A 243335-nucleotide genomic window follows, 5' to 3' on the forward strand; every position below is an offset into this window, starting at 1 on the left:
TAGAAGAAGTCAACAGGCGAATTTGCAGTGAGATCTTTGAACTAAGGCTCTTAAGGGCACCTACCCGTCTGACACCATTTGAAAGAGAAACTCAACTGAAAGCCTTCTGGAAAAAGACAAAAAGTAAGTTTGGTGACAGCTACATTCAGCTATTATTACCATGACAACCGTGAGTCTCAGAACAGGTGCTGGTCAATACCTAAGCATGTGATTCCTCTAAGGATTAATAACTGTGACTCACGGTGTGTAGACAGACACTTGGGCTGAGGTTCCCTGACTTTGGACTTCAGTATCCTGGTTAGACTGCAGCTCCACAGTCTGGTAGATTTCGGCTCTTCCATTCAAACCACGTGTCGGGACTTATTAAATAAGCACGCGTCATAACCTATTTGGGCAACTATCAGGCCAACTAAAAATGTGGCCATAGATCTCATAAAAGCTACTCAGTGGTCTAGTAAGGCAAGGCAGCTCCTGAAAGCACGGCCACTTGCCATTTCTTGAAGCCCTTGGTGTGAGCAGCTGCAGGACTGATGAGGATTGGAAAAGTGTTTCTTCTTTCACGAACAGAGGAAAGACGGAGACTGGGGGGTCAAGCCAGACATGCGTGTCTGCACTGCATCGAGGGAGAACAAAGCCTGGCCAGGTCCCACCCTCTGTTGGCACCAGATTTGGGGAAGTGATGGATGAAACGCCACACTGCTCCTCTGGCACCTGGACGTCAACTCTTAATCTCTCTGCAGCTTTGAGGGCCGCATTCGAAGTCTGTTGGGTTACTTGGGGGCTGGTTCTAAGAATCTTTGGTCTTTCCAGAATTCCTTGTTTTATCAGGGTAGTCATTCACATATGATGAAAGATACCAAATACCCTCCAAACACACTAAACCTATATACTACCCCTTTCTGGTGCTATGGCAGCCAGGAAATACAGAAGTATTTAAGAGAAATTTGGTTTTGCAGGTTGATTAGCTGTTTCCTTGCTTTTTGTGTGTGTGATTACTGTGGCTGCTCAAAATGATGATAGACAAATAGGTCTAAATGCTTAAAATCAACAGGTGAGAATTCAAATCTCATATCTCAAGCTAATGTGATAGGCTCTGACCCTCTAGGTGGAATGGCAGGAAGAGACCTGGAAACAATGTCCTGCCCCCCCCCCCCCGGGAGAGGAGCATTTCAAAGAGGAGGAAATTGCCAGATTTCCCAAATGCTGTAGATAAATCAATAGATATAGGACTGAAATGCATGCATGGGGCTTTTCAAAACAGCTTTATTGAGGTATAATTGACATACAATAAGCCACACACATGTAAAACACATAGTTTCATACATTTTCTATACGTGCGGACCTTAATACCATCACCACACGGAAGCTGATGAACACATCTATCACCCCAGAAGTTTCCTTCTGGTCCTTCCTTCCATCCCCATCCTTCCTTCCCAGGCAACCCCTGAGCCATCACTCTAGATTAGTGTGCATTTTCTCCAATTTTACATAAATGAAATCATCCAGTATATACTCTTTTTAAAAATCTGGCTTCTTTATTTCAGGAATGGGACTAATTATTTCAAGATTGAGACTCATCCATTTTGGAGCACATAGAAATAGCTTTCCCTCCTCCCCTCTCTCCTTTCTTTTTGCTGAGTAGCATTCCACTGTGGAAATAGCACGGATGTACCACAGTCTGTTTATCCATTCTCCTGTGGATGGACATTTGCGTCCTTGCCAATTTCCGGCTAATGCAAATAAAGCTGCTATGACTATGTCCTTGTAGGAGCACAAGCTTTCTTTTCTCTTGGGTGAATCCTTAGGCTGGTTTATATGATATGTTTAACTTTTTAAGGAACCGCCGAATCGTATTTCAAAGTGGTTGAACCATTTTCTATTCCATTCCCACAAGCGGTGTCTGAGAGTTGCAGGCCGTCTACATCCTTGCCTGTGCTCACTGTGGCAGTTTTTCTTTTTCTTTTTCTTTTTTTTTCTTTTTCTTTTTCTTTTTCTTTTTCTTTTTCTCTTTCTCTTTCTCTTCCTTTTCTTTTTCTCTTCTCTTCTCTTTTCTTTCTTTTCTCTTTCTCTTTTCTTTCTTTCTTTCTTTCTTTCTTTCTTTCTTTCTTTCTTTCTTTTTTAGAGACAGAGAGAAGGAGAGACACAAAGGAAGGGGGAGGGGAGAGAATGAGAACCTTAAGCAGACTCCAAGCCCAGCATGGAACCCACAGGGGGCTCCATCTCTCTTCAATCAAGAGTTGGAGGTTTAACCGACTCAGCCACCCAGGCGCCTGCGACGGCAGTCTTTTAAGCTTCAACCATTCTAAACCTGAAGCCATGAAATCTGACAATCAGAAGGTTCTGATAACCTTCAGAAAGTATTTTCATTGCAGTGGTGAGGATAGATGTCAGACTACAGGCGGGTGGTGGAGGCCGGGTTTAAGCAGTAGAAACTGAGTATAGGCTGTTTTCAGAGACTTCAGGCTGTCAGGGAAGGCTCCAAGTTTATGTACAAGTCATGGTCATTACTCAAAATACTCAACTTATATCTAAATTAAAACATTTTACAGTTTAGGGGAGCCTGGTGGCTCTAAACGCCCAACACGGAGCCTGCGTAAGATGCTCTCTCTCCCTCTCTTTGTCCCTCCTATACCCTCTCTAAAAATTTTTTTTTGTTTACAGTTTATTATTTGTCCAGCTCACAGTGTGGGCAGTGAGGTGGGGCCTTATAAGGATAAGGATATAGGATCAAATATTTCTTTTTATTCTTACCAAGTCATAAGGCCACGTTGCTTCTTGAAAAATATCTAAGTGTTAAGGTTAGATAAAAATCATCTGGAATTCTTCAATCCTCTCATCAAAGTGTAAATAACGTCACATGTGTCTTTACCCTTTCCAATAGGACACACCCGAACAGAGGACAAACAGGGAGCCTGAAAAAGAGAGACAGAGCGAGAAACAGGGTGACGTGTGTCCCAGTTTGCCAGGAGCTGTCCCACTTTAGCACCAGATGTCTGAGCCCGTGGGTGTGCATTGCACCCTAGTCTGAGCTAGAGGTTGGAGCACAGAAGACGTCGCAGTCTCAAATTGGTTTACAGAATACTTCTCATTTCTCCCTACAAATGTGAAGTGTAATTTCACAAATGAATGACGTATCGTGTGTGGAAGAGTCACATGAAAACTATGGACTCATAACTGGAAAATGTTTCAGGGTGACTCACTCAACTGAATAGATCCCATGAGAGCAGGGACAAGGTTCGCATGAGTTTAGGCTCCTCCCCTCGCCCTCTCTCCTCTGTGGCAACCGGGATGCCCTGTGGGTCGAATTGTGCCCTTGCCCTAAATATGTTCAAGTGCTAACCCCAGCTACCTGTAAAGACGACCTTATTTAGAGATGGGATCTCCCCGAATGTAATCAAGTTGAGTTCAGACTAGATTAGACCTGGGCCTGAATGACCCAGTGACTGGTGTCCTTAAAAAGGGAATTCTGGACACAGAAACAGACACAAAGGAAGAAGTCCGAAGTCCATGTGACGATGGAGGCAGAGATTAGAGTGATGCACTTATAAGCTGAGGAAGGCCAGGGATTGCTGGCAGCCCTCAGAAGCGAGGAAGGCATGGAGTAGATTCTCCCTCAGAGCTTCCAAAATAGGAGCGAGCCCTGCTGACACTTGGGCGTCAGATACCTACCCTCTAGAACTTGAGAGAATAAGCTCCTGTTGTGCTACACCAACCGGATGGTAGTACCTTGTTACAGCAGCCCCGGGAAACTAATACAGATGCTTCCACATAGGTAACCCCAGGGATCCTGAACATTCAGAGAAGCTTTTTGAGTAACTACAAAGTTTCCAGAGCCTCTGTGGGCATTATGGGAGAAGCAAAGTCAATGCCAACACCCGGCCTCCTCTTTTGCCTGACTACTCCTGTGTCCTTTCCGAGTCTCCACGGAGCTGTTACCCCTTCTCGAAAGCCTTGCCCTCACTGGGTCTCCCTAGGTGGGCTCCAGTGGTTCGCAGCCACCCCTGGGTATCAGAATCACCCAGGGAGCTTTTAAAACATGCTAATGCCCCGTGACCTGAGAGTCTGAACATGCGAGTTTGGGGCATAGCAAGGGTGCTTTCTAAGACTTTGTAACGTGCAGGGTTGAGAATCTCCGCTGCGGTGCTCCCTGCCCCCAGATTCTCACCACACCCTATGAGTACTTCAGCCACAGACACCCTCGGTATTGTGTTGAAATAATATGCTTCTTTTCATCTAGAAGAACATTTCTCAGTTTGGGCTGCGTGATCAAGTCACCAAAGGAGCTGAGAGCCCTGGCGTGCCCGACCAACCCCGGACCTCTGGAGTCAGGAGCTCTCTGGCTGTCTGCAATTTGCAGCCAAGTTTGAAAACGACTGTACCAGATCATGAACTCTGTTGGAGCAGGAGTCTGGCTTTCTCGATTTTGGGAACTCCCTGGCTACTAGGCTCCTGGTGCGTCCTGCTGCTGCGAGCCCACCAGTAGATGTTTCTTAAGTAAGTTAACTCTACCAAACACTGAGTTTATAACCTAGAAAGGGGCCCGAAACAAACAATCATGACTTGCAACGTTGTACTAAGTGACCTAGAACAGGCACCAGAGAGTCACATCTGTTTTGGGATGCTGACGGCTAAGGAGAAAAGCAAGGAAGGTCAGTGGTTACTGTTGAAAAGCCTTTGGGAAGGTGCCTTTATAACCCAGTGCGTCCCCAAGATCACAGAAACGATGGCTGTTTCTTCAGTTGAACGCCAATGAGGTGATGAGATTGCATTTAGAACTGTCTGGATCATAAGATCCAACTCTTTGAAGACTAGACTCACACTCAGTGTGAGAAGATACGCACTCTAAGAAAGGCCGATGCCACCGCAGACCCACTCAGGGGAGAGCTGGTTAATTCCAGCTTTGCTTTCTCCTAAACTCGAACAGGAATGTCCCCACCATTTAAGTTGTACGGCCTTCATTTGGGGCAAGAACATATATTTTAATTTAAATTTTTAGAAATGTGTGTATGATTCTGTTTCCTTGTACCAGCAAATAGCTTTGTGATAAATGGAAAAAAAAAAAAAACAACAACCCCAAACTTATTTGATTGTGAGATAAGGGAAGACTTAAAAAAAAAAAGATTTTATTTATTTATTCATGAGAGACACAGAGAGAGAGGCAGAGACACAGGCAGAGGGAGAAGCGGGTGGGACTCGATCCCAGGACCCCGGGATCACGACCTGAGCTGAAGGCAGATGCTGGACCACTGAGCCACCCAGGTGCCCCAGAGAATACTATTTGAATGGGGATAGGACTAGAGCCATCCTTCAGGTTAAGTGAAATCAGGATGGGAACAAAGGCACGATTCTCACAGCCGCGTCTTATTTGTGTATCAACTGTTTTCTCTCAGGCTTCTCCATCATTAGAGTTCAGGGCTACCAGTGATTTTGGATCCACACTTAGAGCTCCACCTGTAAACTAAAGAGAATTTAAAACCAGAGAGAATAAAAAACTCCCTTTGAGCTCCAATTTGAGAAAACTCAAAGGGAGGACTCTGATTGGCCAAGCTCAGGGTCACATGATTATGGTAAAGGCTAGATGGGGTACCAGGACTGATGACCCCTCCCCTGGGGCAGGATTGGGGTAGAGAGAAAGAGCTACCAGAAGAGATCTAGATGGTTCCCATGAGAAATCAGTAAAGCCTGGATGTCCCTGGTACCGATAAGTATGAAAACCAAGTCAGCAATTAGCTGGGTGAGAGCATGCTAGAGGAGGAACCCTGAAAGATGACTCCAGAGTTCAAGTTTTGCTGATGGAATATACTGTGGTGCCACTATGAGAAATGGAGACTCCAAGGGGAGGACCTGGCCAGAGGGGAAAGCAGGAAGCCTGACCCCGGACACGCAGTCTGAATCCATGTTCCGGAGGTCCATGGAGGACCAGTGGTCCACCTGGCGATTGAGCGGGAACGTGATACTCAGGGGAGAGGGGAGGTCTTGACAAGCAACTGTGATGTGATCTGCATGGAGGGACATTAGTGGAGTTGATGTCAATATCAAAAGAGAAAATAGAGACAGAGAAAAGAAGAAGTGGAAACTTGAAGGGAGCCCCTACCTGTGAAGAGCCAGAAGAGGACAGAGAAAAGTGCCACCAGAGAGCTAGAAGAGCCTTGAAGGGACAGCCAAGGGAGAAGGACTGCGGGACACTCAAATACTTGAAGAACATGTGGCTGAATTTTGAACCACGACAGACGCCAGGCTTGCCCAGGAGTGTGTGGTGTGGGCACACATCATGGACTTCAAAAGAGCAGGGCAGGGAAATGTTAACGGGGTCTCCTTCTTCTTCTCCTCGGTTCTTAAGCTTCTCCCATGCCTCCCCCTCCCCCCCTCAACCCCAGGGCCCCTTCCTCAGCCAATGTGTGGACTGGTAGCCCCAGGAGTTTGCAGATGTTAAGAGGAGGCTTGCAGGTCTTCTAGTTCATGGAAGCCTGAGCTCTAATTACCCTTTCCTTGACTTGAAGCCTTTGAAGATTAATTTATTTGAGAGAGACAGAGAGAGAGAGAGAGAGAGACAGAGAGAGAGAGAGAGAATGCATGGGGGGGCAGTGGGAGGAGAGGCAGGGAATCTCAAGCAGGCTCCCTACTGAGCACAGAGCCCAACTCAGGCCTCTCATCCCTGACATCATGACCTGAGCCAAAATCTAGAGTCTGGCACTTAACCCACTGAGCCCCCCAGGTGCCCCTAACTCAGTGCCTTTGCTGCTGACCAGTAACCTAGCTGAGATGATGGTAACCCGTTACCGTGTCATTGTATTTAGAGCCTGCCAACCTTCAGGAACAAGTAGGCAGCTATCTATTAGAGGGAGAATTTCCCGTGACCTCCCTTGACTTGTAGCTGATGCCTGAAGTCCAGGATCAAAGCTTCATCTTGTTAGTTTAAGGCTTTGGTTCCTGTTAGGACACAGACCCCACTGAGGACGTGATCATACTACTTCAAGATGCTTTATTTGATGGTACGTCTCCTCCACCCATCCACGCATTAGTCTAATGAGGGCATGAACTGTGTTTTATTCAAATCTACCCCCCACCCCCATCCTTACTGCAGCCAGCGGTGGGATGGGGCCAGCTTGCAACACCGTGCTCACGCCTTCCCAATTCTGTGTTTGGTGGCATCACACCGGCAGCTCAATATCAGCCTTGGTGGCGGTATTTACACCACAGAAATTGGGAAGTGCTACAAATCGGGCCTCCCCTTCGGTGGTTTGTTACTTCTTTACCACCACACCGCCCCCTGCCCTTTTAGGCTTAAGCAGCTCATTTTTCTATTGAACCATTGGAGTTGTGGGCCTGCAATAGATTTTAACGTGGTCCTTCCATAAATTAATGATGACAATCCCTTCAGTTCCCATAATACAGCTAATCTGTAGTTTTGACCTCTCAACATTTGCTCTCTCAACAAAGCTATGAGCTGGGCTGGGAAGACAATTGAGTCCTCTGTTGTAGCAATCTCACCCGGAAAGGGCCAAGCTCGGTGAACCTTTACTGTGGGAGGAACCGGAAGGAACTTCTCCCAGCCTTTCATCGAGCAGTCCCAGCCATTCCCCTAGAATCATTCTCTTCGCCCTTTTTCCAACCGGTTTGGCATCTAAGGACCAGAACTGGCTGCTGGGTTGGGCCAAATGACCCTTCCAGAATGCATACTTGAAACAGCTAAAGGCTAATTTTAAATGCAGGCATGTTTCATTTTATCAACCCTCACAGATACTGTGTTTTGTTTAGTTTTTTACAGATTGAAGATTTGTGGCAGCCCAGCATCAAGCAATGCTTTTTAGATGTTATTTTCCCAACAGTATGTGCTCCCTTCATAGTTCTGTGTTATATTTTGGTAATTCTCGCAGTACTTCAAGCCTTCTCATCATATTTGTTATGGTGATCGTGATCAGTGATTATCACTTGCTGAAAGCTCAGATGAGGGTGAGCATTCTTTTTAGCAATAAAGTATTTTTGATTTATATATATATATATATATATATATATACATCGTTTTTAAAAATATAATGCTATTGCATACTTAATAGAATACAGTACTTTTATGTAAATTGGGAAACTAAAAAAAAATTCATTTGACTTGCTTTACTATAATACTCATGTTTTCATGGTGGTCTGGAACCAAATCCTCAGTATCGCTGAGGTATGCCTAAGGCAAGCCATGAGAAAGGAGATAAGGATTCACTAACCTTATCCTGCTTGCTTCCATGGCTTTCAATGATCAGTATTCTAGGAGGCCTCCTCTCGCCAGGAGACTCGACAAGTAGGCTGCTGACAAATAAAATGTGTTCCAGACGTCTGTGGAGGCCAAAGGACTCTTGTTTGCATTGTCCGTCTTGTGTATTATAACCCCAAGACATTGGAACATGGCAGCCATCCTAAGCCAAGAAGAGAGAATCCAGTAGCATTCTCCAGCTCTGATGTGCTGTGATGTGCTCCAAGTGGTATGTTATAGATCACAGCGAAAGCTCCAAACCAGAGATCCGAGGCTTCCTTGGGGAAAAGACAATTGGCTCAGGCAATGGAATTGTGTGTCCTCAAGGAAGAATTTTCTGGCCTGAGGCCTGGCTCTCATTTCTGACATGTTCGTTAGGATCAAGCTCCAGGTCAGCCCCACTTGGAGGCATGTTCTTTGTTGGACTCTGCCCAGCCTGGGCCTCCAACTTTGATAATGGGTCAAGTACCTCAGCCCCTTAAGGACTGGGCTGTTCCTAATCCTTCTAGTTTCCACCAAACAGCCAGTTTTCCTGGCCCTGAGCCACGTTCAACAGCTGGGCCGTAATCACAGATCTCATCTGTGCTGCTTTTCTGTATTTCTGCACTTGACAACTTTGCCAGACTGCCGGTAACGTCTCATCTTGTGGTCTTTCTACGTGTTCTCCCTCGAGAAGAGCATTTCTCAACGTTCTTGAGGACCAGCCCCTCCCCGGCGATTCCCCATTCTCCTGTCTTATTTTCCTGATGCTACTGTGTAGAATTAGCTGTTCGTTGTATGATTACGTATTTATCATCTGCCCCTCCTGCTCCTTCACTACCTCTTAGATGGTAAGTTCCAGGAAGGCAGAGACTGTTTTGTTTACACTGAATTTCCAACCCCGAGGACAGCATCTGTCCCATAGAAGGCTCTCATAAGTGTTTGAATGGCTGAGTCCTTAGGTTCATCTCCCTTTCGCTTGCTCTGTCATTTCTTACCCTGCCTGCATCCGGGACCCCAAGAGCTACTGGCATACTGGTAGGTATGTGTTACTGGTAGGTATGTGTTATTTTGAGTTCCCACCAGTCTCTCCCTCCCCAGCTCTGTGGGGCCCCTGCCAGGAGACTCAGCATCACATCTCCTGAGCTCTGAGTTTTCCTTCTGAAAACTTGCCATTGTTAGTAGATGTCCAGACCTCTGTTTGAGTGCCTAGTTTTGACATATAGCCTTATTCTTTTTTTTTTTAAGTTTTTATTTATTTAAGTCATCTCTACACCCAACATGGAGTTCAAACTCACAACCCCGAGATCAGGAATCACACGCTCTTCTGACTGAGCCAGCCAGGTGCCCAGACACGTAGCCTTGTTCTTACCACCAATAGCTCTGCCTCCTTGGCCTTTGGTTCCCACTGTGACTTCTGGTCTCCCTGACCTGCACTATGCCTTTTCCCTCATCCTGCTCCCCCTGTCTTTTGCTGGGCCTTCCTCGTTCCAGCTCCTGCCCTTGCTGCCTGCGGTCCTCAGACTGCCATAGAGAAGCCAGCATCAAGGTCAATAGCACTTTCAGCCTCTAATCTTAAATAGGAAGGGCTTTCAGGGATCTCCAAGTGAGCATTTCACTCTAGGGTAGCCCAGAGTATGTCAGTCACCAGACAGTCATTGGCTCCCAAAGTTCGTGATTATCTTCCGAGGGATGATGAATGTTGCCATTCTTTTCATATCATTTTTTTAATGTGAAATAAAACATGTACTCAGAAAATAAATGTATGAAACACGTATGTGTCGTGTATTGAATCTAGCCAACACCTATGTAGCCACCACCCAGATCAAGAAAGAATGTGACCCACCATCACGAACTCCCCAGGTATAACCTGTCCTGCCCCAGCTCTTACTAGAGCCACTAAACTGACTTCTGTGTTTATTTCTTAATTTTTCTTTTTCTTTTTTTTTTAAAGATCTTATTTATTTATTCATGAGAGACAGAGAGAGAGAGAAAGAGACAGAGACACAGGCAGAGGGAGAAGCAGGCTCCATGCAGGGAGCCTGATGTGGGACTTGATCTTGGGTCTGCAGGATCAGGCCCTGGACTGAAGGCGGCGCTAAACCACTGAGCCACCCGGGCTGCCCTTAATTTTTCTTTCTAACTGTTTTGTTGACTTTGAACTTTATATGAATGGAAGCAAAAATACTTATATTTTTGTGTCTTCTCCTTTGTTGGTGATTCTTTTGTAGGAGAAAATTGTTCTTAAACACATGCTCTTTTTTTGTCATTCTACCTACACCAGCAGGATCTAGCAAGAATCGTTACTGGTAGGGTTACTGTTTTCTCATTCCAGCCTTCTTTGGAATGTGGCTTGCGGTTTCCAGACAGGGTTTATTGCTATGTTTTCCAGATTGCTTGGTAGTAAACCCAATTCTGGTGTGCAGACCCTAACTCCCTCCAAGCTGCCTCCTACCTACCCCTTCAACCAGACAAAGAACAGAAGACGCTTTCCTATCTTTACATTTGCACATGTGTTGTAGAGATGCAAATTCGTAATGACTTGCATTGGAATGTGGCATATAAATATATAAGCTTTTATAGAAAAGTAAGAGAATTGCTGAGGCCATTGTCCTCTAGTAGGAAGAGAATGTGGAACATTTGGCCAGTCTTGGCTAAAAACAATCCATGTTAAAACTAATCCCTAATCCTTTGTAAGGACAAATTTTAACTAGGGCTTCCAAAGGGGAACGAACACATTTTGAAGTATCCCAATTCTAAAGAACGTTCAGATCACTTAAAGCATATTGAGAAGTCTAATCCTAGAATATAGCAATTTTTTAAAAATAGTGATATGAGGGGTGCCTGGGTGGCTCAGTTGGTTGAGCATCTGAGCTTTGGATCAGGTCATGATCCTGAGGTCCTGGGATGGAGCCCCGCATCAGGCCGTCTGCTCAGCAGGGGTCTGCTTTCTCCCTCTGCCTTTCAACCTCCAGCCCCAACCCCTGCTCTCTCTCTCTCTCTCTCTCTCTCTCTCTCTCTCTCAAGTAAACAAATAAAAAGATCTTTAAAAAAAAAATAGTGATATGAATGAGTCTTTGGAGCCAAGCTAAATCTTTTGGAAAGCCAATTTGTGCAACAGTTTTGTTAACCAGGCCTGAATGTATTCTCTGCCTTGAGATGAGTCATGAAAGTCATGTGGCTTGTTGGCCCTGTTCCAAAGTTGGCTTTCTTTTTTTTTTTTAATTAATTTATTTTTTTATTGGAGTTCAATTTGCCAACACATAGAATAACACCCAGTGTTCATCCCATCAAGTGCCCCCCTCCTTGCCCGTCACCCAGTCACCCCCACCCCCCGCCCTCTTCCCTTTCCACCACCCCTTGTTCCTTTCCCAGAGTTAGGAGTCTCTCATGTTCTGTCTCCCTCTCTGATATTTCCCACTCATTTTTTTTTCCTTTCCCCTTTATTCCCTTTCACTATTTTTTATATTCCCCAAATGAATGAGACCATATAAAGTTGGCTTTCTGAACCAGTAGCATCACCCAGGAATGATTTATACGTTGGGAGTGGTCATTCTGAGGCAAAGAATGGAAGGAATGGAAAAAAAAAAAAAGACAAAATACCTCCCATTTTGGCAATCAAATCAGAAGCTTCCATTGTGGTTCTGAGACATTGCATAAATCTACCCGTTGTTCTGAGCTCATTCATAGTCCTCACTTGGGCGGTTTGGCCCACTTGCAATAAGTTACAAAGGGCCGCATCAGCAGGTTCTATTTCTTACCCTTGCTCCCAGCTGCTGAGGGCTGAAGAGGAGTGTGTGTGTGTGTGTGTGTGTGTGTGTGTGTGTGTGTGTGTGTGTTAACCAAAAGGAATCTTGCTGGTACATTTTGAGGAGTGGGTCTTAGCAAAATACTCACTCTTACTTTCAGAAATAAGCACCTGAAGCCCCAAATGCTCAGGCACACCAACACACCCCAGTTGCCTCTGTGTTTTTACCCCTTGCAGAGCAAAATATTCTTTCCCCAATACGACAGAGGAAGACAGAAAAGCTGAGATTGCTTTCATGTAACCGTCGAGGGGTATCAAATACAGGAGAAAGGAGGAAATATAATGCAAAGGTGATGGCAACCTCTTGGGGCTCAGGCCAGACTTCAGGAAAGGGCCTTTCTTTCCCCCAGAGAAGTCCAGCCAGGTGGGCCAGGGCTGGCAAGGCTGGGTGATGGCAGAAAGCAGTTGAAATCTGTCTGGGGCAGCCACTGAGAAGCAGGGTCTCCTGGCTTCTGGGGCTGGAGAGCCACACACAGAAGAGATCAGTGTAAAAGTGCCTTTCGATGAGTAAGTGCTCGCTGTGCAATTTGGGAACTAATTTTATCTGTGCAACCCAGGCACATTCCCCACGTGGGGCTGCGAGGTGGCTCTCTTGTGTCCTCTCCCTGTCTGCCATCATGTTAAAGAAAGAAAAATCCCAGCGCAAAGGTGATGATGTGGGAAACAAAAGCCACAGAAACATAGCTTCAGTTAAAATCTCCTTATGGCTTGCAGCCCACTGATAGATCCCTGAAACTGCAGAGCATGACCTTCCCCCTGGGCCCCAAGGCTGCCTTCATGTTTAAAAGGAAACTTGTAAAAAATAAAATAAAAATAAAAGGAAACTTGTCTTGCAGCATCTGGCCCCTCAAGGTCCTGAGAACCTTGCTTCCAGATTCCTAGGAGACAGGTGCTATCTATCCCTCACCCCCACTAATTAAAAAGTAGAGTCACTCCTCACCATCCCAGTACAGCTCTTTCTGCTCACAGGTCCGGTCCCGTGAGCAGGGAAGGGGTGAAGGGAGGAGAGAGAGAGGAGGCCCCTGACTCCCGTGACCGGCTCTGGAACTCTTCCTGGCAGATAGGAACGCCGAGACTGAGCAGAACGAGAGATATGGGAATACACTAAGGCCGCCACAAGAATCTCAAGGCCACAAGTTTCCCAGCCAGTGCTCCATAAGACACTGCCACTCACAGCCCTCAGGGGCAACCCATTAGGACCCCTCTCACCCTAGAGAGCGTTTTTCTTTCCTTTCTGCTCTCACCTTCACTTAGTAAACTTTCACTTCACCCTTTTGCATCTGGGAGATTCATTGTTTGACTCCGCGAGACAAGAACCCTGTAACCCGGGTGGCTCAGTCGGTTCAGCGTCTGCTTTCCGCTCAGGTCATGATCCCGGGGTCCTGGGATCGAGTCCCACATCAGGCTCTCCGTTCAGCGGGGGAGTCTGCTTCACTCTCTGCCCCTACCCCCACTTGTGCTCTCTCACCGTCTCTCTCTTTCTCAAATAAATAAATAAATAACTTAAAAAAAAAAAACCTGCGATCCTGTAACAAAGTGATTAGATGTCCTTCCTTGTCCCCTCCTGCCTCCTTCTTGTCTCTCCCCCAAACAAAATTCCACTTCATTTCCGTTTGCCCTCCTTAAAATCCAGTCCATAAACATCCCCCACCCCCAACTCCAGCATGCAGTGTGGCTTGGAACATAGTTTCTTCCAAGGGATTTGGATAAGGATCCCGAGATGTTTGCAGTGGGCGATGGCTTATAGCCAATTATTCTTGCCCTCAACAGCTTCATTAATGGCATGGATCCTAATGCGGAGGGGGAAAAAAGCAGAAAAATGTTCACCTTTAGCCCAGAAGGCTGACCTATGGCCTGCATAGTTTTGATAAGCTTCAAATAAAAAGTGGTTGCTCCATTTTTAAAGGGTCCCAGGACTGCCTGTACATCTCAGCCATGGTTATCATATAGAATGGAATGAGAAATCTTGCAAAAGTAGTTTCACAAGTGAAAACTTGAAGAAGACAATGAGCCCTGGGTGTTATACTATAAGTTGTCACATTGAATTTAAGTAAAATATATTAAAAATGTTTGAAGAAAACATTCATGATCTCATACTCCCTGCACGTCCCCTCCCCCTTGAGCACCGAGCATGCAGCCACGAGCTCCATACAGCAAAAGAGCAGCTCTTGCGGCCCACAGGTCTCGTCCTCCTGCTACTTGAAGAGAGTGACTGAGTTGCACCATAAATCATCTCAAGAATTCTTTCTTGACTGTCACACTCAATGATCCTGTGACATGGAGATGGGCAGCGAGCAAGAAGATCTCTCATAAACCTGTCCTGAGAGCCAGCAGAGCTCACAGCTACAGGGCAGGGCATGAGGGGGTGGCCGAGGTCCGGGAGTGTGGCTGGCTCAGGGCACACCTGCACAGTGCCAGAAAAACATCTCCGATGCAAGAAAAATCAAATGACATCTCACCTTTGAAAATAAAACAAAGAGCTAGACATGTTTAAAATGTCTGGGAGAACACAGGGGAAGGGAAGGAAAAATAAGATGAAAATCGGGAAGGAGGTAAACCGCAAGAGAGCTGGACTCTTGGGAACAAACTGAGGGTCACTGGAGGGGAGAGGGTGGCGAAGGGGAATATTGGGTGATGGGACGTAAGGAGGGCATTTGATGTAATGAGCGCTGGGTGTCATATGCAACTGATGAGCCCCTGACCTCTACCTCTGAAACTAGGGGAAAAAAATGGAAAGAGTTTATATATATTTATTTTTTAAAAGATTTTATTTATTTATTCATTAGAGACCCAGAGAGAGAGAGGCAGAGACACAGGCAGAGGGAGAAGCAGGCTCCCTATGGGGAGCCTGATGCGGGACTCAATCCCAGGACCCCGGGATCATGGCCTGAGCCAAAGGCAGACGCTCAACCACTGAGCCACCCAGGCGTCCCACGGAGTTTACATTTAGTTTAAATATCCCTTTCATACGGCTGTGAATACAGATCTCTTCTCAAATTAGAGTCCATTTGTCTACAGCTCAGCGTGGCCAAGGGGAATAGCAACATATGGTAAAAGTTTAGTTTATCAAGGGGAAAATAATTCATTTATAAACAGGGCTTTTACTTCTTTGGGATCCTCTGGGAATTTGGGAGTGAACAACTAAATACAGGAGTCAAGGTAATGTACGAAGTATCAACTTCATAGATAAACAACTTCATAGGTCATCGTGACCCCATGACCTCCTTCCGGCAAAGCGTAGAGGTGGTGAGAAAAAAAGAAGATTTAAAGTTCTTATTTGCTGTCGTTTCTTGTATATATCCACCAGGTGAGGTGTTTGAACCAACGAGGTATTCTTTGGTGCCTAACTCTCTAAATAGACTTTGTCTCACCTTTTGTATTAAAAAAATGAATTGTTTCCCCAGGAAGATAAGTTAGGTAGTAACTGAGGTGCATTTCTTTCCTTTGCATAAAAGGGAGCCCGGCAGTGGAATGATAATTTTATCATCTGCAGCATTGAGTGTTAGTTAAATAAATCCAGGGATCAGTTATGTAGTGCGCTATTACAGTCAATCAAAATCAGATTTTTTTGAAAGTTATTTCATGAATTGTGGAAACGCTGATGCTATAACATTATTATTATTTTTTATAACATTATTTTTTAAGTCTGGATCATGCTGTATATACAAGGTGATTTTCTACTTGTAATAAATGTGTGTGCATATGCATATAAATAACAGGTATGTGCATATATATATGCAAAAAGACAAAGGAAATGCACTGAAATATTAAATAAAAGCTGTTGTCTATAAGCTACAGGGTTATGTACAACTTAGAAATTGAGAGTATTTTTCCATTCCAACTATCCTACAATAAATATATTTTACTTAAAATCAGAAAAAAGCCCCACGTTTTGAACATTTATAAGAATCATAACTCCCAAAGTGTCTAATCTGTGTCCTGTAGCATTCACAAATATGATTAAATTAGATCATTTTGCAAACTACTTTTTTTAATTTTATTTATTTATTTATTTATTTATTTATTTATTTATTTATGATAGTCACACAGAGAGAGAGAGAGAGAGAGAGAGAGAGAGAAGCAGAGACATAGGCAGAGGGAGAAGCAGGCTCCATGCACCTGGAGCCCGACGTGGGATTCGATCCCGGGTCTCCAGGATCGCGCCCTGGGCCAAAGGCAGGCGCCAAACCGCTGCGCCACCCAGGGACCCACCATTTTGTAAACTATTTAACTTTGGTTCCTTGGCTCCATGCTACCCTAAATCCGCAGAACTGTCTCAAAAATAATAGCCGCTGATAATGGCTGGGGAAGCAGCTCAAGGCTTCCTTTAGTGGGTCAATGGCACCACCACTGGCAAGAGGAAACTGATGCTCCAGAGTAATCGGAAGGTGCTCGCTTGCATACAACTCCATTCAACACCGTCTCTAACGATGAAGGGCCATATGCTGGGGGTGTGGGGATTCCTTCTAGGAATCTGGCCTGGCTCTGACTTGCACACCAAGGGTTTAGACAAGGAACTGCACAGACCTGATGACCCTAAACTCTACTTCGGCTCAACCAGACCCACACAAAGGAACAAACAATGGAAATGAGGACTACATGGGGGGATTTACGTGGCACCGATGGGCAAATAGAAAGACATTCTTTCTTAGGACTTAGGCATCTTTAAAAGATCATCAATTGTTGGGGCACCTGGGTGGCTCAGTTAGTTAAGCGGCCGACTCTTGATTTCAGCTCAGGACAGGATCTCAGGGACCTGGGATCAAGCCCCGAATGGAGCCCCTGGGGTTGGCTCCTTGCTCAGTGGGGAGTCTGCTTCAGGATTCCCTCTCCCTCTGCCCAGCTCCTTCTAAAATAAATCAATAAATCTTTAAAATAAATAAATAAAAGATAAATTGTTTAGAGCAACGCTGGGACTACCTTAAATATTCATATTGTCTAATTTTTAATAATAGCTCTATTTGAAGTAGGTGCTCTTATCATGTACACTTTACAGATGAGCAGACTAAGGCTTAGAGACCTGAAATATCTTGCCCAAGGTCGAATAAACACATCCCTTATAGTCTATTGCCTTATGCCACTGGCACAGTAAGTACGAGGTCCCATTGCTAGAATTATGTGGAAGGGGGGGTGGAATGTATTGAGTAATTGCCATATTTAGCCGCTTGAACAAACGCCTCTTTGTTTAAAAAAAGACATTTATTGGGACACAGTACCATGTTACTCATAAATCTAAATATGAAAGTCTATAAAAAAGAGTCAGTTCTGATTCACCGAAAAGGAAATGCACTGAGATCCAATGGATTATGATAAGGACCAGGTGGGTTTTATGGGAATCGACAGGGCAAGCGGCCGGCTTTTTATGGCAATAGCTGGAGGAGAGAGAACAACACTATGAAGGAATCTTTGTGTTTCAAATAGATGTCGTTTATAATTTCCATTTGGATTAGGGAGAAAAAATGGATACAGGATAAATAGCATCCGTCCCCCTCCCCCCATCAAATAGAAGGTTATTCAAGGAAAAGAATACATTGAAAAATACTCATTTTTAAATCTACCCAATATGTTTGATGTTACAAATCTCTATGACTGCACCTGAGCCTTTTAATCAGTGCACAGGTTCATGCAGCAACATATAGATTTTCTTCCTGATTCAATAGTATCAATGCCGACCAGGCAAAATCATGGGTGCACTTGTGTGCGTGTGTGTGTGCGTGTGTGTGTGTGTGTAGTGCTGGTGAAGCAACCCACCTACAGAAATTTGTTTTAAAAAACTGACATTTAGGGTTGCCTAGGTGGCTCAGTCAATGAAGTGTCTGCCTTTGGCTCAGGTCAGGATCCCAGGATCCTAGGATTGCGCCCCACATTGGCCTCCCTGCTCAGTGGGAAGCCTGCGTCTCCCTCTGCCCACACTCTATGTCAAATAAGTAAATAAAATCTTGCAAAAAAAAAAAAAACCCTAACATTTATTAAGTTCCTACAAACTATCAGAAATGTGCCACACACATTTTAAAATATTTAAATATTATCTGCAATACAGTGGTTTCCCAGAAATACAAAGGTCGGTCATCAGATGGTCAAACAGATTTCTCGGAGACAGCTGGTCTCCATCCACAGTTCCTGAATATGCTTTGGAGCGGTAAAGGTGAAATGGTTGTGTTTGTATTAACAAAGGTGACTTCTGGACGCCCCCCCCCCCCCGGAGGGCTGGGGCTGGTTGCCAGGAGGACCAACCATGTGATTCAAGGTTTGGGAACTTTCAGCCCCTCCCCTGGGGCCTCAGAGAGGGGACAGGGGCTGGAGGTCGAATCAGCCAGTGGCCAAAGATTTAGTCAATCATGATTATGTAAGAAGCCTCCATTAAAAATCCGAACTGGGTAGTTTGTTGGTCTTTCTCAGATTTTTCTACCCTTGGGAAACCAAAATGCTTCCTCATGCCACCCAGCCACGAGGAAACTCCGTGAGGACAGAGCTGCTCTGTTCAGGACGTCGCTGCATGCTTCTGTTCATCTGACTATTCATTTGTATCTTATCTTACTCTTTAAAAAAAAAAAAGGTAAACCTAAGTAAATGTTTCCCTGAGTTCTGTGAGCCGCTCTGGCAAATTAATCAAACCTAAGGAAGAAGTCCCTGGGACCTCCAGTCTGCAGCAGTCGCAGCAGCCTGGGGCTTGAGACTGGCCTCCGAAGTGGGGGACAAGGGGGTGGCAGGTGGCCTTGCGGGATGGAGCCCTCAGCCTGTGTGGTGCTACCTCTGGGCCAATAGTGTCAGAATTGAGTGAAGCTCTTGGATGCCCTGCTGGTGTCTGAGAATTTCTCGGCGTTGGTCGTGGTGAAACCCGCCCCTGTGTTGAAATTGGGCTCAGGAACTCTAAACGATGATCTCATTTCATCTTCATAAAAACCTATAGGATAGGTGATATCATCCTTTTTTTTACAGATAGGGAAAATAAGTGCTCATGAAATGGTCAGCCCTGTTAATAAACAAGGTTCTAAGCATTTATCACGTAAGTTCTCCGAAATAATCGTATTGCCTATTTTGACCTTCATCGTCACCGTATTGCAGTGGATGCGCTCATCGTGCAGCACACGGAGGCCTAGAGAGCCTAACTATCTTGCCCAGTGTCATGTAAACACTCACCATTCATACTATCTGTGGCTTTGTGTCCTTGACAGAGTCCAAAAGTTAGTCCCCATTGGTTCCCGGCCTGTCTCTGAGAAATGCATACCGATACCAAGAAGACAGATTTTAGCAAGGCACTTCCTCATTTATGATAACCGGGAAGAGGCTGGCATGGAGCAGATCCGTGTCTTCACACCTGCACCTCAGTCCATCAGGAGGGTGCCTTTTCTCCCTTAGTTTCCATAATGTAATGGACACGGGTTTGGGACGCTTGGGATCTTAGGTTGCGGGGAGTCAAGAAGAGTCTGATGGTACCGGAAGCATTTGTGGGATGGTCCTTATGGAAGATGAATGTGAGGCAAAACGAGGACGTGGCTCCCCCGCACAAGAGTGGGTGCACACCGTGGGTGACTTCTCCATGCCAGGCCCTGTGCTAAGATCGGGAAGTGCAGGCCCAGGCGCTGCGTGGGGTGGGCATTCTATCCATATTACAAAGAAGGGGACTAAGGTTCAAGAGGCGAGTGCCCAAGGCATCCAGCTGGTAAGTGGCAAAGGGACAGGAGCCCGCAGATGTCAGGCGGGGAGTCCCCCCTCTAAACACAGCCTGACTGCATTTTGGAAAACTAAACGGGGGGGAAGACCGCCGGCTGAGGAGGAGCGAGCGGCCTTGCCTACCCACCCTGTTTCCGCTTGTGTTCAATGCCAACTTGAGAGGATTTGAGGAGGGAACCAAAACCAATAAAAGGAAGACTTGGGGAAGAAATCAAAATGGGTTAGACCCTACAAAGTAGAGACGTTGATGAATCGAACACGTTACATAAATTTCAGTCTGGAAAAAAAGCAGTCAAAGCGATATGGGAACCAGGACTCCCGGGGTCGCAGGGCTGCCAGAGATCGTCTACCTTATTATCCTGATAGAATGATCCGATGTATAATTGCACACATGATGCTCTCGCTTTTATGCAAAGACCTGCTGCTACCTACGTTCACGTCAGCAAGCCCATCCTTAAGTCTGGCCGAGGGCTGCTTGCCTAGAAAGGTTGGAGGGGCGCCTGGGTGGCTCAGTTGGTTAAGGGTCTACCTTCGGCTCAGGTCTTGATCTCGGAGTCCCGGGGTCCAGCCCCACATGGGGCCCCCTGCTCCCCGGAGAGTCTGCTTCTCGCCCTGCCCCTCCCCTGCCCCCGTTAGTGCCCAGGCCCCTCCCCCACTCTCTCCCACTCACTTTTCTCCCAAATACATTTGAACAACAACAACAACCACGACAACAAAAAGATTTGGGAGAGACAAGATCCTGCGGCTGGGAGGGTCACATGACCCCAAATGATGCCAACAGCTTCATCAGGAGCCCTCTGCACCGACAGCCAGTCTTTCCGTGCTGCTCTCTTGTTAGGGGGGGTTGTAAAGCACCATTGAAGCCTCTTTTTTGTTCTCTCTTATAAACCATTAGTTGGGAAAAGGTCTGGTATTTTGCAATTGCAATGCATCCACGAAATGAATGTGGAACTTAAGGCTTTGCGCGTGCGACCATTGGGATCCATCTCAAGAGTCATTCACGATGCACCGCACCCCTCACATAAGCCCAGCTTTCCCTCCCTGACTGTCAGCAGCATCTTTGTTGCCTATCGAGTGGCCTGTGAGTCTGTTCACACGATTTTGTGCCATTGATCTATTAGTTGACGAGAGCCTTGAGCGTTAACTAGTGAGTTACACTGTCTTTCTGAGGTTGGAAGGAAGAGAAGACCCAAGCTTAATGCAGTTTAATATCGTAAATTATAAAGTCATACGTCAGATGCTTCCTGTGTACTAGACATTGTGCTCAGTACTTTACATTTATCGTGTCGTTTGTACTACATAATGGTGTGTGGCTATGCCGTACTGATGACACAAATGCTTGACAAGTCCTGTGTTTCCCTCTGCAGCCTCAATTTGAAGGAATCTAATTTTTTTTTTTTTTTGCAGCCTTCCTTCACATCTCTAAATCATCCAGACCGAGGCACGGTTATCATTTTTGAAGAATTGGGTGTTCTTGGCTTGACGTCAACTCAAGAAATGGAATAGTCAATCCCACTTAAGACATGAGAAAAAAAAAAAAAAGGAATTTGAACTCCTATTTGTAACAAAGCGCATGGAGAGCAGGATGAGACAGGGAGTTCTGAGTAATGGTCCAGAACAAACGAAGAGCTCAGAAAGAATGACTAAGGGCATGGCCACAATGTTCTCTGCCCGGGCTATTAGGTCACCCCAGGAAAACACACAGCTATTTGAAGATTGGAAAAGAGCTTTGTGTGTGCCCTCCAGCTGCTCCCTTGCCTTCTTACAGGCTCTGGAAAAAAAAAATCAGTGGTGGATCTCACAAGTGATTCTGTTCAGGCCTTTGCTACTGGAAGTGTGGCCTGCAGCTCAGCAGCCGTGGCATCCCCAAGGAGCTTGCTGTAGCGTGTGGGGCTCCTCCTGAGGACCACTGAATCTGCACTTTTTCAAACGCAAGGGGATTCCCATGCATGTGGAAGTTGGAGAACTTGAGACATTTTAGATCACCAAGGAAGGAAAGTGCAAACATCACCAGGCTCCCAACCTGATCCCACCATCCAGAGCTCTTTAGTAGCTCCCCCTGTCCCTACGCTAAGACTCCAACACCTTCACGTGGCCTTGGACTCCCACTGCCAGCCTCCTCCCCTCACTCTTCCCTCGCGTGCTCCACCCAAGCTCAACAGGAAACTTTTTCTTCTCCGTGTTGCACATACCTCTGCTCATTGAAACAGGACTGTCTTAAAGCCAGGGAAATATGGCACTAGTTAGGGGCGATGAACATAAGAAAGTGGTGCCGCGGCCCTGGGGAGCGCAGTGAATGTGTGTGTGGCTGGGTCAGCACGTCAGTCAGCTCTGCACACAGCTGAATTCAAGAAGCAGAGCTCGCCCCGGGAGGGTTCTTGAGTCAGCAACTTTCAACTAGTGGTATTTTTCAAGGGACCTTTGTGTTTACACTGGATTTGACTCGCTGACAGTAGCTCCAACACCAGAGAATGACAACAGGACTCTTGGGAGCCCTTCTAAGTTGGCCAACTGTTGTACTGGTTCATTGAAATGCTCTGCTTGTCTCTCCTTCTTCAAAGAGGCCCAGTGTTCCATGCTGTACGTGATATGGGTGTCAGCTGTGTTGACAAGAATGTCACAAGCTCTTTCACCCCCCAGCCTAAAGAGCTTCCTCACACTGCGGAGTCCAAATGAAGCTTCTTCTTGTGAGAGAAGTCACTACTGTCTGCTAGGACTGGCATTTATTTTTAAATTGAATCCACATTTTCTCTGCAAGCAGGAGAAAGAACTGGGTATTATCGTCACAAGTTTCTCTGTTACTTCACGTCCGTATAATTTAACTACCAAGTTCTTGATAGCAGAGGCCTTCGCTCACAGCCAGCTAGGGAGAGAGATGGTTATCCTTAGGGTTCCAGGCTACCAGAGGTACACCAGTCGTGGCTTACAGGCTCCATATTTTGCCAAAATTTACTTATTCGGCAGATATTTTTAAGATGGCCATGTGATGTTTCTCTCTGATGATCAGAGAGAAAAAAAAAATTGAGATATTTCCAATGGAATCCAGGAAACCACTTGGCAAAGACTCTACATTGCTGCTCCAAAACCTGCATTTCATCAGTGCAAGCAAAATCACTCAGTCTCTTGGAGTCTGTGACTTAAAACAATACAGATTTATTATCGTGCATTTCTGGAGGTCGGAAGTCTCAAGCGGGTGTCATGGAGTCAGAATCAAGGTGTCAGCAGGGCTGGGTTCCTTCTGGAGGCTCCAGAGAAGAATCTACTTCCCTGTCTGTTCCAGCTTCTGGAAGTTGCCTTCATTCTTTGGCTCCTGGCCTATTTTCATCTTCAAAGCCGGGAATGGTTAGCCAGGTCTTTGTCACGTTGCATGGCTCTGACTTTCCTGCCCCCCTCTTTTATTTACTTGTAATCATATTGGGACATGTGGAAGGTCCAGCATAATCTTGTCATCTCAAAGTCAGTTGATGAGCAACCTACATTCCATCTGCAACCTACATTCCCCTTTGCCATGTAACATAATTACTGGTTCTGGGGATCTCCGGGGATAAGGATGTGGATGTCTTTGGAGGACCATGACTCTCCCGTTTACAGGACCTGATTTATTTATTTTATTTATTTATTTATTTTAGGACCTGATTTAATTTAACCAAACTCACTGGCAATTAATAGGTAGGGAGGAATGATAATTTATTACTGTTTACTATGAGAGAACTTTGGGGAAGTAGAGTAGGTGGGAACGCCCATGGTGGCTGGTCTACACCTTCCTTCCCTGTAGGCAAATTGATACAGAAAGTCTACTTTTAAGTAGAAGCCAGCCTGGAGAGCATGAGATTAGAGCATCAAGTCAGGCTAAACGGCTTAACGGCTGATGAAATGAATCAAGAGGAGAGAGAAGCTGATGGTTGGCTCCATCTCCGCTCACTTCTCTCCAGACTGGACACCAGTCTCCTCCACTGGTGTTCATTTTACTGGCACATCAAACGACTGTAACTTAATGTGGCAAAATAATTTGTTGAGAATTTAATTTCTATGTCATTGTTTGTGATATTTTATTGAGCAATGCACTTGTTTTATTCTTAATGCTTTGCAGAAAAATCCAAATGAATGAGACCACTGTTCTCTCATCTCCCTGAAGAGGCTCAGTAGGGCCTTGAGTAGCCCAGGGTGGAGCTAAGAGATTTCGTGTTTAACTTAATTGGAATTAAGAAAAGCAGGAGTTGCCTGAGTGGCAAGTGGCTTCTTCAAAAAGAGGAAGATTTTTTTTTTTTAAAGGGAAGGGCAGAGAGGGTCTGTGAGAGAGGGACAGACTCTCTGAAGGGGTAGCATTTGAATGCTGAGTGACTGGACCCCTAAGAGACTTGTGAAGCATCTTGGTACCCACACTCGGCGTAGAGCGTGGAACTGCTCCAATTAAAAGATTTCAAAATTGAGAATCTCTGCAGCAACTTTGATGGAAGAAACCAGAAGTCTTTCCTCAGATGTCACACGGGTACCTGAGCTCTTGAGAAATGCCAAGGAGGGGGTGAGGCTCTCCAGCGCGTGATGGATTTTTCTTGCCACTTTTTCAAGTAGGGATACTGAGTCAACTAAATATGATCCTGAAAAAAAAAAATTAGAAAAACCGGGTAACTTTTTTTTTTTTTCTTGGTATCCAGGTTATGGAGAAAGATTCTCACCAGCCACACAGGATTTAATCTAGGCGTAGCTTTTCCTTGTCAAACTGTCCGTGTGGAAATGACTTAAGGAATGAATGGTCTAACCTCGGCTAGAAGGCTATCCGAAAGGCAAATGAAAATATCAGGCAAGCAACATAGGAGTCCCAGGTCAGCTCAATGTGAAAAATATAAGATGTGGTCGGTGGCTTGAGGTATAAAGGTAGGACAATGAGAAGAATGTTCCCAGAACAATCGGTGGGCCATTGAGGATCTTAGGGTAATTGAGGCCCGAGTGAGACAAGAGACTGGAAATTGGGTTGAGATCACAGCAAAGGACACTTCACGTGTTGACTAAGAAACCGAACGTTGGACACTAAGTGTTCCCAAACATGAGATACTCAAAGCCCAGGGTCCTTCTCTTCCGCAGGACGGCATTCAAATCACACCCCACAAGCTACCTGAGCGGTTAGCAAATACATGGAACACCAGAAACGTGAGAAGTACGGGACCAGGCCCACGGGAAGGAGGTTGTGGGGGAGGAAATTCAGAATTGAGTAAGGTCCTCCTCGGTCCACAGTCTCGAGTGCAGGACAGCACACAAACCACTTACAATTTTTAGTCCTGAAGGCAGATGACTATGCACCACGGCACTCATGCGCGAGCCCCCCGTGTTCACGTACACCGCAGAGCTTGTGAAAAGAGACCACAGAACAGGTGCAGCTGGTGGTTCTCCCAGCCCTGCCGAGGGTATTTTCATAGAGGAAGAGTGGGAACTGTGGGATGGAAAGTGGAGGAGAGGGACTGGGGACAAGGTTTACGGATTATTTGTCAGGCTGAGGCCACATGCCCTTCATCTTGTCATCCCCCCCTGGAACAGGCTGACCCTGGGTATGCGTGTCTGGTATTCCTGGTTGGCTGGAAGCAAACAACATTTTCACCAGAGCCCACAATCCTTTTGCTGGTTTGTTACAGAAGGAACAACAGGCCTGAAATGGAGTCACTTGGCCCCACAAGAGTAAACCGAGGTTTCATTAGGGTTTCGGCTACTCCTGGGAACGTGTCCTTCAACCAGTCAATCTGCAATGAAATGGTCAGTGCTAGTGAGGTTAGTGTGCGTGATAAGCCCCTGCCTTTCTCCCAGATGAAAGGGATCTTGCTGGAAATAATCCTTCCTTTTGTTTTTGACTTCCTTGGCCCACCCCCTTTCTGCCTTTAAAAAAACCTTCCATTTTTGTACAGAGCCACGGAGCTCCCTTCTGTTAGCTGGAGAGGATGCTGCTTGGTTCATGAATCATGGAATGAAGTCAGTTAGGGCTTGAAATCTACTCAGTTAATTTGTTGCTAAACCCGTTTTGGCTTCCCTTCTCTCTCTGAAAGGTAAAGAGCCTCTTGCAGGACGTGGCGCTTCTGAACATGCCCCTCACAACCCCCCAAAGCCACCGATCACCAGCAGAAGCAAGTAGCAAAATGGCAGGATTACTCTTCCTTCTGAATGAGGGGTGCTACAACCCAGAAGCGAGGCCCTGGCACCCCTAAAGGAAAGCAAAGTAAGGTAGGACAAAATTCACGAAAAGAGTTTCCAGGGGCAGAAGCCATCTCTTGGCCTATCGCTTTTACTTGGGTTTTTATTCCAAAGAAGTAAGACATCATGATAACAGATCTCAAATATTTTTTTTTTTACAGATCTCACATATGTATGTAATATATATACTTATATATAATACAGATATAATATAACACACATTATATTTAACACAATACATATATAGTGTGTTATAACACACATTATATTACATAACACCCATTATATATATTTAATATACAGCACACATCATATTAACATTAATATACACTATTATATATTACATTAATAGATAGATGATGTAACACTATATGTTAAAGAATATAACACACATTATATTTAACATATACAAATAGTATCTATAATGTATAAATGTTTATTATTTACATATACATTTATTATATATAATAAAATAAAACTACTCAGGAAAAGCAGAGGCTGGTTTTCTTTTTCATGGGGAAGGTCATCTTCCAGGTCACGGTGCCTTCCATGCCCCAGGGCCTGGGACAGTGAGACCATCAGGAACAACTCAGGCTTCAGCTAGTCAGGCATATATATATACATATATATATATGTGTGTGTGTTATATAAACACACATATATATAAAACACACATATATAACATATATAAACACACACACACATATATATAACATATAACATTATAACACATGTATTTTCAATATATATTTACATGCATGTATATACATACACACATGCATATATACTTTACTATAGTAAAATATACATACCATAAAATGTACTATTTTAACTGTTTGTGGGTATGCATTTCAGGGCCATTAAGTACATTTGCAACCATGTGCCACCATCCCCACTATCCATCTCCAGAACTTTCTTATCATCCCAAACAGAAACTGTGCCCATAAGCCAATAATTCCCCATTTCCCCTCCTCCGGTCCCTGGTAACCTCTATTCCATTTTCTGCCTCAATGAATTTGCCTATTTAGGCTCCTCAGGCAGTCACCCAGATGTGCCCTTTTGTGGATAACGGGTGTTTCAGACAGAAAGGAGGAAAAGAAACCGAGGCAAGCCAAATGCAGCCCCCCTGGGTTCTTTGGCTCCCTGTCGCTTGTGTTGACCTCCCTCCCGGGTGGGATCCTCCCCCCTTCCCTGGACTGCTGTGATGGTATCAGTTCATCTCTTTCCCCCACTGCTTTGCACAGAGACTGATTTCTCCTGTGCTGATGTGGTCGGGTGAGCTCAGAACCAGGGTCGCAGCCCTGCTCATGGCACAAGTCACCTCTCGTGAAGTCTGGCTGGGTTGGGGCAGGCAGCTGCCGGCTTCCCGTCTCCTCCGAGGCTGTCTTGGCCACAGTGGAGCCTTGTGCGTGACCAGTGGGTGCTGGGCCTGGGCCCGCCCAGCTGAAGTGGGGGGTTGTTCCCTATGGTCTCACTGCCTGCCCCTGGGCCCTGCGGCGGGGAGGGCACCGCGACCTGCAGGATGACCTTCCCGTGAAAGAGAAAACCAGCCTCTGCTTTTCCCAGGTGGTTTGTGGCTGGTGATGGTCGGCGACGTTCTCAGAATTGAACAGCTAACACTAGGTAGTCTTGGGACGCCCGCCCTCAGCAGGACTTGGGAAATCCTACTTCCAGGACTCTAATCCCAGAGGGGACAGTAGGTTTCCAGTGAGTATTTCTTAAATGAAAAAAACAAAACCAAACAAAACCCGTCCTTGAGCTTTCTTTCTTCGTTGTAAAGATACTTTTCCAGAACGTGGGCTTCCTTTATCTGTGATTAGCCAGTGGGCATGTTCAAGTCTGTAAGAGGCCTGCAGAGAAGCGCAGGGGCGGACCTACTTACCTCCTGGCAAAGACGGTGTCAAAGTGGGCAGCCCGGGTGGCTCAGCGGTGTAACGCCGCCTTTAGCTCAGGGCCTGACCCTGGAGACACTGGATCGAGTCCCACGTCGTCTCCCTGCATGGAGCCTGCTTCTCCCTCTGCCTGCCCCTCTCTCTCTCTCTCTCTGTCTCTCATAAATAAATAAAATCTTTAAAACAAACAAACAAAAAGATGGTGTCAAAGCGACTTCAAGGGGGAACTGCCCAAACCTTGCCATCTTGGTCTAAAAATCTCCTAGTGCCTTTCCGAGAATGCTTTTCTTGCCTTGGACTCGGGTCTTTAAAGCCCGACCGTGCTCTACCAGCTGTGCGACCTTAACCTCTTCAACACACAGATTTCTCCTTTGTGAAATGGAAGCAGGTGATCTGTTTATTCTCAGCGATGTCCACAGGGTAGCTCAGAATAATTTGGCACCTGGTACCAAGGCGGGCAGCGCACATCTACGGGCTGCCCTCCCTCCCTCCCTCCCTTCCTTCCTCCCTTTTTCCTGCCTTCCTTTCAATGTAAAGACAGCCCTTCCCAGTCTGCCTTCAGCCCATCTGAATTCCTGGGGCAGAACCTCCAAAGTCCAGACTCCTTTCAGGTCCAAGCCTTCCTAGGCCTCCAAACAGGCTCCCCAGGAGTGGGGGGCCGGGGGGGGGGCAGGCAGCTAGCTTGTCTAGGGGCGCTGATGCGGACCCCACCGTCTGCCGGGAGCGGGGACCCCGGGAGCCGCGCCTTGGCCACCCCACTGCGGGCTGTGCCAGGGACAGGGATGCTCCGCAGAGCCATCCAGCAAAACCAAGGCCCCCTTACCTGCCACCTGGTTCCCCAACCTAGAAGCCACCGAGGAAGCGAGGGCAGGTTGGTTGCAGCCTGCAGACGGGCTGGCCGGCCTCTGTTACCAGGGTAACTCCGAGACCCCCCGCCCCGCACCCCCGCCCCGGGAGAGATCGGGGCGCTGCTGGGGCGCCTGGAAGGGACGCACGCGGGGCACGCAGCCTCCTGACCCTTCCTCAGGGCTCGGGTTTCGAATCGTGAACACTTCGGGTTTGGCTTGGCTTCCCCGCAGCGTCCACCTGGATCCGTCACACCTGGATGCTCCCCCGCCCCCAGGTGTGATGGAACCGCAAACCCTGGCTTCAGCAGGACGCGCCGACCTGGGGTGGGGGTGGGGGTGGGTGCTGCCGCCAGGTCCCGGGAGGGGGGCTCCCGGCGGGGCTCGGCGAGCAGCAGGTGCAGGGGGGGCCCCGGGCCCCAGGTCCGCGTTGCTCGGGGTCTGCGGCCGCGGAGGGCGCGGTGGGCCCCCCCCCCAGGGCAGGGCGCGGCTTGGGGGAGGAACCGGGGCGGGACCCCGGCTGGCCCGGCCCGCGCCCCCAGCGCTCGGCCGCGGGGGTGGAGCCGCGCGGGGGCCCAGCTCGTCCCGGCTCCGTCCTCCCGGGGCCCGCCCGGTGGCGCCGCTGCCCCTCCGCGCCCCCCTTCAGGGCGCCCACCTGGAGAGCAGGGGTGAGGCGGGCGGGCGGGGGGCGGGGGTGCAGGTGCTGCCGGGGAGGGGGCGGCGAGGGGCGCGGGGAGGGCAGCGCGAGCGCGAGCGCGGACACGGGCTCCCCCGCGGGCGGCGGGTTTGCAGGGGCGGGACTCGCAGGAGGGCGCGACCCGGGGCGGGGAGCGGGGGCCTCGGGGCGGCTCTCCGGGAGCACAGAGCCCGGGCCCGGCGCCGCGTTCCGGCCGCCGCGGCTTTTGTCGCTTCCCCAAAAGCGCGCCCGGCGATGGCGAGGGCCGGCGGGGCCCGGGAGGTCCCTCCCCACGGCGCCCACACCTCTGGGCGTCTCGCGGCGACCACCACGCGTGTGGCTGCTTGAGCGAGCTCGGGGACAGCCCGAGAGCGCGGCACCGGGGGCGGTCCGAGCGGCCGCAGGGTGGGGGTGTGTGCCCCTGCTGAGGTGGGGAGGGAGGTGCACCTGCTGAGGTGGCGGGGGGGGGGTGTACCTGCTGAGATGGCCGTGGGGGGGTGCACCTGCTGAGATGGCCGGGGTGGGGGGGTGCACCTGCTGAGATGGCCGGGGGGGGGGGGGGGGGAGGTGCACCTGCTGAGATGGCCGGGGTGGGGGGGTGCACCTGCTGAGATGGCCGGGGTGGGGGGGGTGCACCTGCTGAGATGGCCGGGGGCGGGGGGTGCACCTGCTGAGATGGCCGGGGCGGGGGGTGCACCTGCTGAGATGGCCGGGGTGGGGGGTGCACCTGCTGAGATGGCCGGGGTGGGGGGGTGCACCTGTGGATGGCGGGGGGGGGGTGCACCTGCTGAGATGGCCGGGGGGGGGGTGCACCTGCTGAGATGGCGGGTGGGGGGGTGCACCTGCTGAGATGGCCGGGGGGGGGGGTGCACCTGCTGAGATGGCCGGGGCGGGGGGTGCACCTGCTGAGATGGCCGGGGTGGGGGGTGCACCTGCTGAGATGGCCGGGGTGGGGGGTGCACCTGCTGAGATGGCGGGGGGGGGGGTGCACCTGCTGAGATGGCCGGGGGGGGGGGTGCACCTGCTGAGATGGCGGGGGGGGGGTGCACCTGCTGAGATGGCCGGGGTGGGGGGGGTGCACCTGCTGAGATGGCCGGGGCGGGGGGTGCACCTGCTGAGATGGCCGGGGTGGGGGGGTGCACCTGCTGAGATGGCCGGGGTGGGGGGTGCACCTGCTGAGATGGCCGGGGTGGGGGGGTGCACCTGCTGAGATGGCCGGGGTGGGGGGTGCACCTGCTGAGATGGCCAGGGTGGGGGGGTGCACCTGCTGAGATGGCCGGGGTGGGGGGCTGCACCTGCTGAGATGGCCAGGGTGGGGGGGTGCACCTGCTGAGATGGCGGGGGGGGGGGTGCACCTGCTGAGATGGCCGGGGGGGGGGGGTGCACCTGCTGAGATGGCGGGGGGGGGGGTGCGCCTGCTGAGATGGCCAGGGGCGGTGGGGGGGTGCACCTGCTGAGATGGCGGGGGGGGGGGGTGCGCCTGCTGAGATGGCCACGGGGAGGTTCCCCCCCCCCCCGCCTCCCCGCCCCACGCACCCCCCCCCCCCCCCCCCCGCGCGATCCTGGACGCTGTCAGCTTGGAGAACGTCGAGAACCTTCACAAGAGGGGTTACTCAATGGGGTTGAGAGGTAAAAGGAAGGGGTGCCTTCCAGACCCACCTGCGGCGCCCCCGGAAAGATCTTTGCGCTGAAGGTGTTTCGGGAGGGCTGGGGGGGCCGAGGGTCGCCCTTGGGCGCCTGTGTGTGGAGTGAGGGGACGTCCCCGCCCTGCTTCCCCGGGGTGGGGGGTCGGGCAGGGCCGCGCTGGGCAGCGCTGCCTGTTTCTGGGTGTCTGGCGGCAGCTCCTCTTCCCAGCACATCAGGGGACCCATCGGGACCCATCAGGGGACCCACCGGGGGACGGGAACTTTGCCTTCCTCATCTTTTCCAGGGCCTGAGAGGCTAAGAAAGTTGACAAATTGGTAGTGACCTCTGGTGGGGGTGGGGGGGCAGGGGGGGTGGATCTGATTTGACTTGTCTGCCCTACAGGAAACCTTTGAGCTCCGGAAAACAGGGTTGACTTTCTGGGGCCGGAGTTCTTGGTTTCTGATAAGGGGAAAACAATGTCAGAGCCAAGGGTCACTGCGAGAATCGGCATTTCCGTTTGAGGGATCCCTAGAAGAAGCGGGAGCTAAAGAGAGAGTCACCCTGCTTGCTAACAGGTGGTCCCCACCTGTCTGAGGGCACACAGCTAGTAGCACTGCCCGCCGGAGCAGTTTCCCTTGTTCCTAAGTGGAGACTCGCGTTGCTAATATGGAAAGGAAAGGTCACAGGGTTGCTTGTGTGACTGTCGCAATTTAAGCAGCTCTTTGTAAATAAGCGATTCCCAGCCATTGTAAAGGAGAGCGGGACTAAGGCCTGCGTGTCACGTTGTATCTGTTCTAAAAAGATAAAATAAGGTAAGCGGGACAAGGTCACCGAGGCCTCCGATTGGTTTTTCCTTTTTCTTTTTCTTTTTGTATTTTTTTTTATTGGAGTTTGATTTGCCAACATATAGTATGGCTCTCAGTGCTCATCCCATCAAGTGCCGCCCCCCTCAGTGAGATTGATTTTTCATTTTAATTGAAAGGAGTTGTGGGGCACCCCCAGGAGACTCAGAGGCTGAGCCTCTGCCTCCGGCCCAGGCCCAGGGATCCTGAGATGCAGGCCCTTGATCCCGGGGTCCTGGGATCGAGTCCTGCATCCGCTCCTCACAGGGAGCCTTCTTCTCCTTTTACCTGTGTCTCTGCCCCTCTCTCTGCGTCTCTCACGAATACATAAATTAAAAAAAAAATTTTTTTTAAGAGTCTAATTAAAAGGAGTTGAGAGGCGACTCATTTACAAAGTTGAGAAGTAAAACTAAGCCTCCTTAATTGTGCGGTTGTATATGCTGAACTACAAATCTTTATAAAATAACACTGATAGTGATGATAAAGCTAAATTTTATTGAATATTGTGTGCCCGCCTGATTATACGCATGTTCCAGTTCATTGAGTTCTCACAACAGTCTATAAAGAAACTGAAACACAGAGAGGTTAAGTGCCTTGCCCAAAGTCACACAGCTAGTAAGTGGAGAGTTTCTCAGATTGGCAGAAAATTATATTTGATGGGGACCGTTGTGTGTGGGTTTTTTTTTTTTCTTAACTTATGTACTGGGTTGTATCTCCCACATACATAGGGGCAGCATTGAGGGCGAGAGCAAGGCTCCAGGTCCCCAGTGCTGAGCTTGCTGCCGTTGCTGGGTGGTCTCCTCTTTACTTCCTTTTTCTGGGCCTCCGTTTTCTCATCCACAAAATAGTCACAATAATCCTATATTGAAGGAATGCTTTACTTCTCGCTGGAACATGAAGTGTGAATTGTGAAAGAGAAACCAGTCCAGCAAGTAAAAAAGAAGTTCCAGAGGCAAGTGGCTTTTGTCTTCATTAACAGTCAGCTGGAAAATGATAAAGGAGAAAAAGCCAAACAATCTACACACGTAAATGTGATTTGCCCAACTATTAATGTTTGGAAATTACGTTTTTAAAAAAAGAACAACAAAACTTGAGTTCTGTTCTTGGAGCCTTAGTTTTTACACATATTAAAATAACAATAATAAATGTAAATCAGACCTCAGAGCTTTTGGGGGGCAGGTCACAATGAAAAGCATCCCCCGGCCGGCAGGTGCTTTTGTCTTGTTGATTTCGGGCAGGAGGGCAGGGTGGGGGTTTTGGTGGTTTTTGTTTTTTATCCTTTCACTTTTCTACATTCTTTTATTTCAGCAATCTGTGGTGGGTCAGAGAACAACTATCTGGAAAATATATGTAAAGTCCTTCCCTATTCTCTCTTTCTTTGGAAATTGTTCTTAGAAGACAGCTTGCAGGATTGCTCTTTTAAATACGGTATGTCAGGGGAGTTGAACTCTTGTTTATGCACATTTTAAGGGTATTTTAAGCGAAAGGACTCAATCATCAAATCATTTGAACTGTCTCATGAGGTATGTAAAATGTGTTTTTTGGGGTTTTTTTTTTTTTTTGATTGGTTTGGTTTGGTTTTGGTTTTGGTTTTGGTTGCTCACCCTTCGTTTAAACTCTTAGTGTCTGTGGAGATTCGGGCCAAGGGAGGTAAGCGTGACATTGCCAGCAGTCCCGTCCTGCTTGATAAATTTTAATGTTCTGGAGAAATCTTTGGGTCCGTGAGATTTGAAGGTCTTTCCTTTACCCCTGTGCTGTTATGGGGAAGAATGTAAACTTGGGAGCAAGACTGCCCGGAGGTGAAATGCACCATTTACAAGCTGTGCCTCGAGTTCTCATCTGTAAAATGAAAATAGTGTTCTTATAGCTACCTCATAAAGTATTAGAAGGATCGTGTGTGTGTGTGTGTGTGTGTGTGTGTGTGTGTGTGTGTGTGTAGAAGCATCTAGAACAGTGCCAGGCAGACAGTAAAAGCCATGTAAGTGTCAGTTATCAACTGATGATGATGGCCAAGATAAAAGATGAGTGCTCTTGGGGAAAAAAAAATAGGACAGTAAATGAGGATAGCGCACCCCTTAGGGATGCAGTTTTAAAAAGGGCGATGACAAACGTCTCATTCCAAAGGTAAATTCGAATAGAGATGGGAGTTCATGTAGAAGAGTCTAGATGGGTGTAGGGGTGCAGAAGAGTATAGAGCTGTGGGGATGGAGAGGTAGTAGATAAGGAGGTCAGACAGGTACCCAGGGGCACATGGACAGATATAGCAATGTGGAATTCTTTCTTTTCTTTTAATTTGTTAAATTTAACAAATTTGTTAATTTGTTTTTTTACTCTTTCTCTGAGAGAGAGAGAGAGAGAGAGAGAGAGAACGAGGCAGGGGGTGGGGGTGGTGCAGAGGAAGAAGGAGAATCTCAAGTGCACTCCACGCCCCGGGCTCGATTTCATGACCCTGGGATCACGACCTGAGTGGAAATCAAGGTTAGACGCTTCACCGACTGAGCCACCCGGGTGCCCCTGTTGTTGTTGTTTTAAAAACTTCTACCTAGGGAGTTTGCTTATGGAAAATTCCAAACTTAAAAGGACAGGGGATAGGACATGTACCCTTCTCCCATTTTCAACAGTTCTCACCATGGCCACTTGGGTGTCATCCGTATCCCCGGCTGGCTCTTCCCACTGTATGACTTTGCCAGAAATGATTTCTACGTCCGTCTGTGTATGTTTCTCAAAGATGGGCACTTAGTCCCACGTAAGCACACTACTGAGCTGCGTTGACTTTGTTTCCCATCTGTACAGTGGGACCCGCACAACCTGCCTGGCGGTGCTGGTCTGAGGACGAGGGTGGCGGTCTGGACGGTCGTGTAGGGTGCGGTGACCAGTGAGTGCCCAGTGACTGGTTGCCATCACACTCATGAAGTCATCTTTACCAGCTCTCGGTTTTTGTGTTTTTTCCTCTTTTCTTTTTCTAGATAGTTCAGTTGTGGCAATTTCACTTCTACTTCCCCTGTCTCCTCCCTGCCTACTTCAGGCGTCTATGTTCTGTGTTCCCTTGATCTACGCTCTGTTTCCCCCTGAACTTTCAGTGCCGTTGTGTGCAGCCTGACCTACAGCTGGTGCTCCTCTGATCCCCGCAGCCCATACGATACCAGCACTCTCTGGGCGCCCTACACATGTATGTATTTATTTTTTTTTTGACAGAGAGAGAGAGAGAGAGAGAGAGAGAGAGCGAGCACAGCAGGGGGAGCAGCAGAGGGAGAGGAAGAAGCAAGCTCCCCACGGAGCAGAGAGCCCCACGTGGGGCTCCATCCCAGGACCCTGGGATCCTGACCTGAGCCGAAGGCAGACGCTTAACCGACTGAGCCACCCAGGTGCCCTTTCCTAGACCTTCTTGAAGGATGACAAAGGGAACTTCTTCCCATTTCGTTGTATTGGACAGCATTATTGAGATTGAGATAGGAGTCACATAACCTACAATTCACCCATTTAAATTGTACAGTGCAGGGGCCCCGGGTGGCTCAGTCAGTGGAGCATCCGACTCTCGGCTTCATTCAGCTTAGGGTCATGAGATCGAGCCCCGCCTAGGGCTCCATGCTCAGCTTGGGGTCTGCTTGGGATTCTCTCTCCCTCTTGCTCTGCTCCTCCCTCCCTCCTCTCAAATAAATAAATCTTTTTTTTTTAAGTGCTGCTTTTAAAGTGTACAGCTCAGTGGCTCTAGTATATGCAGCAGATATGTGTCCTCATTAGCGCTGAGATCCCCAAAGATGTATCCTGTAGGGCAGCCCGGGTGGCTCAGTGGTTTAGCGTCGCCTGCAGCCTGAGGTGTGATCCTGGAGACCCAGGATCGAGTCCCACGTCGGGCTCCCTACATGGAGCCTGCTTCTCCCTCTGCCTGTCTCTGCCTTTCTCTCTCTCTTTCTCTGAATAAATAAATAAATAAATCTTAAAAAAAAAAAAAGATGTATCCTGTATCCTTGAACCGTCATCACTCTTGATGTTCTCATTTCCTCCTTTCCCCCCAAAACCCACTAATCTATGTTCTCCCTCTACGGCTTTCCCCATTCTGGACATTTCATTAAAAAAAAAAAAAGTATCTATCAGTATGAAATGAAATATCTTTTGGGACGGGCTGTTGGACTACGCATATCGTTTTCAGGGCCTGTTGGTGCTGCCACGTGTCTTAGCACTTCACTTCGTATTGCGGCCCAATGACCCTGCTGTCACACGCTTTGCTCGCCCCGCGATCAGTCTCTGGACATGTGGGTGGTTTCCATTTTCTTGCCTATTCTGAATAATGCTGCCGTTCACGTTTGTGCACAAGTTCTCGTGTGAACGTGTACTTTCACTCTCTCGGGTACGTACCCAGGAGAGGAATTGCTAGGTCAAATGGTAACTGCATGTGTAACTATTTGGGGAACTGCAAGACTGTTTTCTGATATGGCTCCCCATTTGATTTTGCCCAAACATGGGAACCTCGCCATCATTCAAGGATAGGTACCTACCCCTACTTTAGGTAAATTTTTGTCTTATTCAGTTGTTTCATATCCACGTAGAGAGGCAATTTTTTGTTTGTTGTGGGGTTTTTTTATATGGAAGGTTTTTTTTTTTTTTAAAGGTTTTTTATTTATTTATTTACGATAGTCACAGAGAGAGAGAGAGAGAGGCAGAGACACAGGCAGAGGGAGAAGCAGACTCCATGCACCGGGAGCCCGATGTGGGATTCGATCCGGGGTCTCCAGGATCGCGCCCTGGGCCAAAGGCAGGCGCCAAACCGCTGCGCCACCCAGGGATCCCTATATGGAAGGTTTTAAGTAAAACATTAGTTGAGTGGTGGTATGTATTTTTAGGCTGCAAGATGATTTATTGGAAGGGAAGAACAAAATGATATTTTCAGGACTTTTTAAGTTACATAGTATATTAGAAGAGCTGTGCACATATAAAGTTTTTTTTAAAGATTTTATTTATTTATTCATGAGAGACACAGAGACAAAGAGGCAGAGACACAGGCAGAGGGAGAAGCAGGCTCCACGCAGGGAGCCCGATGCAGGATTCGATCCCGGATCTCCAGGATCATGCCCTGAGCCAAAGGCAGATGCTCAACCGCTGAGCCACCCAGGCATCCCAAGATTTATAAATAAATAGTCCCATATTGGAGATGTCTGTACAATGGTTTTGTTTGTTTGTTTTTATGAATAGGTATAATCATAAAATTCCGGGCATGGTGTTCTAAAAACGGAATCAAATATAGTGGTGTGGTTCTTAATCCTTCGTTTTGCGACAGATCTCATGAGAAAATTCTTAATATGACTTTGCCAATGAAATTAAAAATATCCTAATTTCAGCCCAAATGGCACATGCAAATATCAGTGGAAGGAGCTTTGGATCAGGTGTCAGACTTTTGGTTTTTGTTCTCCTCCTGGTAGTTATTCATGGTGAGGCTTTGGGCAAGTCCCCTAACGTTCTTTATTTCAGTCCCCAAATCAGCATAATAATACCTGAAACATTTCATGGTATCATTGTGTAGAATGAGAGCGGTAAGTGTGACATACTGACATACGCAGTGACCACAGGAAGTTAGTCATTTGTGTATCTTGGGCAACCTTGCGGTTTTATTGGGCAAAGTATCTGGTGTTCCTTGGTCTTTGCTTCTGTTGGGTCTTCCCCTTCTCACCCCACCCATTTGTCATAATTACTTTCTGTCCTGTCCTTCTGACAGCAGACCTTCAAAATTCAGGGTCATTGCCAAAGGTTAAGTTGGTCAGAGAGGAGTCCATATGATGCCACCAGCCCCCATTGCAATATAGCCCTGTTTCCTTCCTGGTGCACGTCGTGTTAGAACACAGAGTCCAGGGGATCCCTGGGTGGTGCAGCAGTTTGGCACCTGCCTTTGGCCCAGGGCATGATCCTGGAGACCCGGGATCGAATCCCACATCGGGCTCCCGGTGCATGGAGCCTGCTTCTCCCTCTGCCTGTGTCTCTGCCTCTCTCTCTCTCTGTGTGTGACTATCACAAATAAAAATAAAAATAAAAATAATAATAATAATAATAATAATAGTAATAATAAAAACACAGAGTCCAGCATGTGTTGTGGGTGACATTGCAGCTGTATGAAAATGGCAGGGGACTCTGATTCCTGGCCACTTGGTGGAACCTGTGGAGCCACTCCATTGGACATCTTGACGGTTTCTGTGTGACAAGTGATAGTTTGAGTCTGTCGACATCCTCGGGGATGCGAGTCTTGTTTAAAGTCAAAGCGTGAAGGGGGGATCCCTGGGTGGCGCAGCAGTTTGGCGCCTGCCTTTGGCCCAGGGCGCGATCCTGGAGACCCGGGATCGAATCCCATATCGGGCTCCCGGTGCATGGAGCCTGCTTCTCCCTCTGCCTATGTCATTGCCTGTCTCTCTCTCTCTCTCTCTGTGACTATCATAAATAAATAAATCTAAAAAAATTTAAAAAAAATTTTAAAAAAAGCGTGAAGGGAAGTAGATACTGAAAGATGGGAAGAGGACTGGGGAACTGCGTTAACCCCAAATAGCTCACAAGCTGTCTGTTCACTCGCGTTTGCTTATTCCTGAGCATGCTCAGTAAGGCACCACCAAATTGGCGTAAACGAAGTTTACCTTTTCCTTCCACTCTTATTTATGATTTCTATTCTCCACCTTCCTTTATTCTAAGGCAATGATGGACAGAAATCTTGGGTCGTGATCTCTGATTTCTTCTAAAGGTTGGCATCTGTTCTTGACTTTCTTTCTTGGGCAACAGAAATAACCAACGGAACCATACTTAGCTACCGATTGCTCATTCCTTCTTGCAGTCATTTTATTCACACTCAAAGAATAAATTTGCTGAGCACCTATTATGTGCCCCTGTCTTGGGTTCTGGGAACAAAGTAGTATATCCAAAGTACATTTTTTTTTTTAAAGTTAGGCTCAGAGATTTTACATTCTAGTGGGTGTTAGTCTAGTCTTTGACTCTAGTCTTTGAGGTTAAATCAAATGCGGATTAGTGCTAAGGAGTAGGGAAACTAGAGGTGGAAAGGGGGAGAGGAAGTACTGGCTGGACAGTTGCTTAGACCTTTAGGGGGACCAAGGAGGCCTCGCTGAGAAGGTAACATTTAAGATGAGTCTTTAGTGCTCCCAGTGATGTATTCAGTTAGTAGTTTTGCTGGGGCGGAGAAGGTCTTAACTCCTAAATCTGACACCTTTGTGCTTATTCATGGAGTGACTCTAAGATTGTTAGGGGCATTAGCAGCTAAAAGCTGCTCCTCTGCCATCAAAGTCCTGGCTGGTTATGGTCTGAAAGACTTTTGTGAGGTCACTATAGAGGTCATGGTGGCTCATGCCCAACTGAGTCGTCCACCCCTTTTGCAAAAGTTGCGTCTTTGCCGTTGGCGTTGTGGCTCCGAGGTTGTCCTCGTGATGCAGTCATTCTTGACAGAGCCACACTGACTTTGATGGGCAGAGGCCCAACCAGAATGACTTGGCAGGGGGAACCCAGGAGTCTCTCTTTTCATCTAGAACCTTTGCTGCTTCATATATGTTAACTAATAATCTGGCCTGCGCTCACCCTCAACAGGAAACTCCCGATAGAAATGACGGTAAGCTTTGTAATTTGATTTCTCTCCCTTTAAAATGTGTTTGGAAAATGATTTTGCCTTTGTACCTAAGCCTCTGTGATTCAAAAGACCCCACTTGGGAAGAAGCCAACCATTGCTCAGACTCATAGTGCCTACTGCCTATCGGCATCGAAACGTGTGAACGTATGGGTTCGGTCACGGTCTCTCCTCCTCCCCAGTAAACGACTGGGGGGGAGCATAGCACTCATTTTACTCCCGGGCTTCCAAAACAGAAACAATGCCAGTCATGTAGTAGATGCTCAGCAAACGTTTGTTTAATCGGATAATTAACAAACTACGAGCAAGGCGATAACAAGCAACACAACGATACGATGGTATCCCGTGAATGATCTGTTGCCCCAAAGATCAAGCAATGATGGTGTTGACCTCTGGGACCAGGACCTGGACTTGGTTTCTTTCTTTTTTTTTTTTTTCAATTTTTGTTTCTTTATGATAGTCACAGAGAGAAAGAGAGAGAGAGGCAGAGACATAGGCAGAGGGAGAAGCAGGCTCCATGCACTGGGAGCCTGATATGGGATTCCATCCTGGGTCTCCAGGATCGCGCCCTGGGCCAAAGGCAGGCGCCAAACCGCTGCGCCACCCAGGGATCCCCTGGACTTGGTTTCTAATCATTGCTCTCTCCTGTGTCAATCTCCCTCTCAGAGAAACTCATGCTCCTTAATGGGTGTCCCACCTGCCTTTTCATCCTTTCTCTGACATAACTCAGTGGTGTCCTTAGACGTGGCTTTGCATCTCGCTGGGCCTATTCCAGCTCTAAAATGTTCTCATTTTGTAACCCAGACAAGCCAACACCTGACGATTATGTGTGTGAAACAAGAACATCTTTCTAGAAGGAAGTGGAGCAAGCACCTGCTTCTGAAATTACTTTTTAAAAGAAAGTCTGTTTTGCCCAGTGCAGTTAAGTCAGTTCCGTATCAGGGAGGATCATAAATAACATCATTCTTTTTGAGCTATTGCCTTTAGTCTGTTTCTTAAAAAAAACACGCAGGGATCACCGCTGCGTATCGTTGGTTGGAGGCTGTGCATTTTTTTAATGTGATTTCACATCTGCAATCATCTCCCCCACTCAAGGACAGCTATGATATGTAGAGAAATGAGCGTAAAACATGACTTACAGCTTCATTCTTGTGGAAATAGTGATGTTATCATGAGCTGTGGACTCAGAACTAAAACTGGCAGCTGTAAGAGAGGAAATCTAGTGAAAGAAAACCGACAACAAGCAACGTGAGCAAGATGTTGGTTGCTGTATATCTTACGATAGTGAAAAACGGAAAATAAGTTTCTGTCAGTAGGAGTCTGGTTAAGTAAATTTTGAGACGTTAATAGTAAAGAAAGTGGTAGCATAGTTAAGAGTGATATACACCCTCAAGACCTTGTCGGGAGAAGATCCATTGCAGATTCTGCCCAGAGTGAGCCCACGTGTGTGTACAGAGGATCCCACGCGTAAGTCTGATCTGACTGACGTACGTATGTGGATTCCTAGGAAAAGGTTGGGAGGGATAACATCGTTTCCAACATCATTTCTGGGAATGAAGTGGGATTGGTGGGTTTGTTTGGTGCAGGGTGAGTGCTTCGCTCGTTCTAGGCTTCTGTGTTTTGGGCACTTCATAGTAATGCAGTCGGGGTCCGTGTTTGTGACTACGACACCCCAAAATTATTGTAGAGGAGAAGATGCATGATGAAGAGAAATTGAGGCTCTAGCTGAGATTTGAGGTTTGGAGAAGGAAGACAAAGCGCTTCAGATGAGTTATGGCAATTGCCGCCACACCTCGTGATGTTTGGCGAGAGCGGTGATTTGGGGCGGATGCGTATTGCGCGGTATTGTACGTATCTCAGGGATGTACAGGCGTCACTTCCAAAGGTGTGACCTAGAATGGGAGGCCCCCAAATCAAGAAAACCTAAGGAAATGTAGTACAGTTTTTACATGTACCTTCCTGGGGGTATTTGTAAGCGTTGGGTGAGCAACATGTCCCACCTCTAGGAAACATGATGGATTCGCTTCTATACCTTGTGTGAACAACTCTCCCACCGTAACAGAACAGCTGTACCCACCACAGAAGTCTTCTCTCCAGCTCATGACGTTATTTCCATTTTGTTGGGTTTGCTCATTCAGTCCTTGAGCTTGGTGAGCTCTCCCCCGCCCCCCAACCCTGTATGTAACTCTGTGGCCTGGCGGAGAACAGACCGGACCCCTGCTCTCATGGAGCTTCTAGGCAGGGGGTGGAGGAGAATGACAGTAAGGAGCTAAAAAAAAAAATACCAGGAAGTGAGACTACTCTGATGAAAATTAAGCAAGGTGATGTGATGGCGAGCGGCTAGGAAACTACTTTAAGGAGGTAGTTAGGAAAGAGTTCTTTGAGGAAGTAATTCATCAACCAAAGCATGCAGCAAGGCAGGGAGGAGCCAGATGTGTGCTCAGCGGGAGGAAGAGAGGCACCGGCCAGAGGGACTGGGACCACACCATCAGGGTGGGCGACAGCTTGTAGGCTGTACGCTTTGGCCGCATGGTTGGGGCTTATGGAGGGTGGACGGAGATGAGTGAGAGCGGTCTGCAGGACAGGATCGTGACATGCCTTAGGGACAAGGTAAGGATTTTGGATTTCAGTCCAGATTTGACCAGAAGCCATCAGGGGGTGGGTGGGTGATGGGGGGGGGGACCACACCTGACTTAGGCTTAGAAGAGATTTCTGCATCCTTCTTGGTTATAAGTTGGCGAGAGTAGAAGCAGGGGGACCCTTTGGGCAGGTGGAAGGAGGCCCAGGTGGGAGAAGATGGTAACCTAGGTGAGATGGCAACTATAGGGAGGAACTTGCTAATGGATTAGAGAGAGAGAGCGCTAGGGACAGGTGGGATCAGAGACTTCCAGAGTTTGGGCTTCAGCAGCTGGCAGGTGTGTTTCCTGAGATGGGAAGACCAGGGAGCACTGGCTTTGGGGGAAATGAGAGTCTGCTTGAATGTGTTAGTTCGTGGTATCCCCTGGATGAGTGTCGGAGAGGCAGCAGGGTACGCCAGCCGGAGGTCCCAGGGGAGGCCTGAGTAGGGATAGGGGGCGGGGAGCCCCTGTATACATAATGGGAGTAGTTAAAGCCCTGGGACTGACTGCAAAGTCTCAGCTCACCACCCTGTGGCTGTGCTCCCACCCTTCCGTGGCGCTCCGCTCACCTAAGCCGACTGCTTGCATCTCTGGACCTTCTCCCTCGGACCTTTTTTTTGCTGTTCCCAGTTGCTTGGGTGGGAGCTGTGGAGAGACACATGCTGGGCCTGTGACTATGGTGACCCGGTGACCGGAGTGCTCCTCCTTTGGTGACCGGAGTGCTCCTCCTTTGAGTAGCTCTCGACCTTTTCATCAGGACTTTTCTTTTCTAGAGCTAAACACTAAGCTTTTAATAGCGAGCAAACTGGGATGCCCGGGTGGCTCAGTCGGTTAGGCAGCCGACTCCTGATTTCAGCTCAGATCAGGATCTCGGGGTTGTGAACTCGAACCCTGGGTCAGGCTCCATGCCCGGAGTGGAGATAGAGAGTCTAGATTCACAGTGTGTTTTTGAGCTATGAAAAGCTAGTTACCAATTGCTCTTGCTGCTGTAACTCAGTATTGTAATCTCAGTTACGTAAAACAAACTTTTAGGGCTAATGGTTGTCCTGTTTCACATGCCTCCGGTCTACTTTGTTGAAATGGACACACACAGGGACGCCCGGGTGGCTCAGCGGTTGAGCGTCTGCCTTCAGCTTAGGGCGTGACCCTGGGCTCCTGGGATCCAGTCCTGCATGCGGCTCCCAGCGGAGCGGGGGACCTGCTCCTCCCTCGGCCTGTGCCTCTGCCTCTCTGTGTCTCTCATGAATGAATAAATCAAATCTTTTAAAAAGAAAAGGAATACACACGCAGACTAAATAAAAGCAAGAAATGATGAAAGCGCACCTTTACTTCCAAATGGTATTCCCATTTGGGGTTTGACCTTCAGTTTTATTGGAAGAAAGCACGGCTTGTTTCATCAGCTGTACGCGTCTATGACTCTATCCTGCAAACTTCCATTATTATCTTTAGGCCTTGAAAACCCATTCCTGGGCATCCCCGGGTGGCGCAGCAGTTTGGCGCCGCCTTCAGCCCAGGGTGTGATCCTGGAGACCCGGGATCAAGTTCCCCATTGGGATCCCTGCATGGAGCCTGCTTCTCCCTACACCTGTGTCTCTGCCTCTCTCTCTCTCTCTCTGGGTTTCTCATAAATAAATGAGTGAAATCTTTAAAAAAAAAAAAAAAGATCAAAAAAAACCTCGTTCTATCCCAGTGTCTGGCCTCCTGTGTTGGCTGCTAGTTTTATTGCTGATTGATTGATTGATTGATTGATTGATGCGTTTACCTACGTCTTGGAAGTCCAAGGGGAATTCACTGTGTTGTGCATTGTCAAGTACAAACCTGTGTGTTTTTTGTTTCTTTTCCTCCCAAGATTTGGAGTGAAGCACATGACTGCCGTCCTCTGCGTGTCCAACCATTTCTTGTTTGTTGCCCCTCGCAGGTTCGCTGCTGCCCGGCCCCGGCCCGCCGGCCGCGTGGCGAGTTCGAGGCCCGAGTCCACTAGCCCCGCGGCGGCGCTGACACCTGCAGCCCCGAGCCCGGGAGATGGTGTCCCAGTCGGCGGGCCGGCCCGAGGCCCCCGGGGACGCCCGCGGGAGGGCCGGCAGGGGCCCCGGCGACCCGGAAGGCCCGCGCAGCTCCCCGCACCCCGAGCGGCCCCGCTGCGCGCCCGACGCCCGGCTGCGGAGGCACAGGGCCGCCTGGGTGCAGCCGCCGCCCGCGCAGCGCCCGGGGCCGGACTCGCCCTCCGCGGGGGCCCCGGGGCGCCGGCCGGCCTGTCCCCGGGGCAAGGGGGGCCCGGAGCCCCGGGAGCTGCCCCCCGCCCCGCCTGCGCCGCGGACCCAGGGCGGCGCTGCTCCGCCGCCTCCAGCACAGGAAGGTACGAGCCTCCTGGGTACGGCCCTGCGGCAGGTGCATCCCGGGGGGGGGGGGGGTGCGCCCCGGGAGGTGCCCGTGCCCCGCCTGCGCCCTGGCCCGCGCGGGAAGGTACGAGGCTCCTGGGTGCGGCCCGGGCCCCCCCGCGGCAGGTGCATCCCTGGGGGTGGGGGGGAGGGGCGCCCCGGGAGGTGCCTGTGCCCGACCTGCGCCCCGGCCTGAGGGGAGCGCTGCTCTGCAGCCTCCAGCACAGGAAGGTACGAGCCTCCTGGGTACGGCCCTGCGGCAGGTGCATCCCGGGGGGGGGGGGGGTGCGCGCGCCCCGGGAGGTGCCTGTGCCCCGCCTGCGCCCTGGCCCGCGCGGGAAGGTACGAGGCTCCTGGGTGCGGCCCGGGCCCGCGGCAGGTGCATCCTGGGGGAGCGGGGGGCGCCCCGAGAGGTGCTGTGCCCCGCCTGCGCCCCGGCCCGAGGGCGGTGCTGCTCCGCGGCCTCCCGTGCGGGAAGGTACGAGGCTCCTGGGTGCAGCCCGGGCCCGCGGCAGGTGCATCCCTGGGGGTGGGGGGGAGGGGCGCCCCGGGAGGTGCCTGTGCCGGACCTGCGCCCCGGCCTGAGGGGAGCGCTGCTCTGCGGCCTCCAGCGCAGGAAGGTACGAGGCTCCTGGGTACGCCCGGGCCCCCCGCGGCCGGTGCATCCCCTGGGGGTTGGGGGGTGAGGGGGCGCCCTGAGAGGGGCTGTGCCCCGCCTGCGCCCCGGCCCACGCGGGAAGGTACGTGGCTCCTGGGTACCCCCGGGCCCCCCGCGGCAGGTGCATCCCCTGGGGGGGGGTGCGCCCCAGGAGGTGCCCCTGCCCCGCCTGCTGGGTGACTGCGGGGTGACCGGGCCGCGTGGGCCCGCGGGGCTTGGGGCACTGCGGCCCTGGGATGGACGCGAGGCTCCCCCCCCCCCGTCCTGCGGCCCTGGGCCCGAAGCCATGAGACTGCAAAATCAGAAACCCCCAAAAAACCCAAATCGCGATTCCCCCCCCCCCCAAAGACTGTGGGAGACCTGCGTCGTTAAAGCCGGGGGCCCTCGCACTGCTGTGGATGGAGGCTCGGGTCTCCTAAACAAAGAAACAAACAAAACAGCAAAACACAACCCCTGGAATCCCTAAGAGAAGGCACCAAAGAGTCAGTAAATCGTCCGCTGCTCTTGTGATTCGTGGCCTTCTGATTCTTTTTAAAGATTTTATTTATTTATTCATGAGAGACACAGAGAGAGAGAGGCAGAGACACAGGCAGAGGGAGAAGCAGGCTCCATGCAGGGAGCCCGATGTGGGACTCGATCCCGGGACCCCGGGGGTCACGCCCTGGGCAGAAGGCCAGGCACTCAACCGCTGAGCCCTCCAGGCGTCAGAGGCCTTTTTTTTTTTTTAAGATTTTATTTATTTATTAATGAGAGAGAGAGAGAGAAGCAGGCTCCATGCAGGGAGCCGGATGCGGGACTCAATCTGGGACCCCAGAGTCACAACCCGGGCCTAAGGCAGCTCTAAACCTCTGAGCCCCCTGGGCTGCCTCGCGACCTTCTTTCTAATTCTTAACAAAATGTGCCATCCACACTGCCTTAGTGTTTCTCTTGGAACCCTAGCTTGGATTGTCAACGAAGTTTTTTGTCTTTCAAACCAGTTTGAGAGCTGCCTGGGTGTGTGTCTGGCTGTATTTAGTATTTCTCACTAGCGAGAACCAGCCCTACCCCTTTCCTAAAATAGGAGGGGTTTTTTGTTCGATGGGGAAAACTTCTGAATAGTCCAAGATGAGGACAGCCTTTTTTTATTTTTTAAAGATTTATTTATTTATTTGTTCATGATAGACATAGAGAGAGAGAGAGAGAGAGGCAGAGACACAGGCAGAGGGAGAAGCAGGCTCCATGCAGGGAACCAGAGCAGGACTCGATCCTGGGACCCCAGGATCGCACCCTGGGCCAAAGGCACGCGCTAAACCGCTGAGCCACCCAGGGATCCCCGAGGACAGCCTGTAACATGTTATTCATCACTTAAGGCTGGTGGATTGTGGACAATCTTAAAATGGGCTAATTTTGAAATAAGAACCAAATCTGAGGGGCACCTGCCTGGGTGGCTCAGTGGGTTGGTTAAATGTCTGTCTTCAGTGCAGGTCATGATCCCTGGGTGATGGGATCGAGCCTGGTATTGGGCTCCCGCTGAGCTGGGAGCTGGGAGCCTGCTCCTGCCTCTCCCTCTGCTCCTCCCCCTACCCCTGCTCCCTCTCTCTTCTCTCTCACTCTCTCTCAAATAAATTTAAAAAAATTTTTTTTTTTTAGCAAAATGCCACACTCTACAGCTAGTAATTCTGCGATTTAAAATTCTCCTGTAGCTTGGTCGTACTACAGCCCCTTTTGTCCCAAGACGTAACCCCCAGCAACTTCTCTAAGTACCTTAAAAAAAAAAAATCACTCCATGTCAAACTTGGTAGGGGGATTCAGCCCATGGGATTAAAAAAAAACAAAAACAAAAAGGAAGTCCCCGACGGTCTGGTCTTTGTTGCGGGACAGCAATGCCGAGAGCAGGCCTTTTGTACTAGGATACAGAATTTCCCCCCATTTTCCTCACTGGGTCACCAACGACAGCAGCAGGGTTAGTCCTTTTCTAGAAAATATGATAGAGCAAGACCCCCCACCAGCTCCCCCAGTCGAGAAGTGTTTCCCGAGGCCCGAGGACACTTTGCCACAGTTCCTGGCGTTTGCAGAGGTGCCCATTCCCATTCCCAGTCTCCTCCAACCTCCTAATTGGGAACTATCCAGTTTAAGGGGTGAGGACCTTTTAGTGCAGAGGCCGGACCGGCTGGTGTCCACCCTGTTGGCATCTTCTCGGTCCCTTTTTCCTTCTCTGCTCAGGGTCCAAAGCCCATGGCCTGCGGGCCCAAGCCAGCCAGTCCCCTGATCTGACAAATACAAGCTTTGTGTCGCTGTAGCTGCTTGTCACCCTCAGGACAGAACTGCGTGGCGGCAACAGGTGGACCTCACTCAGGTCCTATACTGGTGGCTACGGAGTCCTTCTCGGGAGAAGTGTACCCACCCCACGCGGATTCTGCAGCCCAGAGGTGCAGGGTCTGGGGGGGACGGTCACTGTCTTGAAGCCAGGGCCAGGGCCAGGGGATCCAGCTGGCCCCTCTGCTGCTCGCCCTGAGAGCTGCATCATCCACATCATCCACGAGCCACCTGCAGTGTTTTGGTCCCAGGGAGCGGGTTGGAGCAGCTCAGCCCTCGGGCGCTCGCAGGAGCCTGTTGCCTGACACCTGCAAGAAGAAATCACACACGGCAGTGGGCATTTTTGTTTGGGGGCGTTTTTGTCTCCATGGTCTTGGCTGCCAGGAAGGGAGCGGTTTCGGGGTGCAGAGCGCGGGAGTCAGCTGGACATACCCTCTGCGGTTTCTTCTTGCTTTGGGCTGGAGGAAGAACATTTTAGAGAAGCACTTCACGCGGGCCTTTTGCAGACAGACTTGTCTCCCTAAACAAGAAGTTTCGGGTCCGGTGCAGCGCCCGGGAGGAGGGATCCCATGACCCTTAGGGCCCTGCTTCTAGGCTGTTCCTTCTTGCCCTTCTCCACCTCGTGTAGGGAGTTTCCACGATCCTCTTCTCTTTCTACCCTCTTGGCCTCCTCATGGGTCTCCTCCATCTCCCATCCCTTCTCTGAAGAGTCCCTCCAAGTTGCTCCAAGAGGCTAGAAATGATCCCTGGGTGCTGGGATCATTGTTCAGGCAGTATCTGCGATGCCTACCACCAACCACCAGAAGGATCTGTCTTCTTCTGGCATCCTAATTTATTCCTGAATTGTGCTCATTAAAAAAATTTTTTTTCAAAGACCATTGCCTACAATTGTTTGGTTTTCTCAGGATTCTTTGAACTTCTTTTTATCCATTTTTAATAACTTGCTGCCTTGGCAGGTGCTGTGCAAGTCAGTGGAAGAACCTTGAATCCCTTCTCACCAGAAGCATTCCTGCTCCCTGTCGATGTTGAAAAGGTGAACACATCTTTCTTTCTTCTTTTCTTTTTCCTTTTTTTTTTAACCACAGAGGGTGTTAATTCCATAGATGGTACTGTTCTGATTTAAATCTGGAAACTTCACTTGATGAAGCGTGGCACGTAGGTTTCCTTCCAGCCTTTGACAGGAGCATAAGCTAAGGCAGGCTCTGAGTCAGTGCGCTCAGCGGGGCAGGTTTCCATGACTGTCGTCTACCCCCCGGGCCACTGCCAACCCCGGGGGTCATTTTCCATCATGAGAAATCCAGCGTGGGCTGTCTGTTGGTCGCAGGGGGCTAAACTGTGTGTGTCTGGAAGATATGGGCCGTCCTTCCTATGATGACCTGTGGTCCCTCAGGTAAATGGACATTTCTGTTTCCGTGCATTGGCTCCACTTAGATGTAGCCTCTTGATTTTTCAACCCAATACACCCTCCGTGGAAAACAGGAGATCACGCTTGTGAGTATTTTAACTGATACTTTTCTTTTTTCCTGCAGGAAAACGCCCACTTCTACGTTGCGGATATGATTATAGCGGCAATGGAGAAGATCAAGTATGCCATCCTGAGTCAGCAGCACCCAGACCCCTGGGGTGAGGAAGAGGCCAGGGGGGCACCCGGCAGTGGTCACGCTGATGCTGAGACGAACTTCTATAGCAACATGAAGCAAGGATCTGGGTCTTCCAACTCTTCTGACAGCGGCTATGAAGGCAAGTGGGGGCAAATCAGGGGAACTCTATGCTGTGTTCTGTGCTTACGTCTCTTTTCCGGGCATGTCCCAAAGTAGATCTTCATATCCTTTGTCTAAAAGGTCCTGGATAACCATTATCCTCACCATTTTTGCCTTTGGGATTTGGCCTTGGTTGTCATCATGTTCCACTCGGTTGGTACATCAATGTGTTTGGTTTGGGTTTTGTTTTTTCCCCCTTCGACTCCATCGTACTTTCTCCTTGGCAGTGGCTGATGGTTTCCCTGTTCCTCTGTTTTCTGTCACCTGGCCGTCCCCCAGCTCTTCTCACCCATTGCTTCTTTTCCCGAGGACTCCTCTGTCCTTCATCCCACAAACCAGGAGCCCAAGGGGCTGGGTGATGGGTATCAATGGGGGCAACACACCGTGCTCCTTCCTTGCAGGAGCATCCCTGTGGGGCTGCAGGAGTGGAGGCTGAGGACGCCATATGGGGTCCCCAGGGTAGCAGAGGCAGCCCCCCCCCACTGTAGTCCCCAGAGTGGGAGGAGCGGGCTTCATCCTGGGAACCGGGGAGTCCCTCCTGGAAGATAGGGTCCCTAAGCTGAGAACTGCAGGTAGCATTTGCCCTTCCTAAGTGGAAGCCCTGCTCTGGCCCTTGGAGCTTCGTCTGTACTCACGTCCCGGGAGATGTTCTGCACCGGGGTGTCTGCCCAGGATTCCGTCTCCCTTGGAACCTCCCAAATCTGTTTCCCCTCCTGCCCGTCTCCTAACAAGTGCTTGTTCCACGTGGCGAGGACCTGCTCGCCACGTTTACCTGGTTGGCAGGCAGTAACCAACGAACTTAACATTGTCTCAACTAGTCATCTGTTCCTCCCTCCCAACCCCTTTCTTTCCAAAAGAAAAAAGATGAAAAACTAAAGTTTGCTTTTCCTCTTGGCTTCCTTGACCAAGCGTCTTCCTCAGAAGCTTCTCAGTAATGAGGGGAGAACTCACTCCAGCTCCCACCGTGGAGCACGACGCCTGGCACCAAATCCATGCACAATAGCTGGCTGTTGAATGCACTACCTAGCTCAGAGTGAAAGGGAAGTTCGTTTTATTTTATTTTTATTTATTTTTATTCATTTTTAAAGATTTTATTTATTTATTCATGAGAGACGCACAGAGAGAGAGAGAGAGACACAGGCAGAGGGAGGAGCAGGCTCCATGCAGGGAGCCCGATGTGGGATTCGATCCCAGGACTCCGGGACTATGTCCTGAGCTGAAGGCAGACTCTAAACCGCTGGGCCACCCAAGCATCCCAGAAAGTTTTGTTTTGTTTTGTTTTGTTTATTTACAGGATACAGAGCATCCTCACCCAACCCAGTGGTGGGAAACACAGGGCTGACCAGTGTAGAGGACCTGCCCTTTCTGGGGCTTTGTGGCCTCTTTCGCCTTGTGCAATGACTTCATTCTCCTTTCCTGCAGCCTGACTTCCTCTCCCCATGCCCTCCACGCTCCGCAGCATCTGGCCTGGGCTCTGCAGCTCTGCAGTCCTCCTGAGCGCCCGGCCAGGGCTGCGCAGCCCAACCCAGGCGCACAGGACCCCAGGTCTAGGTCCCAGGGAGGAGCACCTGCCGTGGAGAACATCTCCCAGGGCATGAACATAGAGAGCACCTGCTAGTTCTGCGCTCTTATCTTTAACTCTTTTTGGGGGGTGGGGGGTTGGCCTGTGTCCTGGCCCCATTTCTAGTGAACACATCAGCCCTGATTTCTCAGTAATGGTGACATCCCCTCCCTCCGGTCCCTGTTCCTGTCCTTGAGCTGCACCATCGCCGCAGCCTCCAGTCGGTCATTCTGCAAGAAGTGCATTCAGGTCCTCACGATGCATTTGCTGCCTTTAATTTTTCTCTCGACTTGCGGCCTCTCTCCTTTCATTGATCCCACACACATCTGTCCTCCTAGAACAGCTTCCGTGCCTCTCAAATGGCCTGTCGAGTTTGTGCCACGTTTTATCCTGGGACTTTTAGGCCTGCGGGCTGCAGCTTTCCAACGGGCATCTCCTGATTTCCCCAGGTTGTACATGGGCTTCAGATACCCTAGTCTGGTAAACTTGCCTGCAGACGAGCCTCTGCCCCCCACCCTCTGCTTTGGCTAGACTCCCTGGAATGCTGGGGCCCCGGGAACTTCACATGAGTTCCTTCATTCTCCCCATTCTTTGAAAGCAGTCTCCTGCCACCAGCACCGAGACAGGCTCCCAGATTCGCATCACAAGACAGGGGCACCATTCATGTGAAATTAAGCGAAGGTTGTGCTCCACAATGCTCTATGATTGTCTGTGTGTGCGCCCCACCGCCCCCTGGAGTTGTGCAAGGTGGAGCCGCCCGGCCTTCTGAAGGCCCATGGCACGCACCTCTGTTTCTGACAGTGGGTGATGTGCGTCGGGGTCTCAGCTCCCTTACAAGGTGTTAAGTTCTTGGATGGACAAGTATTTGTTCCCATTTGAATTTCCCTTCCGCACAGTAGTACCTTGCCTGAGATGGTATTTTATAAATATTTCTTGAAATGCTAGCTGAGTTTATTTATTTTTTTTTGTAAGATTTCATTTACTTGAGAGAGACAGAGCATAAATAAGCAGGGAGAGCGGCAGGCAGAGGGAGAGGGAGTAGCAGACTCCCAGCCGAGCTGGGAGCCTGACGGGGGGCCGGGGGGGCTCCATCCCAGGACCCCGGGATCGTGACCTGAGCTGAAGGCAGATGCTTAACCCACTGAGCCACCCAGGTGCCTCTGAATATTTTAAATATGAATATAAATATGTTAAATGAAATCTCAAAAATATTTCTATTGCCCCAATAAAAAAATATGCATCTTTTATTAAGTCTCTCTCTTTGGACATTAGCTTTTTAGTAGTAGCTTTTCTCCTCTGGGGTAGGTCAGCATACTTCAAGTTGCAAGGTGGTCTTGAGAGCATTTGAAAACGAATGAAAAAAAGAATGGAAAGTGTCAGCATTCACCTCACCTAGAGGAGGCAATGTGTCCTGGAACTTTTTTGTTTGTTTGTTTAATCGGTGAAATATATTTTTGTGTTTGTACTGAGTTGCAATGTCAATGCATGGTCCTGTGGATCACGGTCAAAAGAGTGTGGGGAACACACAGGTAGGGTGACGTTGCCCCTGTTTTGCCCGGGAGAAAATCAGTGTTGAGAAGTTGATTGTCCATGGTCACCTCGCTAGGATGGGGCAGTGTGGTGGTGGGTTTTTTTTTTTTAATTTTTTTTTTTTTAAGATTTCTCTATTTATCTTAGAAAGAGAGAGAGAGAGAGCATGAGTAGGAGGGGCAGAGAGAGAGAGGGAGAGAGAACCCCAAGCCGACCCCGCACTGAGCACACGGAGCCAGACACGGGGCTCGAACCCAGGACCCTGAGATCATGGCCTGAGCTGGATCCAAGGATCGAGTCAGACACTTAACTGACCGCACCACCCAGGCAGTGCTGTTTTAAACCCTGGCCAGTCCCTTCTGAAGCCCATTCGTGTAATCTGTGGCCTAGAATATTTCCCTAAACGACTGTATCCACTTCTCTGTGTTTTTCTCTCTTTTTTTTTATTTTTTATTTATTTTTATTTTTTTTGTGTGTGTTTTTTGTGTGTGTGTGTGTTTTTCTCTTAAACTTAATCATGTGAGTACAGTTTCACAGTGATTATGTACTCGTATTACTGTAATTCCATTAATAATATGATCATATCATTTTAACACTATTTCATATCCAGTTTTCCAAGTTGCTACGGTTTTCACATTTTTCCCACGATGGTGTTTCTTGAGTTAATAACGTGATTTGCAAAATTAACTTACCAATATTTGGCACGTAGGTGGCTTTCCATATTTTAATATTTAAATGGACTGCCAATAGTTCCTTTACGATCAAAGCCCACTTTTTTCACCTTTTTAACTTTCTTTTCTTTTTTTTAAGATTTTATTTATTTATTCATAGAGACAGAGAGAGAGAGAGGCAGAGACACAGGCAGAGGGAGAAGCAGGCTCCATGCAGGGAGCCTGACGTGGGACTTGATCCATCGTCTCCAGGATCACTACCTGGGCTGAAGGCGGCGCTAAACCGCTAAGCCACACGGGCGTCCCTTAATTTTCTTTTTAATGATATTCTTAGGATAAATTCCAAGACTAGCATTTGGGATAGAAAAGCCTAGATGTATTGGAAGTAGTTTCCTAGGGTTGCTGTAGCAAAATACCACAAACCAGGTGGCTGAAAACAACAGAAAATGTATCTTCTCTCACTTGGAGAGTCCAGAAGTCAGCAATGAAGTTGTTGGAGGGGTTGGTTCCTTCTGGAGGCTCTGAGGGAGAACCCGTCCCATGGCTCTCCTGGCTTCGGGTGGTTGCCCATGGTCGTTGGGCATCCTAGGCTTATAGACGTGTCACTCCCGTCTCTGCCTCCATCTCACAGAGCCTTCTCTCCGGAGATCAGTGTCTGTGTCCAAATTTCCCTCTTTTCATAATTCTCTCTTTCTAATCTAACCAGTCATGTTGGATTTAGGGCCCACCCTCATCCAGTATGACCTCAGCTCAACACGATCACCTCTGCCAAGGGGCTAATTCCACATAAGGTCACATGCACAGGCTCTGGGTGGATATGAATTTCGGGAGGACACTCTTCAACCCTCTATGTCGCCTCTACCCTTTGCCTCACCGTGAGGCTGATTTTTTACCCTCTTTCATTCTTTTTTAAACTTCGTATCATGGAAAATTTCAAACACGCCTAAAAGCAGGCCGCTCACTCTTCTGAAGGGCTCCTCGTCACAGATCCTCATCCATCTGTTTCACTTAATCACAGCGAATGTAAGAACAACACAAAAATAGCTCCCTGCATTTTTGAATTCTCAAAACTGGGTTTTAAAACTCTTTGAAAGTAAACTCTTGGCCCATTTTATTCCCCAGTTTCTGGTTAGTTGGATGTGACAGGTGGTACAGTTTTTCTTTTTTTTTTTTTTTTCTTGTTGATGGAACCCCCTTCCTCTCTTGTTCTAGGTTGTGCTGTGTTACAGGGCAGTCCGGTGGCTGGGACACCCACTTACGGTGACGTTCTCAAAGAAGCCTGTAAATGTGACTTTGATGACTTTGTTGTCGTAGGTAAGATTTGGAAACTCACCAGCTATGACTTGTAACCCCCCCCACCTCCTGCTACACACACACACACGTGTTGACGCGCATCACATGGCATCCCACATTATAGTGGCTTTCAAAGGAACTTCTCCCAGGATCAGATTATGTCCCTGATTTAAGAAAAAAAAAAGGTGTCCTTCCTATTTCAAATGTCTCGACAATCGATCTTTCATCTCACTTAACAGAATTGAACACAAAAGCAGATACTAAAAAAAAAAAAAAGCAGATACTCCTTGTAGTCTGAGATCTGTCTGGCCTCTCAGTTACGTTTGGGTGGAATTCCGGGAGGGTGTATTTTGAAATGCCATCTTCGGTCATTAGCTATACTTTCTCATAATAGAAACCCAAAGAACCTGAAGTATGGAGATGCTGAGTAACTCGTTCTTTCTGCGGTGCAGGGATCTATTTTTGTAGTCTTACAAAATCGAGTATGAGTAAGTGAAACAGACTGAAAGATTTTAATACCCTTTCTTCTATTTGCTTGCAGAGCTTGGTGAGTTTAGCAATATCACAGAAACCTGTGGATGCTCCTGCAGCTCTTCCAAGAGGTATCTCTCTCCCGTGTCCACCTGGGCCGGGACCCCTGGGCCGTGACCTCTGAGGCACTGTGAATGCCCAACCTCTGACATCTCAGACCGAGTTCAGCCAGTTCCGATGACAGGGATTGCTCTTTAGCAATGGAACAATCACCGCTATAATTTTTACAGAGCTTAAAAGGCCTTTATATACATTCTCATTTAATCAGGCGGGGGGGGGGGTTGGGGGTTAACTCCCATTTTATAAGTGTGGAAACTGAGGCTCAGATTAAATGTGCCTCAGGACACAGTGCTGCTAAATGAGCAGAGGTGGGACTTGAATTCAAGGCCGAAGGCTCCAAATCCAGTGCTCTTCTTACCACATTTCCCAGTCTTGGTACCCTCAATACCTAAATGAAAGCTGCTCTGTTGAGCACGGGGCAATTGTGTTGAGTAAGACAACCAGTGGATGGTTGGTGCATGCTGCCTCATGTGACACCCCTTCCGAGTTTTTGGAGCGGGAAAGAGAGTTGAAAACCTGAAGACCCATAACATACTCCTCGCGAATATAGTTTTCCACTTTCTGCATCCCTTACCTTTCAGTATCGTTTATGAGCCAGACTTCAATTCCGCTGAGCTATTAGCCAAAGAGCTGTACCGAGTATTCCAGAAGTGCTGGATGTGGTCAGAAGTTCATCATCAGCTGGAAGGTTCTCCCAATGCTGCTGGCTCCATAGTAAGTATCAAAATAAATGGGCCTTGAATCGAAAGTTCCTAAGTTCTCATTTTGCCTGCTGTTCCCTTCAGACATTTATGCGTTTCCCTGTTTGGTCACCGGGTGTTGGGGGAGACAGGAACAGATGGATGGATCTGGCATTTATTGAGGGTGGATTATTCCCCCCGAGAATTCAGCATTTTGCATTTTCTTTCTCACAAATATCCTACTGAGTAGATGCTAGAGCGTTAGTCCCAGCACCTGGGGGGGCCTGGTCAGGGGAAGAGCAGGAGCTCCCCCCCGCTACCCCCTGACAGCGGGGAGCCCACCGTGGGGAGAGGACTTCACAGCAAAGCCAAGACTGGGGTAGGAGAAAAGCACTCTGCACGTTGCAGAAGAGGACTGTTTCATTTTCTCGGGGGACTTGGGAAGGCCAACTGGAGATCTCAGGACTTGAGAAATGGTAGCAGGTAGAAACACGTGGACGAGGATCTTGGCTAAGGGCAGCTGGGGCAAAAGTGACGGGGAGGAGGGCACCTGGCGTTATTTGTTGAGCAGGGCGGCTTGGTGTGGGGGTGACATGTGTTTGTGTGTATCTGTGTTGGGGTGAGGGGTGTTGATCTTCCTGGGAGGTTGGGTTTGAAGATGGTCAAATTGTGGAGGACATAAAATGCTAATTCGAGGAGTTTGCATTTTATTTTATTTTATTTTTAATTTATTTTTAATTTTTTTATTTATGATAGTCACAGAGAGAGAGAGAGAGGCAGAGACATAGGCAGAGGGAGAAGCAGGCTCCATGCACCGGGAGCCCGATATGGGATTCGATCCCGGGTCTCCAGGATCGCGCCCTGAGCCAAAGGCAGGCGCCAAACCGCTGCGCCACCCAGGGATCCCCATTTTATTTTATTTTTAACAAAATATTTTATTTATTTATGGGAGACACACAGAGAGAGGCAGAGACACAGGCAGAGGGAGAAGCAGGCTCCATGTGGGGAACCTGATGTGAGACTCGATCCCGGGACTCGATCCCGGGACCCCAGGATCACGCCCTGAGCCGAAGGCAGATGGTCAACCACTGAGCCACTCGGGGATCTGCTGGAGTTTGCATTTTAAATTCTTGCAGGAGAATTGAATGGTTCAGTTGGGAGCCACTGGATGTTGTTAAGCAGGGGAAGGGGCTTAAAAGAGCTGTTTCTGGGGAAGTCTGACAACAGCTGGGGGTCCGGTTGGCAGCATCTGTCAGTCTGTCCACCAAGAGCGGTGAGGCTCCTGCTGGGAAATCAAAGCATTCCAGGTCCCAGTGACCTACTTACAGTAACTCCAAGTCTGGAAAGAAATGAACTCCCCCAAAATAAGAAAAGTGATCTCAGCCAGGTGGTGTTCCAGCCAGCAATCCTGCAGACGGCTTCAGGGACGGGGAGGGCTCCTCTCGTTCAGTGGAGGGCAGTTTTAATTTTTCATGGTGAATCTTAATGCTGGAGACACAGTTGGATGCTCTTTTTCTTTCAGTTCCTGAAATATGCTCGTTCAGGTACACGCTCTGAAATCCTCCTCTGTGTTGCACACAGGTTGTAAATGAAGAGCGCGTCCGGAAAGACTTTGAATCCAGTGTGGATGTGGTTCAGGAAATTAAACTTCAGTCGAAGATCAGAGAGGCTGAAGACTGGGAGCCCCCCCGATTTCAAATCATATTTGATGTTCATCCACCACTCAAGTAAGTGGGGCTGCTGCTTGGGCCTCCAGGCCGGGTGACAAGGTGTGATGGGTCCCACCTCCCCGTGGAAGGAGGTAAAGGGAAGAAAATTACACACCAAGGGATGAAGGAAAGTTTGTTTTAGGAAAAGGCAAGTTGGGCATATTTATCTGAGTCAGCTTCTTAGCACCCTGTTTATCATGGGTTTTGGGGGTGGGGTGAGGGTTTGGGCTCCGTAGTTGGACAAGTTGAGAATTTAACTGTGTCCTGCATCATGTATGTTACATAGCAATTGAAAATTAAATAAGTTCAAGTGGGGATTTTTTTTTAAGGGGCTAATATGGGACCTTAAAACTCATATACAAGAATTTTAAAAGATGGCTCTTTTCACCAGTGCAATGTGAAATAAAAACCGATGGATAAAAAATAAATAAATAAATAAATAAAAAATAAATTAAATAATAAATAAATAAATAGATAAATAAATAAATAAATAAAATAAACATTTTTTAAAAATTTAAAAAAAATTTTAAAAACCCCAATGGATACATTTTTTAAGGGAAAATCTAATCTTGAGGAGAGCTCCTATAGTTAAGAAATGACACAGAATGCAAAAACAAAAACAAACAAACAAAAAAAATTTGTTCTCTAAGAAGTAACCAAATCCTAAAAGACAAACGACAAAGAGGTTGCGAAAGAAAAAGAAATAAACTCATTTTTATAGATGTATTTATATAAATACAATATGTAATTATTTAAGGTACTAGTTTGTTTTATTTGTCTCTGAGAGTATATGACATTATAAGGGGACATTTTAACCAGCTGCAGTTTCTCCATTCCTCTTGGGTTGTATTTAATGTGGCACCCACACTGCAGCGTAAAGAAGGGACTGGCGATGGTGACTGCCTGTGACCCACGGAAGTGCCTCATAAGCTCTGTCCTGCATTTTTTTTAATTTTGTTTTGGATTTTTTATTTATTTATCCATGAAAGACACAGAGAAAGAGGCAGAGACACAGGCAGGGAGAAGCAGGCTCCATGCAGGGAGCCCGACATGGGACTCGATCCCGGGTCTCCAGGATTAGGCCCTGGGCCGAAGACAGTCCTAAACCGCTGAGCCCCCTGGGCTGCCCCCTACGTTTTTCTTTTGAGAGAACACCTTGAAGGCCTCTGGGGTGCTTGGGCGGGAGAGCTCCTTCCCTAGGCTTTGCGAGGGATCACTTTCCTTAGCAAGGGGTGTCTTTATTCTCTAGAACTTCCTACGTCATCTCTAAGGGATACGGGTAGGGTTCCACATATTTTTACCTGGGTCATTTTGGCTGATCCTAAACTATAATAAAACTTTACGACCACCTTCGTATTTCCAAATCACATGTGAAGTTGTGGCATCAAACAGTCCAGTAGAAAACACGTCAGTAGACTGTTGCTCAACGGAGATGTTTGATGCTTACGTCTTACCCGACCTCCAGATTTCTTTGGATCCATTTGTGAACTTCCCTAGTGCATCACCTCTTGGTGTTTGGTCTTCCTGAACTTTCTCCCATGAGTTACGGGTCTCCGGTTCTCTCTGGCGGGGCTCCTGTGCCCGTGTATTGAGCAGTCTCTAAAGATCCCGTGGTGGAAGAGTTATTCATGATACCAACTTCTGCTTGGCTGGTAGCAGACGTTTTTAAAAGACCCAGAGATCAGAAAAACAAAACAAAACAACAAAAACAAAAAACAAACCCAGAGATCCCCCCCCAACATAACAAAAATAGAAAAAAAATAATAAAATAAAATAAATAAAAAATAACTTAAAAGACCCAGAGATCTCAACTAGAAAACTCTATTGAAGAATCCTATAATGAAAAATGACAAAAAAAAAAAAAAAAAAAGGCCCCAAGCCGGGAAGAGCTTGATGTCAATGTCCTATCCAGTCAGTGAAAAATGCTCCCTTGGCTATTTCTGAAATGTAACTTACTGTTTTCTGTACTCAGGAGGGATCTCGTGGTAGCAGCCCAGAACTTTCTGTGTGCTGGCTGTGGCACGCCGGTAGAACCCAGTAAGTACGGACAGTGGCTTCCCTGCCTAGTATGTGGCGACAGGGCGAAGAAGAGCCCAGTCGGAGCGTGCATTGCTTTTGTGGACGAAGTTGTTACAAGGACTTGATGATGTTGCCCTTTCTTTCTTGAAGAGGCCACGTTGACCTATCAGGGCTGCGTGCTGACCTGGTGCCCTTGGCTTTATCCCCTAGTCCTCTCCTCATTGGGCCCTCGGCCCCAGCCAGTGGCCTCCCTGCTGGTCCTCGAAGGAGGCAGGCTCACTCCTGACTTAGGGATTTGCATTCGTGGTTTTCTCTCCCTAGAATGACTTCCCTTACTTCACTCTTCTCTCAAAAGTTAGGAGGCTTCCTCTGGCTCCCATATTGAAAACGTCAACCTTGCCACACTCCTGGCCACAAACATACACTTTACCCTTCCTTCTTCCTTTGTGCTTCTCTTCCTAAAATACTCTTAGATTTTACTGATTTTTCTCATTGTTGGCCTGTGTCCCTATCTAGACTCTAAGTTCCATGGGACAGACGTGTTGTCTGCTTTATTCATTGCTTTATCCCCCGCTTCTTACAACAGCACCCGGTACACAGCTGTTCCTCAAAAGATACCTGTGGAAGGTTTGCGTGGCTTATGGAGGAGCTACCCAAACCCCTCCAAGAGGGTTTGAGGAGGTGGCTTGAGGGGAATCATTCCTGGGTCAGCTGGGGCCTAGAAAATCAGACTTCTTCCAGTCAGAAATGCAAATTGCCCACTGAAGACTGGGAATCACATGTTCTGCTTGTGAGGGTATCCCCAGGTCTGCCCTGTGGAAAGCTGGGGAGAGGAGCTTTGCCGGAAAGGGTTCCCTTGGCCTTTGATGGGAAGTCATGGGAGGGAAAAGACTTTGAGGACTCCACCTCGAGAAATAAAACTAGAAAACAGAAGTCTGTCTGGGATTCCTTCTACCACACTGAATGGCAGTTCTAGCCATTCATCACAGTTGTAAACCAGTTTCCTTTAAATGACTCATCCCCCCCCCCCCAAGCTAGTCCAGTAGGGACCCTGTTTGGTTAACCACTGTATCCCGGTGCCTCCGTGTTGAGCACAGGACTGAGCGCATGAGTCAGAAGTTATGGACACGTCACCGTGACTCCATCAGCTCTTAACGTGTTCCCCTAAGTTGGTTCAACAATGGAGACATACGCCTGCACTGGTGGCATAAACGTGGGCCTCCCCTCGTAGAACTTGCTTACTGGAAGGCATAGTTATCAGCCAAGAGAACAGCAAGGGTGGTGCTTGCGATGAAAGAGAAAGTCCAGAGTGCTGTGGGATTGACAGCACGGGAACTGAATCTGCGCTTGGGGGGCTGGGAGTGAGAAGTCCTGTAGGGAAGTGATCGTGCCCAGAAGCATGTGCGTGTGTGTGCTATGGGGGTAGAGGTCACCATGAGCAAAGAAAGGGCCTGCAGCGATTTCAGAGAAGTCCCGTGTGACCGGAGAGGAGAAAGCAGGCCATCACAGGCGCCCAGGGCACACGTGGTAGATGCGTTATCAGCCGTGTCGTCGGTTTTGGACTTTGCCTGTCAACTTCCTATGTAGTTCTTAGGATATAGTTAGACTCTACTTTTTTTTTTAATTTTTTAAAAAAATATTTTATTTATTTATTTGAGAGAGAGAGAGCCCCAGCAAGAGGCAAGGGCAGAGCAGAGAGAGAAGCAGGATGGAGCCCTGAGCAGGGAGCCTGATGCGGGGCTTGATCATGACCTGAGCTGAAGGCAGACGCTTAACTGACTGAGCCACCCAGGCACCCTTTCACCTTTTATTTTAAGATATTTTTGGACTTACAGAGGAGTTGAAGGAGTTGAGGGAGGGAAGGGCACACGGGAGACTTAACTGAATTGCTATCTTCTTCTTAACCTGGGTGGTGGGTACCCAGGGACTTGTTGCACTCGTCTCTATACCTTTTGCTTGCCACCGTATTTTGTTAGATGTATTTCCGAAAGCAGCGCTTGCCCGTTTTAGCAAACGAAAAAAATGCAAAGAACGAAAATCCTTCCTCCCACCCTTTAGAAGTCTTCACTATTGGCTTTGTGGTGGGGATCTTCTTGGACTGTGCATGTGTGTGTTTTCAAAAGCAAACTCAAGATCACATCGTACAGATCTGGCACGGGATGTCCACTCCGCACGCTCACCCACGCGTTCCTGGGCTCTCTGGCGTTCCACTGCTGAGTGCACTTGCCTAGCCAGTTGCTTCTTTAACATAGATTTATATTGCTACCCCTCCTGCGTTATCAATGTGCTGTAGGAACACCCTTCTAGATCTCTCCGTGTGTGCGTTAGCGTTTCTGTCTAGTGTTACAAAAGTAGGATTCCTGCTACACAACAAAGAGGTGAAGTATAACGGGTAAATGTCCTCCTAGGAAGTAGCCCTCCTGTCAGCTGGCGGGTGCAGGGGGCGCCCACCCCTCTGCACCTCACCTGCTCCGGATCCTCTACCACGGTGACAGTCTGATGCAAAACCAAGTAGTTCATAACCTGCACGTCTTTGTTACCGAGACTGTTTCTCACGTGGTCACCGGCCATCCGCATTCCACGTTTCCCTGTATTGCCTGTTCCCATCCCTCGCGCATTTCCATAAGGTCTTCCTCACCGGTCTATGCAGGAGGTCTTTGGGTGCTCCTCCCTAAGAGCCTCCAAAGCGTGCTTCATAATTTACAAAGCCCTTCCCATGTGTGAGATATCCCATAATCTAACTCTGGGTTGCTTTTCATGGCTTCAGGATAGTTAACCTGAAGAGTTTCCCACCAGCCCTCAGTCTGCCTGCCAACAGGAGGCAGAGCGTGGACTCCCCCCAGATTTCTAGACCCTAAATCTCGTGCTCATTTGGCCACAGTGTTGTTTATTCCAGTGCCCCTCTTCCAAATTCAGGAGTATTTTTAGGAGATTTCTCTCTCTCTCTCTTTTTTTCTGACAACTGTTTTTGGAAAGCAGAGCTCACGCATGGCCATCCTCCACGGCCTCGGGTGGCTGCCCCAGCTTTCCCAGCTGCCGTGAGGTCGAGTGATGGGGTCAGCTGCGCACACCCAGCAATCTGAGCCTTGCACCTGGGACGGGGAGGGGAGGTGGGACTGGGAAGCAGGGGGAATGGACAGCGGTGGGTAGGCTGCCCTCCGAGGTGCCCTGCGCTCAGCCTCCTGTGCGCCCTGCAGAGTTCGTGAGGCGCCTGCGGTACTGTGACTACCTGGGCAAGTATTTCTGTGACTGCTGCCACACCTACGCAGACACCTGCATCCCGGCCCGGATCCTGAGCACATGGGACTTCAGGAGGTACTACGTCAGCAACTTCTCCAAGCGCCTGCTGGACAGTGTGTGGCACCAGCCCATTTTCAATTTGCTGAGCGCAGGCCACAGCCTGTACGCCAAGGCCAAGGAGCTGGACCGAGCCAGGGTGAGCGGCTGCCCCTGCGGGGAGGCCAGGCCAGGGGCATGCTGCACCATCCCCGGGGACCCCGACAGCCCCCCACCCCACCCCAAGGGGCCCATCGACCCTCGGAGGCTGGAGCAGTAGCCTCAGGACCCTCTCCAAGGCCTCAGAGCCAGTTTCCTAGTTATGCATCATTTTGCGTTTATATGTAACTTTTGAAATTTACTTATTATTATTTTTAGAATTTCATTTTAAAATGAATTCTCTACATTTGGGGTTTACTGCGTGAGCATTAGATGCACATATGCAAGTGAAATGATTACTGATGAGATTAGTGGACGTGCCCATCTCCTGGCCGTTACATCATGTGTGTCCCTGTGTGCGGCGGGGGCACCTGAACCGCACCTTCTTGGCAAATTTCCGGTATTCAGTAGAGTATGAGTCACTGTGGTCCCCATGTCATATATCAGACCTCTAGACTTATCCGACGCAACTGCAATTTTGTTCCCTTTGGAAAATCTCCCCGTTTGCCCCACCTGCCCATCCCTGGTGACCTCCGTTCACCTCTGCATCTGTGTATTGGATTTTCTTTAAGATTCGACATGTAAGTGGGACCATGCAGGTTTTTTCTTTCTGTGTCTGTTTTATGTCACTTAGCATAATGCCCTCCAGGTTCATCCACCTGGATGTTTGTTGCCACAAACGGCAGGATCTCCACCTTTGGCACATTAGCTTTCTGTTTTCCCCAAAGAAGGCCCCCAACGGTTGTGTAAGCTTCAGACTCCATGAAGCTTGGGGTCCACCTGGACCCTCTGAGGATCTCTGGACTCAGCCATGAACCTCTGCTACATAGACGGTTAACTTCAAAGGCTCGTCTTATAGAGCTGCAGCATTTCCAAGTTAGAAAGAACAGTTGCATTTGATTTACTCGTTTCCTGTGTCATGTATCGCCTTAACGTGTCCCCCTGTTTGGTTTCTCACATTAGGAAATCCAGGAGCAACTTTTTCAGATCAAGAAGCTGTTGAAGACCTGCAGGTTTGCTGAAAGGTACTAACTAGTGTGGCTGGGCCGGGCCGGGCCTGAGCTGGGGAGGGCTGCGAGCCTCCACACACCTGCCTGTACCGTGTGCCACCTGGTCCCCGCCGCTCCGATCCACAGGGTCTCTCCCTAGGTCACTCCCTGGCTCGCTAGTAGTGAACTTCTAATTTCGGTTTTGTTGTCTTACCGGTAGATTTTTAATCGAATAGATTTTTAATGTATTTATTTTAAAATAGATTTTAATATCTTTGTAGATATTAAACCTAATAGATTTTAATACCTAGTAGATACTTCGTTAGATGTGTAATACCATTGGTTATTTAAAAAAACAAAAAACAAAAAAACTAGACTTTAGCTGAATCTCCGTGCACATCCGAAAATATGTCCTTAAAATAAATTTCTAGAAGTGGAAATTTCTGGAAGCCATGACACAAAGGTATAGGCGTGCCTTCATTGACAGAGAATGAGTTTTTCTTAAGTGAAAAAACAGATTACTCAAAGGGTGAAGATTATTTATTATAATAGGATACAGTTTTAAAGAATTGTTTTGTTTTAAAGCTTCTTTCAGCTTCTGAACTTCATTTAATGATAATGTATTGCTTTTGAATTAAATTTCTTTTTTTTTTAAGATTTTATTTATTTATTTATGAGAGACACAGAGAAAGAGGCAAAGACATAGGCAGAGGGAGAAGCAGGCTCCGTGCAGGGAGCCCCATGCAGGACTCGAACCCAGGACCCTGGGGTCACAACCTGAGCCCAAGGCTGATGCTCAACCGCTGAGCCTCCCAGACACCCCTTGAACTAGATTTCTTGAGGAGGAGCAAGTCTCCTATAGTTATTCGGCCTCAAGCTCTACCTCATGGCAACGGTGTGACAGTTCAATTACTTCTCAGGCTGTTGCTTTTCTTGTGCGTAACATGTAACAAGACCCACAGTTATTACCGTCTACAAAAATTTCCCGAGTATCCATTCTGTGCTTCAGATACAAAAATCAGTGCGACTGGTGTAAAGTCCAGGGAGAAAGCACAAACAGACCATTGCCCGACCGTGTTGGACACATACGCACGTGCCCTGAGGGTGCAGAAGAGGCAACATTTAAGTCTGAAGGGGTGAGGTGGGGAAGAGGGCCACAAAGCTTCCCGGAGAAAAAGCCTGAGCTTGAAGAGCGAGTTGGACCGAAGAGGTGTCAGGGATCCCCCGGCCGATAAAGCGGTGTGAGCAAGCACCCCAGGCCAGATGGAGAACTCCTCGCAGTTTGGCACGACTGGAAGGCCACATCTAGCGTAGGCCGTGGCCGGGTTGGGGCTGCGTGCATGATAATGCCACTACCCGATTTGGGGCATTCGGGAAGAGGTCACTGGCGGTTGGGGAAAGCTACATTCAATATTTGGGTGTCCTTGGGACACTCAAGTGGCTTTGATCTGCTCCCAGTTGGATGCTCAGGGCTGGACTCCTGGATATGGGGATGGGGGGGTCACACGCCTGCCTACGGGCAGCTGGACAACAGTCAGCATGTAGATGGACTTGAAATTGAGCCAGAATGGAGAAATGGAGAATCAAGTAATTATTTTCTTCTTCTTCTTCTTCTTCTTCTTCTTCTTCTTCTTCTTCTTCTTCTTCTTCTTCTTCTTCTCCTTTTTTTTTTTATCTCAGTACATGTTTTTCAGATTTGAAGCACAAATTCGCAGGTGTCTTTTGCTCAGTGTAACATGGGCAGGCTGCAAAGGGTTTGTTTTTCTGCTGGTTCAGCTTTCTGAAATCCGCTTGTATGGAATTTTAAAATCCTGGCTTTCCAGGATCTTTGACATACTTGCAAAATGTAAGATGACGAGTTAAGGTTAACTGGCCCTTGGGCTTCTTTTAGTTTTAGTTTTTTTGTTTTTTAATTGAGTTCCAAAACATTAAGTGCGAGTGCCTGCTAAACCCCTCTTGTCTCCCGGCCCCCGTGCAGGTGGGTGTCTGAATTGCTCTTTGTTTCCCCCCTGGCAGCGCGTTAAAGGCATTTGAGCAGGTGCCGAGGCACTTGACCGACGATCTCCACCTGTTCTCTCTGGAGGACCTGGTCAGGGTCAAGAAGAGGCTGCTGGTGCCCTTGCTCAAGGACATTCTCAAAGCTTCCCTTGCACATGTGGCCAGCTGTGAGGTAAGGATTCACCTGGAACTGCTGTGTCCCCAAGCTATCCTTGACCCATCAGGACCTATGATGGGTGTCCTGGCCTTTACCTCACTTAACCCCCACCAGCCGTGAGGACAGTATTTTCAGATGAGAGAAACGAGGTTCAGAGCTGTTCAGGAATAGCCGAGATCACCGTGCTGGCAAGTGGCAGGGCCGGGATGCAAGCCTGGGCCCAGTGACCTCTTCGTCTTGGGGGCCAAAGCCCTGCATGGGACCTCCCCGGACCCCCATCTGCCCTGCCTTTCCATGTACAGCCATGGGGACTCACAATCCAGTGGCACAGGAGCTCTGTGTTTGCGTGAACGTAGGAACGGTGGCACAACCATCAGAAACAAAAGTAGATCATTAAAAAGCACGCGTGCAAAATCAAGATCTTTCCCTGGTGCTTCCAACTCCCAGGCTGTGAAATGTCTCCACATGTCTCCAGTGCACATGTGCCGTTTGAATCCACTTGCTACCCTAGAGTATGATGTAGCTTCCCATTCCTTCTAGAAGCTGGGGTTACAGATGCTTAAACACGGACGTTTATAAGGTTCTGTACAAGTAGTAACGTGGCTCCTCCATCAGAAGGCCAAATGGGGGCCTTAACTTTATGGCACCTTCCCTTACAGCTGTGTCAAGGAAAGGGCTTCATCTGCGAGTTTTGCCAGAGTACAGCCGTCATCTTCCCATTTCAGACCGAAACGTGTAGACGATGTGCAGGTATCTTAATAACTTCCTAACTTGCGCTTAATAATAGCTTAACAACCGAGAGACAGAATTAACTTAACGGCAACTCAATACTTTAAACACAACAACGTTGTTTAAAGCATCGTGGTGCTGGCATGGGCCTGGATGCTGGATGGGAGCTAACAAAGTTTTGGGTGCGGGGGGGGGGGGGGGCGGGGGGGGCGGGTGCAGAGGATCTGGGTGGGGCAGGGGCCGAGGGTGAGGACTCCCTGTGTAGGGTTCGGGGATAGGGGTGGTTGCTCCTTGGCCCACGCCCCAGCTCTCTTACACCAGCACAGCCGCGGCCCAGTTTTACAATCAGATCACAGTCAGATCACAATCGATCGCAATCATGCCTGAGGCTTGGGCACCAGCTCCGGCTTCTTCTGCGTGACAGTGGCAGTCGCCGAGTGGCTATGGAGACCATGGAGGCGGGGGCACCCAGCACAGTTACTGTCTGGCTCTTTCCAGGAGAGTGTGGCAGCCTTGTTTGGATGTGTCCACGCTCAAGGCAATCCTGTGATCCCTAAAGTGGCTCCTGGGGGCCATCTGATCCTGCCTGCAGCCTCAGCCTTGACAGGAACCCTTCCTCCCCTTAGGCCACTCCCACCGTCTCCCCTGACCCCTTAGGGGGCATCGAGCACAGGCTCCCCAGCAGACAAGCTCCGGCCCGGATTTGCATGCACGAAGCTCACGGGGGCCTGTTCTCAGGCCAGCACCTGTTGGGGGGGGGGGGGGAGGTCAGCAGGCCTCGGCAGAGGGAGGAGTCCAGCTGTGGGTGGGAGCCGAGAAGGCTCAGCAACTCCCACGGGGTGCTCTGGAGCTGGAGCAGCTCGGCCTTCAGCTTTGTCACGTCGTGGGGACAGGGCCCAGCCACATCCTTAAACCCAGTGTTGCTTGGTCACCAGATCCCGGCCAGAGGGAAAATGACCTAGAGATGACCTGGAAAGGGGGGAGGCAGGTCTCTCCAGTTAGGGCCATTTCCAGGGAGGGCCGCCTCCTGTGGGGTCGGCCACCAACACCCTGGGGCAGCCCCGGGTTGGGGGGGGTTGCACTTCGTCCCCCGGACATCAGGCCCTCTCAGCCTCCCGTTCGTGACCTACTGGGGGCTTTAGAATCCCTCCGTGTGGAGCTGCCTCATTTCTAGTTGGATGACTCTGCTTTCTGGCTTCGGACCACCTGTCTCCCCGGGATGGGGATGAGCACCTGTAGTAGGTGGGAAAGCAAGGTAGCCCGGTCGCTGACGGCTGTCCCCCGTCCCCCGCTCGTAGGGTGCAGAGCTTGCTTTCACAAGCAGTGCTTCCAGTCCTCCGAGTGCCCCCGGTGTGCCAGGATCACAGCCAGGAGAAGACTTCTGGAAAGTTTACCCTCTGCAGCAACATGAGCCCCTGACCACGGTGGAAAAGACTGTTCAACATGCCTTATAACACCAATTTGTGTCGATTATTGACAATCGTGTTTCAGATTTTGAGTATTGTATATTAAGGAAAAATGGTGGCCAATCTTTTTTATTATATATATATATATTTAATGTGTTACAAAGAATGCACATTTTTTTGTTATTAAGCATAGGTTTGTTACTGGTGGTCTTGTTTACAAACGTTCAGTGTTTTTGCTGCTACTGTTTTTTTCTTAAGAATTTTTTTTTTTGATACTTCTTAAAATTGTCTTTGAGTGGTTGCATTCAGCTGATACTGGAGCCTATTTTTTTATGAATTGTTAACTGACAAGGCAAATTACTCAGTTTGTCTTTCTACAAAGCTAGTTTTAAACAGATTGGTACTTTCAATGAACAAAAATGAGAACAATGATCTGTTTACTCCGGGGCTTTTTCCCCCCCGACTTAAATGCCACTTTGTAATTGCATCCGTGTTTTAGATCTTACTTATTCCGGGGTTGGCACAGGGAGTCCCTGTTCCCTCTGCAGGTGCATCTTGTCCAGATGAGTGTGAGCTGCTTAGCGGGGCTGCAGCTGCCGTTCGAAGGTGTCGCCCCTGCGGGCCACTCTCAGGCACACACCGACCCTTGTCCTCTCCCTTCCACACACTAAATCAAGGGCTGCATGGCTGAGTCCGACCTCATCCCTGCCCTTTAGGATTTCGTCTCGTGGATATAAAACTGAACATAAGGTATTGACAGACTTAATCTGTGGGAAAGTCCCGTCAATGAGCAATGTGATTTTAGTAATGACAATAAAATCATGGACCTCAATTAAAAAGGTGAGGTAAATCGCTCAACCGTTATGAATTTATTTTTCCTAATATTTCTTTTATCTAGATGATTTCTTGAGGCATGTCAGTCTGTTTTGTTGTTGTTTTTCCTTCTACCTCCTGTATACTTTCTCCTACTTGAGAAGGGTCCCGGGCCCCTGTCCTTTCCCAGCACATCTTCCGCCTGGAGCACAGGGGTCGCACACCCCAGGACTCACATGCCCCAACTAAACCTATTCCAAGTGAACTTCTCAAACAGTAGGGGCGGACGATAGAGTGGGACCTGTCCTTTCCCTAACCCCATCTAGTTGTGTGCAGGTGCATGTGTGTGTGTGTGTGTGTGTGTGTGTATTTTATTCAGGGGTTAATATCGAGCACATGAAAGAAATGGATGTGTCCCACTAATCTGGTATCTACTCTTTCCGTCACTTCGTTTCCCATCCCAGATGCACCCAGAGCTGTGCTCCCATTCATGATTTAACCCGGTCTCTTTTAAATAAGAATTTAGGTCCATGGGATAAGATAACTGAGATCAAATTTAAAGCAGTGTTTTATTCTTACCCGTCACTTGTATTCCTTCTTAGGAGTCCAGAATCAAGTGGCACGTCGATATGCCTTATAACACCTCTGGGAGGTTCATGTCAGCATCTTCATTGCACAAGTGAGACAACAGGCTGAGAGAAGAGAAATAACCTAAGTTCCCACGGACCGTGCATAGGAGAGCTGGAGTTGGCATTCAAGGCTGCCTGCCTCCAAAGCCCGTGCTCCTGGTCCCTACCCGTGTGATACCTTTTGGGGTGATACAAGCAGAACCAATTCTAGCTTGTAAGTGCCGGTCATACCTTTGCAGTATTGGGCCGAATGCCTTCTCCCTCGTTCTCTTGCATCGGCTTGAGGAAGATTCTGTGGCTTAGGCACTGCTTGAAGGGCTCCATGTCCAGGCTGCTGTGTTTGCAAGGCACTGGTACGTGTGTGTGTGTGTGTGTGTGTGTGTGTGTGTGTGTGTGTGAGGTACATCTTTAATGTTGAGGAAGGAAGAATGCGCAGCAGCTGCCAGGAAGTGATGCTTTTGACTTTTCGTTCTGAGGAAGAATGAGGCAATATAAACAGCCACTCTATAGGTTTGGCTGAGATGCGGTTCCTCCCCACGGTGGTGGTAGTTGCTTCTTCCCAGTGAGGTGCCCGTGAGAGCCCAGAAGCGGCTTCAGCTCATGTGCAGCACCCTGTGGGGACGTGATTATTTTTGACATATGTTGCTCTTTAATGGGACTTATTCACTGTCCTGGTTTTTCCGTGCAACTCTGCTGGCTGCTGGAAAGAAGATGAAGACTTGGTCTTTCTCATCAGATTCTCACCCACCATGAGGCGTCCAGTTGCAGTACTATGATCGCAATGATTAATTTTTCCTATACACTGTTCACTTGGAAAGTTCTAGTAACGTGTCCTTTACAGTCATGATTCTCAGTTGCAGGTAGGGACTGACAGCAGGGGACATGGAGCGAAGAAGGATGAGGCATCTCAGAGACGTTCTAGTGGGTTGACTGGGGTGAGAATTATTGGATCCATTCCCAGATCTGCCCTTTCTATTTGTGTGAGTCTGGGCAAGCTACTTAAATGCTCTGTGCCTCTGTTTGTAAAATGGGGGAATAATAAATACATGCTGTCAGTTTGGGATTAGACGTGAAAAATGAAGCACCCAGCAGAGGGCCTGGTACAAGTAATTTTTAAGTGGTAATAATTAGATCTAGACAAATTAAAAACTTATTTTCTGGGCACCTGGATGGCTCAGGGGTTGAGTGTCTGCCTTTGGCTCAGGTTGTGATCCCAGGGTCTGGGCTCGGGTCCCACATCGGAGCCTGCTTCTCCCTCTGTCTGTGTCTCTGCCTCTCTCTGCGTGTCTCTCATGAATAACTAAATACATTTTTTTAAAAAAAAAACCTATTTTCTGTGTATCTTTGGGTAAGTTACTCTGTGTCTCAGTTTAGTATGAGAGTTAGAACAATACCTGCTAGTTGGCTTGATTTGGCACCTGCCCCACCACCACCAAAAAGAAATATTGACGTTTTCGCTCCAGGTACCTATGAATATGACCTTATTTGGAAATAGGTCTTTGGTGATGTAATTAAGATGAGGTCATATTGAAAAAAAAAAGATGAAGTCATATTGGATTGGGCGGATCCTCATCCAATGACTGGCGTTCTTATAATAAAAGGGAAATCTGGACAGAAATACAGACGCAGAAATCACAGGGAGAATGCCATGGGAAGGAGACAGACACTGGGGCCTTGTGTCTATATGCCCAGGAACAGTGACGACTGCTGGCAAGCAGCAGACGCTAGAAGGGAGGTGCAGAGCAAGTTCTCCCTCGCAGCCTCAGGATGGAACCAACCTGGCCCACACCCTGACTTTGGATTTCTAACATCCAGAATTGGGAGATAAATGTCTGTTGTTTTAACCCACTCGATTTGCAGTTATCTGTTGCCACAGCCCCGGGAAACCAAATGCTCCCACATTGGGGTTGTCAGGAGGGCTAAATGGTGAGTGGTTGGCACAGTTCCTGGCATCCTCTGGTTCTGGGTCTCTCGCCTTCAGGAGTGAAGACCCAGAGAATGGACTCCAAACGGTAACAACAGCATAGAAACGACACCATCTATCGATCTGTGCGTGGGTGTACGGACGGAGATCCCCAAACACAGAGCAACGGCATCTGAGCACCACCTCCACCTCTTCTACTTCCACTCTCGAGGGTTGGAGAAAACCGCCACCCTCAGGTGCAGGGAGGGGGAGGACAGCCACGAGCTTGGAGGGTGCTCGTTTGAATCATCATGAGGGTGGCTGGGGGAGTGGCTGTTACCTCACGTTAAAAAACAAGCGAATCCATCTTGATTTTCAGACTTCACAGAAATCGGAATATACCTTCAGACCAACCTTGGGTGAGGCGCTGATTGGGAGTACAAAAAAGGCCCCTCCTTTCCCTCATTGCCTACAGAGGGCTGGAGGGGGATTGGTGCTCACTGCCGGCCACACTCAGGGGTGTCTGTGTGTAACCGGCGACAGATTCTGGTGGCCCTGCCCTGCCCCAGGTTCCTGTGGGAGGACCTCAGATGGGAAGAGAGACTGTCAAATAGAAGGTGTCGTGGTGTCACTTTTGTCGCCCTTTGCCGTAGGTGCTTAGAGCGTCAGTCTAGGAGAAGGTTCCAACTTCAGATCAAGTCTGAGGCATCACTGGGACATCCATCAGTCAGAGAAGATCCGTGTAGTTGAGGAGAAAGCTCCATTATGGAGACCATGAAGGAGATAAGCAGAATGTCTGTCCAAGTATGAACTGGAGGCTGAGGACACGCCAGGGAGTAACTGGGCGGTGTTGCCGCCTGGCCCCGTGGGTCGGAAGCAGGGTGCAGGCTCACTGATCAAGGGGCCTATGGTCACTCCTGAGGTGGGGGGGGGAATGGGGGGGCAGGGGGGCAGGTAGATTAAGTCTAACTCAGAGAGCAGGTTGAGTCAAAGCACTGTAGGAGGAGCAGGATCTATGTGGGACACCACAGGTGCTTCTGGACACTAGTCCTTGGAGGCTCAGCCAGACTCCACAGGGAAGGAAGGGAGTCAAGAGGCTCCAGCAGAGGAAGAGCAGCCCGGGAGACCAAGCATCCGGCCCACCACAGGCTCCTCTGGGGAAGGACCAGTAGGTGGGCCTAGAATGGAGGGATTTGGCCTAACGTGGAGGGATTTGGCTAGGGATGAAGCCAGAAAGGTTAGCAGGACTCAGAACATGTTGCCAGTGAGCATGATGGGCTTTGGATTCTAAGGGAGGCAAGGAAGCTTTGAAGGATTTTGAGAGCGAGTGAGAGAGAGGCTCACAATTCAACCTATGCATAGGAAGATAATGCTGGGTCCGGGTTGAGGATGGGTGGGCAATTGCAGGCTGACCAACCGACCAGATGAGGCTCTGAACAAGGGCTGTCATGGAAGAAATGGGAAGGGAGAGATGCTGCAACAGGTGGGGAGGAGCTGGTGGGAGGGGAACGAGGTACTCGTCTCAGGCGTAAAGTTCAAGGGAACCCGAAAGCTCAAGACTCGAGAGAAATCATGTTTTGGGCAATATTTTTTAAAAATAATGCCAAAACATTCACCATGAACAAAATACCAACATTTCTTTTTTATTTTGTTTTATTTATTTATTTGAGAGTGAGATATAACAAGAGAGCACACGAACAGGCTGGGACCCTGGGATCATGACCTGAGCCGAAGGTGGATGCTTAACCTACTGAGCCATCCAGGCCCCTCAAAATATCAACATTTCAAATAAAGACAGGATCCTACCGTGGACTGGCTCACCTTGGCCTCAGGCATCTGCCCCAGATCCCAGCTCCGGGGAAGAACACAGGAGACACTGTGACCATGGGCAATATGTTGAAAACTGAGGATGTTGGGCGGGAAGTAGGAGGGGAAAGGCCACCAAAAACATTTGCAGAGCCCCTGCCGGAAAACAAATGGAGGCCCATGTGCCAGAGCATTAAATATGTAAAAATTACACAATATTTATTTTATCCTTTTCCCGTGATGACCAGACCTTCATCAGGACCTGGGGGAAGCAGGTTTGAGTCCAGAACCTCAGACTCCTTGGTATCATGCTCTGGATCACAAGAGCTCAGGGCTAGCCTCTGAGGCCTGACCTCTTTCTCTTCTTGTCTCTGGCTCCATCCCACAGGCCATCTTGTTTTTGGTCTTGGTCTTGGTCTTGGTCTTGTGGCAACACAGTTCACCTTCAAGACACTGGACCAAGGACAAGGTCCTGATTGTCCTCCACGAGTGGTCTGGGGCCACAGGGGAGGAAATGCTGAGGTTGCCCAGAGCACCATCTGGAGGGAGGGGCGGGGGACTGTATAAGAAGGCTTGTCCCCTGGGCCTTTGTTCCATCACCTGTGGGGAGGGATGGAGCCAGAGGAAGGCCACAAGGCAGGGCCTCTGGTTTCCAGATCTAAATGCACAGTGACCTTGGGTAGGGGGTGCAGGAGGTAGGGATACAGCAAGATGAGGGTGAGGGGCAGCCTGGGGACAAGAGAAGCCTGGAGATGCAGGCAGAGGCCTGAAAAGTGCAGAGGAAAGTGCAGGATTTGTCTAAGCTCTACGGTTAATTTCTTGGTTCCTTAGACCTCTTGACAAGGGCGCTGCCCCTGAGGGTGGAAGCGGAAGAGGTGGCTTTTCTCAGTTTTACCCTGACTTTCCAGTTGAGTTTGCAGTCAACCTACTGTGGCATCCCTCACCAAAGCACTATTTTAGTGTCTAGTGAAGTGAAAAGGGCCATTTCTCTTTTCACACCAGTTGGGGAATTGTTTATTTAAAGACAGAGCTCGTTTTACGGAAGCATGCTTGGGAAGGATGTTGACAAATGAGACGATGTGATTCTCTACTTCACTCCCTTTTGGAGGTGACCTGAGAAGGCTTGTGCTGGAGGATCCCTATATGCCGTGTTTGGCTGAGGTTGAACTCCCCGAGACCTGGTGGCAGGCCTGAAGTCCCAGTTCCTCCCTGCGAGACTGCAAGGTTCTTTCAGCAAGAAGAGGAACCCGGGGTGCAGAGGGTGCTGCATGGAGGTATTAGATCTCCATACCTGGTGGCCAGGGTCAGGGGCCTGCCTGCATACTAGCTTTCCACTCACACAGTTCTCCGGCCACCACCCCAGGCACAGGTAGAAAAGCTTCTAATTGCTCATTTGAGGAGCATCCCCTTTTGCCACTTCCCTACCCGTATTATTATTATTTTTTAGATTTTTATTTATTCATGAGAGACACAGAGAGAGAGGCAGAGACACAGGCAGAGGGAGAAGCAGGCTCCATGCAGGGAGCCTGATCCGGGACCTGATCCCAGGACCCCGGGATCATGCCCTGATCCCAGCTCAGACACTCAACTGCTGAGCCACCCAGGCATCCCCTCCTACCCATATTACATTGATCTCATCCTCAGTCCCAACCACTTTAGCAAATTTCAACATTAAAAGCAAAATAACGAAGCCATCCAGTAGGGTACATATTGACCAAGTACTATTGGCAGACACATAGAGACGCCCTTGGCGAAGGGCTTCACTGTAGATCTTTCCCCTGTGCTCTGCTTATTATGGATTCCACGGGTGTCAAATAGAAGCGCATTGCCATAAAAAAAATAAAAATAAAAATAAAAATAAATAAATAAAAATAAAATTAAAATTAAAAAAAATAAAAATAAAAAATAAAAAAAAGAAGCGCATCGCCGTACCACTGAAGGTGGAAGGCCCTGGGGGACAGATTCTCTGTCCATATCCAACAGGAAATGGCTTATGAGCAGCCGGGAGATAATCTTTATTAAAGCGAGTTGATAGACGACGGCCTCCATCATCAGCCATGGGGCTGTACAGAAGCCAAGAAGAGAGGTGTGTCTACAGCCTGTGGCCCACCCACCAACATCAGGCTCCCCTCCTCTTGGGCACACGGTGAAGCTACATGCTCTAGCCCACTTGCCGCTGGGTGAGCCAATGCGGGATCGAATACAAGTGGGGGTGCTGCACGCTACTTCCAGTCTGGCCCTATACATCCTGCTTGCCTTTCCCCTCTCTCAATCCTCTCTGACCATCTAGAAGCAAAGGGCTACACGAGGGAAAAAGCCCAAAACCCTGAGACATTGTTGGAAGGAGACCTACTCCTAAGAATGGCATCTGCCGTGGACTTGGCGTGATTCAAAGCGAACTTCTATTTTGTTCGGTTACAGAGATTTGCTAGTAGTGCCTGTTACTGCAGCATAACGCGGCCTTTCCTGTAACGTAGGCGGTCCCGATGCCCATGGTCAAGTAGATCAGTGGGAGGGGACAGGTTCGTCATACAGATGGCAGAAGCTATTCCACTGTCGGTCATTCACTATCATCCAGTATCCCTTATATTAAAAAATAAATGAGGGGATCCCTGGGTGGCGCAGCGGTTTGGTACCTACCTTTGGCCTAGGGCGCGATCCTGGAGACCCGGAATCGAATCCCATGTCGGGCTCCCTGCATGGAGCCTGCTTCTCCCTCTGCCTGTGTCTCTGCCTCTCTCTCTCTCTCTGTATGACTATCATAAATAAAAAAAAATAAAATAAATAAAATAAAAAATAAACGAATAAGCAGAGGTAAAGAAATTCTTTGACTTCACATTCATCTCCACCGTCACTTCTTTTTTATTATTATTTAAAAGATTTTTATTTATTTATGAGAGACAGAGGCAGGCATATAGGCAGAGGGAGAAGCAGGGTGATGCGGGACTCGATCCCGGGGTCACGCCCTGAGCTGAAGGCAGATGCTCAACCACTGCGTCACCTGAGCGTCCCTCCATTGTTCCCTCTATGTTCTTTTTGCAGCTTTTTTCAAAGAAGAATCTTTAATTTTTGTCTTTATTTCCTACACCTCTTCTTTTTCTTTTTTGCTTAATCCAACAGAGTTTCTATTTCAACTATTCCACTCAAACTGTCCAGGTCACTAACGTGGGCCTTTGTTACCACGTTCAATAGTCATGTCATTGCTTTCATCTTAGTCTGTCCCTTAGGAGGATCTGCCATGGTTGCCTGTGTATGTTTTCTTAAAAGCCATGATTATAATTTTATTTTAACAGTATGTTAACTGCCCAAATGGAAAAACTAGACCAGAATGAGATTTACCATGTTTATTTAATGGTGAATATCTCCATATAGTGAGATTGGAAAAATCTCTTTTCAGGCAGCCCTGGTGGTGCAGTGGTTTAGCGCCGCCTTCAGCCCAGAGCATGATGCTGGAGACCCGGGATCAAGTCCCACGTCCGGCTCCCTGCATGGAGCCCACTTCTCCCTCTGCCTGTGTCTCTGCCTCTCTCTCTCTATGAATAAATAAATAAAATATTTTTTTAAAAAAATCTCTTTTCTAAGCTCTCCTGTCTAGAGGATGTATCATTTTGAAAATCACGTCTGCACTACAACCATGTTTTTTTTCCCTAAGAGTTTGCTTTGCAAACTCTCATAACTTGTCTTGGGAATGAGAAGGTGATTGGCCCATGAGCATGATGAAAATGCGAAGCAGAGGATTAAGTCAGGAAACCCACATTTGAAGGCTGCTGGCTCAGATGCTTTCAGGTTGTGTCATGTTGACCAGAGCCTTTAATCTCTCCACATCCTTCTTTATCTGGAAGGCGAGGTAGCACATCCACCTTGCAGGGTTGGTTTGAGGATCAAATAAGATAATATTAGCACAAGTGCTACAGAGCTAGGACTTTGAACACCTACTCTCCTCTGATACAAAAGCTCAGAGAAAACCAGTGCTTGTGGTTTCTACTCTCAAAGCACATGTGAACTACTACTGGCTTTCTGTGAGCTAACGTGACATTTTGACCACTTCCTGGCCATCTTCCAGGATACACGTCACCGTCTTGGCCAGTCATCAATCCAGGGGGCTGCTCTTGGTGGCCGGGGTGAACTCAGAGAGTCACTTCCCAACCAACCCTCTTTTGTTGCCAAAGCCTGAATCGGCTAACATTGAAAAGTGTTGGATGTCTATTTTTTGTACATCCGGGTCCTCGTAAGACGATGCTTAAAAATATATCATTTTTCTCAACCTAGAGTTCAAGCCAGCAAGTCACTGGAAAGATTTGTTACTACAGAAATGATCAATAAGTAGCCTGTGATCACTGGTTTGTAAATGTAGGTCAGTGCACCAGTCTCGCCCTGGGAAACAGGTGTGTTTTAGTACCTGCCGGAGGTGAATTAGTGATCACGCTCCAAACCCTCAGAGTGGACACTCTCATTCTATACAATATTTTCTCCAACAAATTTCCACTTGGGAGAACCTTCTTTCCCGGACCCAGATTTATGAAAAAGAAATACTTTCAATGCCTTGGGCATGCAACTTGGGTTTGGTTGCTTGCTAGATCTGTGGGCCAGTAGCCAACCTCACCTGTAGAGGTCGTGATGGGTTATAATCGAGACCCTGTATGTGAAAGCATTTGCAGCCTGTAAAATGCCGCTCAAATGTTGTCTTTTATCAGACACCCCATACATGGTTAAGGACTTTCTCTAATGAAGACAGCAGGAAGGTGATTCACAATCCAAAGTGCCATTTTTCTGTGGCTTTTATGCCTGAGATCCGTCTCTGACTTTTAGCCTGAGAGGAGAAACCAGAGGAGATCCGGAGGTGTCTCTTTTTATGAACGTGGATTATGGTAGCTGTGTGGGACCCGGGGTGTGGGTAACGGTAAGGACCACCATGTGTGTGCCGGGGGGGGGGGGCGGAGGGGGTACAAGCCCAACTCACCCGCTAATAGCTCGTCCCTCGGCCTTCTCAGCTGAATGAACTTCTTCTAATTGGTAATGTGCTCTCCCAATCCTGTGCCAACATCAGAGCCGGGGGCAGGTGAGGGCTCCACACAATAATTCTCCGTGCTCGTGGCTTTGTTTCTGATCAACAGCATCAGAGCCTGTGCTGTCTGGTAAACAGAAGGAAATTAATATTTACCACTTATCTGTTATGTAGTAGAGACTGAGGCTTTATATCTTAAAATAAGTGGCCAGAAAGTGTCCTGGGGAGGTGACATTGATTCTAAGTTTTAAGTAACACAGAGGAGACAGACTGCAGAGACTGGGGTCCAGAGCAACCTTTTGGCAGAAATAATGGCAAATACAAAAGATCCAAGGGGGGCAAAGGAGCCTTTCTTGTGCAAAAAAAAAAAAGACAGAAGGTCGTGGTTGGAGGAACCCCGAGGTCAGAGCAGGCAGGAGCTAGATGAGGTGGGGCTGCCCAGGCCATGCTAAGAGTCTGCATTTGACCCTGGGGGACCACCGGGGGTTGCACGAAGGGGAGTATGTGCTCTGCCCTCCTTGAAGGTGATCACCTGGAGAAGAAAGTGTGTAGGGAAGGAAACAGTGGCAGGTGATTAGCTGGAAGTGGCTCCAGGGCCAGGTGAGAGATCACCATGCCCGGATGTCTGTGGTGGTGGTGGCGGTTGAAGGAAGTCAGTGGTCTGTTGGTTAAGCATCAACACTGCAATTAAGACCTTGAAATAGGGATCCCTGGGTGGCGCAGCGGTTTGGCGCCTGCCTTTGGCTCAGGGCGTGATCCTGGAGACCCAGGATCGAATCCCATATCGGGCTCCCAGTGCATGGAGCCTGCTTCTACCTCTGCCTGTGTCTCTGCCTCTCTCTCTCTGTGTGACTATCATAAATAAATAAATTTTAAAAAATTAAAAAAAAAAGACCTTGAAATATGGGCACTTGGGTGGCTCAATGGTTGACCATCTATCTCTGGCTCAGGTCATGATCTCTGGGGTCCTGGGATCGAGTCCCACATCGGCCTCCCCGCAGGGACCCTGCTTCTCCCTCTGCCTGTGTCTCGGCCTCTCTCTGTGTGTCTCTGGTGAATAAATAAATAAAATCTTTATTTAAAAAAAGACCTTGAAATATGCTCTCATGGGAGGTGAACCAAAATTATGTCTTTGGCCATGATCACAACGAAGCACCAACTTAGCACATGGGGAGATGATTGAGACTGAAATCTCTCTCTCCTTTTTTTTTTTTCCTCTCTCTCCTTTATTTCTACAACTGTTAAATTGTTTAGGAAACAGAGGGGGAAATCCTCCACTTCTACGGCAGATGGCAGCATCGCTTTGAGTTCCACACATCACGAGCCTCACGCAAAGCAGCAGGCCCAGCAGGCGACCAAAATCAAGTGTTTCAGCTCACCTCGGTGTCCCCAGGGGAAGAAAAGCACTTAGTCGGTCTTTATCATTGTCTAGAAAATCACCCTTTAGGAAGATGGTTGATCAGATTCTGCTTTATATATGTCATTTTCCCAAAAAGGCAACATGTCACCTTTTGAAAAGGAAGTGTTGGTTTTTCCTGTCTTTCCAGTCATTACAGAGCGCGTTCTGAGACAGGGCTAGGTGGGGAAGACAAGGGAGAGGCCCAGAGTCAGGCTCCCATAAATCCCAAAGACACCAAAAGGACCCAGAGTCAGGGTCCTAAGGAAACAGAGATAAGACAGTGAAAATAATTAATAATAATAATAAATAATAATAATAATTAATAATAATAATTAGACCCTAAGGAAACAGAGATAAGAAGATAAGACAGTGAAAATAATTAATAATAATAATTAATAATAATAATAATAAACCTGGCTCCCTAGCTCCAAAATGTTAGGGAGTATCTTCCTTTAATGGTTACCAAGTAATCATAGAAACTCATCAGACCTTGAAGAAATAAGTCATTAAGGATATATTAAAAAATAATAAGATGATATCAATAGTCCTGCTCAAACCAAGATGGCACGAGGATCTCAAGGCTTTGGGTTCCCTGGCTAGGTTCTCAATAAAAGGCCAGCCGAAAAGCCCTCAGTGGCAACCCTGTCGGGCCTCCTCTCACTTCTCAGAGCTTTCTCTGCATCTTTGCTTACTAAATTCCTATGGCTTTACTCATTCTCCATTGTCCCTGAGATTCATCCTTCGACTCCAGGAGACAAGAACCTAGCTCTCCCGTGTCAGTACTGTGCCCTGGGTGGTTCCCCGCCAAGTCCACGGTGTCTTTATCACCTTAACGGCAGGGCTCCCAGAGCTGTTTTCAGCCTTGTGGGGATGGGGGGCAGGGGTGGGGGTGGGGGGCTCTGGGTCCAGGCCCCTTGGATTTCAAAGCTGGCTCCCATACTTACTAGTTCTGTGGCCTCGTGCAACTTATTTGATGCTCGTGTCTCAGTTTCCTCATCTGCAGACGGGCATCATAGCAGTGCCTGCCACGCGAGCTTGTGGACATGAACCTGGGGCAGGATGGCAGGGTTCTTGTCTCCTGAGTCGGAGAGCAGGTCTCACAGACACAACCGGGGGGGGGGGGCAGTGAACATCTACTAAGTGAAGGTGGGAGCGGCAAGGAAAGGAAAAGCTCTCTGGTGTGAGAGGGGTCCCCAGTGGGCTGCCACAGAGAGTTTTCAGGACTGGCCTTTCATGGAGAACTTGACCAGGAAGCTGTGGCCTTGGGAGTCTTATGCCATCTGGGTTTGAGCAGGGACTAGTGGCAATGGCCTTAATGACTTACTTCTTTGAGGTTTGCCCATTTTCCGTGATTACAGTGTAGACGCCAAAGAAATGCACAGGGCCCAGCACACAAGGCCGAGTGGTCTGGTCTAGTCCTATCTCCTTCACTCTATCTAAGCAGCTTCTGCCTACCAGGAATAGTTTTAGGGCCTGGTCAGGGGCCCCCATCGCTCCCTGCCTATACCTTAACCCTTTCCTTGCTCAAAATGAGTTATAAGGGCAAAGCGTGAAGAGCAGCACTGGCCTCATGGCAAGCACAGTGGGAACGGCAGCTAGCGTTGTCCACACTGTGTGGGCACCTCCTGGGCAAGCACAGCTCTCTCTAGAGCACCATGTGGACTGGAAGCAACTGGCCATAGACTATCCCCCTAATCTTCCAAGGTTAGCATCTAGGGGGTTGAAACCCAAAGTTGCAGTGGACTGAGAAAGGCATAAAGAGTGTCCCTGCTTCTGGAATGATCTATACGCTAGCCCATGGAGAGGAAGGGTAGGTACTAAGTTTATAGCTCATCCAAACTCCCCCTCCTCTGGGTCCTCCTGACCTCAGAATTTGGCCTCTGCTTGAGGAGCAGTCTAGAAAGCACAGCATTTGCTCTCTAAGACTCCATCGGACGCCCTATTATCTACGCACCTGACCCTGATTCCACATCACATCAGCCTCAGTAGATGGAACCTGTCCCCATTCCAAAGGTTCCTCGGGGAAAAAGAGACACAGGATGTTACCTTTGGCCCTCAATACTACCATTGCTGGGGAGCCCATGAGGAAGGGGGACTTCAGGGGAATTCTTAAGGAAAAGGGATTCTTTCTGAACTTAGCCTCCCAGTGCTTTTGGTCGGAAAAGAGAAATTCATTGCAGTATGACCTTGACGGCGGGGTCAGTCATGAGCTGGTCTTTCTTTTGACGAGTGTCTGAGTCCCCGGGTCCACGAGCTGCATCAATAGGAGGAAAACACACGGCTAGAGGATTTGAGTATCTGTGAAACAGCGGCGGTGACCAAGGTAAGGGCTTCACGGACCTGCCTCTGGATCCCGCCCTTAGCCCCCATTGTCAGAGTCACCCAGGAGGTGCTAGGATAGGCCCGAAGCCCCTGTGGAAACGGCTCTTACAGGCATCACCCCCGTGACCTAACTGACATGAGCAAGTCACCTCACCTCCCTGGGTCTTCATTTCCTCGCCTACAAGCCAAGCATCAATGAGCTAGAACGGTGTTTCCAGAAGTGAGTTCCCTGCAACATTAGTCCTTTGAGTCGCTCCATGAAGACAAGAACTCTATGGCCTAAAACAAGGGGGTCACCAGGTGCGTTTTTGCCACTCACATTTGGCAATGTCTGGAGCCATTTTTGGTGGTCACAATGTGGGGAGAGGGCAGGGGTGCTCCTGGCATCTAGTGGGCAGAGGCGAGGGATGGGGCTAATCGTCCTGCCACCCACAAGAAAGGTCCCACAGCAAAGAGCCACCTGGCCCGATATGCTCTGACGTAGAGGAACTAAAGAGAAACTAAAGAGTTGGGGGTATACGTGACACATTCGATCACGTTCTTTCTCATTATTCTATCTCATTCTTTCTTTCACCCGAGCGTAATGAAGGCATGGGGCTGCGTCACCATAAATGTTCTTCAACTTGGTATTGGTCAAACTTGTTTGATCTTGGACCCCTGGGTCTCTGCACCCCCACCAACCTGCCCCATAACCTTACCACCCTTCTGCGGACCCACCTCTAGAGTGGGCGGCGCGGGGGGAGATGCTGGCTAGGGGATCCTGAAAGTAGTTTTCCACTTCTGACAACGTCTTAAAGACATTTTCCTCTGATGGGACACGGTGGTGGTGAGTTCTGAAGACAGCTTGGAATCCCGCTGCCTGAGTTCAGGGCTGGGGTGGGAGCTGGGCGGCCTTGGACAAGGCATCTCTAAAATGGCAGAAGTAGCTCGGCTCCCTCCATGGGGGTGCTGCAAGGGCGGAGGGGGCAAGCCTCGTGCGGCCTGCAGGTCGGCATCCAAGGCCCCGATCAAGGTCAACCCTTAATATTTAGGTGTTTGCCTCGTTGCTATTTTGATTTTGCAATTTCCTGACGACGTCATTTCCTGGCTCTGTGGTGGGTCAGATCTGCTCACGAGAGGGCGCTGGCAACCCAGCCTAGGCCGAGAAGGTTCTTAGATCTCCTAGGAAGGCCAGGCCCCTTTGGGGGTATTCAGGTCTGATTTCTCAAGAGCCGCAGAACCGCAGATGGCAGGGCTGGAAGAGAGCCCGCGGATGATTTAATCCACTCTGGATTTTGCAATTCTCAGCCACGGGAGGTTAAAGGAGGAACTGGTGAGTGGGACTCGGGAAACCGACCTAGTAGCAGGAAAACCAGCTTCGGGGATGGTCTCCGTGGTGCTGGGTGGCAGGACAGACAGTCTTATTTTTCTGGAAGCAGAGAAGCCATCCAATGGGTTAACAGCAATGCAGGGATGAAAGGAAGGGAAACCACCGGTATGGCCATGGGCGGAGGGGGGACCATGTGCCCTTGGACCACCTGGGAAGGGAGGGCTCCTGGGGCATAACTCCTCCACCTTTTGTTTTGTTTTGTTTCTGGAAGAAATCTGGGTCTCTAGTTTCCTGCACCTACATTGCTTAGTGGAGATAAAGAGAGTTTTGAAGGCTCCATATCAGGTCGGAGACCCCATGACAACAGCAGCATGGAAGGTGAAGGTCTCAGGAGTGCAATGTCCTTGTAAGAGAGCCTGCAGGGGTGCGGAGCAGGAGATGCTCCCCCCTCTCTCCCACCCCTTCCCCCTCCTTTTCCTCTTTCTCTTTCTTGGCTTTCTCTTCCTGCTTCTTAGCTCTAACAGTAAACACCTTTGTGATTTTGCAATAGCTTCAAGAATTACGGAAGTTGCGAACACAGTGCAGAGCATATCCATTTGCCTCGGCCTAGCTTCTCCCCAGTGTGGGCATCTCACCAGCACTCCTCTGGGCATATGTAGGTATGTGATTCTGAGACTTCTGTGAATAATGGCAGGAATGGTGCCCCTTTACCCCCAAGCATTTTGGTGGGTAGTTTCAAAAAATAAATAAATAAATAAATAAGGGCATAGTCTTACATAATCAGAAGTCAGTAAGGAAAATCAGAAAATGAATATTGATATAATGGCCCCTGGAATAAATTTTGAAGAGTAAGAAAAAGCTTTGAGGTGAAGACTGAGGAGAAGTAATTCTGGAGGGAGGAAACAGCTCCCTTGCTTGGAGGTGAGCAAGTGTGTGGCCCTGGGGACCTGGTCAGCTGGCGTGGCCTCCGCCGAAGCCTGCGCACAGTGCGGTGGCTCATCTCCTGGCTCTGCTCGCCCCGTGCGCTCCTCAGCCTGCTACCATTTCCCTTCGTCTTCCCTTCTCCCCTCCTCCCTGGAGGGCCCCCACTCAGCCCTCAGAACCCAGTGGATGTACTTCCTCTCTCCAGCTGCTGGATGGTGGTAAGGAACACAGGTGCAGAGTCCAGTGGGCCTGGGTTCAAATCCTGCCTCTAGCATGTTAGCAAGTGAATAATCTTGGGCAAATAGCTAACGTCTCCGAGACCCAGTGCCCTCCTTGCACAAACGAGAGGTGGTGGCTGGTGCCCCACTGCCTGTCACAGGTGTGGCAACTCTGGACAGGCTCCTCACTGCAAGACTGGCAGCCTGTCAAGTCCTTCCTGTGATTTCTGACTGTTTCTGGGCCTTAGTTCTCACGCTCTTCTCTCTTGCAGATTGCCCCACCTATGCATGCTGCGTTAAATTCAGACATGGGGTTCGACTTCTTCCCCATTTTCTTTTTTTTTTTTCTTCCCCATTTTCAAAGAAGAATTCAACATACTCACCACTTTTGAGCTTGGTAAGCTCCTTGAAGATTGGAGGGGCTGTGGGAAGATACCGTGTGGCCCACTGACTGGCCTTCTGCCCTCTTGGGGCCAGTGTGTCGGCCCCCTGGAACTCTGCTGCCACCCAGAGCCCAGGCATGCTCCCCCTTTGGTCCATTCATTAACCAAACTTCCCCCTTCCCACAGAAACTGAAGATTAGGACAAAAAGTTGGATCTCAAGGGGTAGCTGGTTTGGAGGTGGCAGGACAGGTGACCCCGCGATGGTCCTTACGGCTGCCTGGTAAGTGGCTTGTCAGATTAGTCCCGGTCCCACACCCCAGGGGCTGACCCACCCCCACCCTGCCTTCTACTTTCTCAACCCTTTGGACTACTCATTCTTAAGATCCTATGACATCGTCATCACTGATAAAAGTGTCACCTCCACAATATATTTTTTAAGATTGATTTATTTATTTGAGAGAGAGAGAGACAATGTGCACGCAGGGTGGGAGGGAGGGGCAGAGAGAGGTAAGGAGAATCCCAGGCAGACTCCAAAGTGAACACAGAACCAGACGCAAGGCTCCATCGCATGATCCCAAAATCAAGACCTGAGCCGAAACCAAGAGTCGGTCACCCAACTGACCGTGCCACCCAGGCGCCCCTCACCTCTGAAATCTTAACTTCAAAGCCTCCTGTTGTCTGAGCATCATCCCTTGACCCCCAGACCATTTACTCCACTGTGATGCTTAATTTTTTTTTTTAATTTATGATAGTCACAGAGAGAGAGAGAGAGGCAGAGACACAGGCAGAGGGAGAAGCAGGCTCCATGCACCGGGAGCCCGATGTGGGATTCGATCCCGGGTCTCCAGGATCGCGCCCTGGGCCAAAGGCAGGCGCCAAACCGCTGCGCCACCCAGGGATCCCTGTGATGCTTAATTTTATGTGTGACTGGATCAAGGGATCCCCAGCTGTCTGGTTAAACATGATTTTTTTTTGGGGGGGGGGGTGTCTGTGAGGGTGTTTCCAGAAAAGATTAGCATTTGAATTGGTTGACTCAGTAAAGTAGATGGGCCTCCTGTGGTGGGTGGGCATTATTCAATGGGTTGAGGGCTTGAAGTGAACAAAAATATGGGGGAAGGAAGAACTCACAACCCCCTTTCTTCTCTGCCTTGCTGTTTCAACTGGGACATCTCATCTCATCTCCTCTTGCCCTTGAACTAGAATTTACATCAAGGGCCCCTGGTTCTCAGGTCTTCTGACTTGGGCTGAATTATACCACTGGTTTTCTTGGGTCTCCAGCTGGCAGATGGCAGGCCCTGGGACTTCTCAGCTCTCATAGTCACGCGAACCACTTCTTCACAATAAATTTCTTTTATATCCTGTTGTCTGCATTTCTCTGGAAAACACTAATATTTCTGTTAGTCTCACTCCAGCAATTCTTCAACATTATTGAATCCCTCACTATCTTGGCCCTTATTCTTATCATCAGTCACCCCATATATTCAGTCCTCTGACCTCATCTTTCTCTACCTCATTTCCATTGGCTGAGCTTCAGCCACACCGGCCTCCTCTCTCACATCCTGTAGAAAAATCTAGCCTTGGTGTTCATTGTTTCCTCTGCCTACAGTATCGCCCCAATTTTTGTGTTTTGTTTTTTAGCTAAAAGCAATTTGTGATGAATACATGCAATATTTATAAGATACATATCACGTTTAAAGAAAAACAACATACCTTATATTCATGTACCCACCAATCATCAGTCATTTAACTGTCAAACTTGTGAGCTCCTCCCTGATCCCAACCCACTCTGAGATAAATGCTAGCCTGAATTTTGTATCAAGCATCCTCTTGCTTATCTTTATGGTTGGTTGGTCTGTATCTCTAAACAGGGCTTAGATTGCATGTTAATGAGATCATAGTATTTCTGCCACTTGCTTTTTTTCCCACTCTGTTCTATGTTCCTGAGGTTCATCATGATGTTGAATGAGGGTGTAATGCATGCCTTTTCGCTGCTATATCGTATTTTATTGCACTAAAATATCAAGGTGCAATTATCGATTTTATAGCCTACCATTGGTGGACAATGAGCCTATCCCACCTTTTGCTGTTACAACAAAACTACGAACATTCTCAGACACAACTCCTAATATACATGTAAAAGTTTCTCTGTGGCACATACCTCTGTGTGGAATAGTCGTTTCAAGGATATAAGCATGTCACTACTTTCCAGGTAACACAAAATTACTTTCAAACTGGTTGCACCAATTTGTCCTCCCTTCAGCCGTGAATAAGAATTCCTGTTGCTCTACGTCCTTGCCAATATTTGGCATCGCCTAACTTTTGAATTTTTGCCAGTCTGATAGGTATTAAAGTGATAGGATAGCTCATTATGCTTTCAGTTTGCATTTTGCTAATCATTTGCCTTGATCTCTGCAGTCTGGTTCCTTCCCTTTTGTCATTCAAATTTGGAATTAAACAACCACCACCTGGAGACTTTGTCACTCAACTACATTTATTTTAATTCTTACCATCTGATATTTCCTTTTCTCTCTTTTTAAAAAAATGTTTGTTGGCCTATTTTATTCCTTCCTACCCAGGCTTGTACGTGGTAGCTGTTTCATAGATTTATTGCATATTTGTTGAGCGAATGAATGGGCTAACTTCAATTCTGTTCAGACCAATACTTACTGGTTAACGGTGCTAGCTTTCTTTGTGTTAGGTTGGGTTCATGTCTCTCTTTCGTATTGCTTTCGTTCTCTTCTCATACATTCTCCATTGTCTTTGTTTCCATTACTGTCCACTTTTCTGTTTGTTTGTTTGTTTGTTTGTTTTTTCCACTTTTCTCTTTGGTCTCATTCTTGCTAAATTCTTTCTTCTTGGCAAGGTCTCTCTCTCTTGCTTACACCCTTGTTTCAGGTTCCCAACCTTCAGGAGACCCTACTCAGATATTTCAAAACCAACTTCTCCTGTACCCAGCTCTCTCTTGCCCTGTTTCGCATCCACTTGGGCAATGGTCACTCAGAAGCAGTCTGGATTCTAGACGACAAAGATGAGAAGACCAGACAAAAGCATCATTCATTCAGGTCATCTGCCAAGAACCAAGAGAAAGAGCTCTGTGGGTCCATGTCATTTGTTAGAGGTGATTAACTCTAGAGGCAAAAGTTACATACTGTCTAGAGCTCATTTCGACTTTAGCCTTCCCTCACCTATGCTGTCAAACTTCACAACCCTGGTATTGCAGTAGTAGGAAATAAGGGTGAATGTACCTGGGAGATAGAGCGATGTATCACCTAACAAAGTTTTAAAGACAAATAAGGGGTAAAGAAATTAATTTTGAGTAGTGGAAGTAATCTTAACTTTTTGTGTGTGTGCGATACTTTTCTGAAATATACTACCGTGTTACTTCTATATTTAAAATTCACTAGAACACACATTCAGCTTTCATCATATTTTTCAAATGTTGTTCTAAACAGCAGTTATTGAATGCTGCATAAGCATGGCAGATGAACAACATGCTCCTTTCCCCCCTAGGATCTTATTAAAATGACTGGAGAGGAAATAAGAAAATACAAAAGTCCAAGAGGACAAAGTGAATTGGATAAGAAACAGCATCAAATGAAAGAGACTTCAACAAAATTTGGGGTGCTAGAGGATTTGTAACTAATGTTGGTTACGTGAGCTCCCTCTCGAGAGGGAGATGGTGGCAAGTTAGGGTTTTATTTTCAGACCCACAGAAAGGTTCTGAACAACTGTGAGGTGCCATGCGGCAAAAGGCTGAGAACCTGGAATTTCCTAGAAATCTGTCGGGAGCGGTTAAGACACCCTTCCCTATCTTTGTGAAGTTTAGGCAACTGCCTTCTTGCTGGACTGAGAGACTGGAGGCTTATTCTTTAAAGAAATTGAACTTAAGAAACTCAGGAGAACCACAGTGAAGGAGAGTGGGGAGAGACAGGAGTACAAACTGAAGACAGGGGAATTAAGTGAAAATCTGCCCTTGGAATAGTAGGCTCTTCACTCCCTCCCCACACTCTGCTTTCAGGAAGTTGGCAGCCAGGCTTACAGTCCTCCCCAACCCTAGGGTGAAGATCAGAGGATTCTTCGCTGGACCCTTCAAATGAGCCTAGAGAAAAGATCCCAGATGCTGACACTGGAGGATCCTCCAATGAAAAAGCAAACTTGCCTATGATCTCCCTGAGATGAGGCCCCTAACCAACCACAGCTAAGCTTCATGCTCAACTACGAGTCAATAGGCAACATCATCAGACATTTTTGAATAGCTTCCAAAATGAAAGGGATGAGAGAAAGAAAGAGAGAGAGGGAGAGAAAGGACATTGAGGAAACATTATGCTGAAAATAGGAAAAAATAACTTTAAAAAGTTAATGTTCTGTGGTGAAGGAGAAAGGATGAGATTATAAAGGGGCAGCACAAGGGGGATCTTAGTGGTGATGTATTTTATGGGATCGAATGACAGAGAATTATACGAACACTTTGAACCAATGTCAGTTCCTTGATTTTGATATAATATTTCAAGAATGTAAGATGTAACCATCGGGGGATACTGGGCAAAGGAGTAAGAGGCACTTGGCACCTCCCTGTACTATCCTTGCAACTTCCTGCCAATTCTAGAATTACTTCATAATAGAAAGTTAAAAAAAAAAAAAAAACCTAACATCCCCAATGAATTAAGAGAAGACACTGAATCCAAAACAGGAATGAGAGCCTGTAAAAGTAAGCAAAGGAAGAAACATTTCTTTGAGGTTAAGAATGATACTTTTCCAAAAAATTAAAAGGCTACGAGATCATATGGAAGAAATCGCACATAAAACAGAAGTGAAGTTATAGCAGTGGGTGATGTGAAAAATAAAAGAGATAGATCCATCTAGAATGTTCAATATGAACTACCAAGACTTTCATACAGAAGAGAAAAAAAGAGGAGGAGGAAGTAGTGAAACGAGACAAAGCGATGCGACGAGATAAGCTCTGGGAACTGGAGGGCCGAGTTCCAGGTGACAGCGCTCACGGACTGCCCAGCGCAACAACCCAAGAAAGACTCACAGCAAGGCTCATCATTATGTAGCTGCACGACACGAGAGATAAAGGTTCCAAAAACTTCTGGAGAGAGAGACCAAAATAATAATAATAATAATAATAATAAAAAAACCCAGCAATCTACAAAGGCTCACGAGTCACCACATCCGATTGCCATCCAGATTTAGCAGACAAGGAGCCTCGCTGAGCCGCAGTGCTCTTCCACCCTGAATTTATAAGCTACACACATTGAGGTGAGAAGAAAGGCATTTTCCAAGCCTTCACATGCATTGCCTTCCTTTTATACTTCCCTAGGAAACTACCAGAGTGTGTGGTCCATCAAAACAAAGGGATACATCAAGAAAGAGGAAGAAGTCTGCCTATGTCTCTGCCTCTCTCTCTCTCTCTCTGTGTGACTATCATAAATAAATAAAAATTAAAAAAAAAAAGAAAGAGGAAGAAGGGGGTCTGGAAAAGAGAAGATCTAGCACAGGAGACTGGCAGACGAGAAGTCCTGACATGGCAGGGGACAAAAATGATGGGAGAAAACGTGTTCAACAAGCACGGGCGGGAGACTGTCCAACTTGGAGCAGGAGGCCAGGGCTCCCGGGAAAAAAATGCTAAAAGTAGCTGATAGGTTTGGATGCCTGGAATACGTTACTGTTGAGCACGTGACAATAACAAGGGGCACCTGGGATGGCTCAGCCATGCATTGGGTGGACCTGCCCTGCAGCAAAGTGGTTTCACCAGTGTGATTACTGGGTTTTAGAATTTTAGAGCTGGAAGGTGTCTTAGACATCATAAATCCGTGGACTTGGACATCCAGATCCTTGGCTTTAAGGTTGAGGATCCCGAGAACCTGCAAGTTTTGGCACCTTGCCCAGGTATGCAGTGGCTGCAATGCCATATGAAGTAGAAGCCAGTTGTCTTGACTCTTTATTATTTATGACTAGTATTTTTTGAAATTCCTAAAGGAAGATGAATTTTCTCTGAGGCTCCTGCTGAAGAATCTTCAGGCTCCATGTGTTGTAGGGATTCAGGAGAGGGGCCAGGTTGCGTCCTGGGTAGGAGCGTAGAGTGGGGAGGCTGAGCACAGGCTTTCAAAACAGATCTGGGTCATGTTCCAGCTCTGTCTCTTACTAGGAGAATATCTTTGGAAAAAGTGCAAAGTACTTAAATTCTTAAAGTTTCAGGCAGCCCGGGTGGCTCAGCGGTTTAGTGCCGCCTTCAGGTCAGGGCGTGATCCTGGAGACCCGGGACCGAGTCCCGCAATGGGCTCCCTGCATGGAGCCTGCTTCTCCCTCTGCCTATGTCTCTGCCTCTCTCTCTGTGTCTCTCATGAGTAAATTAAAAAAAAATCTTAAATCTTAAAAAAAAAAATCTTAAAGTTTCTTGGAAACATTCCACCTCCATGGTTGCTATGAGAATATAGAGATACAAAAGCAAACTCTTTGGTGATCCCTCTTGTGGCAGGCAGATTAATTGTCCACCCCCCCATCCCCGCAAAGATGTCTCCATTCTAATTCCTGGAACCTGTGACTATGTGATGTTCCCTGGCAATGGGACCATTAAGATTTCAGAGGGAATTAAGGTTGCTAATCAGCTGATCTCGAGGAGGTTGTCCGGGATTACCCAGATGGCCTGTGGCCATCACAAGGGTCCTCAGGAGGAGGACAGAGAAGAGGAAGCACCAGAGAGATGGCAGTGTGAGGATCACTAGGCCTGCCACAAGGGCTGGCTTCGAAGATGGAGGAGTGGGACCATGAGCCAAGGAACGTAGGCAGCTTCTAGAAGCTGGAAAAGGCAGGAAAATGGACTCATCCCTAGAGCCTCCAGAAAGAACACACCTTTGCTGACACTTGACATCAACCCAGTAAAACCCATTTTGGACTTTGGAGCTCCAGAACATGAAGATAATACAGGTGTTTTGTGTTAAGCCATGGATCTGCCGTAATTATTTACAGCAGTGATAGGAAATGAATAGACCTTTCCTCTGAACATCAGGCCTGCTCCCCCAGAGCCATCTTTACATCATCTTCTGGAAGATGCAGCTTTTTGGAGGATGCGCCTCATAGTGGTCTGAGCAGAATCTGCTCTTAACACAGGCCAACCAAAGCAGAAAGGCTGCTGGGGGGGGGGGGGGGGGGCGGGGCGTCGCTTCTGTCTTGCTGCTTCTCAATTCCTTTTTGCTCACTCAGAGCTGAATCAAAAGCAAGGGCTCACATTTGGGACCCATCACCCTTGGGAATGCAGATGTACCCTAAAAGAGCCGGTGATCTGAGAGTTGGGTGTTTTTTTTTTTTTTCTTTCTCTTGCCTGATCACACCTTTTAGTTAGAGCTGCCCTCTTTCCAGAAAGCAGCTGCCCTCTTGCAAAGTGTCAGATGCTCTTTGCCAGGAAAGGGTTGAGAGAGGGAGGCAACCATGAGCTTCCGTGTGGTGACTGGAGGTGGTGGCAGACGGTTTGTGGTCTCTGCCCCTTGCAACACCCATCATCCTGTTTGCCACAACCCTCTGATGCAGTGTGAAAGCCACGGAGTGCCTCCGTGTGACCCACTTCCCTACACTGGAGCACAGGTTGGGCTGGAGGGGGAGGGTTGCATGTTTGACAAGCACGTGCTCCTGAAGTTCCATCCAATTTTCAGCAGCAGAGACACCATCATGTGATCATGGCCAGTGGTGAGTTTCTATAAGAAAAGGAGGAAAGGCAGAGCTGGGCTCCACCTGGTTTCGGTGCGTCGGTGCCCGCAGCTGCCCTGGCGCCGCTGATGCCTGCGCTGACTTGGGCTGTGGAGAAGGGGGGCACAGCAAGCTTCCTCCTTGTTGCTCGGCGTCAACAATCTGTTCCTACTTCTGGAATGAGCCGTGGAAACGTGGGTTACTTTTAGCTTCCCCTTTTTCTAGATCGTTCCTTTCCTTTTAGAAATGAAATAGCTAAGGCTGCCTCCTGGTAGAATAGGAAAGCATTGCCCCCCACGCGCTTAGGGTTTCTGTCACATTTGCGCCCCACGCAATTCAGAAGGATGACAAAATTAAACTATTAGAAAATGGGGAACTTGTGTGTGGGAGATGCCTGGGTGGCTCCGTGCTTGAGCGGCTGCCTTTGGCTCAGATCGTGATGCAGGGCCCTGGGATCAAGTCCTGCATTGGGCTCCCCTCTCCTTATGTCTCTGCCTCTCTCTGTGTGTCTCTCATGAATAAATAAATAATCTTAAAAAAGAAAAGAAAAGGAAGTGGAGAATTTCAAATAAAACCCATTGAGATAAACCATAATAAGGTTCTGTTTTCCTCTATCAACTGATTAAATATGTCAAAGGATAATCCTCAATGGTGTTGCTGGGTGTGTGAAATGTACCCAGGTAGGAGGTGCAGATTTTCCAGAAAACAAATTGGCTTCTTGTCTCAGGAGCCCTCAACATGTTTATGTTTATAAACCCAAAATGATACCATTTTTAAATCCATCCCTTTAAAACCTCATGCTTTCAGTTTCCTCACCTGTAAAATCAAGCGATGAATAGACGCTATTGAGTGATGTGAGAAACAGAATAACGGATAACAGGCACACAATGGTGTGCCTGGAGATCCTGAAGCATCATAAAAGATGAAGAAATAAGAAGTTTTCCAGATAAAAATTGTTGCAACATCACAGCATAGACATTTCAGGCATTGACGGTGCCGTGTGCTCGAGCAAACCTAAAAAACACTTTAGGAAGAGAGCTTTGGCTCATCCACTTCCCATTCAGCTCTTGAAATAGATCTCTTAAGATGTCTCAAAGTTATGTAAATTGGAGATCTTGATTTATTCAGACATATTGTCATAAAAAGGGGGTAGGAAAACATAAGAAAACCGCACGTATTATTTTTATGGGCTACTTCTGTGCCGACTTAGTGTTCTGTTGAGGGAACATTCTGGTGAGCACCCTGTTCCTGGAATTGAGTGTTTAGTGTGGGCTCACCACCCTTTGTCAGCAGACACTGTTGTAGAGCTAGGATATGGGTCTATTTGAAGGTTTTCAAAGAGCTTTGAAGATGGAACTTTCTGGGCCCCCGAGGAAAGGGAATCCAGATGCTTTGGCTGGGAGCTGTGGGCTGTGGTTTAGATAAGGAAATCAAGTTCTCTTATGAAAGTAAAGGACTAGAGCCGTTTGGGAAGACGGTAAAGATGGTGTGTGAAAGGAACTCACAGAGAATAGAGAATAGAGAGCTCTAGTGGTTCTAGGATAGGGACCCAGTGACCTAGGCCCTGAGCAAGAGAGAGTGGCCAGGATGGGGAGGAGACACTGTCAAGGGGGTAAGAGGAAGGTCCCAAGGAGTAGACTGATAGGCCTACTATCAGTAGGTGCTGGGTCCCTCGCATGCACCCAAAAGCCACCTTAAATGGGGCCTTCATCGCCGCCCACCCAGGCTTTACCTGTGTGGAGACCACCATCCCCTCCATCTCCGAGCTGCACGCAGGAGGAAGCGGGCTCCTTGCCAGCTGACAGACTAACAGGGCGACCCTAGCAGTGCCGCAGGCTTGCTTCTGTCCAACTGCCCTGTGCCGACACCTCCCCACAACTTCCCAGGATACCTGTAGACCCAAAAGGAGCATCGGGGAAGCCTCTGTCCTGTGCTTGGGCAGGGGTCCTGCCAAACTGAGCAAGATCTAGACCGACCATCAGGCTGAGGGGTGCGTAATGGCATCCCTGATACCTTCATAACATAATATTATTTTCCCGCTTCTTTTAAAAGGATTTGTCTTTACACAGGAAATACTATCCACTGTGTCCACTGAGACGTAGGAGCAGCTGCAATTCCACTTGCTCCGTCAAAGAGGGGCGGGCAAGGAGCTGGATCTAATAGCCAGGATAACAAACACCCTGTAGTATCCTAACGGAATGAATGCAGTTGGAGTCCAAATACAGGGACATCTGAGGGCTCCTTGAGCTTTGCCAAACGGAATACTGTAAATGATTTGGGGTCTCTTTTTGGGCATATCTCCAAATAGAAAGGGAAATGAAAATGAAGTGAAATGAAATTGGAAAGTGATAGGATGATATATGATGTGTGATGTTACAAAGAAATGCCCTTGTCCAGATGCTGTTTTAAGAACTGTCTATGATCATGCTTTCTGGGCCAAGAGAATCCTTAGTTAAGGTCAACTGGAAATCTGGTGTTCGAGCAGATATTTCCCAATTAGATAATGACTTTTTGTAACTGTCTCTGTATCTGTCCCAGGCCTTAGGTAGACTATCGATCTGGTCGTTGAGCCAAATTTTGCATTACTGTAAATTGCTTGGGTAATTCTTACTTTTTTAGGGCCTCACTTTTCAAACTAAAAGTGTATGACAGAAGCAGGAGTGACCCGGGAATCAAAAAATGCAATTCATGTGCATCTCTTTTTAGTACAAAAATTTATACAACCCATAAACTAGGGGAAATTGAGCTAGAGCAAAAGCAAAGGAGGAAAATCAAGCTATTATTTCTACCATTCTAAGTAAGCCCATTATTCTCACCGAGCTTTAAAAAATTATAAGTGGTTTGGCTGAGTTCCTGAGGAATATGGCCATTTCCCCCCATAAAGTACCAACTTAAGAGAAATCTAGTCAAAATCCTATTCTGGGCATATCCCTGGCCTCTGCAGAATTTCTAAACATCAGCTTTCTGTATCTGAAACATACTGAACATGGAACTGGTTCAGATTTTCCTAGTGGTCCCACAAATTCAGCAAGTGAAGTGGACGTGGAAATGTTGAGGAGGGCCAGACGTTTCAAACCTGACGTGACACTTGGAGGACTCTGACCCCAATTCTTCTCATGCTCCAGGGGTCAGGAAATGTCCTTTCCAGTTTTCAGGAGCAGCTGGGGTAGAAATCCTCTCAAAAGGGTTAGGGAATTCCAGGGCCCTGGGTTCAAGCCAGGCCTGGGGGCCTTGTGCGGCCTGATGGTGAAGCTGCTGGGGCTGCTTCTCTGAGCATCAGGGACCTGGCAGGCGAAGGGTGGAGGCAGCAGGGGACAGCACCCGAGTACCTTGAGCCTCATTTTCCTCAGTCTTTCATAATCTCTTCCAAGGACAGGTTCTTTCCTGCCTCTGCATGAAGTCTCTGGTAGGTGCCAGGAGTCCTTGCTACCCTTTGGGGTCATAAGAGCAGTATCACCACGGCAGCAAAGCATCCAGTCGGGTGTGACAGTCACACTGGAAGCTCCTAAACAAGTGAGAATAGTGTTGGCTAAGGCCTGAAGCCCACAGTGGGGGACCGGCCCCCGATCAACTGTGCCGCTCACCCTCTGGCCACCCTCCCCCAGCTTGCTCTCCCATCGCTTAGTGGATGGGAGACCCTTTCCAAAAGGGATTGGGAGAAAAGGACACAGTCTTTGTCACTGGCACTGTCTGTCGTGATGGGGAATTGGGCCTCTGGCCTTGGTGGATGCTCCCAGCTGACGGCATCTGGGGCAATTCTGTGGCTTTCTTGGAGAGACCCCAACTCACCAGGAAGAGGGAGGGTTCTTTTTTTTTTTTTTTTTAGCAGTTTATTTGGTTCATTTTAGTTTATTAAATGTTTACAAAGCAGTACGTTTGAATCATTCTTTGTGTCACATTCTATCAAGTTCGATCAGGACTTTAGGAAATTTAACCTGTGCTTTTCTTTTTCTTTTAGTATGCTTTTCAGGAAGCCTTGAACGGTGCCGGGGATAAACTTGTAGTAGTTGACTTCGCAGCCCCGTGGTGTGGACCTTGCAAAATGATCAAGCCTTTCTTTCATGTGAGTATGAAACCGGTTCTGTTTTAGAAGAGATTCTGCGTTTCTCGGGTTGGTAGTGGCAAAGCTGGCCATCCTGAATTACCGTCCTGGCTAAGTCTATCAACAAGCAGTTCATGAAACAATCAGGTGGTGGTTTTTTTCCTCAAGGAATTTGCAGCTCTGGGTAAAACCATCCCCTCATTTTGACTCTTTAGTCTTGAGCTTCCTGGGCACCAGGGCCATGTTTTCTTTCCATGTTTCAATGGGGAACCTCACCTCCAGCGGGCAGCAGAGACCACAGGGTCCTAGAGACAAAAAGTAGATGTAACTCAACCCTTGTGGAATGTTCTATATATGACCTGGATTTGGAAACTTATCATTTTACTTTATTTATTTATTTATTTATTTATTTATTTATTTAACTTTAAGCATTTAAAAACAGAAACAGCAGGAGTCCCATCTTAGTGTCGCATAACAGCTGCTAACCAGCAGCAAACAACAGCTTAGCAACCTTAGATGAGGTGATATCAAATACATGCATAAGATGCTAACATGTCAACAAAGAGAAGCTGAGTTGGGGAATTATTCTGACAAAGACTCAGAGGCAGAACTGGGCCGAGCAGGTGAGAGCTAAGGGTTGCCTAGTAATGTCTGTGGGGAGCAGGGACTATGATGAATCTGTCCTGGTAGATGTTGGGCACCCGATAGCAAAGCAGACCTTGCGTGCTTACGTCTGTCCCTAGGCTTTCTTGGTTTGCTGGTTCAGAAGACTTTTTTTCCCCTTCCTTTTCAGAGGTATACAGAGGTATGAGGAGGAAAACAATTGACCAGAAGTGGTTGCTTTCTTCCTTGCCAGTAGGTCATATAGACCAGCGTTGGATGAGGTGAGAGAAGCTGACTCCCCACCCCACCAGCCCCCAAGGGATCATGGGCAAATCAGTTGGCTTGCCCTGGCCCCCAGCCTAACATATAAACCTAAATGAAATCAGGTTTAAAAGAGAGTTAAGGGCAGCCTGGGGATCTCATCACTTTAGCGTGGCCTTCAGCCCAGGGTGTGATCCTGGAGACCTGGGATCGAGTCCCTACATGGAGCCTGCTTCTCCCTCTGCCTGTGTCTCTGTGTCTCTGTGTCTCTGTTTCTCTCTGTCTCTCATGAATAAATAAATAAAATCTTTTAAAAAAGAGAGAGAGAGTTAAGAGGGGCGCCTGGGTGGTGCACTTGGTTGGGTGTCGAACTCTTGATTTTGGCTCAGGTCGTGATCTCCGGGTACTGAGGTCTCTGAGTTCAATATGAAGTCTGCTTAAGACTCTCCCTCCCTCTTCTTTTGCCTCTCCCCCAAAAATATTAATCTTTTTAAAAAAGGAAGTTAAGACAGCTTGAAAGGAAAAAGAAATGAGCTAAAAACACATTACTCTAGTAAAGGGAGTATTTGACTTTTTCCTGATGTAGTTGATTGGAGTGCATTACAAGCTGTATTTGTTAAGATTACGTTTGGTTGGAGATAACAGAAATATCCAAAATATTGGCAGTTGGTGCCTAAAGCAAGATAGAAATTGAATTCTCTTCATTTTTAAAGTGGGCATACAAATTTGACATGGTGGCTTATAATGTCACAAAGGACGTAGGCCCCTACTTTCTATTTTCAACATCACTTCCTGGCCCAAAATGGCCACTGGAACTCCAGCCATCCTGTCTGCATTCCAGGTAGCAGGAAAAGGGAGGGATCAAAGGGCAAAAAGGGTCTTCTCTCAAATCAATCTGTTCTTTTTAACCAGCCTTCCTGGTATCCTACCAATGCTTTCACTTACATTTTATCGCCATATCTTAGTGGTTGGATCTAGCTGCAAGGGAGCCTGGGAAGCACAGTATTTTTATATTGTGAAGCAATTGTGCCAAGTCAAAGATCAGGATTCGATTCCAAAGGAGAAAAAAGAAAAAGGAAATGTGGTGTGTAATCCACTTTCCGTACACACGTGTAACACTAAGAAAAAATGATGGCTTTAAAAATTTCTCCTTTCCTTTGGGATATGAACGTGCTTTGCAAATTATAAAATATTTAGGCAATGTAATCTGCTTTACAATGAATGGTATGTAGAGTCTGAAGTGATGCCAAGACAGTGCACTATTTGATGAGAGATTAAGTGAGCAAATTAGGAGTATTCAAATCATAGAGTCTTCTTCTCCTGATAAATCACTTAAAGAGTGTGAGGAAATACCTGAATTCTTTTTAAAATAAAGAATATTCTGACAATAGATCAGAATATTCAAAATTGTGAAGTGCAATATATTATTAGAGTCACTTTCTCCAATTCTGTGGAGTATTTATCCAATTGAATAAGTATATAGAAAGTCTCTGCCATGTGCCAGGCACCATCCTAGAAAATGCCTTTAAAACCAGCGATAGGGAAAATAACATACCCTATTTTTTAAAAAGAAAAAAGGGGGAAAAAAAAGAAAGAAAGAAAAAAGGGACAATTTATCAGGATGCAAATTCCATGAGGACAGGAACTTTTGTCTGTTTCATTCACTGCTATGGTTGAAGTGTCTAGGACAGTGACTGGCATACAATAAGACCTCAATAAATATTTAATTGAATGAATGAATGAATAAATGAATGGATGAATAAATAAATAAATAAATAAATAAACAAATTCATCCAAGAAAATATTGACCTACCGCTTACTCTAAAAAAATATAACAACAACAACAACAAAAATTTCTTGGGGGAAAACCCCACAAATCAACTCAAAAGTATGTACATGTCTGTTTTATAAAATAGGTATATTTCTGAGGAGCAGAACATTAAATCATATTTATATTTATAGCTGACCATTTAAAGGTGTCATATGAAGATTTGTTTTGTAAAACAAAGAATCCATGTATAAAGGGAATAATCACCCTTGTTCTATTTGGCAGATCTGGATTTTCAAGAAGGGGCAAGTGCATAAGGTAGCCTCAACTCCACTTTGACAGAATATGAATTCAAAACCAATATGCAGTTTTAAAATATCATATCAGTTCTATATAACTATTTTTTTCTATGACATAGTTATCAGCTTGGAGAATTGAGTGAAGTTAAGTTTTTTTTTTTCAAACTTCTTCCTCTGGTGAAATAATTAAGGGAATCATTCCAGAGATTCCTTTTCTTCTTCATGCCCAACATCCGTTCTGCTAATTTTACATTCTAAATATTTTGCAAAATGTCCCTCCCTGCTACCACTCTCATGCCTGGTTGGAAACCTCAGCACCTTCTCTGAATTTTCCAATCTATTTAAAATGCACAATTGATCATGTTATTCTTCTATTAAAATCTTCAGTGACTCTTTAGCAGCTAATGATACTTCTTAGCACGTCGCATGAGAGCCTTATGGCCCACCCTGTTTATTTCTCTGACCTTAGGCCTTGTCTCCCCAAATCCTCTGCTGTAAACTTTACATCAACCCAGTCCATTTGGCTTGACAAATAGGCCCTCAGGAACTTTTCCCTGAATCTCCATGATCGGCTCTGTGCTACTTCACTGCGCTCCTGCCATGCTGGGCATACCTCTGTCTTGGAACATTCCACATTATACTTTATGCGGAGAGCCTATATTTCATGGCTCCTAGCATCTAGTTGGTGCTCAATTAATCCCTGGTGAATTGAACTCAATGGAAAAAAAAATGATCTCCAGGGAACACTTTTTTGAAAGTTTTATTCAAATAAAGTTGATGTGATTATTATTTATTTTCTTTCTTCCACTACAAGACACAGAATCTTCACGTCTCCCCAGAAGGGCCCTTTGGCCTCCCACACACATGTCCTCCAAGTACCATTTTCTGATCAAACATACAGCACTTCTTATTGGTGAAAAATAGCAATTCCTGACGTGTCAGAAAAGAGTGGCTAGATCATCAAAATGGCTTGGCATTTTTGATTTGTGCAGTTACCGGTTTCTGAGATTAATTGCATTTGGAACATTTGCATTGTTTGCTAGCCAAAGGAATCCTATTTAAAGACTAGAAGTGCTTAACTAAGCACAACGTGGGGAAAATGGAAAACAGGTTCAATTTTTTGCCATCAATCTCTCCTTCCTCCTTGTCCCTTAAATGTAATGAAAACAACAAATAATAATAATAATAAAATCAGAGATCTTCAATTGACATTCACTCAATTGGAAATGTCCTTCTTGGGATCCCTGGGTGGTGCAGCGGTTTAGCGCCTGCCTTTGGCCCAGGGCGCGATCCTGGAGACCCCGGATCAAATCCCACGTCGGGCTCCCGGTGCATGGAGCCTGCTTCTCCCTCTGCCTGTGTCTCTGCCTCTCTCTCTCTCTGTGTGTGTGACTATCATAAATAAATAAAAATTTAAATTTTAAAAAAAAAGGAAATGTCCTTCTGTTGATCATTGAAAAACAGGAGAAATTGGAGATGTATGTGTTTAAAATCAATATAAAAAGAAATCATAATGCCCTTGGAGGCAGCCATCAGGGTAGAGGAGAAGAGAGAATTGGGTTGAGTCTGGCAAGATACACACCCTGACATTAAAAATAAGAGCTACCTTTTTCCGAGCACCTGCTCAATGCCAAGTCCTGCCCCAGGTACCTTGTCAGTCATTCCTGTGAACCTCGGGCATGGCCTCCATCTCTGCTCTCCTCCACCTTATTGGAAGTTAGGACCCTGAGGCTGGGGGTTTGAGAGGGATGGAGTTGGCTCAGCAGAGCGCCCAGTCACCGCTTTGAAACAGGACACTCCTTGGGCTTCCTGAGCAACCAACTCTGGGGCCTGGGGCCGACCCTGGAACCTGCAGGAAGTGGAGTGGTGCCCCTGGCCTGCTCCCTGCAGCTGTGCCAGCCCGGGGCTGGAGAGTGCTCTGGGCTGCCTTGGTTGGGGGTCGGTACTCCCCCATTTCCACCCCCTGTGTCTCTGGCAGATGGTGACACCATGGAATCTCTTCAAATTGTCACATGTGGTGTGTTGCTGGAGGGGCAGTTTATGGGAGACAATAATCCAGGGTACAGGCCCAGGGGTATGAATTCAGGTATGGGAAAGCAAAGCACTTCGTCTACACTTAGTTAAGGGGATGCTTGAACGGTGACACCAGTAAGTGACTTCTGAGCTCCCCAGGGCATGTTACATACTTCTCCCTCCTTAGGTTCCAAGCAGGAAATGACAATTCCCAGGAACAGGGGACTTAGGAGGCCCTGCCGGCCCATCCCCGACACCTACCTTGTGCCACAGCCAACTAAGCGTGCAGGTTTCGCACTGAGTCCTGACGGTGGCCAAGAGGACGGGGCAGAGAGCAACCAGAGCTGACATCCAGTTTTTCTGAGCGAGGCAGAGTATTCCTTGGAGCTGCATTGATCAAACCTTTGAGCTTAAAAATTCTGCTTTTTGAATAAGTGCATAAGTGATAATATTCATGATCGCTGCTCCAGATGAGACGCCAGCATTTTGTCATAAACAATGTATGTCTTATAGAAGAAAATCCCCCAAAGGCTGAATTATTATTATTGTCATTATTATCATTATTATTATCATTATTACATCAGTGAGGTCATACGGTATGTGTTCCTGGATGTGGAGACTCTGTATTGTGTAGGTATCAGTCTTCTTCGATTTCTAACAAAAATTCAAAACAGCTTACAAAACAACTAAAGGTTTTAATAAATACTGTAGAAAATAAACATATAAGAATAAAAAGTATTGAACAGGGGCACCTGGGTGGCTCAGTGGGTGGAGTGTTTGTCTTTCGGTTTTGGTTCAGGTCCTGATCTCAGGGTTGTGGGATTGATCCTCGCTTGGGGCTCCACACTCAGCTCAAGGAGTCTGCTTGGGATTCTCTCTCTCTCTTGCTCTCTCGCTCTCTCTCAAGTAAATCAATAAATCTTCAAAAAAGTATTGAAAAAACTAGCAATGAGTGGGGACTTTTTCTTTGAGATATATTAAGATGTGGTTTCAATTAAAATAATTAAAACTGTGGTGTTGGCATCACATAGACAAGTTAATGGAATAGAGTAGAAAGCTAAAAAAATAGGCCTAATTATCTTAGAATTTAGTGCATCATAAAGATGGCATTTCAAGTTGGTCGGATGAAGCTTCAGTAGGTAATGAATGGGATACAACTTCCTAGCATTCTAGAAATTTGGACCAGCACCTCACGTCCCATACGAAAGTAATTTTGAGATGAATCAGGATTAAAATGTAAAATAAGTGAGGATGCCTGGGTGGTTCAGCAGCTGAGCGCCTGCCTTCAGCCCAGGGCGTGATCCTGGGGTCCCAGGATCGAGTCCCACGTCAGGCTGCTCTGCCTGTATCTCTGCCTCCCTCTCTCTGTATCTCTCATGAATGAATAAGTAAAAATCTTTTTTTTAAAAAAAAGTAAAATAAGTGAACTACAGGTGGATATTTATGTAATTTGGGGAGAAATGTGGACTTGCTAAGTTTAGCAGTAAGAGACGAAAACATAAGGGAATAGATTGATTAGGACCCACATCTGCTCATTTTCCCTTAACCCCAGCCCCACTGCTTGCCTCCCTGCTTCTATGACTTTGACCTTTTTAGACTCCACATATGTGGGAGATTTTTCATTTTCAATATTTTTCATTTGGTGTTTGGCTCATTTCGCTTAACATCCTCCTTAACATAACACCCTCCAGGTTCATCCATGATGATTTTATAACCTAAAATTTAAAATCTTAATGTCAAAAAACTCCCCACTTGGAATAAAAATAAAAGGCAGGGGGTTAATGGAGGAAAAAACCTTTCATCATACATGGCGGGAGCCTAACGTTCTCAGCATACATAAAGCATTACAAACCAACAAGAGGGACATATGAATAGAAACATCAGAAAAAGATGTAAAGAGAAAAATCACAAAAGATGATAGAAGTATGACTATTTAACATGGACTCATATCAACTTTGTTAGTAATAAAAGGAAGTAACTTAATCATATGCATTTTCTATCTAATTGGCAATGTATATAGTTAATTAGTTACCTGAAATCAATGATGTTGTGGGTTTGGGAACAGGGCATCTCACACGCTGCTGGGGAAAAGCTGAACAGATATGAGGGTAACAATTTTATCTTAAGAATAAAAAGCTTTAGGGATCCCTGGGTGGCTCAACGGGTTAGCGCCTGCCTTTGGCCCAGGGTGTGATCCTGGAGACCCAGGATCGAGTCCCACGTCGGGCTCCCCGCATGGAGCCTGCTTCTCCCTCTGCCTGTGTCTCTGCCTCTCTCTCTCTCTCTCTCTCTCTCTCTCATGAATAAAGAAAGAAAGAAAGAAAGAAAGAAAGAAAGAAAGAAAGAATAAAAAACTTTAAATCCCTGCACAATGTCTATCTAGCGATCTTAATGCCAGAAATTTTTATTAAAATAAAATAAAAACAAATCTAGATTTTGGCAGAGATTTAGCTTGAAGAGTTTTTGTTAAAGTTATTAAATCTATTGTTACGATAAACACTGAGGATAGTTTATTCAGCAAGAGAATTTTAAATGAGCAAGTTAGGTCACATCCATGATGACTTATCAATATTGGATATAAATAACCTAGAAAAATGTTTGCAATATGTGATCGAGGCAAGAAAGACAGAAAAATTGTTTTGCACACAGATACAAGTATTCTTGAGCAATAGCTTCTATAATAATTATGATGAAAATACATGTATAATTTAATTTTGTTATTTAAAGATTTAGTTCACCTTTTTCTTATTATTTTTTTTTTTTTAAGATAGAGAGTGAGTGCACATGCCCATCACCCTGGGGAAGGAGCAGAGGGAAAGGAAGAAGCAGACCTTCCGCTGAGCAGGGAGCCTGTTGCAGGCTCCAAACCAGGGCCCTGGAATCATGACCTGAACCAAGGCCAGATGCTTAACAGAACGAGCCACCCAGGAACCCATGTTATTGTTATTTGTAACAGCTTACTGGGTGTTAGGAATTGTGGAGGTCTCCGATAGTTCTAGATTTTAACATTTATCCCAGAACATTCTTCCTTCCTTCAATTTTCTTTTTTCTTTTTTTAAAGATTTTATTTATTCATGAGAGACAGAGAGAGAGAGACAGAGACAGAGACACAGACAGAGGGAGAAGCAGGCTCCCTGCAGGAAGCCCAATGTGGGACTCGATCCCAGGACTCCAGGATCACACCCTGGGCCGAAGGCAGGCGCTCAACCGCTGAGCCACCCAGACATCCCCCTTCCCTCAATTTTCAATTCCAGAACTCTTCCTTGGAAGAGTTCATGTGTTTTGGGAAGAGCTAATGCCACCTTTCCCAGTTCCAGAGATTGGCATGCGGCTCAGTCCTGGCCAATCAGACTATTCCCTCCATGAAGCTATAGAGCTTTGTTCATATGTGAACCTGACCTGTGAACCAAGCTGAGCCAATGAAAATCATCCCTAATCTGTTTTAGTGTCATGGTTGGTGCAGACAGTGCACTTTCTCGAAGGTTCCTGACATTCCAGTACCTGAACTTGGGAGTCGTCCCTGGCCATCCTTGCTACCTGGAAATGAGGCAAACTTAAAAGCGTTGCTCAAGGAGAGGTGACAGATAGTTGGATAATGCCTTCATGACAGTTGGGAGTTCCTGAACTGGCTGCGCCTGAAGACACAGGCCAAAACGGATACGAATACACTTCCTTCAAGAGGGTTTCTGTCGTTTACAATCAAGATTTTCTTGTTTGTCAGTCATGTGTTCCAGACGTTTTCCTGTGTGTTGCTTGTTTTTTGACCTTGTCTATGATGATCTTGGATGTACGGGGATTTAAAAAATTTTTACATAGTCAATCCGTTCATCCTTTCTTTTGGGCTGCATTTCCTGCTTTATCTATCTTCTATCATCTATCATCTATCTATTTACTTAAAGATTTTATTTATTTATTTATTCATGAGGGACACAGAGAGAGAGAGACACACACACAGGCAGAGGGAGAAGCTTCCCATGGGGAGCCCGATGTGGGACTTGATCGCAGGACCCCCGGATCACGCGCTGAGCGGGAGGCAGACATTCAACCGCTGAGCCACCCAGGTGTCCCTACATTTCCTGCTTTAAAAGAGCTTTCTGATTCTAATTTATTTATTTATTTATTTATTTGAGACACACAGAGAGAGAGAGAGAGAGAGAGACACAGGCAGAGGGAGAAGCAGGCTCCATGCAGGGAGCCTGAGGTGGGACTCCATCTGGGGATTCCAGGATCACACCCTGGGCCAAAGGAGGGCGCTAAACCGCTGAGCCACCCAGGGATTCCCCTGATTCTATTTTTTTAATAAAATTTTTAATATTTTTTATATTTTCAATTTAGACCTTTGAGGAATCTAGAAATTAATTACTGTGTGTGGTGTGAGGCAAATAATCCCATTTTTAGAAAAGAGTAATATAGGGCCCCTGGGTGGCTCAGCGATGAAGTGACAGGCTTGATTTCTGCTCAGGTCATGATCTCAGGGTCCTGGCATCCAGCTGTGGTCAATCTACAAGCTCAGGCAGGAGTCTGCTTGAGGACTCTCTCCCTCCCCTTCTGACCCTCCTCCCTGCTCGTGCTCTTGCTCTCTCTAAAATAAATAATCTCTTTTTTTAAAGCTATATGTAAACGTTCACATATACACATGTACAGGTTATCTTTGATTTTCACTGGGTGGCATAACAAGGAGAACTTTTTGTCTTAGGTTTCATTTTATTTTCAAATGTTTATGTAATAAGTATATCTTGGATCACTTAGATTCGAGATTACACTAACCATGAGGAAACAATGAGACTGGGCTCTAAATGTATATCATATTTGTCCGAATGTCTAGGTGTATTTATTTTTCTGCAGCATCTCTAAGATATTGCAATTTCCTCTGAAACCTGTTCTTTCTTCCCTATCTCAATTTATTTATTCCCTATCTCAATATATTATCCTGTTACTCAAAGCAAAAATCAACATTTTTTCAATTAAAAAATAAGTGTACTTATTCTTCCAAGAAATATTTCAGGGTCAAAGGTGAGTATTAATAAGCTGTATGCCACTAGATTTTAATTTTATTTTTTATCTTGTTTTATAATTATGGATATATTAAATTTTAATACATGTATTTGTTATTATGCTAAAAATACCCCCTTCTGATTACGTGTGTGATATGGTAATTACTTCTATATAAATAATTTCATTCTTTTGCTGGTGAATATGGTGTATACTTCTCAAGCAACATTTTCTTATTTCTGCTTAAAATCAAACTGAATTTCAAGGAGAAGCACATGAGTATCCCAATTTATTGAAATCAATAGTCAGAAAAAAATATTTTTCCTGGCTTATCTACTGAATGAAACACACACATACACCTGACATAATGTGTATTTTCTGATATTCTCTAAAGATAATACTCCTGTATAAATTTCATTTGATTTCATCAAGTTTCTTTTTTTTTTTTTTAAAGATTTATTTATTTATCCATGATAGACGTAGAGAGACAAAGAGAGGCAGAGACACAGGCAGAGGGAGAAGCAGGCTCCATGCCGGGAGCCCGACGTGGGACTCGATCCCGGGACTCCAGAATCACGCCCTGGGCCAAAGGCAGGCGCCAAACCGCTGAGCCACTCAGGGATTCCCTGATTTCATCAAGTTTCATCATTAGTAATGATATTTTGGATTTAAGTGCACATAAAAAACATGCCAAATATGAAACAATTCTATGCCATTCTAAAATTTAGTCATTTGAATATCAAAATGCTTTTACCTTCCTCTTATGAAGCACTAATTCTTCAAGTCTCAAGTTCTACTGTATTCATACGTTGCTCTGCAATGTAATTTTGTAAGTTTTACTTTATTTTCTTGCCAGACTATCATCAAAGGCTGTTGAATCCTGGCACCGGTCTATGGAATCAGGCTTTGTGAGATGAAGGTCAGGATAACTGACCAGAGATTGCACCAATTTCCTAAGAGCCTGTGTGGTGAATTCAAACAACTAAATACAGGGCTGGAATGGGTCTTTTATTCCCTTAAACAGTCAACAATGGTTGGCACTGGACAGATTTCCACCAAAATTCACCAAGAGGACTTAGATACTTGACTTCGAGTCCATATGTGGCACAAACCCCACTGATGACTTTAAAAAGCTAGCTTACTACTTGGAATGGGTGCACGAAAATGCCAGTTGTAAGATAATCCCTTTTCTGCAAAGTTTTCCGTCATTTCTCATTTTCTGGTAAACATGCTCTGAATGAAATTTTCTAGATCTTTGCTGAAATCCAAAGACCTTTAACTATTCCTTCTTAAGTAATTATTCTGCAACAATTCCTAAACAGTCACAAACTTTTTCCCGAACTGGCTGGGATTACAAAGAAGAGTTACAGAAAATAGAACCTATACTCTCAAAGAAATGAATTACTATGTCCGTAAACTTTAATGGCTTTTAAAGCGGGACTCCTAAATGATCACATGACTTATCAACTCATAATTTAGACTATTATTCCACTAGGAATATTCTCTGAAAAAAAACTGCTTTCTTTCACTTTTCTGTAGCAGGAAGAAGAACAGACATGAAACAAAACAGGAAGGTGCGTTGCTCCAGAAACATCATAGGATCGGATGACTTGAAAACCTTCACCAAACTTGGGACCGTGACACCATTCACATCTAGATGTGCTGCAATGGAGGACACATCAAATCAGTATTTTAGTAAACATCTACTGAAGAGAAGACATCATATTTGATGCTCTGTGAGACTCACAGTAGTATCAAATAGGACCTTTGTTATTGATCTTACCATCTTAGTTGAGGAACAAAAACATACGCAAGTACAAATTAAATGCTAAAAAAATAAAGTAGATAAATATATATGACACTCCTAATTTTCTAAGAACAAAGAGGTATAGATACATAGTAAGAAAACACTCTGAGGATAGATTCCAAATAGAGGACAGTAATTATTCTTGGTCAATGCGATCACAGGAAATTTGACATGCTTTTATAAATGTTTTTCCAAATTTTCTATAATAAATATGCCTTATTTTTATAATTCAAAAATAAATATATCATTTTAAAAATAAAGAGACTCCATCATAGCCTAGTATAGGATTAGTGCCTCTGTGTGTGTGTGTGTATACATATATATATATATATATATATATATATATATATAGAGAGAGAGAGAGAGAGAGAGAGATTTATTTGAGAGAGAGAGAAAAAGTGCATGCGTGCACATGTGAGCATGAAAGGAGGGAAAGGGAAGAGGGAGAGGGAGAAGCAGACTCTCTGCTGAGCAGGAACCCTGGGATCATGACCTGAGCTGAAGACAGATGCTCAACCACTGAGCCATCCACATGCCCTTAATTTACCAATTTTAGATTAAAAAAAGAAAAATTTAATATAAAAATGTATACATGTTAAATTTTATATATAACATCTCAAAAGAGAGATTTGATGTAATGTCTTGGACAACTTTTTATTGCAATACATTTTGGTTTACTTCATATTAATAGCATTATAGTATTCCATAATATGAATACACCATAATTTTTTATCACTTTTTTTATTGGTGCACATTGAGGCTGCAATTATCATCCCTATGCCCAACTTTGTGTTCACATGTAACTATTTCTATGAGACAGATTCTGAAGATTTAAATTTCTGTTTCAAGGGGTAAGTAGGATACCATCCAACTGCATTCTACAAAGCTTTCACCAGTTTACAGCACTACTAATGGTATATGATAATCCAGTTTTGGGCCATCCAAAGACAAATAATTTTGGAAAATTTTTATAAAGATTTTGTTTACTTGAGAGAGAGAGAGAGAGAGAAAGAGAACATGAGCAGAGGGGAGAAGTAGAGAGAGAGGGAGAATCAGACTCCCCACTGAGCCTGGGATCATGACCTGAGCTGAAGGCAGATGCTTCATTGATTGAGCCACCTTGGTGCCTCAAAAACAACATTGAATGTCCATCTATTTATTTATTTATTTGTTTGTTTGTTTGTTTACATTTTTTTAATTTAAATTCAATTTGCCAACATACAATCTTTTTAATCTTGATAAAACAGGTAAACAAAAAAATTTGTCATTGCTATTTGATATCACAGTTCCTTGATTACTAGTGAGATCTAACACGCTTCTTTTTTATCAGCTCTCTCTGTGTCATCATCCATGAATGGCATATTCCTATCACTTATACACTTTTTATTGGTTCTATCTTTTCTTCTTGATTTCTTGGAGACATGTATATGTGTCAACAGCTATACGCATTGCAACATCTTCTTAATGGCTTGTCTCTTAATTTCATTGATGGTGTCATATTACGTGGAAAATAAACACTTGTCAAATTTATAAAACATGGCTCTACTGTTTTATTTTTTGTTTTGCTTAACGTATCTTTCTCTATCATGAAGTCATACAGATTAGCCTCCTATACTTGATTTTAAAGTCTTTTAAAGTTTGCTTTTCCTATTTAAATCATTAATCCAACTGAAATTATTTTATGTATGATAGTGACATGCAGATAACAGAAATATAACTGTATATTTTTTCCCTATAGGTGGCCAAATATCTCAGTATCACCTGTTGAAAAGTCTCTCCTTTCCCTACTGATCCACAAGGCTATTTTGTCCAAGTTTTCACATATGCATGAGAATGTAACTGGACTATGTCTTCTCTTTCACTGGTTAATGTGTCTTTCCTTGCATGTAATACCACCTGTATTACTTTCTCTAACTTTATAATTCATCTTTATATCTAGTCAGCAAGTCCCTTACTTTGTTAGGCTTCTCTTTCAGGCTTGTCTTGGCTATTTTGGGGTCTCTGCTTTTCCATACACATGTTATAATCAGCTTATCAAGTTTCTCAGAAGACTCTGTTGGGGTTTTGACCAAAACCACATTGAATATACAGCTCTATTTGGGGAGAATTGATACATATCTTTTGTGATGAATCTTATTATACCCGAAAATGTATCTTTCTCATTTAATTCAGACTTCTTTACTTTTTTGTCAAGTTTTAAGTTTTCTCTCTGTACATGCTTTGTACATATTTCGATTGATATATTTCTAAGTATATCATGTTTCTTTCTGCTATTATAAAAAGTATCCCACAACTATTACATCTCTAATTTTTTTTTAGAGAGAGAGAGAGATTGCCCACACATGTGCTCATGGAAGGAGGGGCAGAGGGAGGGGGAGAAAGAGAATCTTAAGCAAACTCCCTGCTGAGCACGGACCCCAATGTAGGGCTGCACCTCACAACCCTGAGATCACAACCTGAGCTGAAACCAAGAGTCAGATGCTTAACCGAATGAGCCACCCAGGTGCCCCCACATCTCTAACTTCTTTGATGTTTAGTTTTAATTATACTTTCTTTCTTTCTTTTTAACACCACACCATAGACATTGTTATTATTATTTCATGTCATGAGCATTGACTCCTCAATGGATTAAAATTGAAAACTTTAGGTCCTGGTCCCCTTTTTATTGGTAGATTATTAATAACCTTTCTCCATTTCTTTGATGATTGCTAGTCCATTTAGGCTTCTGGCCTCAATATAATTACTCAATATAATTAGTAATTTATATTACTAATATCAATATTAGTAATTTAAATACTCCTGGGAAATTTTACTTAAGCATACAACAAATATTGGTTAGATTAATAATATAAACACTGATGGGTGTAAAAATAGTTTTAAACTATCTGAAGGAAGTAAGAGATAAGCTGAGTGGATTCCCCATGCATGGGGTTTAAAAACCCTAGTCCTGATATTAGGCAATGATTCTCATGCTGGCCATTAATGCCTGCGCATCCCTGCTCTAAATATGACTGCTCTCTTTCTGGTCTCTAGGAAGTCAGAGTCTAAAGCATTTCCCTGCATAGGATGCCTGGGACTAAAGAACCCTCTTTTGGAGGAAACTACTTCCATGTCCTTAGTAGTCCATAGAAAAGATTAATACCACAACTGGATAGGTGTTGCCAGTTACACCTCAGTAATTCGAAACTCACCCTGGAATTAAATAGTAACTTGAAAATATTAATAAATAGGCTGAACTCAAACAATATTATTATGCCTGAAGAGCCAGAAGAAGAAATTTGAAGAATTCTATGTATGTTCAAGGCTGGGGTGTAGGTATGTTAATAGTAAAATTGTCACCTGGCCTCGAATGGATAATATTTTAAATGCTCAAAAGTGTGTTTTCATTAAAAGGACTTCAGAGGTGCAGTCCGGGTGGCTCAGCGGTTTAGCGCCGCCTTCAGCCCAGGGCGTGATCCTGGATACCTGGGATCCAGTCCCACGTCAGGCTCCCTGCATGGAGTCTGCTTCTCCCTCTGCCTGTGTCTCTGCCTCTCTCTCTCTCATGAGTAAATAAATAAATAAAATCTTTTAAAAAAATAAAAAATAAATAAAAGGGCTGCAGAATTTGCTCACCATTTTAGTAGCTTTTGAATTTCCACTGGGATCGCATCGTAATATTTATGTAGATTATTTTTTGAAAAGAAAAAAGAAGTAAGTTGAGTGAGAGGCTGTGGGCTATTCAATGAATTTTCTTTCCAAAGAGTAGGATGAGTGTAAGTGTTCTCAAATTGGATTTTTTTCAGGTTAAGCTTCAAAATCGCAGGAGGAAAACTCGTTAGATCATTCCCATCAACATTCAGTTTTTCAAGTGATCTGCAAATAAAGGGAACCAAAATTAAAAGGTATTTATGCAATTCATAATACTGAAGTAAAATTCCATCTCAGTGTTCCTGCAAACTGGCATCAAACACAGTAGCAGTAAAATACAAGTGTTTAAGTACTTCCTCAGAATCAGAGAATTATAAAGCAAATGAAACACTGTATTATCATGCAAATAAATGCATTTGTGTGGCTGGTAGAGTTAAAGCATGTACTTTGGGTCTTTGTAACATGTCATTATGGAAAAAAAGAAAAATATAGATAGTGACACAAAGAAAGAATATATTTTCATAAACAAATTGAACATCAGGACATTTTTTTCCCTCCAAGCCTAATCAAAACAGTGAAATTAACACCATCAAAATGTATCATATTCTATGTCCCAACTTTTGCTTTCCCATCACCTGAATATTTTGGTTTTTACTGTATCAGTTGCTCCTTTGTTCAAAGAGAACCAACATTACTGATGTTCTCATTTTCTACTAGTTGTCTTGATGGTATTTTGTTTGTTTGTTTGTTTGTTTGTTTGTTTTACAGACACTCATCTCCTTCCTACTTAGTGCTGGAGACAGAAAGAAAAAGTATCTGTTTATGAGGGACACATAAAAACAGATCAAGGGGCACCAGAGTGGTTCAGTGGTTGATCATCTGCCTTTGGCTTCTCCCTCTGCCTGTGTCTCTGCCTCTCTCTGTGTCTCTCATAAATAAATAAATACAATCTTTAAGAAAAACAAAACAAAACAAAAAAACAGATCAAAGGCTAGTCCAACTTTTCAAAAGTGTTAAGAGGGAAGAGGATGACATGAGGACTTTAGGTCCTAAGTTGCTGAGAACTCCAGATTCTCGTGTGCAGTGTAGTTTCTCCCTCACACAATTCAAAGTCTTTGGTTCTGATTCCTGCTGACAGTATTAAAACATGGTCAGAGAAGGGATTTAAAACAACGACACTAAAAATATGGCACCTCAACTGTCTTCATCCTTCAGCCACCATCTGACTATGACACCTGTCACAGTGTGGGAAAGGTGAGCAAGACCTCAGGCGCTAGTTCGGTCCCAAAGGAGAGACCTGGCATGGTCACTCTTCTCCCTCTACACCAGACACAAGCCTTGGGCCCAGCGACAAAGAGCCCTATGAACAACCAGAATAAGTGTGCTGTACTCTAGGGAGATGCCAGTGAGGGTCCCCGAACACCCCTGAGGGAGGTTGCCCTGCCTGAACTGCTTTATCTTAGAGATTTCACCAGTGTGCATTCCTCTTTCCTCTCGAGGAGTTCTGTGGAGTTTGATAGGCTGGACAATCTCTAAAGCTGGGAGAGCTCCATGTCGAGACAGCCTTTGCAGCTGAGCATCCCCAGGAGCAGAAGCCGAGAAACTTCCATCAAGAAACGCTCTCTGGAAGTTGCTCTGAGAATGCTTCTGGTCTTGAGCAGAAGACACAGCAGCCAGAAGAGAAAAACTAACAAACACACAGAATAGTGCTCCTGAGGCAACTGCACTCTGTGGAGGCAGAGAAGGAGTCAGGGAAACACGTAATAAAATTCACTTGACAAGACGCACACGCGCGTACATGCACACACCTTCTTGAACAAATACATCATTTGTAAAACTAAAGAATTAAGTGGATGAACTGAAGAAGAACGTGATCCTCCTAAAGATCTGAAGTAGAGGCAAAGACAAAGTAGAAGTAACTCAAACAGAGCAAAAATATAAAGAAGAAGCATGAGAAAAAACTATATGGATGCCACAGAGGATAGCTCCAGGAGCCCTAATGTATAAATAATAGGTTGTCTCAGGAAGGGAAAATGAAAGAAATGGAGAAGAGGTGATGGTTAAACCTATTTCTTTGACAAAAAGCAAAAAAAGTTTAAGCTGGGATTAAAAATGTGCATTGCAGGATCCCTGGGTGGCGCAGCGGTTTAGCGCCTGCCTTTGGCCCAGGGCACGATCCTGGAGACCCGGGATCGAATCCCACGTCGGGCTCCCGGTGCATGGAGCCTGCTTCTCCCTCTGCCTGTGTCTCTGCCTGTGTCTCTGCCTCTCTCTCTCTCTCTCATTCTATGTGACTATCATAAATAAATAAAAATTAAAAAAAAATTTTTAAAAAAATGTGCATTGCATTCCAGGAGAGACAGGTGTGATACTGTGATTTATGAGTAATACATATTTGGTCTTTGTCCACAGTTCTTGGCCCTGGTCCCAACACCCTTCAGTTTTCTGAGCAGGTAAGGACAAGGGGAACATCTTTTGTTGTAACATATTTTGTCTTTTGTCCTCAATTCTTTTTTTTTTTTTTTTTTGTCCTCAATTCTTGAAATCACTTCGGAACCATAAAAGTGAAAGGGTGTCTTATTTTTCAGAACAAGCCCCTTTCCACCGCGACTGGGTCTCTGTTAATGAGGCGACTTGTGGAAAGCACAGAAGGATGAGGGCTGTTGTCAGGGAATCCCATCATGATTGGCCGTGATTTCCAGGGAGGGCCGAGGGTCTGGAGGTTGAATCATTCGCCACTGGCCCCGGGTTTAATTAATCATACCTAGGTCATGAAACCTCCACACACAAAAACCAGAAAGAGAAGAGTCAGAGACCCTCCAGGTTGGTGAACCAGAATGCTTCAATATGCCAGTGTGCCAGCCCCCAAACTTCATGAGGACAGGAGGTTCCTTTATTTAGGATTTTGCCCAATGTATCGCTTCATCTGGCTGTTGATTCATATCCTTTAATAGATAGATCCTTTGTAAAACACACACACACACACACACACACACAAACCAAAACAAACAAACAAAAAAAAAAAAACCCAGGAAATCCAGTGAGTAAACAGGTTTCCTGACCTATGCGAGGCAGTCTAGCAAATTAATGGAACCCAAAGAGGAGGTCACGGGAACTTCTGATTTCCAGCCAATTGATTAGAAGTGCAAGTAACAACCTGGATTCATGAATGGCATCTGAAGTCCAAAGAGGGGGTCATGGGAACCTCCAGTCTGTAGCTGGTTGGTAAGAGCCACAGGTCATAACATGGGCTCACAGTTTGTATCTGAAGTGGGTGAGGGGGGTCGCCTTATGGTACTGAGCCCTCAACCCATAGAAGCTGATGCCGTCTCCAGGTAGATAGTGTCGGGATCGAGTTGAATTGTAGGACACCCAGTGGAATTGCTTATTGGTGTGGGGAACATCTGTTTCCCCCAGTCATGATGGAATTAGGTGCAGGACAGTTTCAGCAGATTAACAAAAAGACACACTCAAGCATAATCTGATAAAATTCCTGAAGACTAAAGACCATGAAAAAAAAATCACAGTCTTTCCAGATAAAAGGAAGAACTACTTAAAAGGAAAAAGAAATTAAACTGGCATCAGGCACCTGTGTGCAACACTGGATCTAGGGGAGGGTGCGGTGCTGGTGACCACTTATGGGAAGGGCTGCAGTGCGCTACTGCCCACTCACTAGAGCCATCAATTATCTGTTAGAGTTAAAGATCCAAGAAAAAAATGACCCATAAAGTCCATCAGAGGAAAATTAATTAGAGAAAACTCTAAATAGCCAATGAATCAAAGGAGGTATCTCCAGGTTCTGTAGGAGACAAAAGAAGGGCAGAAAGCTATGAGTCTTGAAACAGACAGAGTCAAATATAAATGAAGAATGATTGCAAATGTTCATGTTTATTTCTCAGGGTGAAATAAATTATTCTTTAAATAACGAAAGATGTAACGCAGAGGAAAATACTAATGAGAATACGAAACAAAAATTTCTAAAACCATCTCAACAACACCTTGAATCAGATAAGGGGTTAGTGCATTTGGAGGGAAGGTGGGAAGATAAAGAGGATTCTAAGGGTCTCTACTATTGATAGAAGACAGCAGAGGGGGATGGATCGCCATAGTGGGGGAAGTAGCTTTTATCTTGATTTTATAAAATATTTTTTAAAATGTGTCTGTGGGGCAGCCCGGGTGGCTCAGCGGTTTAGCACCTGCCTTTGGCCCAGGGCGTGATCCTGGAGACCCGGGATCGAGTCCCACGTTGGGCTCCCTGCATGGAGCCTGCTTCTCCCTCTGCCTGTGTCTCTGCCCCTCTCTCTCTCTCTGTGTCTCTCATGAATAAATAAATAAAATCTTAATAAAATAAAATAAAATAAAATAAAATAAAATAAAATGTGTCTGTGTGTTTGGAGGGAAAAAAAGATAGCCAGTAATAGTGTGGGAAAGTACAGTAGAGTTCCAGAATTAATGAAGGAGAAAAAAAGGGAAGAAATAACACTCAGAAAAAAAAAATTAAACACATATGCACACACACATACACATCCAGAGAAGGCAAATAGGAAAAGAGAAAACAGTAAATAAATAGTAAATACAAAGCAAAATGGAAGGAAAAAATTGAATATATCACTCCTAACAAATGTGAACAGGAGGAATTATTCTATTAAAATATAAAGATTGTCACATGGGGGACACCTGGGTGGCTCAGTCGGTTAAGTCTGCCTTCTGCTCACGTCATGGTCCCGGGGTCCTGGGATTGAGGCCCTCATCGGGCTCCCTGCTCAGTGGGGAGTCTGCTTCTCCCTCCCCCTCTGCTGCTCCGCCAGGCTCATGTTCTCTCTCTCTCTCTCTCTCTCTCTCTCATAAATAAATAAATAAATAAATAAATAAATAAATAAATCTTTAAAAAAACACATTGTCACAGGAGAAATTAAATAATTGGTACAAATATTAGAAAAGCGGAGAAAAAATTATTTCACTTCACTGAAGATAAGACTATGCTCCCAGAAAACCAAAGAAAATCTAGTAAAACTGAACCAGAATGAAGATAATTTGGGTTAGATAGCTTGATTTTAAATTCACATAAAGAAAGACATAGCTTTTCTCTATTCTGTACTGACAATGGTCAGCTAGGAAGAAAAATTAGAGAAAATGTTATATTCAAAGTTGCAACACTATGAAGTATTCTAAGTAGAATACTTAAAAGTAATAAAGATAAGGGACTTATGTGAAATGAGTCATACTTTTTTATATATGTTTTATTGATTTATTTTAGGGAGGGGAAAAGGCAAAGGGAAAAGAGAGGGAGAGGGAAAGAATCTCAGGCAGACTCTGTGTGGAGCCCGAGACCGGGCTCAAGGTGGGGCTCCATCTCACAACCCTGAAATCATGACCTGAGCCAAAATCAAGAGTCTACGCTTTACCAACTGAGCCACCCCGGCACCCCAAGTCATAAATTCTTATGAAGGACATAAAACAAGACCTAAACAAGTGAAAAAATATGCTGTATTTTAGGATGAAAAGATTAACATCAGAAATGTAAATTCTTCAAACATTTATATACAAACTCAAGATAATTCTAGAGGAAATCTCAGTTTTGTGTTTATGTTTTTCTGAGGGTGGAGGGACTTGGAATTATATTAAGTGATCTTAAAGCCTCCGATCTAAAGAGAATAATTACGAGACTATTAAGGAAAAATAATCTTCCTACTAATTACTAAACATTATTCTAAAGTCATAATCAATATAGTATGGTACTGACCTAGAAGGACATGGATGAACTTCAGAGACTTTTTAAAAATCAATGTAAGGAACAATCAGAACTTGGTATTAAGATTATACTGCATATATGTATTTCCTTACCCCAAATGAATAAAACTGGTAAGAGCTACAGGTCTACGCACAGAAAAATGGACAACATTAAGCTTGTCATTGTATCAAGTAGCCATTGGTACAGCTTTTACATAAGTACTGGAAATGTTATATCTTAAACATACCAATCATTCAAATCACATTTCTGTAAACTTCATGTTTTCACGTGTTATGTTTTGTGGCTATTACATATATGAAAGAACTCAATTTTCTCCAACCAATCATCACCAAATATGTCCTTAGAGGGCATATGACTTTGTGTGTACTTATGACTTCCAAAATACCTGAGTTTCTGGATTTCATTTGGAATAGAATCAATACTATTGTAGGAAATATCAAGTTCCTCAAGATGGGACAACAAGAATAACCTTAAATAGAAAGAGAAAACAGAATTAAAAATGATTGCATTTGTCATTTTACTGGGCATGAATGAAGAATTAAATACTTGAGCAAATAGGTAGAAGGACAGAGAAACCACATTTTTCTATGATCTTGAAATTTATGGACTTCTTTTCATTACAGGCGGTTTAATTACAATCGAAGTTCCTAAAATGATTCATTTATCCTTTAACAGTGCTTTGAAACGTTTGGAGTGGGTAAAGCCTCATACAGAAAAAGCCATCTGAGAAGTTTCTAACACCTTTAGATATATTCTTTTCTTGGTTGCTGTCTTAGTTTCCTAGGGCCACATAACCAAGGACCAGGAGCTCAGGTGGCTTAGAGCAACGGACACTTATCCTCTCACAGTTCTGGGGACCGGAAGTCCAAAATCAAGGTGTCAGTGGAGTTGGTTCTTTCTGGAGGCTGTGAGGGCCCTCAGGCGAGGCTTGTGGGATGGAAAAGACAAGAAACAGAAAGGAAAGGGGGGAGGGGACAAAGAGAGGGGAGAGACCCAGTCTGGTGATGTCATTACTCCTTCAATGAGCAAAAATCACCCTGCATATTTCATGAACAAGTGCTGTCTCAAAGCTTTGGGAAAAAGAAGAAACCATTTGGATTTTTGAAATGATTTACTGTCTTTATTTCACAAGAAAACTAAATGAACAAATCAAAGACTTTTCATGGTTACAAAACTTCAAACATTTAACCTGAGTTGATTATACCTTTGCATAGTATAATCAAGGGCATAGTTGTGACCATAGAGGGCGTAACTGGAAGGGGCGTAGCTAGGATGAGAACCCAGTTCTTTAGGTCGTCAGAGCCTGGGTTTTCCTTTCTGCATTTGCTTTATACTCTACAGCCCAAGCAGGCCGAAGCAGAAAGAAGGACAACAAATATTCAGGCCTCAGTGGATTTGTGCTGTCAGTCTTCCCTTGATATGCATACATAACCCATGTCATTTAATAAGAAATACGCTGCTTTATTTTAGAAGCACTAATATTTTTGAGAAATAGCTCCTTAAAACTTCGAGTTATAAGCAATAGTTCATCAATAGTTCAAGCTAATTTGTCTAATCTTTAAATGGTGAACAGTGTTAACTCTCTAGTTAGGAGCAAGTTGCAGTTGCTTTGGGAATTTCTACATTTTGTTTAAATGATGGTTGCGCTTATTAAAGTTTATTTATAATTACAATTTTATAGATGATCAGATATAAATTTATATTTAGATGCATATATGTATATACATATATCATATATGTGTGTCTCTCTATGCACATATATATGTAGTTATGTGCACATATATACACACACACAAATATATATACACACATATATACATAGAAATGATCATAGATATGTGTGTACACACAGAGTAGTATACATACTTATATTATTTAGCCCTGTTCATGGGGAATGTCTAGTAGCAATGTCATCCCAATAGCAATGGGACATCTAACACCCAGATCTCGGTTTTTAAATAGTCTTCCAATAACAAGGAAACAGAGTCTCTCCTTAGAGAAATAACTGCTTCTAGCATCAAGACAGGGAAAATGCAATTTATGTTACTGTTGAAAAATATAGATGATTTAAACAGAAATAAAATACATACAATGCAATAATACTCTTACTTTCAGTGTTTATTTTTTATGTATATTATGTGTAATGTGAAATCCATATATATTTTATATACAGAACTGGTATAACTTTCGCCTGATTTTTGTTCTTTTAAATGACGGAGCAGTCTTAGAGTTTATGAATGTAGAATTTGTTGCAGTGATAATTATAAACAGTGCTGGGCGAACAACTTTATAAATGAATTTTGATGCATTTCCTTAACTACTGAAGAATCTTCAGTAAACAACTGAACAACTTTATAAATTAATTTTGATGCATTTCCTTAACTACTGTGAGAATCTTCTTTACAAAATGTTATTCGACTATTTAAGAGTCCCTGTCCCTTTGCCCTTAACCCACATGCAATTTGCTCAACTCTTAACAGGAAGACATACCTTGTTTTGCATTTGGCCAAGGGGCTTAGGGGTTAGATAGTTTCCAGTCCAAAGGTCAGGAGAAATTCCATCTCTTTTATACCCAAATATCAACATTCCTATTAAAGGATGTTATGTAACATACTGGCTAATTTTCTTAGTTTTATAGATTAGGAAAGACCAAGAAGGTCAAGTGATTTTCTCCAGGTGAAACAGACCATCATCAACTTTAAAGTTAAAAGTCTAGGTTTCCTAATTCCACATTCAGTGTCCTTTCCATATCCCAAAAGGCTGTCAAGGGATCGGTGCAAGTTTCTCACTTAAGCCTCTTTCTAGGATTGGGGTTCATTTAACCCATACTCAAATAATGGATCTCTAGATGAGCATTCACTAGCCCCGCATTAATTGCCGTCTATGTAGCTGCTAGGATTACTTTGAACACAATGACAAGAAGCAAATCAGCTAATCAGAAGAGAATGGGAAACATTTAATGGCTAAAAAAGTTGCTAGCTGCTTTCAAAAGGGAAATTGATCTCTTTCTAAATCATAAAAATCATAAACTCTTTATTTTCTGGGCTCATAATCTCAGACTCTCGGCCTTACCCAGGTGGAAGAGTGGTAATCAAATTAAAGGCAATGCTGAAAATTCTAAGGAACTTAAGCTGTTGAATTTCAGAAGGGATTTCTTTGATAGGATTATTTCTCAGCAATAGTATTTGTAGATTTTTAAGACAAAATACCTGAGGAGCAGAAAAGAGAAACAAACATGAGTAGAACGATAAATGTGCACATCTCTACGTGGTGCACTGTATAAACCCTTTGGACCAATGTAAGAGAATCAGCAAAGGAACATCCAGTGGCTGCATCATCTATCTCATTTTTAACTCTTTTCCAGGTTATCATAAGGGCCTATTTTTTTATTATAATTATCACTAATAAGAAATTAGTGCAATATACACAATGATAAAAATGGACTCACTTCTGTGGGGAAGTGACTGATGTCATTAAAGGATAAGTTAAGATATATCAGCTGGGAAGCCAAAGGCGTTAAGTCCGGACAGTTCATGAGAAAAAAGCCCTAAGAGAAAGTGACAGGAGAGAAGAGGTTAACTATTAACTAGTTGGAAGAGGTTAATAATAACTATTAACAATGCACAAAATATTTTATACGGAAGTAAAAAAAAAAAGAAATGAGTGCATAATCTGAGTGACAGTGTTTGACACTATATACTAGCAAGCCTCTACTCACCTTCCATTCATTTACGAAAGTGTCATAATAAACAATTCCTTAAATATGCAAAAGATAGAAACAAAATAGAAACACTGCTAAGTACTCGTGTATGTAAAAGTACGGCGCTATACGTGTGACAGGAATTATTTTGAATTAACCACAAGCAAACATTTATGGAGCGTCCTCTACATGCTGAAGTGTAAGTAAATATATTTTATATTTAATTATCTCTCTTATTTTTGTTAATGTTTCTACTTCTGTTATCTTTCTATTAATCTAATGTCTATCTAAAATTTCTTGCTTAAATATGCCAATTCTGATTGAGGAAAACTGTGCTTGGCTAGGAAATGAACGTTTATCCTCCCCACAAATTCCTATGTGAAAGCCCCAATCCCCAATATGATGCTATTTAGAGGTGAGGCCTTTGTGAGGTAATTAGGGTTAGATGACACCTTAAGGGTGGAGCCCTTATAATGGGATTAGTGCCCTTATAAGAAGAGGAGGGGACCAGAACTCTCTCTCTCTCCCTCTCTCCTTCCCCCCCCCCACCGCCAACCAGGTGAGGATGCAGGAAGAAAGCAGCTGTGAGCAAGAGACCTCTAACCAGTAAATAAATCCGCTGACACCTCAGTGTTGGACTCCCCGGCCACCAGAACTGTGAGAAATTAGCATTTGTTGTTTAAGTCACTTAGTCTATGGTATTTTGTCATAGCAGCCAGAACCGATTAAGACATGTCTGGTGCCCCCAGCATCTTTAATGCCCCAGGAAAATTGAAACACTGATTTCTTAAAGGTCATAGAGTCATTAATGGTCAACTGAAGGGGCCAAAGAACCCCATTGTTAGAGGATCAGACCTCAGCTTGTAGAGAAGCACAATATTGCTGCAGGTGCGTTGGGCTACACCACGTACCATGTAAGAACGAAAGGCTCGTGGCTAAAGGACCTTGAGGCTGACAGTACTGGTTTCAAGACTGACCTTTTATTAAAGTATTACTATTTGTAAATGTCTATATAGACGAAGTAGGTATTGTTCTTTTTTTTTTCCCCTGTCATTAAACATTTTTCTCTGCAGAGCTAGCACCGCACTTACGTAGTAGAAATGTTGTCTGTCGTAATCTCTAATCCTTCCACTTACTGTGTTCAGACAACCAGCGCCTTTACATTTCCTTCTGCCTGGAAAGTCCTTCTCTCATCTGGTCCCGTGAACTATATGGTCTCTCATCCTGGCCTGCGGAGAGTCAGCTATCTGCTCCCAGGTGCTCGCTCTGACCAGAGAGGCCTTCCCTAACCAACCTTTAGTAAATAGCAACCTGTCAAACCAGTGCTCCACCAATGATTCCCTGTCCCTGTCCGTTGTTTCATTTTTCTTCATAACACTTGTCATTACAGGACAGACTACGGACACATACATGCATGACCTCACCCTGCTAGAGTACAACAAGCTCCATGAAATAGAGATTCTCTTCTGTTTTGCGCACTGATACACAGTGAGATAGCTTACCACTGGGACATGGTGGGTTCTTAATAAATATTGGCTGAGTGAATGCCCAGAACCTTCATGTTGCCTCATGGAATCCCAGGGACCTTCACTATAGGGCCGGCCCGCCGTAGGTACCCTGGATCTCTATTTTATCATCCCACTATAAGGCCTGTTTGCTGTGATTATTGTGGAAAAGATGTGAAGAACTAAGCACTAAGAATGTGGAGACTTTCCCCATCTCTTGAGCCGCTCTAGTAGCGACCTTTAACTACTCATGTCCTGGTCTGTATCAATCAGTCCACTTGTCCTTTGCAAGTTTTTGTTCATATAGAACTTGCTTCTTTTAATAAGGTCCCCAAACTAGATCAGGAATTATGATTTTTGATTCTTTTATATCACCCCCCCCCCCCCAGAGCTCAGGATTCTACTCTGGAGTCAAATATTTTTGAAAATAATATTAATGGCTGTGGAAATAAATTTTTTCTTCATTAGCTCCGCTCAACTCTTTAAGAGCTACATTCTTTCTCCATTTAAAGCAAGTCGATTAGTGGGGAGGCAGAGTAGCTCAGTCAGTTAAGCATCTTGCCTTCAGCTCAGGTCATGATCCCAAGGCCCTGGGATCAAGCCCTGGGATCAAGCCCTGCATCCAGCTCCCTGCTTGGCAGAGAGCTTGCTTCTCCCTCTCCCTGTGCTGTTCCTCTGTTGTGCGCTCTCTCTATATCTCTCTCTGTCTCTCAAATAAATGAAATCTTTATTTAAAAAAAATAAAGCAAGGATTAGCAAACTACACTCTGCCACCTGTTGTTCTAAATAAATTTTTACTGGAACACAGCCATCTTCATAAGTTTAAGTATTGTACATAGCTGCTTTTGCACTACACAACAGAGCTCCCGCTGCATAGAGCACCCCAGGACACCCCAGTCTGTGACCCATCTCAGTTCCAGCCACCCTACCAGGGTGACGTTATGCTGCACATACTAGGGGCACTTGGCTTGCACCCTCTTCAGCTTCAGCTGTCCTGTCTGGGTATCCTCTGCACAAAGAATCCCCAGCCCATGGCATACTTCACTCCAGCCATCCCACTGGAACAGCCCCAGCTCAGAGTGCTCTGGGATCCCCAGCCCATACCAGCCACAGCACATGACCGGAAATGTCAAAAGGACACAGAAACCAACTTGAATGGGTTTTTACTAACGAGATCTGGGACAACTTGAGAATAAAAATAATGGCCCGCCACACGGAACAATGATGTAAATTAATAAATAAATCGAACATTTGATTAGAAATAGGGTTGCTTGCATAGTTTTTACGTATTAAGTACAAAGGGGAAAAGAGCAACAGGGGAGAAGCTCTGAAGGTACCACTTTATACAAGTAATCTGAGTAAACCCTGTTAGTAATGGATTCAACTGAAATCATGTACCATGTGATAAGACAGGATGAAAAAAAAAAAGCTTTTGAGTATTAATGCCAAAGGTGAGTGACCTGTATCTAATCAGAAAATCTAAGACAAACCCACAATAATACACATTTTGCAGAATAACTTGCCTGTAATTTTTTTTTTAAAGTTTCAAAGTCATGAAAGTCAAAGAAAGCCTACCAGCTAGGACAAAAACTGAAGCAATTGTATTCAACATGGAACCCTAAATTGGATCCCTCTGTTATGAAGAACATTATGGGCTAAACTGGCAAACGTCAGATGGGATCTCTTGGTTGAATAGAGTAATGAATCAATATTAATTTCCCGATTTCGAAGGTTGTCCCGTGGTTATGTAGGAGAATGTTCTTGCTTGCAGGGAATACGTCCTAAAGTATTCGCGGGGTAATGAAGCATATCTGCAAGTTTCCTTTGTACTTTTCTTGTAACGTCTCTGTAACTTCCAAATCATTTCAAAATTAAAATATTCAAAGATAGGACACTTCAAAAACCGTGGGGGAGTACAGTCATGATTGCAAGAAAATTTAGAGCCTTAAATACATAAACAAAAAAAGGAAAGGCTGAAAATCAGTGATGTCCACGTTCGTGTAAGGAAGTTAGGCAAAGGATAGCAAATGAATGCCTCCAAAAGAAGAAAGATATTAACAATAAATAAGAGCAAAAATTAATAAAATGAAAAACAGAATGTCAAAAAGCTGGTCCTCTGAGAAAACAAATAAAGGAATATAATTGGAGTTTTTTTTTTTAATTGACCTCCCCTGAGTTTTTAATTTTAGTCATTCTACAGAGAATTTTAGTCATCACACCACAGTGGAATCTGACCGTGGTTTCAGTTTGTCATTCTTGATGAACAATGACAAGAACATTCTCAGGTTCTGAATGGCTGTTAGCATAACCTCCTTTGTAAAGGATTGGTTGAAGTCTTCTGTCCACTTTTTTTTTTAATGCAAATGGCAAAACTCTAGATGGCCTCGATGACTTTGTCCCTGGTGATAGTCCTATGTCAGATTTTAAACTTTTGACTTTGTTCCCAGCAACCATGCTGAATTTACTTATTGGTAGGGTTTCTTTTCTTGACCTTCCTTAAGCTTTTCTACAGAAGCAATCATGTTGCATGCCAAGGAAGATAGTTTTACTTCCTCCTTTCCTATCTTCCTTATCTTACAGAAGTGGCTAGAACCATCATTACAATGTGGAATAAAAGCGAAGGAAAAAATTGTCTTGCCTTGCTCCTAATCTTAGGGAGAAAGTTTTCAACTCTTACTGATTCTATATGGTATTGGTTGCAGAGTTTTCATAGATAGCTTTTATTTAATCATGAAAGGTTTCTCTAATCCTAGTCTATTTAGAGGTATATTTAGGGATTTTTTCCATCTTTTATTTTTCCAAAGATTTTATTTATTTATTGGACAGAGAGAGCGAGCGACAGAGAAAGAACATGAGCTGGCGGGAGGGTCAGGCGGAGAGCTGGAAGCCGAGTCCCCATCCCAGGACCCCAGGATCAGGACCTGAGCCCAGGGAAAACCCTTAACCCATTTAGCCACCCCGGTGCCCCTTTCTTTCATGTTAAATGGGTGTTGAATGCGATCAGGTTTTTGCATTTATTGCGATGATATTACTGAGAATAACATTGATTTTCAAATATGAAAACAACTTTCAATTTCTTGTGAAAACTCCATGTAGTCATGACATGGTATCCTTCGTTTTTAATTTTAGATATTGCTGAATTTGATTTGGAAGTTTTGCACTGACGTGTATGAAAAATAGTGGCCAATAATTTTCCTTTCTTATAATATCATTGTCTGGTTTTGGTGAGGGAGTTATACGGGCATCATAAAATGAGTTCATGTAAAACAAAAATGAGTTCATGTAAACTGGTGTTATTTCTTCCTTCGATGTTTGATAGACCCGCCGGGGAAGTCTTATGTGCCTGGAGCTTTCTTTGTGTGAAGGCTCTTAGTTAAAATTTTAGTTAGATTTTGTTACAGGCACAAAACTATACTGGCGTTCTATTTCTTGTTGTGCCTGCCTGTTTTGGCAAGTTATGTTTTCCAGGGAATGTTTCCATTTCATCACAGCCGTGGCACTTACTGGGAAAAGGTTGTTCTTAGTGTTTTGTTATCTTTTATTTTAATGTCTGGGAGACATGTGGTGATTTCTCCTTTTTTTATTTTGAATTCGGCACTTAGAGTTTTCTTTCTTTTTTTCCTTAACCAATCACATTATGGATTTAGAAATTTCATTAATCCTTTTAAAGAACCAGTCTTGTCAAATGCCTTTTCTGCATCAATTAAGATGATTAGGTTTTCCCCCTCTATGCATTAATGCATATTGACTGGTTTTCTGATGTTGAACCATCTTTTTATTTCAAAAATAAATGTCACTATGTTATTATGTATAATCCTTTTAATTTTTTGGACTCCGTTAGTTAGTATTTTGCTGAGGATTTTTATCTATATTCATAAGGGGTGTTGGTCTGTGGTTTTCTTGTGGTGTCTTTTGTTCCTCTGGCACCCAGGTTATATTGACAGCATAGAATGTGTTAGAGATTGTGATATTCTAATTTTAAAAAATATGTATTTGGTCACTCAGGTGACCAAAATATATCTCTCATATGTATTTGGGCTTCATTCAAAGTTCCTAGCCCACAGGTACCCCAAATTCTTTTTTAATTAATTAATTAATTAATTTTATTTTATTTTTTTATTGGAGCTCAATTTGCCAACATATAGCATAACACCCAGTGCTCATCCCGCCAAGTGCCCCCCTCAGTGCCCATCACCCAGTTACCCCACCCCACCCCCGCCCACTTCCCCTTCCACTACCCCTTGTTCATTTCCCAGAGTTAGGTGTCTGTCATGTTTTGTCACCCTCACTGATATTTTCACTCATTTTCTCTTCTTTCCTTTTATTCCCTTTCACTAATTTTTATATTCCCCAAATGAATGAGACCATATAATATTTGTCCTTTACCGATGGACTTATTTCACTCAGCACAATACCCTCCAGGTCCCTCCACATCGAAGCAAATAGTGGGTACCCCAAATTCTTGAAATTTCTGGAATCATGAGAGCAATGGGAACATCTTTTGTTATATTTGTAAATCCCTGTCCTCAGTTCCTGAAATCACTTCAGAACTGTAAAGGTGAAATGCAGGTCTTGTTATTCACACCATGCTTCTTTCTACTACAACTGGGTTTATGGTAATGAGGTGACTTTTGGAAAGCACTGAAGGATGGAGGCTAGTTTCCAAGGGAACCAACCATATGATTAGAGGGTTGGCACTTTCTGCCTCACCAACTCCCCTCCTTCAGAGAGGGGAGAGGTGTTGGGAGATTGAGCTCAATCACCAAAGGCCAATGGTTTAATCAATTATGCCAACTTAATAAAGACCCTGTAAAAACCAAGAGGACGTAATTTGGAGAGTGTCCAGGGACAAATATGTGGAGATTTGGGGAAAGCTGTGCCTGGAAAGGGCATGAAAGCTCCATACCCTTTTCCACACCTTGTCCTATGTATCTCTTTATCAGACTGTTGATTCATATCCTTTAATTCCTTTAATATCCTTTGTAATAAGCCAGTTATTTAGTAAGTAAGTGGAATTCCTGAGTTCTGTGAGCCACTCTAGCAAATAAATTGAACCCAGGGAGAGGGGCATGGGAACTTCTAATTTATAGCCAATTGGTCAGAAGTGCAGGTAACATTCGGGGCTTCTAGTTGGCATTCTGAATTGTTCAGTCTTGTAGGACTGAACATTTCCCCCATGGAATCCGGTGTTATCTCTAGGCAGAATTGAGCTGAATGGTAAGACACTCAGCTGGTGTCTGAGAACCGCTTGGTGGTGTGGGGAAACTATCCCCCCACCGTGGTGGAACTGGGTTCAGAATACTAATAGAGGTTTTCCCTCTTCTTATTTTCTGGAAGAGTTTGTGAAGTATAGGTGTTCATTTTTCTTTAAAAATAGCAACCACTGCTATTTTTATGGTCTCCATAGTTTTGCCTTTTCCAGAATGTTTTTTTATTGTTGTTCTTTGATTACTGCCTTCTTGGCAATTAATTATTTTTCAATCTGTCATATTGATTCTCTTCTCATTCTCGTTTATGTACATGTTTAAGATAGTTTCTTAGTAGTCGTTACCATGGAGATTACAGTTGGCATCTCAAATTTATAACAATCTAGTTTGGATTGATGCCAAGTTAACTTCCGTAGCACATAAAGTCTTTGCTCCTATACAACTCTACCCCTGCCCTACTTCATGATGTTTTGTCAAAAATATCATTTTTGTACATTGTGTGTCCCTTAACATAGATTTATAATTATTGTTTTAGGCATTTGTCTCTTAAATCATATAGGAAATAAAAAGAAGTGCTGCAAACCAAAAATAGAATAGTACTGGGCTTTATATATATACCTATGTAGTTACCTTTACCAAATTCCTTTTTTTCTTTCTAAGGTTTTGAGTTGCTGTCTAACGTCTTTTCATTGCAACCTGAAGAACTCTCTTCGGTATTTCTTTTTTTTTTTTTTAATTTTGTTTTGTTTTATTTATTTATGATAGGCACACAGTGAGAGAGAGAGGCAGAGACACAGGCAGAGGGAGAAGCAGGCTCCATACACCGGGAGCCTGACGTGGGATTCGATCCCGGGTCTCTAGGATCGCGCCCTGGGCCAAAGGCAGGCGCCAAACCGCTGCGCCACCCAGGGATCCCTCTCTTCGGTATTTCATATGGAATAGGTGCACTAATAACAAATTCCCTCAGCTTTTGGTTCCTTAAAACATCTTAATTTCTTATTTGTTTTTTGAAAAGTAGTTTTGCTGGATATAGGATTCTTGGTTGAGAGATTGATTTTCTTTCATCACTTTAAAGATGTCATCCCATTACTTTCTGGCTTACATGGTTTCTGATGACAAATTGGTTATTAAGTTTGAGGAACCCTTATGCATGACAAATCATTCCTCTCTTGCTATTCTTAAGATTTTTCTCTAGCTTTTGACAATTTGATTGTAATCTGTCTCAGTGTGAATCTCTTTGTGTTTATCCCTCTTGGAATTTTTTTTTAAGATTTTATTTATTCATGACAGACAGAGAGAGAGGCAGAGATACAGGCAGAGGGAGAAGCAGGCCCCATGCAGGGAGCTCGATGCTGTACGCTATCCCAGAACTCCAGGATTAGGCCCTCGGCCGAAGGCAGGTGCTAAAACTGCTGAGCCGCCCAGACATTCCTTCCTTCTTGGAATCTGTTAAGCTTCTTGGATCTGTAGATTTGTAGCTTTAATCAAATTTGGGGGAATTTTGGCCATTATTTCTTCAAATATTCCTTCTGTGCTTTTCTTTCTCCTTTTTTTCTAGGACTTCTAGTATCTATATTTGGTACACGTGATGGCGTCTTACTGGTCTCTTAGCCTTTGTTCATTTTTCTTCCCCTTCTTCTTCTTCTATTTCTTCTTCTTCTTCTTCTTCTTTCTTCTTCTTCCTCTTCCTCTTCCTCTTCTCTTCATCAAACTGATGATTTCAGTTGACCTATCTTCCAGTTCTCTGATTCTTTCTTCTCCTGCTCAAACCTAATATTGAAAACTTCCAATGAGTTTTTTGTTTTGGTTATTGTATTTTTCAGCTCTTTTAGGTTCCCTTTTGTAATGTCTATCTCTTTATTGATAAATGTCTACTCACACAATATTCTTCTGGGTTTTTTTTTTTTTTTTTAGCTACTTCAGAATTTTTAAGACAGTGGATTTAAAGGGTTTTTTTTTCTAGTAAGTCCAATGTCTGTGCTTCCTCAGAGTCAGTTTCTATTAATTTCTGCTGTGATTGGGCCATATTTCTTGTTTCTTCACATGTTCCATATTTTTTATTGAAAACTGAACACTTTGAATATTATTATGTGGTAACTCCAAAAGCCATAATATCCCCCTCTCCAGGGTTTATTTTTGTTGCTTGCTGTGGGCTGTAGTTGTTGGTTTAGTGCTTTTTCTAAATTGTTTTTGTTAAGTCTTTACATTTTCACATGTTGTCTTTGAAATCTCTGCTCCATGGACAGCTGGGTAGCTCAGCGGTTGGGCGTCTGCCTTCGGCTCAAGGCATGATCCCGGGATTCGGGATCGAGTCCCAGATCGGGCTCCTTGCATGGAGCCTGCTTTTCCCTCTGCCTGTGTCTCTGTCTCTCTCTCATTGTCTCCAATGAATAAATAAAATCTTAAAAAAAAAAAAAGAAAGAAAGAAATCTCTGCTCCTTTAGCTTGTGCTTGGTTAGTGTTTTGACGGAGATTTCCTTGTCCAATAGGACTGGAATGAGAAAGAGATATAATATTTCTTCTAATCTCTTCATATTGGCTCTAGTCTATGTGGAGGCACCCTTTCAATGTTTAGCCAGAACATTAAAAGGTAATGAAAGCTCGGGGTCTTCTTGGGTCTCTTCTAAGAATGTATCCGGCACTGGCCATGCACATAGCTTTCTAAATTCCCCAATATGTGTAGCATTTTTGAATGCTCAAGAAACTCTTGTAGATTTTCCTATTTTTGCAATTTTTTTACAAGTTTGAACTTATTTCAAAATAAAAATTAAAATTAAAAAGCATAGATTTTGAGATCAAAGAGTCCTGGCTTCAAACTTAAGCTCTACTACTTGTTTGCTCTATGGTCTTTCATAAGTTACTTTCATTGGGCTTTTTAGTGCTCCTATCTGTAAAATGAAGATTATAATACTTATTTTGTTGAATTATAAATTTTAAGAGTAATGTTTGCTTTGCACATAGTGGGTGCTTAATATATGGTAACTATTATCATTGCTATTCAACAGACCTGCATTCAGTGAAAAGCCAGCCTATTGCTAGATTTGGCATAAGGGCCAAAGATTGCGGTTAACCTTAAAATGTGATAATTCTGAATCCCACTTTTCTTATCATGGTGGATAATGAAAAAACACTATAAATGCTTTAGATCTTAACATTTTAAGAAATTGGAATGAAGGAAAACTATGACATAGGTTTAGAGATAAATCTGAATGTGTTTCTGGAAAATCTCCATTGCAACAGGAAAGATCCCTTCAATCACAGGGAAAGTAACCTAAGTTAAGAAACCTAAAGCAAAAATAATTGATAATACAAAAAGAAGTTCCCATTAAAAAATCTAGCATACCTTAAGTTTAAGTGCATTTCTTCCATATATTTGACAGTTTACTATGGCAAAGTTGGTCATGGTTATTATAGTTTCATATCGTGTTACATTAATAGTCTTAAGACCTCCACCATGTATAACATGTGCCTGTGAGTCTTCCTGGTTTTTAGACTTAATGATACCTAAATAAAATAAGAAAATATGAGACTTAAATGTTAGCACTTAGAATGAAAGTTAAAAGGTATTTATGTTATAGTAACAATGAGTCATCATAAATAGGTTAGCTGTGTAAATCATCTGGAAGAGATTCCTCATGACCTTCATGCACCCAATCTCAGCTGGTTACTAAACTGGGTAGTGTTGTGTGTTTTTCTTTTTTTCAAATATTAGTACAATTGTTGTTCAAGAAGAAAACCATATGCTTATAGATTTCTATTTCTATTGATTTCTATTTCTGTCTATTTCTATTGATTCCATCAATCTCAGTCTTTTTGTGTTATATGCAAAGATATTTTTAAAAATTTTATTAGTAATTTACATAGACAACTTTTTGCTTCATAAAACTAATAATGGACATCATTTAATCATATGTCAGATAGAGATCACCTCCCAAGGAAGAACCTTACTTTTTCTCCTAAGATCATCTTGATGCATGTTTCCAGTGCCTTATGTAATTCAGCTTTCTTCACTCAGTTTGAAGATCACACAAGAAAAAAATCCAAGCAACTCAGAAGTTAGCCAGGGATCATCTAAATTTACTTTATCATGACCTTGTGGGGTCTATCACCTTCTATAAAAAATGACCTATCCAAGGATACACTGAAGTGCAGCAGAAAAATATTTTGAAATTTTGTAAAAAATTGTATATTCACAGCCATTCTTGCTGCATTATTTGCAGCAACATATTTTACAATTTCAGTAATTCTTATACTGCCACTGCTTCAATGAAAGGAAATAATGCATCCTAGGCCAAAAAAAACAATGTTCAATTTCTAGCTTCTAAAATAGGCCTGTGTGCCCATTTCAGATCAATTGATGTGAAAGTTAAGTGCAGCAGAAAGATATGTGATATGATATAGAGAGCCCTAGTTTTGGGAGAGAGAGTAGAGCAAAAAGGAGTATGAATTAAGACCTAAGTCTGTGGCCTGCTCCCAGCTCACTTATCCTTATGGATTAAGCACAAGCAGTTGGATTTTGAATGAAAATGAAGGAAGTGGAGGTAGAGAGGTAAGTACAAATTCCTTCTTCCTCTCTAAAGGGTGAAGACCCTTAAACTCACCTGAAACTTTTCAAAGATGGAACCACCAGAGTGGAACAAACTCGATAAATCAGAAATGGCAGCATGACTTGTTTCAGCTTATGATGTGACCCAGAAGTTAATTTATGTCACAGACAATAATACAGAACTAATGGGAGGCTAGTGGGCTCAGAGAGTCCTATGGTTGCCATAGTTAGCAAAACTGTACTGTATATTTGAAATCTTAAAAGTTCTCATAACAAGAAAAAATGGTAACTGTGTGTGGTGATAGATATTAATCTAATGTGGCAATCATTTCACAATAAGTAAAACTGGAAAAAAAGAGAGGGTTCTGTAGTTGGAGTGTTCTATGTTTAATCTTTAATTGAATTATTATTAGTTATAATATTTTTTCTGTTTTAGAGTTTTATCTGGCTCCTGTTTTTAAAAACAAAAATTCTAGTTCTCTGGTGAAATTCTCTAACTTATTCTTTATTTTCTTAAATGAAATAGTCACAATTATTTTAAAATCTTTCTTCAAAAACTTCAGGAAACGATTCTATGGGTCTGTGTCCACTGTCTGTTCCTTTATACTGATTTTTTGTACTGTTTTTAGGATGCCTCGGGATTTCTTAAATTTAATGCTGGACATTGTGGATGAAAATTTTAAAGGATTTGGATAACGCTATGTCTCTCCAACAAGGGTTAAATTTTCACTGATTAGGCAAAAAGTATCACTTTGATTCACTAAGGATTGGTTTTGAGCTTTGTTAGGGATAATCTATTTTAGTTTTGTGCTTTTTTTCTAAAACATCATCCTTATTTCTAAGACATGCTTCCTCTGGATCTTCAACTAAAAGCCCAGTGTGTTTACAAGGTCTCTAATTTTGGCAGAGATGTAATTCCAGTAACTGTCTTCCATGCAACTATGAAATTATACGTTCACTTCCTTAGTATCTCAGCTGATGTTTTCTGCTGCTTCTTAGAGTATTATCCTGCACATGCACAGCTTAGAAATCAGCAGATATGCATGCAGATATTTGGATTCACCTCTCTCCTATCTGAGATTTTGCATCTCAAAACCCAGTTATATGGACAGCTCTGAGTCTGATGGCTATCTCCTCAACTCAGTAATACTACCACTTCCTACTTGTGCTCTGTTCTCTAACACCACAAATGACCTCAGGCAAAAGCCAAGGTAAATGTAGAGCTAACTCATGAGCTTCCATATTTCAAAGATTGTAGCCACTCAAGTCAGGCCTACAATAGTTACTCTCCAATACCTTCAATAGCTATTTTATATACTCTGGGCAGCTTTAATTGTTGATTTTGGTGGGAGGGTTTGTCCTCCCTTCAATACAAGCTACTCAATCATAGACCAAAAGTCTTGAAGTTATTTTAAAATCTGTATCTGATTATTGTAACACCTGGATCTCCTGTAGGTATGATTTTACTGCTTAGTTTTCTGCTGGTTTTCATTCATTTCGTCTCTCTTTTTGTCTGCCACACGATTGTGAATTGTTTACTACATACTGTATTGGTGAAATTATTTGTAGAAATAATGTGAGTCTAGGATGACACAGTTTTCTTTAAAGATGACTTTTCACTTTTTTCCCCTGGTAACTAAAGTCAAAGCACTTAACAGTGTCTGGCACATGGAAATAATAACTTTCATTATTTCATGTTTATCTGCCCCACCCAGATTAAGAATACTTCAGCTTTTATGTTCCCAACGTCAGTACAAAGTTTGGTTTATAGTCAATGTTTTTTTTTTAATATTTATTTATTCATGATAGACACATGCCTCTCTAGAGAGAGGCAGAGACACAGGAGGAGGGAGAAGCAGGCTCCACGCCAGGAGCCCGACATGGGACTCGATCCCGGGACCCCAGGATCGCGCCCTGGGCCAAAGGCAGGCACTAAACCGCTGAGCCACCCAGGGATCCCCTATAGTCAATGTTTAAAAAAATATTTGCTGAGTTAATTTGCTTAAAGAGCTGAAAATAAGGTGAGACACATATGTGAATCACGCATGCATACACCAACACACAAAATCACGAATATTTTTATAGAGAGATAAACTTATATACAGTTTTTTAAAGTATGATATAGCATTTACCTTCAGAAAGGCTTGGCGTGATTTGCCTTGGAGCACTTTCTAGATTTTCAGACTCTGTTACTTGAGTTTCTAGAAAAAAAAGAAAAAAAACGAAACCTCTTTTGGATACTTGTGGAAATTCATATTGCAGGTGCTTATGATTTCATTGTAATTATTCATCTTTTAATGAATTTGTATTATTCACGGAAATGTGTCCATGAAGACATCCAACAGCACTGGCATTCTGCTTCTAGAGTTCACCTAGATTACCTTCTGAATGACCGTTCATTCTCACTGCTCTTTTATATTGACTTTTCTGATCCTTTGAACTTGCTCATCTGTTTCCCACTACCACCATCTGGGTAGAGCACCCAACTTGACCTTGGGAGACTTGAAAGGTCAGTACTTCTGTTATTGCATTGTGGCTCATATATTGGATATGTAGGCAAAAAGTGATCCCAACATCCCAACCTGCAAACCCAAGGGATAACCACCCTTTGCTGTGTGCCTTCTCTCCCTTTTGCTCTACTTCACCCCGTTATTAGAAACCATGTTCAGAATGGACTTACCTAACAAAGACTGTCTGTGAGGTTTTCTTGGCAATACTGGTGATGGTATGGAGATGAGACCTGGAAAATGAGTAATACTTAGTATCACAGCAGTTTTTTCTTTAAACTGGGGAGACCACCATCTTTCAGCTTTAACACGCATAATTCTTGGTACAGGGCTTGGCACTGTTGCACGTGGACCTACCAGTTGTTGCTTAAAAGTACAGATTTTATCCTTTGATGATAGTAGATACTCAGAGCCAACTTTCTTGTGTTTGGGAGTAATAGCTTGAGAAGTGGTGCTTGAAGGTCCGGAGAGAATCAGAATGTCTTTGAACATGTCACCAAAATAAATATTTGTAATTTTTGATGCTGCTTCTTTTGATTTTCTTGAAATTTTCATTTGGCTTGTTTCTTTCCCAAAAATTCGACTTGAGGCTGAATGAGAGCTTGGAAAGAATATGGAACCAGTAGCAGTCTCTGGAATGTGCCAGGAGGCACTCTTATTGGATTTCCTGGATATTGAAATAGTAGTCACTCTTTCTTGTATATAATGATCGAGAAAGAGATTTTGGACGTTGACAAGGGCTTGTGATTGATCTCCTGAAACAGCATCAGGAAAACTAGTTTTCCTTCTTTGAATTAAAGTGGTTTCATCATGAGTGAACTTTACATGTTTTGGCTCAGTTTTACCAGTCTTGGCTAAACAAGAAAAAAATTTTTTTGAAAAAGCACAATTAGTTCATATTTATCAAGGCATCGGGAACAAAACTATTAATGTCTTAGCATCCATAGCTTTTCTGTATTTACTCATCCTCTTTCACCTTCTAAAAATTTCTGTATATGGCTGTTCAGCTATCAGGACTTCTGTTTAGCTGACTGCGGTAAAGTGTGAGTGATCAGTTGGAGAATTGGAAAGACTAGATTGTTTCAAAAGATTTAGAAAGGGTAGGGAGCAACTCTTGGATGAAGAGAATTGATAGAAGAGTAGGCTAGTAAGGGAGTTTTTTGAGCAGTTGCTAATAAAACTGGATATACAGAAGCGCCAAAAGGCTCTGGATGAAGTTTTGTTATTCATCATTTATCATTATCTCTTCCTCATTTGAAACTTTTTTCGGCAAAGACTTACATTTCTTCTCAGTGCCAAATGCCAGACCAAATGTCTGAACATGGTAACATCCTGATACTGGCTGTAAGGTACTAAAGTTCAGTTGGGTTGCAATGATAAATGTTCTATTCTCTCTTAGGTCCGAAAAATGCTCTGTGCCTGCATCTTAGATACCTCACTACACCATATATGCTCTCTCTTTCCCCTGTGACTGAATGTTACGTGACTTTTTCCCCATTGTCTCAGTTGAGTACAATAAATGATGAGGACCTCTACATTCTAAGGGAGGGATAACAGCCTCATGGAGGCAAGGCTTGCAAAGAGATGGTCAAAGTAAACCTGACTCCCACCCTTCTGAGGTCTACATATAAGAGATGGCTAGAGACTGGCCTGAGTTCAGAGAGAGGCATTCTCCTGAATAGAGCTGTTGGAGTGCTCTGTGTTTCCCCAACTTTCCCCTCCCTGTGGTGGGTGCAAGAGGATGATCTTTCCTCCACCTCAAATCATGTCAGGGGAGATCTCAGAGAACCATTCATAGAGAAGAGGAGTGTATGTCACAAGGAGAGACCACCTTTAAACTGGGGAGACCACCATCTCCCCTACTCACGTCCCCCACTAATACCTCCAGAGCAGCAAAAAAAACAAAAAACAAAAAAACTCTCTTAGGCCCTTCAGTGCAGTGTTTCGGTTGGAGCAAGGCAAGAGAATCCTTGAAACTACTTGATCTGCATCTCCTGGCACTTCAGGGGGTCCAGAGACTACTGTCTGGATTCTCACCTTCACTTCACTCTTTCTCACCCTTAGCCCCACCGACAGAGAAACAGAAACTACAGTGTAAGTTGGGAAAAAGAAGTAAAGAACCAAGTGTAAGAACTCATCATCCCCCTGTTCCCTTTGACTCATCTAACAATTAGCAGACCTAGTCTGACCTGGGAGAAGGGGCAGGGCTTGGCTGCATGCTAAATAAAAATAACAATTTGGATTGAACTATTTGTTTAATGTCTAAAAATGAAACAAGGCTAATAGCTGAAAGTGATGAGAAAAGCCTTGGAAGAGCGAGGTGTGTGCCTTGTGAGTTTGAAGGGCAGTAAGAGGAGAAGGAGAATGTTTGCTTCCTGTTTATATGGAACTAATAAAAACTGACTTCTTCAATAGCATGGTTACACCATTTTCACCTTTTTTTCTCTCTTCCATATTAAAACAAAATAACACAAGCAAAATCCTCAACAAACTCCAGAACTCCTTCCAACGCACCATCTCACCATGTTTATCCTTCTCTTCAATGGCAAACTAATTTACACTCAATTTGATGTGTTTCTCCACCCATCTCTGTTCTGTTTGTTGTGTCACTTTAATCTAACTTTTAATTAAATCAATGGACTTTATTTTTAGAACAGTTTCAGATATAAAAAAAAAACCTTGAGCAAGAGTATAGTTCCCGTACATTCCCTTCCCCTGCACACAGTTTTATCTATTATTAACATCTCGCATTAGCGTAGTACATTTATTACAATTGATGAACCAATGTTGAGAATTAAAGTTCATAGTTTACATTAGGGTTCGTTCTCTGCGTTGTACAGTTCCACAGATTTTGCCAAATGTGTGATGCCATGCATCCACTAGTACAATAACATAAAAACTAATTTCACCGTCTTAAAATTCCCCTGTGCTTTAGCTATTCAACAGTCTTCCTCTCCCTGAACAAACTTCTGGCAACCACTGATTTTTTTTTTTTTACTGTAGTATTGTTTTGCCTTTTGGATACTTGTGAAAATTCATGTTGAGGGTGCTATGATTTCATTATAATTATTCATTTTTTAATGAATTTGTATTATTCATGGAAATGTGCCCATGAAAGCATCCATCAGCATTGGCATTCTGCTTCTAGGGTTCATCTAGATTGCCTTCTGAATGATTAAATAAATAAATAAATATATAAATAAATATATATATATATATATATATATATATAGTCAGGCACCCCTGGGTTTGTTTTTTATTGGCTGTAACAATTTGTCTTTTAATTGGTATCCTTGGACCGTTCATTTTTAATGAATTATGGACATTATTGGCTTAATATCTGACACATTTATAAAGTTTTCTATTCATTGCTATTGTTTTGCTGCTTGTTTTTTTTCTTTTTTAAAAATTTCTCTTCCTGGGATGCCTGGGTGGCTCAGCGGTTGAGTGTCTGCCTTCGGCTCAGGTCATGATCCCAGGGTCCTGGGATTGAGTCCCGCATCAGGCTCCCCACAGGAAGCCTGCTTCTCCCTCTGCCTGTGTCCCTGCCTCTCTCTCTGTGTCTCTCATGAATAAATAAATAAAATATTTTTAAAAATATTCCCTTCCTTTTCTTCTTTTTCTGATTTCAGTTGAGCATTTTATGATTCAGTTTCTCTCCTTCAGTTTCTCAGTTTCTCTCTTAGCATATCAATGATACTTCTCTTTAAAAAATGTTAAGTGGTTTCCCTTAAGTTTTCGATCTATATTCACAATCTAAGTCTACTTTCTTTTATTATTTTTTAAAAATATTTTATTTATTTATTCCTAAGAGAGAGAGAGATAGAGGCAGAGACACAGGCAGAGGGAGAAGCAGGCTCCATGCAGGGAGCCCGACGTGGGACTCGAACCCGGGTCTCCAGGATCAGGCCCTGGGCTGAAGGCAGCGCTAAACTGCTGAGCCACCAGGGCTGCCCAACTTTCTTTTATTTTTAATTGGTATATACTTTATTGGTTGATATTAATACTTTAAATTCCAGCTATCTTGACATGCAAAAAATAAAAATAAACAAGAAAACTTAAGTTTGATGTGCTCATTTAGAAAGGATATTTAATTTATAATAAAAAGCTTATTCTATTGTCCTTTCAAAGTTTCCTCTCACTTGCTTTTCAAACCATTATGACCTGGAACTTTCTCTCTCTACTACTAAAGCTGTTACGACAAAATAATTATTGATAATCTGGTTGTTAAACCTAACAGATACACATTTTTAGTTACGTTATTTGACATCTTTTTAGCATCTGACCCTTTAATTCACTCTCTTTTCCATGAAATTCACTCTTTCCTTGGCTATCATGAGAACACCATCATTTCTTCACTAATGCCACCTGGCCATTTATATTTCTCTAGACAAATCCTTCTTTCTCAATTTACCATTTGGTATTCCCAAAGGTTCTAACATTATCCCTCCTCTCACTTTAACTAATTTTCCATATACAATAAAAATTCTAAGTCTGGTCTGGAAGCCCTAAGCATCTCAGACTTACTATGTCTATACAAAACTCATCAGCAGTTTAGAGATATATCTGATATCTAGTCACACAGATGTGTACACACACACACACACACTGGAATGTTGGATTTTTCTTGTATTAGCTTCTGCTGGCTGCTGTAACAAATTACCACAAACTTGGTGGCTTAACACAACAGAAATGTATTCTCTCACACTTCTGGAGGCCAGAAACCAAAATTGTACCACTGAACCAAAACTCAAGGTGTCAGCAGGGCCATATTTCCTCTGAACTCTCTTGTAGAGAATCCATTCCTTGCTTCTTCCAGCTTCTGGTGGCTGCCAGCACTCCATGGCTCGTGGCCACATCACACTTATCTTCAAGGCCAGCATCTTCCAATCTCTCTTTGCTCCATCTTCATATCACATTTTCTTCTCTCTGTGTAATCTCTCTCTGCCTCTCTCTTATAAGAATGTAAGTGATTGCATTTTGGGTTCACCTTATAATCCAAAATAATCTTTCATCACAAGATCCTTAACTTGATCATATCTGTAACCCCACATGAACATTTTCTTTCTTTCTTTCTTTCTTTCTTTCTTTCTTTCTTTCTTTCTTTCTTTCCTTTCTTTCTTTCTTTCTTCCTTTTTTTTTTTTTTTTTTTTTGCTGTATAAGATAACATTAACAGGTTCTAAAGATTAGGACATTGATCATTTCTGTGGGATTGTTTTTCAATCTGCCTATACTTCCGATTCCTCAGCCCTCACGTTTAACATAGTCAATTAATCACCTCCAGACTACACTCAAATTATATACGTCAGTTCTAAAGCTTCTAACTCCCTACCTCTTCTCCCCTGCTCCACTCCCCTGTCCTTTTCTACCATGAAAATCAATAAAGAAGTGAGCTGTTGTTCTGATGGACTCATGTCCCATCTTCATTTGGTTTACAGTGGAGAAAAGGATTGAAAACTCAATAACCTCATGAAGTTCCACTGTTTCAGAGTAGAAAGATAAGACCTATTGATCGAATGACTTCCTAAAGCCATGTGTCATATTAGTGCTGGAGCTAAGACCAGGATTCAGATCCCTAGACTTCCACTCTAGGGCATTTTTTACTTTCCAGGTTGCTGCAAGTCAGTAAATAATGGCAGGCCACACGAGATGTAGTACAAGCAGTATAACATCTCACAACTACACAATGATTTTATAGTTTATGAAATGCTTTCACACCGGCTATTGCATTTTAAACCTCTTCTCTCATAGTTAAGTGACATTTTTTAAAAACCCAGATTTCCCTTCTAGTTTTCACAGCCAGCATCCTAGTTTACATCGCTTTAGCTTCACCCTTGATTTTCTGATACAGCTGGATAACATTTCATCAAGTCATCTGAATCTTCTCAGTAATGATTCAGATATCTTAGTTTGGTGAATAAAAATCTATGTGAATTGGGTCCACTTCACCTAACCTTGCTGGGTAGCGATTCATTAATTTCCGATGGAAACCTTCAAATACTCTAATTATTACTGATGATCACAAAGCCCAAACTCCCCATTTGTAATTTCGTTTCTTATGTTGATCACAGTGTGCGGAATACTTTTTCTTAGTAGCCAATCGAAATCATTTCCTTCTTTCAAAGTCTGCCTCAAACCTTATGCAATCCATCTTTCTTGATATAGCCCACACTACTGTTCTCATTCAATACACATTTAACACATACCATGTGCCAGCTGTACACACAGTGCTGACGGTGCAATCACACAGCACAAACCTTACTACCATCAAATATATCACAGTTTGGTATAGAAACTAGGCAGGTAACCAGTTACACCAGGTATGATGAGTGCTTAGTAAGAGTAAACACGGAATACTATGGGAGCACAAAGGAAAGTACTCTGTGAAGGGAGAAGAGGTGCTTAGGGAAATCCTCCCAACGAAGATACTATCTGTGTCTCCTCAATTCCAGACATGCCTAGTTTTTGATGTTTCCCTCATGATTTTTTCTTTTTTCTAATGTATTAAATTTCTCCTTTTCCAATAGACTCTCCTCCGCCATCAAAAACTACACAGGTCTCCTCTATAAAACATATTTCATTCCACCCTTACTAATTCCTCAAGTCTTAGTTCAAACCCTACTCCTGCCCCAGTCCTCTCTCATGTCTATGAACTACTACTGTCTGTACCACTAATTGGATATAAATTCTATGTTGCCTTACACTGTTATTTAAGGATTTTATTTTACGTGTATCTCGTGTTTAGAATTTGATTAAAGGTCTTAAAATGTCCTAAAAGGCAGGCGCCAAGTCATTCAAATCATTAATTCCCCATGGCATCTAGCATCATATGCAGATTATAGATATTTCAGGGTTTTATTTCAGTGTTTGAATATTCATTTTTAGAAACTGTACTTGAGTCATTTTAGGTTAATGAATTCAACAAATATTTTGAACACTTACTATATGCAAAGTACTCTACCAAGAACCTTTGGGAACACAGGATTAATAACAGTCAAGGTCATAGAAGCTCTGAGGTGCCAAAAGGCAGGAGAGCCCCAGTCCCCCCATCCCTCCTACCCTTTGCCCCAAAGAATTTGTCAGCCCTGTACTCTGTACTCCCAGATAAACTTCAACCAAAAGATGAATGAAAAAAACTACAAGAAAAGAACTAGTAGTGTGCACTAAATCCACATAACTGTGGGCATTACTCTTACAGAACAGGTGGTAAATGTAGAAATACAGAATGCCAAAGAAATGTAGAAAGGATATAACAAAAAGTTGAAAGGGGAAGTGGGATAGGAAATTGGAGGTGGGATAGGTGTGTTGAATACATCTTTAATAGCCATGAATCAAAGATAATAATTTAACATTGTAAATCAAGTGACAGGCTAGGCATATTTAACAGTATAAATGTTGATACTAAGATAAGGAAATACATTATAAAATAACAAAGACAAGCAAATAAAATCAGGTGGTTGAGGAGATTGAAAAGGGGAAAGTAGAAATATACTAATTTTATCATTGCTCTAAGTAAGGAGTCAATAAATACCACATACAGAAATAAAGGATTAAGGGTAGGATATAAAGTTTTAGTTCTTCAAGAGGAGATTTATTTATCTTCACTTCATAGCACTTATCACAGGGTAATTCTACATTTACTTATATGATTATTTGATCCAACCAGAGGATAACCAAAGAAAAGGATGGATAAGCTCTCTTTTGCCTACTATTACACCCCCGCCCCCTATTCTTACCACTGGGCTCAGAAATATGGTCAATTCTTTTTTTCCGTGACAGTTCTGTTCTATAAAAATATGTGAGCACTGAAATTATCCAATACTGAGCCATGGCTTCTAGGAAAAATTGGAAACTAATAGGGTTCGTTTCCTCTAAGCCTTTGGTCTCAACAGAATCAGCAACCAATCAATACATAATCTTTTATATGTATTTCTATTTAAAGACACTTTAATATATATCGTTGATTCATTAATACTGAACAAACAGCCAACAGCACTGTAACTCATGCCTGAAGGAAGCTTAACCAACACCTATGTTCTCGTCGGTAAGTCACAGCACAGTCTTCTGCTGCTTGGGAATACCAGATAGCCCTTGAGCACTGTTTTAGACAGCAGAAACACCAACGAAAAGCACAAACATTTTAAAAATGTGGCACTGAGAAAAAAGAATGAAGACAGACGGAGCCAAGGGCTGTTGTTTACAGGATGAGAGCTGAAACAAGAAGGCAGCGCACATCCCTCCCTGGCCATCAGCTGGGAATCTGGGTCTTCGCCACCCAGAACATACGCACCCACTAATGACCGAGAGTCACCATGTGTAAGACTCTCCTCCTGACAGTCTCATCTATTATAAAAAAAAAGGAGAAAGAACTCTCTCTAGGGCTCTGAAGTGTTGTTTCTGATCTATCCTTGAGTTAGAAAGACAAAGTCCAGCAAACGGTACCGCTTTGGGGGTTAGAAATCATTTGAGCAGTTAGGTAAACCTGCACCTATAGGATCCATAGACAATGAGGATCAACTGAACTGTACCTGTAGAACTGAATCGGAGGTTAGCACCCCCAACAAACATTTGTAACATTACCGGTTATTAGTGTGGGTCTTTTTCACGATTGTGATTCTGAACTGTGCAGGTTGAGAAATTCCTATGAAAAAATAAGTAAACCTAATAACATATCTGATTAATTACACATACCTGTAGGGACTTTCTTCTTACTTAAAGGCAGTTTGGGGAGTTTGGGAGGTAAAGGTCTTCGAAGTAGTTGTGGGTGGTTTTGCATTGTAATTGCCAGCAAGCGCTCTTTTTCACAGCTATTGGCTAAGTGAGAATTGAAAATGTTTTGAGTGTGTTTGGATTATTGCGGGAAAATCATTCCTTTGAATCTAGATTACATCTTAGTGAAAATCTTTCTGTGCTAATACTGTACTGAGTCCAAGCAGAATTCCTATAAAAGAGAGGATGAGAAAAAAAATTATTTAAAACTTCTAGAAAGAAGCTAGATAAAATTCAGGTTCTTAACACAGAATTTTAAAATACATATACGATCACCCATCAGGATCATCCTAAAATTTCCCACGTTAGCAAAACGTTCAGTCGGCTACTGTCTCATCATCTAGTAAATACTGATTTCCTAGAACAGTAGAAATAACACTCTTTTTTTTTCTCTTCCTTCAAAATGTGATCATTTTACATATTTGGGAAAAGAATTGCTCCCTCCATGATAGCCTCTCGAGACCCACAATATCTAAGTATTCACAAGTAAGTTGTTTTCTTTCTGTAATAATGACTTTGTTTTAAAGTTCAACCACGACTAGTTGGGTTACACTATTTAATCAAAAAATAAGATGGTCTATAATATATGAGATTTTCCAGGATCTCTGTTCCAATTAGGACTCTTTAGAAATGATGCCAGAAGATGGAACACCCCCCCCCCCAAAAAAAAACCATGCTCAGGGCAGCATCAAAGTGCCCGGCACACCACTATTCGGTGGACAGTCCAGAAGGAAGGAATGCTCTGGCCTTGCACAGATGCTTGGGGCCGTTTTATTCCCCCAAAGATAACTTTGCACACAAGCGCTCAAGGTGTGGTCCCTGTTCGTCCACTTGACGCAGGCAATTTTCCTCCCGAAGTATCGGAGAAGATCGGCTGGACTCCTACACTAGTCCTTAAGGCGATCAGCTGCTTCTCAGAATAACTGGCTTTTCCTCTTTTCATCGTTTCCTCGGAATTTAGGCAGCGAGGTGAATATAAAGGTCAAGGGAGGTTGCGGGCTTTCCCGCAGGGTGCTGTCCGCAGAGTAAGCACCTAAGTTACCCCGGTCCCCTGGCGGGGCGCGGCCAGAGGCCGAGGGGATGGGCCTAGAGCAACCGGCAGCGGGTGATGCTGCGCCGCCCGCGGGCCTGGCCCGAGCTCAGGGGAGGGCGGGGCGGGCGGGGCCGGTGCTCGAGGGGAGACCAGGGGAGGCGGGGCCGAGCGGGGTGGGCGGGGCCGGTGCTCGAGGGGAGACCAGGGGAGGCGGGGCCGAGCGGGGTGGGCGGGGCCGGTGCTCGGTGCTCGAGGGGAGACCAGGGGAGGCGGGGCCGAGCGGGGTGGGCGGGGCCGGTGCTCGAGGGGAGACCAGGGGAGGCGGGGCCGAGCGGGGTGGGCGGGGCCGGTGCTCGAGGGGAGACCAGGGGAGGCGGGGCCGAGCGGGGTGGGCGGGGCCGGTGCTCGAGGGGAGACCAGGGGAGGCGGGGCCGAGCGGGGTGGGCGGGGCAGGAGCTCGAGGGGAGACCAGGGGAGGCGGGGCCAGGCGGGGTGGGCGGGGCAGGAGCTCAAGGGGAGACCAGGGGAGGCGGGGCCGAGCGGGGGAGGGCGGGGCCGAGCGGGGAGGTAGGGGTCTGCGCTCAAGGGGAGACCAGGGGAGGCGGGGCCGAGCGGGGTCCCGGGCGGGGCAGGAGCTCAAGGGGAGACCAGGGGAGGCGGGGCCGAGCGGGGTGGGCGGGGCCAGTGCTCGAGGGGAGACCAGGGGAGGCGGGGCCGAGCAGGGGAGGGCGGGGCCGAGCGGGGTGGTAGGGGTTTGCGCTCAAGGGGAGACCAGGGGAGGCGGGGCCGAGCGGGGTGGGCGGGGCAGGAGCTCAAGGGGAGACCAGGGGAGGCGGGGCCGGGCGGGGGGGCGGGGCCGATCTGGGTGGGCGGGGCCTGCGCTGGTAGAGAGCACGGGGAGGGCGGGGCCGGGCGGGGCGCGTGCGCGTGCGCGCGGAGGGCCGGCGGGCGCGCGCATCCCGGGCCGGGCTCGGCGGCGGAGTCGTGCTGCGGGGCGAGGCTGCGGGCGGCGGGGGCTGGAGGAGAGGTCCGCGCCGCGCGCCGCTGCTGTACGGACCCCCGTGGTGACAATCGTTATTCCTATTCTCCTTCTTGGTGACGAGGACCCCCGTTCCCTGCTTACGCCTCTGGATGGCAGGACGTCCTAGCTGGGGTCCGGGCTGGCGTCCGTTCAGGCTGCACCTGGGCGCAGCGGGGCCCCGTGGCTGAGGCTGCGGAGCCCCCCGAGAGGCGGGGCTTGTGTTTCCTTTCTCTTCCTTTAGTGCAGACTGTTTTTGTCTTTCTGGCCCTTCCTTCCAGGTTCCTGGGTGGGGAGAACCTGGGGAGGCACCCGGACGTGCAGGGCGCAGGCGGGCTTGGAGGGAAGCCCGAGGTTTGAGCGATCGCTGGTCTGCGTGCAGGTGTCGGTGCACCTGTGGGTCCGCGCTCGGTGCATCGTCGGTTTGCACGGATGTGCGTGCTTCTCGGAAGGCTTGAGGGGGGCAGAGTGCGAGGCGGAGACCCCAGCAGCTCGGTGGGTAAAGCCCAGCTCCGAAGGGGGAGCAGATGGAGCTTCCTCCCGGTCTGGCTTTTTTCTTAAGTACAAGTGTAGGAACTTTAGTAACAGGTGTTGGGAGAGGAGAGACTCCTGCATAAATCTAGCTTTGGGGATCTTTCAAGCCTTCAAGCCTAACCAAGCCTGCCCTACTTTACCCCTCGGGAGCAAGCATGCATTTAAAAAACAGTCCATGAAAAAAAGTGGGAAAGTATAAGAGTGTTGCATTAGACTCTGGGAAATATGCACCTTGTTTTTTGTTTTTTGTTTTTTTTTTTTTTTTTGAGCATAATTAGCACGTGGTTTCTTTTTCCTTGTAGATCATTGTGTCCCAGTGAGACTGTGGCGGCTGCCAGGAGGTTGGTTATTCCACTTTGCCCTGCGTCTACTCCATAGGTTGATTAGCCTCTCAGAAAGACCAGAAAGTTGACAGCAATAGGCGGATCCGGTTGCTAGGTTTTGTCCCAAATAATATTCGTTGTGCATTTTTTTTGTAAGTCTGAAAAAAAAACCGTTCATGATTTTAGGCGTAAAATGCATATCTCACATACATAAATCTGCATTCCGATGTTTAAATTGAGTCAGGTGCCTGTGCTCCTAAAAGTTGTTGGAACCACGAGAGCCACTGAGATTCAGTTTTACTGACCAATGCCTGGCCTTTGAAATGTTCGCTTAGGATTGCATGGTCACAGGAAAGGCCATGTGCTCATCAATAGTTTTTTTTTTTTAAAAAAATGCTTTGTCACAAATGGAGTCAGACACCAGGCTTCAGTCCCTGCAGATTTTTTTCTGGCAGGTCCTAGGCTGAACCCTGGGCTGTTTAATATGGACATGATGTACAAATGCAGGCTGGATTTAGAAAGCCCAGATTGCATTCGATTTGGATTTTTTTACGATTATTATTTATTTTTTTTACTGTTTTTTATTAATTTTTACTACTTACTATTATATTTTACTATTTATTCATTTTTTTACTACCTCATTTTTTTCCTTTAAAAAAAAATCGTGACCCTTTAAGTACTGCAGCTCCATCTTTGATTTTAAGGGTCTTTCTTACCTATGACATAGGGTCAGCCTATTTATTTGTCCCATTAGCTTTGCAGTTTGGCAGCACCATGTGACGAAGCTTGCGGAAGGGAACCACCACCCTTTCTCACTCTTTTAGCAGATTGTATTAAGGAGGTCCGGGTAGTGGTGAGCCAAGGTCATATACATCTTGTGTTTCTGTGCTTTTTTTTTTTTAATGTTGCTAAACTGAGATAAAAGCTTATGCAAAAGCAACCCAAGGCACCCCGCAGGTAATGCTATTGATTTTCCTAATGCGTGGGGAATACGTGGGGAACCTCAGATTCGCCTCTGCTGCAAAGGTGTAGAGACTGTTACTAGAAATCTTTACAATTTTCCAATATCCCTCTCTCCTTTATTTTCCTTTAAACATAACAGGTGTACTGAGCAGTTTCATCAGTGTAGATTTAATCGAACATTTTACTGTATAGAAATAACTGCAGTAATCTGTATCCTTATGCTTATAATTAGGTTTTTAGAAGTCCTTTTTTAAAATGAAGAGTTATTTTTGAGTGCACAGTGGTTAGACTACTGAGTCCCCACGGTAACCCAGGGCACCGAAATACTTTCGAGAAAAGACATTTTCTTGGTCTGAGTTTATCTATTCAGTTATATATACGGTACTGGGGAATGTCTTTACTCTTCACCAGTCACGTGGCTTAAATGTATACATCTATTTCGTGTGTTTTCATTTTGCTGCATAGAGAACAGTTTTATATTTTCTTAAATGTAAATAAAGATGTTTTGAAGCTGCTTTTCTTTTTACCTCTCATATCTGAAAATTTCATCTCTGTTCTTAACTATTTTAATTATTTCTGGCCAGATACTTAGTTGTTTCTTTTTGTCTTTCGGGATGATAGTTATTTCCTTTATTTGAAGTAGAGATTGATCCTAAGAGTCTCTTAAAAAAAAAAATTAGAGGTGCCTGGGTGGCCCAGTCGGTTAAGTGTCTGCCTTTGGCTCAGGTCATGATCCCGAGGTCCTGGGATCAAGACCCTACATCTGCATCGGGCTCCCTGTTCAGTGGGAAGTCTGCTTGTGCCCCTCTCCCCTCTTCTTGTGCTTGCACGCTTGCACGCGCGCTCTCTCTCTCTCTCAAATAAATAAAAATAAAACCTTTTTAAAAATAAAAATTTAAAAAATCATTACTAAAGAAATGATTTAAAAATCATTAATAAGAAAATATCACACAACTTGAATCATAGAATTAAAAAAAAAATCCTAAACGTAATGAAAGGATATTGTCTGTTTTTAAAAGCATATTCATGAATTCACTCATTTATTCCAGAATGATTTGTTGGAAACCTGCTATGCATAAAAGTACTTTGTAGGTGCCAAACTTTAAACTTTATTAAAACTTAAAATGGTGTGAGGATTTATAATTTTAGACATTGAAATGAAATTTTAAATCATTTTCAAAGGCTTTATTTATCTATAATTATATCTACTTGAGGTTTTTAAATTTTTTTAACTTTTTTTTATTATGTTGTTTGGGTAGAATAGTGTTATTTATTCCCACTACCCCCAATACTTGGAAACAATTGTGTATTTGCTTCAGTGATGGTTTTAGACTGTCCGCACCCAGCAGATAGTAGATATCTGTGTATATATTCTGTGACTGTGTCCTTCACCAAAAAAAGGTAAATAATATTTGTTTCCTTAACGTTAGGTTGACTGAGCAACATTGCCTTTGGTGCTGTGGATGACGGAAATGTCAATGTCGGTTACTTACTGTGAGGGAGGCACTGTTCTAAGCCTTGGTTGTTTTATCTTCTCTACAATTATCATGCTAATTGAACATTCTAGAACCTGCGTCAAATTTCCACCAAAAGCAGCTCAGCGGGGTTCAAATCCCTGGCTGCCCCTTCTTAGCTCTCTGCCCTTGGACCAGCTGCTGAACTTCTCTAAGCCCCTGTGGTTTCCTCACCTGTGAAATTGGGGTAAAGTGGGACCTAACTCCAGGTATTAGGATCTAAGGCAATCATCTGTGTCTAGAATTTAGTTTTGTAATGCACACAGACGAGGCCTCATTAGATGCTAATTGTTAGAAGACAAATGGCCCAGCTGTCCTGGCTGCATTGTCCCTGCTTTCTGTGATAATAGTTGATGATCTATTATCTTTTTTTTTTAATTTTTATTTATTTATTCATGAGAGACACAGAGAGAGAGAGGCAGAGGGAGAAGCAGGCTCCATGCAGGGAGTCCCCGATGTGGGACTCGATCCCGGGTCTCCAGGATCATGCCCTGAGCCGAAGGCAGGCACTAAACCGCTGAGCCACCCAGGGATCCCCGATGATCTACTATGTATCATCAACAAATGCCGGGTGAATCCTGGGCATTTGTTCATAAGATAGCACACCTAGTTTGCTACTGTCCCCCTCAGGGCAGAGAAGGAAGCCTGCAGCGCTCAGATTGTAAAACAGGTGCGTGCTCTAGCCAGGTCCTGCGGTCTGTTGCAGAGCCTGATACACACACACACACCCCACCCCGGGCTGCAGAGGAACTGCTGGTACCCGAAGGGTCCGAGTGAGTGATGTAAGCGAGGAGACCTCGATTCGTCCTCCACGTGAGCGGGTCTGCGAGCTCCGCCAGCATTGATTGCACTGGACCGAGTCCATGGTGGGTCTGGCCGGGTGACCCAAGGATGAAAGCCGCTTTGTGCTCAGCACCCGCCGGGCCAGCTGCCTGGAGAGCCTAGCAAAGGTGGAAAAGGCACAAGGGCTGCATGCGTCCCTCCTCCCAATGGTAGAGGGCAGGGTGTTCTGAAAGCGCCTAATCCTTCCCAGGCGCTTTCTCCTGTGCACGTTCATCTCCTGAGTCCTTGCAACCGGCGGGGATTTAGTCCTAAGCGTGTAAGGTGGGTGCGCTGCACGCCCTGTGTGTAGTCTCCCAAGAAGACCTGTAGCCTTCGGAGCAAAGGTGAGCTGCAATGCTCGGTGATGCCAGCTTCCTTCCGAGGCGCGGCAGCGGTGACCTGCAGCGGCCGATGCAGTCCGTGGCCTTGCCCTCCAAACCCCATCGTTCTGCTCTCTGCTCACGCCCCGGACTAAGCGTGTGTGCTTTATTCTTAAGTGTCACGGGGCTAAACGGGTGTGCGTGTGGGGACCAGGGGAGGGGAGAGCGCGGTGGGTGCATCCCCTTCCCTGTGTAGACGAGGAGTTCGCACGCCCGACAGCACAGCTGGACGCCGTGGCCTCAGCGTCACTCATGAGATTAGCGTGCTCTTGACAGCCCTTGGAGATCCACGACAATCAGAGCCCCCCACCTTTATGTTTTGATGTCAGAGACTTGATCAGGGTCGAAATGAGGAAGTTCCAGGCATGGGTTCAAATCCCTGGCTGCCCCTTCTTAGCTCCTCCTCGGCCTGTCCCAGGTCGTGGCCTTCCTTGGTGGCACGGGGACAGTTGCTTCATTTCTTCCATCGGTGGTGCCAGGTGTAGTGATAACCCTCCAAGGGAAGGAGGCACGCGGTGTGCGGCTCTGTTCGTGAGCTACGGGCAAGACGGGTTATGGTCCTTTACTCTTCCCTCCCCTGCAGATCCAGGCAGGACACCGACACTTTGATCTGTTTGACGTATTAACATGGCTCTGCCTAAGGCTTGCTTTAAGGAAGCTTGTTTCTTCTTCTTTTTTTTTTTTTTTTTTAAGATTGTATTTATTTGTTCAGGAGAGACACAAAGAGAGGGGCAGAGACCGAGGCGGAGACATAGAGACATGGGCAGAGGGAGAAGCAGGCTCCCCCCGGGGAGCCTGATGCAGGGCTCGATCCTGGGAACCCAGGATCGTGACCTGAGCCCAAGGCAGATGCTCAGCCGCCACCCGGGTGCCCCTAAAGAAAAAGTTCTTAACTACAAGCGATTTGCATGCAAACCACCAAACAAGCTGAGACTTAGCCTGTGCTCCTGCTTCTCATTGGATGGTGCCTTGCTCTGAGCTGTGGAAACTTGCACACCGTTGCTGGTGGGGGTCCCTTCCTTGTGCTCAGGACCCCCACGCACCCCTTCACTTACCAACCTACCCAGAATCAGACCCATAAGAAGGTCCCTCGGGTCACCACTCCTTTTGGCGGAAGCTAAGGAAACTGGAACATTCCCTTCTTCCTTGCCCCCCATTTCCCGAACCCGGAGTCGTGGCATTAAAAAAGGATTGCTTCCAGTGGATTTGTCACTTGGTGTATCACTTTGCCCAAGTGATCCTGCTTGGGAGGAGAAAGGGCATCTCATCCTGCACCCTCAGTCTGGTTATTCTCAGTACGTAGCCGCGGGACACGTGGTGTCCCTAGTGGTGAAGAGATGGCACGAGTGGGGTCAGTGAGGAGCCGAAGTGATGGGCCGCAGTGGCTGCAGGTGGATCCATTAACATAACCAGCTGGCTTGCCACCGTTTGCTTAGCAGAGATTATGGGGTTAGGAACCAGAAAGGCCGGTTTTGCTAATCTACTGTAAAACGAGCCTCTGCGATGAATTGGAACAGTGTGCTTTTCAGATCCACACCTGAGGCCTAGACTTGGCCCTGAGTGTTTCCTAATACGTATCATTCTTAAGGCACTCACTTACGGGTCCTTATTCTTATTTTCTATACGGGTCCTCATTTTGGAAATGAAGTGTTTTCCATAAGGCGAAGACGTGTAGGAGCTTCAAATGCTGTCAGGACGTCGTACAGTTAGTGGACGTGTGGATTTTAAGAGGCCAGACTTTTCCAGGAGTTGTTGACGTGGGCTGGCTGGAGGATACGGGAAGGGGGCTCTTGCTGAAATGGGAGGAGGGCCTGTACCTCCCCTAGACCTGTCGCGAATGACCTCTGTCCCTTTGAAACATCCGCACAAAGACAAACAGGCACCTTTCTCGTAAGAACAAGTAAGGGAACCACAGCACACATGTAGGGCAATGGGCAAAATGGTAGCCCTCGGACGGCCAAGCACCACATGGCTGGCTCAGCCCCCCACCATCGCTCAGTCCTGGGCTCGCAACCGGGCAAAGGTAACTCTTGGCCCTGCCAAGTCAGTCTACCTGGCACACAGTGGGACAGGGAGGCACCTGACCCCAAAAGGGGAGGCCTGTGCATCCCATACCAACAAGATACCTCTGCATGCCCCCTGGGGTTGGCTGGGAAGGGCAAGTGAGGCCACCCTGGGCCTCAGGCACCTGAGGGACGAGCCGGAGGCCTCCAGGGGTGTCAGGAGGTCTAGGTGCAGTGTACTCAGGCCCCCAAGGCTGGAGAAGGCCAGCAGTGGTTCAGCATCCCCGTCATGGGCGACTTGTGGGCAAGAGGCCAGGAGCATCCACTGTGTCAGAGGACTTAGGCCCAGCAAGGCCGCCAAGGGGCAGAGGGCAGGAGTAGGGCAAGGGGAGGACGGGAGTGTCAGGGGCAGGGAGGAGAAGGATGGGCTCATTCCCCAAGAATGTCTGTCCCTCGGCAGCCTGGGCTGAGGTCCCCCAGGACAGCACGGGGTCCCTAGATCCATCTGGCAGGCACCTTTCTTCCAGGTGCCACATAGCACTCATCTGAAATACAAGGGACCAACACTGGGTAGAGTCATGGTCAAGCACAGGAAGTTGGTACCAGGTCACAGAGCCCTAATGAGAAATAGGATCAAGATCCTGTCTCCATTCATGAATTTCCATTCATGAGCGGTCATTGATCAATAACCGTTAGGTGTGGCTAAATAATTATTGAATATCTGGACGTTTCCCACATGGACCAGTCTTGGAGTAAAAATGCCTATAAATGTATTTGACTTTCAAGTACTAGACTGAGTAATTTTATTTGCTATTTAATAATATCTAGGGACGTCTGGGTGGTTCAGTGGTTAAGCATCTGCCTTCGACTCAGGTCTTGACCCTAGGGTCCTGGGATCGAGTCCCACATCGGGCTCCCTGCATGGAGCCTGCTTCTCCCTCTGCCTGTGTCTCTGCCTCTCTCTCTGTGTGTCTCTCAGGAATAAATAAATACAATCTTTAAAAAATAATATCTGTTAAGCTTGGTGTTAACACGGAGTTTGGTTTTTCCATAATCGAATGCAAAAAAAAAAATTTTGCTTTATGGATTTCGATCAGCTCTTCCTTCAACTTCCTTATTTTTAGTTGAGGATTTTAATATCAAAGTAATTAATATTTATTGGAAAAAGTAATAGAAAAGTATAGAAAGTAAATGTCTTTTTTTTTTAAAAGATCTATTTATTCATTCATGAGAGAGAGGCAGACACAGGCAGAGGGAGAAGCAGGCTCCTTGCAGGGAGCCCAACGCGGGATCCAGTCCTGGATCCCAGGATCTCGCCCTGAGCTGAAGGCAGATGCTCAACTGCTGAGCCACTCAGGCATCCCAGTAAATGTCTTTCCTATCTTCTTCCCAAACCACTATATTTATCATATAATGGAATTACTGTATAATTAATTAATATATAATATATAATAAATATTTACAATTTCATATATTAAATAATTTATAATATATAATTATATATAATTTTTAAGTAACGAGATTACATTGTCCATATTATTTGGTGACTTAGTTTTTTTCATTTATTTTATCTTAGACATCCTATGGGACCTTATTTATAGACCCACTTTATCTTTCCAATCCAGCCTTTGACCGTACAGGCTCAGAACTTTGCATTTTCAATTTGCCCGAGTATTTTTAAGAAATACTGGACTAGGGGGTCTGAAACTAATACATGTGTATTGTAGGAAAATCAATTATACATATAAACAAAAAACCCAAAAATTCCCTGCAATCTTTTTTCATAAAGGCATAACAATTGTCAATATGTTGATATAACATAGCTATTTTTTAAAAAAATTATATACATACAAATATACATATGTACACATATATGTATTTTAATTTAAAAATAATGTTTCATTGCTACTTCATAACCTTATTGTTTCTTTCAAAATATGAGAACTTTTTTCCATGTGACGTAAGCTTTTTATTTTATTTATTTATGATTTTTCTAAACGTTTTATTTATTTATTTGAGACAAAGAGATCATGAGTCAGGGCTGGGGGAGGGCAGAGGGAGAGGGAGAGAAACAGACAGCCTCCGCAGTGAGTGCAGAGCCAGACACGGGGCTTGATCCTGAGACCTCGAGATCCTGACCTGAGCTGAGCCACCCAGGCACCCCTGGCATAAGCATTTTAAAGCTTTTTGATAAAATATCCCCTATTTGTCTTCTAGGAATCCTGGTTTAAGGTCCACCTGCTGTGCATGTTTATTTCTCTCCATGGGAGCTAATTTGTCCTGAGAATCACTTTTTAATCTTAGTTATTCTTACAGGTAGAAAATAACATCTTATTTTAATTTGTGTTTGATTATTAATGAGTTTAAACATCTTATTTCTCTGTTTATTACCAAGTATAATCTTTTTTTTTTAATTTTTATTTATTTATGATAGTCACACAGTGAGAGAGAGAGAGGCAGAGACACAGGCAGAGGGAGAAGCAGGCTCCATGCACCGGGAGCCTGACGTGGGATTCAGTCCCGGGTCTCCAGGATCGCGCCCTGGGCCAAAGGCAAGCGCCAAACCGCTGCGCCACCCAGGGATCCCCCAAGTATAATCTATTATAAATAACTTATCCTAGTCTCTTACTTATTTTTACATTGTAGTGTTTATTGTTCCATCCTAATGATTTTTAAGGGATTTTTGTATATTATGGACATCTACTATACCCAGTTTGTCTAACTTGGCTGTTTAAGATGAGAGGTCAAGTGGTTACATATTTGGGCCCTAAAGCCAAACAGACATGGTTTGAGTACCGGCCCCACCATTTACGAGCTGTATGAATTTTGGTCAAATTACTCGACCCTTTAAGCCTTAATAGCTACATCTGTAAAATTGGGACAGTATAGCACCTACCCCATAAAGAGCTGTGGAAATTAAACGAGAATGTCCCCGAAGTGCTTTAACACGGTGCCTGGAGTAAATGCTCAGGAAATGTCAACTTTTTATTTTTTTCTCAACAGCAATTCAGAACCTAATAGCATAAAGGAAATGTCACACCATGACCATTATTATTATAATTGTATGTAACGGGAACTTTGTTGCTAAATTACACTAAAATGGGACTTGTGCTCTTAAATACATCCATATACAGGTACCTTATATATCCATATGTATATGGTATGAGCAGTCATAAAGTCATAAAACACATATTTATACGTGTATTGTGTGCATGCCTACATAGGTGTAGTATATGAACAGTCACAAAGTTATTTTATACGTGAGCACGTGTAGTTGAATTGGTTAGAAATCGATGCTAGGAATCCCAGTTTAGGTGGCTGCCAGTGCGGAGGTGGACAGCCTCCTACCCATCCCAAATAGAGAGGTCAGATGAAATACGTAGCTGAGATGATGGACAGAAAGGGAAATCCTGGTGTTGGAAAGAAAAATAACTCACTGCAGGGAAGTCAGCTGAGGGTGAAGCCATGGTGGTTCCACAGAGGTATTCGATTTGGACATGGGCTTTCAGGGGCGAGGCATTGGGGTTGTACCATCTACCTGGGAAGTGGGCGAGAGCTCTCTAGTCTGCAGCAGGCAGAGAACTGAAACAAAACACCCTGCATAATATTGAAACCAGAAAATCCACATCCTGGCCAGGAAAGTAGAAGGGGCAAGGGAGCTCGTTGGGCCCCCTTTCAGAAGAGCACCAATCTCTCTCATGGGGGCTCCACCCTCATGACCCAATCACCTCCCAAAGGCCCCATCTCCCAATGTCATCAACTCCGGGGTCTAGATTTGTACATACAGCTTATATTTCAGAAGACTGTTTTCAGGTACACTTGTCTGTAGGTCAAGAGGGACAGGATTTGATTTAAGCGTTTTCCAGAGGAACACAGAAGGATTTCCACAAAAGACCGGGATAAATTAATCAGTGATTAAACTCGGGGCTGTTTTTCTCCTTTGAGATCGTCAAGCATCCTCTTCTATAATTGATTGTCTTGGTCTACATTTTAAATCCGCTGAAGCAGTTAAGCTTTCTCTTCGATGATATTGGCAACGGTTTTAGGTTATACCTTAGCTAAGGTACTGACTCGATCGCCCGAAATATTAAATCAGTTCTCCACCTACTCGGTACCTGCGCCGGTGGAGATGAGCAGGGTGGGAGAAAAGCCATGTAGAATGCTTGTATTTTGAGTTCACGACCACCTAATTATTCATTACAAAGGGGGATAAGACTGTAGCTTCACAGTGGAGGACCATGGTGGACATCAGGTGCTCCGTGATATGATGCATCAAAAAGGACCTGTCGCTTATGAGGTATTACTGCCCAAAAATACAAATCTGATTTATTTTTTTTAAAAAAGATTTTTAAAATTTATTTATTCATAAGAGACACAGAGAGAGAGAGAGGCAGAGACACAGGCAGAGGGAGAAGCAGGCTCCATGCAGGGAGCCCGACGTGGGACTTGGTCCTGGGACTCCAGGATCACGCCCTGGGCTGAAGGCAGGCCCCAAACTGCTGAGCCACCCAGGGATCCCCAAAGGAATTCATACTTTAAAAAAATTTTTTTTAATTTATTTATTGAGAGACACAGAGAGAGGCAGACACACAGGCAGAGGGAGGAGCAGGCCCCATGCAGGGAGCCCGACGTGGGACTCGATCCCGGGACTCCACGACCACAACCTGAGCCAAAGGCAGATGCTCAACCAGAGCAGAGCCCCCCAGGTGTCTCTAGACCTGATTTAAAGGGTGAGGAGACAGACAAGCCCAAACAAGGGAAGGGACATTCTATGACTAACTTTTTCCAAAGTTGTTGAGGTGTTCAAAGGCAGGAAGTATCCCAGGTTCAGGAGATGAAGGGGACATCACACCTAAATGGAATATGGGATCGTGGATGGGTTCTTAGTCCGGAAAAAGAACATTAATAGGACAATATGCTAAATTTGAAAAAGGTCTGTAGTTTAGCTAATAGTGGTGGATCAGTGCTAACTTCCTGATGTTGCCACTTGTACTGTGGTTATATTAGATGTTAACATCCAGGATCCTGAGATCATGACCTGAGCTGAAGGCAGCTCATGATCGACTGACCCACCAGGCACAGTTTTTCCCTCTCTCTCTGGTAGGAAATTCCAGAATCATAGAAACTTACTGTTATTTCTCCCATTTTAAAAATGACACAGGAGGGGCGCCTGGGTTAAGTGTCTGACTCTTGGTTTTGGTTCAGGTCATGAGCTCAGGGTCCTGAGATCCAGCCCCATGTCAGGGTCCATGCTCAGCATGGAGGCTGCTTGTCCCTCTCCCTCTGTGCTCTCTCACTCTCGCTCTCATAAATAAATAAAATCGTTTAAAAAGTTTTTTTTTTTTTGAGCCAGCCCCCTTGAGCCAGCTTCCACTACATTTCTTTTCTTCCTTTGTAATAAATCTTTTGAAATTTACCGTCGCCGTCTCCAATTTCTTCCCTCCCATTTGAGGAAAGAGTCCAGCGGGACTTTGGCCCCACCTCTCCCCCAAACTGTCCTTACGTGGTTACTGACGGCCTCTGTGCTTCAGTGGTCAGTTCTCTACCCTTATCTTAGGACTAGCAGCAGCGTTTCAGGGACTGATCCCTCTTCCCAGCTTGCGATCTCTTGACTAGGCCTCTAGGTCATCCCAGGCACCTGCTTTATTTCCTATCCCTCTGAGAGTTCCTTCTTAGTACAACCTGCTGGACCCTCTTCATTTGCCTACCCAGGTATGTTGGAGTGCCTCAAAGCTCAGAGCTTGGATCTCTTCTCTCCTTTCTCCCTATTGGTTCTCTGTGGTCTCATCCAATCGCATGGCTTCAAATACCATCCGCGTGCCGCTGACCTCAAACCTAACCCTACAGCGTGGACCTCCAGACACGGCAGGCCACTGCCCCCCTGAAATCTCCTAACTGGGTCCCTCACAGGGCTAAAACTGAGCTCGTACAATTCACCCTCCACCCTCCACCCACCCCAGGCTGCTCCCGTCCAGTCTTTCCACACTGGTTAATGCAGACTTCCCATGGCTCAGGCTATTGACTCTTCACTTTCTCATGTGCCGCAAAGAATCTGTCAGCAAATACTGTCAAAACACACCCAGAATCAGATGACTTCTTGTCATCTCCACTGCTAAGACCTTAGTCCAAGCCACCCTGTCTCTCAGAGATTATTGCAACAGCCTCCCCCTGGTCTTACTGCCCCCAGCTTTCTCTCCTTTGGTTTAATCAGGAGATTTCCTCCCCTGCAATGATTTCTTAGACCACTTAGGATAGAAGTCGACCCCCCATGAGATCAGGCCCTTCTGACCTCATCTGCTGCTACTTTACCTCTCCATCTCTGTCTCATCACATTGGCCTTGCAAACGGCAGGTGCACCTTCCCCTCAGGACCTTTGCCCTTGTTCCTTCTGCCTTGAATCTTAGCCCAGAATCTGTAGGGCTTACTCTGCTTCCACTCCTCACCCTCAGCACCCACTTCTTTCATGTTTCAACTCAAATGTCCCTTTCTCGGTAAGACGTTGCCCGTTAGCCTGATTGAGAATTTCAAGCCCATATCGCCCTTCTCTGCCTAAAGGACTCATACTACTCACACACACACTTCTGTTTCCCCTCCGTGGTTTCATTTTTTTTCTTCCTAAGACTTATCACTTTCTAATATATTGTACACTTTGTTATCTTATATATTGTCTGCATCTCCCAGGTAGGATGTGCTCTACAACAGGTCAGGAACTTTTGTCTGATTCATGCACGACTGTATCTCGCGTGCCTCTGATTATACCTGACACATGGTAAGTGCTCAATAAGTATTTGTTGAAGAATGAGTGGATGGATGCATGAAGCATGAACCTGCACTAGAACTTCAGATTTTAGTGCAATAATAGACTTTGAACCAATGGAATGGTCCTGGGCCTTGCAACAACTTTTGGCAGCAATTTGCCAGGGTATATTAATTACTCAGATTCCCAGGCTTCTTCAGATTAATATTAGGCATCCAGTATTTACCACATCAAAGATTGTCCCCTTGTCTCCAGCTGATTACAATGCCAATAGCCATGCTAAGGTAGGTCACGTTCATTTCAACACCTTGCATGATTCATTACCAACCTTTCAGTATCATTTTTGCTGTCAAGCCATTCGTCCCGTATGTACAGTAATAGTCATTATTTTCTCACCACTATTAAGTCTTTTTTTTTTTTTTACTATTAGGTCTTTTAATTGTCTCTCTTTTCACTTCCATTATCACCGTGTGCCTCCCCATCAGGTTGTTTCAACATTCTTGAGTCCTTGCGCTGGTTACATAATGTTTATCAAGGTTAATACTGTTTATCAATCTGCCATGGATTCCATATTTCTGTACAAACACACCAAAACTGCCTTAGACCAGAGATTGTAAGTTAGTGACATTTACTTTTTTTAATTCATTGACAATATTTTTATTTTTAAAGATTTTATTTATTTATTTATTCATGAGAGACACACACAGAGAGAGAGAGAGAGGCAGAGACACAGGCGGAAGGAGAAGCAGGCTCCATGCAGAGAGCCTGATGTGGGACTCAATCCCGGGTCTCCAGGATCATGCTCTGAGCCTAAGGCAGATGCTCAACCACTGAGCCATCCAGGTGTCCTGACAATATTTTTTAAATCAGATAATTTCACATAAAAATTCAGATTTCTGGTTTTTCTTGAGCCATCCAGTTGGCATTCCCTCTGCTACTATCTATGGACAAGACTTCTATTTTCTAGCATGTGTCCATATCTGCTACTCATACTCAGCCCATGTCACGCAGGTTAGTTACCCACCTGGTCCCCGTAGGTGTTTGAGATTGACTCAAACCACAGACATGGAAATGACTTAGACATGAAAACAACCCTGTGTGCCCATTACTGCCACCACCTACGAGGGTGGGCAGAGTGGACACCCTTATTCTCAAGCTTTGTTTTCCTGAATACATTCATTAGCTTCAGTAAATCTACTACCAACAGCAATTTTGGAGAGTTCACCCTTCACTCATTCTGGGGCTTGTTTTTTCTAATTATTATTCTTAATTTAAAAATATATTTTTTTGTTTATCTTTCATTTATGCTTCATTTCTCTTGAGTTAAACAGGAAAGGAAAACAGGAGAGGAGATGAGATAACGAAGGATCCTTCTCCTTCCCATGTTCTCATTCTTCTGATTGGAGTTTGTCAGAGACTAAGCGGCCTTTGAAGGTCGAACCCCTCACGGTGTAGACAGCTGATACAGCCCACTGGAGAGGTAGCTGGAACCACTCAATTACTCAGGTTAAAATGTGGGACCACTTGAGCACATATCTGTCACATTTTCTGGCTACTATATAATTCATCTAAAAGAAGACCTCCGTCTGCTGGTTAGCAAGTGCTCAGCCTGCATCTGTAAAAAGTTCGTAGCTAAAGGACAATAAGAAAAGCAAGTTAATTAAATGTCACTGAGGTTCAATCCTGTTTACCTTGGATAGGAAGCAAGAAAGGCAGGATGCAAATTGTCAGGAGTTAGGCTATGAACTCAATAGGAACTGAGAATGGTCTGTTTTAGCCACCGCTGTATTTTCAACGTCTTGTGAAAAGCAGGATGAAAGAGGAAAATAGTGGATGAATTTGGACGTTGTGATTGTTGCAGGCAGAAACAAGTTTTGAGGTTTTTTTTGGGGGGGGCACTTCCAGGGTCTCGCCGATGGGAGCAGATCTTACACATTGTTGTAAATGGAAATGGACTATTCATATCTCTGTTTGGTCCAAGAGACTTCATTTTGAGCCATTTCCTTTCCCTGAATAGGATTCTTCTCAAAACGGTTGGAACCTAAAGTGCATATGCCTTCCCCTTTATTGATACTTAACCTTTAGTGGGACAGAAAAACAAGAATAAAATATGGTCCTTTATTATCTAATACGGCCTAAAATAATCTGAAATCTAATATCATTTAAGTATATTCAATTGCATGCTGAAAAATTGATCAAATTGGCCTTTCTTCTTTCTTCCCCCTCGTGATGTTAGAGGTCAGTCCTTGGACTGCTCCTTTGCTTCTAAGTACTTCCTCCTGGAGAGCTGACCGTGACTCATAGTTTTAATGATCTCCACGCCGATGAGGCTCAGATCTGTCTTTGGCCTTGACCTCGCCCCACAGCTCCATCACATAGCTTGCCTTTTGCACTGGTGTGCTCTCCTGAGCATTTGCAGTGTTGCCTGTATGTCATTGTGATCCTGTGGATTTGTTCCTTGTCTTCCTAAAATTCTGCCCAGAACATCCCTCTTCCCTGAATTCCTTAGCTGCTTGACCCCAAAGTCATCCTTGACTCGTTTTTCTCGTTCATCCTCTGCACATAGGCTCAGAAACAGTCTTGTGTGTGTCTCTTGCATCTGCCAGGCTGGCAGCTGTTGCCTCGAACCTTCCTGGTCGCCATGGCCTCCTAAGCCTTCTCGTTCTTTCCGGTCGCTGCCCACCCCATTCCATTTGTCTGCCACCAGACTGCTCTGATAGAGCCTATTCCATGGTCTTACTCTCTACTGCCTACGTTTCCTGTGATTCTCTGTACCTTTGTTTTGTGTCTTATGCACAATAAACTCTTCCTGCAACATAGTAAATGCTTGCTTCAAAAAGGGGTGACTGAAATAAGGAAACTGTGTCATATGAATTCACCGAAGAGACGCTGGCTGTGTTTTGGCCGACTATGCAGAGAATTAGCAGCTGATTCATATTTCTATTTAAGGAATGAAGAACTTGACCAGAAAGATTTTCATATTGCAGCTGCAGAGACACAGTAAAAACAAAAACTTTTCCTGTGGGCCTCAGTTTCCTTACCTTAAAATGGAATAAATACCCACTTACATCAAGGGGTGGCTGGAAGTGTTACATGCGATGTGTTAAGGCCCCCAGCACAGGGCACGGGTAGGTGCCAAAGAAATCCCAGGTGAATTGTCATCCAAAAAGATTGATTGAATCAATGGATGAAACTAACTTGACATATTTAGGTGTTTTATATAGGTTAGATCACAACTTGTAAATTCAGATTCAACTAGAATTTGGCACTAGCTAGGACCATCGTGTTAGCTGTGTTAGTCTATTTACTCGTTTACTCTTCAGAGTAGCGCTGTGACATGACATAGGTGACATGGCATTGTCTCCAGTTTACACATAAGTTCAGCTGAGTAAAGGGGAAATGCCTGGCTCAAGGTCGGTGACATACTCGGGGATCAGGGTTTGTCTCTAAGATTTTGAGTTTCAGGTGTTTTGCTTTTCCTATGCACCGTGCTCCTCAAATATTTTTCTTATTACCTTTTTCATTTTTGTTTATTTTTGCATTGTTCAAAGGCTCATGACTTTCCAGTCTAATACTTGACTCACACACTCTTTTTCTGTTATTATTTTTATATGCTTATTTTAAAAATTTGTATATGTGTTCTTGGGGGCTTGGAAGCAGGTCAAACACGATCTCAGCAGCAGCAGCAGATCTGTTTACAAAAGTTGAGGAAATATTGCCTTTCCAGCAGGAAGCTGAAGGTAAGTGGTGTACATTCATTTTAGCCTGCATTTCCTTTAATGACTCTGTTAATGCCAGTGAATATCTAGGGAGTTGTTACAAACTAATGTTATGCAAATTCTCTACTTTTGAAGCGGTCATAGCTTGCATTATTTGCTAGATTCAACTTTTTAATAGTTAAAAATATTGCAGGGATAGCATTTTTATGCACTTGATATTTTATGAAAATAAAATTTGCAACTAGGAACAGCCCTCTTCCTTTTATACTCTACCTGGCAGTGATAGCTATAATTAGCTTTCGCTGCGCTGTGATCAGAAAGAGGTAGTAAACTCAACATTAAACAGATGTAAAATCAGCTTTTTTATGGCAGCTGTATATGTAAATTCTCCGGAAGACCCCTCATGCTTCGTGAATTTTAGATATATACTTGAAATTTCTAATTACTTTTGTAATTAGAAAGGCTTAACTTTTAAATCCCACATTGTTTATGGAATCAATTTGCCTTCTCAACTAATCAAATATTTATTGAATTTGTACTATTAGCAATGAATTGCATTAGGTGCTAGGAGAGGGTGCAGTTCCTATACCCCAAAAGCTGACATTTCAGTTGGGTGCAGGCATCACATTCCCACACTGTTTGCATATGCTAGTCCGTCTGTCTGTAATATCCTTCATTGCTCTTTCCTCTGCTTTGCCTGGCCAGCCTCTACACATTTTTGGAGACTCAGCTGTACATCTACTAAGAGGCCTTCCTGCCTGCAGCCCCCCTCCACATCACTGGTACCCTGGGCATCTCTCACACAGTGTTTTTTGCACGGCATTATAATTGTTAGGATGTTTAGTAACCATCCAGATTGTGAAATCCTCAAGTGTATGAGAGGACTCTTCTGGTTTTGTTTTCCAAGGGCCTGGCACATAGTATGGTTCTAGTAAGAGCCTGATGAATGAATAAAAATGCTACAAACACATACAGACATGTAGACATAGAGATTAATGGACAAAGAAAGGTAGCATGCAATAAATGTCAAGAATGACTTACAGACCGTACTATAGGTGTCAGAAGAAGAATGAAAAATAAACTGGTGGTCAAGGAAGGATTCCTGAGCAGGGCCTGCCTTGTGGACATGTGACCCATGCCACACAGGGCCTTCTGCTCTGAAGGGCTCCATACTTGGCTCTTGGTTCTCTTGTCAGCATCTAAAAGTTCTTAATCATTTTTGAACTTGGAGCCCCACGTTTTCATTTTTCCCTAGGGCCCACAAATTACATAGCCAGTCTTGTTCTTGGTTCTCAGAGAATGATTCCAATTTATAAAATGGGGAGCAGGTGAGCAGGCAGGGAGAGAGCTCATATCTGATAGGCATTTGAGATATGTGCCAGGCTTGTCCCACGGTTAACAGACCAGCTCAAGAGCACCAGAGGGTGTATGCTGTTAGTATGAAGCTAGAAAAATGGACTGAGGCAGCATTTGCACGTTATCCTAGAAGTGATGAGTAATCTCAGGTGATTAATGAGCAGGAGAATGAGAGGAGGAATGTGTAGCTTGATGAAGAGGAGTATGGTGGGGATGTGCAGGATGTATTAAGGAGCACTGAGAGGGTGCTTGGATGGTTCAGTCGGTTAAGCATCAGACTCTTGGTTTCAGCTCAGGTCATGATCTCAGGGTCATGAGATGCAATTGCACGTTGGGCTCTGCGCTCAGCAAAGAGTCTGCTTAAGATTCCCTCTCTCCCTCTGCCTCTCTCTCCCATTCTCATGCACTCTCTCTCAAAAAAAAAAAAAAAAGGAGCAGTGAGGTAGGAAGTAGTGAATCAGGAAGCTGACCCAAAGTGCAGGGGTATGGTAGTAAGGGTTTAAATAAGGTGGTAGAGGCCCAGAAAGCAGAAAATTGGGAAAGACTATCAGAGAAAAATAGATGCAACCTTGGCCACATGTAAGAAGGGAAAACGTCACAGTCAAAAAGGGCTCTGGACTCTCCTGGGTCAGTGATGCACTCCTGGCTGACCTAAGGAAGTGATGGATGGGGTGCCCAGCCGCTTATTTGTCAGAGGAAGAATGAGTTCAGTTCTAGATGTTTCAGTGCTACCGGGATTTCAATACAGAGTTGCTCATTTTGCAATTATGTATTAATAATTGTTCCTGGAGAAGAGAGTTTGAAAAAGGAAAGGAGGGCTAACAGCATCAAAAGTTGCCTATTTAGGACATTAACACTAAGTAAAATCTGTTAGATCACAGTTTTATTAATTTATTTTTATTTTATTATTTTATGTTTTTAATTTAAATTCAATTTGCCAACACGTAGTGTAACACCCAGTGCTCATCCTAACACGCGCCCTCCTTAGTGCCTGTCACTCAGTCACTCCATCCCCCCATCCTCCTCCCTTTCTGCAGCCCTTTGTTTATTTCCCAGAGTTAGGAGCCTCTTATGGTTTGTCTTCCTCTCTAATTGTTCCCCACTCAGTTTCCCCAATTTTAGAACAGGGATGAGATGAGCAGCCCAGTAAAGACAGTGTGGGAGTTAAGAAATGGGGTCATCCTTGACTGTTTTTTTCTCCTCTATTCAATCTCTTTCTTCCTCTGAATTCAATCAGCTCCCTTTTGTCCTTTCTGCTTACCAGGTTACCAGGCATCCCTGGAATCTTCCCACCTCTCTTTGTCCCACTACTGTTTCAGGGAGCTGAAGGCCAAGGCCTCTGGAGTGGTCTGATCTTTATCCTTTCTACCCCTGCTCCTTCTCGTTGGAGGTGAGGAGTTTTCCTAAAATATCGGTCTGATTACGTCCCTTTCTGTTAGGACACTGTGATGGATTGTGTCCTCCCAAAAAGATATGGAAGTCCTAAATCCCGGTGCTTGTGAATGTGACCTTATTTAGATATTGGGTATTTGTGGATGATGACACTAAGATGAGATCAGAAGGGTGAGTCCTAATCTAATATGACTGTCTCCTTATAAAAAGGGGAAATTTGATACCACAAAGATCTGGGTGATGCCTTTATGAGAAAAGATTGCCAGTAAATCACCCGAAAGTAGGAGAGACATGGCACAGATGTCCCTCACAGCCCTCAGGAGGAACCAACTGTACTGGCACCTTGATTTCAGACTTTTAGAACCATGAGACAATAAATATCTATTATATAAACCACCCAGCTTGTGGTTTGTACTCTGTTATAGCTGCCCTAGGAAACTAGTATAGGTTTTGTTTTTGTTTTTTTTTTTTCTTAGTACAGGTTTTAAAATAACTCCCCATTGCTTTCAGAGTTGAAGACCAAACTCCCTAACACGGCTTAAAAGACCTACCATGATCTGGTCTCTGCTGGATTCTCCAGGCTTTTCTCTTTCTTCGCTCCCAGCCCTGATTCCTTATCTTCTTGCGCTCTTGCAGGAGTACTTTGGTACCACTCAGGATCTAGATGGACCTTGCTTTCTCTCACCTGTGGTCTTTAGCACATGCCATTCCCTTGTGGTCAAAGTACATTTCTGACTTTTCTTTCCATTTCCTCCTTCCAGTCAGCTGAGTCCTCTTCATTTTATTCAATGAACATTTTTGAAATGTCAGAGTGTTTAAAAGCTAATAGAACAGGCACAGCCCTTGGCCTCATGGGCTTCCCAGCCTAGTGGGAGAGCCCATATCGAATGAGGTAATAGTCGACAAGAGATGTGGGTAGTATGTTGGAGGCCATCAAACAGATGGATTCTGGAAAGCACTTTAGCACACACAACAGAGCTGGACCCTCAGCCTGTAATGGGAGACGCCAACAAGAAGCAATTCAAACCATACCGTGGATTCAGCAAAGCACAGAATTGTGAAGCATCACATACCTTTGAAGGTGATTGTGCAAGGTGGAGCTGGAAACCAGGAGGACTGGGAGAAAGCTTATACAAGGAGCAGTAAGACATGCCTCACCTCATCCTACCCCTTACCTTGCTATACAGAAAAAAAAAATTCAAAGAAAAAGAACCTTTGGCTATTAAAAAGAAGAAAGAGGAGGTAGAGGAGGAGGTGGAGAGGAAGGCAAAGAAGAAATAAAATGTTCAATGGAAATCTGAAGAAAATTTGAAATACTTCCCCAACAGTAGACTAGAAGAGATCGAAAATCGAAGGATAAAAGATAAAAATAAGAGCTGAGGTAGCCTAATGTCCAAATAAATCTAATCTCAAGGGAAGAGAACACAGAAAGCAGAGGAAATGAAATGAGGGAGAGAGAGAACTTCCTAGAACTGGAATATTTGAATTTCTGCATTAAGCAATCGCAGAGTCTGAAGTGCACAGTGGATGAAAACATCCCCAGTCTAAGGCATATCATACAACTTCAGAAATGTCAGGCATAAAAAAAAAAATCTTAAGTATTTCCAGAAAGGAAAAAAAGGCACACGAGGGGCCTTAAGTGTGGATGGTATCAGACATTGGTACAATTCCTTCAGAATTTTGAGAGAAAATGATTTCCAGGGTGGACTTTCAAGAAAAAGGCTAGATTGTACATGTTTTCAGATGTAAAACATCTCAAGAAATTTATGTCCCACGCAGTCTTTCTCAGGAATGTCCTTAGAGGAGAATGTCCTTATTAAAATAAGGAAGTAGATCAAGAAGATGGAAGGTGTGTGGTATAGAAACAGGAGATCCGACCCAGAGCTAGAAGAAGGGGATTCCCAGTATGATGACAGAGGGAAGCTTCTCTATGGCAGCTGGGCAGAAAGAACCTTAGAAGGCACCTCTCCAAGAAGGATCAAAAGAGAAACAAATTCATCTCCGGATTTTTCAAATTTTATCTTAGTTCTGTTGGAGAGTTTGGTAGGAGTTAGTGATATTTAAATAGAAACCTAGCAAATGAAGAAAAAGATACAAAAGGGAAATATAAACATTGTGCTCCACGCAACTCAGCTATGAATATTTATGTAGTCATTATGAAAACAGAATGATGATTTCACAAAAGAAGTGTTATAATCTGTTTTTACAGGATGATGGGAGAGCTAGTGTGTACACCCTGGCGGAGTGGGGGGCAAATCTTCATCTCCCAAGTAAGACACACACACACACACACACACACACAGAGTCTGAACAATCCAGACACAGCATAAGCATAGCATCTTAGAAATCTGGAGTAGCAGAAGGAATAGCTCAAACTGTTGAAAATAACTGTTTTGGGGGAATAGGAATTGGTGGTAAAGAAGATGTATGACAGGAGACTGGTGTTTCCTCATAAGCCCTGAGGTGACATTTGACTTCTAAAGCCACGAATGGTTGGCCCTTGAGCAACATGGGTTTGAACCGCATGGGTCTACTTACATAGGGATTTTTAAAAATAGAGTACAGTACTGTAACCGTGTTTTCTCGGCCTTAGGATTTTCTTAATAACATTCTCTTTTCTCTAGCTTACTTTATTGTGAGAATACAGTATACAATACACACACCACATAATGAGCTGTTTATGTTATCAGGAAGGCTTACTAATTAAATAGGCTATTAGTCGTTACTTTTTGGGTGAATCAAAAGATATACATGGATCTTCAACAGTGTGAGAGGTCAGTGCTCCTGACCCCAGGGTGTTCAAGTATTGCTTTGATTAAAATATTAAAGAAAGCACATGTCTACACAAAAACCTGTATGCAGATGTTCAAGGCAACATTATTCTTATATATCAAAAAAGTGGAAACAACCCTCGAATGTCTGTCAACTAATGAGTGGATAAAGAAAATCTGGTATTTACATAGGCTGGAATATTCTTTTTCTATAGAAAGGAATAAGTACTGTTATATGTAACATGTAATAAGTACATGTTATAACATAGATGAGCCCTGACAAGATTCTGCTAAGTAGAAGATAGGCACTAAAGACCATATCATATGATTCTATTTATATGAAATGTTCAAAACAGGCAAATCTAGAGACAAAAAAATAATAAGTGGCTGGGGGTTTGAGAAGTGAGGATAAATGGGGAGTAACTGCTGATGGGTCCATGTAGGGTTTCTTCCTGGAGTGATGAAAATGTTCTAGAATTGTATAGTATGATGGTTGCCCAACCCTGTTTGTATACTAAAACCCACTGAATTTCAATTTTAAAAGGTGCATTTTATCATTGGTCATATCTCAACAAAGCCATTATTTAACGTTGAAGAGGGATTGAGTTACCAGGGGACAGAGTTGGAAGACAAAATCTTTGCCATATAACTTAGTGCATCTTTTATATTTTAAGCCATGTTAAATATATTACTAATGTTAAATAATATTACTAATCATGAAATTAAAATCTTTAAAATTTAAATGAAGAATATCTAAAACATGATAAAAGAGAATAAAACAACCGACACTCATGTATCCAACACTTTTTTTTTTTTTAACTTTTTGTTTTTGCCCAACCTGAACATTTTGCTATGGCCGTATTTGAATTCTCCTGTCTACCCTCCTTGATCTCACTGTCCCACTAACTTACAGGAGGTAACTGTGTTCTTCAGTTGGCATTCATAATTCCTTAGACATATTTTTGTTATAAACACACACACACATCTATAAATCACACTATAATAGTTGTTTAAAGTGCGTACGAATGTTCATATTACCCTGCAACATTTGCCTCTCCCCAAGCTTATATTTGTAAGATGTGTTCTTGCTTAGGCCATCTAGTTCACTCATTATAACTGCTAGATTCTATACTGAACAACAATTTATATATTCACTCGGCTGCCTTTGTATTTTTGTTAATAAGCAGAGGGACAATAAAGATGTCACTCGTTCCCTATCTGAGCACCCGCACTGCTCCAAGAGCCAAGCATATGGCTGGGAAGAAAACCAGCACACATCTGCCCAAAGTTGAGCTCACCATTTTAGAGAAGACGATAAACTTAATGTTAAAATATTGCATGCTAGGAGGTGTTAACTCTGCAGAAAAACAGAGCAGAGTAAGGATGAGCGGAGATGGCTGGGAGCAGCAGAGTTGTAAATAATTGGGAAATGGTTGGTAAGTCGTTGTAAATGGTTGGGACAGGACCAGTCCCATGTTTCTGTGACAACCCTGCATAGGAAAGCACTCCGGATTCTCACCTTTTTCACAACAACAAACCTAGGTTTACGGGTCAGCCGGGATGCCTCCACTTCGGAATGTGGGTCAGCTAGATTTGGCCTGGACTGTGGGTTGGGTTTGGATTGGCCTCAAGCATCTCCTCATTCCCCTTGAGCACGGGTGTGTTTTCTTCGGGGTAAATGTCAGACACACAGGAGGCCGGGTCAGATCACCTAAGCATAGTCAAGACCTCTGTTTCTGTCTGGTCCGATGACACTCCAGGGCTCTCGTCCAAGCAAGTTACATGAAATAAGCCTGGGTAGGTTTACCCTACTCACCCTAACCTACTCTAGTGGGAGGGCCCGAAAAGTCTCACAGCAGAGATGGCCGTGTAGAATTCCATAGCAAAGAGGTAGTGAAGAATTGGAAACGATTAAAAAAAAAAAAAAAAAAGAAGAAGGAAATACAAAAATAATACCTAATTCATAGGGCCATTGTGAGGAATAAATGAAATCATGTATGTGCAGAGTTTAGTCCAGACACTGGTATAAATATTAAAAGACTAGTTAACATTTCTATGTCACCTATTATATGCCAGACACTGTACCGTGTTCTCCACATCTATCAGCTTATGCTAACCCTCAGAACAATTGTATAAATCAGATGCCATTCTTATTCCCGTTTTCTAAATAAGGAAACTGAGGCCAGCGAAATGAAGTGCTTTGCCCAAAGTCACGTGACTAGTAGAGCTGTAGAGCTGGGGTTTGACACCAGACCAGTAGCCCACCGCCTTTGCTCTTGACCACGCCACCCTGCTCTTTCTGTGTGCCTCCCGGACCACCAGTCTGGGTTAGTGCTGTGTGTTCCCACTGGCACTTTGCTTGTCACCTCAGGGTCCTGAGTACGTCTTGCCTCTTCGCTTGTCTGTGTCCTTGACTACAGAGGGCATTCTAGAAAGGCAGGGATTGTGCCCATTTTATTGAGTTTCATTCCCTACCCATCAAAAATGGGGGCAATGGGGGCACCTGGGTGGCTCAGTGGTTGAGCATCTATCTGCCTTTGGTTCAGGTCATGACCCCAGGATCCCAGGATCTAGTCCCACGTCGGGCTCCCTGCATGGAGCCTGCTTCTCCCTCTGCCTGTGTCTCTGCCTCTCTCTGTGTGTCTCTCAGGAATAAATAAATAAAACCTTTAAAAAAAATGTGGTGGCAATGGACGAAAGTGGAGGTGTTTTTCCCTTGTCCCGATCCCACAGTGCACGAAGGAAAAGTGAAGGGAGTACAAGAGATTAAAGACGCCGGAAAAACATGCAGGCATTGATGGAGCAAGGTATTTCGGGAAATAGAAGATAAAAGGATTAGGATTAAAAGGAACAATTGGCCTTGAGAAAACAGAACACCTCTGCACCTCTGCCTTTACAGATGGAACGAGGAAGAAAAAAAATGGGGGGGGGGGCAGCCCGGGTCGCTCAGTGGTTTAGCATCTGCCTTCAGCCCAGGGCGTGATCCTGAAGACGTGGGATCAAGTCCCACATCGGGCTCCCTGCCTTGTGTCTCTGCCTCTCTCTCTCTCTCTCTCTCTGTGTCTCTATGAATAAATGAGCAAAATCTTAAAAAAAAAAAAAAGATGGAACGAGGAGGAAAGGGTGGATCTTGTGAGTGTGGAGGAGGCCCGATGACATGGATCATCTCAGTAAATAAGGGCCGAGAAAGGATACAGGGAGACTGAGGCAAGAGGAGAGAGTTTGGAACAAGCATCTAACTTTGGGGGTCTGTGAGCTCCCTAATGTTACAGGGGGTAATACCATGAACCCAGAAAGACCACCGCACACAAAGTTAGGCATCTAACTTCGGAGGCGGGAGCCCCCAGGCTGGTCATCCCTGCTCTCAGGAACTGATGAAATCGAATAAAGATATCAGAGGTGGCGTGAAGGCCAAGCAGCTTGAATTGTCTGTGTGGCTCTCCTCAGCAGAGTTCCAGGGTCAGGAGAGGGCCGGCTGGTGTGGACGCGGCCTTCTGAGCATCCTGGGTTGGGGGGTGGATGGCAAAGCACAGGCCGGGGAAGGCAGTGGAGGCTGGTGGAGGGTGGGGGGGGCGTGAGGGAGGTGCTCCCTGGGTGCCAGCCATCAGAGGTGCACGGTCTGTGGAGAACAGAATGTTAGTAGAGCCGAAGGTCCGCTTCCTGCCCACCCCCAGATGCCCAAGCAGCCCCAACCACCGGTATCTGGGTAGAGCCCCGCCCAGAGCAGGGGTTGTACCTACAGAGAGGCCCCCCGAGGCAGCTAAGGAGCTTCAGACACGGGGAGTAGGCCAGGATGTGGGCGAGGTGCCCGTGGGGGGCCGAGGAGGGGCCCGAGCTGCGCTGGGGCCCCCGCAGGAGAAGCCTCTTCCACCCGGGCGGCACAGTGGCACAATCCAGTGGCTTTCACCTTCTAGAAGCATCCAGAATCGCCCTCCTCACAGCTCGCCTTCGCCCACACGAGTTCCACCGTCCTCCCGCGTCAGCTCTGCTCACGCCCACCCCTGCCTCCGTGTCCCACAGGCCCTGTCACCCCCTCCTGGCAGGTGGCATCCTTCCACGCACGAGTTGGCCTGCCCCGGAGCAGGGGGTGTACCTAGAGAGGCCCCGGGAGGCTGATGGAGCCAGTGCTCAAGTGTGTCTTGCTCTCCCTCGCAGGTCCTCGGATCCCCGACGGCCGGGCGCCCGGAGACCCAGGATGCTGGTCCTCTCCTCCTCCCAGGTAAACGCAAGGAGCCCCTGTCCCCTTCGTGGTGTGTTACTGCTGGGTCTGCGGGCCCGTCGTCAGGCCAACCGGGGCACGGAGCCAGACCGGGGAGCTCCCGTGTCACAGGTTCTCATCCTCACACCGTCAGGACACCGGTGGCAGGTGGTGACTGTTCCCACCAGTGTGCAAACCCCCCGCATTCGGCTCCTCTGTGGTGTGACCGCCCCTGTCCCAGCGATGCCCGGGTGGGGTTTCTTTGGGGGATCCTGAAAGAACTTAGGCGCCTCTGCAAACCCCTCTGCCTAGCTACTACTCTGGCTACGCAGTGGAGACAACAGGGTCTGACTCACCCTCTCCGTCTTCCATGGGAGTCACAAGACGCCTGAGAGTCCTCTGGAGGTGAGCCACTTCTAGAAAGGACCGAATCTCCACCACCTCTTGCCCGTGACTCCGTCCACCCTCTCCTCCAACATGACCTCTGTGTGGCTCTGCCCAAGGAGCCCCCCACCCCCCGCTGGCCAATGACGTGGATACATCAGAAATATCTTGGTTTAACATTTGAGGTCAGAGGCAGGCACTTTCTAGGGCAGAAATCAAAGAAGCACAAGAAGCATAAGGGCAGCTCCCCAACCATGGCACCCGCCCCACTGGTGGGGTGCCGGGCCCTCGCCACTACAGAAGCAGATAGAATGATCCAGTGAAGCATCAACGTAGCATCAGGTCGAAGCGCAGCCATAGGCCCTGGTTCCTCAATAGCTGGCAGCTGGAGCCGCACACGGTTTGGGGACAATCTGGAGACTATGCTTAAAGTCTAGTTAACATTACTGACCCATCTTCACAGCCCCCGTGGGGCCACGAGCCCTTGAGCACTTCCTTTCAAAAATGGGAATTTGTTGTCAGGACAAGCGTCCAGGGTCTAGACCAGAGCTTGTGCAGAGCTGGGGTTTGTTCCCTTCGCTGATTTTTTATTTATTTTATTTATTTTATTTTATTTATTTTATTTTATTTATTTATTCATGAGAGACAGAGAGAGAGAGAGAGAGAGACAGGCAGAGGGAGACGCAGGTTCCATGCAGGAAGCCCAACATGGGACTCGATCCCGGGACCCTGGGGTCACACCCTGAGCTGAAGGCAGATGCTCAACCTCTGAGCCCCCCAGGCGTCCCCCGTTCTCTGATTTTATAAAACGGGCACTCCAAAACCCCAATCTAGCCTGCGTGAGGGCGGTTACTGCCCATTTACCTGTAGCCGCGGCCCGCGTGCTCCACCTGGGCTCGGTATAGGAAGCACCTGAATAATTGAAATCTCTAATTGGGTTAAAGAGATCCTTAGCACATAGACGTTCTATAAATAAAAGAATGAGTGAATAATATAGTGGCTTTCCTTTGTGTAGGCCCTTCCCCTTCAGGAGACCCCGTCGTGGTGTTGGCTCCAATGAGACCATTGTGCGGGGACACTGGGGACAGGTCGGGTTGGGTTTCGGGCCGGGGCGGGGCCTTCCCAAGGAAATCCCTGTTAGTCCGTGTCAGGTGTGTGTGCCAGCGTCCCCCTGGCCTGTGCACCAGCCCCCCTCCTCTTGCTTGGCCTCGCCGTCGGTGGCCAGGGGCTGGGCCTTGCGTGTGCAGCCGGGGGGGCACGCGGGGAAGGGTGGCGGGCCGACCTCGCCCTGCTATCTGAAATCAGGAAGGTTCCAGGAGCCCGGAGCCCGGGCGACACAGCTGGAGAAGGAAGGGAAGGAGACAGAAAAATGCTTTCTAAAGAGGAAGTGGTAAGGAGCTTCTGAATTTCAGCTTGACCTGTGCTGTCAGGTGATTCCTGTGGGGGAGGAGACACGAAAGAAAGAAAAGAAAAAAAAAAAGTTAGGTAAAATGTCCTTATAAAGACAAAATCTATTTCTTTCCTGGCTGATGATTTGTCATTCTAGTCACTTCCTGCCTTGTGACCGCACGGCCGGCGTTGACAGTTGTTCTGCAGATCCGAGAGGAGGGGGTTTCTGGTCACACGCCAGTACCACTGAGGACAGTTTTTCTACAAGGTGAGTTTTCCTGGTGTCCTTTGGTCACTTCTTGGGGCTTAGGATGTGTTTTGTTGGTTGGGCGCCTCTGGTTCTGTGGGTTGAGCCTTTCGGGGCGTCCGAGCACCTGTCACCCGAGCCCTGGGTGAGCCACGCTGCAGCTACCCCCTGTGGCTGTCCAGAGTGGGACTCCTCAGTTCTCTGGGTGGCTTCCTCTCCGGTCACCCACAGTTATCACCCTCCACCCAGAACAATGATTCTTTTTTGTTGCTGTTGTCTTTTCCCTTTCAAACCGAACCGTGTTTTGATTTATTTCTCTTGCCTCAGTTCAGGGAGGCGATTTACTGTGATTTTATCTGCCTTAAAATGTTTTCAGGAAAGTGCATATTATTGATCATGTAGACTGTGCTGCTCGTTGGCCTAGTGGGAGTAGTTTAATTTTAGCTCTGTGGTTCGGTTTTTCTAAAAAGTGTCTTTACGGTACCAGAGTGGATGTATTAACATCTTGAGTCATATGGTACTGAGTGTGTTCACTGGCTTTTTTTTTTTTTTTTTTTTTTTGGTGATTTTGGCACCAACGGTTTTTAACGGGTGTGTTTAATAACCACAAAGAATCCGAGGGACCTCTTCTTCATTTACTCTGGAAAAATGAAAGCAATTTGTGTTACTTAGTTGTATAGGTTTTTGCAGAATTGTCTGAACTAGCGGTTAGGCTTAGGACCAAACAGATGACCGTTCAAGTCTTGATGAAAGGCTTCTGTCTACAGGAGGAATTCTGATGGAGTTGATATGGGATATTTGCTCCAGAAGCTCTGTTGAAACGTAGACTTTGGATCTTGTAGCATCAACCTTCATTTAATTATCACTACTCAACAGCACTAAGACCCACCGTCAGATGATAAACATAAAAAGCCATTTGGGCTCGATGGAGTTGGATTAATTTATCAGGATGCTTATCAAAACCCCCTTTTTCCCCCTTATTCAGTGTAATGGCTTTTAAAGTTCTAAAGTTATTTCCTCGGGACAAATTTGAAACCAAAAAAACGTCAGCAGTGGTGGTTTTGTTCGCCATATCTGAATTTTGAATTTACATAAATTGATCATAACTGGTTTCTCTTAAATAAAGTTTTTTCAAAGAACATCTGCACAGGTAAATTTGAAAGGAATTAGTGCATGTGCCTGTAAATGTGAATTTCTGAAAGTTGCAAAATGTGGCCATCGATACTGCTTCCCACACGTCTTTCCTGAATGGTTTTAAACTAGCAAGAATGTGGAACTGGGAGAGGAGGACCTGAATCCCAGAAAAGAACCAATTCAAAACTGCTCTTATTTCCAGTAAGAATCAGTGAGAATAAAATAAGTTAAACTGTGAAGATATGTCCGTCGGTATTTCCTTTACTTTGGGAGGAAATGCAACGGATTATGAAAAAGTTAATTCAAAACAGAAAAAAAAAGTCTCTTGATTTAAATCAAGTTTAGACTGTTAATGTGTCAACGTGGTGTGTTATCAAATATCCATTTCTCTTCATTCTAGCTACCCCAGTCCCCCTCCACCTCCCCCAGTAACATCAGGGGAAAATCTTCCGGGTCTTGCCCCCTCAACAAGACTTTTCATTATCTCAGGGATGCTTTTCTTGGTCACATTTTATTATTTTTTAAATATTTTATTTATTTATTCATGAGAGACCCAGAGAAAGGCAGAGACACAGGCAGAGGGAGAAGCAGGCTCCATGCAGGGAGCCCGATTGGGACTCGATCCCGGGACTCCAGGATCATGCCCTGGGCTGAAGGCAGGCGCTCAACCGCTGCGCCACCCAGGTGTCCTCTTGGTCACATTTTAAATTTTGTCTCCTTTAGTCTGTAAAGGGGAGTATGCCTTGAAGCAATCGGCAAATTGGGAAACAACGTATTTCAATATCATTTATAATTTTTTTTCTGATCCCTTTGAAGAAGGGGAGGCCAACAATTCAAGTCTCATTCAAATATTACCTACTTAAAGAGGACAAGTAATAATAATATTATTCTATCATAATACTTATACGTACTTACAATGTGCAGCCAACTCTTTAATGAATTATCTCACATAATCCTCTTAACTGCCCTTAGACCTGAGGCGTGGGCTCACTGTGGAAGGAACTGGCCAAAGGTCACTGGGCTTTTGGGGGGTCGAGGGAGGGTAGAAAACCAGCTCCATGTTGCTTCTCTAAAAGCAACTGTCTGTTCCAGATCCCCTCTTCCTCGCCAGCATATTTTTCCCAGATGTAGGTCTTTAGAGGCTTTTGCTTCTGAAGCTGACTGAAGAGATCTTGGCACTCGTAATTTTAAGGGAGGGAGGGGGAGAAAGAAAGCAAGAACAGAAAAAAATTTGCAACGAACCCAGAAGCATTTTTGTCTTTATAAGTAAGAAATATCATTGTGGGTTTCATATAATAATAGAATGAAGAAGTCTTCTCTTTTAATTAATGTATAATTTTACTAAAGAACTGTGTGCAGTACAGACTGGCCTCAGCCACTTCCCCAACCTTGTTTCTTGTCACTTCCTTCTGCTCTGGCTCTCCGCCATCCTCTCTCGGCCACGTTCTGGGTGTACAAGACCACAGGCTGCCAGAAAGTTCCGTGTTCTTTCACCTCTTTTTGCTCCAACTCTTGCTCCAATTTCTTTCTTTGGTTGGTGAAACGTACAGTCAATTTTCAAGGCTCACTTCAAGAAACGTGTCCCTTTTTTGGGGTCTTCCTGACTGGGCCCCCCCATCTTCCTTGTCCCCACTAACGGTTTCTTCTGTGTGTATCTGCTTTGATCTTAGAGTGAGCAAAGCGGTGATCATACTGTTTTAGTGTCAAGTCCTTGTTTGCCGGCGGCCTGAGCTCTTTTTCTAGCTCTGCTAGCGCATGGCATTGCGTGGTGACATCGCTTGAATTGAAAATTTGTCACAAGTATTTTCTCTCGGCTCTTTAGATAGTCACCTAAGTCTCGTCTTTGACGTCACTTATTCACTTAATATTTACTGAGTTCCCTCAGTGACTGCCGTGGAAGCAGCCACGGTAATCATGTAATATTTTACATTCAATCATGCTTCCTCTTTGCCAAAACGTGATTCTTCGTTTTAGCCTCAAAGCACTAAATGGACATTGAGCTCAAGGTGTTTAAGAGGTTGTCCAATGATATAACAAACAGACAAAATTATAATCTTGTTGTTTTAGTCTAAAAACATGCTTTGGGATACAACTTCACTATCCTTATCAAAACTCTTGCCCCTGATAATGGGCTTCTTTGATGACAGAGAACCCAGGAACAGATATCATTAACTTTGGCTTAATTACTTTGGATTATTCTAGAAAGTTCTCCAGTCAACTTCTCCTTGTTACTTATGGAATAAAGGCCCTTTCTGTGTACAGGAGAGAGGGCAAACACAATTTTATATCGGTCTAGGTGAAATAAAATTAAGGAAATTGCTCACAAGATTATATATATATTTTTAAAATATTTTATTTATTTATTCATGAGAGACACCGAGAGAGAGAGGCAGAGACACAGGCAGAGGGAGAAGCAGGCTCCATGCAGGGAGCCCGACGTGGGACTCGATCCTGGGTTTCCAGGATCATGCCCTGGGCCGAACACAGGCGCTAAATCACCGAGCCACCCAGGGATCCCTCACAAGATTATACTAACGAAGAGTCACATTTATAGAATAAGATTGTGAAGGCATTGGCCTTAATGACTGACAGCAGATTTTATAGCAAAGTGACATTATTTATTTAATGGTCTCTTTAGGGTTTTTTTGTCGGTTAGTTTCCCAGCCCGTTGAAATCATCAACTGAAATAATGCCATGTCCTCTGCATATTGAACCCTGCGGGCATAAAAATTAGAATTAAGAGCCCCCCCAAAATATAAAACTAACCAGTGTCAGCAGATTCCAAGAGTTTCTAGTTTCCTTATTTTGGCCAGATGGCAATGCGCTTAAATCGAAAGTGTTCGTGTTTCGGGCCACCTGTGTGCTCAGTCGGTTAAGCACCCAACTCTTGATTTCAGCAGAGTTGTGCTCTCCGGCTGGTGGGATCCAAGGCCATGGGCTCCCTGCTCAGTGGGGAGTCTGCTTGGAATTCTCTCCCTCTGTCCACTCACCCTCTTGTACTCGTTCTCTAAAATAAATAGCTAAATCCTAAAACAAAAACAAAAACAAAAAAAGTTGAAAACTTTAAGCTTAAAAACAAAAAAAACCCTGTTTCACAGTTGTCATTTTGAAGTTCTGAAGAGTTGCCACCAGATTAGATATCCACATTCGGGGGGGGGGGGGGGCTCCCTACAGCTGTTGCAAACACGGGGCTGCCCAGATGGCATCAGTTCCCTCCCTGAGTCAACTTCCTTAAGCTATCCACTGTCCCCATTGTTTTGGTTTGCCAGTTTCAGTGATTACACCAGTCTTCCCAGTAATTTCATCATCTCTCCATCTTGTAAGACACAGTGAGCAGTAGTGGGCTGGGGGTGGTGCGTGAAAGAATTTCAACCTCTCACCGTAAGAGTAAGAGCTAATGCTTACGGACTATTCATTGAGACCGAGTATTTCCCTCAGTGCTTTTAACCATATTGACGCATTTAGTCATCACTATGGTCTTGTGAGGTCGTTCCTGGTGTTATCTTCGTATATGAAGACAAGTGAATCCACTCAAACATTTTATTAGTCTTAATTTTCAACAATTGAGTCAGTTTTGGGTAACTGCTGAGTTCCAGGAGGAGTAATTCTCTCCTGGAATAAGGAGCAGACTGTGGTGCTTATGTGTACCTAAACTCTTGAGTTGAACTCAAATAATCATCATTTATCCCAAATATATCCCCATCTATATTATAATTACTTTTTTCAAAGAGATTTCTTCTTCTTTGTCTTCATCTGTCGTCATCATCATCATCATCATCATCATCAGTATTTACCCAGCACCTCTGTGCACTTGAGTATTTAGTTTTTACCAATTTATAGATCTCTGCATGGGTCACAAACCATGATTTCTATCCTCCAAAGCTTTGAAAAGTCCTCAGCCTTCAAAGGCGGGAATACTTTTACTCAAATGGTGTTCACACTTTCTGTCGGGACTGATGGACACAAATAAATGAAATAATTGATGTACCCATAATTATACAGTCATGGCCCAATATAGGCATGCTGCAGACTGTGAAAGGATGAAAGATCGTTTGAATTGTGAGTTGAAAAACAGAGGAGGAAAAAGTGACCCATTTACCAGGTTAAAATAAGTTTTGGTTGACTTCAGAGCCACACCTGTGCATCAGCCCTGTTTATAAGTTGAAAGGCTTGTTTCTCAAATATGGTCATTAGTTTTGTTTTGTTTTGTTTTTTCTAGGGGAGAGAAAAGCTAAAATGTTAAGGAACTAGCAAAGCCACAGTACTGTGGTCGTAGCCTTGCTTCTTGATTGAGTCCAGCACCAGTTACATGACTGATAGAAGCCCTATCTTGTCTGTCTGTCTCTCTGTCTCTGGCTCTGTCTCACACACACACAGACAGACATCTTCCCGAGTGACTGAGATAAAGTGGAAAAGAGATTATGTTCTCCACAAGCAGAAAAGCCAAGACACCAAATTCTGCAGGCAAATTAATTATGCATGTGAATTGCAATCTCCTGGATAATTTGTTTTCTTTTTCTTTTTTTTTTTCCTCTCTGGTTGTCCTTTCAAGAGGGAAGTGAATTCATGAAATAATTACTTTACATTTAAACTAAGCCTGCATTTCGATCCCTCAGCTGGATACTCAGCACCCAGCTTAACGTAAGCTGGGTATCGAAATAGATGAAGTAGAGATGCACCAATGCATTTGTATAAAATTTACATCTTCTTCCTTTTGCCATTCCTCAGGCAAAATTTAGAATTCCGGTTGCATCTTTGGTAACGCCTGGTGCAACGTCTTACAATGTGGATCCTCTACACCTCCCTGACATCATCAGCTCAGGGGCATTTTCACCCAGGAGGGTCCTTAAGGAGAAACATAGCACGTGCAAAGTGGAAGTCAGGACACAGCGACATCTATGCTGTTAGGTGCTACTGAGCCCCTTTCCTTCATCTAAAAATGTGAAATGAACTTTCCCCCTCATTTTCCAGTGCTTTATAAACATTAAAACAATTTTCCCTTTGGAAAGATAGAACACGATGGTCACCTTTGAGAAATTTTTCAGATTTTTTTCCTTCCCTCCTTGTCTTTTTTTTTCTCCTTGTCTTTCTTTCTTTTTTTTTCTCCTTATCTTTCAAATTAAGATTCTTTCCATCAAAATATCCTGTCCTACGACTCCAGAGAAAGGCAATGGCCGTACTTCGTCTGTCTGGTGATCCTGTACAACGCAGGGAGTATGTTATGTATTCAACATGGTATATAATGTTAGTTTTTTAAACTTTGTGAGTCTGTCATTTCTGTGCATGAAACATGGTACAGTACACAGAAGGGAGAGCACATTTGGATCCATTTTCTAGCCTCGTACTAAGTGTGGCGCCTGAGTGGGTCTAGTTTCTTCTTCTGTATGATAGGGGAAAGTACTGTTTCCTCGGTCTGTTCTTGGGCTCGTTTTCCTTTTCCCTTTCCCCCAGCATCAGCTCTAGTGCCCACTTCACTCTACTACACAGCATCACGACCGGCTGACCCAGCCTTTGCTACTTAGTAGGCATCGTGCTACACACCTGACCTATACCTACTCTTACATTTCCACACCAGTGCTGTATTATAAGGTTGATGTGGTCACGTTCTTATAACTGATGACCAAACTGAGGTCCGGGGAAGGTTACATCCAAGGTCCCAGAACCAGTAAGTGCCAGAACCAAGATTTGCACCCTGCTTCTTTTCCATTTTATTTTTTTAAATTTCTTAAAAAGATTTTATTTGGGGATCCCTGGGTGGCTCAGCAGTTTAGCACCGCCTTTGACCCAGGGCATGATCCTGGAGTCCCCGGATCGAGTCCCAATCGGGCTCCCTGCATGGAGCCTGCTTCTCCCTCTGCCTGTGTCTCTGCCTCTGTCTCTCTCTCTCTCTCTCTCTCTCTCTCTGTCTATCATGAATAAATAAATAAAATATTTTTAAAAAAGATTTTATTTATTTATTTGAGAGAGAGAGAACAAATGGGGAGCAGGCACAGGGAAAGAGAGAAGCAGGCTCCTCGCAGAGCTGAGAACCCGGTGCAGTGCTCGATACCAGGACCCTGGCATCACGACATTGAGCTTAACCATCTGAGCCACCCAGGTGCCCCTCTTTCCCATTTTATATTCACAGTTTCTTAAAGGTGTTTTAGAATTTTGACCAAAGAAATGTTATCACATATCCCATCGTAAATTGCTCCTGGGAAATATATGCCAAGCAAACTGTGGCTTCCAAAAGAGCGAAGATAAGTATAGCCCATCAAATGAATACAACTTTCCTGCCTCCGTGTTATGTTAGTCCTTTTTTTTTTTTTTTTTTTTTATGAGAAGGAGGTTGTCATTAGAGATTCTAGAACAACTACCCCAAGGAGCCTATAGAAAATGAGGTCATATTATTAAGAATAAATAGAAGCTTCTGTTGTGATTGCTAATACACAGATGTGGGCTGCCTATTGTCTCAGTATTTTCCCAACTCCAACATTAATAGAGAAAATGCCTGGAGAATGAGGGAGCACACAGCCAATACAGGTAGAGGCCAGGCTGACTGAATCAGTCCCTAGGAGCCGGTGTACCTGACAACCAGGGGTCATCGGCCGGTGGTCCTTCTCACACATCCCCATCGGTCTCATTTCTTTTTGTGACTCATGGTGGATGTGGTCAGGCCTTTTCTTAAGATTGCTGTACGTTTGCCTCCTCTGGCCACACTTCCTCAACTGTTAGAAGGTACTTTCCACCATCAGTATTTCAGAGGCGGCTAAGCCCAGAGGCCCTTGACCACCCAACCTGACATCAGCCAACACCAATGCTGTCGGCTTCTCATCTGTGGCATCTGTCGCTACTGCCAATACCTTTTGGGACTGACTTCGAGGACTCTGGGTGAGAAATGTGGTAAAAGAGTCCAAACAAGCCAAGCTAAGAACATTATGACCACAGATGTGAAATCTAGATTCATACACACACACACATGTAACATACACACAGCTAAGTGTGGACTTTAAGTGGTGACTCTACATGGCCTTTCATAAAACTTATACTGGAAATTGAGTTTGTCCCCCAAGATCATTTTGTGAAACTTCTTTTATCATTGCCCCCTTCTTCTTTCCTTCCTTTGCCAACCACTGTTGTAGACAATCTTTGTTTCATTTGATTCTAACTCAACCCTGTAGAGCGAGCACTATAAATAGCGTTAACTAATATCCCTTTTTTTACATATGAAGAAACTGAGGCTCAGAAAACTTAACATGTACAGAAAACACATGGCAAGAAGCAATTGCATAGAAACTCATCATTTTGGGTCACCTGGGTGGCTCAGTGGTTGAGCAGCTGCCTTCAGTTCAGATCTTGATCCTGGGGTCCTGGGATCGAGTCCCGCATCGGGCACCCTGCAGGGAGCCTGCTTCTCCCTCTGCCTGTGTCTCTGCCTCTCTCTCTCTCTCTCTCTCTGTGTGTGTGTGTGTTTCTGGTGACTAAATAGATAAAATCTTAAAAAAAAAAAAAAGAAAAGAAAGAAAGAAATGCCTCACTCATTTTTTCACCATACCATGTTGCTTCCTAGTTTATTATAGGTATTCAATTATACATATAATTTCCCAAAGGAAGAAAAGATAGCATTTGATGAGGCTTGTGTGATGCCTGAAATGCCTTTTTGCTGGCTTGGACCAGGAGAAAGGCAGCTTGTGTGGTAGCAATAGGAGTCCTGAAAACGGTGGAGCCCAGGCCATTCTTGAAAGGCCTGGGAGGAGAAAGCCTACCCCTTGTTTTCCTCTCCATCTACATACTTAAGATATAGAGCACGTCTCATGGAATCTGCATCTCAAAGGGTTTTTCAGTTTTAATCTGTTAGGTTGTTTAAATGCTAATTGACTTCTGTTTTTCCCGTATCTTGCCAGACCTAACCAGCATCCTGGAGGCTCTACTTCTCTTTTCAGACCAATCACTGACTCACTTTGAGACTTCTGGGAACAATTTCACTTTTCCGGGGCTGCCATTTCCCGTTTTGTAACACGATCCAGTTCCCTCCTCACCTTGTGGGGCCATATTTTCTGGATGGGAGCTGGTGAGAGAAGGAGGAAGCCTCGGCCCTACAAACACACCGAAATGGCTTCTGGGTGCATTCATTTCGTGGCCTGAGGAGGGCGGGGAGTGTTTGCATCACCTAGAGGGAAGTGGTGAGCACTGTGACTGAAGGCAGTGAGGAGAGCCTAGACCACCTAGGTTTTTCTTCTAGAAACAAGAGCTAGTGAGGAAGGCGGCTGTGCTGGCACTCCCCCAAATTCTTCTAGGAGCAGCCTCCTGGGCCAGGCGTGCCAACCCCCCAAAAGCTTCCTCGGTGACCACCTCCTGCTCCGTTCTCCTCCCTTTGCAGGGCTGGCTGTGTTCTCTTATAGGGTAATCCCACCCCCACCCCATCCATGGTTTCGCTTTCCACAGTTTCAGTGACCTGCAGTCAACTGTGGTCTCGAGAGCAGAATGGCCTCCTTTTGACATTTTCAGAAAGCAAAGGTCTACATCGCAGCGCCTTCACCACTCCCTCGCCGTGTCCTATCACGTAGGCACCTTATCATCGCACATCCTCACAAGAAGGAGGGTGAGGTATTTAGAGAGCGAGGAGACCACATTCACCTAATTCGTATTGCAGGACGTCGTCAGAACTGCTCCACCACTAGTCACTGTTGGTCTCTGACTGGGCCTGGTTTATAAATTACACTTTATCAGAGTCGGCCATGGATAAAGGGGTAACAGAGCAGGTATAGGGTTTAGTACTATCTGTGGTCTCGGGCATCCACTGGTGGTGTGGCAACGTATATCCCACAGATGAGGGGCGACCACTGCATGGAGAAATAGGGTACCCCTTTCCATTTTGTCTTTTTGGACAACTTCAACTGGTTCTTTAAGATGCAGCTCAGTGAAGGTCAGTATCGCCTTCTTTGGACAGCTTGCCCTTCTCTTTGGGGGCAGAACTAAGGGCTTCCCTGTCTGTGCCCCTACAGCACCATGATAATAACCCATTTTGAGTGCGAAGGCCAGGATGGCCTCTGAGTTGCATAGGCGCTTGCCTTCAGGGACTGAGTGTCCTTTCAGAGCCAAGATTGGCTGCTCTTCATCTTTGCGTCTCCAGCACCTAGGAGAAGGCCAATGTGATTGGATGGCAGGCATGGAGATGCTAATGGAGAGGATCCCTTGTGCCCCAGAGGCAGGAGGACGGGCAGGGATGGGCAAGAGCACACTGCTGGTGGTCTCGCTCTTAACCCTTCCCTCAAGGTGTTGAGGCATTGAAGAGAAGAGACATTTAGAACTTCTCAAAAGAGTCTAGGACGAGCCCCAGTCCTGGGTAAAATCTTCCAAAGGGTGTGTGTGTGTGTGTGTGTGTGTGTGTGTGTCCGTGACCGTCGTTAACATGAGGTCAGAGCTGAGGACCCCCAAAGGAGAGTAGGGAACCTTAAGATACAGAATCCAGTGGTCACGGGCACAAGGAAAGGTGCCACCAGTGAGACTTCCATTGTGTTGGCCTGCAGTGGGGCAGCATAGGGTGCTGTCCCCTACCCCTGCGCTCCGGTGTAAGCACAAGGCTTCCCCAGGTCATAGCAAGGTGACCCTTGGCCACTAATTAAAATCTTAGTTCCCTTATCTATAAGGAGGAAATCATAACGATGCTCCATAGGATTGTGGCGCCAGTTAAATGTGATAATGCATAGAAGACACTTAGCACTGAGAAGCCGTTCAGGAAACATTAGCTGGCCTTCCCATTTGTCATTTGGCTGTTGTGTTCTCGGACTCCAACATAGACAGAGTGGTTATTCTATGGAGAGGGTAAGGATTAATCATCTTGCATGAGTAAGAAAAAAGACTGAGTTGTTTCTACACATCTCCCCATCTGTGGAAATCCAGGCCAAATGTCACTTCTTGTGGGGGCCACGCCTGGCTCTCCAGGGGAGACCTGTTTTCCCCCTCCCTCTGTTTTCTAGTGACTACAATACACTATCCCCACCCACCCCCTCCTAAACAGGGCAGGGCCACATCCCATCTCTGTGTTGCCAGCCTCTGACCCAGAACCTGCATAGAGTAGGTATTTGGCAGATATTTATTGAAAGAAAAACATGTACAGATAGAGGAGTCGGTTCAGTAGCAGATATCTGGAATTACCAGAGGATGAATTTCATAGTCCAGAGAGTGATATGCAAATTCCACCCCAGTGGACCCTCACGTCCATTCCTCGCCGTTTCCTGTGGGCTCCTGGGTCACTGAGTTGGAGCATCCCGGCTAGTTTTGCCCTCCTTTTGGTCCCTGCTCTGTCTCCACAGTTCCTGTCCTCTCACCTCAGTAGGCCTCAGCTCAGAGTCAGACGCTCTACTTAGGGACCCACTGCCAGGCACCACAGGCCGCCAGCAGGGTTTACAGCTTGAAGAGGCCTGCTACCCTAGGCTCAGCACTAGACTCTGCTACCCTGGTGGCCGTGGGGGGGGGGGGGCGGGGGGGACCACTGAACCTTCCTTGGCCAGTTCAAAGACAGCCTAGGGACACTAGCCTCTGTTCAGTCCACGGATCAACTCACCAAAGTCATTTTTCCAGCAAAATGTTTCACAAAAGTTGAAGGCCTTCGCTTGCTTGCTCTAGGCATTTGTCCCTTCCCATGCAAGGGATATTATTCACATGTGCACAAGAATATCATCATTAAACTCCTCAAAGGAGGTGATTGCAGACTTCTCAAGCCCTACATGCCATCAGCTGATGAGTTTATTCATTCACCTGAGAGCCTGCCATGTGGCTGATGCAGAGGGAGCTCTGTGAGGTGACTTCAGGTCTAGACTTCCAGGTCATGATCTCATCATCTGCCGGAAGAGCCACCTGCCCAGGTCAGGACCAGAGCTCAGAGTCAGGGACCAGGAGCTCACTGATCCCCACCCAACAGCGAGGAGACCAGAATGTCTAAAATCATGCTGATCATTTTTAGAAGTCTGAGGGTGCCATTTTAGTATTTATATGTGAATTTGGCATTCTATCTTTTGAACATTGTGCCTCAGGGTGAGCTGTTTCAACGTGGTTTGGATTTTTTGGGTCGCGAAGGAAAATCAGAGGACCTAAATGCAAAGGCAAGAAAAAGAAAAAACACCCAGAAGAATGCATTCACCTGGTCTTGGTCATCGTAACCTGGAAGGTGTCAGTTGTATGTGTTCATTGGCATGTTTGTAGCCTAGGACCTAGGGCCTTGGTAGCCTGACGGTGCCCTGTTAATACCTAGATTAAGTCCTTCTTCATGTACAGGAAACACATGAAATTATGTTTATTAGATATTTGAAATCATAGGGGAGTTATTCCTACTGGATGTTGAGCAGGACTGACCGAAAGAACAGTCTTACATCTTGAGTCTGAAAACTTACAAAGGAAATGGGAAAATTAAAGAGGTGTGGACTCCAGTCCCGGTGAGCTCCGTGACAGCATCCTTTAACTTGGGTGTCATCTTATTCCTCTGTGGCAGGAAGAGAGTGGCCATATAGGTGATCTCTATGGTCCCCTTACCTCTGCATTCTAAGACTTTGTTAATCTTATGTCATTATTTAAGGAAGTCGGCATAGACCCAGAATATAGCAAGGGAAAACTATTAAAGGTTTGGAAGACTAACCCCCCCCCCAAAAAAAAAAAAAAAGTTCAAAGAATTTTTTTTTAAAGGCTTGGTGGCAATCGTTAAGGCCTGTGACAGAAATTTTTATGAATTGAGCAGCTTCTGTAATTCCCTCTGAGCACAGCCCAAGAGAGAGGAAGCTTTAATGGTATCAGAAAAGATTTAGGTTACAGGTAGGGATATGAGACACCAGTGAGGTTGCAGGGTTTCCTTATTTGGATACTTTTAAGAAAATAGTAGATGGTTCTCTTTCTGGGACAGTGTGCCTACAGCCTTGCCTAGAAACTGGGAGTGAACTGGATCAGCGTGTCGCAAGCCGTTCACACTGACGTCTCAGAAAGCACGTCCCACGTGCTGCTCTGGTAACTTCCCTGCTCTGTGCTGAGCCACCGAGCAGCAAGCATCTGCCTTGGTCAGTGAGGAGAGGGTGCAGGACTGAGATTCACCTGCTGCTGAGGTAAGAGCAGGAGCCAGGTGGGGCTGGGAGACGCTGGGGCCTTTTCAGAGGCGGTGCCCCCAGAGAAGGCACATCACGGTGCCTGCTACAGCTCCTGATAACAACCCCTGGCCCCATTTCTAGGCTCCTTTGAAATTCCCCTTCTGGGGCTCTGACTGGTGCATACCCTTTTCTGCACCCTATAGACTAACAGGCTTTTGGACCTTTTCACATGGAAGGGGTGTCATCTCTCGGGTTATAGGCAAGGCAACAGGCCCAAGGAGGCAAAAGGAAGCCTGATATTACATGGACAGGTAGGACCCTAGGTCTCCCAGGCCCCACGCTCCCGCCAGTTATTTCGGGTATGGTTTCCTTGAAGATGTTTGAATGTATAAATGATCTGGAGACCTTTTTTTTTGCACGGCTCATTTAGATGTTTGCTATTTTTACTTTTTGGTAAGTTTCTGTGCTCGTTTCTTACTCTTACCTAGTCCTTCTCTCCCTCGCAGGCCTGTTTCACTTATTCATTTTCGATCTTCAAAGCTTTTCACGCCGTATGAACCATTTTGCAGTAAGTGAGCTATAATCTCTGCATCACATTTGAAACCCGACCTTTAACTGTGGGCTTCGTGAAGCCCGGGGCTCTGTAACCCTCCCATCCCTACAGTCCAGCTACCAGAGCAGTGCTTTGCACTTAGACTCACAGATGATGAGAAAGAATGAATGCATGAACTAATGGCGGGTGAATGGTGTCTGATATTGAGGTAATTGAATTGTAGGTTACTACTGGCCTGTAATCATATTCAGCTTTTTTGAAAAGATCCGATACCCTGAACATTCGGTGGGGAAGAGTCTGGATCTTAAAGTCCTCGTGGTAGGATGTAGAATGAAGGGTAGCTGTGGATTTTCAAGGCATTAACACCAGAAGCGTCATTGTCTACACCTCAGGGAAGGAGACCACCAGGCATCGAGGGCCTCCACAGCCCAAGCCTGGAGTATCATCCCCTCTGCTTGCAAGAGGTTTGCTCTGAGTCACATCCTTAATGGCTCTGAGCAACTCGATAGAAAACAGGAGGCATTAGGGCTCTGCTGGGGGAAGGGAGTTGGGGAGATGGGCACTCCCCAGTTGCTGACAGAGCCCGGCTCTGCGTGCTGTGCTCTACACGGCTTCCAAAGCCCCTCAAGTGTGATCAGACCACAGAGGCTCCCAGAACAACACATTCACTAGATCTGGAGTGGTCTTGCCTGCTGGCTTCCCGTGAGAGTTTACCAGGCCCGAGATAGTGAGAAGAGAGAGCCACTGAGTCCCTGCCCCTGCCTCACTGCTGGATTTTACCCCCCAAGGCCACAGAGAGGGGAATCCTATGCTCTGGAGAAGCCCTTGGGCAAATCAGTGTATCTGCACAGAGAACAAAGACAACCTAAAGGAGATTTTGACTTGACAAAAGATGTCATGAGAACTCCCTTTGGGGCTCCTGGGTGGCTCAGTGGTTGAGCCTCTGGCTTCAGCTCAGGTCATGATCCCAGGGTCCAGGGATCAAGTCCCACATCGGCCTCCCCACGGGGAGCCTGCTTCTCCCCTATGTCTCTGCCTTTTTCTCTGTGTCTCTCATGAATAAATAAATAAAATCTTAAAAAAAAAAAAAAAGAACTCCCTTAAACGGTCGTCTGTATTTGAGGCTACTTAACTGGCTTCTTAAAAACACAGTCATCTTTAGAACACATTTTCAGAATCAGCCTTTATGGAAAACTTCGGAATCCCCAGAACATACAGGGATTCCTGCTGGTTAGATGCCCTGCAGTGACTACTTTGTACCAGGAAGGGGACACAATGAGCCGGAGCAAGGCTTCTTCCTCATCTCATAGAAGTTTAGCAGGATGGCCTCTTAAAAACTCTCAGGGGTTTTATTTTTGCTTGGGACTCCTCTGTGTTTTATGTTCCTCTTCTTCAGGCAGAAAGGTCTGGCACCAAAGATTGCAATAGGAATGATGTTTTCGATTACACGTTGTTTTGGATTAACTGTTCATTCAGGTGTTTGGAAGTCATGTGGTTTTGTCCTGTTGACGTATTGACACAGTCGAGGTGAAGCTAGGAATCTGGGTCCCGAGTTTCCAGTTTTCCTTTACCCACTGTGTCAAGTTGCAAGGAAAGTAGGACACGCTCAAAAGAGTCCCTTGGCAATGTGATGCTAGGTTACAGATGCCGCCCTGGTCCTGGCAGTTATATAACTGGGCATCGGTACAGCGAACCTAAATACTGACCAGCACACCACCCCCACGTCTCAGGAGTGGCTCCAGCCCGTGAGCATCTCCCTCTGGGCCAGGCCGCCGTTTTCCGTCCCTTCTGTGGCTTTTCATCGTCAGTCAGGAAACTCCTCAGAGAAAATTCAGCTTACAATTTTGCATTTATTTTTAGAGAATGTATTTCCTTCTGTAAATTCTACAGCACTGTGTTCTGTTGTAACCTCCTACCGACAGTTTCCATATTCCAAATTTAGGGAACTTGAATTAGGTGCTTTTATTCTAAGCAGTCATTATCAGAAAACCTCTTTCACTACTGGTCTGGAAAATACCAGCCTCCTCTAAGCTGAGACTCAAAACTCAACTTGACCTCAAGAAACGAGCCGGTCTTGTGGCTTTTTGCAATTTGGGGAGGGGGGAGGGCGGTTCTTTAGTTTTCTTGAGTCTTTAGAAATAATCTTGCAAAAGTGAACGACCGGTACTTTCTCTGGCCAAATGTCTTGGGATTTAATAGCTATTGATTTAATGAATGTAAGTGCTTACAGGAAAACTAGCAGCCAAATGTGACTTAGATGAATGGTTTGAGTCTGTCTTCTTAGATTTATGATTTCGGGCAGTGATTCAAAAACAGGGTCTGAAAATTCACCACTGATTTGCGAGAGACCTTAACATGGTTTCTGGGAGGGCATAGTTGGATGATGCAGTCATTAATGAGGGAGAAAAAATTACAGCGGCATTTATTCAGCCATAGCAGGGAGGCAATCCTACCAGGTGCGACAATGTGGATGCACCTTGAAGGCATCATGCAAAGTGAAATAAGTCAGACAGAGACAAATATCATCTGATCTCACTCATAGATGAAATCTCAAAAAGTTGGGGATCCCTGGGTGGCTCAGCAGTTTAGCGCCTGCCTTGGGCCCAGGGCGTGATCCTGGAGACCCAGGATCGAGTCCCACATCAGGCTCCCTGCAGGGGGCTTGCTTCTCCCTCCGCTTGTGTCTCTGCCCCTCTTTCTCTCTCTGTGTCTCTCATGAATAAATAAATAAAATCTTAAAAAAAAAGAAATCTCAAAAAGTAAAAAAATAAAGAAAAATAAAAACCAAACAACTAAAATTAAACATACAGAAGAAGAAGGAATCGGACTTGTGGTTCCTAGAGGTAGATGGCGGGGGTGGGGATTTGGAGGAACATGATCAAAAGGTCCCAACTTCCAGTTGTCTGATAAATAGGTCCTGGGGGTGTGATGGACAACACGACAGCTGTAGCTCGCCCTGCTGTGTGGTTTGCAGGAGGAGCGTTGAAAGGAAATTTTGAGATTGTTGAGTGTGTGCTGTCATCACAAGAAGAGAACGTGTTTCCCCATATTCTTTCCTTCTTCCTTCTTATGGGACCTGCTCGGGAGAGTGGATGTCCGCTGAGCCTCTTCTGAGGGTATGGAAACCACCCGATCGGGCCATACGTCTTAAACTCACACAGGGGTGTGTGTCAGTGATTATTCAGTAAAACCGGGAAAAACTCAAGGGGGCCGCCCCCCACGCAGGAGCAGTAGAGCGGAACCCAGAAGAAACAGGCCTTCAGGCGCCCCATGCCTCAGCGCATCCCTCCTGCAGCAGGTTCTCCCGGGGCCACAGCCAACGCGCTGCCAGTAATTTGCAAACTGAAACCCTCCTCTTCCATCCTTGGGAACCTAACATTATGAGAACCCGTACCTTCGAGTGTGCGTGAAGCGGGTGTAGTTTTTTTTTTTTTCCCAGGCAAACACATGACTGTGTAAAGTGCCTCATCTTGGATTCCAACCCCGGCCGTATCCTTCTAGACGTGGTGTGACCTGCATGTTCTTCGTCGCCTTCGCTCCCTGCTTCTCTGCTTCGGGCACATGCTGCCATTGGCACGTTCAGTTCCATTAGTTGAGGGGTTTCTTCTCGGTTGCGGCCCTGTGGCCCTGTTCGTGGTACCTCCGTGGCCTTCTGGCTCTGCTCACCAGCAGCTACTTTTAAAACTCCGGCCTTGTTTGGGGAACTTGTACACAGACAAAGCATTCCATCTCATCGGAACTTCAGTGTTCCTACCTATAAAGGGAAGGAGTTGTGATAAACCATCTCCCGAGGTCCTTCCACCTCTAAAAGTTTGAGTTTCCAGGACTTACTGCTCTTTCTGATAGTAGATGAGACCCTCTCCAGATCGCTATTCATGCTGGGCCCAAACAACACAGTGTCATAGCAACCTTGGCTGTTGACTATTCCTTCTCCAATTCACCTTTTTTAAAGGTTGTATGTGTGTATTTTAGAAAGAGCATGAGGGTAAGGCGTGGGGGGATGGAGAGGGAGAGGGAGAGAAGCTCAAGCTGACTCCCTGCTAAGTGCGGGGCCTCAGTGCTCCATGCACAGGGCTCTATGCAGAACTCAATCTCACATGATCTTGAGATCATGACCTGAGCTGGAACCAAGAGTTGGTCGCTCAACTGACCCAGCCACTCAGGCACTTCATCCAATTCCCCCTTTTAAATACATTTTGCTTTAGCTCTTAAATCATGGAAGGATTTTGGATTTTTAAAATGTGACGGCTGTCTCACTCCATGGCTTCTCCAAGTCGACGATCTTCCCCATTTATGAATCTCTCAGAAGAATATAGTTATCCAGATGCTCAGGCTTTCCATCTTGACCTACTTGCCATGGTTTAAAAAAATCACATGGTTTTAGGGACGCCTTGGTGGCTCAGCGGTTAAGCATCTGCCTTAGGCTCAAGGCATGATCCTGGAGTCCCTGGATCAAGTCCCACATCAGGCTCCCTGCATGGAGCCTGCTTCTCCCTCTGCCTGTGTCTCTGCCTCTCTCTCTCTCTCTCTCTCTCTCTCATGAATAAATAAATAAAATCTTTAAAAAAAATCACTGGTTTTAAAATAATGCTTTTTTTCAACCTCCCACCCCAAATTCTTTAATTTGAACAGGCCATCCAATTTCTCTGCTAAAACATTCTCTCTACTTTTTCATTATACCATGATCTTTAGATTTTCTTTCTCACCTAATACTGTAACTCTTTCATTTCTTCTTTGGCCCTGCTTTTGACTCTTAAAGCGTAGTCTACTTTTGGCCTGTATTTGGGATTTTTCTCCCATCTCTTACAGTACTCTACCATCTAAAACTCTATGTCAAAGGATAGGGCTACGGGCACCTGGGTGGCTCAGAGGTTGAGCATCTGCCTTTGGCTCAGGGCATGATCTTGGGGTCCTGGGATCGAGCCCTGCATCAGGCTACCTGCATGGAGTCAGCTTCTCCCTCTGCCTGACTCTCTCTCTCTCTCTCTCTCTCTCTCTCTCTCTCTCTTTCTCTCATTGTCTCTCATGAGTAAATAAATAAAATGTTAAAAAAAAAGGATACTGCTAAGTTTAGACTCAGAGATTCCATTCATTCTTCTTATCCTTAACATTGCTTCATGCTTTCAGGGCCCCCAGATCGGTGTAGATGTGCCTCAGCTGAAATGAGGAGCAGCGCCTGGCTTGTAGGAGGCATTCAGAAAATATCTATAAATGAATGCATTTCTCTCATAATCCCATGAACATCCATAAGCCAGGAAGTGAAAAGACACTGAAAAACAAGAAAGGCCAGCCAGCTTTGGGGCTTTAGACCAGATTTTATCAAAGATCTTGTGAACTATGATGGAGGAGAGCCTTCTCTTAATGTATAGAGGGAATATTTGTAAAGGGAAAGTCAGGCTGATTTAGTCACAAGGATTTAGTAAAAGGCACAAAGTCAATCAAAGCCTTGATTTCCTAACACATGAAAGCACGATCTTCCTAAGCTAGGATACCTACCTAGGTTCTCTGTGCCATAGTTTTTAAACCTCCCACGGAGTATGCATGTTAGCTGGCTAATGAATAATTGGTGAGCAGTCGTATGGGAGGACAAAATGAATACCTACCACAGGTGTGAAGGCATCAAACCTGCATAGATAGCAAGGGTGAAAAGAAAAGAGCTGAGAATTAGCATCCTGGCTGCTCTTCTCTGTGGCTGTGTGATCTGAGGGATGTGTGCTAACTTCTCTGAGCTTCTGTTTCCTGTTGGATAAAGTGGGAATATATATCTTTCTGCCATCGGATTTCATCAAGGGGTATTGTAAGAAACACAGAGCTTGGGCAGCCCGGGGGGCTCAGTGGTTTAGTGTCGCCTTAAGCCCAGGGCGTGATCCTGGGGTCCCGGGATCGAGTCCCTGCATGGAGCCTGCTTCTCTCTCTCTCTCCCCCTCTTCTCTCTCTCCCCTCTTCTCTCTCTCCTCTCTTTCTCTCTCTCTCATCTCTCTCTGTCTTTCATGAATAAAAAAAATCAAAAAAGAAACACAGAGCTTGTGTTTGCTGCATCCCACAAGGGTCCTCTCCTTGAGGCCCTGGGTGAAGGCATTTCTATCAGACCTCAGTTCCCTGACCCTGAAATAATTGGTTTGTTTGGCTTATATAGATAGCATGAGCTGGACATGTTCCTTTTTGCATTTGCTTCTAGAGGACTTGGAGCTCGATTTTCAGCCAAAATGTGCCATCTTAAGCTCTAAGTTTGGAGGATTAAAGCTCCTCCCTGCCATTATCTTATTTTTCCCCATACTTATTTCTCTTCCTTAATAATTGCATGATTTTATTCATTCAATTCTTAGGTTTGGATGTAATTTTGTAACCTGGCTCAAATTGTGTTAAGGACAAGGCTTTGTGGGGGAGGAAGGAAGAAAGGATGGATGGATGGATGGATGGATGGATGGATGGATGGATGGAAGGAAAAGTATGAAAAAAAAGGAGGGAGACAGAAAGTCAGACAAAAAAAGAAAAGGAAGGGAGTGAAGATGACAAAGTCAGCAAGCCGTTGTCTGTCCCAAGGGCCCCTGTGCAGTGTAACTAATGTTTGCTTATATAGTTAAGTTCTAGAGTTTTACCTTCCTTCAGAGAGCCCAACAAACCTCTTTAGATACATAAGGTAAATAATAAAATAAAGCTTTTATTGATAATAAAACATCGTTTTAAAGGAATTGAAATAGCAACAATATCTAATTCTATGACTTTCAGATCATGCTCCCTTGAGTTCCTACTGGTACATAAGGTGACAGGAAGCAGGCTAGTGGTGGCGGGGGGACATTTGGGTTTTTTCCAACCAATTGTTCTTTTTACTTGTTCTTTTTGCTCTACTAGCTTTACACTTTTATCTACGTGTAAAGCTTCTGTTAACAAAGGATCTGGGCGGGGGGGACAAAAGCTTGAGGTTGCTTGTGTATGTACAAGAAAAAACAGTAGGTTAGTGGATAAGAGATGCGGATTTGCAAAATTGAGCACAAGGCATTTCTGGCCTACAGGGTTAAGTGTTAAAACTGTCCCCTTGTCGATGTGGTTGTTGGTTGCCACCGAGAAGAAGCACGGTACTAAGAACATTGTGAATATACAGAAAATGAAATTCATTTACAGCAATATCCTGCAACAATTGTAAGATATTTTTAAAAAAATCAATGACTTCCCTGAAATGCTCGAATTATAGTTACATGTAAAAACACCCCATCATCCACCCTTTCACCCCCACTCACTCATCCCTTCCCCACCAGGAAATCCAGTAAGCTTTACTGGAACTCTGATTTGGAATATTCTGGTATGGGGCACCTGGGTGGCTCAGTGGTCGAGCATCTGCCTTTGGCTCAGGGCGTGACCCTGGGGTCCTGGGATCGAGTCCTGCATCGGGGTCCTCCCAAGGAGCCTGCTTCTCCCTCTGCCTGTGTCTCTGTGTGTCTCTCATGGATGGATAAATAAGATCTTTAAAAGAAAAAAAGAAATATTTTGGTGTGATTTAGCCAGGAGCATGGAGAATAGAATTTCCTTTCTGTTTCATTCTCTTTCTATCCGCTAGAGGGCAGCACAAGGACAGGGAAATTAACTCCTTTCTGGGGGAAAAAAAAAAGAGCACCTAAAAAGTCCCTCAGGTTCCCATAGATGAATTATTAGCGGGTCAGGTTCCCTTCCTCCTTCTCTGAATATTTAGAGAATTTGAAAGCTCCCTTTAAAATGATAAAAGCTATCTGTTGGCTTGGCCAAACATATTCATTTTAAATGTGAACTTGACATCATCTCTAAAAAACGATATTTATGTAAAAACTAAGTGTCATCGTTGTGTTTTGCCATGTAACACGCGACTCCAAGACTCAATGGTTTAAAGCAACAATCGTTTTATCCCATGTCTTGATTCTGCTTGTTGACGAGGCACACAGCCGGGTGATTTTTCTGCTAGTGTGATGTGACGGGGACTGTGGACATCCAGGGTCTCCAGTCAGCTGGGACATCCAACGCGGCCTGCCCTGGAGCATGGCAATTGATGCTGGCTGCCAGCTGGGGGCCCAGCCGAGGGACTGTTAACCAGAGCACCCAGTCATTGGCTTTTTCATGGGCCTTGGGTGGCCTACAACATGCCACCCACCGCTCTCTCCACGCCCCGTGCAGAGGCAGACGAGAATCTTTCATTGGCTTCTTCATGTGGCTTGGACGTCTTGCAGAATGGAACTGGGTTCCTAAGAGGGCGCATCCTAAGAATGAGCATCCCAAAAGGAGCCAGGAGTTTCCAGTCTCAGACATGGCTTCTGCTGCCTTCTCGGTGGTCAAAGCAGATACAGGATCAGCTCAGATTCAAGGGGAGAGAAATCAGCTCCTGGAGTGAGGCTCCTGGGGTGAGGAGCCATCTGTGAGAGCCCACTGGAGACCACCACATGGACAGTTAAGAATAAGGCTATTTCTTACATGTTGGAAAGGTAGTTAGAAATCATGAGGGAGGCAGAGGGTTCTTTCTTCATTTAATAAATGAGGATTGCTGCTTAATGTGGTGGTTTAGGAATTAAGATGCACGGGGGCATCTAGGTGGCTCAGTGGTGGAGCATCTGCCTTTGGCTCAGGTCGCAATCCCGGGGTCCTGGGATCGAGTCCCGCAGTGGGGTCCTCCCGGGGAGCCTGCTTCTCCCTCTGCCTGTGTCTCTGCCCCTCTCTCTGTGTCTCTCAGGAATAAATAAACAAACTTAAAAAAAAAGAATTAAGATGCACAAAAGTTATTCCTTATATTCTTTTGCTTCTGCAGATCTGTTGCCTAAAGCAATAAAAATGGCCAGAGGATCAGTGTCCGATGAAGAAATGATGGAGCTCAGAGAAGCTTTTGCCAAAGTGGGTGAGTACACCGGGCGGCTCAAGCCACACACTTCTCCTCTTGACTGAGTAGCTTCGGGACAGATTCGATGAAATGGTAACATAAGTAAAATAGGGCAAGTGAAAGGAATACGGTGGCATTGGCCAGAGGAGCCGGGGGGACTTAATTTTGAAAGGTCCATTTAAAGAAAATTAGTTCTTTCTCTATCAAAACCTGGCCTGGACCCTTTCACACCTGCAGCTCTTCTCATATTTTTTGTCTTGCCTGCTTTCTTTGATTTCCTGGTTTTTCTTTGTAGCTCTAAGCTTGTGACTTATTTTCCCATCTGTTCCTATCAAAGTCCCTTCAGATTCTGCTTCCAGGACCTGTGTCGTGACATGATGACTCACGGCGGTTGGGAGCGACACCGATGCCCATCTCTCATAGACACGGGCCTCCCGTGAGACCCTGGCTCTTGCATGGGGTCAGGCTCTGACCCCTGAATGACTGCCTCTCCCGCGCACTCCCCTCCCATCTCGCCTGCCTTCACCTCCTCATCCCATTACCTGCGTTGGGTCAGCACGTCCTTGCCTTGCAGATACCGATGGCAATGGGTACATCAGCTGCAATGAGTTGAACGACCTGTTCAAGGCTGCTTGCTTGCCTCTGCCTGGGTACAGAGTGAGAGAAATCGCAGAAAACCTGATGGCTACAGGTGATCTGGACCAGGATGGGAGGATCAGCTTTGATGAGTTTATCAAGGTGAGTACGATGCAGATACAAGGAGATGCATCTGAAACTTGGAATTTGAAAAAAAAAAATCCAGAAATATGTTGCCACCCTCCTTGCTTCAACATCACGTATTCCCCCCTTTGTGGTTTTCTTGATCACTTGATTGGGTTTCTTAAAAGTACACTACGTTTCTGCAGGTTTTTCATGGCCTAAAAAGCACAGAGGTTGCCAAGACCTTTAGAAAGGCAATCAATAAGAAGGAAGGGATCTGTGCGATCGGCGGTACGTCGGAGCAGTCCAGTGTCGGCACCCAGCACTCCTATTCAGGTAGGCGGTCCCCGTGGGCGTGGAGTGGAAGTGGGGCGGCTGCTGGCATGAGGAGAGCCTGCGGGTGGTAGTAGGAAAGGGGGCCATATGGAAAGAATCTGTACCTTCTGGGGTTATAGATTCTAAACCTGGTGTTTACACCTAAGACAAACCAAGACAGAAGCCAACATGAGTTTATTCACCAATTCTGATCCTAATTCGGAGTCCAACACTGGATAAATCTCAACACTGGATAAATCTCAGTAGTATTTAAAAAATACATTAAGGCTGCAAGAACTCTTTTGTGAATCTTACGGAAAAAACGAACTACTCGGGCTTCTATTTCCTCCAAACTTCATGATTCTTCTCAAAGCCTAGTCAAAAAAAAAATTGTATTTTCACTGATTTGGAAGGAAGTTGTATATTTCTTCTGAAGGCTGCCGTCCAACAGCCTTAAGGGAAATTAAAAGTTCAGACAGGGTGGTGATCCAGCAAATCCCAAGCTGAGTTCTTCAAAACATTAGCTGATCTGAAAAGTAAGTCCATGGTTGAGTATGGTCGGTAAATTGTGAACACAATGTTTGACCTCTTACGCTTAAAGCCAGAAATTATATAAATAGGCATTATGAATCTTCAAGGCAGTGAGGTGCTACACAGTGCTTCTCAAACTTTTGTGACTCAAGATTCTTCTCAGGGGACCCTATGGCTTTCAGTGACACGCTGTGCCGGGCTGTAAGGCATAACTTGAGGGTTTTCTTGTGTTTTTTTAAAAGATTTTTATTTGATTATTCATGAGAGACACACAGAGAGAGGCAGAGACACAGGCAGGGGAGAAGCAGGCTCCATGCAAGGAGCCTGATGCAGGACTCGATCCTGGGACCCCAGGATCATAACGTGGGCCGACGGCAGATGCTCAACCGCTGAGCCACCCAGGTGTCCCAACTTGAGGTTTTATTAAAACTTCCAAAATCAATTTCTGGCAGCTTTATTCATAGGAAAGAAAGATTATATCACAAAAGATTTTTTTTCATAGCAATTTCATTATAATTGTATCAAGAAACTCAGAGATATTACAGGGGATTATCTGTGATCATCCCACATTTAAATTGGCTGGGCTAGAGGCAGCCTGAGTTTTATCCTTAGCATTAGATCATCTTCAGATAGAAATTATATCTAAAAATAAATAAAAATATCTTTATTATTTATTTATTTATTTATTTATATTATTTATATATGTTTATATGTGATAGTTACATATGATCTCTCTCTCTCTCTCTCTTCTAAATATGCCTGGCATATATTTTATGACCTGGAGTGAACAGAGATTCTGTGCCTATTCCCCAAGTCACCTGATATTTTTTTAATGTCAAAAAATGTGAGATGATAGGCTAAGGGACCAGATCATATCTCAATGTCTCTCCTGGGCATGACAATCTGAGATCTATGTGTATAATTCGGTTTATGAAAAAAATATAAAAATAAATAATTCGGTTTATGTCAGATTTTCATTTTGCAGATAAGTCATTTTTATCATTTACTTGCAGAGGAAGAGAAGTATGCTTTTGTCAACTGGATAAACAAAGCCCTGGAAAATGACCCCGACTGTCGACATGTTATTCCAATGAATCCAAACACAAATGATCTCTTCAGTGCTGTGGGGGATGGCATTGTCCTTTGGTAAATAACACTTCCTCCTTGGTTTCCAAAGGTTTCCCTGGAATTTTCTGGAATACTAAAAATTCATTGTATTATCCTAGGCCAACTTCCTTTTGGTGCTCAGCTGGATCTGAAATGCTTTCTGGACTTGTACTTGGCAGATCCTTGGAAAGCAAACTAATTTCAAAAGCAACTTATAATGAGAAATGTAAAACTAGTATTTCTTAGTTGGAGGAGAGGGATGCACAACATAGAGACAAATACAGATAGAGATGCAATAATAGAAGGCCTAAAGCAATTATTTTTGGACTATATGCCATTTGGCTTCATCTGAACATGACCTACCATGAAAATAGATAGATTGATAATAGCAGCATGACAATTGAAGAAATCCAATGCAAATCCTTAAGTAAAGGGACGTTTGAGTAGTACATACCAATGCTGAGGACACCTAGGAAAGGAGGAATGTTTTTGTCTGCAGAAGACCTCTACACACAGATGGTCATGATGGTGTCTTTGAAATGCTTCGGTGGCTCTGGCTTTAGTGGCTTCTAATGCCATTGTGAGGCATGGCATTGGTGAAGAGGCTTGAAATGCCCAATCTCAGGTGGGCACAGGAGTTGAAGGGGAAGCTGGGTAGACGAGAGACTTAGAACCCCCCTCCCCTGCTCTGAGCAGAACAATTCTGCTGTCTAGTATTTTATTTATTAGAGTTCACCCTGAGATTTCATTTTAAAAACTTTCAACTGCCAAAAAAAAAAAGACATAAAAAATATAGCCTACGGGATCAAGTCCTAATTCCCTAGGTTGGCATCCCACACACTCCATCATCTTTCCTCAGTCTCCTTCTAGCTTTACCTCCCGAGACACCTATGACTCAGGTACCCCCCCGCCCAGGGTACTGAGTGAGTGGCTGCATTAGTAACTGAATGTACCAGCAACCAGACTTAACACTTCCCCATACACATCCTGCTTCTAACTGCAGCTGTGGCTTTGCCTTTTATTTTTCTTTTTGAGAACACCGTTCCGCATCCTCTCCTCCTATAGAAATCCATTTACACTAAAGGTTTCTGGTCTATTCCACTCCTTCAGTGGTCTCTCCCTTCACCGGATTCTTAAAGCACATATTTGCAGTCCTTTGGGGGACATTATAATGTAACTTTTCATATCCATATATTTTGTCTCTATAATTGCACAATAAGCTTTTCAAGAGCAAGGTTACTACGCATGTTCTAAAGTCACCCCTGCCTCCCATCATCTCCCAGTGGTGGGCTTCTAGATCACCAACAGTTTCAGCTTTTTCAAATCATGATTTATGAGTTTGTTTTGCCTAAATTGCAATAAAGCATCTTTTATTGAAATATATGTATGCACACACATGACAGAGGTATGGAAACGCATCTTTAAAGAACACCACAGAAAAGGCAGTTGCTTAAGAACTGTGAGGAAGAAATGTTAATGCCGACTTCTCATAAGAACAAATAGCCACAGTCGAGTTTACTGTTCTTTGAGTTTGTTATTGTTCCTTTGGATTTGCTTTTTCAACTTCCTTTCTTTAAATAAGATGGAGGTGACCTGAGGAAATTTATTGTCTGTGCCCCATTGGAGGTCAAACGAATGCCAAATGAGTAAAAGCAGTTCTTCATAGATAATAATAGCTTACTTTAGACATCTGGTAAATGTATTAGACACCTAAGTGGGTGAAATTTCTCAAGTTCTGATACAACAGTGAGTATGGCAAGATATAAAACATTTTAGCATCCACTTAGTTGAAAGTATAGAGTTCCACCAGGAGTCAGATAGAAACGTAGACATTGCATAAGCTCAGAAGTGTACAAGTAGTCACTTCTACGGTGGGGACAATTTTTCACAGCTGAGAAAGTGACGTACTCATGAAGGATGTGCCTTGGCTTTCTACCCAGAATTTCCTTATATATATATATATATATATATATATATATATATTTATTTTATTTATTCATTCATGAGAAACACACACAGAGAGAGAGAGAGAGGCAGAGACACAGCCAGAGGGAGAAGCAGGCTCCATGCCGGAGCCTGATGTGGGACTCGATCCCATGTCTCCAGGATCACACCCTGGGCAGAAGGCAGGGGCAGAAAGCGGTGCTAAACCACTGAGCCACCCAGGGATCCCCTCTACCCAGAATTTCCTAATATGCTCAGGAAACCAGGATGATTTGGCACCTTTTCAGGTACATGAATAAAGTAGGGTCTTTATTTCCTGCCTCGATTTATTAGTATGACTTCAGGAACATTAACCTTTCCCATAGAGAGTTTGAATCTAATCAGAATTGCATAACTGATCTTGCTTCAAAACCCTGGATCACACAGATTAAATTGCCATCTTATTTGCTTATGGTATTGCTAGAATTTAAATTCAATGTCACTGGACTCTGTTATTCAGAGGCCAGCTTTCCTTAATTCACTTGCTTCTTTTTCAGTAAAATGATCAACCTATCTGTGCCAGACACAATTGATGAAAGAACCATCAACAAAAAGAAACTCACCCCCTTCACCATCCAGGTATGCTTTCTCTCTCTGTTATCAAACTATAAGGTTGTGCTTGGGATGCAGGAGCCCTGGAACTGCAGAGCCGGCCTGTTCCAGGTGTTCGGGCATTATTCCCAAACTCAGCTCTGCGGCCAGTGATTCATCATGACTAGTGGGGATAGAGGGAGACACTTTTGTTTTATCTTTTATTCATATAACAGGGAACTGGGGAGGGGGATGTTGGTGGGGAGTTAGTAGTTGGGCCCCATTCTTTGTTTTGGCCACCTGGGAATAAAATTCACATTGGCTAAAGTTTTAACTCAACTTTCCCTAGCAATTGATCTTTGAGCCAATGCCAAATATGCAGCATTTTAGCTGAAAAGATAAGCCTTTCTAAGAATTGAGGGGGGGGGTGAGAAACGGGAATTGCTCTGGCAGCCTCATAGTGGCATTGGCCACAGCCACCAGTGCGATAAATATAACTTGGTTTTAGGCCTTCAATATGTTGATTAACTGGAAGACTAAACAGTAGTAAGTAAGCTGTATTTCTACGTTATATTCCAGTGTTTCGACGTTACTATTAACTCTCTTACTCAGGAAGCATGTCTCACTGCTTAAATCACGAACAATATGTCACGCTGCTCGATTGTAAGCAGCGCTGTGTACCTTTAAAATGGAAGTGGGAACAATGATTAAACATACATGAATGCGCTTTATGTTAAATTTAATCTTTTTTTTTTTTTTAAATTTTTATTTATTTATGATAGTCACAGAGAGAGAGAGAGAGAGGCAGAGACATAGGCAGAGGGAGAAGCAGGCTCCATGCACCGGGAGCCCGACGTGGGATTCGATCCCGGGTCTCCAGGATCGCGCCCTGGGCCAAAGGCAGGCGCTAAACCGCTGCGCCACCCAGGGATCCCTGTTAAATTTAATCTTGATGTTAAATTTTAATATTGGCCATAAGCAGAAACGATATTTTCCATTTGTCATTTGAGCTCTCCACTAGGGCAAAACCCCACTTTTCTGGTAGTCCCCTTTCCGAATCACTGGTGGCCTGTGTTGTGTTTCTAACTTGCCCTAAAGACAACTTCTATATATCTCTGCCTCTGATATCTTCTTTGTGGACCCAAGAATAGTGTACAGATTCCAGACTGAAAATGTCATTGATTCTATCCCAACCCCATGAGTTGCATTATATACACTGTTAATTATAAGAACATGTAGTCTCTACGTCTGTGCATGTGTGTGTGCGTGTAGGGGTGTGTAGACTTACGGTCCCCAGATATTACGGATGCTCATTAAATTGTCTTAGTATCCTTTCCAGGAATTTGATTTGTGCCTTTGTCGTTGCCCTAATGACATTCCCTTAATACCTGATCTGAAAGTCAAAACACTGTCTTTCATGAGCTTGATTTATATCGACAGTTGTGTTATTAATGATGGCCAGTGACAAGACAATGACAACCCTCAAAGGTACCCCTGTATGTGTGGCCTGTGGGGATGTTGAGTGGTGTAGGCTCCATCACAGAGCAGAATGGAAGGAAAGGTGTGAGACTCATTTGTTTCATCTGGGCCAGGACGAGCTTCCAACTCAGGGTGCCCATTTGATCCAACAGGCACCACCTAAGCCCAGTATCTGGGTTCCCAGATTTTTTTTTCTTGCACTTGTCAAAATTTAGCAAAGACCATGCCTCTAGACCTGTGAGCTTTCCAGAAGCAAAGCCTTGTTGTCAACCAGTAATCATCCTTTGACATCTACGAAGTCAAAAACAACGTTTGTACCCTTTCTCTCCCTCAGGAGAATCTGAACCTGGCTCTGAACTCGGCCTCAGCCATTGGCTGCCACGTGGTTAACATCGGGGCTGAGGACTTGAAGGAGGGGAAGCCTTACCTGGTCCTGGGACTTTTGTGGCAAGTCATCAAGATTGGATTGTTTGCTGACATTGAACTCAGCAGAAATGAAGGTCTGAACAAAGCTGCAAATGTTGATTAATGGCATGGGTTTTTTTTTTTTAAGATTTTATTTATTTATTCACGAGAGACACACACAGAGAGGCAGAGACACAGGCAGAGGGAGAAGCAGGCTCCTTGTGGGGAGCCTGACGTGGGACTCGATCCTGGGACTCTGGGATCATGCCCTGAGCCAAAGGCAGACGCTCAACCGCTGAGCCCCGCAGGTGCCCCAATGGCATGGTTTTTTATTAATGCATGTGTTGGGGGCCGTGGGAGGAAGATGTCAGGAATAGTCAAGCTCAGAATCCTCAATTTTTGCAAATTGCAGTTACATCGAATCTGTTTACATTAACGTAAGAGTTTCCATCCACACCAGCCAGACTTTTTAAAATGACAGAGCAAAAAGCTTTTTATGACCACAGACTAATCGCAATGATTGTTTAGAACCTAGAGCTCCGTCTGGCTGTCTGGGATCCAACCTCAAGAGCCTTTCTGGGCTCACTTTGCCTCTGGATGCTTTGTAACAAGTAGACTCCTTTGAACTTGTATTTTATGAAGTGGTTCATGTTCATATACCGAAGGGATGGCACCAGGTCAGGAGAAAGTTGGTCTATTTACCAAGACTGTGGAAGATTACGTGTAGGGTTTCAAAGCTCTCAACTAAGTATTGGAGCTGTCAGTCGAACTCTGTCTGCTGTCCACATCCTATCTACATTTAAACAAGCACAGCCCCATTGTTGAGACAAAAGTAGGACATCGCCATAAGAATCATACAAAAAAAAAAAAAACAGTTAACCTTTTTGTTTCCAGTAGAGAGCCCACTAACGTGAAATCTGTAGCCAAGCTCTAATCTTTAGTTATATGTACGTCTAAATTTATATCCCCAAATCACCATAACCAGCGAAGAATCCTGGGTTGCTGTTTTGAAACCGGTATGGGTCAAACATAATACAGGGGAGAAAAAGCAAACAGGAAACTTAGAACCCACGAGAAACAAACTATTGACCGACAAATGACGACCTCCAACTCAATTTAAACCTTCTAGGGATCCCTGGGTGGCGCAGCGGTTTGGTGCCTGCCTTTGGCCCAGGGCGCGATCCTGGAGACCCGGAATCGAATCCCACATCAGGCTCCCGGTGCATGGGGCCTGCTTCTCCCTCTCCTTGTGTCTCTGCCTCTCTCTCTCTGTGTGTGTGTGTGTGTGTGTGTGTGACTATCATAAATAAAAAGAAAAAAATTTTTTTAAAAAATAAAATAAACCTTCTAGCTGAGCAAACCGTGGTTATTCAGCTGGGAAGAACGGAGGAAAGGGTTGACCACACCTCCTGAGATGCTATACTTATGCAAGTAAGCATTCAAAACGTAAAATCACCTAAGGAAATAGGCAAGGAGACAGTTGTGCTCGTTACAAAATTGATCTCTTAAAACCAAAACTGTTGTCATAGGATGGAATGTGGGCTGACAGGCCCGGTGGCGCATTCTGAGCCCGATAGTCCCGGTTTCTTCTGTGGCTTCTGCACGGTTCTCAGGCAAAGCACCGAGATTCACCGGTGACTTGTCTCCCCCACCTGAAAAAGTGAGGCTAGTAACTAAGCTCGCAGCACCTTGCCTTTCTTTTCAGGGAATGATAATAAAGTGTTTATTCCGCTGGAAGGGCCCTAAGTGCCCCCAGCCCGGAGAAGTGGCATTGCCCTGTCAGGTCTCCTGTGGAGCTCCAGCACCCTGCCCAGATCCCTGGTATTTATCTTTCTTCACCTTTGTCCTTCCCCAGCTCTGATCGCCCTTCTGAGGGAAGGGGAGAGTCTGGAGGACCTGATGAAACTGTCCCCCGAGGAGCTGCTGCTGCGGTGGGCTAACTACCACCTGGAGAACGCAGGCTGCAACAAAATCAACAACTTCAGTACTGACATCAAGGTAGGAGCGCAGTGGGGACAGGCCCAACTGCAGCAGAGAAGGGGACCTGGGATGCTCAGGGAGAGAGGACAAGCTCTAGAGCTCTGTTCAAGGTGGCTGGTGCTGTGGCAGCCGCTCTATCCTCTCACGCACATCTGTCTGGAGTCCCAGGGACCACAGCGGCATTGTCGGGGGCAGAAGGGTCCCCTACACACACCTGGAGTGACAGTGTCAGCAGAGGAGGGGGAAAGAGCAAGGGGTAAGACGAAAGGTAAGACCTTTACAAGGCAGAGAGTCTACGTAGGGAGGTGAGGTCCTGATTCTATCAAATTTCCGGGCACATCAGATGGGAATCTTTTAACAAAATTCAGTGAGGATTAGACTTCTACTTACACAAAGAACACCAACCCGGGGGTCTGCTGCGTACCAGGCATCGTCCTGCCTGCTTATACGTGTACTGGCTGATTTAATCCTCACAACAGGCCTTTGAGACGAAGATGATCATTTCCTCCTTTTCCAGATAAGGAAACTGGTGTTAAAAGAGAATTCATGTAATTTGTTCCCATTCACATAGCTAGGGAATGGGGTCAGGATTCAAATCCAGCACTCAGCCTCCATACCACCTCTCTCAAATAACCTCGGAATTTCTTGAAAGGTTTCCATTTGTAGAAGCCAGAGGTGTTTTATTTTGTGTAAGATGTTTAATTTATTTATCCGTGAGAGACACACAGAGAGAGAGAGAGGCAGAGACACAGTCAGAGGGAGAAGCAGGCTCCCCGCAGGGAGCTCGATGCGGGACTTGATCCTGGGACCCTAGGGTCACACCCTGAGCCCAAGGCAGACGCTCAACTGCTCAACTGCTGAGTCACCCAGGCATCCCGCCAGAGAGGTTTTTGAGAGATGATGATTCTGGAAACCATCAGCAATGGAAATGTCCCCCAGGGCATGTAGAGGGGGGCAGGCGGCCCTACAGCAGAGATGCAAAGGGGGAAAGGCGGAGGGAAGCATGCCCTGTGGTTTTCCAGTCTGTGAATAGTTTCATGTCGAGGTGAAAGAGCTGTTGGCAAGGAGGGCAGGTGGGCCGAGAGGCAGAGAGCTTCGGAGCAGCATGCAAGCTGGGGGGTGCAGCAGGAGAAGAACATTTCAGGCTCCGCTTTCTGAAAAGTTAAAGAAACCTTCTCCAAAGAGAGAGAGTCAGAGGAGAGGTCATGTGACTCCCCAACGAGTCACCCAGGCCTTACATATTCCTTTGGGTGACAGCTCCCTCCTGCTGTGGATTCAATGGCTGCCTGCCGTGCATGGTGCTCGTTAGATGGAAGCTTCTAGATGGAAAGTCCCCCATTCCTGAGCACCTAAGCTGATAATGCCAAATGCATTTTTCTAGCTTCCACCGGTTATTGATAGCCCAGCACCCGCAACCAAATGGGGATTTAACAGGAACTGGGCAGCGAGGTGGTCCTCCTTTGTGCTCAGCAGTTAAGCTCTGCATGTTTTCAGCCAAAATTTTCCAGCTTTTTCAGCCAAAATTAGGCTGCTTCATCGTAGCCATAAATTTATCTGATTTCTCATCACCAAAAAGCTGCCTTCTTACATAATAACCGTAGGAGCTGGCACGCTGAGCACACACGGGGGTCGGGCCTGACAGTAGGTGGGGGCAGCTGCCTCCTGCCTCTGAGCATCTGGCAGCTTTGGGAGGTGCCCTTAAGTCACACAGGTTAGCGGAGGTGGGGAGAGCACCCACCCTGGGGTGAGTGGGAAAGGCTTTTTAGGGTCAGATGAAAAGAGAGGAGCCCTAACAAAGTCAAGCAGATATGATACCCGGAGGCAGATCTTGTTTGTGCCCAACACCTGCGGGGAACTTTCACTGGTTTCAAAATAGCTGCAGGGACCAGGAAGAGAAGGGGGGGGGGGCAGATGAAAACCGGTTTCCCCAGGTGCAGCCTCAGTGGCTGGCTTTCTCTTGTTCCAGTGTCTCTCACGTCACCAGTGGGGAGCACCCCCATGCCCTCCCGTTCCCCCACCCCCGGGGCCCCATTCAGTCTTAAAAAGAGCCACAAGCTGATTTTTCAGCCTTTAAGAGACGTTAGGATGCTTTTAAAAGGATTTAAATAAACGACCTGAATATTTGCATGCTTTTACTGAATGAACACGGATTTGTAATTTGAAGACTAGGACTCTGAGGATGCTTTTCATGAGTAAGCGTATTTGGAAATCTCGGGAAACGTGAGGCTGGATATCTGTATCCAATCTGCTATCACCAAATTTAACCATTTTTTCCCCCACCGCCTTGATAAATATTAAGTGTGCTTGTCATCTTAATATCTCCTTTACATAAAGACTGCTTGTTAATGCTTCAAACCTTCTGTCTTTGAAATCCTTATTTTTCTTTTGCTGATTGTCCATTTAACTGTGTTTTTAAACTCGGCTTTAAACTTCTGCTTCCTTCCTTTTTCTGTCACTTTTTTTTTAATTAAACCTTAGCTGACTGACTTCTACAGCAATATAAAGGTATATATATTTTTTCCTGTATACAATTTAATAGCTTTGCATAAGTAATTTTTCTTCCCTAAGAACAAGAGAATAGCATTAGCTTCTATAGCCTGTATTTGTGTATATCCTGTATTTGTTATACTCCTTTTAAAAAGAAAGTCCGATATGATATGTAAGCAGAGAAATAGAAAATCCAAATTAGTGAGTGCTTCCAGCTTTGTTAATTAAGTTGCATTTTTGAATGACAGTCAAAAAAGAAATATAATATGTTTGCTTTGGGGAAATTAATGCCGTGCTAAGTATGTAATTAGCTGTGCTATTTTGAAATTGTAATTTCTTAATTTCTCACAGGACTCAAAAGCTTATTACCACCTGCTTGAACAGGTGGCACCAAAAGGAGATGAAGAAGGTATTCCTGCTGTTGTTATTGACATGTCAGGACTAAGGGTAAGGCCATGTCTCAAGTTGTGTTTAGAGAACGTGACTCTGCCTTTGTGTTGGCAGTTCCATGGCCCCGCATGACCCTGACTCTGGGCTTCTGTGAGTCCACTCCTCTGCCGAAAGCCCTGGTAAAACTGTTAACAACTGTTAATGGTTTTGGGTGATAACTGTGGGAAATTGCATCTGAAAATAGATATTAAGGAAGGAAAGAAACTAAAACCGCTCAAATGCCACACACCTTGCTCAAATGCCTCCAATGAGCTGATGTTAATGTCAACTCATCCCTGAGTGACAAGTCCGTGAAATGGGTAACGTGCAGGGTCATCTAGTAAAGCATTATATTAATAAATCAATCAATTTAAAGTTCTGTTTTCTGAAAATTGGCGGTTTCATAGACTCTCAAAAGAGTCTTGAAAACGGCGGACCACATTTCAACAAAACTTCCGTACGTGTCACCATTCAATAGACTCAACGACACCAAGAGGTACTTATGATGTTCATTTTTGGATACCTGAGTCTTATTTCCGGAAATCAATGGGATGCTTACACAAAGAGATTCTCACTTTAGCAATGAAAAAACTGAATCTTAAATGGATTAATTAATAAGTCCAAGATCATATGATGGGTTATTGGAAGTTATTTGATCCAAGGCTGGGATCCTTTCCCTCTGGTACTAACAAGGGGACAACCCCACCTGCTGGTGCTATGTACCAGGTACTATGGCAGGCACGCTGCATACACTGCCTCTAAGCCTTGCAAACATCACTAAGCTAAGTGTTAATAACTGTTTTGCACTTGAGGAAGCTGAAGGTCAGAAAGGCTAATGATGCTCTCATGGCCACAGAGCCAGTACATGGCATAGAAAGGATTTAAACCCAGGATGCCTCCAACATCCACCCAGCCACAACCCTACCCCACTACATCATTGGGGGGGTAATAGGCAAAAATGACTGGGTGCAGGTTGTGTGGAGTTCTTAAAAATGTCTGGTTTAAGAGTTCTTAAAAACAGCCCCAGCATGGATCTGGATGATGAAACCGGTTTTGCCACCTCTTTAATACTGACCTGGAGGAGTTGCTTTCTCCTTGCTTATGTCTCACATGGTATCATTAGAGTTAAAACCAATAAGCTAATGTTAAAGTCAACTCATTCCTGAGTGACAAGTCTGTGAAATGTGCAGTGTCATCTAGTAAAGCATTATATCAATATATTAATATTATACATTAGTAATATTATATACAATATATTATATATTATAATATATATTATTTATATTAATAAATTGATTTAAAGTTCTGTTTTCTGAAAATCGGTGGCTTCATAGACTCCTAAAAGAGTTTTGAAAACAGTGGACCACACAAAACTTTATCTCCTACTAAAAGCCTACCTACAAAGGACTAGAGGTTCTCTAGAACTATTTGAATCACCTTCCAACATACGAAGTCCTCAATCTGAAGTCTGCAGAGGCCAAATTGCACTAGGCAGCTGGACTAACATTTATTTTGTTTGAGTCCCAAGTGTACCAACTCCGTGTGAGAGGAGTGGCTATACCAATCAGAGGGTCTCTACTGATCGGTGTAAATATCTTCGATGAACTGGAAAAAAGGGAGTATTACTTATGACAGTAGCTTCATCGTTGAAAACAATTAAGACCAACTGAAATGATAAGATTATAGGATCTACTGAATCTCTTTAAAAACAGGACAACCAAGCATTCATCCGACATGGCTCTGTACAGAGAGGAGAGACTCAATTTCTCAATTTCTGGGACATTTGGCCCTTGTAACTTGCTGATTTCAGTTCAGGCAAATATAAGTAAATCATATGTGGCGATTAAGTGCCTCTCGGAGGTTAGACACTGAGGGTTTCAGTAGGTTTCCCATTTCTTCTTCATGTTGCTCCTGCCTCCTCTGTGCAGGGACAGCCTTGCCCCAACCTTGACGTGTCCTCTCTCGTTGCAGGAGAAGGATGACATCCAGAGAGCAGAGTGCATGTTGCAGCAGGCGGAGAGGCTGGGCTGCCGGCAGTTTGTCACAGCCACAGATGTCGTCCGAGGGAACCCCAAGCTGAACTTGGCTTTCATTGCCAACCTCTTTAATAGATACCCTGCCCTGCACAAACCAGAGAACCAGGACATCGACTGGGGAGCTCTTGAAGGTAACTGGAAACCTCTTGCTCAGAGGTTCGGAAGAGCATTCACAATTTGAATTCAAGGGCCGCTCGAAATTACCTGCTAAGCAAATATCAACCCCTTCCATGTTGGGGAAGATTTGCAAACAGGTCATCAATTCCCTGGCATATAACAAAGAGAATAAATAGATTAATCAAGTCAATTACAGCCAGGCAGGAATAATCAAATACCATTATATCACATCCATTATACATAAGCTTCATCCATTATCAGAATTAAATGTTTTAGGGAAGGAATGCATTTAATTATCAGATGAAATAAACCCTGAGTTCCAAAAACCTAATTTATGTACTTAATGGATGCAGTGTGCATGCCTCGCTGCAAGAGATTGCAGCCACTCATCATCTAAAAGTGTTCAATTTAATGCTAAGAGGGGCTTATTAGTGAGGTTTTGGTTTTTGTCTTGTTTCTTTGATTGGAATTAGGGAGGGGGGGTGGAGAGCTGAGTAAAGTTTAGACGCAGAATCCCTGGGCGTTGTATTTTGGAGATTAGGTGCCCTGAGATAGAATGAAAAGCATGTAGCTATAGTCAGGTTCTTCTTTTTTCCACCACAAATTAGTCTCAATATTGGGACAAAAAAAAATCAAGATGGAACTAATATTCAATGAATATCACCAAAGAAAGGAAATCCAGATTTAAAGTATTGATTTTTTTATCCCCCCCTGCAATGCTTTACCCGAGCTAGAAGGCAAAATCAATCCGTATTCCAACAGGGCCTCATTTGTATTGTTTGATAAATTGTGGCCAGGGGTCCAGGCATTTTGTTGACTACCAAGTATATACATCAAGCCCTCTAATCACCCACTTCCAGCTGCCTCTAGAACATCTCCATTTGGTTCCTTTGCTATCACTTGAAATTCAGCATATACAAAGCAGAATTGATCATCTCTCCTCCCTCTCTCTCCCTACCCGCCTCCCACCCATCTCCTTTAGAAACTCTCCATTTTCAGTAATCCTACCACTTTTTTTTCCTTTAGTCACCAAAACCCTGGGTCCCCTTTGATAGTTTCCTCTTCTTCACCCCTAAATCTACTGAATTAGTAAATACTAATAACTCTTCCTGCAGAATGGCTTTTAGATTGTTGTTTTTCCTGACTGCTTTCTGGACTCTTATTAAATCATACACCAACCATTTCAATAGGTCTTCGGGGCCTGTTCCTCCATTTATCAAGCATTTGAATGTGCTTGTGTGCTCGTGCCATACGCCATCCCCTCTGCTTGTTTAATTTAAATGCATATTGCCTTTCAGTAATTTTGCACACTGCTGCCAGGGGCATCACAGTACTGCCTTCATTATATCTCTGCCTTGCTCAAGAATTTATTATAGTAATAAAAAAAAGAGCCTATAATGACTGGCATTGTCTAATATATCAACCAAAATCTGGTGGTTGGCATTCAGAGGGCCCCAGTTCTGGTTCCAGACATCAGACAGCCTTATCTCCGACTATTGCACAGATGCCTGAAAAATGAATTCCTAATGGTTTTAATACAGACCTTGCCTGTCGTTCCTTTTATGTCCCTATTTATGCTGTCTCCTCTTCCACTTACTATTGCCTCAAATCCTCTCCTCTTTCCTGTCCAGATTTTACTAGCCCTATAAAGTGAAACTTAAACTCCACTCCCAAACTATTCTCTCTCCTATTTCATCTCAAATAGTGAATATGTTTATCTCCTAGTGTAGCCCTGTGGCTTGTGTGATCGTGCTTTGATGCCTGAAAGTCTTGTTTTTCCTGAAAGAATATAAGGTTTTGAGGGTCAGCTTTGAACTGCTGCTCCACACAGGAGAATAGATGCTATAGAAACACTCGCTGAATTGGAATAGAATAGAAAAAACGAGGGACACCTGGGTGGCTAAGTGGTTGAGTGCCTTTGGCTCAGGTCATGATCCCGGGGTTCCAGGATCGAGTCCCACGTCGGGCTCCCTGCAGGGAGCCTGCTTCTCCCTCTGCCTGTGTCTCCACCTCTCTCTCTCTCTCTGTCATGAATAAATAACATCTTTTTTAAAAAATAAGAAAGAATAAAAAAGAAATAAATGAACCCAGAATAGCAATCCTCATCCAAATCCATTAAGGTTTTTGAATTAAGTTTTTTCATTTTGCATTCAGTTTTTATGATAGTCTCTTTAGATAAACTTTGATCATTAAAGAAAAAAAAAAGGCACATCTTCTAGAGGCCTGAAGGATAATGGGTCTTCATTAACTTAGGTGAGACCAGAGAGGAGCGGACGTTCAGGAACTGGATGAATTCGTTGGGCGTTAACCCTCGAGTCAATCACTTGTACAGGTAAGGCCGTGTGGGGACTCATCTTTGATGCGCGACACCAAGACCTTGGAAGATCCCCAGGATTTCTTTCAAATATCTCTGCGGCGTGTGATTTCCTCCACAAATGTGTGCATCTTGATGAGGAGCGCTGAGCTGCAGGTGTTGGCTCTTTAGCTGAGGAATGCACTTCCGCACATCACCCTTGCCCTGTGCTCAGGACAAAATCAGGACCCAGCAACAAGACACATCTACTACATGTTGTAAGCCTGTGATCTGCTCCTAAGCGGGCAAAGCAACACAAAACAAAAATGTGAAGTTTAGGGTGACGTTGCTCCTATGCCATATGTTGGAGCCGTATTTCTTTTCCCGGAGGCAGCGTGCTCACACCTGGGCCCTAGGTGCTCACACCTGGGAGAGACCCGGAGTAAGTCTCTTCAATTTCTCTGAGTCACAGTGTCTTCACCTCCAAAGATGGAGCTGCTAATACCAGTTCTGTTGGGTTGTTGCAAATGTTCCTCGTGCTGACGTACAAGGAAGCGCCTGCCCGCCGTAGGCCCCTGATGAATGGCAGCTCTCTGAGAATTGTCTTGTGTTTGTTTTTTGTTCAGTGACTTAGCAGATGCCCTGGTCATCTTCCAGCTCTATGAAAAGATTAAAGTCCCTGTTGATTGGAACAGAGTAAACAAACCACCATACCCCAAACTGGGGGGCAACATGAAGAAGGTAAACAGTGACTCCCCAGACGTTCCAACAGGCAGGTGAAGTCACCAGCCTGCAAGAGCTCCCCGTGAATACTTTATTAGGAGGCCAAACTTAGATAAGTAATGTTTATCCAGGGATTAAATTATGGCACCGCAATCAGAAGCCTGAACGGTTTCATTAAAGTGAGTCCATTACTTCAGTTGATTACTTATTTATAATTCCATGTTGGATGTCTTTAAAACATTATGATGTAAAAATTCTAATTAAGATAATTAGAGCAAGCAGAGCTGCAGGGTTGCTTTTCCACCAGCAGGATCCTTATTCTAATTTTCTAAAGATTTAGAGCCTTGTACTGACGGTTGGACTTGTACAAATAGTTTGTCTAATGTCAACACAGTGGGAACACATTGTTTTGTAAAAGCAGCAATGGGTTGGCACAAATATTTCTCACCATTCCTTGTCTCTTTGGCTCTTAATGATCCAAGTGTAGCCGCGGGAATACCTGTCCCACATGTGCATGTAGGACGGAGAATCCAGATTTTCCATGACAATCTCCATGATTCCGCTGTTTTAGGAATATCATGGGCAGGTCACTGAGCAGGGCCCTCTGTAGTGCGAGAGAGCCGAGCCAGTGTTCATACTAATGAATTCATTTTGGTTTTGCACTTAGAGAACACTGTGAATTTTTTTTTTTTTTTTTTTTTGGTGGAAGTGAGGGTTCTATTTAAAAAAAAAAAAGACGGAAAATTCCTTGACTAGTTTAGAATCCTAGAATCAGGCAAGATTTAAGAGATCATTCGGTCTGACAATATTTATTTCATTTTGTTCTCTTATCTGGTATCTCTCACGATAGACATGATGGCATTTACAATGTTTTCCTTCTTGCTCATTGACAGCTGGAGAATTGTAACTACGCAGTGGAGTTGGGGAAGAATCAAGCTAAGTTTTCCCTGGTTGGCATCGGGGGACAAGATCTCAATGAAGGAAACCGCACTCTCACACTGGCCTTGATTTGGCAGCTAATGAGAAGGTAATGTAACTCAGGGAAATGACTTTTTATTGAGTATATTACTGACCTGGAAAAATACCAGCAAATTGTCAGGAATGTGATTTAAACCAGCAGGATGATATTTTAAGCTAAACTTAAAACCAGAGGAGTGTTTTGTTATTTTCCCATTATTTTTATTTCCCTTGCAGGTCTTTAAGTATTCTTTCAGGTATTGTAAAACTCTGTTATTAGATTCCTAAACATTTCAGATGGTTTTGTCCTCTTAATGAATCACCCGGTTTTCATTATGGCATTGACCCTCTTTATTCCTGGTAATATTTTCTTTGAAATCTACTTTTTCTGATGTTGGTATAGCCACTCTTGCTTTCTCTTGATTAATTTTAGCATGACATCTCTTCTTCCAACCTTTTATTTTTATATTTTTGTAAATAACAATTATCTTTTAAAGAGGATTTCCAAACAAGGGGAAAATGTGCTATACTTACCCGTTTGCCATTTCTGGCACTTACCTTTCCATGGTGTAGTTACAGATTTCCATGTATATCAGATCTGAAATATTTCAAATTGTGTAGATCTGTTGGTGAGGAAGCATTTCAGCTTCTAGATGTCTACAAAGTCTATTTCATTTTCATTTTTGAAAGATATTTTCTCTAACTGTAGACTTCTAGATTGATAGTTTTTTTTTTTCTTTCAGTTCTTTAAAGATAGTGTTCCTTGCCTTCTGGCTTACATTGTTTCCAATGATACATCTGTTGTCATTCTTATCTTTGTTCTATGGTATAGTATGTCTGTTGTTCTCTGGCTTACTTTTAGATTTTTCTCTTTATCACTAGTTTTAAGCAAGTGGATTATAATGGGCCTTGGTGTTTCTCATGATTGAGGTTTGTTGAACTTCTTGAGTCTGAGGGTTTGTAGTATTCATCAAATGTGGAAAACTTTTGGTCTTTATTTCCCCAGAAATATTTCCTGTACTCCCCTCCCCCATTTGTTTTGGGGGGACTCCAGGTTCACACATATTTGGTCATCTGAGGTTGTCCCAAGGTTCACTGACACTCTATTCAATTTCCCCCCTCTGTTTTATTTTTCCTCCTTCTGTTTCATTTGGGATCTATTGATTTGTCTTCAAATCCACTAATCTCTTTTGTAATATCTAATCTTGCATTAATCCCATCCAGTGTGTATATTTTTTATCTCAGACACAGTTTTCATGCATAAAAATTTGAGCCAAATCTCTTCAGTATTTCCTGTGTCTCTTTCCTCTACCTTCTTGAACATACAGAACATAATTATAGTCCTGTTATTTCTGGGTCTGTTTCCATTAATTGATTTTTATCCTCATTATGGGTCATATTTTACTGTTTCTTTTGAATGCCTACTAATTTTTTATTGTATGTGAGGCATTGTGGAATTCTATCTTCCTGTGTGCTGATATTTCTGTATTCCTTTAAATATTCTTGAATTTTGTCCTGGGATGCAGTTAAGTAACTTAAGCATGGTCTGATCCTTTTGAGACTTACTTAAAACTTTAATTAGTCTTGAGCTAATTTTGTCTCTCCATACTGAGATAATCTCCTCTGAGTATGTCACAATCTCTGATGCTTTGCTCACACATATGCATTGAGTAAACCTCAGCTAAAGACTTGGGGCAAACCCTCTGAGGATGTCTGGAGCTTTCTTTCTAGATGATGCTTTCCTTTCCAGGCAGCTCTCTCCTCTCTAGTGTTCTGCTCCACAAATTTCAGATACCTTCGATTCCTTGAGTTCTCAATCCTGTCCTCTCAACTCAGGGGGACTGCTATGCTCTGGGTTCTCTCTCTCTCTCTCTCTCTGCACTGCAGCCTGGAAACTCTTCATGCAATAAGCTGGAACAATCTTAGGGCCCACCAGGTTTGCTTTCCTTCTTTCAGGGACCACTGTTTTACACTTACTGTTGTCCAGTGTCTGAGCAACATTGTTTCATATGCTTTTCATTGTGTTTGGGTGTTTAAGGCAGAAAAGCAAGGCTGGTCCATTACCACACCACAGCTAGAAGCAGAATTTCCTGCTAGTTTTTCACGAGACAATTTTCGATAGCTTTTAGAATTAAATGTACACTTGATCAATGTGGAAGCCATGTGGCAATGCCGTTTGAACAAGGTAGAATGTAATATATAAATAGAAAATAAATTATAAGAAAAGTAAATGAGGGCACCTGGGTGGCTTAGTGGTTGAGCGTCTGCCTTTGGCTCAGGTCATGATCCTGGGGTCCTGGGATCAAGTCCCACATTGGGCTCCCCGCAAAGAGCCTGCTTCTCCTTTTGCCTGTGTCTCTGCCTCTCTCATCAGTAAGTAAATAAAATCTTTAAAAAAAAGAAAAGTAAATGATTTTTGGTACAAAAGCACGAGCTTGGGAAAAATTTAACATAGCAAATCTTTAAGTATAAAACAGTTTACTTTTAAATGCTTCACTCTTTCCCTCTATACTGGTGGCCTTGACCAGGTAGAAATATTACATCCCTTAATTAGAATCTATGATACTGTGATTTAATTCATTTTCTACCTGGAAGGAAGTTCCAGAAACCACATGTCACATTACATGATGTCTCACAAGTGAATGGCAAAGGCAAGGTGTGTAGTGTCTCTAGGACTTCAGAGAAGTTTCATTCCCAAGCCACTGTCTCTGGATCCTGACATTCATAATGGTCCTCAAAGGAAGTATGTCAGTGTTTCCAGGTGATGTGGTTCAGTCAGAAGTGATCATAATGGAGTTCACTACCTGATTCACACTTGCTTCCCCAAGTATAGCGCTCTACTACCCATCTCTGAACTGGGCTCTCCTTGAAGTTTAAAGGCAGGTGTCACAAGGCTCTTCTGGCACAGAAAACTCCAGAGCTAAAGAAACTTCAGCCCCATCTTCTATCTTGCTGCATCCATCTAGAATGTCACTGACAGTCCCTAAGGGCTGCCCTACCAGTATATTTTCAGAAACATGTATGACCTATTCTCTATTGTCTTTCACGTGTGTTTTAGTCCTTAATAGATGACATGAGCTACTGATTGCTTTAACAAACAAAATAAATCTTTTTAGTTGCCATGGTTAAGTTGACTTTTGGGTTTGAATATAAAATAATCTTTGGCATTTTCTGTTTTAATGATAAAAAAAGAAAAACAGCCAACTCTATGCCATTTTGAATTTCATAATATCTGAAAATCACCTTGTAATATCATCTTCGTTCTGTATAGGTTATAGAAATGTGGCCTGATGTTGTACTTTATGGCTTGTATATATACAATAAGGTCTACACTGTAGCTGCGTCCCTACCTGGCTAATAGGTCCCATTTCTTACCAGTGCTTACCCAAGAATGGTGCATATGAAAAAGTGGGCAGAGAAATACATTACTGTTGAAGGCGATGGAATGACTAATAATTGTGTAAATGCCACCAGAAGGGACTTTTTTTTTTCTCTGTGGGCCACACATTAACAGATCTATTAAATTTAGAGTTAGTTCTAGCTGGAATTATTTCATCAGATGTGCTAATTTGGTCATTTATCTGGACAATAAATGGCATGTCATTTTCCCCCCTAAGAACAAATGAGAGATGTGTGCTGAAACCTCCCTTTCCCCTTCAGTAGCCTGGAAATCGCTCTCAGATTAGAAAGCTGGCAAATAGTGTGTGTATAAATTTGGAGACAATAGCTAGAAACAAGTAAGCTACAGGCAGACAGCAATGTCAAGCTCCGGCAGATGAACAAAGAGGCAGGCAAATGAGGATCACCCCAAATCAAACAGGCTGTGGATGGTGAATTTGGGATAGGTCCCTGCAAAACAGAACAGCGAGGTTTGTCCCTCCGGGCCACATGTTAAATAAATCAAACAAGCATTGGAAAGCAGGAAAGCAAGCAAGTAATAATCGCAGCCCCTCCAGCGCTGCACGTGCAGACCTCATCAATCCTCTTTTGTTGAATCAGGCACTGGCTGAAGCTGGGGCTTATGACACCCTTGCACTGTGACAGACGGTTTTTCAGCGCAGCAGTTTGCAGACACCCAGTGATACTGGGATCCTGTGTGGGGTTCCAGTTGCCCCAAAACATAGTTGATGGGACAGAGTGATTGTCTCACAAGGAAAATCCTAGGTAGACATGGGCCAAATTGATTTTTGTTTAAAATTTTGAATCTATAGTGCGTGCTGAGTGGACTGTCCAGAGTTGTAACTCCAACCTAATTCCATCCTTTCTTCCCTTTGTGTTTCCTGTCGTACTTACAGGCGGGTATAGGATTCCCTGCCATACCTCCCTTGAGGTTGGGGAGAGCGATTTTGTACTCACCAGAACTTTGGGCCAGCGTGAGGGCCCTGCTGAAACCCCTGAGTGCAGTCAGCTGCCTCCATGATTTACTGTATGTCTCTAAGTTTCTGTGTTCCTTGGTGGCTTTTTGTGTTTGCCCAGATAGACTTTTGTGTAGATGTGACCCTGTGTGTCCCAGTTTCTTCCCTAGCTTCTATCCACTGGAGAGTGTTTTCAGGGAGGAAGAATTTCCACTGCCTTTCAGGGTCCTGTAGCCAGCATAAGAATCAAACTCTCATGAGACAGATTAATAGGAGAAAATGAGATTTAATTTTGTATGAACAAGAATCCACACAGACATGGAAATTCCAAAGATGGTCAGGCAAAATGAAGTTGTACATCGTTCTGAACTAAGGAGACGGGGTAAGGGTCTGGGACTTCGAAGGAAAGGAATGTGATTCACAAAAGGTGGAAGAGTAAATGTTTGGTAAACCAATGTTTGGTGGGCCACTCATGGGCCGTAGGACTTTGGGACATAGAGGACTTTGATCACACAGGCCTTGCTAGGTTCCTCTCTGTCTACCATACCTGGTTCATGGTAAAATGCAATTATCTAAGTTGATAACTCTCTTTCTGGAGCAGGTCCTCGATTAAATCCTTTTCGGCAGGACTGGAGGGAGGTAAAGAGCTTTTCCTGGATCTGCTGGGTTTTGATTGCTTTTAGCTCAAAATAGTCTTTTTGCCCTTGGCCCCGACCCTGTCAACAAAGCAGTATGGGCCTCCTGACAAAGGGAAGTGAGAATTCTCCCCCCTGAGGTGAATGGAGCCTCTAGGAGATGGGACTCCACTTGTCCCAGGAGGCTGTATATGGACATGAGAGGTGAAGCATGTCCTAACCTGTCTTTTCTTACCAGGGTCACCAGAAATGCTTAATTGTCACAGTAAATGCCCATAACTCAACCCCCATGCTTGCTAGCAAGAAACAAGAAACCAGTCATGCCACGAAACCTCATCTTTATGAATTGATCAAAACTAGGGCTGTTTTCCAGGATAGGATTATTTTGAAAAACTACCTGAGACTTATCCCACTTGTACCCATTAATTCCGTAGTGTTTGGTCCCATCGCTGGGCCCAGCTAAGCATTTCTCATCTTGACTTTCTCCTTGCTTTCCCTGCAAGAAAGTCATTCTATTTATGCACCTAGCACACTAGCTTGAAGCATCTTTCTAATCTTTTCCCTCCAAAACCCAATTCTCATGAACAGTAGGCATCGAAGGTGATTCTTAACGCTCAGGCTAGAGATTAACTTGGTCTGTGTGTTCCTAATATTTCTACTTTCATGATATGCAAAGGAAACTCTTTTATATTTTTTCATTTATTATGTTGGCCCCTGGGATTTTTCTAGCATTGAATGGTGCCTCCATTTTTATGGTTCCTTTAAGAAAAGCATCACTGGTTTGAATCCTTTGCTGTGCTTTCCTTTCCCTCTCTGTCTTCTGCTTTCCCTTCCTACCCAGAGCAATGACAGTGCTTATTTGCTCTGTATCTCGTGATAATAACCACAACACTACATTTCAAATTGTTCTAAAAGGAAATAATGTTGTTGTTATCTTACTTTATTCCCGCCCCCCCCCCCCGCCCCCAAGTGTAATGGTGTCCAGGCTATCTTCTGTGGCATACCTAGGAAGAAAAGAACATTTCTAGCCTGGCTACTTTCTGTGTTTTTGAATTCCTTAGCAATTTTTCTCCAGAAATCATTCTTGATTTTGTTCAGGTACACGCTGAATATTCTTGAAGAAATTGGAGGAGGACAGAAGGTCAATGATGACATTATTGTCAACTGGGTGAATGAAACATTGAAGGAAGCGGAGAAAAGTTCATCCATCTCTAGTTTCAAGGTAAAAGTCGGAGTCTACTGCTCATGGCCACCTGAGCTCTATGCTTATCTTTATTGTTTTCACTCTATTTTAAAGTGACCTTCAGTGTGAGGTATCTGAGCCCCCCCCCCCATTTTTGATTTTGCTTGAATGACCCATTATTGTTTTGGTGTTCACAGGCTATTTCATTGACAAATTTCCTGTCACTTGCTCCTGTAATAATTAATTTAAAAAACCCATCATTTTTAACACATGATTTTAGGCGTTTTTCAAAGTAACATAAAATACAATAATATTTTTTAAATACACACAGTTTCATGATCCAGATTATTATCATAATGGTGGTGGAATGTAAAAGGCTATAAAAGATCTCCCATGTGGTATTTTTTTCAGGGAAAAACAGTTGTGTACTTGTATCCAAATCCCATTTTTATTAAAACCAGCATTATATTTTATTCAATTTCCTAACTCATGTTTCCTAACTCATTAGCTGGATCCTTCCTCTAGGGACTTTCACACTTGATTCATGTCATAACATCTGTGCCATCTTAAATTTTTTTTTTTTGTTTGAAGGTCAGGAATTAGGGGGAGGGACCCCATCAGAGTTTGTATGATCATGACTGGTGAGGCTTTGTCATGATTCTGTCTTCTTCAAAATCAAGAAAAAAAATTAAAATTTCACCCCACCAAAGAGAGCAGATGGTATTTCTGAGTTGTGCTGTGCTAGGAATGTCCACTCCCTGTGACCTCATCACAGATCATGTCCACCACTCTCTCTCCTCCAGCTTACCCTCAGTCTGGAGAGCTGAGCAGAAAGATAGGAGCAGAGGCGTGAGCAAGTTCTTCCCCCCACCCCCCCAAAAAAGAGCTGGAAGGGCAGGTTCCTGTCATAGCTACTGGACTCTGCTGCTATAGTAAGGAAGCAGCTGTAGAAAATATATCAAATGAATGGGCACAGCTGTGTTCCAATAAAACTTTATTTATAAAAGCAGACAACAGGCTAAATCTGGGAGCATTCTCAACATGAAACATGCCCTGAGCGCTAAGGGGCTCCTTGTGTGTAAGCCCCATGTCATCCCACAGACATTGTAAAGGCAGCTCTACTGTTTACCTCATTTTTAGGTAAGGACACTGGAGCTCAAGTAATGGAGGTTACAGCTAGTAATGGCAGGAGATGATCCATCAGTGAGCGGAAAGCACCTTTACCTGCGGGGTGAGATCACAGAGCAGTGTGTATCCATAGGTCACTTCACCATTACTATGCAGCAGCTATCGGGGTGATAGCCCAGGGCGGGCAATGTCTCTGTAAAATAGCTGCCACCGCAGCCCATTAGGTCACCCCGTGGCTTCTGGGGTGTTCTCATGGGGACTCACTCTTGAGAATGTTTGACAGCTCTTTTACTCCTTGGGTCGCTCTGGGCTGATTTTCTCCTGTCTCCTCACAGTCATTGTAGAGTTGATCAAGGAAGAAAAAAAAAAAGCACCAAAGGAAAATGTCAAATTAGCCCCATGTTACTTTTAAGTGAAACCCTAAAAAAAAAAAAAATGAACACAATTCATTCTTGATTAACTGTTTTGGAAATAGTCCTGGTCCCCTCTTCAGCTCTGAACGTTGCCAGTTGCCAGCCGTCTCTGCCTGTCTGCAGGCAGGACTGTGGGCAGAAAGTAGGAGAGAAGGCCAGACTCCGATCCCTCCACTTTGTTTCCCCCGTGGCTCTTCAAAAGGTTCTATGGAGACAGAAGCTCAGGCTAATGTTGGAAATTAGATTACAACTGCATAAGGATTTTATTCCTGTAATAGTTCTCACATTATCAAGGAGTAAATAAAAATGGACCCATTATATTTTCTAAAAATATTATTCTCCTTAGCCAGAGGACCAATGCTAGAGACCTAGCACCTTGCAGGGGACCAATGCTAGAGACCTCGTTTGTTTCTTGATAAGAATTCATTCTGATTTAGACCTTCAAGGTGTGTTTGGATTTGCCTGGGCCCGGATGCTGATGTGCAGTTGCCTCTCCACGTGTGCACTCACAGTCCCCAGGGGAGGGGAGAGCAGATGGGAGCATTCACAGCTCTAGGTGTGAGCATGAAGATGTTTACCATGCCAAAGAAAGAGCCCAGAATTTTAAGACGGGGTACCTAGGTTCAAATACCAGCTCCACCAGTTATCAGTAAGTCATTTAACCTCAGAAACTCCCTTGACTCCCTGTCAATTAAGATGAGATAGATGCCTACACCTGAGGCTTGTGGCGACAAGAAGTTCTGGGCAAACCGTGAGGCAGCAACAAGTACCAGTTACGGTCATTGACTTAATCACACATCTGCTATAACTCACAGACTCTGTTCTTTCCTTCGAGTCTCCAAGGAGCATATGCTGAAGCTCCTGCCCAGATGAGCCCTCACCACAAACCCTGCCAGTCAGCTCTGGGATGTTGTACAAACTTCCTTCCATTCCCAGTGTGAGAATGACTCCTTGACTGTTGGGAGACAATGGGTTTCCTCCACTTGCTGAGCCAACAGGAGGCTGGTGGCTCCCTATCAAAACCACGGTTGACTTAAGACACCATGTGGAACACTGTGGCATTTCCCAGACCAGGTTGTGATCTTTTGTATTTAAGAGAAGAGAGCCATCCACCTCCCTTGAGCTGAACAGGAGTAATTTGGGGTCCTAATGATGAAACCATCCCTTTCTCTCTATGCAGGACCCGAAGATTAGCACCAGCCTGCCTGTGCTGGATCTCATTGATGCCATTCAACCGGGTTCCATCAACTATGACCTTCTGAAGACAGAAAACCTGAATGATGAAGAAAAACTCAACAATGCCAAGTATGTAAATACATCTGAGTCCAGGGAGGGGAGGGCCCAGCTGGCAATGGGAAAGCTGTAAAGTCTATTGCTTGTGCCTTTTGCACAGTTGATGCACCATTTGCTTTTTCTTCTCATTACTTGCTGTGTCCCATCACCATTATTTTAGATGTTGTACAATAGCCGTTTAAGACTCCTAGTGTAAGAATGGAAGCAAGACAAAGACACAAGAATATTCTTCCAATCGATAAGCAAGCCTATAGTTTCATAAAACCAATTTCCCAGTTGCAATCTATGAGAGACTTCCTAAGTAAAGGAATACATGCCAGGCCCAAATATAAACACCCCATTTATGACTATCCATGGATATGAATGGGCAGGACTGGGGTTCAAGACCAAAGTCTTTACCAGCTTGGGAGCAACTGCTTGAGGGCAGCTCCACCATGTAGAGTGGGGGGCAGCAGACTACAGTCGATAAGCCACACTTGGAGCATTGTCTGCTTTTATAAATAGAGTTTTATTAGAATAGCCATGCATATTCATTTATATATTTTCTGCAGCTGGTTCCCTGCTACAGGTCAGAGTTGAGTCATTGTAACAAAGCCCCCAAAGCCTAAAATATTTACCACTTGGTGTTTTGTGGAGAGTTTCCTGACCTATACTCTGGAGTAGTGCTTTTCTCCGAGCAGGTTGCATTATTTCCTAGAGTTGTCATAGCCAAATACCACAAACAGGGCAGCTTAAAACAACAGCAATGTATTCTCTCCCAGTTGTGGAGGTATAAGCACAAGATCGAGATGTTGACAGGGTTGGTCTTTCTGAGGCTGGGGGTGGGGGAGAATCTGTCCCTTGTCCCTCTCCTGGCTTCTGGTGGTGGCCAGCAGTCCTTGGCTTATAAATACATCACTCCAGTTTCTGCCTCCATCTTCACATGACCTCGCCTATGTGTCTGTGACTCTACATGGCTGTCTCCCTTCTGGTGTGTGTGTGTGTGTGTGTGTGTGTGTGTGTGTCTGTGTCTCTCCTGTTAAGTGCACTAGTCATGTTGGCTGAGGGCCCCACCCTACTCCAGCATGTCCTTGGCTTAACTGATTACACCTGAACAACTTTCTTTCCAAAGAAGACCATACTCTGACTTAGTAGGGGATAGGGTGTCCATTTATCTTTGAGGGTGGGGATCACAATTCAATCCCTCACAAAGTTCTGGAATTAAGAAGTTGAATAGTGCCCAGAAGCCCTGTGTGTGTGTGTGTGTGTGTGTGTGTGTGTGTGTGTGTGTAACCTCAACAGTATTCTTTTTTCTGTTCCCAGTTTGGGAAAGTGGGGGTGGGGGGGCTGAGTTCCAGGTATGCTGGAATTATAAATGGTAATTACAATAGATGCATGGGATAGACGGGGGATCTGTGATGCAATGGAAGAGACAGGGAGGGAAACAAAGCTCTACAGAGCGAATAAAATCTAAGATGAGATGGACTGAAAAGACTAAGAAAGAGGTAGAGGTAGACAGGTGAAGGAGGCAGAAAGAATACCTCCAGGTAGACGGAAGAATGCATATGAAGACCTAGAATTTTAAATAAAGACCAAAAGAGCCCCCCCCCCAAGAAACCTTGCCTCTAATTCCTCAAGAAGAATGTGATTAGGTTTAAGGAACTTAGTTTCTTGAGTTAATTTGCAGAGTCCAAGGTCTTATAATTACTAAGTGATTCAGCTACGGTTCAGAATCTGACTTCAGAGCCCAGCCTCCCAAGCACTAGTCTCTAAGGGCATGGTATGAAATTGCTTAGAAAAAAAATGAGTAGAAGGAATTATACCAAATGCTAAAAATGCTTATGTCATGGTGGCAAGATTTGCATGATTTTTTTGAAGCTCTTTTTTCTAATTCGTCAACAACTTCCCTTTGTATTTTATAACAGAGAAAGTACATTTTTATTTCATTAATAATTGCTAGAGAAGAGGTGATTGAGAAGTGGGCCAGGAGAAAGAACGGGGACTACGCTTGCCTGGTGCTCTTCATATGACCAACAGAGGAGGAATAAAGTTAGTTAACAGAGCAGAGGGCGTAATGGGGCCTTGGGTAGAACGGAGAATCTCTGGAGCAGTCGTTGTAAGAGGTTACCAGATAATAAATGAAGTGAATAAAAGAACTGCCAGGTCGTCTTGGGGGCTCGTTTGGAAACAGATTACCACTCATAAAAATTACCTTTACATAATTAAAAATACAGCAAAATGTTCCAATGGAGCTATGATAACCTTATGTGAAAAATGTGTCCTCTAAAACTCTAGCTCTTTGGGTATTTTAGTGACATAAATACATACATGCCTGTGCGGGCAAGGATTGGAATGGAATGAAGAGTAAAACCGGTGTGCAAGGTAGAAGCATGACACACGCATCCTCCTCCTTTTCGTCCTTGCTGTAGTTGACATGGAGTCTGCAGACTTTTCCCAGCGCACATTCTTGTTCAGTTCCAGGACTTTCTCTGCTGCTCTAAAGCCCAAGAGAAGACTCATGGCGAAGGCATCAAACGTAGCAAGAGCTAGAGGGGTTCTTTAAGGGCAAGTAATAAATGTGGTGCTTGTCATGAGTCTAGGCAGCACGTCCAGTAGTCAGGAGCTCTGTTGAGCTGAGATTGGCCCACAGGAGTGAGGGGATGCCATGATTCCCCCCAGCTGTCCCAGGAGTGAGAGCTGCATGGTATGTGGTATGTAGAACCACGTGACTATGCTCCTGAGGGGTCCCCTTCATACTCTGTTGCTCAGGCTCTTCTCATTCTTCCTCTTCTCTCCCTCTAGATATGCCATCTCTATGGCCCGCAAAATTGGGGCCAGAGTATATGCCCTTCCAGAAGACTTGGTCGAAGTGAATCCCAAAATGGTCATGACCGTGTTTGCTTGCCTCATGGGGAAAGGAATGAAGAGGGTGTAAGTCCCAGTGGGGAGGCGACGCGCACACTCCTGACTGCTCAGCATGGGATGCCCACGGGAAGCACGGAGACCACTCAAGCCATTCCAGTTTTCAACTCCGTGACATTATACAGGATTCCAAAAAGTGTATGTTTGTCCAGCCAGGTAGCTACTCCTGTATGAATGCAAAAAAAAAAAAAAGCTTCATTCTTTGCAAAAACATAAAAACAAAACAAAAAAACCCACAACCCAGTCTCTCACAAATATTTTTATTATTGAATTTATTGCTTCTTTGAAAACCTAGAGGGGGAAAAAAAAACACCCTTACCTTCCAGGCACCCTTCCTGCTTTGCTATTAGTCAAGTATAGATGCTGCAGTGTTATTAATTTTAACAATATTTCAGCCTGGCTTAATTTGGCTGCCTTTTTGGTTCAAGGTGAGACCCCGGAGGGGGCGGGGGTTGGGAATCATCAAGCCAGTCCCAAAGCCTGTTTCTGGAGTCCGGCATTTGATCTGTTACAAGCCTCTCCCACTCTCCTGTGGCTTTGCTTTATACTCTCTCAGAACAATGCCTTCTCTGTGGCCCACTTTTGCTGCCCATCCTTAGGTCTGGGTCATTTGGCGCCTCTGATGGGTCAGGCTGTTGGGGTCCCGAGAGTCCCTGGTGACTCGCAAAAGTAAGACCTCATCAGAGCCTTTCCTCAGAACGAGAGTCCCAAATGGCCTAAGTTTTGTCAGCACACAGGAAGCTTCTGTTCTTTTAGGATTTGTGCCCAGATCAGGTCTACCATCTTGAATACTGTGCCTTCAGGGAGATTCTTAACCTCCAGGCAGGTTACCCCCAAGGAGGGTGTAATTGAGCCTTGTTCCACGAGGGGACAGTGTGGAGCCACAACAAAGCGGCTCTCCTCCAGGCTGTTGCCCCTCGGTGCCTTAGGCCTGCTCCTCAGACCTCTCTACTGTGGTGTGGCTAACTGGTGACTGGAAGCAATTTGGCTCCGCTTCTCACTTGTTCTTAGATCTTAGTGCCCCTGACTGCTGCAAGGCCATATATCAATGTTTACTTTTTTGGGTAGTATAGAAGCTTTTTGCCACCCCCAAGCTTGAGGGAGCAACAGGTGCCAATGAGCAGCGCCCCCACCTCACCCCCTGCCCCCCAACAACACACACCCACACAGAGTCATATACACAAGACATTTAAAGGATTCTGAAACAAAACCAGAGGAGCAGTGTGAGTTCGAGGAGCCCTAACAGAGTATATACAATTTTCATGAAAACCTGCCGGAGGCTAAGAAGCAGCAGAGCATTGTGAACCAACACTAGACTCTCGTAGCCATCTTTCAAAGGAATTGCAATGCTTCACCCTGGATCTGTTCCTCGGCAGCAGGTTCGAGAAGCCAAAATGTGGCCTCTTCTAGCGCATAATCAGTATTTCTGCTGCATCTGAATACAAAGTGGTTGGCTTTGTCTCGGACCGAACTTAATGTAGCCTCACATGATTCTCCCCCACCTGGCTCTGGGAAGACTGCTCCTGGCTTAATAGAAAATGAAGATAAAATAATGCTCCAGATGTCTCCAAATAAAAATGTTCCATTTATGTCATGTCTTTGGATGTTTCCTTTGGCAAGTGTCATTAGAACTCGGCGTAACTTATCGGTGACTCCCTCCAGCTAACACACACCGAGTGCCTAACATGTGGCAGGCATGGTGCAAGGCTTTAGAAATAGGCCTGGCGTTGTGCCTGGTTGACCTGGAAAGATGGAGGTTCAGGAAACTGGCAGGTGTGATAAGTGATAAACAAGGGTGAGGTGAGCTTGTGACAGAGGAAACGGTCTAAGGAAAAATATTTTGGCTGCAAAACAGAAAAGTAAGCTGGAGTTAGACACGTTGAGCCCAGTTGTGAACCAAGACCAGATGTGGGGATTGGTTCAGGATGGCTTCCGGGGAGATGGAAAGAGGCATCTTTCTTGGCTGGCAGGGTCTGATGTGGGCTCCCTGACCTGGCCATCCTCCCTTTGAGGGAGGAGCACAGAGAGAGAGTGCTGGATAATTTCTCCCCCGCAGGGTCCTCTCAGGTAGGCCTCTGTGGTCGATGAGAAGCATCTCTTTGGCGTGGTTACCTCCTGACCACACAGCTGCTAGGAAGCCGAGTGTGTGAGCTTCAACAGCAGCAAGTCCCAGCTTTGCCAGCAGCTTCCTTCTGGAAGTGGCTCTTTTGTAGCCTGAATGTTCCTGTAGCTCTTCCAAGGAAAGAAAAGATTAGATTGTGGGATGCCGCAATCTAATCATGGTAATTTTTCTAAATTTAAAAGTTTGTTACAATAAATAAATAAATACTTGCTACATTAAAATGTCAACCCAGATACGGCATCAGAAATCAAAATTGCACCAAGGTGTCTACCGTCGAGAGGCCACCCTCCCACCTCTGTGTCTGGAAGTGTGCTTTGAAGCCAGCTCCGATCACCTCACTGGAGCCAGTCTTGTGACCCTATCACTAAATTATTGTTAACTTGAAATTGGCAGCGATGGAGGTGTCTACACCATAGCTACGATCAAACTCTACAAATAGGCTTTTGTTTTTGTTTTTGTTTTTTTCTTATCCCCAGAGAGCTGGTTCATCAACCCACCATTCACCCCGCCCCATCTCCCAGTTCCCCTCCTGGTCAGCAGTCACTGTTACTAATTCCTTTTGTATCCTTCTAGAAATATGTCATTCATATAATACTCACATGCAGACCTTTTTATTATAAATATTAGCATACCATAGCCATCATTCTGCATCCTGCCTTTTTCACTTAATACCATATCTTGGTGATTGTTCCATGCTGGGATATACAGATCGGCCTCCATCCTTTCAGTGGGTATAGGATCTTATTATATAGGTATCCCAAACTGCATTCAGCCAAGGGCTTATAGATATTTAGGCTGTTTAACTGTTTGCCTCAATAAATAAGGTCACAGTGAATAAATATCTGCTTCTTGTGCACAGAATGTTCATTTTAATTGGACGGGTATTCAGTTTCTCCTCTATCAAAGGTATTGACTTGGATGTTAAACATAGATCCTCCCTCCCAAATCATTCTTTCAAATTATTTGATGAAACGGATCCTGGACCCAATCCTCCCTTCTCCATTTTATGCCTACAGAAGCATATTGATCCAGCAAAGAGATAATGTACACACACACAGATAATAATAATAAAAATCAGAATGTGATAAATGCTATAACAAATTCATAAATAAAGTATGGGAGCTCAGGAGAAAACTAATTCTGAATGAAGGGTTACCAAAGTTGGCAGAAAAGCTGAGCTCTGATGAATGGGAAGGCAGGAACCATGCTTTACACATACTGAAATCCCGTACAATGCCAACTGCTTTTCTAGATTTTTAATAAGTGCTCAGTAACGTTTTAAAAATTGATTTGTGTTACATATAAATGTTTCCCGATCATGAGAGATGCCAACTGGAAAGAGGTGAGGAACCGTGGTGAGGCAAACTTACCTACTGAGATTTTAGGATGGAAGGGATCCCTGTGTGTCTGGGAATTATGACATTCGAGTCTGTCTGATGCAATGTGTTGGACTAGATGAGCTTTTAAAGTCTCAGCCAACTGAGCAATTTTATCCACCTACGCGCGCGCGCACACACACACACACACACACACAGTCTAGTTTGTCTCTGGAAGCACAGCTTGGGTCTCGATTGTAAAAACTACCAAGACTCAGCCTGCCGTAAGCCAGCCCAACTCAGATGGATGCTTGATGAGTGAGGGACATTTCTGGTGCTCGCAGTGTCCCTGGATGACTTCCGCTCTGACCTCCTTTACAGTTACTGTGCCTGTTGACACACAGCAGCTGCTGGGATATTACGGACTTTTGTTCTCCATTTACCCCAGTGACCCAATACACTTGGATTAAATACTGGCAGGACTGTCCGTGAACTTGACACCTTGCCCAGCACGACCCTGCAAGCCTCATGACCCAGAAACCAGAGGCATCAGCTCATGACAAGTTAGCACTGACTGATCCTCTTGTGAAATCTACTTTGACAGTTTCCTAATAAAATTCCAGTAAGAACAGCAACTGCGAAAGACCACACTTGACTCAGTGTCCTGTCTCCCCATTTCTGACAGCGTTTACCCACTGAGTCTGTGCATGAGTGACCCCCCCAAAAAAAAACATCAAAAAGGAAAGAAAACTGTGTTTTCTCAAACCTAAAGTCTGCATATATTTAGTATCCACTTTTGTCAAGCACAAAAACACAGATAATCTAGTCAATATCCAGTGTGTCACTATTGACCTGTCACTTGGGCAGGTCAACAAAATGGTAATAATTTTTGTTATCTGGTATGTCAAAATCGGGGATTTCCATTTAAATAGGTGCTTTGGTTAATAGAGAGCTATCATGTATCTCTTTTGGAATAGGGATTTTTAGGGGATTAGAATGCATGCAAATAATTATAAAGCTATGTGTAAGGTGACGATAAACTTGATAATTTGGTAGGTGTGCCTTGACTTGGCTCATCCCAATGATGAGTCCCCAATAATCAAACTTCCTTGCTCCATGGGTAGTCCTTGGGCCAGGGGAAGCTGGGTAATCCTTGCCACAGACCTATTACATCAGAATCTGCATTTTTATAAGATTCCCAGTTAATTCATCTGCATGTTAAAATTTGAGAAACACTGCCCTAAAAGAGTAGGAGCCTTCTTTAAAGACCTGCAGTTGATAGGTAGTCAATGTAACCAGCTTCAAGTTAAATTCTACTTTTCCAATTATAGAGGACTCAAGAGATTAAAATAACTTTCCACTAACATTATCCCATCAGCAATAATTCTTCGAGATAGATGAGTGGCTTTGCCCATTAATTGGGTGTACCCCTTGTCACCCAGACTAGCCTTTTGCAGTTGTTCTGCCCATTGACCGCTCTCTTCCCCGTGGCACCCACTCCCAGGCCCAGGCTTTATCTCCTGGTCCTCCTGGGTACCTTTATTTATTTTTTATAAATATTTTATTTATTTATTCATGAAAGACACACACACACACACACAGAGGTAGAGACACAGGCAGAGGGAGAAGCAGGCTCCATGCAGGGAGCCCGACGTGGGACTTGATCCTGGGACTCCAGGATCACGTCCTGGGTGGAAGGCAGGTGCTAAACCGCTGAGCTACCCAGGGATCTCCACTCCTGGGTACCTTTAATGTGCCTGTCGGCACAGCTTTCTCTCACTGAATGCCTAGGGCACCTGACCCAGTGCCATATCACTGGTCTTCCCTGCCGTTCCTTCACTACCTACATCAAGCCTACTGGTTTTCTCCCACTGTCTCTGGAGCAATCTCTCTATAGTTTCCAGTGACAGCAGGTAGCATAGTAAGCCAAACTGTCCCAAGGGGAGGGATTGTGGCCCTCCAGAGCCTACTCTTTTCTCCCCCAAAACTTTGAAATGCACTTTGAAATGACTTTCTGGGAGTACAGCTTCATCACTGTTATCTTTGCCAATTTTCTAATGGCAAAGAGAGAGAGGAAAGCACCTCCCAAGTGTGCAAATTTCCAGTGGATAGAATGAGCCTGTTACCTTTGAGGAACCGAAAAACTAGTATGGCAATGGAAAGCGAGACCTGCCATAACACAAGAAACAAATGGTCTGGTGAAAGGTTTAGTAATGATCCTCAGACATTGGGACCCTTAAGAATCCCCTGGGGAGCTACTTAAAAACCCAAATCTCTCAGATCCTACCACAAGATTCGGTGCCTATAGGGGTGGTGGGCCCAGGAATCTGCATTCTCCACAAATACCCTAAGGAAGTTCATGAATCACAGAGCACACTTGGACAAGTGCTGGTCCAGAACAGCTATTCTCAACCCTGACTGCACATTGAAATGATCTCGGGGACTTAAAAAAAAAAAAGTGCTGAGGCCTGTATCTCAATTATATGAGTATCTTGGAGGGAGGGATATAGGCCTCAACTTCTTAAGTGCCTCTGAGTTTGAGAAATACAGATCTCTAGCCCAGGGTACTCTGCAAAGGCCAGGACTGGGTGAAGCATGTTAGAAAGCGGAGAGACCAATACAGAGGATGATGGTTTAGAAAGGGAGAATGAGGGGATGGAAATTCCTAAAGACAAACTTTGCTCTGTTCACAATTTAACCACCCAGCCGACAAGCCTTTGCCCCTCTGGATGCCAAGTAAGGCCCTCGGCGCTGCAGGTCTCAGGCTCTTGCTGTAGCCAGAGCAAGGGAATCGGAACCGGAGATCCAGTTCTCTGCCCGCACACCTCAAATCCCCCTCTTCCACAGTGGGTTTGGAGACAGCACAATCCTTTTTCCCCTTTTGGAAGATCTGGCCAGATACACTAAACCTTTGTGCAAATTATAAAACTGCTTCACTCTTCATGAATAAACATGAGAGATAATGCGTGGAGAGAAAAAACATTGATCAATTAAGTGTCTTCAAAACCTCCCAAGATTATGCAGCTTTAATGGCTGAATGATTTTGAAAGGGAAACTTGTAAATTGAGCTGCACCTGAACTCATAATAAAAAAGCCATTAAATTAATTGACTCTCTTGGCGCCTACCTGACAATGAGCCTGAGCTGTATATCCAAGTGAGGCCAGCCAAGATCTCAGCGGCACTTACCCTTATCCTCAGGCTCCTCCAGATGAGAGAAAGGCAGAGCAGACCAGTCCTCGCAGGGGAAATTATCTTCTTACACAGTCTTCATAATGGCTGAGCGTTCTGGCTCTTGAAGAAGGCCTTGCCATATTATTTTTGCCAGCTTGGGTTCCAAATTGGCTGGAGATGAGTCTCAGGGGACGTGGTTCAGTCAGATTCCCCCGGAACTCGATGCCCTTTTGGGGAGGCAACTCATCACCCAGCTCTGCTGGGAGCATGAGAGGAAGAGGACAAGCTGTACCCAAGGTCTTGATAAGCTGGGTAAGGCTCCAAGCAGACGGCCATGTTGGCTCCCACCAACCCCCTTCCCGGCTTATCTTTTTAATAGGAAGTGGAACATTGTGAGCACCTGTCTCTCCAGTTACTTTCAAATGTTATCCCACTGAATCATTACAACAGCCCTCTGACACAGGTTATTATTAATTTCATTTTTTTTTCAGAAGAGGAAACTGCACCTCTGAGAGGCTAAGAGATTATCCTGTTAAGGGTGGGGAACATCTGATCAAACTTCACAAGAGGCGTCAAGGTCAGAAATCTCAAGGAGAGATGTGGAACAAGGAAGAAAAAAACTTGTCTCCATTTTTGTCTTCTTTCTTTTCTTTCTGTCCTTCCTTCCTTCCTTCTGTTCCTGCATTCCATTGCAATTCCTTCAATTCCCTTGAGGAATTCAATTTCTGGGAAATATAGTGAGTATGTTTGACTATATAAAAATTGCCAAACTTTTTCAATATGGCTATATCATTTTGCATTCCCACGAGCAATGTATGAGAGTTGAGGTGTTCCACATCCTATTACTTCATATTGTTAGCCTTTTACATTTGGCTACTCCAGAGGTAAGCAGTGACATATCATTGTGGTTTTAATCAGCATTTCCTCAGTAACTAATGATGTTGAGTGTGTGATTACTGGCCTTGCTTTTGTATATTTGGGAAAGTGTCTATATAATCTACCCATTAAATTTTTTTGTCTTATTCTTGATTTACAAATGTTCTTTTCATATGTTGGATACAAGTGCCTTACCCAGTATGTTTTGAAAATATTTTCATTTAGTTCATGGCTTGTCTTTTCATTTTGTGAAAAGTGTCTTTTGAAAAACAAGTGCTTTTAATTTTGATGAAGCCCAGTTTTTCAAATTCTTCTTTTGTGATTTGTGGGTTTTTTTATGCTCTAAAAAAAAATTTTGTCTGACCCAGGTTCTTTGGGTTCAGCCACAAGATGCCCCCACAGGAAAACAGAGGAAAGGAAAAAAGTGAGGTCAGGATTATTTTTCTTCTATCTCTTTCCATGCAAGGTCAGGAAAAACCAATAGAGTCTCTCAATGAGAAGTCACAGTTCCCATCAGTCAGCCCTCTGTTTATTTCCAGGTTCTCATCCTTTCAGTGCCTTACTGTTACTAGTCTTGGGATCACTAGCCAATGATCTTTTGTAATCTCCCTATACTCTGCCCACCTCAGTATAAACAATACTTTTATTAAATTCCCCACAAATTAGCCAAATTGAGTGTGCCGTCTTGCAATATTCACCAGGAAGTCTTCTTAGGTTCCACAAAACATTCAGACTCACAAAACCTTCACCAGCCTCATTCAGCACCATTCATTCAGAGATGTATAAGATAGAAACCAAAGGCTGACGCAAGGCAATGTCACGAGTTCTGTTGCATTTGAGTAGTTCTCAGAGCAGTCAACCAAACACTCTACACAGCTTCCCAGGCTCCTCAAGTGACAGTTCAGGTGTGAAGGAATGAGACTTACATCTGACAGGTGTAAGAATCACACTGGCTTAGAAGCCCCATATCCCCAGTAGCCAATCTTTTCTAATAATGTCACAGGCCTAGATTCCTGGGTCCCTGTAGAGACATGCCTGGATATTAATCATTTTTATCAATCATTTTACTTTAGGTGTAAACATTATAAAAAGTTCAGAATGACTACCTGCTACTGGGGAAGAGGCATGAGATTTGAGAGCTCGCTTTCATGTTGCTGAAGGCTGAGGGCAGAGCAGGAGAATTGAGGGCAAATTCTGAGGCAATCAGACCCCACCTCTGCTAAAGAGAAGGATTTGCATGTGTTTTTAAGTAATCTGAGACAGTGGTAAATAAAAACTAATGAAAATGATAGCAAATTCCAAACCCAGCTCAACTGCGGTCTTGATTGACTCAATCCTTCACACTAGTGGCCTGAAGAAGATATATGACCTATTCTGGGCATAAATACTACTTATTTTAGTCTATACCTTCATTTTACACATAATATCTGACATTCAATAAAAAACTAAAAGCAAGTGAAAAAGCAAGAACAGGTGACCGGGGATCCCTGGGTGGCGCAGCGGTTTAGCGCCTGCCTTTGGCCCAGGGCGCGATCCTGGAGACCCAGGATCGAATCCCACATCGGGCTCCCGGTGCATGGAGCCTGCTTCTCCCTCTGCCTGTGTCTCTGCCTCTCTCTCTCTCTCTGTGACTATCATAAGTAAATAAAATTAAAAAAAAAAAAAGAACAGGTGACCTAACTTTAAGAGAGGAAATGGTTAAAAGAACCAGATGAAGAAACTACCCATGAACAACATAACATGCATGAGCAGCAGTGAAAAGAAAATTTTTTTAAAAACCTGAATACAGGGGATCCCTGGGTGGCGCAGCGGTTTGGCGTCTGCCTTTGGCCCAGGGCACGATCCTGGAGACCCGGGATCGAATCCCACATCGGGCTCCCAGTGCATGGAGCCTGCTTCTCTCTCTGCCTATGTCTCTGCCTCTCTCTCTCCTCTCTCTCTCTCTCTCTCTCTCTGTGACTATCATAAAATAAAAAATAAATAAAAATTAAAATTAAAAAAAAACCTGAATACAAATGTTAGACATGAAAAACATGATAGGGAAATGAAGAATTCTTTCAATAGACTTATCAACAAACTATAATAGTGGGGAAATGAATAAGTGAACTTGAAGCCAGATCAATAGAAAATGTCCAAGCCAAAGCACAAGAGAAAACAGTTAAGAAATAAAACACAGAACTTTTCTGGTTATTACTGCTGTTAAAAAAAAATCACTGCAAACTTAATGGTTTGGGTTCATACTTCCACAATCAATTGACTTTCTGAAAAGAAAAATTGACAAAGTGATTCCACAAGGAGAAGAAAGTCTTTAGTAAATGGCGTTAGAACAAGATGTCAATGCCTGTTGTTTGAACCTCAATCCCTGCCTCATACCACACACAAAGTTAATTTCAGATGGACCATAAGCCTAAAAGCAAAGACCAAAACTATAAAGTTTCAAGAATAGTTTCATGACCTTGAATTAGTCAAAATTTCTTAAACAAAATGCAGATGTACCAACTATCAAAGAAAAGTTGATAAAGTGGGCTCACCAAAATTAAAAATATCTGCTTTTCAAAAGACATCAATAAAAAGTAGGTGAGCCACCAAGTGGCAAAAAATATTCATAAAACATGGATCTAACCAAGGAGCTATATCCAGAGTGTATAAGAATTCACACAAGTTATGATAAAAAGTTATGACAAAAAGAGAAACAACTGAATTTTCCAATATGGTCAAAAGACTCTAACAGATACTTCCCAGAGGAAGATCTAGTCATAATACATCTATCTGACAAAGTACTAATGTCCAGAATAGAAGTATGTCCTACAAACCAGTAGTAAGACAACAGTCTGTTTAAAAATCAGGCAAACAATTTGAACATGTGCGCACACATGTACACGCACATAGCCAAGAAACACAGAAAAAGTTCTCAACATTATTAGTTACCATAGAAATGTAAATTAATACCAAAATTACTTACCATCACACACTTACTAGAATGGCTAAAATAAAAAACACTGCATCAAGTAACAACAACCTCAAGTAACAATAACCATGCGGACCAACTTAGAACCCTAATATAGCGTCAGTGGGAGTATAAAATGGTACAATCACCTTAGAAAAAGGCACAGCAGTTTCTTACAAAACTAAACATTCCTATTCCCTAGCAATTTAATTTCTAGTATTTACTCAAGAGAAATGAAAACATCTGTCCACCAAAAAAGCCTTGCACAGGTGTATTCATAACAGCTCTATCTATAAAGGCCCCAAACTGAAAATATCCCAGATACCCATTAATAGGAAAATGGATAAACGAATACCATTGTATTACTTAACAATAAAAAGGAATGAATTGCTGGCACATGAGAGTTTGAAAAGAGTTTTTAAAACATGCTGAGCAAGGGGCACCTGAGTAGCTCAGTCGGTTCCGTGTCTGCCTTTGGTTCAGGTCATGATTTCAGGGTCCTGATGTTGGACCCTGCTCCGTGGGGAGCCTACTTCTCCCTCTCCCTCTACCCCCTTCCCCTCCCCCTCCCTTACCCCTCCCTACTCTTGCTCTAATACATAAGCAAGTAAAATCTTTAAAATCAATCACTCAATCAATCATGGTAAGGAAAGGAAGCCTGACACAAAGGAGTACGTGCTGTAAGCCCTAGACTGAATATTTGTGTCCTTCCCATCCCTCACTCACATGTTGACACCTAATGGTATTTGGATGGAGCCTTTGGGAGGTGATTAGATCATAATGGTAGATTTCTCATGGATGGGATTATTGCCCTTATAAAATAGACCTCACCAAGCTCTCTCACTTTCTTTCTGCCACGTGAAGACATGGCAAGAAGGCAGCCATCTAGGAACCAGGGAGTGGGTTCTCACCAGACACCGAATCTGTGTCCTGATCTTGAACATCCCACTTTGCAGAATAGTGAGACATGTGTTTGTTGATTAAACCATTCAGTCTATGGCATTTTGGCTGCAACACTCTGAACTGACTAGGACAATATGTGATTCCATGAAGTTCTAAAACAAACAAAATTAATCTACGGTGATGAATTAGAACAGAAGCCACTAGAATAGAGGGGAAATTGGTTGGGAGAGATATAAAAGAACTTTCTGTAATGATGGAAACTTTCTATACCTTGATAGGAGTGTGAGTTACTCAAGTAAATGTATTTTTCAAGACTAACCTACTTATACACTTAAAAATCTGTGCATTTCAATGTATGTACCTCAATTTAAAAAGAAAATAGTGCCCACTGCTGCCAAGGACTGGTTAATAGCTATCTGCTGGTCTGTAGGAGACAGACAAGTAACTAAACCAGGAGTAACTAAGCCAGCAAGTAAGTCATCCTGACCAGTGACTGGATCTTTGAAAGCCATGGTATTATCATGGTGTAGAAACTCCAAAAACCAGTTTAAGACAGTGTTCTGGATTAGAATCTCAGGGGCTGCTTAAAGGCTTGTGCAGAATGGAGCGAAGGGATCAGAGGAGGAGAAAGACAGGAAAGGAAAACAAAAGACTTCAAAATGAGCCTGCAAACTAAGGTTTCAAATCACAGAGAGGCAGTCGACAAAATCAATACTCAGAGCATGAATTCATCTCAAGCGCAATTAATCCTTTACAGCAAGTGTAACACAGACATTAAAATAAGTATTCTAAGGATTCTCAGCAAGAGCTCTGAAGTAATCTATCTGTTAAAAATTAAACAACAAAATGCTTTAAAATGATATTTTAAAATGCTGATATAAAAGCAGAATGGAGGTGCCTGGGTGGCTCAGTCAGTTAAATTGTTGATTTCAGCTCAGGTCATGATCTCAGGATCCTGGAGTTGAGTCCCAGAAGTCTCCACACTCAGTGGGGAGTCTGCTTCACCCTCTCCTTCTATCCCTCCCCCTGCCCATGCTCCCACTCACTTGCTCTTTCTCTCTCAAATAAAATATCTTTAAAAAATAAAATGGATAAATGTGAAAAAAACTATTGTAAAAGTTGAAAAAGATTTTTGAGGTTATTGAAATTAACACACACACACACACACACAACTCAGTCAACTATGTAGTCTAAACTAGACACAAAGAATGAATTTGTGAATTTGAAGTTGAGTTTACTGAGAAACTCACCCAGGATTCAGCATCCAGAGACACAGACTGTGATTTTTAAAAACATAAAAAGACAGAAGATAGAGGGTAGATCAAGGAACCCCAAATGGAGCCCCTAAAAAAGGACGAGCAGAGATATAATAGCCGAAGAACTAATAAAATGGTTTTCCCAGGTTGAAGAAATATCCAAATCCTCATATCAAAATTACATTGCATGTACCAAGCTAGATATTAAAAAATAAATTCACATTTAGACAAGAGTAATGGATCTGAAGACTATTAAAGATAAAGACAATCCCTAAATCCCTTAAAAGTCATCAGGTAGAGGACAGTTACAGAGCAACAAGACTCCACCCAGATTCCTACTTTACCACCATGGGTATCAAAAGACCATTGAAGAGCTGTCCCACTTGGACATGACATTTGGTGAAACTAGTCTTTGAAAGCGAGAGTAGAATGACATTCTTGTCAGACACACAGAGCACAATACAACCTACCACGAATAGATCTTCACTAAAGCAACTTCTCAAAGATTGCTTCAGCAGGAAGAAATGCAAACCCAGGGAGGCGCCACAGGATACAACTAAACAGGGAGCACAAAAATTGATAAAATTTGTCAGTAAACTTTAACTATTGACCGTTATCTTAAAGTTACTTTTTGTGTTTTGAGAAAAACAAGGCAAAAGTTGTTGGGTTCGTTTTGCCTCTCTCCCTTTCAGCGTAGTTATGTCCCTTACTAAAAACACCCTTCAGTTCATGGGTTTTTGCTTGTTTTTTTTTTTTTTATAAATTAATTTTTATTGGTGTTCAATTTACCAACATACAGAATAACACCCAGTGCTCATCCCGTCAAGTGTACCCCTCAGTGCCCGTCACCCATTCACCCCCACCCCCCACCCTCCTCCCCCTCCACCACCCCTAGTTCATTTCCCAGAGTTAGAAGTCTTTATGTTCTGTCTCCCTTTCTGATATTTCTCACACATTTCTTCTCCCTTCCCTTATATTCCCTTTCGCTATTATTCATATTCCCCAAATGAATGAGAACATACACTGTTTGTCCTTCTCCGGTTACTGTGGCCAAGTTCAAAAAGGGTGTTGCCTGAGTTCTCCTCTGGGATTTTGATGGAATCTTGTCTCACATTTAGATCTTTCATCTATTTTGAGTTTATCTTTGTGTATGGTGCAAGAGAGTGGTCCAGTTTCATTCTTCTGCATGTGGATGTCCAATTTTCCCAGCACCATTTATTGAAGAGACTGTCTTTCTTCTAGTGGATCGTCTTTCCTCCTTTATCGTATATTAGTTGAGCATAAAGTTCAGGGTCCACTTCTGGGTTCTCTGTTCTGTTCCATTGATCTATGTGTCTGTTTTTGTGCCAGTACCACACTGTCTTGATGAACACAGCTTTGTAGTACAACCTGAAATCTGGCATTGTGATGCCCCCAGATATGGTTTTCTTTTTTTAAAATTCCCCTGGCTGTTTGGGGTCTTTTCTGATTCCACACAAATCTTAAAATAATTTGTTCTAAGTCTCTGAAGAAAGTCCATGGTATTTTGATAGGGATTGCATTATACGTGTAAATTGCCCTGGGTAACATTGACATTTTCACAATATTAATTCTGCCAATCCATGAGCATGGAATATTTTTCCATCTCTTTGTGTCTTCCTCAATTTCTTTCAGAATGTTCTGTAGTTTTTAGGGTATATTTTGAGAACCATTTGAATGGTAAATGGTTCTCCAACCTTTTATTTTCAGGTTGTAGGTGTCCTTCTGTCTAAAATGAGTCTCTTGTAGACAGCAAATAGATGTGTCCTGTTTTTTTTATCCAGTCTGAAACTCTGCGCCTTTTGATGGGGTCATTAAGCCCATTCACGTTCAGAGTTACTTGAACTTCTTCTTAAAGGGGAGTTTTAAGAGTCCCCCTTAAAATTTCTTGCAGAGCTGGTTTGGAGGTCACATATTCTTTCAGTTCCTGCCTGTCTTGGAAGCTCTTTATCTCTCCTTCCATTTTGAATGAGAGCCTTGCTGGATAAAGTATTCTTGGTTGCATGTTCTTCTCATTTAGGACCCTGAATATATCCTGCCAGCCCTTTCTGGCCTGCCACGTCTCTGTGGAGAGGTCTGCTGTTACCCTAATATTCCTCCCCATGAAAGTCAGGGACTTCTTGTCTCTTGCTGCTTTAAGGATCTTCTCTTTATCTTTGGAATTTGCAAGCTTCACTATTAGATGTCGAGGTGTTGAACGGTTTTTATTGATTTTAGGGGGGGATCTCTCTATTTCCTGGATCTGAATGCCTGTTTCCCTTCCCAGATTGGGAAAGTTTTCAGCTAGGATTTGTTCAAATACATATTCTGGCCCTCTGTCCCTTTCGGCGCCCTCGGGAACCCCAATTAAACGTAGGTTTTTCTTCCTCAGACTGTCATTTATTTGCCTTAATCTGTCTTCATGGTCCCTTAATTGATTGTCTCTTTTTTCCTCAGTTTCCCTCTTTGCCATTAACTTGTCTTCTATGTCACTCACTCGTTCTTCCACCTCGTTAACCCTCGTCGTTAGGACTTCTAGTTTGGATTGCATCTCATTCAATTGATTTTTAATTTCTGCCTGATTGGATCTAAATTCTGCAGTCATGAAGTCTCGTGAGTCCTTAATGCTTTTTTCTAGAGCCACCAGTAGCTGTAGAATAGTGCTTCTGAGTTGGCTTTCTGACATTGAAGTGTAATCCAGATTTTGTAACTCTGTGGGAGAGAGGGCTGTTTCTGATTCTTTCTTTTGAGGTGAGGTTTTCCTTCTAGTCATTTTGCTCAGTGCAGAGTGGCCAAAAACAAGTTGTATTGGAACACGGGGGAGTATCACTGGTCCGTCCAGCTGGTCTTCTGGGGGAGGGGCCTGCTGTGCTGATTTTCAGGTGTTAGCACTTGGGGGAGCTGCTCTGCCCCTGCCTGCTGCGGGGCTCAGCGGGGGTTGTTTACCCCGTGGGGCCCCAGGAGGAACAGTCGCAGTTGCTATGGCAACTCTGGAAGCCTGGATTCAGCCTCCGCAGGAACTACGGGGCTCGGGGCTCTCGGTTCTCCGTCCGCAGGGCCTGGAGGCTCCGGGGCGGGGCCGCTGATCTGCTCAGCTCGGGGCAGGAGCGTCCTCGCTGTCCTGGGCCCTCCCGGCCTCTGCCTGTCCCGGGGGAGGCCGGATCCTGGGCTGTGTCCCGGCGCCCTGTGCTCCTGGGCCTGCGCTGTGGGATTCGCGCTCCCGCCCCGCAGCTCCCTCCCTGGAGCCGCTCCCGAGCCCCTCCGAGCTGCTCCGGTCCCGCCGTGCGCGCTGCAGCCCTTAGGGAGCTCGGAGCACTCTCCCGGGGCGCAGGTGTCTGTTAGTGTCCCCGGGAGCCCGAGGGCATCCCCGCCCTCCTGGGTCCTGCTCCACCTCCCTGCGAGCCCCTTTCCGCCCGCCCGGGAAGGTTGGTGCAGCTCCTGCTCCTCCGGGACGGGGCTCTCCTGTCCTGGGGACACTCGCCCCGGCCTCAGCCCGGCTCCTCGCGGGGCCCCTCCCCCTCGGAGGCCTTTTGTTCCTTTATTTCTTTTTCCCCGTCTTCCTACCTTGATAGAAGCGCGAACTCTTCTCACTGGAGCGTTCCAGCTGGTCTCTCTTTACATCTCAGGCCAAATTCGTAAATTTTCAGGATGGTTTGAAGGTTATCTAGGTAATTTGGTGGGGACAGGTGATTTGGGGACCCTGCTCTTCCGCCATCTTGCCCCTCCCCTCGGGTTTTTGCTTG

The 243335-nt window shown here is 44.8% G+C and overlaps 3 protein-coding genes and 1 long non-coding RNA gene across 17 annotated transcripts; 3 read left to right on the forward strand and 1 right to left on the reverse strand.

Annotated features, from left to right (window-relative positions):
* Window positions 1-29247: 29247 nt before the first annotated feature.
* On the forward strand, window positions 29248-70536 carry RUBCNL (rubicon like autophagy enhancer). Of its 8 annotated transcripts, none has more exons than XM_055336100.1 (15): window positions 31333-33189; window positions 34383-34930; window positions 43904-44341; window positions 48273-48349; window positions 48846-49056; window positions 54051-54152; window positions 54673-54733; window positions 55304-55436; window positions 56984-57129; window positions 59084-59148; window positions 62328-62566; window positions 63529-63590; window positions 65571-65724; window positions 66369-66459; window positions 67737-70536. In XM_055336100.1, the coding sequence occupies exons 3-15, from the start codon at window positions 44008-44010 to the stop codon at window positions 67847-67849; spliced, it is 1788 nt and encodes a 595-aa protein (XP_055192075.1). In that variant the 5' UTR covers window positions 31333-33189; window positions 34383-34930; window positions 43904-44007; the 3' UTR covers window positions 67850-70536. The 8 variants fall into 8 exon arrangements, with proteins under 8 accessions (XP_055192082.1, XP_055192075.1, XP_055192076.1 ...); XM_055336101.1 differs by having other exon boundaries at window positions 34728-34930; XM_055336107.1 differs by lacking the exons at window positions 31333-33189; window positions 34383-34930 and adding an exon at window positions 29248-29285.
* Window positions 70537-82840: 12304 nt separating this feature from the next.
* Window positions 82841-107894, forward strand: LOC129516633 (uncharacterized). Of its 4 annotated transcripts, none has more exons than XR_008665810.1 (8): window positions 82841-83033; window positions 83581-83689; window positions 84445-84569; window positions 84742-84836; window positions 96201-96305; window positions 97078-97168; window positions 106675-107139; window positions 107763-107893. It is a non-coding gene; the product is annotated as an uncharacterized LOC129516633 (long non-coding RNA). The 4 variants fall into 4 exon arrangements; XR_008665808.1 differs by having other exon boundaries at window positions 107760-107830; XR_008665809.1 differs by lacking the exon at window positions 106675-107139 and having other exon boundaries at window positions 107760-107894.
* On the reverse strand, window positions 107137-143651 carry LRRC63 (leucine rich repeat containing 63). The gene is made up of 9 exons (XM_055336155.1): window positions 143567-143651; window positions 135048-135728; window positions 134500-134568; window positions 131165-131325; window positions 120858-120956; window positions 120482-120618; window positions 117795-117878; window positions 111643-111882; window positions 107137-107882 (listed from the first exon to the last, which is right to left on the reverse strand). Exons 1-9 carry the CDS (start codon window positions 143649-143651, stop codon window positions 107696-107698), a joined length of 1743 nt encoding a protein of 580 aa, XP_055192130.1. The 3' UTR covers window positions 107137-107695.
* A 2003-nt stretch (window positions 143652-145654) lies between these two features.
* Window positions 145655-228592, forward strand: LCP1 (lymphocyte cytosolic protein 1). Of its 4 annotated transcripts, none has more exons than XM_055336035.1 (19): window positions 145655-145726; window positions 172385-172448; window positions 174358-174468; window positions 188141-188202; window positions 196955-197041; window positions 197598-197761; window positions 197929-198058; window positions 199582-199714; window positions 202156-202237; window positions 204003-204168; window positions 205929-206071; window positions 208892-208987; window positions 210941-211136; window positions 213376-213454; window positions 214042-214156; window positions 215032-215165; window positions 221184-221307; window positions 223990-224114; window positions 226884-228592. In XM_055336035.1, exons 5-19 carry the CDS (start codon window positions 196978-196980, stop codon window positions 227014-227016), a joined length of 1884 nt encoding a protein of 627 aa, XP_055192010.1. In that variant the 5' UTR covers window positions 145655-145726; window positions 172385-172448; window positions 174358-174468; window positions 188141-188202; window positions 196955-196977; the 3' UTR covers window positions 227017-228592. The 4 variants fall into 4 exon arrangements, with proteins under 4 accessions (XP_055192010.1, XP_055192011.1, XP_055192009.1 ...); XM_055336034.1 differs by lacking the exon at window positions 145655-145726 and adding an exon at window positions 146540-146570; XM_055336036.1 differs by lacking the exon at window positions 188141-188202.
* The last annotated feature ends 14743 nt before the right edge of the window (window positions 228593-243335 follow it).

The sequence above is a fragment of the Nyctereutes procyonoides genome, unplaced genomic scaffold (assembly GCF_905146905.1).
Source record: "Nyctereutes procyonoides isolate TBG_1078 unplaced genomic scaffold, NYPRO_anot_genome, whole genome shotgun sequence".
Lineage (NCBI taxonomy): Eukaryota > Metazoa > Chordata > Mammalia > Carnivora > Canidae > Nyctereutes > Nyctereutes procyonoides.

Coding starts and splice junctions, on each gene's coding strand:
- RUBCNL (XM_055336107.1), top strand. CDS start 44,008: ATGGTGTCCCAGTCGGCGGGCCGGCCCGAGGCCCCCGGGGACGCCCGC. Junction 54,734..55,303: donor TCCTGCAGCTCTTCCAAGAG/GTATCTCTCTCC, acceptor CTTACCTTTCAG/TATCGTTTATGAGCCAGACT. Junction 59,149..62,327: donor TGGCACGCCGGTAGAACCCA/GTAAGTACGGAC, acceptor TGCGCCCTGCAG/AGTTCGTGAGGCGCCTGCGG.
- LRRC63 (XM_055336155.1), bottom strand. CDS start 143,651: ATGCAAAACCACCCACAACTACTTCGAAGACCTTTACCTCCCAAACTC. Junction 134,569..135,047: donor TCACAGACAGTCTTTGTTAG/GTAAGTCCATTC, acceptor TTTTTTTTCTAG/AAACTCAAGTAACAGAGTCT. Junction 111,883..117,794: donor AATGAAATCCAGAAACTCAG/GTATTTTGGAAG, acceptor CTTTATTTGCAG/ATCACTTGAAAAACTGAATG.
- LCP1 (XM_055336035.1), top strand. CDS start 196,978: ATGGCCAGAGGATCAGTGTCCGATGAAGAAATGATGGAGCTCAGAGAA. Junction 198,059..199,581: donor CACCCAGCACTCCTATTCAG/GTAGGCGGTCCC, acceptor ATTTACTTGCAG/AGGAAGAGAAGTATGCTTTT. Junction 202,238..204,002: donor TCACCCCCTTCACCATCCAG/GTATGCTTTCTC, acceptor TCTCTCCCTCAG/GAGAATCTGAACCTGGCTCT.